The following is a 243,373-nucleotide window of genomic DNA, read 5'->3' on the forward strand; positions in this document are numbered from 1 at the left end:
CACAAGAGACATGGACACAGGGTGGTTCATGGGGCTATGGGGGCATCCTGGAGCAACACGGATGTCCTGGGCCACGTGTTGGGGCTCAAAAGAGCTGGGATGCCAGGACCCTTGGCACTGTTGCCCTGGAGAGGAGAGCTCTGCCTGGGCGATGGGGACCAGAGGACACCTCGACATCCCTACACCAGCCAGGGCCAACAGCGCTTGCAAGGAGGCTGCACCAGTGATGGTGGCCAGGTCACAGCTGGGGGCCATGGCACGGGTGCCAAAAGTCCCAGGAGAGCCCTGCAGGCATTCTGCAGCCTGGAGGCATTCTGGAGGCGATTTGCTTCCAGCCAACTCCAGAGGGTCCCTCAGCCCTGCCTCAGTTTCCCCACCTGGGCATCACCCACTGGCTGGATAAGGAGGGAGGTGCAGATGGATCCCAAGAAGGGACTGCACATGCTGGGGGAGCTGTGCCCACAGGACACGGGCACCATGTCACCTCCATCCCCAGGCATCGTCAGCAGCCCCTCCACTCCACGAAAAGGATGGCTCCCTGAGCCACAGCCCCGCAATGCCACGGGCACATCGAGCTTCCTGAGTCTGACTACAAGCAGCTGCAGCGATGGGCATAAGAAATTTTAACTATGGGACACGCCGTGACCGGCCCCTGCAGATGATGCCAAGCTTTTTGTTGCTTCTTTTGGTGTGTCCCCAGAGGGACCTGGCACTACATGAGGTCACGTAAATTTCTGGGCATTTCCTCATTCAGAGGCTCGTGCCCCACTGTGTATACACAGCAAATGCTGTCCCTGGGAACAGACTCATTTTGGGCAAAACTTTCTGTTACTGGCCTCAGCCTTTAACCCAAGAGCATCTGGCAGCTGCTGCATCATAAAAAACAGCTCAGAAATTCATGGAACTAGCCTTTTCCCATCTTTAGCTATGCAATAACAGGATTTTATGCTCCTTGGTGAAACGGGAGGAGCCTGGCTCCACCAGCACTGAGAAACATGCCATGAAGAAAAGGCTACAAGAAATTATATTCTCCTTTTATTTACCTATGACCATGACAATGTATTTTTGCTAGCTGCAGAGATGCTTTGCACTGTAAACTGGGCATCCGGACGCATGCAGTCCATCCAGCTCTGCCAGGTTCAGCAACAACCCCTGCGTCTCAAAACGCAATATTTTTATCCAGAGTAGGGAGAGCATCTGATTCACAGAGCTGCTTATCTCCATCAGCAAACCCTCTGTCGTCAGGGCAGGATATGTACACCCAGGCTCCCCCAGCGGCCCGCTGCTAGGGAACGCTTTTTTTCTTTTTGTTTTTCTTTTTTTTTTTTTTTTCAGATAAAACCTGCAAACTTAGAAAATGTTGCACGCACTCATAAAAGAGAAGGCTTCCGCTCCATGGGAGAATGCCGCCGCGACACGCACAAATATTGCACTTGTAATTTCAGAACGGGAAAGGACAAAAGGATTTCCTATTATACAGCAATGCGTCCAGCTACAGGAGGTCAATAAATAAACCAGGAGGCAAGGGGTGGGAGCAGGAGGGTCGGCTGCACCCCTGCAGTGCAGGGCAAGGACCCACCACGAGCGAAGAAAGCGCCGCGCTCCTGCAAGTTGGCTGCTCTGGGGGAGCCAGGAGGCACCTCCAGCAAGGGAAGCGCAGCAGCACCACGGGGATGCTCCAGTTCAGAAGTCTTTTGTCCAGGGATGGTGCTCACTTCGGTGATGTCTTCCCCTTGCCGGAGCCCTGCACAAAAGTCTTCCTCCTCCCTCCTCCTCGCCGAGTTGGGATCACTCATCACCTTCCAGCGATGCTCACAGCTCAGGCTTCACAGTAGTCTTGTGGGAGCTTCCCTCCTGGCTAAAATCCATGCCGGAGCCACCCTGAAGGCGTCGTACCAGCGATGGTGAGATGGGGTGGGTGATGGAGCAGTACCAGACTGCTTGGCTTGTTGGTCCCCTCAGCCTCGTGCTCGGTGGCTTCAGCTGCCCCACGCCCATCGGCCGCAGGGGTACGGCTCGGGGGCACGACCAGCAGCAGGAAGGCACGCACCCACCGTCCCCCCGGCGAGGCCACCACCGCCGGTTCCATGTAAACACACAGCTCCCAGTCTGCCCCGAGAGAGTCCTTGGGTCTACAGCGGGGAGCTGGCTTTCTTCTGGTTAATTATGTCTAAGTACAAGTCAGAGCGCAGGAAGCGGGGGTACGAGTCCTTCTCCATCAGTCCGTAAATCCTCTTCTGCGCCAGGTCGAAGCAGCTGCGGGTGATGTTCTGCAGGTTCTCCTTGGTGTGCTCCCGCGTGTACGAGTCCAGGTTCACCTGTGGGAAGGGAGAGCAGCACCGTGAGCAGCTCTGCATGGCCACGAGGCACAGAGCCACGCGCCAGGGCAGGAGCCAGCCTCACCTCCTTGCAGGACTGGATGGCGATGTACTCCGCAAAGATTTTCTTGGCCTTGGAGACCATCTTGGACTGGGATTTGATCTTCTTGTACTCCTCGCACGCCAGCCAGAACTCCAGGTTCTCCTCGCTGAACTCGGTGCGCAGGAAGGCCCTGAAGGCTGCAAGCCCATCTGCGGGACAGACACACGGCTCTACTCCCGGACAGACACACGGCTCTACTCACAGAGGTGCAACCTAAAATCCCTCCCTGCATCACCCCCTAAAATATCCCTCCCAAATTCCTGTGCAAAGCAGAGGGTGCAGGCAGCTCTGCCTGGCCTGGCAGCGCCAACGTGAGTCACACGTGTGCTGAATGCCCAGGTCTCAGCCCAGCGTCATGCACACGGAGCAGAGAAGCAGAGGCTCGGTGGGGAGCGGGGACAGCGATGGGGACAGGACCCCCCTGCCATCCCCACAGGGATGTCAGCATGATGTGGGGTGCCCCAGCTGTGATGCATGGTAGGGCAAAAAGGGGAAAGGGTCTAAAGCAGCTCCTGCTCCACAGAGCCTTGCACGCAAATCAGAGCCTTTCCCTCGCCAGGAGCTCCCCCCCTCAACTCCTATAGCAAAGTCCTCCCCAGCCTGGGAGGAGAAAAATGGGTACAGGAAAAGGACAGCTCATTGCCAGCCCCCTGCTCTCCCCTAGGCACAGGAGGGATTAACAGAGGAAATCCCAGCTTTCCCCATGCACATGCCTGGACATTCCCTGGTGGCAAAGGCAAACGAGAGGGGCAAACACTCACATTTGTGCAGCAGCAGCTTCTCCAGGGACTCCCCCCACTTGAGAGCTTCCTCTGGTGCAGGCCTGCAGGAGAAGGGCTGTGTGTTGGCAAAGCTGTGGCCGCTGCCTGCCACACGCTGCCCCCACTGCCCGGGGGCAAAATCCTTTCCAGCAGCAGCAGTATCGCCGCAAGCCCTGCTACAGCCAGCATCGGCACCCACAGCACACGAGCAGCCACAGGCAGTGGCTCTGCTTGAAGGAAACCTCTGCCTTTCGAGTGGCAGGAAGAAAATCTGATATATCGAGGGCTGGCTGGGCAGCTGTGGCTGGGCAAGCACTAGAAAAGCTCAGGACAATGCCCAGGAGCTGCGTGACAGCAGGGATTTCAGACTCCCCATTCAAGACGCTGCGCACGAGGCCGGGCAGGGCTCGTCTCCGGCTGCTGGAGCACCTCCAGAGCCAAGCGGTTTCCCAAAGCATCCTCCAGCCAGTTGAAAGTTTCACGTACTGGGCAAAAGCACGGAAATTTCCAGCCCGAGCTGCTGCTGTGCTACTGGCACAGGGCAGGGACCTCCCCGCTGCCTGAGGGGGTTATTCAGCCAAAAAATGTTTTTAACACAGCTCTGGCTACACGAGCTGTTTCCCGCAGCCTCCCCCCAGCCAGGGTGACCACCCCGGGGGTGACACTCAGCCCAGCCGGGGCTTGTCCCCAGCCCCCCGTGCACCTGGGTGCTCCCCGGTGCCGTGCCCCACGCCCCCTGCCCGCGGCACCTACTTGAGCGACTTGAGCACTTTGTCCAGCTTGCCGGAGGGGTTGGCTCCTGGGGACTCATTTCTCCGCCGGAAAATCCCCAGCCGGTTCTTCATGTCCTTGGCTCTAGAGAAGAAGAGCGAGCGTTAGGAGGCGGGCAAGGTGGGGAGCACAGGGCACCCAAGGGTGCCGGGACCCACCGGCAACCTCGTCTCGCCCACCACCTACTCCTTCATGGTGTGCCGGCGCTGCAGGCTGCCATTGTGCGGCCGCTGCACGCCCAGCAGCATCTCGGCGTGAAACTCCAACGGCTGAGGCTTGGAAAGGTCACGGAAAAAGGGCATGGCTGTCGGGACGGCGGCTCCCGGCGTGACCGGCCCGGCCAAGCGCTCGGGCGCTCTGACGCCGGCTCGGGGCCGTGCTCCTGCCCTGGGCAGCGGGTGCGGAAGTGGGAGGGCTCAGCACGGGCGCTGCGTGGCGTGGACGAGGCGTGGGTGAGCAAGGGCTGTGTCAGCCCCGCCGCTGCTTTGGGCGGCCCCGCCGTTGCTGGGGAAACTCAAGGAAAGGTGGAAAAAGCAGCGCCGAGGGCGGAGAGTTGGGGCCTTTCAAGGGATGGCGGGGAAAATAATCGCGGCGGGGATTTACGAGCGCTATTTATAGAGCGCGGGCGTCCTGGGGAATGCAGCGGGGCCGGCGGCGGGGCTGAGGAGGGTTCGGAGCTGAGGGGGGACGCCAGCGCTTCGCTGTGTCCCCTCTGCGGGACTGGGACCCGCTGGTGCTCACACTTGTCTAGTGCCAGCCTGGAGTGGGCATGGCCATAGGGACATCTCCGTAACGGGGTGCCTGGGACATGCTGGTGACCCACAGCACTGGCATCGCCACCCTGCATGCGTCCCCACACCGCTATCTCTGGACAGACGGACACACGTGCACATGGGCACGGGGCTCCCCGTTTCCCCAGGAAGCTGCCACCAGCACAAAGCAGAAAGTTTTGGCAGCTGCCATGGGAAAGGGCCCAGCCCTGCCAAGGCTCTCAGCGGGCATCGGAAGGTGGCAGAGGTGACGGGGCAAGGACACACACGGACGATGCTGTCCCCTCGTGGCACAGCTCCTGCATGACACCACGGTGCACAGGGGACGCACAGGAGACATGCAGGGTGATACAGGGTGCTTGTCCTGCACAGAGGACAGTGAGGCCAGCAGGGTGGATGGAGCCTCAGGGTGGCACGGCCGGACAACCCCAGCCACCTCCCACAGGTCCCACATCGCTGGGTGGCTGGAGGAGCCACCCCTGAACATGGCCTGAGCCCGACAGTGTGCCCAGGGCTGGCTGGGGACACACAGGACATGGGAGGGTTCAAGTTGCCCCACTCTGACCGATGCTGTCTGAACCCACAGCTGTCCCCAGCTGCTGCCAGGCACCATCACAGCACTAACACGGGACAAATGGATCCAGGCGAGGAGCCTCACACTCCAAAGCCCATCTGCATCCCATCACCGCCCCACCAGTAAGCCACTGCACAGGACAAGCCACCCCACACAGTTCTGAGCAACAATTTCAGCACTGTTCCCAGTTTAGCAACACGGCCACTGCAGCTGGGAGCCTGGCCGGGCTGAAAAGCACTGAGGAGCCCTTGTGTGTGCACATCCGTGCGAGGGAGCAGCACACGTGGGCTGCCTGCCCTGCACAGCCCTCTGCAAGGCACCGGCCACCCGCAGCGGGCAGCTCCGCAGTGCCGGGCTGCAGGTGCTCACCGGCAGATCTGCCAGCTGCAATACACCAGAAGGCAACACCCAGAGGAGTTCCCACATTTGAAACCTGCAAGACACCGCTCTCTCACTGCTCCCTTTGCAGATGCTTGTAAATAAGTAACAAACAGCTCAAAACCTGGTAGCATCAGCTGTGGGCATGCACAGCCCCCAGGTGCAGCCAATCTGCAGCATAAGCTGCCACAGCAAAAATAACATTTCATAAGAAATTGCTGCTTTATGTCTGGAGTCGCCCCTATACAGTGATCTGCCCTCAGCACAGCTGCGAGGCCCCGTCCAGCCCCGTTTCCCCATGCCACATCCAGCCCTGTCCCTGCAAAGCGCATCTCCTGTCCCTGCAGGGAGCTCCGCTCCTACCTTTCCAGGTATTTCTCGGAAAAGTCCACCATGGTGTGGTACATCGGGGAGCGCCCGCGCGCGAGCAGAGACGGTGCCAGAGAGGCGAGTGCCGAACCCCGGCCACTTGCACCATAAATACTCCTGGTGGCCAGCTGGCCACCCAGCCGTGCAGCCAATAGCCGGCTGGTGCGATGCGCCGCCGGCTGCCTCAAGGTGAGCACAAAACCCTCCCTGCACCCGCCCCCGGCCCCCCGCCGCCCCGATTCCCCCAGCTCACATGGGGGATGTCCCTGCTGCAGATGGCAAGGGATTTATTTTAATTTCAAGTGTCTGGAGTAAGGGGGGGGGGGGGGGATAATGAAAAGAGCTAAAAATAGCCAGCTGCAGCAGTGCGTGGGAGCGCGCGGGACAACAGTGCCGCTCGCTGGCAGCTGCGTGGCCGTGAGGCCGTCGAGCCGGCGCGTGCAGCCACCCACCGGGGCAGCCGGGGCAGCTGCAAACACGTGTGGCTGCTCCACCTGCCCCGGCCACGTGCAGCGGGGACGGCCCCGGGCCCCAGCACCCTGCGGCCATGATGCCCCGACGCATCCTGCCTTGCGAAACCGGAGGCAGCTCGTTCCAAAACAGCCCTGCCGGCACGGCAGCCTCCAGCAAGCTGCAGTTGTGATCGTGGGAAGCAAAGGCCACGGCTCCCTTGTCCTTGCCTGGATCAGCTCTGGGACACCCCAAATCCTTACCGGCACTGGCAGGGCTGTGGGTGTCCCTTGGTGGCCCCCATGCTTGGGGCTGCTCCCACCATGCTGCCAGCATGCTGCGATGCACAAGCCCCACAGCCTGTCCCTGTAGGGCGAAACCTCCTCCCGGCATGGGGCCAGCAGGAAGGAGGCCCCCAGGTCACGTTTCACAACTCACACATCCTCTCACCGAACCCAGTGTGGCCAGAGAGGAGCTTTGCTGGCCCCGAGGAGCTGCATCCCTGTCCCCCCAGCTCCTTCGTCCCATCCATCAAAGTAACACCAAGTCACAGATGCTCCCAGCCAGGCTAGGCAATGTCCCTGGAGCGCATCCCACCTCCTCCCCGAATATCACAACTCTGTGAAACCATAGCTCATGCCCATCTTTGTTGCTTCCCTCCTGGCAAAGCTTGGGTGAATGAGACAGGGGAGACCCCAAAGGTTTCCCACATGAGCAGGGCTCAGCCTGGGTGTTTGACCATGGGAAGCAGCCATGGCATAGTCCGATGCCACCACAGCGTGACACTTACAGGCTCCTGCTCCTTTTCTTGCGGGAGGTCTCATCCCCTTCATCACAGCTGCATTCGGCGTCACCTCCGCTCAGCTGTAGGGAAGAGAAAAACAGCGTCTGCATCACCATACTGGTACATGACCGTGTAGGTGCCAAGTGCCACCAAAAAGCCCTGCCAGCATCTCCTATGAGTCCCCGTGCCCACACAGCAGCCACGTGGCTCCCTCCCGCAGCCACATGTGGCTGTAGCAAAGTGAGGGGAGCCAAGCTCCTCTCCCCTCCACCATGGGAACCTGTGCCCCCTTGCCCATCACACCCCCAGCCCACAATGGACACCTCACAGGTGGTGGCCCATGTTCCCCTCTAGTACTGACAGCAGCACCTCCTGCAAGGACACCCACATCCCCCTTCCCAAAACTTCAATCCCAGCTGGGCTGGGCACCCAAAAGAAACTCAGGGTCCCCCCAGAGAGGCTCAGCCAGAACTGAACCACATCATGGCAGCTTTGGGGAGCACCCAGCAGTTCCTCTCCCTGACCACCACCCTGGGGTGTCCTGGGCAAACCAAGGGGACCTCGGAGGGGCTGCAAGGTTGGGGTGGCACCAGTGCAGCCTCTGAGCTGTGAAGCCCAGGGCCAGGCATAGGGACCCCTTGGACCACCTTCGTTCAGGGGCTTTGCTACTTCACCCATTACTGAGCATGGCTGGAAGGGGCTCATGGCCAGCCCCACACCCAGCCCAGCCCCACACCCAGCCCAGCCCCACGCCGCTTGCTCAGGGCGCTTTCCAGGATCACTGTCCTGCAGCCGTGCCGTGGGAACCAGCTGCGCAGCCCAGCGGCCCTGGGCTCGAGACTTTTGACACTTCCTTCCATTCTGCGCCCGGGTTTCCGGAGTTTATCGGCCCCAAACAATGCGGCCCCTGCAAAGCGCCTTCCCCCCGCAGATAGGGCCCGGCGGGCGGGCCGGCCAGGGCGACGCGCAGCCGGGGCACGCTTCCTGCCATTGTCCGGAGAGGCCCCGCTGCGCTCAGGGACAAAAGGCAGCAGTGGCAAACCTCGGCCCGAGGGGTCCCAGCGCTCCCGGCCACAATGTGCTCCTAGAACAACAGGGCCCCGACCGCGGGAAAGAGGGGAGCAGGGATCCGTGGGCATGATGGTGTTAAAAGGGACAACAACGCGAGCCCCTCTGCAGTGCTGCCGGGGAATAAAACGCAGCCTGGTGGACATAGCAAGGCCACTGGGTGCCGTAGTCCTGCAGGCATTGCTGGGGCTCGGTGCTGCCGTGGGAGGGGATGCAAAGGGGAACTGTACATTGTACGCAGTGTCCTGGTCTGGGAAGCTCGGAGGGTTTCATTGGACTCCTCAAAATGCACAGAGCTCCAAAAGTCCCTCCCAGGGGTAGGTGGGGGAATGGCCGTGGCCGAAGCCCTGTGCACAGAGAGGCAGTGTGGTGGGAGGAAGCTGGGGGACCCTGGGGAAGGTGAGTTGAAGCAGCAGCCATGCAGGGCTGGACCGAGCCGCTGTAGGAACAGGGACACCCAGAGGTTCCCTTGCCAGCACTCTGTCCCCTTCTCTGCTCTGAAAAAGTCCAGTCTTACAGGCACCGGGGCTGTTTCGTTTGGAGGAGCTCAACTTGCAGCCTGGTGGCAGCCGGTGCTGCAGCAGCCCCTTGCTGCCAAGCTGTGTGCTCCCAGGCTTCATGCACAGCAGCATTGTGAAACCTGCCTCGTGCCATGCCAGCACCTCAGAAGCCTCACCACCATCACCACCACCACCACTGCCTCTGCACCGAGCAGCACAGGTGTCCCTGCCACAAGGGCATACTTCTGTATAGGATCTGGGAGCCCCCCCAGCCCCATAATTGCTGGCACCAGCCTCCAAGAGGGTTTGGGCTTCCCTTTTGCACAGCAGCCCCATCTGGGTGGCCTGTCAGCCCTATAAGAGCTCTCACCAGCCAGCCAGGGTGCAGCATGCAATGTGGTCCTGAGCTCTGCATGGTGCTCTCAAGCAGAGTGACGTGGTCCTGAGCTGTGCAGCAAGGTCCCAAGCCATGCAACATGGTCCTGAGCTATTCAATGAGATCCCAAGCTGCACAACAAGGTCCCAAGCCATGCAACATGGCCTTAAGCCATCCAGTGCAGTCCCAGACAGCACAATGTGATCCCAAACCATGCAATCCAGCCCCGAGCAGAGCCCTACCCACAGCCACTGGCAGAGAGAAGCTGGCAGGGGCTCAGGCAGGCAGGACAGCACGCAGCCACTCTCAGTGCCTTCACCCAGGGGGATTGGGGCAAGCAGCCCTCCACAAACCCCATCTTTGCAATGGCAGGTTGGTTCCATAAATATTTGTTATGCTAAAGCTGGCAAGCTGTGCACCGGGGACATGGGGCCAGCTCCCGTGTGGGCTCTCATGTGCCAGCACTGCTCTCCTGGTGCCTGATGCACGGCTCCTCCTCAGCCTGTTTAAGACTTGGATGCCCTGCCAGGATCAAAGCCCTGCAAGAGGCTGGTCAGGGCAGAAAGACACCCAGCTCCCAGTGTCCCTGAGCACAGCGGGGACTCCCTGTCACAGAAGGCTCCCTAGAGCCTGGCTTCTCCCTGTCCCTGCCACTGTGAGCAGCATTTCACACATGCAAACACCCATGTGTGCCTCTCTTTGTGGATCTTGGCAGGTGGTGGCTCTTGTGGGGCCCTGTGGGCTCAGGTGGCACCATGGGGATTCCCACCCCCACACCAGCACATGGTGACACCCCCAGGGTGCTAAGTGTCCCCCAGAGCTGGCGCTGGGGACCTTCCTGGCCTGTTGGACACCAACTTTGCCATGGTCATGGAGAGGGGGCCCCCACATGGGGGCACCTCCACTCTGGGGACATCACTCATCCCCAGGGCCAAGCAGGACCCGTCCACCCCGCGGAGCCAGCACCTTCCACGTACCTTCCTGTGACCCGAGAACAGCAGGGTGAGCTGGTGGATGGAGCCGCCGTTCTTGGTGAGCTCCTTCTTGAGGGTCCTGGGGGAGGGCAGGGCCCAGTGGCCCTTGGTGCCCTGGCTGTCCGAGCAGTTGAGGGTGGTGTCGGAGGTGAAGCAGTGGCTCTTGGCCTCCTGCAGCAGGCTGCCCTCGCTGTGGGTCCGGCGCCGCAGGGAGTTCTGCACGCTCAGCGTGTAGACAGGCTGGCAGCCCGACGTCTCGATCATGCTGCTGCGCTTCGCCTCGCTCCTCTCCAGGTAGTTCTCGTCGCTGTCATCGTCCTCCTCCTCCTCATCATCCTCCTCCTCATCCTCCTCCTCGTCTTCCTCGTCCTCGCCGTCTGTGGTGCCGCCGGCCGTGCCCGCCGCGCTCTGGCTGAAGGTGCTGTCGAGCCGCACCTCGGGGATGACGAAGGCCGGCAGGGCGCCGTGCCGCTCCTCTCCCCGCTCCGGCTGCTTCTCTGCCAGGAGAGGCCCCTGGGCAGCTGCCGGTGCCTCGGCCGGAGCTGGGGCCTCTGCGGCCGGAGAAGCTTCGCCTGCAGCCGCCTTCCCATCCTCTGAGTGCATCTGCCCCGGCTTCTCAGCGTCCGTCTCCAGCATCTGCCCAGGAGATAAAGAAGGATGAAGGCAGGAGCATCCCAGATCTCTCGCTGGCCACCCTCCCATGTAGCCTCTCCACTCCTAACATCCCAAACACGAGGCTGGCCCCAAACCCTACAGCCCTAACAGTGGGGTGGGATGGTGTTGTCCCCTTGTCCCCCCCAGTATCCTGTCCCAGTCCCGCTCCCCAGAGCACCACGGCCCCCTGTGGCTATGGGGTGGCAGTGGGATGGGGCCACCCAGCTCCGTGCTCCAGCAGCACCGTGGGCGAGTGCGTTTGAAGGAAACCGGAGGTCATGGTGGGTGGCTCCACCACAGAGGCAGAGCTCAGAGCAGCATCCTTACCCCAACAGCTCCCTTGTCCCTTTGGGAGCAGCTGAGGGGCTCAGCAGAGGCAGGGAAACCCAGAAACACTCACCCAACAGCTCCAGCCCCTCCTGCCCTGCATTATTAAGGGCAGGAGGGAAGTGCCGGGCTCTGCTCATCGGCCGATTGCCCAAGGCTCAGCCCGGCCACAGCCCTGAGCAGTTCGGCCCCCCCGGCCGGGTGCCATGGCCACAGGGCTCCCCATGGCCACGCGCTGTGGCCTTGCAAAACCACAGCCGCTCCTACCAGCTCTGGTCAGTTTTTTAAGCCTTCGGGGCCGTCTTTTTCCAGCAAGCGTTGCCCTTTCAAAGGCAAAAGCCTGGGGTAGCCCAAGGGAAAAAACCTCCAAGGACTTTTCGTGAGCCGTAGGAGCCTGTGACAAGCTTCCCTGCCACAGCTGATCCTGTCCCCCGGAATTTCCCTCAGCACAGATGCTGGGTGAGCCAAACGGGCAGCACCAGCTCAGCAGGGGCGAAGCAGAGAGAAAGCCCCCACCCCGGGAAGCACAGCCCATGCTGGTGTGCTGGGACAGACACGGTTATACAGGACCCCAGGTAACAAGTCGCACAGCAAAAGCCATTACTGTACCCCAGATACAATCTGGGTGTTTTCAAGATCCCAGTGGAAAGCAGAAAGTCAGAGTTAACAAAGCCACCACCATCATATAAATCAGGTTTACTCCAAAAGGAGTTGGGAATTAGCCCATCCAGCCAAACATCCCTGTACAAAGAGAGGTGAGGGTGCAAAGACCACACAGCACCCAAGAGCACCCATAGGGACCTCCTAAAGGGCCCCAAAAGTGAGCCAGTTTTCCAAAAACTGTTGAGGCTCAGCTGTCCACAGCCAGCTGCCACCTGGGCAGCACACAGGGCAGCTCGCCCACGGCTTCCCATGCCTTTGTCATCCCCAGAGCTGTCCCCTTACACCTGTGACCAGCTTCATCCCCTCCAGCCCTGACTTGCAGCAGCCAGCAATTTAGCATCATCTGAACTGCCCCAGAACAGCTGGGTTTGGGGGGAGGCACAAAGCAAACACTGGATTCACCCCATCCTTGGGGCTCTTTCACTCCCCCAGTGTAATTTCTTGCAAAAGGGGATGTTTCCAGACCTGCCGTGCAAGGACGCTATTTGCACCAGTGTGTGTTTTACTGATGCTGTTTATGCCTTATTTGTATTGCAATCACTGACATCACTATTTCATGAAATAATTAGAGGAGAAACCCACGCAGCCCTGCAAAGCCCTCCCTGTCCCTGACAGCTCCCTATCTGTTCTGTCCTTCTGCTGAACGTTTCTGGTTGCCCACATCTGATAAGGCCCTAGAAGGAAACAAACAGGCTCCTTTAAAATGAGAGACATTTGGGAATTAAATTAAATCCCTGCACTAATTCAATCAGAGAATCTGCAGCTCTTCAGCGGCACAGAGGATGTGAGCAGGAGACTTGCCACCGAGTGAAGGTTTCATCTCGGGTTGAAAGCATCACCAGGGCTGTGAAATCCTGTCCTTGCAGAAGAGCCATGGATGAGCTCTGCTGAATGTCACCTGGTGGTGGGGAAAGGCAGGGAAGGATGGGACAGGCACGTGGTCGTGGTTGGTCAATGAGCTCAACCAGGGCTGGAGGCACCAGGGACTTCATCAGCACAGAGCCAAGGGACACCTTGCTGGGCAAGGCCGGTTTGGGACATTGAGGACAGAGCTACTACCAGGCTTCCTTCTCACCATCATCATAGACAAGGGGTCCAGGAGGAGGCAGGAGATGGAGGCAGTGTTGCTGCTGTCTCAGCAGGGAAGGGAAGGGGACATCTGTCCTTACAACTTAAGGACTCTGCTGAAGCACCCCAAGGTATTCCTGCAGCAAGGGTCCCTCTCCCTTGGCCAGCATCAGTAGCTCAGGGGCCAGCAGCCAAAACCTGGGTCTCCCCATCCACAACATCTGTGTTCTCCTATCCTCAGCAACTTGGTCTCACTGCCCTCAACATCTGGGTCTTCCATCCTTGAAGTCTGCATCCTCCTGTCCACCATATCTGGGTCTCCCTGTCCTGAGCCAGGGAGGCTGAGGAGTTTCCCTGCCTCCTCCCCAGGGGGTCTCACACATCACTCTTTCAGTTTCTGCTTCAGACTTCATTGCCAAGGCAGCATGTCCCAAGAAGGGGAAGAGAAAGTAGAAGAAAGAACTGCCTCCAAGCCCCAGCACAGCTTTCTGGGGTAGTGTTAGGGAAGAAGGCTTGCTCTGAGATCTATCGAGTCCCTAATATTGATTACCCCATTGACCAAAACTCAACACACCTCAAAAAAGCCAGATTTCGTCCTGCCTATTCCAGCATCTTCACCTCTACCCGCTGCCTGGACTCCCTCTGCCTTTGAGCAACTCTTCGGTCACTGCCACGGAGGTTTTCCTGATGCCGAGACGAAGGAGAATGACTGCAAACCTCTGCTCTTTGGTCTGCAATTTGATCCAGTTTTCCTGGTTGCTGCTGCTCTGACGCCAGCAGAGCGACCTTCAGCCAGCAGATGTGGGTTTGTCAGCGCGGCCTCGACTTCTCCAGCACTTCTTTAAATAACATGCCCTTTGTGGTGGCCCATGGCTGGGACTTCCAGCTGGGAAAACACCGGCCACAGTGACAGCACAGCTGTGAGATGAAGCCTGTGCTGGCCTTCCCCTTGTGCTGCCAGTTCTCACACATTGCCAGAAGTGCTGTGATATCTGACAGCCCTAAATCCATGGCTACGGGAGGTCAGGGGATTTTTTTGAGGGCCTCAGCTTCTTATTTCAAAACCTTGTGCTCCTCATGACGGTGGAGATGCTGTGGCTCAAGCAAAGCCTGGACACAAGAAAACTGAATTCAGCCTTTCCTGGCTCATGATGTGGATGCTCAGATTTGTATTTGCAATGTGCATCTTCCTCTTGCGATAACTGCATTGCCCTGTGCCCAGGCGGCTCCTCAACAAAAATCAGGCTGGGAAAATAGGGAGGTCCCTGCAGGTACTACACTGTTGGACACTGAGCAGAGCATGAGAGCACAGAACATGCTGCTCCAACTGTGCTGGAGCTCCCAAGGTACTGCTGGAGGAGCTGCTCCCATGGGCTGCCTCTGGACTGCAGCATCCCTGTCCTCCTTCAGTCCCATGGAAGAATTGCTCTGGTTCCTGCTCCCCTTAATCCTACCCTTGTTCAAAGGTGCCCCCAGCTCACCCATCCATAAAAGCATTTAACCCCATGGCAATGAGACCACATCTCTCTCCAGGGAGATTTTGGGGAGGACACAGAGCATTCCCTGCGCAGTGGAACACCTCTCCCCAGGGCAGATGGGATGTGGGAGCAGCACCTACATCCCCCCAGGGAAACACCAATGTTTCTAAAATACATTTTTCCCAAAGTGGTAGGGGAAAAATAATAATAATAATTTCAAGGGTCTTAGCATAGGACAGACTGTGTGCAGATCCATCAGATTAGAAACTTCTAACTGGCCCTCTGCAATGCTACCAAAATCATTGATGATGAGCCCCTCAAAACTTAAAAAGTGGCCATTAAAGACCAATCAAACACGTAGCTATGGGAAGCAGCATCTAAAGACACAGCACGGGACTGACAGGAACAAAATGAAGCCAGAAAGTCAAAGCAGAACTACCAAAACTTGAGAAAATTTTCATTGGTCATTCTGAAAGTGCTCCTGAGCATCACCCCCCAGCAGCGCCGCTCCTCATTCCCGAGCTGCAGAGGCTCGGCGCAGCGTGGCCAGAGGCCAAGGGCACATCGCACAGCAGGGTTCTCTACCCATTCCCTGCTTCATTACTGCATCGATGAATAATTAATACAGAGCAATTAACGCAACAGCAGAAGCAAGCAGGGATGTATAATCCCAAACAGCAGGATCCGACAGCGTGCCGTGGCAGGGTGGCGAGGGTGGATGTATGCCTCCAGTGAGACACCCACGGGGGTGTGAGTGCCCGTACTGCCCAAAGAAAACTGGGCTTGAAATGTCTCGGAGCCCTGGAAGGAGAAGCTGCCCTCCGTGGGAGGAAATGATCCCATGCCAGCAGCCTGCACTAATCCCATTACCCCATTACCGCCATCCCCAATTGATGGCTCTGGAAATGGGCCCTGACTGGGGCATTGCCCAGCCCTGCGGCCGCACTCTGCGCCTCTCCCGGAGCCGCCTACTCCCTGCAACACAGCAGGGGACAGGAGCCGCTGCCGTGCCAAGGGCAGCAGCCTGGTGCGTGGCAGGACCTGGGTTTTACATAGCACGGGTCAGGTCCTGCTGCACACAGGATGGAGCCAGGTTGGGTGGCTCCTGCACTCTGCATTTTGGGATCGAATGGCTGAAGGTGTCAGCAAACAACATGGGACAAAACCTCCCCGTGCCACATGCTCCAGTTATTGTAGGTTTAATGCCAGCACAGCACTGAGCCCTTGGTCCCAAACAGCCTCCGCCACCCCAGCCCTGGCCCCCAACCTGACCCCAGTCCAGTGCCCTCTCTCCCTGAGGCTACAAACGTGCATCCAGCTCTGAATTCAGTGGCAAGGGCTGAGTTTGTTCTCTTGTTCCCAGTGCCGGTAAACGGAGAGTTTCCAAGCTGCAAAAAGCCCTGAGGCAGAAGGTGCGTTGTTGGCTCGCTGCGATGCCGCTCTCCGCAGTGAGAGCCAGCCGATGTGGAGCCGATGGCACAGCCACACACAGCCCAGATTTGCAAGGGAACCTCAGAAAGTCCCCATCACTGCAAACACCCCCATGTGCCCCCCAGTACTGCTCTTTACCAGCCCTTCCAATGCTGCCACAAACAAAGCCGGGTGGGTGCAACAAGTTCCCCAGGAGACTGCCAGGACCAGCCCGCGGGGACCGGGACCTGTTATTTAAACAGGTTATTCCACCAGCACTCCCGAGGCACGGCACAGCTTCCCTGACCTGCCAGATCCCGCCCAACCAAGGCTACAGCCCTCAGGCTGCAAACTTTGCAAGCAAAACATACCAAACGCAGGCTCTCAGATGCATCCCAGCTGGAGCAGCATCTCCCTCCAGCCCCGACGTGTGCCCGCGGTCTGGCGGACGCTGGCGCAGCGCAGCTCAGCCCCTGCCGTTATTAATGTCTGTGTCAGGCAGCAGCTGAAACCGCCCCAGCCTCTCCCAGACACTGCTCCCTCGTGCCCCGCGTGCTATTTACGGCTCTGCGAGCCATCCCTGGGGGCACCATTACCTGCTGGTAGCACTGGATGTCTGCTCTGCCTGGAGGGAGCGCCATGCATCACAGCGAAACCCGCTGCCTCGGCTCCCGCAGCTCTCCCCTTCTCCTGCCCTGTCCTGCCCCTGAGCGACGCTGAGCCGCAGACCAATTTCAGTGCTGCAAATGAAACCCTGCTGCAGGTGGGCGGTTGGGTTTTTTCCAAAGTACTTTCTATGGAAAAGGGGCAGCTCTGAAGTGGGGGATGCTCTGCGGCGTGGTGTGCCAGGGGTTATCTGCACCACCGCCACCGTTCCCTGATGGATGCCCACGGCTGCAGGGGCTCAGCTCCTTTTCTTCAGGGGTGCACAGCCCAGGGTGTCACCGTGCCAGGGGTGCCTCCCGGGATTCAGAGCACCCCCAGCCCAGTACTTGGAGGTACGGCTCCAGTCTGCCCAAGCTGGGCACCAGCCTTGGTCTGCAGCCTCTCCGACCCAGGTAACCCAGCGCAGGAAGGCAGTGAGATGATGTCTGGGTCATAAATATCCCTGGCAGTAAGAAAGCGGCAGGGTGGGGAAGGGGAAAGAAGGAGCAGATCCTGGCAGCAGCAGCAGCAGCACAGTGGGGCTCGGAGGGGCACAATCAGCACACAGAGTTGAGCAGGTCCTGTAGCAGCATCTGAGCTTCAGTCCTGTCCCGGCCCTGAGCAAAATCCCAACTCTTCCTCTTATCCATGTGATCCCAGAGGCCACGGCTTGCCCAGGGAGAGCCCAACCACTGCTGCCACCCCCAGCGTGTCCCCAGGAGAGCCCCACAGCTCGATGGGGATGGCTGTGGGGGCTGGCATCCCCAACACAGGTACAGGTGAGCCACCTGACGGCCATGCAGAGCCATCTCCTGCACCCAGCGCAGCCAGGCTGAAACCCGGTTTGTCAAAATGTGTCCCCACATCCCAAGGGCTGACCCCTCAGCATCCTTCCCCTGCTGGGGCAGCAGGCAGACATTACACGGTGCAGTGCTGGCTGGAGGGGAACCTCTCTGTGGTGTTATCAGCAGGGGCAGAGCACTGTCCCCCTGTGCAGGATGAGGGAGGTGACGGCAGGAGCCTGAGCTGCTGCACTCAGCCACTGCAGAGCTGTCACAAAGGACTCATCCCAGGGTCACTCACAACAGGACCACAAGGTCGGTGCTGAAAGCCACTGCTGCTGCTGGCATGGACGGTGGCAAGGAAACGACCACCTTAGAGGGGGGATCTGGCAGAGCAGCTCTGCCTGTGACCAGCACCACCAGGGCCGTGTCTGAAGGTATCCTGATGGTGCCAAAGACACCAAGGGTGGCTGCAAAGCCAAACGCAACCCACCTGGGTCACCAAGCCTTCCCCTGCAGCTGCATCAGGAGGTGCCTTTTACGGGGCAGGATTCTGAGGCTCCTGGAGGGAGCAGGATGAAGCATTCCCACTCCTGCAGCACTCTGGGCATCACCACCCAGAGCCCCCCAGTACTTCAAAAATAACATCCTTCAGCTGTGCAAAAATTTCAGGGTTCAAGTAACTATTGCAATGGCAATGGCATCGGTGACCCCCCCCCCTCCTTCCCCTCCCCCTCTCCCCTGGGCCACCTTATTTCCCTGGGGCACTAGAGGGTCCCCAAGGGCACTGGTGCAAAACCACCCCAATATCCCCCATCAACATCTTGGCACTGTGTGGACGTGATGCCTTAGGGAGCTCTGCAGCATGGGGCACAGACACCAGCAGCTTCAGAGCCAGCCTGGCTGTGCATTCGCAGCCCCCTGCTAGAAGGAAGGAGCAGCTTCCCGAACCAGCCCAGCAGACGGTGCCAGCCCTGCCTCGCGCAGCCAGCATCCCCCTGCCACAGGCAGTGCTGCACCAAAGCACTTCCAGCGCCTTCATTAAATCACATCAGCGCTGGCTTCAACCACTTAGTCTGTGCCTTTGACAACCCCGTGGAAATGATCTCAACGATGCTCAACCCCCCCGCCCCCCCCGGCTGCTGGCACGGCTCCCTCCAGCATGCTTGCTGTTACGAGTCCTTCTGGGGATTCGTGAGGAACAACCTTCAAGGGTTTAAAAATGCCCCTGGCTGTAATAGAGGTGCCGGCGGCTGCTTCAGCCCACACTCCACCACCATGTCCTCCTGATTGGGGGGGACGTGCCATTGCACGCAGGAGCACATTGCACACAGAAGCACACTGCACGGCGCCAGAGAAACAGGAGCTGGTGTTTGCTGGAGGGGAGAGGTCTGCTCTCCTAATGGCTTTGGAGTCCAGCTAAGCAAACGAACAAATAAAGCTGGAGCCAGGGCTTTCAGCTGGCCCCATCTGCTCTGCCACCCCTCCTGGTACGCACGTGCCTTGGGAGCCTGCGAGCATCTGTCCCAAGCTGGTGGCCCCAATCACATCTCTGTGCCACCATCAACTGGTGGGCACTGAGCGTGATGGAGCCAGGGCTTGGTGCGGGGGAAAATGCCAAAAAGCCTGTCCAGATGAACCCTTGCCACCCCACGCTTTTCACCACATCCTTGTGCTTGGGAGTAGAAGCCAACTGTTGTGCACGAAGGGGGCAGGGGGATGAAGGAGGCCCAGGAGCCCTCAGCACCCACATGGGCTCACCTGCACTGCAGGGAGCTCACAGTCAGGTCAGGACAAGACCCTGCATAAAGAGCACCCCTATGTTCATAAAGAGAGGTTTGGGACATGCTTTGAAGCCCCACAGGGAGCAGTAGCATCCCCCCATGTAGCCTTCAATGGCCAGGTTGTGTTTGGGGCTTGCTCCTGTGGAAGAGGGCTACCAGCCTCCCGGGACAGCTGACCACAAAAGGGAGCACACTAAACACTCGGGATGGCTCTGGAGCCACACTTGGGAGCCACATCTGGGTGGCTCAAGCTGCATCTACTTCTACGTTCACATTCACACACATTGCTATCTATCTAACTCCTATCGCAGCTGAATTAGAGTCAATGTTGTCCTCCTGGCCCATTGGGTGCCGAGGGCGAGCTCCCCACGTCAGTGTGCATCGAGGTCACCAGTGTGGATTCAGGGTCCCACTTGCTCTGGTGGGATGGGGACCTCCGACGGAGACGTTTTCCTCCAGATTTCTCAGTGGTCGGAGTTGAGCTGGTCCCTGGTTTGCAGGGGACAGGGTCTCCATTCCTGCAGCCTCCCAAATTCACCAGAGCAGCCTTTGGCTGTCCTTAATAACAAGTTTTTCCGGCCCAGGGCGAGACTGGGCTGTGCTCGCTGGCTTGGAACAACATAATTATTTGCTTTACTTTTGTAACCTGGCTCATAAGCACTGCCAGCTGAGGCTTTAACCCTTACTGAGGCAGAATAAACCCCGATGTTTTCTCCTCCATGTGAGCAGCCTGACAGCAGGAGCAGGGGGCTGGGAGGGCACACGGCAGGGGCCAGGCTGGCCCTGTGGGTACTGCGTGATGTGGGCTGAAACCTTGGTCCAAAAGCAAAGCAAGGTGCAGGTCCCTCCCCTCCTTCCCCCTCAAACAGCGGATGGTGCTGACCATGCCCTTGCTGAGCAAAGTGCACCATGAGTGCTGGGTGAGGGGGAGCATCTCCCCAGTGTCCCCCACCCAAGTGCTTGTCCCTGCCACCCCAACACCTTGGCCACGCCAGCTCAAGGGCGCGCACAGCCAGCCTGCAAAGGGATGGGGAAGAAAGAGAAACGGGCTGCTGGGGGCAGCGAGCTGCTAGGCACAGGGAGGGCAAAGGGATGCAGGCACACAGCAAGGGGCACGCGGGGAACCCGGGGGTGAGGAAGAGGAGGCAGGGCGTGGGGGACAGCGGAGGGGTCGCCCCCACCGCCAGGAGCCTCTCCCTGCAGTGCAGGCGCCTGGGGAGCGCGGCCGCCTCGGCACAGAGCCCTCCCGCACCCGCTGCGGCCCTGGTTTCAATCATCCCTCGGTTACACACTGTTTGCTTTTGTTGACAGCACATTTACTTGCACTTGTCAAGCACGCTGTGAATAGTGAGAGAATCAGCCCTGCCCTTCCTGATCAGAGGAAGGGCCAGGATGGGGCCGGCCCGGCCCTCCCGCGGGCGGCTCAGCCCCAGAGCCGGGGCGCAGGATCGGTCCTCGCCTGCTCGCACCGTCGGCAGCCACGGGACAGAGAGCGGCGGCCGGGATCTGAAAAGTGCTGCGGATCCACCACCTCCCACGGGAAACAAGGGGAGCGCCTGTCCTGGGCTCCCACGGCCCAAAGTCCACACCACAAAGTGTCCGTAATTATTTAGCTTAAGGATAATCTACATCTTTCAGATACAGCCAGCCATCATCTCCGAGGTAATCTCAGGTCACGGAGTCAGAAGGAAGAGTAATCAGCCGTTCTGAGTGTGGAAGACACAAAGAAACAAGCAGTGAGAATCAGACGGTCGTAGCAGGTTCGTTATCATCAGGGTGTTGTGCCACTAATTTCTGCCCCGGCAGCCAAAGCAGCTGGAGCAGCTCCAGCCCTGGTGCCTCATCCTCGCCCCTGCCCTGCAGATTGCCCTCTCGTCAGTCCTGCTAATGTGGAAACTGGACCAGTGCAGCAATGCAGGGTTAAAAAAAGCACCGTGCTCTGCACAGATGGCCATTATTTGGCCCAAGGAGGCAGCCTGGCTAACTCAATTAATTCATAAAGCTGCTTTTGCTGTAATCACATTGCCATGGCTGTGGTTCCTCACCAGCACTGGCTCACCTCCCGGCTCCACACCTCCCTGTTTGGGGATGTTTGTCACCGAACGGGGTAACCCCGGTGATGTGTTTTACAGTGCAGGTTCACAGATCCCTGCCCAGCACCTCTGCAGGAGCCACCAAGGGACTGGCCAGCAGGACCACACATTCAGCCTGCAATGACTGGCAGGAAAAGCTCATCGGGACCACGGCTGGAGCTGGTTTATCCCTTGGGGCTGTCCCTACACCTCCAGGGCTGGATGCACCAAGTGCTGGTGGCTCCCAGACCCCAGCAGCTTCACCTCCCAGAAGATGCTCCCAGAGGTGGTGACAGTGGCTGCGCAGAGCCATGTCCCTGAGTGAGAAGACCCCAGGGGCCTTGAAACCCAAGAAGTGCCATCCCAAAGTGCTAAATCTGCCTGAATTCCCACAGCTTCAAGAAGTTACCACCATGCAGCTTTACTCAGCCAGTACAGCCCCTGCTCTCCTGATCGGACCATCCTGCCAGAGCACCTTTGCCCCACCACAAACCGTGTGGCAGAACCAGCAGCAGCATTACTGTGTCGGGGGGAGAAGCTGTTCCCTCCGTGGGGGCTGCAGAGGAGCGGCTCCCTGCCCGAGCAGCGTCCCCTCCTCTGGCTGCAGCAGGCAGCTGGCACAGCGCACAGCTCTGCCTGGCACCAAGGCCATGCTGCCTCTTGGCTCTCGACACCCAGTAGAGCCCACATCCCCAGACAAGCTGCCTCTCGCCAAGCTGGAGCAGTTTCGAAGGCTTTGAAAATCAGATTTCCAGTTGGAGTAAAAATCAGCCATGCAGAAGCTGATATTCCCAGCCTAATTTGCCTGTTCACAGAGCACAGACACCAGCCGATTTCCCTAAATAGCCGTAATATCAAATGGCTTGCAAGCAACAAGCAAAAGCTAATGGACCACTTCTCCATTTCAAGAAGAAACTGATTTTAGAATCACAGAATCACAGAGTCATTTGGGTTGGAAAAGACTTCTAAGATCATCAAGTCCAACCCTTAACCTAGCGCTGCCAAGTCCACCACTAAGCCATGTCCCCAAGCACCACATCTACACACCTTCTGAATACCTCCAGTTATGGTCACTCAACCACTTCCCTGGGCAGCCTGTTCCAATTCCTCCCAGCCCTTTCCATGGAGAAATGTTTCCTAATTTCCAACCTGCACCTCCCCTGGCACAACTTGAGGCCATTTCCTTATCCTATCGCTTGTTGCTCAGGAGAAGAGACCGACCCCCACCCCGCCACAAACCCCTTTGCAGTAGCAGTAGGCATAAGACTTGTTCTCTAGAACATGTTCTCCACGTCTTCTGGAACATTTTCCCAGCTCCTGCCCCCCGCACACCTCCTGCAGTGCCGGTGTCCCCAGGGATGCCCACCCTGACACAGACCACTTGTGGCAGCCCTGGCTGCAGCCTGGCCACGTGCGCAGGCACCTGGAGCACTCTGATGCCCCACTGAGCATCCTCATCCTGCTGCACGGGAGCTGCTCTCCGCACTGTTTCCTCTTGCACTTCAGGACCAGGTTTGTTTTAAACTTGTAGACAGGGCAGTTTCTACCTTGCTGGGATGGAAGATGGTGCTATGGACTTGGTTAAGCACCAGGGAGTTGCTCCCATTGCTTCTTTTCTCCCTTCCTATATGCTGCCAGTGGGATTTCCACCAACTGCAGCACGTTTAGACAAAGTCCCCTTGTCACAGCCCTAGAGGGCTCACCCTGGCTGTCCTCCACTCTCCAAAGCTTTCTCTCTTCCACAGAGGCACAGAAAAGCCTTAGAAAGATTTGTGACCTCTCTTACAGCATTTTTGCACCTGTCTGGTGGCCAGGCCCCTGAAATAGCCCAGGAAGCAGGCACCCCCCAGAGCTTTGCTCTGAGCCACGGGGCTTGTAGGTCCAGCAGAGTGCCAGAACCAGGGCATAACCCCACACCCTGCCTTGGACGCAGACTCTGGGGTGGAAAGGGAGAGAGAACTCACATCGTGATGGAGAGCTGACAACATCTCCCCCGTTGGAGAAGCTCAGATTTAATGAGATCCTGTGGGGCTTTGTCTCAGAGGGTCCCCCAGCCCAGCCTGGACTGTACCCAGCCGGGGGCAGAGCCACAGCACCACGTTGTGCCGGCAAGCCACAGCACAGGCAAGTGAGAGAGGTGGCAGAGCCTTGTCACCAGGCTGAGCTGCCCTGGGCTCTTCGCATTGCTAGAGCTTTGGTTGTTAACCACGTTCTCAGGCTTTTTGTGTTGTTGCTATTTTGGTAGGTCTGGAACAGGCAGGAAAAGGAATCTGGAGGCTCCGTCTCCTGCAGAGCTGATGTTTGTGCTGACCCGGCGTGGGATGCTGTGGGGCACAAGCCGCATTGCTCTGGGTCTGGTGGCAGCACAGCTCACACGGCGAGAGCAAAAGCCGCCTGCCCTTGAGCCTGACCAGACTCAGCACCAAGGCTGCACCTAAACGACAGCTGGGCACGGGAGCTGCTCATCACCAGGCACAAGGAGGTATTTGGGTGTTTTGCCCCCAAGATTCACATTTGCATCACTTAAAGCACTTTAACTGCTCAGCACAGCGTGTTTCCCTAGTCCCACGGCTGTGGGTCACCCACCAGCCATCCGAACCCAACCCCTGGGGGACCAGAGGAGCCCGGCACAAACTGCCACTGTCACACACCTCCCCTTAGAGGCATCCCCAGACATGAAGCAAGCAGACAGAGGTGTTAACCACATCCACACCGGGCACACATGCCCAACAGTGCTCCAAACCCGATCCACGCACACATTTCTCTTGCCAGCACTGCCGAGACCACACTCCCAGGCCAGGCTGAACCTCTTCAGTATGGGAAAGTGCTGGTGCAGCCGTGCTATGTAGGAAAACCAGCGCTCAAAGGGCCTTTCTGTGCTTTAAGGCTGTCAGTGGGGGATGGACCAAGCCTCAGAGTCCATCTGAGTGCACGGAAGGGACGTGTCTCCACACCGCTGCTCCCATGACCTGAGCCTTTTAATCAGAACCCAGAGATCATGGCCTCAACCTCTCCCTCTGGACTGAGTCCTGCCCTACAGCCAGGCTCTCTGGAGAGGCTGTACACTGGGTTGCACGGTCTCAGCTGTCCAAATACAGATGCTAGGAGGCGTCAGGAGCTGGCAGCTTGCTGAAGTCTGCCTCGACTTGGGTCAGCGGATGCAGACGCAGCCACCGCTTCCCCAAGCAGGGCGGGAAGCTGCAGATGCAGCAGTGCCTGAATGCAGACTCACTCCTCACCTGGCAAAAAACAGCCCCTGGAGCGAGCCACCTGGCACGAGCATTACCAGAGGAAAGCCCCCACTGCAGGCAGAGCCCCGTGATGCTCCCAGCAGGGATCTCAAGCAGCAGGGCTGTGTCCGCACAGGTCGCTTACCTTGTTCTCTGGAGGAGCCGATGCCGGATGTTGCTGCTTGGTGATGTTCTCAGCCAGACACCAGCAGATCCTCTTCTTCTGCTCCTGGGAGTAAGCCTCCAAACTTAATAAGCACTCCGACTTCTGACGTAAAGGAAACACAGGCAGAGAGAAGGTCATTAGCTGCGTGTCGCAGGCCCCAGCTCTGTTTGCAAACTACTCGCTTCCAACGCACTGTCAGATGAACGCGAGTGTAACAGGAGAGCACGCACCAGCGTCCGGCGCTCTGGGCATGAGAAAGTAAAACTGATGGGAAATCAGCTGCACAGTGGCATCTCCTCCAGACAGAGGGAGAGAGGCTGCTGCGGTGCAGAGCAGCAGATTTCTGCTATAATAAGTGGGAGCAGAGCAGTACGGCGCGGGCAGAGCACCAGCAGTTCTGCACCCTGTGCCATCACAGTGCAAACTTGCTTATTCAGCCAAATTAGATGATGGAAATTGCTCTTTGCTGTATGCAAACATCAGTGAGGGGCTGTAATGCGAACTGATGAAAACAACTGCCTTTGCGCTGGGAAGGGCTGGGAGGGGTGCAGGGGCAGGCCAGGCTCTCCCTTGCTCCTTCATTAAGGCACGCGTCGGGGTCGTTTGGAGGAGGATGCTCCAGCTCTGGTCACGCGCTGCCTGTGAGCAACGCGCAGCAAGGGAGGAGAGAAAGGACAGGAACCCACCCCAGCTGAGCCCATTGCAAGCCTCAGAGCCTGCCCACCGCCCCAGCCCCTTCCCTACACAGCCCTGTTGTGATATGGACCTGTTCCTCTTTGACATGGCTTCTTTGGGCCAGGTCCCTCTCATTTAAGAAAGCTTCTTACCAAATTCTCTCACAAATGTCTCCCAGTGCTTAAAATGCTCATCTTTTGTGCTAAAAAAAAAAAAATTAGGCTTTAGTAGCAACTGATGCCTGTTGGAATTTTGCAGGTCTCGCTTTAAAAAGGGCCCAGAAATGCCCATGGCTGGGTTACCTCCTTGTGTGGTCAGATGTGAAAAAGAATGGAACTTTGGGACAGAACTGAAAAGGAAGAAAAAAGTCACAAACTAAGAGGGTATAAAAAAGGCCTTTCATTTCCCCCTAGGATTTCCTTGCAAAGGGGCAGGACTCTGCTAGCCTGTTTTTCCCAGAAAGGTCAGACAGAACTAAGGAACTTGCACTTTGTGACTCCAGAGACAACACAACCAAAAGGGGAAATGCCATTTAGTCACAGCATTTAAAACTCTGTTTGCATTGGATGCTAACTCGTTCACGTGTAATTCAAAATTCCTTCTAAAGAGGTAAACAAAGCAGCCTCCTATGTCAGCTCTAGAAAAACAGATCTCTAGTCCAGCTCTTTGCCCCACCAAGGAGACTTCCAGAGAGACAAGATTTGATTTTTCTTATGTCTGTGCATCACAACATCTATTCCTAGAGCAGAAATGGGCTTAAATCCTGAAAATGCATACTCAGGCTTGCTTATAAACCATCAAAATCAAACAGAGGTTTGTGATTCAGGGACACAAGGTGCTGTGCCTCCCCTTGCCCCATTTCCCGACTGCTCTGATGCTTTGTGCACCCGCTGACACAGCACAGTGCTCTTTCCCACACCTGATGTCTTGGTTTCTCCCAGTCCCGTGCTGGCAGATCACCAGGCTGTACCCCTGTGACACTCACTGATCCCTCAAAAAGCGCTTAACTGGTTCAGCTTTCAGAGGGGATGGGTGCACATCTGCCGTGCTGGAAATCCAGGCTGGCACTTACCCACCCTGCTTGGGGCAGAAGCAAACAATGACAAGGACTCAATGGAGCCTAAAAACTAACAGCCCTGCTGCAAAGAGCCCAGTGCCACAATGATGCTGTAACTAATGTACGCTCCGCTCCCTACCAAGCTTTTGCAATTCCCCAGGCGCAAGGTTTAAAGTGATTCCGAGGGCGTCTCATCTCCCCTTGCTCATGATAGATGCACGGCTCACCTACCCCTGTTGTGCAGCCCCTCGTTGATTTGATTACAGTCCCCATCTCCCTGATTGAATTTGGCATAAAGCGATGCTCAGCCGCCGCCGGCTGCCGAGAGCAAAGTGCCCCTCTGCCTCCCACTCAGCCTCAGCGAGCCGGCGAGACTGCCCGGCCCCAGCCCGGTGCTATTAAGGCCAGGAGTGGAGATCGTCCTCTGGTCCAGTCCAAGAAGTCAGATGGGGAAGCCAACTGCTCCCCCTCTTTTTTTTTTCCAAGCTCTATTTCAGTTTTATCCAACCCCGGAGCACAGGCTGATTGATCCCTGGGGCACCGTGGGCAGGGCTGAGGTGGGACACGAATGGCCAAAATTGCATTTGCCCAATCTGTACACATTTTGCTGTCATTTCTACTCTACAGCAGTGAGGTCTCAGCACCTTTACAGTGATCTTAAACCTCTCCAACACATTTTCAAAGAGAAGAACCATGTTTCACCATCTCTCAAACTGCTCCCCCAGATAACGTACACCTGTGTTGGGGAAGGACGCAGCCCAAACCTCAGGGCTGAGCACTCCCAGCTGCTAAGGCACAGGCTCCTGCTTGCAAAGTGCTTTGGGATCCAGCCAGACGGAGAACAGCTACGTGGGACGGAGATCTACCTAACGGCACATCTCCCCAGAGGCCAGCCCCAGCCTAGGGACCAAGCTGAGCAGCTCAGCACAGCCTGGAGCAGGGAAGCGGGGCTGCAGCGCGAGCTGCCGCGCTCGGGAGCCGCTCTGGGAACCGGCCTCCCTGCTATTGTTTTCATTCAGGGAGGCTGCCGCTTCGCCTGCCAATATTTACAAAGAGAAAACAGGGTTTAAGCTCACAGTGCTGGGAAAGGAGGATGCAGATGGCGTGAAGGGGGCGTTTGTGACCAGATAAAGTGAGCGACTGAAGTGGCTGCCAGTTGCTTTCTGACTGCGCTCACCCCAGCGTTTCGAAAAACATGTTATTGCAGGTGCCACGCGGGAGCCTCTGGCAAGCCCGCGGCTCTGGGGCAGCGCCGGACCCCGCACCAGGGCTGGACCCATGGGAGAGAGGGAGTAAAACACGTGTAAGTAGAGGAGGACCCAGACTGGCCAACACAAGCCTCATATGCACCCTCTTTCAGACAGGGATTGCCCAAAGGATGACTCCCATTTGCTATATGGGAAAAGCTCCCTGCTGTGGGTGTCCCTGGGCTGAGCCCCAGCCCCACTGCGGGGAGACGGCAGGATTGGGGTCAGGGCAGGCAGAGCTCCAAGGTGCCCCGGTGGACACTGGCTCCACAGCCGAGGGCCTCCTGGAGAGCAGCACCACGGCTCAGGAAGGGCTCCCAGACCCTACACACCAAGTCCCTGTGCTGCAGACACGTCCCTGGGTGCAGGACCCAGCACAAGAGCATTGTGTGCACAAGCACAGCTCTACACATCGCTGCAAAGCAGAGATGTAATAATGACGAGCCGGCCTCAGCCTAACACCTTCAAAGTCTTGAGCTCAGCAACCAGCCCAGCCCAGGGGCTGAGCCCATTCATTGCCAACACCCCTCACACCAGCAGATGCAATCCCAGGGCAGCCAGGTCCCTGTTTCCCTCTGCAGATCAGGGGATGTGCTCGGCTCCCCTCCCCAGCTCCATAACCCCCCTGCAAGGTTCATGGCAAGGTGCTGCAGGGCCACGGCTCACAGCCCAGCTCAGCTCTGCCCAGCCCCTGGCCTCGATCGTTCTGAGCCTTGGTCCACGGCCAAAGCCAGCAGAGATCCCAGAGGGGAAGTACCTCGGAAATGGGCTCCAGACTACAATAGCTTTCAAATCACAGAGCAAACCCTCCACCGGCGAAACAGCAAGCCCTGGGAATATCCTGTGCACAAAACATGGGCAACTGCTGGCTGGTTACTGCATGACCCACAGAGCTAGGTCTGGTGAGAAAGTTCAGTCTGCTCCTGTGCTGGGGGGGACATGGGGGCCAATCTCTTCCTGTGGTTTTTGGACTGCTGGGCACAGTGGTGGTGCCCAAAAACCAAACACTGGTGATAACAGCACAGGTCCTGTTGAAAGCCAGGATAACCAAAGGAGTTCACAGGTGCTTGAGCAAAAGATGTGCATGGAGCACAGCGGTCTCTGCAGAGAAGAGTGGCTTGTGGCCGTGTGGCTTGTTTTTCTGGCTCTATAGCTGAAGGTAAAGAATGGATGCACCCTATCCTTGCTTGCAACACCAAGGGCTGGCTCCTTGGAAATGGGTTTTCATTGTCCTACAGCCACCCATGGACAGGGAGCGGTGCCAGCATTAAGGCAGCACTGCCACTGCACGCTGCAGAGCCACCCCTCACAGCCACCCGTGTCCCCAGCTCCCCCACCTGCGTCTCTGGCACAGCGATGCTGTGGGGACGAACGATGCCACAGGGACACTGCAGGGGGGCACAGCCTGGAGGGTGCTGAGCCTCCAGGAGGATAAGATAACACAAAGAACCTTTTTTTTCACCCATTTTCAGAACAGCCAACAAAGACAGGGCTCAATTTGTTTTTGCAGAGCAGCAGGCTGCCCTTAAGTGGTTCATGGTGAAGGCAACAGCCTTCACGGGAATCCCCAGCCCTGAGACTAGCTAGATACTGAGCTCCCATGCAAACACTGCTTGGGCAAACAGAGATCAGGTCCAGCACCTTCCTGCTTTGCAAGCACCCTTCCCTCTCAGGCAGGAAGGGGGGCTAGTGCCTGAGCTTTTTTTAAATTTCTCCAAGACTTTAACCACATCATATAAGCTGCTCTTTTTCCTAACTGCTAGGAATTAGACCACAGAATTTACACCAGGATAAAAAAAAAATAAGAACTTCTCCAAACAGTACATTTTGTGGTCATCTCAAAACTCAGGTTCATGTTGAACAGCAGAAAGATTCACAGAACCAAGGAGGCAAAGTTCCCCTGCTTATCCGTTTCTCCAAGAGGAACATGAGCCCTCCCTGCTCTGCCCTGAACTCAGAGCTGTCGTAACACTTGGCCATGGACTATGCCAACCCAGAGCTTCTGCCACTGGTGTCACCTCATATCATCTAACCTGGGTGAACACACACTGGCAGAAGAGACAGAGCCCAGGGCTCTGTCTGCACAGAGGAGCAGCCTGGCCACCAGCTCCAGAGCCACGGCTTTGCATGCTCTGGCCCAGCGTAAATGTGAGGAGAGTGCTGGCTTGAACCAAATGAACATTATTTGAAGGAGAGACCCTCTGATACAACTGCAAGCACTCCAGGTGCACTGAAATGTGGGGCGCATCCTGGGGATGCGGGGTAGGGCTGTATTTTAGCAATGCATCAGCATTTGGGGTAATCTGTTCATGGGTTCACATCATGACATCCTTGAGAAGCACTTTTCAAGACATTGGCAGCCTTGCTCTGGTTTTAGATCCCCGTGCCTGCAGTTTGGACTTCTCAGCACTGTGCACAGAGAAATCCAGTGACTGAGACCTGCCATCTTTTGGGTGGAGGAAAATGGAAATTTCCATTCAGGAAAGAGTTAAGCTGATGCTGCAGGCGTGACACGGCAGAGATTCAGCGTGTGCAGATCGAGCACCCAGCTTTCACGTGAGCTGGGTGACTCAAGGTGATGCACACCACAGCCCCGCTTGGTGTGCAGCTCTGGAAGGCCAGAAATGAGCCACCTCTTGCAAGACACACAGGAATCAAGGGAAATGTCAAAGAGCAGGAAGGGATTTTTCATCTGGCAACGTCTCCTGAGCAGGACCAACTCAGCGGGTAGGGGAGGGAATCATCTTTTTTGCCAAACAGGACTGGGAGCAAGAAGGGGGAGGCAGAGGAGCACACTGCATCTTCTCTAAATGTGATTCAGATTAACGTAATAAAACTGACAGGAGCAGGCAGCAAGAAGTGTGCCTGGATTTTTGTTACTGAAGCCCTTAAGCGTGACCAATTCCAACATTTCTAGCCTTGGCTGAGGTGTTTGCTCCATTGCAGCCCCTGGGAGAGATGAACTTTGAAATCCCAGAGGATCTTCCACCTCACTGCAGCACAACAAGCCCAAGCCACGAGCTCATCTGACAAATAACACTGCCCACAAATCTGACAAAAATCTCTTTTCTGATTACAAATTTGAGGGAATGAGATACAACTTGAACTGAGCACATAATCCACCCCACAGATAACCGCTCATCTCCCACCTTCTCCCATCCTGCATGCAGCACCCAGTGCCAGCAGACTCCTGACTTTCTTTTTTCAGGCACCCCAGCTACCTCCACCCCGTGTCGCTCCATCATCAGGCAGGCCATCACAGTACAAAGCTCAGGATTTTGTGTTTAGCTGAGGCTGAGGGACTCCTAAATCACTGCTATTTTTTCTCCAGCAGCTGCAGTTAAAGCCCTCACGCAGTGAGTTGTGTTGGGGGCTCACAGACCGGGCCCTCCGGCTGCCTTGGGGTCAGAGCCAGGTACAGCCTTGAAGTTAAGCTGGGTTTTTTGGCGCTGAATTGAAGCCATTTGTGGGTGCTTTCTTGTATTAAGCACCAAAAGAAGAAATGGAGCACTTCAGAAGGAGGGACCAAGACACCACGGAGGCTGCTCAAGCCTCGTTAGGGAGCAGAGGAACCAGGAGGGGCAACCACACTGCAGAGCCCAACCCAGGGTACCAGGTCTTCTAAAATGCCAGGAAAAAAGGAAAAGGGAAACAATTTCCTTGGCTTTGACTGCCAAAAACATCCTGTTTGGAGTAGAAACAAATTCATTGCAAAATGCAATTCTTCTGGCTGTCACTTTTGGGTCAGAGAAGAGATGAATGGGGGAAATCCCAAACTGAATCCCAAACTTTTATCATTACTGATTCCATCTTTACACTGCAGGAGCTTGTGGCTGCTGATCTTTTCTTTCCCCAACAAACCTTCCTCAGTCACTTCTTACCCCTGCAGTCCTCCCACCCTCCTGATTTGTGAAAGCAGCATTAGCTTTGACCCACCTTAACGACTAACCCCCATTGCTCTGTCACTCAACTACTCTATCACCTCCTACTTCCCCAAATTTTGAGTCATACACACACGTTATCAGGCATTATTTGCTGTTTTCTACCATGTCAACAACTATTCTGGATGCAATAAAGCAAGAGCCAGGCTTCCCGAGCTCTCCCAGGCAGAGCAGTGCTCACAGATGATGCTGTTGAGGCTTGAGACCAGGGTTTTTAACTATTTATTAGGTACCACAGCAATTTCCTGTCTTTCTAGGTTTCCAGGCCGTGTTGCGTCACGGCAAACTAAGTGCCTCTGAGGGCATCTGCTCCAGTATCTACCACATTGCAGTGTGTCCCTGAGCCTTTAAGGCCTCTGTACCACACGTCAACTGCTTTTCTAGGTTCAGATTCCCTGCATGGAGACTGGGCCCTAAACGGAATTAAATTTAGCAATGCCCTGTTCCTGGGAGGAACAGAGGACACCATGGGGAAAATTAATTCTACCGAGCAAGCCAGGATATCTCCAGGAAGTCCATGGAGGTGTGCACATTACCCAAGGCACAGTATCGGCCCTCAGTGCAGCAGTGGATCAGGTTAAGGAGCATTTGTTCAAGGGGTGTCCTTGCCAGCAGCTGGGACACAGCTCCATCCCCACCAGGGGATGCGCACAGGAGCAGCACCACACAGGAGCAGGGACGTGGCTGCAGAGACCCAGGGCTGGGGGGACGGTGTCAGTTCTCTGAGGCTTGCCTAGAGGATCTCCCGATGATGCACATCTCTGAGGCAGAACAAGATCAAGCACAGATCCACAGCATTAATTTGCTTGGGTCTGTAAGCGTGCTCAGTGCAGCAGGCCAAGGAGCTGCTACTGGAAAGATTTTCTGTCAGAGCAATTTCCCCAGAGAAACACCAGTGTCTGCAGATGAAAACTTCCAGAGAAAAAGATCGATTTTGCTAGCACTGATACAATGAAAAACTTAACAAGCTATTTGATTTTAAGTCAGTTTGTTCTGAACATGTTGGGTTTGAATCAAAAATTTCTAACAATGCAATAAAACACTGATCTGCGGTTTCCTATCAGCAGGATATTTCCGGAGCGGGAAAGGGTGTGAATATGGTCCTGGACCACGCTCACGTCTCTGGACCAGCTCCCCAGGAGGCGATCCATTCCCACCGCACAGTAGTTTGCTTTCTCTGACAGGTTTTACACGTGTTATCACAGGGGCTGTTTGTGCCCTGCAGGAAGGGGGTGATGGGGCCGGTCACCCACACACTGAGTCCTATGGGGTGGAGAAATGGGGCCCACACTGACTCAGCCCGAAGCTTTTGCAAGCAGGGGCTGCACAACTGCTGTTAAAACGTTTCATTTGGATTTAAAATACTAACACAGAACTGGGTTTGCATGTGTTGGTAGCACATTCAAATAACAGCTGGCAATTAGAGAAGTTACACAAGCTTCCAGGTCTACCTGACCAAAAGGTACCATCCTCACTACCCAAATCCTGGTTTGCTGGGACCACCACAGCTACCCCACGACCACCACAAGGAGCCAAGAGCAGACCCTCCTCTGGTCCTGCACCCTTTCCAACACCAACCTACGTTTAGCATTTCCCACCCAGGAGGCCATGTGCTCCACCAGGACCAGGGCCGTTTGCACAAGAACCTCCAAATATCACAATTCACACCCTGAAGAACCTGTGAAATAAACACCACTCCTGCTGTAACCTACACCAAGCTGTAAAGATCACAGTTTACCATCTGCCTGCAAATGCCTATAATGCACAGGATTTAAGCCCTGTGAGTGTCTTATTTACACGTGGTTAGGCAGGATGACTAACAGCAGCTTTTCCATGACACACCAGTTTCCCTGAAGGTTGGAGTTTTCTTTCTTGTTGAAAGTTAATTATGACATTTTGAAACATACTTTCATTTCTGATCGCACTGGATCCAAATGCACAAATACCACCTTTTGGGGCAAAACATCACCCACAACATCACCTCTCTGGATGACAAAGGAGCAGGAGGCACACAGGCTGCTCAAGGCCTCAGCAAAGCAATATTCCTGTGGCAAATGTTAAGTTGGCCCGGCCCCGTGGGCTCCCTTTCAACTCACAGCAGCACTAAGTACATTACAGCTCGTTGTGGCTGATTTGTGGGTAAGAAACAGCAGTACGAGTGCTTCCACCCACCCGCAGGCCCTGTCACGGCAGCACAGGGACCTGTCTGCTCAGGCCACGGTGATGGGGAAGCTGGGACCAACCCTAATGCCCCAGCCAGGCCCCCACAAAGCAGAGCCCACAGACAGCTCCTAGCAGGACAAGGCCCTGCTGACCAGCCCAGGGATGCAAAGGGCAGGCTGGGAGCAGGTCAGGAGGGAGAAATACCCCTCATGGGTGACACGGGACAGAAGAGCCACATCCACACAAGTGTCCTTTCCTTCCGCACCCTTCCTCAGAGCTTTCTAGCTGCCAGGGGTTGTTGTGGGGGTGGGCAACAGGACAGAAGCTTCTGCCAGCAGGACGCAGGCTCAGAGCACTGCTGCACTGCAGTGGTGGGATCCTGAGGGTGCCGGGAGTGTGCCAGGGCCACCACCACACTGGGGACACCCTCATGAGCCTCCCACTGCCCCGAGCACAGCCTTGAAGCAGAGCCAGCTGCTCTCTGCAGGCAGTCATCCTTGCAGATGGAAACCGTCTCGTTACCCAGACAAGGATGCTGAGCTTTGCACCAGCACAACAGGAGGTCACACACAGGAGCCTGGCACCCAGTGGACCCCACGTCCGTCAGGCAATAGGGCTGGGCTGGCCTGGAGACCCCCAGCACAGACCCCTTGTGCCACTGCAACACAGGAATGCTACGGTGGGTCCCAGCTGCTGCTTTTATTTAACAGCAGGCCACGTCTCAAATACACCCCTCCACAGAAATATCCTTAACAGCACAAACCAATGCCCCCACCAGCCCAGCAAAGCATCCAAGCCCATGCAATGCTTCCATGCACAGCCAGTCCACAGGAATGCCTTTAAAAAGGACCTTTCCCTCCCAGGGGCTACCAAGTCTAACTGCCTCCCAGTGACAATCCCAGGTCCCTGCAACTAAAGCTTCACTGCTGGGAAGTAAATGTGGTGGGGAAAAAAAAAGAGGGGTGACCTGATTGTGACGTTCTTCTTAGCTCTCCTGCAGGAAGATGCTTGAACACCCCCAGGATGGTGCCCAAGACAGCACCTCATCACTTAGCAAGAGACCATCTCCATCCACCTGAGGTCCCCTTCTGCTGAGGACAGTTCACTGAGCCACAAGAAAAGCCTTTTTCTCCTGTCGTTGCAGGAAAAACCCAACCAAGGCCATGGGGCTGGGGAACCCCCCACGTACCCCGCAGGCTGGGGCACATCAAACCCAATCTCCCCAGCTTGGTGAGACCACTGGGACCCTAAGCAACCCCAGGGGTCCAGGAGGAGGCCTTGGGGTGGCACGGGGCACCTCCTGCTCAGCAGGATGCCACCTTCACGCTAGGGGCTGCCCTGAAGACACCCGAAAGCTGGGGCTGGCACAGTGCAGGGTACAAGAACCCACTGCTGGCTACAGGCACAAGGCTGCCTACTCCAAAATATCTAGAGTGGACAGGAGGAACAAGAAGGGTTTTGCACAGACCCATAAGCATGGCCTGTCCAGAGGTACCGTCCTCTACAGAAGAGCATGCCTGGAGGAAGGCAAATGCTTCACATTTGCTATGCAACTGCAATGCTCCAAGTGCAATGGGCTCAGCAGAGCCCAGAGAGCCAGGGCCACCTAACCCCAACAGAAGGTGAAAGCTAAGCCCTTGCTACATCTCAAAGATGAGCCTCAGAGGGCCACATGAAATGCAGCCATCTCTTGTTCAGTTACTCCTACTTAGGGGCCTAGAGCTCTGAATTAAACTCCAAGATCCACAGGCATTTTTCCAAGCACACAAGAGAAGGCAGGAGCACCCCATCGCCCAGCCGGGACGGCACCGGCAGGCAGCTGCCGCGGTGTGTGAGTCACAGCATGGGGACAGCTGGGCACAGAGACATCACCCACACCAAGCAAGGCCCTGAGGAGGCAGGTCCTGCCCAACCACCCCCAGAAGAAATAAAGACGGAGAAGGAACAAGAGGGGGACCTGAGAGCGAGCTCGCCAGCCCACGGTTGCGCAGCAAGTCAGGCTTTGGCCCAAGTCCCAGCCGCTCAAGGTGAACAACTTCCATCCTGGACGTTTTCATCCAACTTTCACAATAGCTTATTATTTTGTGGTGCTGCTGAGCAATGTTTGCCTTTCTCCTCAGCGCCCTGGGGATCTTTCCCAGACCCAAACTTCCACGCTGAAAACACAAGGCCTTGAAACCAGGAACACACTAAAGTCAGTTGAAAGGAAAAAAAAATAGTAACAGCTGCAGCATTTAGTGATTAGGCAGGACCAGTCACTGTGAACCAATTTTGCAGTCTCCTTGGCTGCTTCACGACACAAAAGTAACCGTGCCAACGTCTGAGCGATCTCAAATCTGTTTAGAGCATTTAGCTGTGGACCAGCCACGCACATTTTTAGAGCTATGATTGTGTCTGTCTGAGCTTCCTTATTTTATTAGAGGGCTTCAAACCTGGGCACTTGAAAACGAGAAAAGCAAGATCCCTGAAAAGTAAAGTGAAAACAGCTGGCAAGGAATCCCCGGGTGAAAGAACCCCAGGAGAAATCAAAGGTGAGATGCAGCGAGGAATGTCCACCTGCAGTGCACAGGGGGGAAAGAAAGCCTGTCTCAGTGCCGCCCAGCCTCTCCCAGCTCTCAGATTCCTTTTAGCAGCTTCTTACTAATATATTCTGGCTACAGCTATTATGTTTCCTTTCCAGACCTCTGGCAAACAAATTAAAAAGGAAGTTAAATTCAACCCGTCCTGTGCTTCTTGCCCCAGCAGACAGAAGCAGCGTTGTTAGTACGTGTTCAGCTCCCACTGGAAAGTTAATCTGGAAACCAGCAACACTCACCTCTGCAAGGTAAAGGATGCAGAATTTCCGATCTTCCAAACCTATAAAGAAAAGAAAACAGGATCACAATCAAGCTACAACTGCATTTCTGCAAGCGGGGACACTGACAGAGGAATTGGCTAAGAGACAGCGTTTAATGAATATTTATTGTTGTCATCCTACAGTACCAGGCTGTGATCTGGGAGTGATGTATGCTGCATCTGCGGGGCCATGCACCGGGCAGGCCGCGCCTGCATGGTTTCTTGCATCAACTCACTGTGCTATCACAGATTCTTCTTTGGGTTTGTCCTTTTTGGAAAAGGGTTGATTCATTCAGAGGCCACGTGTGCACTCTCCTGCCTGGTCTGCCACAGCACATGCAGCTCGATTCATTTTGGGTGCCTGTCCTGGGCACCAGGGTCTGGTCTCTCCACATTTCCACAAATGCTTTGCTCCCAGGAGGGCTCGTCAGAGCAGCTCCCATTCCTATGTCCTTACTCATTCCCAGCTTCTCCCCCCTCAAGAACCCTCAGAAAGGGCAGCTCTGCCTAGTGCTGCCTGTCCCAGCCTCCATCAGAGCAAGGAGCTGGGGTTGGTGCATCTCCAAGGAGTTGGAGCCAAACCCCAGGGCATGGGGAAGCAACTGAGATAGGGCAGTGGCAAGAGCCCACCCTTGCTCCACAAGGCTGAGGGCAGCTCCCCCAGGTCCTGCCAGCACGGTGCCACTCAGGAGACCTGTCCAAGGGACCTCTCCTTCCACAGCTTTGGGAAGGGAGGAGGTGCTGGAGGCAATGCAATGGCCAATGCTGCAACCCATGTCATGCTAAATCACAGAGCAGCCTGGTCTCCTCCCCACCAGCTGTCCCTGGGGACGGATGTGTCATGCTCTGGCTGCTCCACCAGGCTGCCTCCAGCAGGCCCAGCCTTCCCTGTCCCCAGCATAAAGGCTTTGCTGAGGGTTTCCCTGGTCTTTGATCCCCACTGGTGGGACACAAGTCTGCCCAGCCCTAGGCACACATCAGCCTCACAGGAGGACATCAAGCCACCGCGGGACATGGAGGACATGGGACATGGGAGGAGGACATGAAGGCACACCACAGGACACCCACCTCCCGGAGCTGCTGTGTCACCACACTTCCCACCAGCGTGCACTGCCAAGGCTTTGTCCTCACTAGCGTGTGGCATGGCTGGGCAGAAGCTTTCATAACCCTTTTAATGATGTTATCTCTGCCGTGAGATCAGCTCCACAGTCTGGGCACGGCTGCAGATCCTTTCCAAAGCAGCATCAGTGCACGCTCTGCTTCATTTCAACAGCCCGTGCTGTGCCCACAATGGAACAGGCTCCACACAGCAGTGGAAACGCCCCGCTCCCAGAGGGCAGCGATTCTCCTGCCACAGGCAGCAGCCCAGAGGTAAAGATAAGGGCTGTGACCCACTGCAGAGCTCAGATGTCACTTGAGTCCCTCTGCAGGCAACAAGAAGCCCATGAACAAGCGCGACAGCTTGGAGCCGTTTGCTGGATGTCTCTTCCAGCTGCCTTTTGGGGGACAGCAGGCTTGCCTCCACTGCCAGCTTTGCTTTTAGGGCACATTGCAGCAAACAGGCTGGAAAGTCACTAAAGGGACACTGGGACACCGTGCCATAACACGCTGCTGGAGCCCAGCCCCAACAGTACCAGTGCCAAGGGCCTCCTGTATGAGGAGCTCCCAGGTGTTTCCATGGGGGTCCCCCCCTGCCGCCCCGCTGCATCCTCACCTCCAGGAGGGCAGTGGTGATGGAGCACATGCCCACCTCTGTACCATGCAAAACCCATTCACCGCTCTCCACAGCTCTGCCCAAGCTCTCTCAGCACCCTCTTCCACAAAGCCCAGCAGGACCATCAGGGAGTGTTTTCCTTGCTAAGCCACAGCCTTCGATGGGAGGCACTCATCCAGAGTTTTTCCCATGGAGGGAGGGTTTGGACACAGGATCCGAGCCTCCTGCTGGCACACATCAACCCTTTCTGCTGCTTCTGCTTCCCCATGGTTGTCAACAGCACCAGAAGTCCCATCTTTTCAGCTGGGCTCATGCACAGCATCAGCTGTGACCAAATTCACCACAGAGAGGAGAGGCCCAAGAGGCATCTTCCAGGCAGCAAGCAGAGAGCAGCTCCTGAGCTCTCCAGCCCATCTTGCAAAGCAGCTTGCAGGAGAAGCAATGGCCCAGCCACTTGTCCTCAGGAGCTTTAACCCTGTCTGACCTGAGGAAGAGGCCACCCCCAGAGATGTGCACCCTTGGCAGGGAAAGGTGATGCTGGAGTGCAACAGCCTGAGGTAAGACCCTGCTCTTTGAGCCCCTACTTATTCCTTCTGGCTTTTCACAGTAAGAAGTGAACCTAACAAAGCCCAAAACCACAGAAATTAAGTTCTGTTCTATCTCAGTGCTAGTGATCTCCACAGCCATCAGGTCTTGTCCCCATCCCTAAAGCTCGCTGCCTCATAATCCACATGGCCAGGCCTCACAGTGCCTATCGGACACGCAGAGCAGGGAGCCAGCCTAGAATAAGGAGCTGCCCCAGTCCCATTCTTCCATGAAGAATTGCCTTCAGCTGGGAAAAACTAGGAACTAACAGACTCCTCACGCTGCCCAGCCCCACAGCTGGGCTCCAGCTGATGCCGATCCCCAGCAAGGCATGACAGGAGGCAGGAGAGCAATGGCAGTGACAGGAAGGACAGACCCGAGCGCAGATTTCAACACAAACCACGTTTGCTGGGATTCTTCCCCTGGGGATTTTCCAGTCTCCGCAGGGTCAGGCTGGAGCTGCCCAGCTCATGCTGCTCATCCCCTGCCCTGCAGCCCACCGAGGCCACAAGGGACAAAGGGGCAGCTGCAGCCCCGCGCAGGGCTCTGTCCCCACCCGATGCTGTCTGTGCCTTTTTTCAGGAGCCGAACAGTGCGAACACCCTCAGCCAAATACCCTGAAATGCTAAAAGGAAATAAGCAGGAGGAAAAAAAACTCACTTTAAGATATTTCCGTTTCTTCATGACGCGTTGTGACTGGGACTGGCTTGTCTTTCAGGGTAACTTGACCCATCCCTGCCCCGGGGCTGGGCTGCTGCACAGGCTCAACACAAGCAAGAGGAGCGTACGAGGTTTGCAGGGACACGTCCCCATCCCCGGCTAAGCCCCGTGTGCCTGTGCTGATGCAGGGCAGGCATTTATGCAGCTCCTGGCACAGCAGCAGTCTCCAGCACCGCCCTGCCTCTGCCCACCTCCCCTGTGCAAGCCAAGGAAAATGCGCCGGTCGTGGGATTCGGGTGGTGCACACCAGGTCAAGAAGAAGGGAGAAAATGGAAAACAAATGGTCCTGCTCCTTTCCACAGCCTCCTTGTGTGGCACAGGGGACAGTGACACAGCCACAACAAGGGCACCCAGCTCCCCAGCCATTGTATCTGCCCAGCGAGGGCAGGGCTGCATCCAGTACTCTAAGAGGAGCTCACAGGGTGCTGGGGGGCCCTGGGTGTGTGGTGAGAGAGAAAGGCTGCTGTACACATCCAAACCAAGCACTTGAGAGCGGACAAGCGTGTCAGCCTCTGTGGCATGTGTCCCCAGGGAGATGTGGTTGGGTGCGAGCCCATAGGGCATGGCAAAAACCTCAAAAATCAGAGTCTGGTCCTCTGGATATCATGAAGCTGTTGGCTGCAAGACAGAGTGTGTTGGGATGCTGGGGACAGCAACGGGATCTGGCCTAGGGATGGGGCTCACAGGTGGGGGTCCTCTCTCGGGTTGCTAAATGGGATCGCTCTTCTGTCCCCAAGCCAAGCACACACCCCCAGGGGGCCGGATCCCAGCAAGGCAGCGGTGATAGCATGGAAATTCCCACAGTATCTAGTGAGGAAGCCAGCCCTGTCGCACTGGAAACATTGGCCAGCGTGGTGCTCATCAGCCATGTTCGGCCTCTAAAGCAGGAAGACAGAGCATTGTAAAGCAGATTATACTGATTTGCTTTCGCACAGTGCAGCGAGCGGCAGAAACAGGAAACATCACAATGGTCTTCAGTGTACCGGAGATGTCTCAATTGTTATACTCAGCAATACGCCTGTTCCTATTAATGTGCCATTCAGTTATTTAGGAGACCAACAGAAAATCTCTGCCAAAAGGGACAGGCATCTTTTCGCTTGTTCCACCCGCCTTTGAAGCAGCCCTACCCAAACCAGGAGGGTGAGCTGCCTGAAAACCGACTGTGCTGGATTCCGGGCGTACGGGGGGCGGTCCGGCACGGCAGAGACAAACATCCCCTTCGGAGAGGCTCCCTAAGCTACTCCAGATGTGATCTAGCCAAGTTATTACGGTAACAAGGAAATAAGCGGCAGAAAACTGCTCACGAAATCCAACTGCTCTGCCTGAGGTTAGGAGGCACGTTCCTGTGCCGAGCTGCCAACAGACCTTGGTGCACAGAGCCGTCGCTGCGCTGCCAGGACGTGCAGCATGAAGGTGATTTCTTCAAGGAGGAGAACAAGAGCAGGGCTGTGCAGCAGCCTTTGAGAGCAGCCAGGAACTGCACGTGCAATGAAGCAGACGCTGACCGACAAGTGCTTCAGCAAGGAACAATTTCTTTTGTCCTTTTCTTAGTAACAAACGCTGCTGAGAACAAACTCAACAAATCCCAGAGAAGTTCAATGGCTTTTCTAACCAGCTTGTGCCCTCCGTGTCCCTCTTCCTTCTCACTGTTTCTGCCCCACATTAACTAACAGGTTAGTGAATGAATCTGGGAGCAGAAAAGTTGTTGGAAAGGGGAAATAAGAGATGGGCAGCCCGCCGTGCCATTGCAGATCCCCAGCACCAAGGGTGCTCAGTGCTGTGTCCATTCGAGTCCCAAACACCTCCAAGGATGGAGGTCCCACAGCCTCTCTGGGCGTTTGAGCACCCTCATCACAGGAAAGCTGTTCCTCACACCTAACCCCAGTTTTCCACAAGCCCTGTCCAGCAGTACCGGCTGCCTGGGGCTGCCAGAGCCCTGCGTGGCCGGAGGCGGGCGGCCATGCACAAGATGAGCCTGTGGCCAAAGAGCGACCACACCAAAGAAGGAACAAGGTGGGACTGGGCCTGTGGCCAAGAAGTGGCTCCACTGTAGGAAATAGGATGTGGTAGAGCAATTTGCTCGTTCCTCTTTTGACCCCGAGTAGCTATGGCCATCGTAGCCACACAGCCTCAAAGTTCCATCTCAAAATAACTCATTTCAAGACATGTTCCTGCCCTAAAAGCCCTCCCTGAGCCCTCAGGAGGATGTGAAAGCCCAACCAAGGTGAAGTGAGCAAGGGCACAGCCCACAGCCTCCCACCAAAGACAGGGTTTGCTCTTTCCTCCCTGACAGGGTGTGCAGGGGGAGCAATGCTAGCGGAGGGAAACCATGGGCAGCCAAAGGGGCAAGTAGTGAAGCAAAGGTCAGGAGGGCTCAGCCAGCCTCTCCTGGAGACAACTTCTGAGCTCTCTCGAGGCACCGTGGGGAAAAACCTCAAAACTTTGTTTCCTTTCCCAGCAAGCTCCTACTGTAGGCAGGGTAACAGCGGTGAGGGGAGCATCCCAGAAGAGACAGACCCCAGGGAGCCCCCATCCCTAATTGCTCAGACGGGGTTCAAAGCTGTGCCACTGAAGTGTCCCCAGGGCACGCCAGGGGATGGAGCTCCCAGGGACTGGGTTAATGCAGGGCTGGGAAGGGTGCTGCTGTACCTGCACCCCAACAAAGGATGATCTGGCAGCATGAGCTGGCCAGCACTGCTGCATACTGGAAGCAATGGGACAGGGGGGTGCTATCCTGTTGCTGGCCAGGTGACTTTATAGCTAGCAGCCCAGAAAATGACCCAAACACCTCCAGCTGCTGCCACAGACACTCACCCTCCTGGAGTTTCACGCTCTGCAGGTAGAGAGGGTTCCTCAGCACATTGCAGCGCCCGGGCTCATCCTCCTTGGTGAAGAGCAGCAGGTCCGAGTACACGAAGAGAGTCACCTGGATGGCACAAGAGCAGCAAAGAAGGCATCAGGAACTCATCTGTCGGCACTCAGTGGCTTGGAAAACTCCTCCACCCCGAGAAGACGCACCAGCCATGAGAGGCGGCCCAGACACCCCTGCCTTAAGGGACTGGTTGCTGCGACACCCCTCAGAGAGCTGCCAGAAAGCCTCGGACAAGGCTCCCCCAGCTTGGCAGCCACCTACCGAGGCTTGTGGAGTCCCGTGACAGAAGGGATAAACCTGCCCGACAGTGCAGCACCGCACAAACACACCCTCTCTGCTCTCTCGTGTCACTTCCCATTTACATAAGTTATAAATCAGGGGAGCAGGAGGAGAGAATGAGTTACCAACTAATCCCAGCACACTGCAGAATTTGCAGCCTAAAAGCAAATGTGGTCTCCCTGAACACACCCATGGAGGAGCCTCTCCCCGTTTTCACTCTTTGTATGCCCTGTTTTGTTCCGTTTGAGGGGGAAAAAAATATATATATTATTTTTTTTCAAAAGCAGAACCCACAAGAGCAGTTGCAGGGAGCAAACTTGATAGCTTTTAAACACCACTGACAGGTAGAAAGCAAACACTGAACTGCACGTCTGCCCAGCTCTGTGCTTGAGCAGCCACTCAAGTGTCCTAGAAGCTGGGAGCTACTCCAGAGCAGTAGTATGTGCTCACAACTGAAAAGGCAGATTGTGTTCTGCTTCTGGCTCTTGCCTGAGGTTGCTCGTTCAATCAGTACAGATTATTGTGTTTTTTAAAATGGAAGAATCAGCTCCTCCGCTGTACTGGAGATCCTTGACCCAGAAGCCTGGTTGGGTGAGTGGCCTGGTGCAATTGCTGTGCCAGGAACTGGGGTTTGAGCCTGTCCAGCTCTTCAGCAGAAGGTGGGGGCATGCAGCAAAGCTTAGAAGACGCCAGGAAGGGGCTGCAACATGCCAGGGGGCACACTGATGCTGGACCCTCTGCATAATGCTGAACCATGTTCTGCTCTGGTCTCCGGACACTGCACATGAGCACACAGCTGCTTTTAGCCACTCCTCAGGATGTTCCCAGATGCCTCCCAGCACAAAAGGAGAGCACTTTACAACACCGAGCAGCAGCAAGGAGGGTTTTGTGGCCTTTTAGCAACTCATTTGCAAAAGCAGAAAACAACCCAGCATCCCAGGGGCTGGCACCACTGCCACCACCAAGTCACCCTCTGAAAGGTGACTTTGCCCAGGACAGGGTCTGAGTCACTGTTTATGGGGACGCATTCCCGGTACAGTTTGTCTCCGTGCCCGGCGGCTGACGGGCACATGTCAGGAGGGGGACGAGCTGGGCAGCAATTTATCACATGGCGCTGAGTCGCGTGTCAGGACAGCGCATCTGACTTTGCAACCAAAATCAGGCCCTTCCCACATGATTTCTCCTTGCTGTGCAAATTCGTTTTTGTGGGATTCTTAATAAGCAGAAAGCTACCAGCATAGCTTTAATGGACAATTAAAGCAGGGAGTGTCTGTTTCTGTCTGTATTATTTGGAAAATCCCTTCCTCTTGCTCTCAACATGGCATTGGCCTAGTGCCCACATTTCCCTTCTTCATTACTTCTGACATTATTATTACTAATACAAGGAACAACAAAGTATAAACCACACTATACTTTCTCCCATGCCTCTCTTGCTCCACGTGGTACACTTTGAGGGATATGCCCCAGTGCCATCCCAGGACCCTCAGTCTCAATGAGATGTTCAGGCATTTCGAGAAGAGCAGCTCAGCAAAGCCAAGGAAGTAAAAGCACGACCAGCAAGTGATAAGAGAAGAAATGGAGGAAAGAAAACACACACCTAACACACCAGGAATTTTAAAGGGAAAGAAAAAGGGATAGAACTAGCAGGGAAAAAATGCTACTTTGAAACCAAATGGATTTAAATGGGTAAACATGGCAACACAAACACGTGCCAAGTGTTTGCAGGTACCATTGGGCTTTTACGGGAAGATGGGACTGATTGAATTCAGGATGCAGAGGAGATAAAAGCACGGTTGGTGTGGGTTAAGTAAGAGCATCTCTATTAGATGCTGCTTCCAGGAAGATGTTTGATTTCAGAGCAGCTCTGCACAGCAGGCAGGTTTACAGATGTCGGGGGGGGCGCACAATGCGAGGTTGCCCCTCACAGGCACGTAGCCGAAGCCCACCGACAGCACCCCGGTGCTGTGAGTCAGGGCTTGAGCTGGTCCTGCTGGCAGAGGTGGGAGCGAGACCCCCACACAGGGCTGAGCACAGAGCCTGGAGCCCTGGCGACCCCTGGGCAGCAGCCAGGAGGTGGGAGAAGAGGCAAGGGATGGAGCCAGCCGGCCAGGGCTGTCCCTACACCGCAGCCGCAGGGCAGTGTGCCCCTAACAGCCCCTTGCAGACAGGTCTGGTACCTGCCGTGATGTGTCACAGGGCTCACAAGAGCGAAAGAGCAAACAAAAAATAAACACAGCGCCTGCACTCATCCAGGCATGGCACAGAATCCACCAGAGCTGCTCCTCAGAGAGTTTGAGTATCTTTGTTTGTTTTCCAGAACTAACTTCGCACTCTAAAATGAGAACGAAAACGAATGGGATGATGAAAGGACTCCTCTGAAGGCGGAGACAGGCACACCTGTGTTATTACTAGAGTGGAGCATGGCCACATGGCAGTTGTCACACCGACATTTCAGTGGGAGGGAGTAGATTGTACAGGAAAAAGAAGTTTGGAGAGGCTGACACTGATGTCTCAGACTGTTCATCAGTGTGTGCTTGCTCCACAGCAAAGCAGCAAAGACCCTTCTGTGGATAGATTTGACTAACTACAGAATGTAACTAGCAAAATATTGTTACAGAAGGAAGAGGTACATTTAAAGAGTTTCATAAAAGAAAACATGAGAAAATGAAAGCCAGGAGGGGAGGTGGGAAGTGCTGGGTTATGTACTTCCCCAGGAGGAGAACAGGGGACCAGCGCCGCAGAGCCCTGCCGCAGGAAGGGGGAAGCGATGGCTGTGCCTCCTCAAACAAAGCATGGTAAAAAAAAAAAACAACAAAAACAACATGACAGAAAGGTGCTCAGGAATTAAGCCTTGCAGCCAAAGCACCTTGGCAGTCAGGCTTAAGAATAGTTAACTTTCCTCCTAAGCCTGTGCTCTTCTGCATACCTACACACTGCCGCTGCTGTTTGGGGTAGGGCAGGGAGGGGTCTGCATCCAGTAACCGCGGCGGTGCATCAGCACAGCCCCGCAGGACAGGTCAGTGCCCACCCTGCCTGCTGACACAGCTCCCCCTCTCCAGCAGCAGTTTCACAGCCATGCCCAGCAAAGCAGAGGGAGCTGAGGAAGCGAAGTGAAGCAGAGGCAAAGTGAAGAAGAGGTCTTCCATGACAGAGCTCTCAGATGCTGATCACACAGTGGTGATCGCCTGCATCCCTGGCCAGAGATTGTTGTCTGCAGTTGGCTAGAGCAAGCCCAGCTATCTTGATCACACATCTTTCCCTAGGACTGATCCACATACATTTTGTATCCATTTACTAGTACCGGATTCTCCTCCAAAAGAAATGGGTGCAACCTCAAAGTCCAGTTAGAACAGCATGAGGGTTGTATCTGCAAGGCTCACTTGTCCCTAGTCACTGGGATGATCTAAATGAATGAAGTTTTATTAACCTTCCTCAAGTTTTCCAAATCTAGAGTTATCCTCATGGCTGTCTGGGGGGCCCATGCAAATCTCATATACTCTAGGAAGCAGACATGACTGGTGGACTCACCAGACCACGAATAACGCTGCTCCCCACATACAGGCTGCTAACACCCACACACTTCTATTTGCTGCTCCCCCACCACATGCTTCAAAGTCACAGCTTTCTGGACTACAGCTCTTCACAGCCAGTAATTCACTTGGTTTTCACAGAGACCGCAGGAATGGGAGCACACAAACAAAAATAATCAAGTTTCCACAGCTTAGTACATCAGCATCATTCAGCTGAGCCCCAGTCTAAGTACAGAAGAGGTCTAAACTTTGCAGGCAGGGTAAGTGCACACAAACTGGGCACAGTGCTTTGGAGACAGCATGAACTTCCCAGGTCAGGGAAATTTTATTAGGTTCAGTATATGCTAAAGCCTTTGAGTCGCTGCTTGCCATGCTACAGCCCTAGCCCTCTAACCATCATCCCGGATTTTGATTTCCAAATGGGTCCATACTAAATAAATGTTCTCCTACCAAGACATCCCAAGCCTTTCAGCCCACAATGCATTTACCCTTTTACAACCTCAAATGTTTTTTCTGTCAAGATTATTGGCAAGGGGGCTATATACTCAGCAAGGAGTTTATACGTTCAGCTAGACTTTGATGAAGTCTACACCACACTTGCCTAAAGCAGATCCATGGCAATGATTTCACCTGTTAATCTTGAGCTTCACCTTGGCTTACTGGAATTAAACCCTTTTCTACTGTGAGCATTTGGGGAGAGCAAGCACTGAAGGCTTCAAAGGGTTGTGCACCTATGCTCAGACACAAGTATAAGCAGCGGCTGAGCAGATGGGGAAATGGTGCCACCCTATTCAGAAATGATGAAGATGAGGACATAAAGAAGCAGTGGAGAAGAAGGAATGGAGTGTGTAGGACTAATGTGGTGGAGGGAGGAGGTGAACATAAGCTTCTGATATTGTCAGCCAAATGAAGCTGTCTAAAAAAAGACTGAAAATAGGATCTTAAAACATCTGTGCCAGGAAGTAGGGTTTTAGTCAACCCATTGTGTTGGCCAAACCCAGCCACCAACAGGGAACTAGCAACTCCATCAATGGCCAGGAGAGCCAAGAACTCACATTAAACACCTGGGAAAAACAACATAAGGCCCTTGCCTTGCTGGGAAGGGCCTAAAGCCTGGGTGTGCTGGTCTCCATTCACCAGGCTCCTGGCAGAGCTGGCGCTTTCGGGGTTCAAGGTAGGACCGTCCTGACCTGCAGACCCTGCCAGGATGGCAGAGAGCTGAGAAGGGGTTGAGTGTGGTCTATGGTGTGAAAGTACCACAGGGTGTTGCAAAATTTCCTCCAGGTATGTTAGAAAGGCACCAAGAAGGACAAAACCCACGTTCAACACCTTGAGCGCAGTTGCCTGCATCACGCAGGTTCCTCTGGCATTCCACAGGCTGGAGGGATTTCAGAAGACCATAAAAGCGGGAATTGCAACAAAGTCTAGACAGGATGTGATTAAGGCCTGAATAAGGATTGCCCCAGAGTTAAGGTCAGGGAAAGGACAGATTCTGGCAAGCCTCCAGAGAGATAGGTTGACTCCTTTAGGAGATGGCAGAGAGCTTGCTCAGTGACAAGAATACCTTGCCAGGCATGGAAACTGCCAAGGGGAAAATATTCCGGTTTAAAAAATAAAAATGAGATGCAATCTCCATTTCCAACCCCTTCACCTGGGCTCTCAAGCCACTCGAGCAAACCAGAACAACAAGCAGTCCTGCAAATCACAGGAGCAGTGGTCCAGTTTGAGAGAGGCTGCATGGGAGAAGCAATGGAAAAGTGGGAAGATTCAAGGAACAAGGTAGAAAGGACCCGTCAGAAACAAGACAGCCTCTGTTGAGGCAGCAGAGAAGTCTGGAACAGGAGTGAGCTCAAGTGAAAAGAGAAGTCAGAGCCCTTCTGAACATGGGAATCTGTTATGGCCAGACTACTTTAGGTCCTACTGGCCTCAGAAGTTTCTCTCACAGCCTTTCAGGACTAAAGCAGATACCCTTGCCTTGCTCCACTGGAGAAAGGAGGTCTCTGGCCTTCCAGAAAAGCACACACCAATTCCTTGAAGCTCTGCAAAGCCCTGCTGTGATGCTGTAAGTGACGCACTGCAAACATTCCCAGGGATGTGGCTTATGTCCCAGGGTCCCACCTACAGCTTCTGGCTCCTACCAATACCAGGCTCAGCACCACATCCCAGTTCATGCTGAGAAAAGACTCCTGCCTTCCAAAGCAGATGCTGCCCCATGCTTGTTCCCATTCATTGCTTCTATTTTTTTTCCCTTGCGCTTAGTCACAGCTTCTTGCCTTGCCCCTCTGCCAGGCATTCACAGATACTACAGCCTCAAGGCACCATCATTCTCAAAGGCTGTCTCATGTTCCTGGCCACTGTACAGCATCCTGCCCTTTCCTGGCAGCAGCTCCAACTGGGAAATCCTTTTCCAGCCTCATGCTCATCCTTAGGGCATCATAAGCAAACAGAGTCATTTCCCTGAGACAACCTTCTCCTAATCCTGCCCACAACTGGGTCTCCAAACTAGCTAAGGTGGCCATTTGGTGGCAGAGCAGCACACCTCCTTCAAACATGCTTGCCCTGAGACTCTCCATCATCTAAATACGAACATCCTCATGTAAACATGCTTCACCCAGGCTAAAAAATGGTGTGAGTTACTCAATTATTTTACATTTGGCTGCTTCTTCAGACCTCTGAGTCTGACCTGAAGGCAAGTAATTCCAAACCATCCAGGAGAAGCATCCCGGCTTCAAGATAGCCACCACATTTCAAAGCCGTCGCAGCACAGCTGTGCTGCACATCCATGCATTTATCTGACTTTTCATTCAGGCAGGTGCCCAGAAGACCCTGAACAGCAAAGAACAGCAGGACAGACAGGGGAAGAGTTTTATTTATAAATGAGTGACAAGTTTCCTAATGAGTGATACAATTTTTCACAGAGCTTGGCAGGAAAAAAAAATAAAAAAAGAATCAAGTCAAAATAAGGGATGAATTACATGTTGAAAACCAGAGGGACAGCGAGAGAAGTCACTCAAGGCAATCCTGAATGGTTTTGTACCATTCAAGCAAATAATTTCTGGGATTCTGCCACCCAAAAGGTGTTACACAGAAACTAAGATTACTCAAGTAAAAGTAACCTTCTGCAGTTCTGTGAAGATGACACATTGTTCAGTCCAACTAAATTCAAAATATTCTGTACAGTGTATCCTGTACAGTAGTGAGATTCACTGAAAATGCCCCCAAAGAAACTGTAGTTTCCTTCAGCACTAGTGAACAGTGCACGAGTGGGCTGTCCTGGCTGCACTCTTCACTGAGACACCTTCTCTGTCCACGTTGCACAGTTTGCAGACTTTACAGCTAGAGGCGAGCAAAGCCAACAGAAAATGTACTCAACATTTCCAATCTCTGCCAGTTTGGATGTTGAGAGCTGTCGAATACATGGGTTCAGCATGCAACCAAAACTTAGTCGTTTCCCCAGATTTTTAATAGCTTTCTAATAATGTTGCAGAAAAGGAGATGAAATAACACAAAGGATTTTGGAAAGGACACAAGACCTGCTTCATGAACTACATTTCTAAAAAGCTCTGTGATGTGTTCCGTGGCTAGATCTCTAAACTGGCACAAAATATTCTTAAATTCCCTCTTCCTTGGCCTGTCTGAGGCTGGCATGAATTTATCCTCCACAATTTCTCCTTCGTGAGTGTGAAGGAAGACAAAAAAGCTGATTTCTACCAAAAATGAACATATCGACATTAAGTTTATCCCATGGCAAACTGGCTACAAATTTCTCTAGATATCATAGTAATAGAAGTACTGCACTGTAGATCATTTCCCTTCTCAGTATACTATATGAGTGTAGAAAAGTGAGTTTAGAAAGCTCAGACAGCATGGAAAGTATCTTACCTGTATAGTCCTGCTTCTGCTCTCATGAAGAAGCAGCTCCTCTGACAGAAGCAGAGTCCGGGCTGGGTTGCAAAGATCTAAGGGCTACATTTGAAAGGAAAAGGAAAAAAAAAAAAAAAAAAGAGAGAGAGAGAGAAAAGAAAAAAAAAAGAAACAGTCAAACCTTCCACTGGAAGTGTGGTTTGCCAGAAAAACTTTCCACCCACCAAACCCACTTTGTCTTCACTTCAAGCTGTAACTCATTCAGGGAGAGCTGCCCCACGCTGCCCTCAAAAGGACAGAGAGCATGCAGTCCAGCACTGTGACAGAAAACCTTACACCTAACACCTACGTCAGGCTCATCTATAAAAAGACAATAATCAGCTGCTCTCTGCTTTGTACTTTAACAGCTCTGAACCACGCAGGCTGGGTTACGGGTGCTCTTCAGCAGGAAGCACAACCACAGCAGCAGCACGTTAGGTTCCCACCTCCCTCAGACGTTTGCTACATGATTTTATGGATGCCTCTCACATAAGTTTAAACAACTTTAAGAAGGCTGGCCTTCCCATGCCACATCCAGCTCGCAGATCAGTGCCTCCAGCTCATCTCAGTCTCACACCAGAGCAGAGCAGGAGAGATTTGGCTGTCCCAGCTGCTGCCCAGCCCAGACAGCCCAGCACAGCCCTCAGAGGATCCTCCGGAGCAGCACGGCCAGCAGGCGGGGGCGAGGGAACCCTGCTCAGGGGCCGTGCAGGACGAGACCGTGCAAAGCATAAAAACCACTTCCTGAAGTGGCAGAAACGGCCCAGACTCAACCTAAGACAAATTTTGGCCAGATGAGTAAATAGCCAGGAGTGCTAACTGTGTTCCTACCCAACACCAAACAGCGTGTTAATGTCAGTGGCCACCCAGGTGCTGCTGGGGAGGACAGAGGTGAGAACAAGGCCAGCCCACAACAGCAGCCCCTGTCTACCCCTGAGGAGTTCCCCGTCTCAGGACAGAGTCACAGACAACAGAGATCATGGGTTTGAGCCCAAAGCAGATGGCCTGAGCTGACACGATAGTATTGCTGTTAACAGGAGGAATGATGGCTTCCCACAGCCTCAGAGATGCTGTATCCATCAGTAATGTCCCCAAACATACAGACCTTCTGGGGTTTTGGCCATATGAAGGGCAAAAATGGAAGGCACGGAAGTAGTTACAGCTACCACCACCACATTTAAGGTGTGATTTTATGAAAGTCATTTGTGGAACTGGGGAGTGAGAGCATCCTCTGCCAAGACACTACTGCTCTGGATCCTTGTCAATTGTTTTAGTGCTGGCCATGAACTGGACTACAAAAGCCTTGTCCACACACTAATAACAGCATGAAGAACCCATACTGATCTTCAGTTGCACCAAGTTGGTTGCTGAAGCCTGAACACTGGTATACCTTCTCCTGTTCCAAGCAAGTACTCAAGGGCCTGACTTGAAAGCTGAAAAGGGAAAGTCCAGCTTGGGCAGGACACAGCTTCCTCAGAGAAAGTACCTGGCACCATGCTGAGCACAGCCAGCTCTAGGGAAGAGAGTTGAGGCCGACAGGGGATCCACGCACTGGTATGTACTTCTAATATACTTCCAGCCACACTCACCTGCACGAAGACGGGGAATACCAGCACTTTGGGAGCCAGTGTCACGTACGTGCCATAGCTGGAGTGCGGGATGTGTGGCCTCACTATGGTACAGTTCTGGTAGTTCCCATAGCTCTTCATCGTCTGCACAGTCTTCATCAGCCTGGATTTTCTCCCAGAGCCCGTGTGTGACTTCCCTTTGCATCCATTTCCTGGACCAAGAGAGGAAGCAGAAGCACACAGAAAATCAGAAGAGAGCTCTCACAGAGCTACTGCACATTGCTGGCGCAGCTCCTGCTCTCGCAGGCTGGAGGATGGCACAAAATCTAATGGGAATAGCTGTAGCCTGGAGCTGCAGGGACATTCATCACTCTGCTGTCAAAGTCTCTTGGGGTTTCATGAAATAACAGCACTGACTTCATTTTTCCTAATGCAAAATGAGATGCCTCGTCACGTTTATGCACAATCAAGAGCTACGTTCTTGCTGGACCAGGACTCCACTGGGTTACCCCACAGCACCAACACATCTGTGTGCACACAAACACGAACCCAAAGTCACAGCCACCCCAGCCGCAGGCCAGCACACCTCCTTGTGTTTGGGTGTATGCTGTCTTCTGCACAGTTTATGAATACAGTGCTTCAGAGAAAGTGATGTGGTGCGATTATATACACCTCCCTATGCAGTAACGAGAGCACAAGATGAAAAACAAAGAACAACCCTAAACACAAACTGAATCACACAAGTATCAAGGAGCTTCCCCGTTCCCCCCATCAGGAAATAGCTGCCTGCACCACCAAACTACAGCCATTCCCCTTCCAGTGGGGGAAAATCATCAATGATTAACTCTGGGTGGGGAAAGAACACTGGAAATGTAAGCCCTGGGATATTTTTATCCACAGAAGTCCTGCCTGTGCTGAATTCAGGGTATGGGAGTTAGAAGAGTACGGGAATTTCACATCATGGGGTGGGGTTGATGTTTTTAATCACAGCTTTTAAAAGACATTCAGATTAGAGAAAGGGACATAAGCAATGAACACATTCATGCACAAGGGATCAACCTTTCCAATCTTTCCAAATCATTCCGGGATGTGATGGTTACTCAGACATGGGGGTGACTTTGGAAAGGATGACCTCAGTTTGCATGAGGCTAGCACAACATCATCCACTGTCTTTCAGCATCACATTTCGGTGCTGGAAGAAGTCCGAGCAGCCTGACTGGCTTTTCGCTCTGTCCCACTTTACCACAAAAAGCCATCATCCTCACCCAACAGAGGGATTACACAGAAGTGGTGTAACCCAGCCTCAGCTGGGCGAGCACAGCTATGACTTCTCCCAGCAAGCCAACTCCAGCTCCCATGGCCACTCCATGCCTGCAGCCTGCATCACTCAAGGCCAGGAGACATTAGGTGATATGCCAGACCAGTCCCAGAATCTCTAAAATAATTGATAATTCTCTGATTAAAAGCATTATGGATTATTCTTGTCCCATACTGCCTGCTGCTTGAGTGAGCCCTTCCTCTCCCTATTGCTGGGTAACGGCTGCTGTATAGGATTTCTAAACCATTTCCTCCCAGTGTTTGAATACATCCAGCCAGCTCCCAGCAGCATTTTGCCTCATGAGTGCAGGCACAGGACACAGAGTGCCCTGAGGATGCTGTCCCTGGGCAGAAACTATCTCAGAGATGAGGTGAGAGCATCACAGACTGTTGGGAGCTGGTGCCTCTACTCACAAGCACCTATGAGCACCAAAACAGTTCAGTGGGTGATGCACTGGAGGCACCAGTGCTGAGGATGCCTTCACATATCTCTTCCTCCCCAGACCCATTAGATGGAGCCAAGGGGAGACCAACAGACAGGACCAGAACCAGATGGGAGGTGCCCAGCTGCCCTCTGTGCTGCTCTGCTCTCTGGTGCACAAGGACAGCACGGCTGCCAGCAGGGAGCAGCTCTGCAACGTTTCCTCTTGAGAGCACAAGATCCATCAGGTCCCAGAGCCTTAGCACCCTCTGGTCAACCCTGCTCTGTCCTAAAACTCACAGGCAACAACTCCCATGGGAAATGAATGGGTCTCTAACCAAGATTTCAAGGTTTCTTCTGAAGAAGCCCCTCTGAAAACTTACAGCATCTCCTCTCTCCAGCAGCTGATGAACCAAAGCAGCTCAGGTCCAGCAGGTAGACCAGGCGAGAAGCTGGAGCATTAGCCCAGGACCCTCATCCATGGCAATGTCTCAGGACTATGAGGAGCAAACCCTCCTGCAACCCCCACTAGAAGGGTGCCGCAGAAGAGACCCCTGAGCAGCCCCGTGCCCTTCCTCCCGTCACAGCAGCTTTCAGCATGGTGGCTTCAGCAACAAACACCCATAGCCTTCCTGAGCAGAAATGGGCCGAAACACTTCTGAACATGGCTCAGAGTAGATAGGGTATGGTCCAAAGCAAACATATGAACCTACCCAACATTATATATTCCACTAAGTATTAGGAAGTAGTGTGTTTACTTTCAGATAAATGCCAGCAGAGCCAGACCACGCTCTGCTGGCAATCCAAACCTGCTGTTTACTGTTTGCTTTAACAGCCTGCCTTTGCAGGGGGGCAGTTCGCGTGACCCAGAGGTTGTTTCCACCTCTGAGTACAATAATTCTGACATTTTCTCCTTCCCTTTCTCATGGTTGTGCTGCCAGATAAAAATCAAAGCACGAGAGACAGCCCAACACAGGACAGATGTAAACTGTCTGAGCCACTCAGGGTTTGCTTTTCCACTTATCCCTAAATCACCTCATTTCATTTGAGGCATTCATCACCTGCACAAGTCCCGTTTTCACATGCTGGCACAGAAACGCATCCAGCCTGCCTGATGCATCAGCTCCTGTCTCAGTGTGACTGGTGGCCACCTCCGCACTGCCACATTTAATCATCACTCAGGTTAACTACTGCGTCCTCTCTGAAGACTTAGTGTTAAATAAACTGAAAATAATCATTAAAAATTACTGTGGGAAGAAGCCTGAGTCTGTCAAATTCCACTCTGCTGTGAGAACAAGTCCCCGTGGTTCAGCTCATCTTTGCACAGGCTCCACAAACAGCGGGGAAGAGCTGCAGTTATCCCCAGTGCAGAACAGCCCCTGCAGCTCAGCCACGGGATATTCTTCCAGCTGCAGAGCCCCAAGGACAGGGGTATTCAAACACCAAGGCTCCCTCCTGCTCCCCAGCATCCCCATCACGGCTTTACCAGCCACACACCTCACCATCCTTGGGCACTGCCCAATCTTTATAAGCAGCACAAACTTTTCTAGCTAGAAATTGCACTGAAAATAGTGCCCATGTCAGGGAGGGACAGCTGAGTCAAAGACTCCTGCAAGATCATACCTATTAGGAGGTCGGCTTTGCTATAGACATGCAGATAACCCTTGGGCATCCGAACAGAGCAGAGTGCAAGTGCTACCTCCTAAAGTTCCTGAATCAAGCAGCAGGCAAAAGGTGTTTTTGCAAGGAGGTGAGTGTGCTGAAAACTGCAATTTTGTTAGTAAGGTCAACAGCACCCAGTGAACACACTGGGGAGTATCCCCAGAAGTCACTACTCCTGGGTTGCTTGTGACCCTGGTCTCCCATGCCAAGTGACAGTCACCTGTTGCTGTCCTGCTCAGGAAGACCTCCTGTTGGCCCCCACTCCCTCTCTCACAGCCCAGGATTGATGTGGTCCCCCCAGCCCTGCCACACACCCCACCCCACTCTCCCTGCAAGCCCAGCCACACACAGTTCTCCAGCCGATCCGTTGCAAAAAGTGAGTTTATGCTTCAAAGATTTTCAAGGAAAGCTGGTCCAGAGACTGCCAGCAACCTTGCAGCAACCCAGGAAATTAATATTCCCCAAACACGGCCCTTCAGCCTGCACTGCTGTCTGCAGAAATCCAGCTCACAGCCATCCTCACTCCCCTAGTGATAAAATGAGCTGCAAAGCAGGGAGACACTATTAGCACCCCAGGTACAGTATCGTGACTGAGAAGGGAAACACGTCACGGATAGACCCACAGACACCTGGGGAAGTGCCATAGCATAAATATTTAGCACTTTCACACTTCGTGCTTTCACCATCCCCCAGTGGAAAGCCCCTACCACCAGCCTCCCTTCTTCAGCCATGCTGTGAGCACCCACAGAGCCCTTCTCACCATGAGGCTCATGCAGTCACATCAGCAGCTGTGCTCTCCTCTGGGCTTGGTGGAAGGGTTCTTGCTTTTATGTTTGACCCAAAGAATGGGAAGATGCCACAGCCAAGAGCCTGAGGCTCCTGCCACTGTCCTCAAAATGTGAGGGACTCCAATGCAGGGCTAAGAGCAAGAGCTAGCACTGGAAAGACTGGATCTAGCTCTGCTGGGTGCTCTGAGCAGTGTTTCCAGCAGATCAGCAACTTACCCACAGTAGCATTGTTCTCTTGGTAGACAGGCCTCAGCAGCTGTAAGACACAACCCGGAAAGGAGACAGTCACCTGAAGCGGCCTCAAGGCAGACTTCATAACAACAAACAGCAAATTTCAGCATGCCCAACCCAGCAAAGCCAAAGCACTCCAGAGAGGTGAAAATCTTTTATGCCCACCAGAAAATGAGAGCGATGTTCTGTGCTGTGGCCTGCACGGTGGAAGCACTTCCCATACCCCCGTCCTCTGAGCGAGCCCTGAGAGGAGGCAGCAGGTCACTGGCCTCAGTCCTAGTGGTAAATGCTTTAGGAACAGAGCAGAAGGTTTCCCAAGGTAGCTCTGGCTTAGAAACATGGCATGTGCTCCAGCAGACATGTAGAGGAGATGCCCCATAAGCGTGGGCCAAGCGAGAACCCAGCAAGCACAGCCAACAGCTGCATGCAGTAACTCGAGCGTGGGGCTGGAAGGCCGCCCTACCTGGCTGCCCGGGTTCAAGGGTGCTAAGATGATGTAGTTCTGGTCAGCAGCAGAGGGCACCCGGGACAGGGGCGGCATGGTGCTCGGGCTTGGCTTGCCAATCTCCGTGTACCTCTCCCAGCCGTTCAGCACCAGCCCGTCACTCCCGTCGTACAGTACGTGGCAGCTCCGGCGCTGCTCGGCCCGCGGGGGCATGGTGCTGTTTTTCTCCCGCTTGTTGGGCGGTGACTGCAGGTCGTAGGCAGACTTGCAGGAGGATCTGCGGATCATGCCATCATGCCCTGATTTGACCTGCGGGACGAGCCTCCAGACGAGCAGAATGATCTCTGTGGGGCAGTTCCTGACAGAGACAGCACGGGGCGAGTCAGAGATGGAGCAGCGGGGAGTGAGGCACCTCAAGGCACAGTCGGACAGCCATGAGCCCTTCCTCCCCGCAACGCCTCCGCCCTTCCCTCCCCAGCCCCTGCATCCTTTCTTCTTCCCCTCCAAGGAGTCCTCTCCCAGAGTCCTGCATCCCTCAAAGCCTTCCCCTTTCTGCAGCCACCCAAAGCTCCTGCTCCCCTGCCCAGGGTTCCCTCAAACTCTCTCTCCCGTAGCCCTGCACTGATGCTCACCGGATTTCGTGTGCCAGATCCACACATTTCCAGTGCTCCACGGGCTGCTCGTTCAACTGCAGCACTGTGTCGAGCTGTTGCAGACCGGCCTTTTCGGCTGGGCCACCTGCGGAGGGAAGGGATGTGTGGGTGTCAGTCACCTGCTGGACATGGAGCTGAACGTGCTGGGGCAGGGGATGCCCTGGGGTGAGGGGACACCCGCGTAGCACAGCCTCCCAGCTTGCACCACACACTGCAACAAAACTAATCTGCTTCCCCTAACAGAGCTAAGGTTGTTTTTCAGTTTTATGCATTGTATTTTTTGAGTGTTAAATATATCACTGAGGAACTGATTGAAATCTGTTGAAGTCCATGAATTTCACAGCGCTTGGGCACAACGACCTCCTCAGCAGTTTGCTGTGTTAAATATGCATTATATATTAACATTACGAATCAGGAAAATAATATGAAAGCGCTGTTTTTGTGTAGAAACTCCAGGATGTGAACAGATGGGTCTTTGATTCTAGTTTCTGACCAGAAACGCTTTTCGTCACAGAGAGGGTGTTGCCAATAGTCTGACACGGGAAGCCAGGGGATTTCCTGGTGTGCAGTGGGGAACACCAGGGGGAGGCTGAGTCCTGGAGACTCACACCAGAAGGATCCATTTAGGCAACCAAGGGCTCCTCCAGTCCTGCTCCTTCTGTGCTGATCTGGCTTCTCTTGACAGATGCTTCCCGCAGGTCTACCAACCACCCAGACAGATCTCAGGTTGGAGAGGGAACAAAATCTCTGCACATTACAGCAACTCGCTGCCAAAGTAGTAACCCAGTGGCCTCTGTCCTCATTAGAGGCAACAGAGAACTCAGTAAGTGAAGTTTATTCAAGGTAGCCAGAGTCCCGCAAAGCATGGGAGCTTCTGAGCCATAGCCTGCTCTGGGAAGCAAAAAGGAGCAAAGTCATTCAAATCAAGAAGGATGAAAATGAGCCAATCTCTTACCAGAGTCCACTGCCTGCACACGGACTGGGGAGTCACAGCAGATTGTGAAGCCAAACCCATCGCTTCCTCGAGGGATTGTAATCTGGAAAGAGACACCGGCGTCACCCTTTTAAATAGGAAAGCACCCACCGTATGTGATCAGCGAGCATCCCTCACTCCAGCCACATGCTGCTTTCAGAAACACAGACACACAGCATTTCCAGAAGCAGCTGCAGAGCCCAAAGGAACAGCCGTGAGGAACGCTGTCACTCTGTGACCCCGCCAGACAATGGGTCTCTCCCCTGCTGCAGCCAAGGGGATGGAAAGAGCACTAAAAATCGATGTGAAATCAAGTCCAAAGACCAATGGAGATGAGCGACACAAAGCAAGTGTTCAGTGAGCATATGCAAGTCTTCATTCATGGCTCTTGCAAGCGTAAGGAAAGGTCAGACAAGCCGCTGGAAAGGAAAACCTGGCAGTCTGACTCTGACACTGATTTCTAACACAGCTTTTCCAAGCAAGTCACTTAAACATTTCATTTCCAGCTGGGCAATACACAAACAGCAGCACTCCTCTAGAGGAAGCTGTGAGGATCAGTGCACTCCTGTCTGCAAGGCATCTGTGCTAGAGCGGGCTCTCGTGTGCTACCCCATTAGCTGGGGTATGTTTTCTCTTGCTGAGTTTGAATAGGATGGATGCTGTGTTGATTTAGGCTCATTTCTTCTCCTGACTCTAGAAACAATGAGCTTATTAATAAAATTATATTTATTTTTTGATGTTGGCTTCCAGCAGCAGCTCAGCATGATGGTTCCTGTAAATACCTGATTCTCCCCAAGACATTTGTCAAGGTTCTTGCTTTACGGACAGAGAAAAGAAAAATTTCAACATCTATGACCTGTGTTATTTAGAGAACAAGCAGTCAGAGAGATGAGAAGGAATCCAGTGAAGCAGCCAAGAACTGCTTCCACACTCCTTTACCACAGGAGGGCAAATCCAGCAAGCTTTCATTTCTGCCTAATTGCTCAGCACACACACACACAAAAAATAAAAATAAAATAAAATAAAATAAAATAAAATAAAATAAAATAAAATAAAATAAAATAAAATAAAATAAAATAAAATAAAATAAAATAAAATAAAATAAAATAAAATAAAATAAAATAAAAGGTGGGGGGAAGTCTTCAAAAGAGAAACTGTCTTTCTCTGACAGGATCATAAAGTAGGTCCAGTCCCGCTATGCTGAATGTTTTTTTCTCTCTGGAGTTTGGTGGATTCTCAAATAGCAAAGAGACTGCTTTTAGCCCTGTGCCTTCAAACCAACCTCACACCTTAAACGCAAAGCTTGGGAGATCCGAGTTCTACAGAAGCATTACCACCAGCACCGTGGGAGCCAGCCCAGCATCTCCCCTCCACATCCACCTCCCAGCCCAAAGCTTTCTGCATGCCGAGAACGCTCCCACCCCTCCACGAGCTGGCTCCTGCCCACCACCAACGGAGACACCTTCCCTGTGTTCCCTACACAGCAGCTTCTCACTGCTGATCTTCACTTTCCTCAGCTCCCACTACCATGCCCAGTAACAGCGAGCTGAACATCCACAGTTGCCACTGCACAGACATAAGAAGTATGAGCACCTGACACAAGCTGCAAGGTGGACAACAGGATTGTGCAGATTCCAGGACCACGGCTGGCACAGATTCACTGTGCCCAAAACTTCATCAAAAGGTTCAGAAGAAATTGCCAGAACAGCGAAATGAGGAGGTCCAAGACACAAATCACTGTTGTCACTAACACAAAACAGAGCTGCATTCCTGCATGAGGCAGTCGCTATAGCCCCATAAGAAGTGGTCATTTTTAATTAAGCTAATTTTTCCTGAAATCCCCACTGAGCTAAACCATGACATGGAAGATTAACACAGGACCACAGAGAAAAGCTGACCGCGAGCTGGGAGCCCCAGCCCAGACTAGAGTGGAAAAACTTTGAAAGTATAAGAGACTGGGACCTGTGCAAGCAAAATCAGCACCAGTGTTGTGCAGTGGGTCCGAGAGAACTCACAGCAGCTTCTGCAGAGCGCAGAGACCTGCTTCTCACACAGCAGTTCACCACTGGCTGCAGCCAGCTTCACGCAACGCTTCATTCCCACATGCATTCATGCTAAAGCACCTTTTAAAAGAGAGATCAGCAGCCTGGCAGAGACTTGGCTGCGTGTGTGCCTGCGTGTCCTCTATAAGCATTAAATTGAGGCAACACCTCTCAGGTTAGCACCTTCATAGTCAGCGTGCTAAGTCAGACCCTTAAGTTACACGGTAAACGCTCCCTGCATCCACCCCCATTGCACACTGCAGAGAACTGCCTGGCCAAAGACGTTTTCCTTCTATTCCTAATATTACCATTTACAAACGAGAGCAAATCAACAAGTAGCAGCAGCACACACACACGGCTCCTAAGGGGGAGAAAGCCCCCAGACAGCCTTGAACTCAAGCGAGAGCTGCAGCGGTGTGCACGCCGTGGCACACGGATCTCCCCGCGGGCGCGGGGCCACACAGACCTGTCTGTATCTCCGCTCCGAGCACACTTTGCAGAGTCCATTGAAGCGGTTCATGGCTGGGAACCCTAAACTCGCCGCTAGCCCATGAAAATCCAGTCCCCCGCAGCAGCCGTGATCCCGATCTCCTCGTGTCGCACCAGTGTGGAACAAACCACAGTCAAACTGGCATGACCGCCCATGGGAACCCAGCTCCAGAGAAGAATGGCAGGAAGCCACCTTTCACCTCCCCAGCCCCTGTCTGCGCTGTATGCCGCTTTACGATAAGCCAGAGGGCTTCCTGAAAACCCTAAGTGACAAGGAAGAGAGAGAGTTTTATATTAAAATTCCTGTCAACTATTTAGTATTCCCTAGTCCCCGCTCTGTTGATGTGGCTTTTGTTCCCGCGGCATTCTTCAGCCGCACGGAGCACTTTGTTATTGCAATGTTCTCACAAACACTCTGAGGATGTTTAAGCGGCGTTTCACAGGCACCGGCTGTGTGAGCTTCACTTCATTAAAAAGACAGCTTGCACTCATTACAGTCATAGAGGACAACAGAGAAGATGTTTTGTTAACTTTTTAAAAAAGAAAAAAAAAAAGAAAAAGTTTGGTTTTGGAAGCACAAACCCAAAGGATACGCACATCCCAATGCTTTTTGCTCACAAAGTCACAGAGGGGGAAGCAAAGAGGTCAGCTGAATTTTACCTATGGGGTAATTTCAAAATTAAAGACAAAGAGAAACTCCAAGCCCAGCCAGCAGCAGGGCACAAAGCAGGACACACCGAGTCTGCACGGCGCAGCCCCGACTGCCAGCGCTGCAGCACGACCTTCTACACCCCTACGTGGGGATGGAAAAGGAGAGGAAAGGCTCGAGGAAACCCAAACCCCGGGCTCCCTTGCCCAGCAGGCAGGGTGGCAGAGCGAGGGCGGCTGGGGTGGGTGTGCAAGGAGCTCCAGTGCTCCCAGGAGACCCAGCAGTGTGGTGGAGCTGCCGGAGGCGCTCCCGGGACCGCTCCGGGCGCATTGTCCCAGCTGCCGGGCTGGAGCTGGAAGGAGGATCAGCTTTCCTTCCCAGCCACCATCTTTCAAGTCCGTGGCGACTGCCGGAGAGGAAGGGAGGAGAGGGGCGCTGGCTTTGTTTGTCTTGCTCAATCCTACGCTTTAAAACAAATAACTGAAAACGCAGCTGAGGGAAGCAGCAAAGCGGAATTCAGCACAGATAAATCACGGGGCCGGCCGAGCCCGATTTCCGATGCAGGCCATGTGTTTGCGTTCCCATTTCCCACCCTTGCCTCTCCTATAAATCACTGAGGCTCCACCGTGGGCCTTTCCCTTCCCAGAGCAAACGGCCCCAGGAGGAGGAGGGGAGCAGACGCACCCGTCCATGGAGCCCTGGAGCCGGCCAGGGGCCGATGCTGTGCTGCCGGCAGCCAGCCAGCCCTGTCCTCATCGCTCCTGGTTCCCGTCACTCCCAGTACACGGCTGGTACTTTGTCTCTGTGGTGACACATTGGAAAACAAGGAGGTCCTTATATAGCAAGAGGGAGCAAGTGTGGGGTTACCAGCCCCACTGCCCACCTCTGCCTATCAGTGCTTGATTGGGAACACTAATTGCCTGCAAAAACCATGGTGTCGATAGGATGACGCAGCTCCCACCTCAGCACCATCCTCAATAATACTCCCACCCTCCAGCTCATTCGAAAGCCCCACACATGGGCTCTGCTCCCGGCGGCTCCCAGCCCCACATCCCCACACACCTCGTGGGTCAGAGCCCCACCACACCTACCTTCAGCTGCTTCATGTTGGCAGTGTCCTGGCTTTCACATGTTGCATCCTGACTTCCCAGCACTGGCTCTTAAGGAAAAAAATAAATAATAATAATAATAATAAAGCCACATCAGCCCAACAGCACACAGCTCCTGATAGCCTTTCTCCCCCCGTGCCACATCCACACACTATAAATGAGATCTTTATGTGCTAGGAGGACATCTCTGGGCCAGGGCAGCCCTGCATGGAAGCCCCAGGGGGGTCTGCACTTGTGGAACAGGCGCTGCCCCCTCACCCTGGCAGCATGTCAAGGAGACCAAGGCAGGAGAAAAAGCTCCCCACAAGCCTGCATGGACCCCAAGAGCCAGAGCCCAGCCCCAAGTCCCCGTGAGAGACGCACCTCTGCTCTGCTTCAGCCGCCGCACAGCCACCTTCAGGTGCTTGGTCCTGCCCAGGTCCTCCCCGAGGAGATAATACCAGCCGCTGATCTCCTGGGCGGGGGGAGAGAAACTGCTTGATGCAGGTACTCCAGCCCTGTTTAATTCAATCTGGTTGCCCAAAGCTCCAGAGGGGTCCTGCTGCTGGAGCTGCCCTGGTCAGAGCTGTGAGGCCACCCAGACACGCTTGTGCATGGAGACGCAGCCTGGAGCCCTTCTCTTAGGAGATGTGGACCACTAAACTCCCATGCCTGCGCAGGAGGGACCAGCCATCATGACAGTAATGAGCTCCTAGGGTGTTATGGAGAGACAGGGGGCAGGCAGACAGACAGTCCCAAGTAAAAACATCCACATCGTGTCTGCAGCTGCTGGCAGCCTCGCAGGGAGCACAAGGCTCCAGCCTCATCACCAGAGCTGGGTGCCCAGACCAACCTGCAGCAGAGCTGGGTGCTCCACAGCAGAGCTCCCCCTGCCCCTGCCCCACATTTGTGCTGCAGGAGTGCAGAGCTGACCTTGGGGACCCCTCACATCTCTGCCAGGGAGCCACCACAGCCTCCCACTGCCCTCCTGGCAGCCAGCAGAAAACAGAGGTTAAAAAGTCTGACAAGGAGGGGACATCTTGCAGGGGACAAACCTGACTGGAGCAGAGGCTGCTCCTGGGGACAGCTGCAGTTCAGAGCTGTTCTGTCTAATTATCTGCACTGCTGGGAGAGAAAGAAAAAAGAAAAAGAAAACCACTCTGCATCTCATTTGTTCAGGCTACCTCTTATCCTTGTCTCAGGTAATTGCAACAAATAGCTCCTTTTTAACCTCTTGCTAGGGAGCACATTTCCACACCTCGGGGGATGAATTAACACTTCCACGAAGCCCTTGCAGCCTGCCTAGGTCCCCTCGGATGTGCCAACACCACACCTAGGCTGGCCAGGGATGAAAACCCTAACCACCGGTGGTTAGGACGAAATATTTTGGTGTTTCAGGGGGTCAGCAGGAGCCATTTACAGCAGGAGCCTTGCCGGCTTCATCTGGAAGGCAAACCCGGGCGGTGTGAAAGCTGTATTAGCAGGCAGCAGCCAGGCTGGGGCAGCAGCAGTGGCCAACCTGCCGCATCAGGGACACAGACCAGCACGGGGTCCTGGCAGCACCGCTGCCTCCAGGAACATCTCGAGATGTGGCCACCTCGACGTTCGCCCTCCCCAGCACCACCTCAGCTGGTGAAGCCCCTGGTTGCTGTGTCCCCGCAGAAAGGAGCAATTGTTCCCTGCCTCGGACCCCTCCTCCAGCAGCCTCCCCATCCCTGCCTCCAGCCGTCACACCGACACCAGTCTCCCAGCGGCCGTCCACACTGGGAGCTCCTGGGCACCATCCAAGCACCTTTGCCCCACAGTGTGAGAAGTCAGCTCCTCCCTGCTCCTGCCCCAAAGGTGCACCATGTCCACCCACTGGCCTGCAAGGGTCAGCCCCAGCCCAACACACAGAGCTCCAGCACGGAGGTACCTTGTCCAGGGCCAGGAGGGACTTCACACCGAAGCTCATGCACCCGATCAGTTCACTCTGTCTGCAGAGAGTCAGAGACCATCAGCACATGCTTGTTGAAACCTCCCCACAGACCACCTCCCCCATGCACAGCTCTGCAGGGACCCCGCAGGTATCCCTGCCCACACCAGCAGCTGGGCAGTGCCCAGGACGTGCCCCCCTCCCCATGCTTTGAGCAAACGTGGTGTAACCACATGGCTTGGCTGCAGCAGGGGCAGGGAGGAGCTGGGCAGCAGCATCCTGATCACCTCCAGCCTCCCTGCTGCTGGCAGCAGCCCAGCCAAGGAGGCAGAGGCAGCCTGCAGGGTGCCAGGCCCTTTGCTGCTGCACTTTCCTCCTCCCTGCATTGCCCCAGGAGGGAGGGAAGGTCCCTGGCCCAGTCTCCAGCTCCACTTGGCTTTACCCAGTTTGATGCTGGACCTGGTGATGGCCACCGAGCAGCTGCAATGTGGACAGAGAGTGCTGAGGGCAGGACTCCCTCTCTCCACGTGCTGCACTGACGTCAGGGACAGTGCTCAAGGCCTGAGGCACCAGAGGAGCTCAAGTGGCTTGCCCAGAGCAGATGATGGGTTCACCATGGTGCCAGCCCGGTTTTAAAGAGTGCAAAATGCACCTTGGCAGCCCCATACCTGGAATTTCTCTCTCGGTTCCAGACTGTGACCAGGAGACGCTTCTGCTCATCCTCTTCTTGCACTGGGCTGTAACAAGCAGAGGGGACAGCCTGTGAGCACTGCTCTGCCCCAGAGCACTCAGCAAGGGCTGCCCTCATGTTCGTGGCACCCTCAGAGCCAGGTCTTCTCCTCTGCTCCCTGCACGGAGCACTGCAGCATCCCCCCAGGTGGCAATCTCCCCACATGAGCCACTGCTGCCCTGATTTAGTCATTCCTGGAAAAACAGCCACAAAGGGATGTGACCTCCTCCGGGCAGGTGCTGGGGACATTGCTCAGGTGGTTTAAGGAGAAAAAATGTGTCATGCAGAAAGACACACATCCACCATTGAAAAGCAAGTACAAGGAACAGTTCATGCTCTGAAATAACTGTCCTGACCCAGATTAAATGTTGCACTAGGACAGAGGACTGACAGATTGGTCCACTAGCAATAACAAGCTCTACCGAAACGTTACGTGTCATACAGCTCCTTTCCCATGCAGAAACATGCTTTAGCTATAGTAAATCCTTTTACCTTCTTCCTTCGTACCAGTGCCCATACTACTGCAGAGGTGTAATGTCTAGGAAATGGAGTGTGTTTGCCCAAATCCTGCCCACCAAGAAAAGTCCGACCGTGCAGGAGTGCCACTGCCATGCTGTGTGCTGACAGCTTTATGAGCCTCCACAAAGCTCTGCCCAAAAGCTCAAGGCATTTCAGCTATAAAAAACAGCAGAATAACATCTGTCACTCCTCATCTCTGCAGCAGACCTGCTCATGCATGATGCATGTTTATTACAGATCATAATGCAAAAGCAAACACAGCTTCTTGGCATCGCGAGGGTGCCCAGGACAGCAGCCACGCGGGTCCCCCACTGCTCAGTGGGAATAGAGCTGAGCAATGACCCGGGGCTGCAGCTGCCCCGTCATACTCACAAAAGAAAGTGCTCGTGGAAGATGGGATTTTTGCTGTCTGGCACAGTCTTCGTCTTCTGCCTGCATTTCCAGTCAGCATCTGGCACGATCGACATCTTTACGTAAGGAAACAAGCAGCACATCAGCCATCTCAAAGCAGGCACCCGGCACGCAGCTGGCAGCCCTGCCCCTATGGTGGCAGGAGATGGCACAGCCACTTCTATGGGTGGCTAAGTCTCACAGATCCAACTGAGCCCATGCTAACGGGTGGTTTAGATTACTCTACCCTATGTATGCCAAGCTATTGCACTACAAAACTCCTTAGAGTGCAGGGGAAGGAGAACAGCAGAAAATCAGGGGCAGATGTGAGTGGATCCTGCTGGCTGCTCTCCGACCCACAGCCCCCGCGCAGGGCAGATGCTCCATGCACTGTGTGCCCTGTGGTGGGAGCACCCTCACAGGAGAGCCCAGGGCCATGCAGTGCTGGCTGTGCACTTCTCACTCGGTCACCCAGCACGAGGCTCTTGCACTGAATGGCTAACACCGCCCTTACCATGGTGCACTCTGCTTTCCTTCTCTGCTGTGCCAACAAACCCCATGAGGTTGGGGAGAGGCCAGCCACCTCCTGGCACACAGCGGGTGCTCAGCCAGAGCAGGACAGAGAAGCCCAAGTAGGAAACAGAAGAGAAAGGCAGCCCAGAGCATGCTTGGGAGGAGCCAACCCCAAAACGCCAAGAGAGCACGAAGCACCCTGCACAGAGCCCCAGCAGAACCCACCTTCACATAGGAGTTGCACGGCCGACACTCCTTCCCCAGCAGACCTTTTGCTTCCATGACTGGAAAGGAAACGAGGCAGTCAAGGCCCAAAGCACCAGGGAAGGCATCTCCCTGCACTGCAGCGCTCTGCTCTGCGGGGCTGAACCTGCCCTCACTGCCAGACCCCGCACACCTCCCCACAGCCCAGCCTCGCCAGGCACCCACAGACAGGCAGGCATTGTGCTGTATTTTTTCTTTAACACAGCCGTGCTCTACTGGCATCTGTGGTGAGGATGGCAGCAGATTCAGTTCAGCATCCAGGTGGCAAGTTGTATTTCATTTGCCAGACCTCACACACCTCTGTGCTCCCTGCCCTGGAGCCAAACGCCCCATCAGGTTAAATACCAAGGGCTGCATCCCAAGGCAGCCATGCCAGCAGGGACTCAGCACCATCCTGCTGCCAACAGTGGGGAGCCCTGCCCTTCCCAGGCATGCAGCTGGAGGCAACATCTGAGCTGCAGAGACCTGATAGCCCAGGACAGGCTACCAGGTAAGCTCGCTCCTAATATCCCCAACAAGGCAATAGTGCCTTTGTCAGGGAGAGAGATGTGTTCCTAAGAAACATGGTAATCTGGGCAGAAAGCCCCATGCACAAGGGGAAAGGACTCTGCAAGACCCTCTGGTGCCTTCTGAAGCAGTTTGCAAGATTCCTCCAGGACAGGTTCCACTAGGAGCCTTCTGCTCCAGACAGACCTGCTTTGGGGTTAAGTACATTGGGGTGGAGAATGAAGAAATAGGATGGATCACTCCACCGTCACCCACCTCCTCCTGCACACACTGACTGCCCTGAGCACCCAGTGCATGTGGCAGGATGTCAGGTCCCAGGCCTTGGGCCACACTTCTGCCTCTGCTCGACCATTTCTCAGCTCCAGGCCCCCACTTTGGGGGACGACATCCAAAATAAGACAGTGACTTGCATCGATGTTGAGGCTGCTCAGATGGAGGGATTTGGGGTGAAGCCTGTGCCAGAACTGGGTTGGTGGGAGCCAAAAAACATTTTCCTGCTGTTGTTTCTTTACAAAGAAAGCTTTACAAAGCTTCTCTGCACAGCTGGAAAAGGGCAGCAAGTGGAGAAGAACAGGGGCTGAGCATGGCTCAGCTGGTCCTCATGGCCCCACCAGGCTCAAGCCATCCTCTGCCCCCATTTCATTACAGGCAGGAAGGGGTGAGGCTGCCCATAAGGTGGGCCGTTGCCAATATTTTTGGGCAATGTTTTCGACCAATAAAAAGGACATTTCAGAGGAGACAAAACATTTCAGATTTGCTCTTCCAAATTATTATGTTTTTGTCTTTTAATCTCTTCATACAGAGCAAAATAAAAACTTTATATAATCGGAACACAAAACACACTGTGGTCACCTGGAAATTAAATTTCCACAAATTTTGGTTTGGCCACTAAACCAAAGAACTGCTGTGCTGTGGAGCTGTTCCCAACAAGCACCACGATTCCCCCAGGTCTGAAAGAGCTTGAAGGCAAGGCATGGCAGTGCTGCTCCCATCGCTAGTCCCCCATGGCTCTGGGGCCACCTCCCCATGCACCCTAGGGTGACACTCACCGTGCAGCGCTAGGATCCGGCCCCGCAGCTCGATGGACAGCTTCAGCTGGCCTGGAGGAAGAAGAGGGGAGACAGTGAGGGAGGCAGAGCTCACACCAGAGCTCAGCAGCATGGGGACTTCACAGCCCCAAGGCTTGTGCAGGGCCAAAGCCATCCTGCTCTGCCCTGGACACAAGGCATTTCTCATGGAGCCAGGGGAAAGAGGTGAGAACATCTGCTACCAAAAACTTATGCCTTCAGATGCAAAAACCATTCTAACAAAAACTGAATACCTTTTTCTCAGCACACAGTAAACTGCTAGCATCTGGTACAAGCCCATGGCAGAAAGGAAGGGAGAGCATCAAGGTGAATAGTTGATTTAGCAGAGGGTGAGCTTAGCCTTGCCAATGGATGCCATGTGCTCGAATTCTCCCCCCGCCTGCATTCAACTTCCCCTGTGCCTCTGTCCTGAGCTTCTGTGCGGGCACCAGGCTGTCACCTCCACAGAGGTGACAGTGGGCCAAGCTGCAGATGGCCTGGATGAAGGCCAAGGACAACCAGTGCCTTTGGTGGCAGGAAGATGCCTGCACAGGGTCAGCCAAGGCACTAACCCGGTCTCATGCCTCCGCTGCTGCGGGACCACGCTCCTCACACACCTCCCCCCACTTGCCCTGCTGCACGCCTCACCCGGCTGGTGCAGGGGAAATGGAGAAGCTTTAAAAGCCCTTCAGTGGCTGTCACATCCAGTAACAGCTCATTATCACGGGTACTGTTGAGCAGAGAGGATGTGGTGACAAGGGCCAGCACAACACAGCTCACAGCACAAGCCCAGCCGCCAGGCAGCAAAGCATGGGGAGGGCACCCACCCCGCAGACCTCCCCACGGGGCTGCATTCCCTGGGGATCCCAGCCAGCTGGGGCTGGTAGCAGACAGGTAATCTCCTAACACCAGGAGTCAATGCCTGCTTTAATCTAGGATTAAACAAGAATGGTTTTGGACGTGTTTTGACACTGAATAGTTGTCAGGAGGCCAACAAGGCCAGCAGCTGCCAACCCCAGGCCAAGCAGCACCGCACCGTCCTGCAGCCCAGGGCTTTTGATCAGGGAGGTCGGGTCGGGGAGAGCCTCGAGGAGCTACACGAACACAACGTGACTTTGCAGCAGGACTGGACAGAGATCCCCCTGGCCCCAGTGCCCTGGCTCGGCCGCAAACCCCCGCCAGGTTGTGGGCCCGGTGCCTGTCATCACCGTCAGCAGAGCGGATCAGCCAAGAGACCACAGGCAGGACGGCTCCAGCAGCCTGGGGGTGAGACGTGACCACCACAACACCAAAGCCACGGGCTTGCTTTCCAGGTCCAACACAGTTTCTAAAAAGCTGACCCTGGGCTCTGAGGGTCTGCACCAGGAGCAGAATCGGACTGACTAAAAGACGGAAGTTAGGGAGCAAACCAGGGAGACGGCCCCCATTGGACCATCGGGACCTACCCAACGTGCTAAAACCACCGCAGCTGGGACCGAGTCTGTGGCAGGAGTCACACAGCAGTGCCTGACGCTGTGCAGAGGGGTGGGGAGAGCAAGCAGGGGCCAAATCAGACACCCACCAAGCACCTCTGGCCATGGATGACAAAAAGAAGGAAGTTTTACACTACATTTCTGCAGGGCTTGGAGACCAGAGCAGGGAGGAGATTGTGCTTCCAACCCACCAGCAAGATACAGGGCCAAGTGAGACACATAGCACACAGCGGCCCTCCTCCCTCCTGTGGGACTGCCTCCCTTCTCCCTTGGAGGGGAGCAGCAGGTCGGAGCCCAGGATAAAAATGCAAAGGGGGTTGGCAGGGCTGAGGCCTGGGCAGCCATGCCTGCCCTTGGTGGTAGCAGGCCAAGGGTGCAGATCTTGGTGAGGGCAGAGGGAGAGCACTTCTGAGAGCACTTCTGCCCCCCTGCAGGTGGGGAAATAAACTAGAAGAGAGCTCAAAGTCTGTCAGGGACAGGGACAGCTGAAACCTAACTGCCAAGGCTGGAGGACCCAGGCTGACCTCTGAATCCAGAAAGCATTCTGCAGAGTCACAAGGACCAGACGGGAGGATTGTTTCTTAAGAACAAACCAACAAAGGAGAACCCCAAATACACCTTTGGCTGGCAACAAAGTCACCACCTGCAAGCACAGCATCCATACCTGGAGAACACACTGCTACAGCCTGCTCTGCATGCAGGTGATGGCCCTTCAGCAGAGCTGAGAATAAAATCCAGCTCTTTCACGGCTGTAAACCCAACCTGCAGTTCCTGCTGCCTTTCACAACACCCATGCCAGATCCCTAAGCTCCCGCTTCTTATCTGGAGCTGCAATTTGTGATTTTTGGCACTGCCTGGACCTGTCCGTAGGCAGCTGATTCCCAGCATTGAACAGCCAAGTGGTCACAGCCCCAGTGCCTGGGAGGGCCACGCACGCAACCCCCCCCCCCTCCCCGGCTGAGCAAGAGCTCGGGTCTGCAGGCAGCAGCTCTGCTCTGCCAGCTCACCCCTACACGTCCTTACTCCCATGCACCATCAACTCTGCATCAGCCCTGAAGCCTGCCCACAGCACCCAGACTGGCACAAAGGCTCAGCTGGCGGCGCTTTCTAGGCAAAACACTGCTGGTGTTGGAGCGGGCTCTGAAACCCGAGCAGCTTCTGAAAGGGCTCCAAGGGAGCTGCTGCCCACCACCATACCAGCCTGGGTATAAGGTGCAGATTTTTGGGGTGATGCAGGGTCTGACATCTGTGTAATTGCTCTGGACCAGCCCAAAACTAAACATTCTCAAACACTGCTGGAGAATCAAACAGATGGAAAATCTCTCTGGTGCAACATCTTATTTAGTCCAAAGCAAAATAGCCCAGATACACTTCTTTTTCCTGGCATACAAAACAAACAAACAAACAAACAAAAACACAAAACTAATTTGAAAACATCATTTGCACACATCTAGACATCATTTCAACTTAAAAAAAAAAATTGTAAAAGACGCACTGAAGGAGTGCATTTACTGGGGTGGGGATATCTTATGCGATTGTTTAACCTGAAACAATTAACAGAACTTGTACCTCATTTTTCATGCAATAAAAGAACATTAACAGAAAATTTTCAAATCTCTCTCCAGATCACGTGTGTGTACGTGTTTGAGAGTGCATACCTATGTGTGCATGTGGAAATGTATGCCGGTGTACATGTGCAAGTGAAAGCAAGGCGAGAAAGTAAAGACAGGACACAGACCTCCCCAGGTAGGGTAAATCAGGGCAGTTCTGTCTAATACCAATTTATGACACTGAGGATATTGCCCCAGTTTCATGCCACCTGAGCCACCCCAGCCTTTTAAGACTTTAACTCTTCTGCTATCTCCAAATCTCCAGCACGGTGGGAACCATCTCACTGTTCCTCTATTAGCATTTAACAACCACTGCAGCGCAAAAGCAGAACGCTCTGCCTAACCAAGCATGACAAGGAGTCAGGCCAGTAATGAATAAGCCCTGGGGAGGAGAAAGGAAGCTTTTGTGCTGGGTAATTCGGGGGGAGGAAGCTCCTATGCCCAGCCCTGGCCTGAGAGTGGCTGGGGCTGCTCAGCTCTGGGGGCAGTCCCCAGGGCCATGGAACAAGGGATTGGGTCCAATGGGACCACAGCCTCAGGCATCGCATGTGCTGCTGCTGCTGCTGGTTTTAGCTGTGCAGGGGCAGTGCCTGTGGCCCCTCTATTGCTGGTGACACCAGCACCAAATAGAAGAGAGCAGGGAGAAAATGAGCAGGTTTGCCTTCACCAGAAGTACCAAAAATTGGCCCGCAGTAGGACAGGATGTGGGACTATCAGCAGGAAAGGTCCTCTCCTTCCCATGAGGGGCAGGAAACATTTCTCTCAATGCCTTTGCTACCAAGCATCTCTAAAGCCACAAAGGGCAAATCACATACTCCACGCACATGCCCCAGCCAGCCTGCCTTACCCCAAGGGTGTCACAGCCCACTCATGCAGGGGAAGCACTCCTGGGTTTGCAGCAATTCTGGTGGTTCTATGGGGCCAGGATGGGAGAGCAAAGCTGCTGTTGAAGAAGCCAGTCCAGCCTGAGCTGGTGGAGGGGATTTGCTGCACCAACTTGTGCACTTGGACAGACCGGCCTTGTGGCAGCAGTCACATTTTCTGGGATACAGAGCAGTAACCTTCCTCCAGGACTGGGTAAGCAGAAACACAACCCCTGTCTAGGCAAGCTCTTAGACTGCATTTCCACCACTCACCAAAAGGAAAAGGTCAGAAAAAGATTTTCCCCTGGTTTACCTTTTTCAGTACACCCCGAAGATAAGCCAAGGGAAACAGTTTTAGCAAGGGGGCCCAGCACAGCTCACCCAAGTCGCCTGGATCAATAAGGTTAATATAAATAAAAATAGGTGCAGTGAAAAGCCAGAGGAAGGGGAAAGAGCAGGCAGCTCAGCCCACATCAGGACCCACATGCAGCTCCTGGCTGCACGCCCCATCACAGGGAGCGGGGCTCAGCCAGGCTCGCAGCACCGCTGCTAAGAGGGCACCCAGCATCCGTCCTTCTGGCCCCCAGGAGCTGGGAAAGAGGCAATTCAAGCTGAAGAACAAAGCTGGCACAAGGAGAAGGATAAAGCAGGTAGGAACAAGCAGAGCTGGTAACTGAACAAGTTCCCAACCGTGAGAGAAGTTTGCTGCGCTAAAGGAGGGCACACACTAATGGCATCTGTCTGGAGCAGATTCAGCAGGAGGGAAAATCTCGTCCTTGCTGATCATCTCTGGTGAATGGAAAAATGAGGTTTCTGCTCCTTAAAGTAGTTTTCTGGTTTCCTTGAGGGAAAATGCAGTTGTTGCCTAGGCCAGGACAGATGAGAACCACAGTTCATGTACAGGGTGCTCCTACCCAAAAGGGGGCATTCTCAGCAGGGGAAAGCAGTGTCTGTGCGGGGGCACAAGGCAGAGCACCACAAGGCCTCAGGGCCTGGCACCAGCCCTTTTGAAGTGACCTCAGTGACCCACACAGTGGGGCTGCGCTGGCCCTGCCGTGCCTGGGTGCTGCTGCTTGCAGCACATCTCGCCACACCTGGTCAGCCTGCAAAGGGAGCTGTGGCTGCAAAGACAATGCTTGGGCCCAGCTCAGTTACAGGTGCAAAAGGCACCACAAAACTCACAAGATTGGGCATGGATAAAGTCTTTGGCTCACAAACAAGAGGATTTCAGCTTCCATGCTGTCCTGAGCCGTTTGATGCATAAAAGCCAAAAGGGGAAGGAGCAGCAGCCCTGGCTGCCCAAGGGATGCCCTGCTCCTCTCGCATAATCTTCCCCACGATCCCACGGCCTCTTTCACGTGACTGCCTGCACCGCTCATCTACAAAAACAAGCAGAAGCTCTGAAAGAAAACTTCTGCTTTAGAAGGTGGTGTAGGGCAACCAAATTCCTTCTCAGACAAGCTGCCACACACCACAAGCAAAGGCCGTGACACCTGCTGCCGCGGTCACCCGCTCAGGGTGGCTGTACAGGGCTCACGGGCTTCTTCAAGCCCACGCAGCAGCACCGGGACGGCCACAGAAACATCCACACATAGCAAGGAAGGAAACAGGGGCTCTGTGATGGCTCTGGCCGGCCCCACATAGCAATCACAGCTTAGCAAAGCCGACCCGGGTATTCAGCACCTGCTCGGCGGCTGCAGCCTGGCTTCAGGGCACTGCCTGCCGTGCCTGCTTGATCGAGCCACGCATTATTGCAGCTCAGCGAGGCAGAAGTGAGCGGGCTGCTCAGCGTTAACGCCTTCGGGGAGCAGCGCCTGCCATTCCTACAGCCACAGGGGCTTTGGCCATGGGCTGCTGCGGCTCCCCGTGCCATGTCACCCAGGGTCACAGCCACAGCCCCCCAGCATCGCGTGCACTCCTGGCACCACGAGCACCCCGGGGGCTCCCCGCTTACCAAAGGTGCTGAGGTAGAAGGAAGCTCCCAGCGGTTCAGCCCGGCGGGTGCAGAGCGAGACCCTGCGGACATTGCCGGGCTCCATGGCAGGACACCTCTAATTAGCCAGCGGTTGGAGCCCCCCCGCCTCGCCTGGGAAAGCCGTGCGACCGTTTCAGCCAGGAGGGCCAGGCAGGCGTGCAGCCGGGTTTCCAAAGGACGCGGTCCAACCGCCGGGCGTTTGAGCGGCGCGGTTCCCATTGGCCCCGCGGATTTGAATGGAGACCGCACCTGGGTGAGCAAACAGGCCCCGGCCCCAGCGCTGGGCTGCGGGCAGCCTCTGCCCTCCCCGGCCAGCCACGGCCAACGCGCCGAGAACAAACTGCTGGGAAAAGGGAAAACCTTGCAGTGTTTCTTCTCCCACTCGCCGTGCTGGGCTGTAATTCTGCTGGTTGCTATCGTGCTGGCGAGCATGAGCTCAGGACAGCGGCATGCACAGCTCCCCGGGGAAATTTCTGCAGGCAAGGAAGGGGTGCAGGAGGATTCACCTCTGGGGGGTTAACCAGGGAGGGAAGGGGCAGCAGGGCAGGGGTTATGTGCGTGGCTCTCATGTCACAGGGAAAGAGGCACACAGCCCTGCAGGGGACAGGTCTGCAGACCCCAGAGCAGCCCTTCCCAGCCCCTGCGGGCTGGCAATGCACCCACCAGTTGCAGGCACTGTGCCACAGCTTACTGGGAGGCACCCAGAGGTGGGCACAAGCTCTGCAGTGTGCGGAGAAAAGGTGGAGGTGGTTTCTCTGAGCAAAACCTCTCCCTGGTGCCTGGGCTGGCCCAGAGCTCTCTGCTTCCCATCCACAGCTCCACGCAGCCCTGCTCCCACAGTGCAGGACCCACAGTGGGGGGCAATCTCCAGCAGTCCAGACACCATCTCCTGCACTGTCCAGGACACTGGACACACGCACCCTGCCCTCCTCCCCATGCTCCCAGCCAGCACTCACACCCCCATCACTTACCTTTCCCTTTCACCCGTGCGTGGCTGATCTTCCTTCTGCCCCTTGACAGCCCCCTCTGCCTCCGTGGGGAGGATGGTGCAGCCCCACGTCGCCCCTCCAGCAGTGCTGCCACGTGCTCTGGCCCCAGCATCCAGGGGCTCTGCCCTGTCCCTGCCAGAGAAAAGAGGAGATGGGAACAGGTAGGGCCAGGACACGGAGCAGGGACACAGGGGACATCAGAGCTCTACGGTACCCCTTGTGTTAGCAGCCACAAGGGTGTGCCCGCCTTGCCCCCAGCCTTCTCCAGGACACCACGCTGCCAGGTCAGTGCCGAGCTTCCCCTGGCCAGCTCCTGCCCTGGCAGCGCTGCCCCTCTCCCACACCATCACCCCCTGCCCAGGAAGGATGGAGAGGAGAGACAGCGATATGCCACAGCCAGTGCTGCACCAGAGCAGAGCTCCGTGCTCAGAGGGAATCGTGCACATCTCAGCTGCAGCCTCAGCCATCACCATGCCATGCACCAAGTGGTCATTTGACACATTTGGTCAACGCCAAAGCCTCTTTGGCCAATTTGGTCAATTGTTACCTTCAATTGTATTTAAAACAGGCTACTGGCCCCATCAGGCTTTATTAGCCCACGGGCAACTCTCCAGGATGCTAGAGATGCTGCCACAACACCGCTTGGTGTTCAGGACAGCTTTACAAGGTGCCAGCTTGGACCCAGCACCCAGCCCACAACCTGCTGAAGAGCTCAGGCTCCAAGCAGCAGGGAGGCATTGAGGGATTTGCTTGTGGCCAGCACCCTGCAGATGGCACAGCAGCCCCAGCCTGCCCCTCCTTGGTCACAGCCATCACACCACCAAAGGGCAAAGACCCAGAAATGGGAGACTTGACAGTGAGGTACCTCCCAAACGCAGCTCACAGCAGAGGAACCACCACAAGCCCAGTTTAACTACTCGAAGTCACAAATATCCACCTATGTGTCTCCCACAGATTTGAGCAGCACGGGATTAGTGCAGCACAACCATCTTACACTGCCCTTACGCAGAGGCAATGCTAACGTCCCATGGGATGTCCTGAGCTGCAGAGGCACAGGTTAATTCCCCCACCAGGGCAAGGGGGCACGGCAGCACCCCTTGTCTCATGATGGAGCCATGCCCCCCTACACCATCCATAAAAGAAGAAGATCCTGATCTGTGATCTCAATACAAAATCGAAATCCCACTGGAGCCAGGGTGTGCTGCTCAGCCCCCTGACATGGCCTGGCTGGGACAGCGGCTCTCCAAAACTCACTGGATTTCCCACTAAGGAAATCAGCCAATTTACTGACCGCACAAAACCCCTCCCTGCGGACCCGAGGCAGGCAGCCAAGGAGCAGCATCGCGGGGAGCCACACAGCTCCGCTGGCACCCTGCAAGCAGGCGGAGCCGCTGGGAGCAGCGAGCACAGCAGGACACACAGCGCCTAGTGCACAGCACGATGCCTTCTGGGCCCCCAGACGCCCCCAGCTGCATCTTCACAGATGTGCCCTCGGCACAACATCCTGGCATGGGGAAGTAGTCGAATTGGAAAGGCTGCTTGCTTGCTAGGAAAGCTTTCCCCTCAAAGTTTGGCATTCTCTGGCAGGGGTTCTGGGCAGGTCCAGCTGGATTTACACCAGTAAAACTGTCTGAAACTGCAGGAAAAGCAACAGAAGGAACAGAGTGAGCAAAGGAGGAAAGAAGGGAGGGATGCTCTCTGGACAGCCCAATTTATCATTGCCGACAGACACCTATTGTACCACTGCCATAAATCACAGCCCCTTTGGGCATCAGGAGGAGACAGATAACTGCCCGGAGTCTCCAAAGGCCTCAGACAAAGCTCGGCCCCGTTTGGGCTGCCTGCCCCCCGCAGCGCTCAGCACAAACCTTGGCAATATACTTGGCAATCTACAGGCCTTGAGAAGGCGCCTGGCCGAGCAGCCAGTTAACACCACCCACTGCTTTACTGGCCTCCTAAACTATTTAGAGCCTGCAAGGTCCTGGACTTTCTGCAGGCAGCTCCCATGCAGAGCTCCTGCCCCACAGCAGGAGGGGGCCAGGTGCCTCCTTATCCCTTCTGCACGCAGCAGCATGAGCCACGGGCTGCGTGGGAGCCACTGACCTGCTCAGGGATCCACATCCATCCCCTCTGACAGAGGAAGAGGCACCAGGCACCATCCACAGATCTGCTGGCATGGCACAGCATGGCACGGCACACCACGGCACCTGAGCAGCCCTCCTGCTGCCCAGCCTCGCTACAGCAATGCCTGGGAGCCCAGCAGGCTCCAGATCTGTCCCCTCCACAGGGACCCAGATATTAGAGTAGGATGAAGAGGAGGACCCTAAACATGTGTTTTCTTCTTTAGTTGCTGCCCTACTTAAAATGCAGAGGGTGCACAAGTGGCAGAGGTTATTTCAGCAAGCAGAAACCCCGTGGGACAGGCGGAGCCACAGCACCAGGAGCTCCCACATCCTCCATGGTTTCTCTGCAGCTCCCACACACCTGTCCTGTCCCACGACACTGCAGGATGTGAGCACAGGGGAAAGCCAGATCCCTGTTTCCCAGTGAGGCTGATGCTGTCAGACATAAGTGAGGGGAGCAGGAGGTGCAGCCCGGTGACACTGGTCCAGACCATGCAGCCTGGGCCACCAACTTAACTCCTTTGGCCACCTGGAGGCCCCACAGCTCCCTGTGATACCTGCAGCCTCTGGAGCTCCCCAGTCCTTCAGGACCCTGTGACCTGGGGACACATGGTGGAGCTGGCACTGTTGGCTCCTGCCTCTCCTACAGGCACCCGAAGCACCGACCTCGGACCTGGGCCAGGTCTGGTGAAGCACGGTGGATGCAGGTGGAGAAAGGCCTGACCCAGCTCTTGGAGCTCAGCGATAAAAGCATCTCTGCCCTAACAAGTACCTGGATTCCCACATCTGGCATGGCTGCTTTGCGTGGGCAGGGATTAAAACAGACAATCTGGGGGGATGAACCCCTTCAGTCCTCACAGGCACTATGTGGGAAAGGAGCCAAGTCAGATGTCTCGACGTTACGGAGCATTACAGGAGCTCTCCCTTCCTCCCCACAGGGAGGGTCTGGGGACTCCTCATCATCCCAGCCCCAGGGGGTGCAGACAGACCTCGCGACGGCTCAAAGCCCCTTTCTTACAGCTCTAACAGCAAGGTTGCAGATGGAGGTCCCCAGAAGACAGCCTCCTAATTGCATTGGGTCACAGTCAGAGCTGCTGTCAACCCTGGGACAGGAGGGTTGAAGAAGGACCCTGCCACCACCCCCAGCATCCATCCCTCACCGCATCCCCCCGAAGCCTTGTTGATGCTGGGGCACCACACACCAGTTCATAGGTAAATGGTGTCAAGGCTCTGTCCTGGGCAATCAGGAACCAGCAGGCAGGTGGGACGGGCACTGCTCAGGGATACAGAGCGATTTCTAAGGGAAACAGGCACTTCAGAACATGTCTCCCTTCACGCTTATCAAAAACTCTTCCCCTCGTTTTGTTCAACTGAACCCATTTGCTGACATCCCTGGTGATCTCCATCTGCCAACCATCCAAATTAAGAATTTATCCCAACAAATGCACTAGTCCTTTGAAGAAAAAAAATAAATTAAAGACACACCTGGGATTGCATGTTTCGCTATCAGTGACCAGCACAACACACCTCAACCCACAGAACACACAACACCAAGCAGTCCCAGTGGGGAAACAAGCAAGGGATTCATTCCACAGCCCCAGCAACCTCCCTGAATCTCTGTTAACAGAAGCAAAGTGTGCATTAGCCCCAGCTTCATCCTGTCCTTGCCTACTTCACATCCCCACGGCAGCACTAAGACCACAGTTTGCTTTGCTCCTCTCCAGCACCGCCAAGCCTGCAGCAATCCCTGGCACATGGCCATACGCAGCTGGAGGTGTCTCACGGGGCCATCCTGTCTCCTAGGAGCTCCCCAGGCTCACACAAAGTCTCCCCTCTCCCTGTATTTATTGCATAATGCTGTTAAAAGGCCAAAGGAAAGACAAACAGGACAGTAAAAAATAAATGCAGTTTCTCTACAGCAGCCTGTCTCACAGATTTGGGTAAAAGAATCCCATTACAGAGATTTTTTTCCCATCCAAACAAAATAACAGAAGAGGTGAAGAGTCCCTGTGGGACTCTGAGGGTTCAAAGCCATAGGGGCCCCACAAATCCAAAGGGATTGGGGTTCATCAGCTGCAAAAGTCAGTCCTAATTCTCAAACCCAGCAGGCTCAAGCCCGCTCCATCCTGCAGCACAAGGCACTAACAGAAAGCCCCACAGTCTGCCGCTGGCAAACGCAGTCCCACAGGGAGCTGGGCATCTCCGACACCCCACCAAGGGCCTGTAGGAGATACAGTCCCTCATCTCCTCCAAACACCAGGATCTGGTTCGGTGGTGATAACCAGGCACCTGCACAGACACAATGCACACTTCACACAGCGGGCAGAGCAGCACTGCGCACTCAGCAGAGGAACCTCCCGAGCACTCACTTGCCAGCAGTGGCGCTCCCAGCTGCTCCATCGCTCCCACGCAGGATGGACCCTCGCTCCAGCAACGTCCACGCACCAGCACTCGGTGCTCACACTCTGATTTAGCTGCCACAAGCCTTTGACCTTGGCACTGCTGAAAAGGAGGGGGAAAAAACAGCGTAGAAATGTCCAAAGGGAGAAGAACTTGTGACTTAGAAGTCACAAATTAAGTTGTATGCCAGGAAGAGACAGCAGAGACGTGCCCCGCTCTTTGCAGGCTCCCAACAGCGAGTTACTGACTCTTTCTAACTTCCCTCTTAACATTCAAACCCCTGGAGACTGACCTTAACCTGCATTTCTATTACAGTCCCCAGCAAACTGCACATTCAGCTGGTTGGCTTGGGAGTTAATGACTTTCTTTTAAAATTTAACACAGTTCTCCATCACAAACTTCAGTTTGTCGGCACTGGGATCTGCCTTTGGCTGGATATTCAAATCCAAACATGCTCAGACAGTTATGCCAGGCAAAACGGTGCCACACGCACACAGAAAACTTACAAGGTTAAATCTGGCTTTGAAACTACACAAACTAAATCAGGCTGGGAAAATTACCTGCCTTCCCAGACAACAAGAGGGTTTTTAGGAACAGAAAGGCTATTTCTGGGTAATCCTGCTGGGGTTGCCAAAGTCTGCCATACCGGGCAGACACAAAACTTCAGCACTTTCCCAGCAGTGGAACTGCAGCAACCCTCTCTTCTCTGGGGTCTGCAGCACACTTCAAGTCCAGGGCGTAGCAGGGGTTCCCTGACACCATCTCTGCAGCAAGCACAGCAGTCTTTCCCTGAAAAATGCCAGTGAGGAACCAGTAGAGCCACAGACTGGCTGATTTTCCAATCTGGGACCAAGAGACAGGTTTCCCCTGCTGCAAGGGTATCTTTAGAAACTCCTCACTCACTCTGCTCATGTCCTGGAGCCTGCGTGTCCCACCGGAGTCCAAATCTGTGAGCCAGCCGCAGCACCAGCACCGCATTCCCACATGGTCCTTGCTGCTGCATTTGCCAAACTGCTGCCCTGTCTGCTCACACTGTAGGCAGGATGCACTCGAGGCTCCATGCTTCTACAAAACTGCACCTCCCAGCAGAATGCAAACATCGTGCTAGGGATTAAACTTAATGCTCAAAGCTAGCATACAGCTACAGCATGAGATGCTTCTACAGGTGTGTTTTTCTGAGCCAATTCTGAGCCTGCAGTGTTGCTGTGGATTACTGGATTTGGACAAATGCTAAGTACTAAGTTGTTGCTTATTCAGTTTAATGCAGTAAAAATGATATGATTGACCTGTCTTTAAAATATTTCTCATAAAAGATAAGTTTTAATCTAGTAAAAGTTCCTTGAGAATTGTGGTTTTTCCTTAGTGTGGTCACATGGACCAAAGCAACTAAGTTATTGTCAAATCAAGAAGCTATTGTCCATCTCCTGAGCTGAACTGTGTGCAGAGCCCGACGCTGTGCTCACATTCAGTGGCTGAGCTCCTCTGCCAGCGGCTGGGCACCGGGCACCTGGGCTCTGCTTCCTGCTGCTTCACCCAGGGCCTGGCACTACCCAACCCCTCAGTGAGCCAGCTTAGCTCGCTAATACAGCAGAAAATGACCTCTTCGTGGCCTGGAAACTAAACCCTAAGAATGAAGGTGTGAAGTACTGCCAGGCAGGTCCAACAGCTTACTGTCACCAAAAACCATCCCATTTGGGTGGTGGCATACCATTAGTTCAGCCTTAACATGGCCACCTTAAGCAACCTCTGTAGATTCATTTGCCTTCTGGATCAATTAGCAGAGCATAGCCTCATTATTACATACCTCGCTTCATGACAGCTCTGTTCTCTGTAGTCAGCAAGGGGCTCTTCCTTCCCCGAAGCTGAAAACATTCACTTTTCCAATGCTATTAAAGAGCATGAGGTTCATCTGTCTAGGTGAGATAATGTCTGACCCTGCTGCAGAGTTCAGGCCTGGAAAAATAGGTCTTTCTGAGCTGCAGTACAAACAGAAGCAAGATTCATGGCGAAACAAATGCAAGCAAACAGTATGAAAGGCAAATCAGAGGTTACCCTACAGGTTTCCTCTTCAAAAGGAAAGTGAATTAACTTTCCAAAGTGAATTAACAAAGTTACCATTAATGTAATAATTGGTACATGCAGCTGAAAATAGCTCCTTAACTTGTACACATAATTTGTCCAAATATCTTTCTTCGGTCAGATAAGAACATCTATTCAATCAGCAGAATTTCAGGCTGGTCATTTTTCAAAGTCAAAACCACTGAATTGGCTTATGGTAAAAGAGGATCCCAGAATGATATCTCAGGGCTGAAAGAACTGGATTTGAGAACCTTAAACAGAGGTGATCTACCCTTAAGAGACCTGGGGTTGGAAGAGAAGCGTGCAAGTGGCACCTGCGTGCTAGCACACTGCACTGGGAACTGGACTCCTGTGCGGTGGCTGTTTTTTCTGTAGGAAATGGAGAAAAATGAATGATTCCAGACATTGGAATCAAATTTCAGGACTGTTATACTTGACAATTTGGAAGATATAAAAAATAAAGTAATAATGATAAACTTATTTGCCTTCAAAAACAAAAACAAAACAAACAAACAAAACAAAAAAAAGAGCAGCCAGGGTCAGTCTCTAAGATAAGACAAATTTAAACTAGAAGCTAGTAAAAACAAACGCTTGTAACAATATCCCATTAGCCCATACCACTGAAGTCACTCAGATCTGAGCTCTGTGCCTTCCTTCAGCTTTGTGAGCGTTTGGTGTCCTCTTTGTTACAAGCACTGATAGAGGCAGTAGGACATGGGCTCAGCTCTGGCCTTGAGCACTTCACAGTCCCCTCTGAGTTGTGTCCAATGACAACTTGCTTGGAATAGCAGCCTTGGGTTTGTGTCATTGAGGGGGAAGGGGTGTGAATTGGTTCACAAGCCTACAGGGGTAGGAATACACTTGATAATTTTCAAGCTTAGGGACTAACAGAGCCTTACTTACACCGATCTTGCAGCCTGAGAGCAACCCTGGCAGAACCAGCGGGGCTGTGCTCAGCGCACAGAGCGAAGGTTGCATGGATTGGAGCTTCAGCGGGTATGTGAACCACTTTACAGCATATTTCCTCCCCAGTTTTGAGGAGGGGAAAAGGTTAAACTAGATGTAATTTGAGTCAGTGACAGCCTCAATATTACAGGACCTGCATTTCTTGCATCACATCTATCATAGCAGGGCTTCAACAATAATGGAAAGGATGTATTTGTTCCACAGTAACTACTCCACATGAGAATAACCTGTACTTTTTTTATAATAATTTATTTGGTCATGATGATACTGAAGTATCATTTTCACAGAAGTTAAGCAAGATTCAAAAAAATCTATACTAATGGTGTGTTCCTTACAGTACAGAAGGTACTCAGTAAGCTGTGTCCACTGCAGCAGAAACATAGATGTAATATTTCTGTGAAATTCTGAGAAAAACAATCAGGCTACCACCACCCAACGTTAGTATTTTCTTCTGAGCTTTTTAGAAGAGAGGGTGCAGCAGAGATGGAAAGAGCTCTGTGACATTTGAAACATCTGCTCTATCTCCTTTAAGACTGGCTCAGGGATATGTTCACAAGTTCTGGTGATAGAAATTAATCTGAGAAAAGTAAAGCAAATGTAAGATGAGCACTGAGGACCCTATGGTTAAAGACTGTGGAGTGTACTGCCACAGCAGCTCCGTTGGTGTACTGACCCCATTTATACAGCAGCCAGCATTTCCAGCTAAGCAAACAGGAATTCACCTGATAGCAACTGTAATTTTTCTTTATGCAGACCACACTCCTAGGGCCTATGTGATAAAAATGCAAGAAATTGCGATCTCCCACCCCATGGTGTTTTCTGAGCCGTGCAGGAGACCTGCAGACCCTCAGCCCTCCCAAGAGCATGAAGGTTACTACAACCACAACAGCCGGGCTCCTGCGCACAGTGCTACCTTGAGAAATTATAGAAGGCAAGCACAGCAATTCCTTCTTCTCGACTATCTGTCAGTGGTGATCCAATTCTTGAGGACAGCCAGAAGAAAACCCTTTAAGGACAGAACCACAAGATTTGTCTAATACTGATGAATCACTTGGTTAAATGGGAGATCACACCTACAGGCAATCACTGGAACAGTGGTGATCAATGAGTTCGTAAAGCAAGTTCCTGGTAGTCTGATATACAAACCTCATTTACAAAGACCTAACCAAAGCAAGTTGCTGAGGTTCTCACATAGAATTATATCATTAATGCATGAGGTTTTATGTATATAAATGAGGAAAAAAAAATCATGTTGAAAATTGAGAACCTAAACTTCAATAGGCATTGAAACCACCTGCCAAGCAAAGCAATAAATGATCTTCTCCTTGAAGTCAGGAGTCAAGTTTACCTCACCAAAGAGATTCTTTATTTGAACAAGATATTGAGATAAATTCTGGTGAAGACACCTGCTATATAGGTCAGACTGGGCAACCTAATGATCACTTCCATCTTAAAAATTAAACTAAAATAATGTGTGAGAAGTGTTCAACTCAACCAACTATCTCATGTAAAAAAAACAAGAACTGCCTTCACTTCATGAGGATTCCAAGCTAATTTTTCCAGGAATAAGAAAGCTCTTTTCCTTCCTTCAGTGAAATTAAAAATTTAACCATAACTTTATTTTCACTTTAAGGCTGTAAAACCTGAATCAGTTTCCTAAACAGATCTAAGCACATTCCTCTCCAATTCTCTTTAGTGTATCCCAGCACTGCGGATATTTTCAAGTAACCATGCCACAAATAGCTTCATCCCACGAGCTCACATCTGCAGGCATCATCTTTGCAACTACCCCCGTAGGGAGAACAGGAAGATGGTATTATCAGTGTCAACAGTCTGCAGAACAGAAAATTTGTGCAAAATAATTTAGCAGGAAATATAAATGAATAAGTAAATAAATAGAATATATACAGTGTAAAATAAAGTTAACAGCACAAAACTGCAGAGAATCAGTGTGGGTTCTCCTCAGGTATATGCATCCTAGGCCATCACAGGCTGACAAGCTGGCATCACATCCCACAGCTCCAGAGCTTTTATACTCAAATACCTCTTCTGGTCTCATCATGTATAAAACATATAAACCACGACTTGCAGTATTAAGTTTCATTTACAGCTTACAGTGAGGCACACACACTCTTTTTTTTAGTGACCATTGCATCCAAGAAAGAGGGTCCATCATAACCAGCCTTGCTGAGAGTGGAGGAGCCTTGGGCTGTGCCCCTGGCTTTGGGCCAGCATCATCTCCGTTTTAACTCCAGCCTGGCCCCTCCGCCACACAATAACACAACTCTGCCTTGCTTTGTTCTTAAATTAGGCATATAGGAAACAACCTCGCCCTCTGGCAAAACAGAAAACAAACCAAGCTTCTGATGACTCTTCTAACAACAGCAAGTCGACAGCCTGTCCAAGGCCGGCACTAGCCCCGTCTGTTACAGTTACAAACGGAGCGGTTCAATCAGTTGTTATTTCATTAAAAAGTAATGTACCACCTGCTGCAGCATCTCACCTCTGAGAGCCACAAAGTAACCGTAGAGTTAACAGCAGAACAAAGCGTGCTGGAAATGAGACTCGAGAGACGTGACTTGAATGTACAGCGATAGCCTTTTATTAATTCAATCACTATAAGTGGAAAAGCAATCAAGCTGTCACGCACACAAGCCTTCCTTCGGGTCTGACCTCTGTGTGCTCCGAATGCCAGGCCCTGTCCCCAGCGTGCTATTACATGTAACGCAAGCTATAACCTTTACCTATAAACTTGTCTCACGAACGCCCATAAACCATCCCCAGCACGATACTGCCCCTGCCACAGGAACGTGTGGGCTTTCTGGGGAAAAAGGGCTGCACCGCCAGTTACTGCTCCCAACTCCAAGCAGCGCCCCAAAACAGCACGGTGCTACCACTGACCTACTGCCCCCTCTCACTGTGAGTTCATTTAAGGTTGGATATTAGGAAGAACTTCTTTACTGAAAGGGTTGTGAGGCATTGGAACAGGCTGCCCAGGGAAGTGGTGGAGTCACCATCCCTGCAAGTCTTTAAAAGACGTTTAGATGTAGAGCTTAGGGATATGGTTTAGTGGGGACTGTTAGTGTTAAGTCAGAGGTTGGACTGGGTGATCTTGAGGTCTCTTCCAACCTAGAAATTCTGTGATTCTGTGATTCTGTAATCACCTCATAAGGTTATCAAAAGAGAGAAAAACTCGTGAAATTAACGGAATGGAAGCTGAGGCCAGGCCCCTCACGGCCCCCTCAGTTCCCTCCCGCCCCTCCCCTCCGGCGCCTCCTCGTCGCCAGGCAACGGCGGGCGCGGGGCAGGACGGGACGAGAAGGGCGGGGCGCGGGGCACGCCGGGACGGGGCGGAGGTGAGCGGCAGCGCGGGGCTGGGGCCGGGAGCGGGACCGGGAGCGGGACCAGGCCGGGCTGGGGTCGGCTCGGCCCGGCCCGTGCCGCGCCCCCCGCCCCGCCCCGCTCCCCGCCCCGTGACGCCGTCCTTGCCTTGCAGGGGGTCCCAGGATGGCGGAGAGACCGGAGGACCTGAACCTGCCCAACGCCGTCATCACGCGCATCATCAAGGAGGCGGTGGGTGCCCAGCGGGGCTGCGGGCGGGCGGACAGACAGACACGGACACGGACAGACGGACACACACACACACAGACGGACACAGCCCCCCCGGGGCTCCCTGTCCCGCGGGTTCGCCGCCCAAAACCCCCGGGGGGCTCCGGCCCTGCTCAGCGCCGCGTTGGGTTTGGGGCCGTCAGGCGTCAGCGAGCAGCTCGGGGCCTTGCGGGGCATCGGCAGCGTGGCGGTCGCCGGGTGAGGCGGTGTCATTGCCTCCTCCTAGCTTGTGCTTGAGAGAAAACAATCCAATTGCTGGTGGCCATCAGCTGGCACCAAAGCTCCTGCGGTAGTGTCTGAGATCAGCGTAGAGTTTCCAGTCCTGCTCAGCCCTCTGAATGCTGTCAGAGAACCCAACACGTGCGTTAGGCAAGTTAAGTCGCTTACAGCAGCTGCTGATAAAACTTGAATTTGCTTTCTAGCTTCCTGATGGGGTGAACATTTCCAAAGAAGCTCGGAGCGCAATATCTCGAGCAGCAAGTGTGTTCGTGCTCTATGCAACGTCGTGGTAAGAATTTGCCACCTCACATAACGGGAGCAGTTGATTTGTAACTCACCTGTGTGCTGGCTGTCCTGGAGATCTGTTTCAGTGTGCGTGCTGGTATTGTCTGACTAAATAAAATAATCTTTAGCATAACCCACGCCACCAGATTGCCACAGTTTGGTTTGGATTGCCTTTTACAACTTGATGAAGGCAAGAACCCTTGGCTGACTTTCCAAGCTCACCGTATGACTGCATTTGGGCAGATGTGAGCCAGCAGAGTCAGCCTTGGAGCGGGCCACATGGATACAGCAACGTCTTTGGGGGGTGGGGAGCATGGGGGTGGGTGCTTGCCAAGAATATGCTCTGCCAGCAGTTGCTTTTCTGGTGTTGAGTACTCTCATGGCTTTATGGAATTACCACCTTGTAGCCCATGTTCAGACTTTCTACTTCTTTCCGCCTGGCTATTCATAGAAAATGTTCATGCAAGCAGAAAACTTAAAGTTGTGGGAAACCAATGCAACTAGGTGAAAACACTAACAGCCAGTGTAAGCATGAGAGCATGTTAAACTATTATAGTAAGTGATTTAAGAGCCCTGAATATTTAGGAGATTTTCTTTCTTGAAGTTATGACTTTAATAAACAAGAATAAATTGATGACACTTATCAATTATCCGTCTTCTCTTTCTTGTTTTTGCCTAGTGCAAATAACTTTGCCATGAAGGGGAAGAGAAAAACCCTGAATGCTGGCGATGTTCTCTCTGCCATGGAGGAAATGGAGTTTCAGCGATTTGTAGCCCCTCTGAAAGAATCCCTGGAAGGTATCGTCCTCAGCTCATGTCGAGGGAAATGAAGTAGCAGCAAGTCCTATTTTTCTTGAACATTGGACAAGCAACACTTACTTGCCTGTCTTGTTTCTCTTTTCTTTGCCCAGCATCCTACACTGCAGGTTGCCTGGGGATTAATAATGTGCACCTTAGCAGAACTGGGATAACATTATTTCACAACTGATGAGGATTGAGAAAGTCTCATCTGGTATCAATCCCCTATTATGTTATCTAAGGAAAGTCTTAGGTGCTGCCTGTAAATGTGAACTCCTGCGACCTTTTCAGCATTTTTCTGCTGAAACTTAACCTGATTTCCTATGGAGCTGGTCAGCACAGCTCAAATAATAGGGTGAGTTGCTGCTCTGAGTTCACTGCTCCTGCTATAAGCCTGGAGAGCCAGTGGACATTGGACTTCAGCTACTGTAATGTTCATGCAGTGGCTGGCTTGCAGTTTTTCACTGTTTTCTTTTTAGTTTACAGACGTGAACAGAAAGGAAAGAAAGAAGCAAGAAAAGATAAAGACAAAAAGACAGACTCAGAGGAACAAGATAAGAGCCGAGAGGAAGAGAATGATGATGATGATGAAAGGATGGAGGAAGAAGAACAAAACGAGGAGGAGGAGGTGGACAACTGAGCTTGCTGACGAGACATGCAGGGGTTGGGTTTTTGTAGGGATATAAATGCTGTAAAGAAATCTTGCTGTGTCCCCTCTTGTTTCCAGTGGAGCATTGTACTGTTCTTTTGAGGTCCATCTCTGTTTGACTTTAGCCAAATCCTTTATATACAAGCTAAAACATTTCTAGTGGGTGGACCACCTCATCCCTGTGCGCAGGGGACTTGGCAGCCTCCCAAGGTTCTGAGCTGGCAGTAAAGCTGGGTTGGCTCTGAAATAGAATGGAAAAAAAATAGAAGCTGGCCAGGAGAACCTGAGAGAACTGTTGAATAAGTTCCTTAAACCAAGTCAGAGGCTGAATCTTTGTTAACCCCTTGGGGTTTAAAGACTACGCAATGATGTTAAGAGCCTTAGAAGCTGACCATTTAAGCTTTTTATCTATGTAACATTTTTTTTTCCTTTGGTTTCCTGCATTCTGTCTGTGCCTTCTATTTTTTGCTCTTTGGCAGTGATGCTGTGTCTTTCAGCCTTACCAGCAGTGTGCAGCAATGCAGCACAACTGTACAAGGGCCAGCAAACTGAACTGGTTTTCTCCCTAAACGAATCTAAATCAAAAAACCTCACTGTGTACAATGCAAACTAAATACCGAAAGTGCTTGTTTTGTGTCTTTAAAGCCCTTGGAGATGAAGAGTTTTTTTTTTAATGAAAAATATGAAGCAAAACTAACTGGAAAAATGTGTATGAGGAATAGTAAAAAGAAGGCTGGCTCACGTGGGATGTTTGCAGGGCAGCAGTGGATCTGGTGGTCTCACCTCCCTCTTCTGCAGAGCTGCAGTTTCTGCAGGCAGGTTGGTGGCTTTTCTGCATGTCTAAATGTAGTGTTAGAATAGCAGTGTTTTTTTGTTGTTGTTTTTTTTTTCCTCCTGAATTGGAGTGGACTAATTACTTCCGAAGACATTCAGGGTGTGCAGCCTGCCTCCAGGAGTGCAGTGAGGGCAGTGCAGTCCTACATAGGAAGGCCAGCCTCAAGTCTGCGAATTTTTTACATGTACCCATCAAGAAAATGGGACCAAACCAGCAGAATTACCTGTTAGAATAAGCTTCTTTTGGACGCAGTGCTTTATTCTTTGACTGATCTTTTTTCAAGACTAATAAACCTAATCTTTCAGCGAAGCTAGCGAAGGAAATGAAGAACATTTTAGGTACATTTAAGTAAACCCCCGGTTTTGCTGATGTGCAGCTTAAACACGAGCACGTGGGAGGAGCAGCACCTCCTGTGTTTTGTGAAGCTGACACAGAGCACCCCTGAGAGCTGCCCAGCCCTGCCAGTTGTATGGCACAGTGACAACGTGCAGAGACCCAGCTCCTGGAGGGAGCTCAATCACCAGCGATCTGCTGTCTGGTTTCCACTTGGCGCTCAGTCAGTAACAGCACAGGCTGCACTGACGGCGCCTTCCCCATCTGAACAACCCACAAGTGGTGCTTCCAGCTTTTTTTTTAATCTTCCCGTACCAATGTGGGACGCGCGCTCTGGCGGGACCAATACTTGAATAAAAGCCGGACTCTTTGCAGCCGCCGCCTCCTTCATTTCCACAGGGCGGAGGGCAGGGGCTGGGGGGGGGAGGTTCGCAGGACGGGCCGGGGGCGCGCACGGGGCCGCGCGAGACTTCCCGCCGAATTACCGAGAGGCGGGAAAGGGGGCGTGGCCACGCGAACGAGGGGGCGGGGCTATGCAAATCTCGCGCGGCCGGAGCGGCGGCAGCAGGTGAGCGCGGGCCGGGGCGGCGGGGGGCCCGCGGGCAGCGGCAGCGGGCAGGGACCGCTGTGGGTGTCCCCGTCCCCGTCCCCCCGCTGTGCCCGGGGCTGCTGCAGCGCCCCGCGGCCGGGAAGCACCCTCATGGCCCGGCCCGGCCCGGCAGGCTCGGCGCCCGGCGGTTTTCCCGTCCGCGTCCCCCTGCAGCGTGCCCCGAGCCGGGCTGCGGGGGTGGCCGAGGGGCTGGGGGCGCGCTGCGGCCGGGGGGGGCTCGGTTTGCCCGGCACGGAGCACAGGGGGTGAGGGAAGGCCTCCCGGCGGCCTGCAGATCCCTCCCGGGGGGAGCGGGGGGCAGGCGCTGAGCTCTGGGGACAGCGACAGGACCCGAGGGGACGGCGTGGAGCCGGGACAGGGCAGGGGCAGGGTGGGGGTGGGGGACAGGGTCTGCACCCAGAGGTGGTCGGGGGCTGGGACAGGCACCCCAGGGCCGTGGGCACGGCACCGAGCTGCCGGAGCTCCGGGAGCGTTTGGACAAAGCTCCACGACACAGGGGCTGCTTTGGGGTGGTCCCGTGTGGAGCCCGGAGGTGGACTCGGTGCCCCCTGCGGGTCCCTGCCCGCTCGGGGCCGTTCTGGGGCTGTGCCTCGTGATGAAGCCGGTGGCTGGCACCCAGCTGGCACACGGTGCTGCGCCCGCTGCTGGTGCCAGGACCCGGCACTGAGGCACTGTGAGGGCCTGAGGCTGGCTGTGCCCCGCAGGGACCTGTACCGGGTTTTGGGGCCGTGGGGAGGGTGCAAAGCAGCGAGTGCTGGCACCCTGCTGATTCCCACATGGATGCTCTCTCGGCATCTCCAAGTGCATGGGTTTCCAGATGGAAGATGAAATCTTTCCTCACGCCTTGACCTTTGTTAGTGGCTGTTAATTGAGCTGCAGCAGGGTGGGAGCTGTGCGGGGATCTGCGTGGCTCTGGGGCCATTGGCCCATGGGGTCACATCTCCTGGCTGGGCTGCACTTAGCAGCCGCTCGCGCTGCCCTTCCCTTGCCCGCTGCAGCCCTGCCCCGTCTTTCAGACAGTTTTGGGGCGTGCAGCGGCTCAGCTTCTGCCAAAGGGGCCCCCAGGCAGGAGTACCCCCAGCTGTGGCTGTTATCCCCGCTCCGCAGGCCCTTGGGACCTTCCCCACAGAGGGTGGTGGCCTCTATCTGTCCCGTACAGCACAGTGGTGGCCGGCTGCCTCCCATCCCACCCCGTCCCCCTCCCCTGCCTCCCACAGGATTAACTGCCGGAGCATTTTCTGGATTCTCGAGGTGCATTTTGCTCACTGAACCCTTTGTTCCCAGTGGCTGCCTGCTGCCAGCCTGCCTGGAGCCCTGCCCGAGTGGCGCCCAGGGGCTCTCCGCGAGCAGGGACGGCTGCAGCAGCCCCGGTCTCTCAGCTATTTCCTAAGTGGTGCCCTGACACTGCCAGCGTGCTGTCAGCTCGTCTGCATCCCACGCAAACACCGCTGTAATTTTTTATAGTGCTTTTATACATGTGAGCTGGCAAGTAATCGAGAGGTGCCCTTTCTGTATCCCCAAGCTAGGAACACAGGGACTCGGTTCAAGCCTGGCCTGAACGTGATGCCCCTGTTGCAAGTGGGGTGTTCTGCTGCTGACTGGGAATTGGGTTCTGTGTGGGAGTGTTTGAAGGGTCTTGAGCTTATCCCAGTGTGGCACAGGTGAACACCTCAAATTAAAGGTTTTGTAGAGGAACAGAGCCATCTCCTGATCAGCTCTGTCACTGCCTGCTGTAGCAAGTGCCCATGTAAGCTGTCTTTCCCTGGACCATGGTCCTGGTGGGCAGACCCAGAGGTTTCTGTGTCCTGCAGAGAGCCGGGCACGGTGGGCATGGGTAGAGGAGGATCAGTGAGGTTTATTGCTGGGGAAATCCCTCCCAGGTCCCGGATTTATGGCAGCAAACAGGAGGGCCCAGGAGGGCTGTGATGGGACTGGGGACGGGGGCTGCTTCTGGGATGGATCACACAGTCAGGTCTGGGCTGTCCCCAGCGTATAGTCCCCAGCTCTCCACCCTCAAGCTCTCAAAACAAAGTCCATGCTGTGCAGTTTGGTTGTTTCCTGAAGCTGAACCTCGGCTCCTGGGCAGACATGGAGCTGGGGGAGCCCGTGACCTCTGCCCGGGAGCTGGCTGGGCTCCACGCCCTCACTCCGGGGGCCCTAAATCCTGCACTGCTGCCCTGGGGCCAGCACTGCCGCTCCTCCGGCTCCTCTACCCGAGGCTCCTCTGCTCGGGGTGTTTGCAGGACCTTGTCTGGATGAGGCCCAAGGGTGCAGCCAGAAGTGCTCAGAGCTGCCCCGAAGGAGCAGCCTGCCCCTGGGCCGTGCTTCCCAGGCTGCCTCGTCCCCAGGGAACACCAGCTCCTGCCCCCGGCTCTGGGTGCGCTGGTGCCAGCCCTGTGGTACACCCCAGGTTTTTCTGTGGGCAAAAGGCAGCGTGGCTTAAGCAAAGCAAAGGATTTATTGTTGTAAAACTTAAATCTGACTTATCTAGTCACAATTATTATTAGTGAGATCTAATTATTGCAGGGGAGAAAAAAAGAAAGCATTAAAGGAAGAAGTTTCCACAATAACACAGCTATTTTCGCTTTGTGCATGCTGAATACTTGCTCTTTGTTACTCTGTAAGCACTTCTGCCCAACTCCCACGTTTGCATTTCTTTATCAGGCCATAGGTAAGCACCCACTGGTGTTGTGTAACCACGGTGTTCACAGCCTCGTGGCTCAGCACCACCCCGTGGCTTCTCATCTTCACCCAGCACCAAGACGTTTCGGTATCTGCCCTTTGCCACTGTGGCCACGACTACTTTGTGCTACACAGCCCAATTTTCGACTGCTGTCTGTGTCACACAACTGTATCACACAGAGCTAAGCAAAAGCAGAATGAATTTAGCAAAGACCGTCTCATCATAGAAAATCACTGTTCAAGCTTCACAAGCTGAAACAAAGCTCCAGGCAGCGCTGGGCAAGTCCTGAGGCCGTGCAGAGGTGGTACAGAGCCTGCGGCTGGGCACTAACAAGGTGTTATGGTATTTACTGGGTTACAGGGCGAGAGGCTCCTGCTTCACCCCCGCTGCCTGGGAAGCAGATGCCCTGGGGAATTCACTGCTGCTGCCTCACTGCAGCTCACCAGATACGGGCCAGAACAGCACGCTGGGCTGCCACGTTCTCATAACTCACCTTGCGGTCACTGGCTGAGTCCTGCAGCTGGGATTCCCAGCTAGCAGTGAGCGGGGCAGCTCCCCTACAGCCGACAGCAGAGGGGCCTGCTGCTCTCCAGCTGGTACCTGTCAAGGCACGAGGTGCTGGATGCAAGCATGGGGCAATAAATGAGCTTTTCTCAGCGAGTGGCTGCTGTGGGGGAGCAGCAGCTGCCCAGGGCCAGCTGTGGGGTGCCCCAGCTCCATGTGCCCTCTGGCCAGGCTCTGAGCCCGTGGGGCTGTGCGGAGCTTGCAGGGTGGTGGCACTGAGCTGTGTGAGTGTGGCTGTGCTGCAGGATGCTGCTGGTGGCCCGAACTCGGTGGTTTCCTGCACAGAATTGGAAGGGGCAGCAGGGAGGAGTTGGCACCGTCCCCGTGTATGGCTGCAGCTCCCACTCCCCACAGGGGCAGCACAGGGACAGCCCTGCACAGGGCCCTTGGGCCTCAGCCCCCTCCCCGTGCACTCTGATAGCCGGGCCTTGCTAGCACCCAGCCACTAACCTGATGTTTTTGGTGTTTCAGTCTCCTTTCTCGGCTTCCTCGTGAATTCCCAAGATGCAGGCGGACTCGCTCCTTCACAGTGGCTACTTCCACCCCGTGCTACGCTCTTGGCAGTGCACAGCAAGCACCTTCGATGCCTCCAACCTCATCTACCCAATTTTTGTCACGTGAGTGAGCCAAACCAAGGGACAAACCAAGCTCAGTTTGGCTGCACGTAGAGCTACGGGCTTGGGTGCTCCCTGAGCGGTCGGATGGGTTTAGACCCCCCAAAAGATTCCCTGTAGATGAGCCTGGGATGGGGGCTGGGTTCTCTGGGCATTGCCCCCCTCCGATCTTCCTTCTCACACCACGTGCTCACATCTCTGTCCCATCCAACTTCTGCAGTGACAGCCCTGATGCGGTGGAGCCGATCGCCAGCCTCCCTGGACAAGCCAGGTAAGAGCACAGACCCTGAGCTGCGTGCCCCCTGCCACGAGCAGGGCTGACATGGGCCTGAGATGAGCACAGGCCAGGGGTGACCCTCCCAGCCCCCTATATCCCCTGCCTTGGAGACCCCCCAGCAGCTGGCAGGGTGGGAGCATCCCTCTGCTTAAGGAGAGAAAGAAATCAGATTGGGATGTTTGGAAAATACCGACATGGGCAGGGAGGGTGCCAGGGCCCTGCAACGTTGCAGAGCACTCGCACGGTGTGGGCTGAGCACACAGAGAAGTTGGGAGAGAACGGGGAGCCCAGCAGCGCCGGACACGGCTCCTGTCCTGCGTTAGGTCCTGTTGCTCCATCAGCTCCTGTCCTCCTCACTCGCTGCTGTGTTGGCAAGGCTTGGTTGGAGGCCAGAGGGGGATGTTCCCGTCGGGGGGTGGGCAGGATCTCCCTTGTGCAGGGCAGGATTTCCACATCTGTCCTTGCTGTGGGGTGGCAGGAGGTAGGTCAGTGTGGGAAGGGCAGCAGGCACCTCGGCCAAGTGGCACACAGCACCTCGCTGCTCACAGCTCTGCTCTGCTGGCCCTGGGCACGTGGCCACGGTTGTGTGAGCAGCGTGCGCAGCACAGTCCGTGCTCTGTGCCACGCCAGGACCTGCGCCTGCTGCCCAGCTCACCGTGCTGAGCCCAAACTCGGCTTTCAGGGCTGCAGCAGGAAAGCAGAGATAAGGGAGTCAAGGGCAGGGCATGCTTGTCCTTTCAGAGCAGAGACAGAGCAGAGCTCAGCCCCCTCTGTGTCCCTGCTGGGCAGATAACTGTCCTTAGCCCCAGATAAGGTCCTGCATTGTTCCTCCCAGCACCAGCTCCCCCGTATCTCCCGCTGCTGCTTGCAGTGCGGCGCTGCTTACAGACCTGCACCCCGGTCAGTGATGAGCCCAGGTCCATCGGAGCAGCCCTGCAGACGAGGCCCTGTGAACGGCCGGCTGGGTGGCTGAGCACCGTCAGGCCGGGGGGCTGTGTGCTGTCACTGCGGGCGCACACGGTGTCTGCTGGTGCCTGGCAGCCCCCTTCATGGAACCAGAGAATCACAGAATGGTTTGGGTTGGAAGGGACCTTAAAGCCCATCTAATTCCAACCCCATAATGGGCAGGGACCCCTCCCACCAGTCCAGGCTGCCCCCAGCCCCATCCAGCCTGGCCTTGGGCACAGCCGGGGATGGGGCACCCACAGCTCCTCTGGGCAGCCTGGGACAGGGCATCACCACTCAGAGTAAAGAATTTCTTCCTCATATTTAATTTAAACCTCCCTTTGTTTAGTTTAAAGCCATTATCCCTTGTCCTATCACTACACTTCCCTCCCCAGCTTTCTGCAACCCCTTTAGGCACTGTCAGGCTGCTGTAAGGTCAGCCCGGAGCCTTCTCTTCTCCAGGCTGAACAACCCCAACTCCCTCAGCCTGTCCCCATAGCAGAGGTGCTCCAGCCCCTTGATCATCCTCATGGCCTCCTCTGGACTCGCTCTAATAATTCCATGTCCTTGTGCTGGGGGCCCCAGAGCTGAACACAGCTCCAGGTCGGGCCTCGTAGAGAGCAGAGGGGGCAGTCCCCTCCCTCGCCGTGCTGGCTGTGCTCCTTTTGGTGCAGCCTAGGACACAGTTGGCTTTCTGGGCTGCAAGAGCACGGTGCTGGGTCACACTGAGTTTCTCATCCACCAACACCCTTCTCCTCAGAGCTGCTCTCATTCCGTTCCCCACCCAGCCTGTATTTGTGTTTGGGATTGCCCAGCCTAAGTGCAGGCACTTGGCCTTGTTGAACTTCCCTTTGCTCCTAGGTATGGAGTCAACAAGCTGGAGGGGATGCTGCGGCCCCTTGTTGAGGACGGCCTGAAGTGTGTGCTTATCTTCGGGGTGCCCAGCAAGGTCCCCAAGGTCAGTGTGTGTGAGCAGGTGGTGGCAGGGAGCTTGGGGTGGCCACAGAGGTGGGGGAGAGCAGTGTGGGACTGGAGGGCATCTCCATATCAAACACGGGCAGCTCAGGGGCTGTGGCACACTGTGCAGAGCAGGATGGGGATGGGAAACCATAGCAACACCCAAAATGCTCCTGGAAACCTTGGGTGTCTCTGCCCTGTCCCTGTGAAGACGTGCTGTGACACTGCAGGGTGGAGGAGAGCAGAGAGCTCTGCACTGCTGGCAGCAGGATGGGTGGCTCGAGAGGCCGTGCCCTGTGCTCCCTCTCCTGGCCCTGCCTGGCACTGGGAGCTGTTGCAGGGTGGCCCCAAGACCTGCGCTCAGCTTGGTGTCACTGCTCCATCGCCCTTTTCCAGCACTGGTGATCTCACCGCTCTATGGTACAGGGTCTCGCTGTTCAAAACGTGTTTCTTGGGCAGATCTCCTGCCATGGAGGAGCTGCTGGGAGGCCCTCAGCTCTTTGTACCCAGGCATTTCTCTTCTCACAGGATGAGAGAGGCTCTGCCGCTGATGCAGAGGACACACCTGCCATCCAGGCCATCAAGAAGATCCGCTCCACCTTCCCAGAGCTGCTCATTGCCTGCGATGTCTGCTTGTGCCCTTACACCTCCCACGGGCACTGCGGTGAGCGCACGGCGTGGGTCCTGGGGTGCTGCTGTGCGGGCACCATCCCACAGCGGCACCTTCCCCTGCCTGGGACTCTGGGGATTTGCTGCCTCCTGCTGAAGAGCTCTGGGCGCTGGTGGGGCCAAGCCAGCTCCTGCCTCAAGACTTCCCAGTGCTTGCATTAAGCCTGGGAGACCTCCTGGATTCTGCCAGCAGCTGGACAGGGTGGGAGGCACACGTGGATAAACAACTGGCTCCCTGTCCCTGAATCTGTCTGAGCACCCGTCCAGGTCTCCCCATCGCTGCCTTCCTTGCCCTGGGGCACCCACGTGTTGAGTCCAGCTCACGGGGGCTGTGCTGTTGGCCTCCTGCTCGCTGCCCCTCCTTACCCAGTTTCCTAACGCATTCCCCACAGTTGCTCTGAGCATCTCTAGAGCTTGTTCTGAGAGCCATGCTCCCACCCCGGGGATCGAGGCAGTCGCCCAGCTGTCCTGTCCGTTGGCCAACTCCATGTTTGTCCCCTAGGCATCCTGCGTGAAGATGGCACCATCCAGAACGAGCTCAGTTGCCAGCGGCTAGCGGAAGTGGCACTGGCTTACGCCAAAGCAGGTGAGCAGTCTCCTGGCAGCAGCACCCACACTTGGCTCTTGCAAACTTGCCCCATCTCACTCAGCACTGGCCCAAAAGCAAACCCTGCCCTGGCTCCAGTGGGAGTGCTTTCACTCTGGGCTGCAGAAGCCTCCACCTGCCCTCCACTTACTCCCCTCAGGAGGTTGCGGGGACCCCAGACCCTTCCCTTTGGCCCTAAGAGGGAGATGCCTGGGGTCGCCTCCTGCAGGCAGGCAGAGCCCTGGGCAGGTCTCAGTATCTCCGGCCTTTCCCCGCAGGCTGCCACATCGTTGCCCCCTCGGACATGATGGATGGGCGCATCGCGGCCATAAAGCAGGCGCTGATCTCCAGTGACATGGGCAACAAGGTGAGCGTGGGGCTTGTCAGGAGCAGCACCAACAGGGGGCCACACCACCAAGTGACCTGGGCAGAGGGTGGAAGAAGTGAACCCCCACCTTGCTCGTGACATGCTGCAGGCATTTTCCTTCCCCACTGCATGCAGGAAGGGAAGGTCCTCAGCCAGACACACGGGCAAGCAAGGTGCCAGGCCTGTGGCAGGGGAAGGAGGATGTGGGGCAGAGTATAAAGCAGCTGTAGGAGGGAATCGCTACTGCCCCACAGCTGGGGTGCAGCACAGAGCTTCTGGCCCTCATGGTTCCATTCTCTGCAGGTCTCGGTGATGAGCTACAGCGCCAAATTTGCTTCATGCTTCTACGGTCCCTTCAGGTGAGGCTCTGCAGGGAACGTCCCCAGCCAGCACCAGGCTGGCCAGGTGTGTCCCAGCTCGTCACCTGGGAATGGGGCTCAGCCAGAGCCAGGGCTGGAGCTTACCTGTGTGCTTTGGAGCACCTTCTTCCTACTTCCTCGGTGAAAGAAGGAACAAACATACCTTGCCCAGGAGAGGCCTGCTGGTGGGAAAGTGCTGGGTGAATTCCTGGGTGATCTCCTGTCCCACCCCTCCATCTGCCCGTCCTGGCAGGCAGAGGGGGCTGCCTACAGCTGCCAGGAGCAGCAAGTCACAGGAGCAGGGAGTCACAGGAGCCAGTGTTGCCCCAAAGGGTGCATTTCAGGACAAGCCTCAGCTCATCCAGCTAGTAGACATCCCAAGAAAGGCATGACCCCAAGAGAGTCCCTGAGGGACCTGGCCCAGAAAAGAGCAAAAGGAAAATGTCTGAAGTAACTTCACCCCAGCCCTCTGGGTGTGGAAGCACAGCTCCTGCACTTGCTGGAGCTGTTCCCACATCCTGCTGTAGATGGGGAAGAAGGGGCAGCTGCTCTGGCCGTTTTCCCAGCCTGTCCTCACGCACGAAGCGGTGCAGGGTGAGAGGCAGAAGGAGCCGTGCTGGTTCCAATCCCTGCCCTCTGCCTTGTTCCCAGGGATGCTGCACAATCCAAACCTGCCTTCGGAGACCGGCGATGCTACCAGCTGCCGCCGGGTGCCAGGGGCCTGGGGCTGCGAGCTGTGGTGAGTCGAACCTCACAGTTCTGTCATTGTGGGGACTGGAAACCCCTCACACAGCGCCCAGGCAAGAAACCTTACACCCAGCACTGCAGAGGGGCTTGGGACAAGCTGGAGGCAGGAGGGGGGAGGTGCACCAGCCGAAAGGGCTGAGGGTCTTTGCCTTCTACAAGTGAGAGCTGGTGAATGGCAGGGGCCCGAGGACTGCGTGTTCGGGGCCGTGGAGCTGGGTGTGCTGTTCCCTGCTGGGGCTTGGGGGGACAAGGACATGTCCCTGGACAAGGAACACGCAGCCCTGGCTTTCACCAAGCAGCTGGCAAGGACAGTGCCAGCTCTTCCATGGGCTCCTGTGGCCTTTGGGGGCTCACCCAACCCTTCTGCATCCCTGGGAAAAGCAAACCCTGGCTCAAAACTGCTGGGAAAACCAACGGGGCGCTTGCTGGACAAGTGCTGTGAGCTGCAGGGATCGCGAGCGTGCTCTCCTCACAGGACCGGGACGTGCGTGAGGGGGCAGACATGCTGATGGTGAAGCCGGGGATGCCCTACCTGGACCTGGTGCGGGACGTCAAGAACCGAGTAAGCCCCGTGGGCTCCCTGCAGGGACAGGGAACCCCCCGAGGAAGTGGGTGTGTGGGGGGGTGTCCAGCAGCATCACTTCAAAACCAGAGGGGCTGCGACTTGGCGTGACGGTGGGGTGCTCGGGGTGGCCGAGGGGACCCCGCTGGGTGCCCCCCGCTCACCTCGCGGCCCGCAGCACGCCGCCCACCCGCTGGCGGTGTACCACGTCTCGGGGGAGTTCGCCATGCTGTGGCACGGCGCCCAGGCTGGAGCCTTCAGCCTCAAGGCGGCGGTGATGGAGGCGATGGCCGCCTTCAGGCGCGCAGGTGAGTGAGAAGCGGCCGGGATGGGGCGGGGATGGGAAGCGGGGGGGGAACCGGGCGGGCTCCGGCTCCAGCCCCAGCCCCGCTGCTCCTCCCTCAGGGGCCGACGCCATCATCACGTACTTCGCGCCGCAGCTGCTGCGCTGGATGAAGGAGGAGGCGGCGGCGGGGCGGGCCTGAGCGCGGCGGGCGGCGCCGGGGGGGGACCGGGGCCGGGCTCCCGGAGGAGGTCGGTGCGGGCCCGGCCTCCCCCCGCAGCGCACCTCGGCCCTGCCGCTGCTGCCCCGGGACCGCGCCTCTCCCCCCCCCCCCCCCCCGCCTCGTCGGGCGATGCGGGCAGGAGCCGCTCCCCGCCCGCCCCCGCTGTGTGTGTGCGCGGTGCCCTGAGCCCGGGCCGGCAGCGGGGCCATGCTCCGGCTGCGCCTGCTGACCTGGGACGTGAAGGACACGCTGCTGCGGCTCCGGCAGCCCGTGGGGCAGAGCTACAGCGCCGAGGCCCAGGCTCACGGGCTGCGGGTGCAGCCACAGGCGCTCAGCGAGGCGTTCCGGGAGGCCTACGGCGCGCAGAGCAGGCGCTTCCCCAACTACGGCCAAGGCCAGGGCCTGAGCTCCAAGCAGTGGTGGCTGGACGTGGTGCAGCAAACCTTCAGGCTCGCGGGTGCGCGCGAAGACGGCGTCCTTGCACTGATGGCCGAAAACCTTTACCGGGACTTCTGCAGCGCGCGCAACTGGGAGCTGCTGCCCGGAGCCGCTGAGACCTTGAGCCGGTGCTGCCAGCACGGCCTGCGCATGGGGGTGGTCTCCAACTTCGACAACCGGCTGGAGGACATCCTGGCGCAGTGTGACCTGCGGCGACACTTTGAGTTCGTGCTCACCTCGGAGGCTGTGGGCTTCGCCAAGCCGGACAGGAGGATCTTTGAGGAAGCCCTGCGCCTCGGCGGGGTCCTGCCCGAGCAGGCGGCTCACATCGGGGACGACTACGCCAGGGATTACAGGGCTGCCCGAGAGGTGGGCATGCACAGCTTTCTGCTCCGCACCGCCGGGCAGGGTGGGCACCCAGAGGTGCCCCCAGGGCACGTCCTGCCCACGCTGAGCCACCTGCTGGCCCTCATCGAGAAGGGGTAGCTGCAACAGCTGCGTTTTGGGGAAGGACCAGTGCCGCTGCTGAGTAGTGAGCCACTCATCGCTGTGATTTCTTGCTGCAGCTTGAGACAAGGAAAAGAAACAAACACTTCTGAGCGCAGGGAGAAGCAGTGCCCGCAGAGCAATAGTGTCATTAATACAATAAAGTAAACTTGGCACGCTCAGCATTCCTGCTGTGTTCTTTCAAAATGCTGTATGGGAGAGGGTCAGTGGCGGTGTCTTCCCCTGCTGGAGCTGGGGACTGGATTGGGGGCAGCACAGGATGCATTTCACCCAGAGCCCTTCATATCTGCACTACAGAAAGCCAATTGTGTCCAGAGGGATGGAGGCAGACAGCAAGATTTGTCCCTTCTCAGTCACTCCCTGCTCACGCAGAGCTGTGGCTACTCCTGTCCTGGTGACAGGCAGCCAGCAGAGAGCACCCAGCAGGCACTGACCCTCCACACCCCGGTGGACCTCAGGTTTGCCACCTCGCCAGCACCTCCCCTCCCCTGGAGCCATGGCAGGAGGCAGTCACAGCCCTCCTGCAGGCAAAGCAGTCGGGAGTTGGAGATGTCTCCTTAGTTTAACGTTTTGGCAAAAAACAAACTTTTAATTATTAATTTGGGTATTGAGAAATGGATGACAAATTTTAAACACCAAGAAAACACCTTCCTTCCCCTTCACCCAGCAGCAACGTCAGTCCAACACCTCTCTCCCCTCCTAATAGCAACCACCCATTTTCACTGCATTACACACAGCCCTCCCCATCCCTGTGGTGAGCAACAAGCAGCTCAGTTTCGGTCAGTGCTAAGGGTTACTTTCTACTCTGCTCTGGCATGGGAGCCTCCATGGGCCACAGTCCCTTTGGGGTGTCTGCTCCAATGCGGGTCCCCCATGGGTGACAGCCCCACCTGGTGGCATCCTTCCTGCAGCACGGAGTCTCCTTCAAGCGTGTCCCCAACAGCATCCCTTGCTATGCGCCTCCTCCCTGTTGTTTCTTCATACTTATTATCCTGATTTTTATTTTTTAACCCCACCATCAAATGTAAACCTTTACTAAAGGTTTTTCATTCCTGCAACATGAATTGCCCCCTGCCTGTGCACCTCCCCCTGCCAGGGTTGGAAAGAAGCCCTTGTTCTGCAGAGGAATTAAATGATTCACCTGAAAAGGGCTGGCAGAGCCAGGCATTATGCTGACCCCATGCTGCAGCACAGCTGCTTTCACAATTTGGCTCCCTCCCACTTGCACTCCTAGCTCCACACTGAGCAAAACGCAGTGTTGGGACCAAGGTCCCCCCACCCAGAGCTGGGCTCAGCAGGAACCAGTTGCAGAGCAGGAGCTCTGCACCACCCAGCTCCTCATCCAGCCCTGCAGCCCAGCCAGCAGCACTGAAGCTAAGGGGAGATCACAAAAGCCTTTGGCCCAGGCAGTGCCAGCAGCAGCACGTTACAGCAGCAGCACAGTCTGCTCCCAGCACAGGGGGGTTGTGGCTGAGCTGCAATGCTCAGGGCCATCGGCTTGCACACCTGCACGCACCCGTGGCATCCCCCAGTGCTCGGGAAGGCTGGCACTGGGTGGAGAGGAACAGAGGAACTGATGCTGGTTTTCCCCCAAAAGTCCCTGCTACAGGGTAATAGTGGGGTCCCAGAGGGCACACATCAGGTATGGGGTAGCCTGAAGGAGGAGAGGAAAGCTGTTGTAAAACAAGAGAACAGGCAGGTTGAAGGCAGGTCTTTTCTGACCACTGTGCGTGAGCTGGTAGCACAGCCTGGGCACCTTTCCCCACCTGAAGGCACTGTGTGTTGTATATACAATCCCTGCACATACAATCACCTATTCATGCCCCGCCGGCGAGCGCAACGCTTCGCTCACTGGACGAGCGAGATGCTGTGGTGTGCCACTGCAAAGACGGGATAGAGCGGTGCCGCAAAGGTCTCCCTGTGGGAGAAGAGGATGGCACAGGAGTCGGGGTCGTAGAAGAGCACCTCTCCTCCTGCAAAGTCAACCAGCACGCCGATCTCGGCCGGGGACTTGATCAGCTCCACAGGCTGGGGCTGACCTGCGTGCAAGAACCTGAACTCCTTGTCGTAGCGCGAGAAGACCCAGGAGGCAGTGTTGAAGCCCAGGCGGACCTCGTTGCCAGACCCCTTCCGTGGCAGCGAGCCGTAGCAAACCCCCAGCTTGTAGGCACAGCTCTTCTCCACGCTGATCTTCCATGCGTGGAGCCCTGTCTGGAAAGCTGCAGTAGCCAAAGCGTTGGGCCAGTGGTCAAATCGGTCGGGGCAGTCCAAGTCCAGCTTTGCTTTCTTGGGGCTGAAGGTCAGGGTTTTCTTGTCTTCTGACAGGCTCAGGTGGGGGCTGACAGTTTTCTCGTCAATGAGAATTTCTTGAGAGCCTGGGAGAGAAGCAAGTAGTGAGCACAGATCAGGCTGCCCCTGCCCAAACCCCCCAGGGCAGTCACAGCCAGAGCTATCAGCACCACCCTCAGCACACAACACCCCTGTGGATCAGCCTGCCCCCGCAGAGTGACACGGTGACAAGGACAGCACTCATACTGCCACTGCTCATGGCCTGGGAAAGGATGGAAGGAGCCAGCTGGGAGCCAGGGACGAAATCCAGAGAGGAATTAGCACTCGTTAAACTGAACAAACATGCCAGAGGCAACAGCCTGGGAGCCCTGCCCCATCCGGCCGGCCCGGCTCCAAAAGCCACCTCTGTGGCTCTGCAGCCTTCAGATTTCACCAGCTGCCTCTCCGTCCATGCACTAGATGTTTCGCAGTCACACACATTTATCTTATTCTGTCACAAAAGACAAAGCAGCAGCGTGGCCAAGCCATGGTTTGGTTCATCCCAACAAAGAACAGTGATCCGAGCAGAGGCTGGGAGCAGTTTCCATGCGTGGCAAGGAGCAACCCAAACCTCAGCCCTGTTCCCTCAGTGCCCCTGCCCGGGTGCTGAGTGGGGGCCGGCTCCTCCCTGAGCCAGGTGCGTCAGAGCCGCCTCCTGCTTGGGAAAACTTGCAAAGCCAGTACCACAGGAACAAGGAGGGCTGGGCGGAGAAATCCCTTCCCTCCTCCAAAGCACACTCAGCCCAAGCTGTTCTTCGACCAACACTGCCCATCGGCCCTAACTGCATTCGGAGCAGCCTCAGGAAATGGCACCAGGCATTAGAGATGAGCCGGGTTGCGACTTGACTCAGTTTTGCTGTGACACAGGGACAGGTCCTTAATTCACAGGACAAAACCAGCGATTTGCACCCTCAGGGTCAGCACCCAGCACCACTCGCCCTGCCTGGGCCACACACTTCCCCCTGCGCCACCCTTCCCCATGGGACACGCAGCACTGTGTGAGCAGGATGTGAGCACTGAGTAACTGCTCAAATACCCCCCTCACCCCATAAAATCCCAAAGCAAAGGGAAAAGGCTGATGCCCAGGTGACTCACCCCTGCCCACTCGCAGGGAGATGGAGTTTCTCTGCAGGTGCCCCTCCTCACCCTGCCTTCCCCACCCTCATTCATTTTATGTCTTCAACCGCCACAGAAACAGGGCTGGAGCCGGTGAGTCATTTGCTCTCCCAACCGTCCCGCTGGGCTGGGCTGCACGAAGATCTCGACCACGCGAAGCCCGTTCCTGCCGTTTCCTCATCACCCTCTGCCTGGCGCTCAGCAGCCGGCAGGATGAGGCCCTCAGAGACCCAAACCACCGGGCTGCACCCTAAACACGGCTGTCCCAGGGCCCAACCTGCACACCGGGGATGTGCCACGCACCCACAGTGTGAGGCCTGCACCTTAGGCAGGAGCTATCGCAGGTAATGGCGAGCAGAACGAGGATCTAAGGCAGCACCCCCACAGCCTCGCTCACTCACAGCTTGCTCCACAGAGCGCCAGCCAAACGCCCTGCAGCCTGCTGCCTGCCCGCCACGCTGCGCTCAAGGTTTCCGCAGCTCAGGCTGTGCCCGCGCTGCCTGCTCAAAGGCTGACGTTCCAGGAAGCCAGGCGCTGCTACGAGTTCACAGAAAAGGGAGCAGCATGAAACTTCAGCTCCCGCTGAGAAGGGCACTAACCCTGGTGCTGTGCAACGCGCACCCGTCCTCGTACAGCGTTGCCTTCTGGTGCTCATCCACCCAGGGCAGGGCTGCCCCGATCACAACTGCGTAACTTTGCTGCAGAAATGTGGTTCCAGAGGAGCACCTGAGGGAGGGGAAGCGCTGCCCTAGCAGCAGAATAATTCAGATCAGTGAATTTTCCTCCTCCGTTTTGTCACCATTAAAATTGCCCTCTGGATATTCCTGTATATTCTGACAAACAACTCCCCCAGGAAATCATCTTACCTCAAAATCTACTTTCTTTGTGTCACTCCCTCAGCACGCTACCCTCAGAGTGGCTTTGCCACTTCCGAGGAGCGATGGATGCTGAACAGATAAGTTCATGTCTCTTAATTAGGTATGTGTTAGTTGCAGCACATTTTACTGTGTTTAAAAATCAAAATTTCTATTTTCAAACTCACCCACCTGGAACCCAAACCCTGGTGCCCAGATGCAGGCAGCATGGTGAGCGCAGACCCCCCAGGCTGCAGAACTTCGCTGCACAAGAGCCCGGCACCTCAGCCAGCAGGACAGCTGCAGCCTGCGAGCTTTGAAGGCAGAGAGGGGCGAGATGTCTCCCCTCCGTGGAGGGCTCTCTGCTCATGGCCGGCCGGCCTCACCGTTCAGTGCCTGCCCCAGAAGGACCGGGGCTGATGCCTGTGAGCTTGGACCCCTCCTCACACAGTGCCAGGGGCTTTAGGTGACCTCCAGGTTAAAGGCAGAAGCTGCCAAGCCCAAACATCAGCAATAAAGGCCTGGCTGCCACCTGAAGGCATCAAAGGACTCGCTTTTATTTCTGAAAAAGTGGAATGGAGGTTCTGGTACCTTCTGGCTACCAAGCTTTTGAGAGCCTACAGAGACAAACTACCAAGGTTTGGGATTAACCTTTTTTAAAGTAGATAAACAAGACAGTCACAAATTCAACTGTCTTTGGGAAGAGGGAGCACTAAGTAAAACGTAACATTATGGTGTCTTCATGAAAGCTAGGACCACTGAAGTTAATATTAGATTTTTTAAGGCTATGTCCTAGGCGGACATAGCCTTAAATGTCCACCCAGGATATTGGACTAGCGAGACAGCAACAATAAGGCAGACACCCTCAACATATAACAGTGACTTGTTACATCTAACCGCACACAAAAAAAAAAAAAAACACATCAGAGTAAAACTTCCATGTAATAAGTGCACCACCAGTGCACCCACTACTAGGACCTAATGACTTAAGGTCACTACACCTGACAAGGACATTACTGGGAAAGGAAAAGCATGTCACAACAAAGGGAATTAGGGAAAGTTTCCCTGCTTCCCTTGACAGCTCTGAACATCTGCTGAGAACCTGCTTAGCTTTGGCAATGTACAACCACAGGATTTTGCATGAATGCCAGTAATCAAAGACTCAAAACAGAGCAAACTGAATTAACTGCAAAGGGAGAACAACACCAGAGTTTGCAGTAAAAGAAAACTGCTGGCATTGTCTGGTGTTCAGATTCCCAAGCCAATACTTAAAAGCCCTAGAGCAATACCAGTCAGAAGCACACACATTTAAAGGAATCCGAAAAGAGGGAAAAACTGGGAACCACTCATTGACATCAAGGGCGAGGTCAGCAAAAAATCAAAAGTTATCACTTAAGCTTTGGGAAGATCACCCAAAGGATTGCTCATAAGGAGACACACAGGACAAAACTGTTCAAATCCTGAAGGATGTCACCTCCTTTGAAGAACAAAAAAAAAAAAAAAACACATTTGAAACGCTCTAATGTTGTCCTACAAATAATACTAGAAGCAAACATTTCACAATCAGCAATTCAAGCAGATCACTGTTGAAGAAGACTGTCTCTGACTGCTCAGAGCTGGCAGCACCTTGGTAAAACCATACACAGAGCACATCACTGGCCTGGCACTCGTCTCTGACGCCACGTCGGCTGTACAGCGAGAGCTGAGCCAGACCACAGACCCCAAACGTTTCTACCAAACCACCAGCTCGTGCACAGCCACAAGGTCTGCTTATGATCAGAAAGCTACTGCATTTGCTCTCTTCTCGCTCCTGCACGTTACAGAGTGCCTTACAAACACTGCGCAGGTGATTTCAACCCCTTTTAAAACTGCCAGTAGGGCAATGCTGAAAGCAGTAAAGGCCAAGTTCCTTATGGCAGCAGGAGTTTAACTGGTGTCACCAAGTGACCCAGGAAAATGGGAAACAAAACCAAGTGAGGTTATGCAATGGAGACGATAAGATACATGGTCTTTTCAAACTCCAGTACTCCTCTTAGCCACCCTCTCTCCTGAACCCCTGACAGCTGCTGCTGCTGCCCACCTGGCTGGGGAGCACCAAGCAACCTGCAGGGGCTGGGTCAGCAGAGGGGGCAGGAGGCATCAGGTCCTCCACCTGCCAGGGCAGGACACAGCATTGGGATGTTTCTACAGGCAAAAATCAAATGAGCTTGCAGAAACCCAGATCTCCAGAGAGGATGAGACCTGAGCAAGACACTGACCTGTGATGCAGGAGAGAACAGCAGAGGCCCACAGCCGGTGCAGCAGTGGACTCTGAACACACTGCTGATTAAAGTTTAACTTCACAGACTCCTGCGGCTCCAAGATTCCCTCCGCCACCTCTGTCCTAGCAAAGAAACACAGGAGTTATTTTGAAGTCTAGTGATTAATTGACAGTCTGAGAGGTCTTTATAGAGATCACTAGGAAGCAGTTCAGAAATATGAGCTGGAGCAGTTGCAAGGGCGGCACTTGCTGCAGAGAAACTACAGTGAGTGGGGGTTTCTAGACAAGCTCTCCTCCTGAGCGATACTTTCGGTTGGCTTTGATCACAGTCCCTTCTGAAAGGACTTCAGTGTTTTAAAACACAGCACCATTAGCCTGAGTCAACAGCTTCCTCACTCAGCACACACACATTAAATGCGTCTGAGACCAGCCATCGAGATACAAGAGGAAAATAATGAACAGGCTGTAGGGAGGGAATCAGGTTTCCCTGTGAGTTTTTTTGTGGACAAAGCCTGACTGTTAGAGCAGAGTGAGCCAGGACTCCAGAATTCACGCACCATATCAAGGAGGTTAAGGATTTGCTGGGTTCTTGTGGCTTCCAGCACCACATGAATTCACGTTTGTGAGTGGAGGCTGAGGCTCTGGCACTGGCTGCCAGCGATGTGCTGCAGCAGGTTTACTGTTCTCTATGGGCCCGCTCCAGGCAGAAATACTCCCGGAGCATGCCAGCACTTCAGGTGGACAATCCAATCCTACCTCCTGCCACCAGGCCAGGGACCAGCTTGCTCCATCTCACTAGGAGCCCCGTGTTGTATTCTGAGGAGCTGGAGGAGGTCTCCTGTGAGCAAGTGCCAGAGCATCTGCCGGTGCCTCTGGAGAGACATCGCACATCCTGGTCTCCAGTGTTTCTGGTGCAGTGCAGCGTGTGAAGCAAAGACCAGAGGACACGTTGGCATCTCTGTGCTCTGTCCTTGCCCTCAGCAAAAGCAGCACAAAGGAGGAAAGAGCGGGTGTCACCACTGGCAGAGCTATGGCATGCTGCTCACACCAGGAATGCAGAAGGTGCAGGCAAGCTTGGAGAAGGGCTGAGGAAAAGACCCAGGAGTGGCCAGGTACTAACCTCTCGAAGATCTCTTTTTCTGCACGCTGTGGACAAGGAGAGAAAGAGTCAACACAGCTGAAATTAATTAATCCCACAGATTAATCCCAAACACAGGCTGGGACATAGCAAACCTGGGACCCAGGGAGCACCATTCTCCTTCCTGACCCACAAAAAACCCCCCTCACCCCAGCCATGACTTCAGGGAGTGTCCAATATCAATTTTCTTTGGCTGCAGCACTTTTCACTCCTTGACTCAGAAAATGAGTGGGAATGGCTGACAGTGATGCACCTTCCCTGTATCTAAAGATCTGTTCTGCTGAGCCAGGGACTGGGCAGGTGACAGAGGCTCCAGTGGGGTGTGGGAGCTTCCAGACAGCCTGCCCTGGCTCTGCTGAGTGTGCAAGCTGTAGTGAGCAGAAGACTGAACGCAGCTGGTTCATCTGGTGCAAGGGAAACACAGGGGAGACCTATGACAGGTGGAAGGCCTCTGGAACCACAATGAACCAGATCAGACCCCATACCCTTTGGTATACACCAGGCTGTCTGCATCTGGGAGACTCTTACTGCTGTGCCCTGCCCCAGGTGTGAAAACCCCAGCCCCATCCATCTGTCAGGCTCTCTTCTGCATCCCTCCCTCCTCCCCGCCCTGCTGGGGCACTGCAAGAACATCCCATGCATGCAGCCAACAACCCTGAAAGCTTTCAGTAAATGGCAAAGGTGCAGCAAGGGATAGAGAACCAAAGCCAAGACACAAGTAACCTTGTGAGCAATCCCATTTGTTTCTACATCTGCTGACAATGGTGCATTCCCCAGGTTCAGCCCAAATACCAGAGGAAAAGAATTTTTGAGCCCTGCTAAAACAGAGAGCTGCAGGGTACGCTACATGCCTTCTCCTGTGAGATGACACGTATCAACTCCTGATGGACACAATTGCCAACACCAATAACCCACAGTGGAGAATTTATTAACTCTATTTCCCCTCCTTTATGTGGTAAAAGGAGAAATAAGAGGGCCTTGCTGTTTTCTCCCATAGATATCTGATGGACCTTGCGTTCCAGCCTCTACTGTAGACAGTGAGGCCACAACCCAGCCACCAGGATGCTGGGGCAGGACAGACATCGTGTTTACCACTGAAGGGACAGTCATCTGCCTTCTGTCCCTGGATCAGGTCTGTCTTCCAGGCAGAACTTCTGCCACACTCTTCGCAAAGTTAGATGTGAAAAGCAGCAGCTAAGAGCAAGGAGGAGGAGGTAAAATGCCTGCCTGCTTGCATCTAAACTGAGAGGAGTCACCTAGTAAAGCATTACAATTTAATAGCCAGAAAAGAAACCGAGCAAAGGCAAGCACAGGCTGCTTTGTATGATAAATACCCCACACAGAGGTATGCCAGACAACAGGTCGGGCTTTGAAGAATAGCTGCAGGAGCAACCAAGGATCACATTTTTATTAAAACTAGACAGAACACTAGAAAGCTGATGGCCCAGTCTAACTGCTCGAGCTGTCCTGGCTGTCAAGCCTGGAAGGCACCTGAGTGGGCAGCACCAAGCCAAAAGCTTGGAGATCCGAGCCTGAATGGTCCTGACAGCTAAACCTCACTGCAAAGGTGGGAAAAAAAAACCTCAAAGCAAAGGTGAAACCAGGTAGAGCAGATGGTCAGGAACCACCAAGAAAACAAAGGGGCTTCTCTTGAACAGTTGAAAAAGCTTCTCTGAGCTAGACCTGCAGACGTAGGTCCTGCCCAATGCCATCTCCTGCTGTCACTGCAGCAAGCTACTGAACACCATATTTAAGTCTCCCAACACCCAGGTCATTGTCTAGGTCGTTTCTGGGCTGACGGACCTGTCCCTTGGTATGGGGGGGGGGGGTGGGTACTTACCACCAAGCCCTGGTCATCCATGTTGGTGATCATGTCCACCAGGTAGGTGCGGAGGGCATCCAGCTTCTGCAAAGCCTCAGTCCAGTGCTCCTGCTGAGTCAGGATGCTCTGGTGCACCCGCTCCTCCTCTGCGTGCACGTTCTCCAGCAACCGCTGTTCTTCATTTTCACACACCTTTCCTACAAACATCAGCCTCTGGATAACCAACTCTCGTGCCCCATTGGCCGCAGTCTGCCAGGGCAAGGAGAGAGGAGAAATATCAGTCTTGCTTCAGCCCAAACAACAGCTTCCACCAACTTTCTGTAGGCTCAGCTTTTAAGATTACCCTGTTAATGAGCCCAAGCCACAGTAACCATCATGATGCAAACAGAGGTGAATGGGATAACCAGGCCCAAACTTGCTGACTGCCTCCAGGCCCAACCAGCCACCAAAGTAAATGTGCAGTAACCACTAATCACTGTGGCATGTAAGTGACAACCGGCTGCTCTGCCAGGGACCAAAGTGTCATCCCTCCTCACAACTTCCAGGATTCACTACCAGCGAGAAGCAGGAGCTGACCACGGGAACTGTCTGTCCTCAGTGACAGCGAGGCACAAACAAAAGCAGGGCTCTGAGACACCGGTCCTAATGCAATATGTGATGGCTGCACACCAGCAAAAATAAGTTTATTTTACTTTTTTAGCAAATGAAGAACGAATCACCAGTGTATTCTGGCTTTTTAAAAACTTCAAGTAACAGAAACAGACCTTGAAGCCTGCAAAATTACCCCAGGAGGTAGCGCAGACCAGAGGTACACTCAGCAGTGCCATCTCAGCACTGCCCAAAGGGAAGGCAATCACAGAGCAGACACGGCAGGGTGCACTGCGATGGAAAGTGCTCGGCGACACCGCGCAGCTCCCCAGAAAAGCGAGCCCGAGCCACGGGGCAGGCACAGAGCCACAGCACCCCTCTGTGCCTCGACAGCCAGCACACTCCTGCCGCCCGCTCCACGCACACCGCAGCGCTCGGCCCCCACGTGCAGCAGCGAAGGAGCTGCAAGAGGAGCAGGAGGAGGAGGAGGAGAAGCCCCAGGAGCAGAGGAGCCCCCCGGGACCAGCACGGGGCCGAGGGAAGGGAAGGGCTTTACCAGGACGCTCTGGCTCTTGGCGGGCAGCACCTCGGCCATGTGCTTGGCGATGGCAGCGCTCTGCAGCTGCAGCCGCTCGCACTGGTCCACGAGCTTGTTCTGAAACACAGAGCCACGGGCTGAGCTGCGGGCCGGCCACCACCCCCCGCACCCCCGGCACCCCCACGCCCTGCCCGGCTCCCCGCAGCCCTCCCGGCCCCCCCCGCACCCCGACGGAGCCCCCGCAGCCGGCCCCGGGCAGCGCTGGGGGGGTGGGGGGGGACCGGACGGATCCCCGCGGGCCTCACCCAAGCCCAGGCCGGAGCCGCGGCGCCCCGGGCCCCGCTCGCCGCCTGCCCGCGGGGCCCGGCACTGCAGCGCGGCGGGGCCGGGGCCGTGCCCGTACCGAGCCGTGCCCGAGCCGAGCCCCCGGCGCTTACCCGCAGCTCCGCCGCCCTCCCGGCCGGCGCCCCCCCGGCCCGCTGGGCCATGCTGCGCGGCTGCGGCACCTGCGGCAGGTGCGGGGGGGGCGGGAGGCCGCGGGGCCGGGCCGGGGCGGGCGCTGCCGATCCCGATCCCGCCCGGCCCGGCCCCTCCCGGCCCGCCCCGGCCCGGCCCCGAGCTCCGGGGGGGACCCCGAGGCCCCGGCGCGGCCCCCCCCCGGGCCCGGCCCCACGGCCCCTCCTGGCAGGCGGAGCCGCCGCTCGCCCGGCCCCGGCCGTCGCCAAGGAGCCGCCGGCGTCGGGAGCCGGTCTGGGGGCACGGGGAGCCCGGGGTTTGTACCAAACCGGCCGGGATTTCACCCGAATTGCCGCTGTTACGGCTGCCCGGGGCTGTGGTCGCTGTCAGGCTGCTCCCGGGGGCTGCCTGCCGCCCCGTGGGGATGGGGCGATGGCCCCGCCGCTGGAGGTGCAGCGGGGGGTGAACACACTGCGGTGTCGGAGCAGCCTCGGGTATGGGTTGTTTAGAAAAAAAAATACGGTAGAAAATGTTTTTGGTTTCTTTTAAGCAGTGCGTTTAGAGGGAAGGGAGGGCAGGAGATTTGCCAACGCAGGATTCGGTCTTTTGAGGTGTAAGCGTTGGGTGAACCCCTTGCTGCGGGGTCCCTGAGTGCGGCACGGTGCTGTGAAGAGCTCGGTGATCGACCGAGTTCACAATAAATGCGTAGGAAAGCCTGCCGAGGAATAAAACCTGCCGTGCACATCCTGCCAAAGAACAACTGCTCGTTCATTCAGCAGTCAGGAAAATTGCTCGTTCCTGCAGCAGGCAGGACGCGGGGAGGCACCGCACAGCTCCCGCTGCCCTTGTAGCCCCCGCGGCCTCTGCTCCCATCCCACCTGTGTCGAGCTGAAGTCAGGGTGGGAAGGGGCCCAGCCCTGGAGAGCCGACCCCAGGTGAGCTCTGAGATTTTTATTTTGTGGGAGAAACAAATTCCAGTGTTCTTCTCTTGTCACAGAAAAATCACATTTGTTCCTAACATAATGTAACACTCTGGAAACTCAGTCTGACCAGAAGAAAATGATTGAGTTAACACTGCCCCTGAGCTGTGAGATTCATTGTTCTTTGCATCTTTTGATGCAAACTCACAGATAGAACAGGCAGAGATTAACTGGGTATTACTAATTGCTAATCTCAAAGGCTGCCGGGATAAAATTAGAAAGGGAATGTATTGTGTAAAAAAAAAAAACAAAACAAAACAAAAAAAAAACCTCTTGCTTAGTGCTTCTACTATTTGGTTCTCAAAATTTTGTGGGAGAGACTTGAAGCATGTATTTTCTTCACTAGATCAAGTAGGAAGGGTGTTTTTTTGTCATATTTTATTAGCAAAATACTACTTGTCCAGAAGATGGGAGTGTTAGCGTACACCTAGAGCAGACTAAATCCCATTAATACGTCTTGATCTAAGAAGAATCCAATTACTGTACATGGTAATTCACTGTCATTGGAACAGGTTTGTTGGTGACTGCCCTTCATCTGTGACCGTAGCCAGTGTCTTTAATCAGTGGGGGTTGTGTCACACCCAAGCCAGACAATTTCCCAGAACATGACCCTTGAGGATAAATTGTGTAGACTGGGATCTCCCAGGAATATGGAAGTCCTGGTAATGGAGTAAGAGGAGGAGTAAGGCACAAGAAGAAGTACAGGCAGCAGCTCCGTCTCTATTGTGGCCTCACCATGCTTGGGTATTCGTAAAGCTCAGCTGAAAAGCCCCAGTAACCACATCTCGGCAGCTGGCCCTACACTAAGCAAAAGGTTGGACTGGGGAGCTCCAGACATCCCTTACACTGAGATTTTTTTTCTCTTATTCTAAACAAAGTTAAGATGTAGATACCGTGTTGCCTGCACTTTGTCCTGTGTATGCAAGAAGCAAAAATCTCTCTGTATTCCTGGTAATGCTGTGTCTCCTCACCCTCAGGTCACGTCCTAGCAGCAAGCACCTCAGATGATGCAGTGATGCTCAGTGCTGCTGGCCGTAGTTGAAGCCGTGCTTTTCAGTAGTGGGATGGGGAAACTGCAGAGTAAAATCAGCTTCCACTCCACCAAGTACAGGTAAAGCAACGTCAGATGATCATGTGTTAATAAACCATGTATATGAATGGAGAATATAGCAAGCATGTGGTTCAATAGCTTCATTATTGGATTTATGAATTAGAATTTATTTTTGACCCTTGCTTCTAAATTCTGCCTAGCTTATTTGGCGGACTAAAATCCAAAATACAGCTCACAGGAGTGGCTGAATATGTAAATGTGACCAGTGGTTATGCTCTGTGATTGCTAAGGCAGTGCTCTCTCTGAAGGCTAAAAGGTCTAGGAGTGGCTGTTTAGCCCAAATATTCAAAATGCTTCATCATCTCTTCACACTGCCATCAGTTTTCATCGGTAAGGTGCAATAATTAAGTATCTGGCAGCAAAAGTGATGATCTTTGCCTGGAGGATCAGCTGAGAGCACAGGTTGGTGGGGGACTAGAAGCACCTGGCAAGGCTGGTTTCAAAGAGCCAAAGTGCTGGGCCTGCCAGGACAGCAGCAAAGCCTGAAAGGCATTCATGGAAGTGGAGACTGGAAAAAATGAAATGCGGTGTTCTTTTGTTCTTTGCACTGGCGTGGAGTGAGTAAACAGACAAATATTTAGCAACTCGAGGTATAGAATAGACATACTCCATCTCACCTAGTCCCGGAGACACATTTGTCTGTTGACAGCTTCCCTTCAGCTTTTTAAAGTCTGACGTTGTCATTCTGCAGTCCAGCCAGTGGCGCAATCTCCTAAACCTCAGTCCAAGTGGGTGATATCACCCTGACTTTGCCTTAAAATGCACGGCAGCTCCTGCCACTGTTCCTCTGCCTGTTGCAGGGCTGATGGCTCCGTGGAAAAGACAGGACCTGGCAGAGGTGTTCAGCACAACCCTGTGCACGCCGATGCAGTCACTTCTGTGGCTGCTCTCAAAGCAGACCTGTGTGTGTCAGGAGGAAAGGATAAGGTATGGTACTGGCCCACCACAGGGCACAAAATGCAGTCACAGGCAGGAAAATATATTGGCAGAGACGTTAGAAAAATAAGGGGATGTGGCTTAAATGTGAGTTTTACATGTTTCTGTGATTGCTACCAACTTCGTCAGTGATCTGTCCGAATTGAGAAGGAAAAGGTAAGCTTAGAATGAGGGCACACACTGAAGCACACTGGGTCAAATTTCATAACGTTCTCCAGAGGTCAGGTCATGTCAAATGCTTTCACCCAAGCTTAGAACCAATGAGCTGACCCTTCTCTGATGTTATCTGACAAAAGACAGGCTCCAAAGGCAGTTATATTGGCTGTAGGAGCTCAAAACCAAAAGTATCTGTTCACTCTTCAATCTTGGTCTGTGCACAGGTCTGAGTATAAAATAAACCAAGATAGTGCATGAGCCTTCTTTGTCCCATTTTGCTGCTGATGATTTCCTTCCCCTGGTTCTCTGCAGAGAGTGGCTGTTTGTAACTGGAGATCTGGAGCTGTGCTGAGGCGGTTCATTGGCCATGAGCATGAAGTCACCAAGGTGAGTGTCAGCTGAGTGTGGTTGGGGTCTTCTGCACCCGCCAGAAACTGGGAAAATAGGAATGATAGAGCACAGTTTGTCATCCACAGAGGGCTCACTTTGCTCTGTCAGAGTTACCTGGGTGTCAGAATGTGTTAGGCTTTTCCCAAGCTCCCAGCTGGTACTTTGCTGTCCAGGAAAGAAGCACTGGTTGCAGCCAGAGGAAACAGGGCACCAGGACACTTGGCTATTTGCTTATCTTCCCTTCAAGAGACTGCGTGACAAAAACTCAGGATTAATTACTACGTCAAGTATTTGATTCAGAGATGCTCTTTGCTTTTCTTCAGGTCTCATCCCACTAGACTTGTTATTCTACAAAACAGCTGTGCCCAGGAACAACGGGGCTTTAATTTTCCATCCAGCATCCTGATTACAAAACCAAATATGCTACTCTGAGAACAAACATGCAGGGGTGCATACGTGCTGTGCCTCCCAGCTGGGAGTAGCCAGGTATTCCCTTGTGCTCTGGGAAGTTGAAGGGATGAAGGGGGCTGGTGGTGCTGCCCTAGGAAGAGCTCAGAATTCACATTTCATTCATCCCCCTGCTCAAAGTGACTGTGTACTGGGCTCATTTTGTTGTTTTTTGTGTTTTGTGTGTTTTTTTGTTTTTTTTTTTAAGGAAGCTTTTGCCATAAAAGTAATTGTTTCTGAAAACAGGATGGGGGGAAAGGCTTACTTTGCAGCATTACATTGATTCCAATGTCTTCTTTCAGAAGCTTCAGCACATGTGAGCTTCAAAGCTGGAATTCAAATTTAGCAGTGAGGTGCCTTTGTGTTGGGAATGTGCTTTTGCTTACTCCTGTGAGAATACATCCAAAATTGGAGCATTTTTTCGCCTTTAAGAACAACAATTTGTATATGGTGATAGCATGCCTCCTCCCTCCTACAGTTGGTATCTGTTCAGGTGCCCTTCCCACAGAGCAGAGCTGACGATCTGTTGGAGTCAGCCTTTCCTGGTAATTGCAGCTTCCCTTCAGGTGCCAGAACACAAGTCAGAAAATCAGTCTTCTGCATTTCCTTTTCTCCCTGTGCTCACCAGGAGGCTCCTTCATTGCCCAGCTCAAGTGGCTGTGGAGACTGGGAACCCCCTTTGCCACTCAGGGTGGAGGAGAATTGGTGTGAGACTGTTAACCCAGCAGATCTCACCATCCCTCACTGTTTGATTGTGGAAAGATGAAGAAGAAACCAAGAAAATGACAAATAAGCCTTTATTACCACCCTGCCTACTCACAAAGGCACTGCACAGAAATGCCTGGCTCAGCCTCCAGTTTCTTTCCTTACTGTAACAACCTGAAAAGGAAGCTGACCTGCCACAGCCAGCCACTGCCACAAGGGCTGTCTGCAGCCTGGGCTTGCTGTCCCCATGTCATCCGTGACCTCCTGCTGTGCAGGAGCTGGGGAGTTCAGTCAGCTTCTGCACTTGCTCTGGGGAAAGCCGGTTAATGGCTGTGTCGCCTGTAGCTGTGGTCACAGGGAAGGTGATCGGAAACCGTCTGGGTTCGTTACAGAGCCAACAACCTGCACTGTTCCCCAGGACTTGCCCTTATGCTGGAGAAGGTAGCAGGAGGAGAGGAGGCATTTAGCAGTCATGGCACAAGTGCCTCCAGACAGCGTGCAGCTGAGCTCCGTGATCTCTAACCAACCTCAGCACCAACCACTTCTTTTTAGGAGCATCTGTTGTCACTGTGCTGTAGGGGTCAGGAAAACAGACTGTCCTTGAGGGAGGACAGGGGAGGTTTGCTCCTCCATCAGCCGTGGATTTTCCTTGGTGATGCTCCTGTTGCTCAGGTTAACATCACTCTGTCTCTGTGGCTCCGCTGTACCTTTGGGGCCTAAGAATCCATTCTCATTGCTTCACTGCTTCTGTCCCCTCTGAAATTTTGGCTGACTTCCTGGGACAGTCCTGCACCCTTGTCTGCTTCTGGTGGGTCTGTCTGGGAGGTGAAGCCCACTCAGGTGCATGGGTTGTGTAGTGCTAGGTGGGGAGAGTGAGCACCTCAGGAGCTTTATCCCCTCACAAGTGGGAGAAGCTGGGGTCCATCACAAAAACAGTTCCCCTGCAACTCCTGGGAGTGAAATTTCCACTTGTGAACCCAAGAGCCAGTATGTATTCAGTCTTTCTCATCTAAGACAGCCCAGCTGTGCTACACAAGCGATCGGCAGTGAGCTGGGATTTGGCATTCATCTTCCTGGGCTAAGAACGGGCGAGCATTTTTCCTGTTAAGTGTCACAGGCAAGTACCAAGACATTCTCCAGCCCATGTCTCCAGTTCAGGGCATCCCTGGGGACAAAGGGGGATGTTGAGGGCTTTTCTTTTCATAGCTCTTATTAAATCCTGGTGTGTCCTGACTACTGTCTGTGCAGAAAGTGCAAGTAGTGATAGCTCTACAGAGGTCTGTTGGTGTTCGTGAAGGTGCCAGTTCAGGGTGGGAATGGAGATAATGAATCAAGTTAATGAGGTAACCTCTCCTTGCAAAATTCCTCTTGAAGGGGAGGGGGATGCAAAACACCCTGGAAACCTTCTCTGAGCCTGGGGTCCAGGGCAAGAGAGATGCAGCCTTTCAGTGTCATTACTGCTCTTGGCCCAGAACTAAAGATGAAAAATAGCCAAGTGCTGTTGACGTTCTTCTTGTACCAGAAATCTAAAGCAAGGTCCATCATGGGGTAAAATCCTCATTCCTTTGCTGCATGTTGTTGGGAGCCACAGTTGCTGCCTGCCCTCTCCAGGCTGGGGCTCACAGCAAGGCAAGGCAGAGCCCCAGGCCCCACTGCACTGGGCTTTGCCCGTGGCCAGGGTTTAGCAGAGCAGGAGCAAGCAGGAGTCACAGGTCCTCCGTGTGAGCACTGAGCAACCCAGCGTTTGCAAAACAGCATGAAGGTGAGGCTCCTCCCTATCACATCTCTGCATGTCTCAGACTTTGACATGACCGAGCAGCATTGTGCTTTCCCTGCACACGGCTGGGCTGGGCAGGAGCTGACCTACTTCTCCCATCTGGTCCTTGGCAGGTCACCTGTGCCCTCGACTCAAATAGAATCTTCAGTGCATCCCGGGACAAGACAGTAATGATGTGGGAGCTTCACAGGACTTCAGGGCCAAGCCAGCACTTCCCAGGACATGACCTGGTTGTTACTGGACTGGCTGTGAGCCCAGGTGAGGACCAGCACACTCCTATTCCCCAAACAATGATTTCTTCACAGTTTATCTTGACAATTTTTGTATGTTAACGTGTGGTTGCAGATGCCACTCAGCTGTGCACAGGCTCGCGAGACAACACTGTCTGCAAGTGGGACATAGAGACCGGAGGGTGCCTGGGCAGAGCTGCTGTCTCCAGGAACCTGGTAGGAGCCGCTGGTTGCTCGCATCCTGTAATGGCAACGCGCTGCCTACTCGGGTACTTCACGAGTAAAGCCACATAGAGTGAATTTGCCTTGAGCTTGGCACTGCAATAAGCCCTTGAGGCACCGCCTAAAGGCACAGATTGCCTTTATGTTTGGGGAGATCAAAGCCTGGGGGTAGTTACACTTTCCTCCAGGAAACAGCGCCTCTCATAGCACAAAGATACCACGAGACGTGTGGTGATTTATTAATTCCCTCTTGTACCAGCTAGGCAGTGGAGTTGTATCTTCTGGTGCTTGTGGTGCCCTTATTCCCATGGCACTGTGCCCCGCTGAGCTGCTGGTGCCTCTCTGCCTGCTAATAAAGCCCAGCCACCTCTCTGGGATCAGACCAGCACTGGTCCCAACAGCACTGGTGGGAAACAGAAAAACCTTCATCCGTCATTTCCTGCTCACTACCCAGCAGGAGAGCGAGGACGGGGGAGCTTTGTGGTTGTGTACCTACAGGCAGATGTCAGCCTGGGCTGCACGCAGAGGTGGGCAGCGTGTTGCTCTTCCCTTCCCCTCCACAGGTAACACATCTGTGCTGGGTTCCTGGGGAGCCCTATGTCATCCAGACGTCAGAGGATAAAACTGTCAAGTAAGTGTTACAGGTGGCCACGGAGAAGGGAGTTACAACCTGGGGTACATGGCAATGGATTATGGAAAATGTCGGTACACAAGGGGTTGGTTGGTTGCTTTTCATAAAGTCCTGGTGTAGCCAGAAGCCACCTTCCAGCTCACCTGGGTCTTGGAGGGTGGTCTCTTGCCAGGGAAGGACAGCATGGGGACACCCGAGGCAGTAAGCAGCACTGGGCTTCAACTATGTGTAAAAAGAAAAATGGTTCGGAGCTCCACAGAGCTGCTCTGGCTAAATACTGATTTAGGACTCAGGGCGTGGGACAGACAAATGCAAGTATGCAGTGACAGCATTGAGAGGAAGGAGGGAGACTGTCCCATGATGGAAGAGATCGAAGGCAAAGTGAGGGCACAGTGGGGGCACCGAGGGAAGCCCTTCGTGGCAGTGATGCCCCGTCCTCCTTCCCCCCTCTCGTTGCTTCCAGGATGTGGGACAGCCGGGAGCTGCGGGTGGCACACACGTTTCCAGGCAAGCAGCACATCCAGACGTGCTGCGACGTGAGCCAGGACGGGCGCTATGTCCTCAGCAGCAGCAGCGGCTTCGCTGGGGAGGGCTGCGAAGCAACCGTGAGTTGGCTGGGCAGCAAGTCCTGCTTTCTTCTGATTTCTCTCTAACCTCCACCGCACACAGCAGAGGGCAGCAGATCAGTGCTCCAAGGGTCTGCCTGCAGCAGAGCACAGATCCCACTGCTTTGGCCTTACTCTGATGTCACCAGTAAGGCTTGAGCTTAGTTCCTTCCTGCCTGTCTCTTTGGTGAGTCTGCTGCAGTAAGAGGTCTTTTTCCTCATTAAAGCACCGTGATTTTGTTTCAGTTTGCAGGGACGTGTTTGAATGGTAACAAATGGTGAAAATCCTTTGGGGTCTGAAGTGCTCTAGGACTCTGAGCATAAGCGGGGGCTAGAGGCGATGTTGCACTGCTGGAGGTAGATGTTGCACTCAGGATTGGCAAGGAGCTCTTTAGCCTCCTCCCTTTCTTCACAGAACAGCTCCATGTTAGCAAGTGACACTAACGGAGCCTGAGCTCTAAGCACTGCCTGTTGCCTTGCAGCTGTGGGACCTGCGGCAGACGAGGAGCCGAGTACGTGAGTACAAAGGGCATTTCCAGACCACAACCTCCTGTGTCTTCCTTCCACGGGGCCCTGCTCTCGCCCCCAGCATTGCCACATCCTCGTACGACAGCAAAGTGAAGGTCTGGGACCAAGACACTGCAGGTAAGGGAGGGTGCTGCCCACTGACTGTGCTACCCTGGGAAAGCAAAACTGCTTCCTTGGTTTCTGTCTCCCTGGGGTGATGAGAACACACCTGTGTGTGCCTGTAACCTCTGAATTTTAATCAAATGCAGCCACGGGGCAGGGTGGAGATAAGCAGCAGAGCAACTGGTGTTGTGCCAGGGGCTTCTGCCTGCCCTCCAGCACAGGAGGGCGTTTGCGTGCATGAGGTTGGAGGTGGTGGGTGTCCTTTAACTAAAAGGAAGCAATGACAAGCTGGTTTTGAAAGGTGTCCAAGTTCAGCAATGAAATGCAAATGATAAAAATGAAAAAGGGCAGTGGAACTCCAGGGCTTCCCTCAGATACAGGTGGAAAGCTGCAAAGCACAGACTGTGATCACCCTCTGAGTGGGAACTGCAGGCATTTCAGGGTTAGCCTGCTTGCTGGAGGATTTGGTGAGGGCTAAGTCCTCACGTGAGCTGGACACAAAGGCTGATTACCTGCCAAGCCCCGACACAGCAGTGGGTTTGTTATCTAATGCCTTGTGCAGAGGGCAGAGACAGTTCCTTCTGGGAAGCTGTTTGGGTTCACAGACATGCTGTGTGCTGGGTCCAGCAAAAATCATTAGCATTAGACACTCACTGTACTAAGAACCTCTTCACACACAATTATTTTAAATAGAATAAAAGTAGAAACCTGATGTTGTCCCACAGTAAAACTCTCACCTTCTCTTTTCACTCACCTCACTTTTTACCCTGGTGCCTGTGCACGCTGAGACAGCCTTGGGGTCGGCAGCAGCTCTGCACGTTGACTCTTTTGACCTTCAGCTGTCAGCTCTAGTTCAGGTGCTGTCTGGCAGGCGTACGTCGCTGTGAAGGGCAGCTGCCTGTATGTCCTTGTCACACGGCTCTGCGACCAGCTCAGCGTGGGGCTGGTGCCTGCATAAATACATCAGGATTTCTTATTACAGACACAAACAGAAAGGCTGATGTGGCTCTGAACACTCTAAATCTTACTTTTGTTTCTCTTTCAGAGGTTTATCAAAACTGTGTGAGGGGTTTATTAAAACCCTTGGAAAGAATTTTTCTTGATCATAAACTATTTGGGAGAAAAAGGCATGTTGTAATGCCTCCACGTGAGCCCTGCAGCTCTGTCTGTCTGTCTGTTTTGGTTTTCTCTCCAGTGGAGGTGCCTGGCCTCAGCCTGGATCCCTGTTCTGGCCTGCAGGGACCCCAGGGGGGCTCACCCAGCACAATGGGGGGCGGAGGGGGCAGCACAGCCCTGCGCATGGCTCACCTCCCTTGCAGCAGACCGAGGGGTGAGCAGATGGGCAGCTGGACACACAGGGGCAGAGCCAGGATGTGGGAGCTCAGGGTGGTCGTCCCTTACCTTGGAAAACCACACATCCTGAATGATTTCTCTCTTGCCTTCCCAGCCTGCCTGGCCACTGCGTGCCTCGAGGGAGCAGGACCACTGGCCTCACTGGCCGTCTGCGACAGCTCCACGCTGCTCTGTGCCACTTTTAACTCAGGGATCCACTTACTGCGGATGAGAAACGGTGCCGACCTGGAGCTGGAGGAGCTGGCAGTATTCTGACCATAAGAACCTTTCCAGCAGAGACTGCCCCGCAGGCAGCCAGTTCCCTGTCAGCTGCCCCTGACTGCAGGCACAAGACAACGCTGCACCTGCAGAGCGGTGACACAGCTCAGGGGCAGCAGAGGGGCTGTACTGCTTATAGCTTGTAGGTGGTGGGAAGCAATTATAGAGCTGTCTAGAAGAAAAGCCAAATCATAGCTGCATTCAGGCCAAGTTCTCACTCCTGTAAGAGCACTGTTTGATTTGCAAAACCTCCATGCAGACATGAAGGGGGCTAGCAGAAGAGGACCAAGGAGCTATGAGAAAGCATGTACATCCCTGCGGTGGTTCTCAGGTCTCATCACATCACTGCTGCCCTACAGCAGGAAAGCTGGTTTTAGTGGGAGGAAAAAGAGCAACCACCTTAGACTTTATCAGACAGTGTGAGAAGAAATCAGGGATCTCCGTCTCCTTCCCTGGACAAGATTTAAATCAGCATCGCTGTTCTGTTTCCCTGAGCCAGCTCATGGCAGTGCCTCCAGAGGGCTCCAGGAGCTGAATAATCGGCGTATTTACATTGCTGTGAGGCAGTAGGCTCTCAGGACACATCTGGCTCCCATTTGTGGAGCAGATGGTTCACATCTGGCCAGGTTGGTCTCTGGCTAAGCCAACAGGCAGCACTGCAGGGTGCCAGGGCATCAAGCAGGGAAGGTGTCGTCCTTCTCCTTGCTCCAGCTCATTGTCCTGTTTAGCGGAGCCAAACACCATGTGACAGAAATCTTGCACTGGCACTTATACCCCTGGGACAGTGTGTGTGTGTAAATGCAGAATGTTCATGGGTGTCCAAAATTTCATCTAAAGCCAGCTAGAACCATGCTGCTGCCTCCAGGGGGAGCAGGCTGGCTAAGTGCTGGGCAAGGGCTGCCCCATGAATGGCAACCCGATGAGGTACGCCCTTGGGGAGCTTGTCCTTAAGGACAGGGAGATCCCTGGCTCTGCAGCTGGAAGCTTGTGCTTCTGAGCTCGGGCAGTCCCTTTAGCAGACCCTTCAAGAGGTACTTGGGCACACATAGCTGGGTATCTAGGCTTACACAAGAGGAGATTTCAATTAAATATTTTTCTGTGCTATTTCCTGGCCTCCAGCCTGTTAACATGTTTCCTGGGAGCAAACGAGAGCATCCAGCACGTAGCAGGTGCCACCATATTGCTAGGAGGAGGAGCAGGCACACAGCTCTGCTGGAAAAGTAACCCATGAGTAGTTTGATGTTGAAACAGCATGGTCCCACGTACACTGCACACGTTGAAAACAATGCTGTGTCTGCTTTCCTAGGTAATACGGACAGCTCCAGCTGACAAGAGGGGAGATGAATGTCTTCTCTTTTCCCTTGAAGCTTTTTTCCATTTCTTAGTCAGGCACAGAGGTCAGGGTGCACATACAAATTATGTTTTGATTTTCCAGACCACATTTGCAAAACTTCAGTTTAAGGAACAAACAACAAATAGGACGTTTCTTCACAGTGTAAGTTAGAACAAGAAAATCCTGCACTGAAGTAGCCTTTGTATCACACGTAGTGAGACACAGAAAAAACTTCAGCAGGAGATAACATCCATGGATTTGAAAGACCCAATTTGTGAGACAGCTCAAGGAGCTAGGACATGAGATAGCCTGAGATGGTACATGGAAAATAAAAACCCTTGGCCTTTAACATCTACTGCAAGTAGATGCAGGCCTCTATGTTCAAACTAACTTGCAGAGATAGAAGAACGTTTTTCCTCCAACAACTGACAACTCTTTATTTTTTGAATGCAAACGAGCTTTGAAGCCACAGACTCCTATCAAAGCAGCCTGGAAAACAGAAGGTAAGAACGGTGTTGAGGCTGTACAGCACACCATCCATGAAGTGCTGTGTGGCTACCTACAGATGTGTAAAACAAACTGGAGAAAACTTGTGAGCCTAGCTTGGAAGGGAGGTATAGAAACAGTGTCTGCAGCATAAAACGAGTCCTAAGAAGTAGAACATCATCCAAGCTTTGACTCCAACCAAGCCCTGACAAACAGATGCTTCAAAACCACCTCAACCAGGAAGCAGAGACACAGCCAGTGATTACAGCCACTGTAATGTATGTTACAAAAGCCATTTTTTTAATTTAATATAAAAAAGACAAGTCTTAGTTCAAAGCCATTAACATCTCTGTCCCAGCTGACCATGAGCACCTGAGCTACTCTGCTGTCCACAACTTGAAGGTTCTGTCATAGGAGCACGTCGCTATCAGCTGACCATCAAGGGAGATATCCAGTCCCATCACCTTTCCCTCATGACCCGCCAGTGTCTTCAAAGGGGACCAGCCAGGGTGAGTCCAGATCTTCGCCGTGTTATCGTAAGCGCCAGTCAGCAGGAAGTTGCCATGATTGGCTGCAGTTAAGGATGAGAAAAAGGGAGAAGTGAGATTTGCAAAGAAAACCGTGACAGATCATCTACCATTAACCAGTACAGATCCTCCTGATCTGAGGATGTGGTTTGGAATTGCCCCATCCCCTGCCACCTTAGCCCAGGAACGGTAGGGATGAGGAACAGACAGGAGGTACTCACGTTCAAATTTCACCCCAGTCACCAGGTTCTGATGGGCAGGAATGGTGTAGATGCACTTCCTCTGGCGGAGGTCCCACACCTTGCAAGTATTGTCACCACTGCCAGTTGCGACATGGTATCTGCCAAGGGGCCAAGTAGGAATGTGTTGAAAGCTCAGCCTTGTGCTCAGAGCTCCCATGTAAGCCATGCAAACTCCTTTCTTACCCATTTGGGGAGAAATTCAGTCCATAGATCTCCTTCAAGTGGCCTTCCAGAAACATGATACAGCGTCCCGTGCGCAAGTCCCACACCCGGCCAAAAGCATCCAGTCCACTGAAAAGAGAGAACCCGACCAACATCACCCCTCAGATTCAGCAACTGCCAGAACACACTCAGCCTCACCCACACTGAGACATTTGGCATCAGCCAGCACCAAAACCTCGATAGTGCTTCACATACAGTCTTGATGCAAAGCAAACTCACCCGGTCCCAGCAAGAGACCCATCCGTGTGAAAGGCAATGTCATAGACCCCTTTACTGTGCCCCTCCTGATGGAGAATCTCTTCCTGAGCTTCCAAGTCCCACAAGCGCCACGAGTGATCATAGCTACAAAAACAAAGCATTTGTCCAACTAAATGTATTTTTCCATATTCCCAATCTGAGCAGATAATTCTGTTTGACCTGGGCACACGCATAACAGCTGTCAGCACATTCACACTGGCTGGTTCAAAACCGTTTCTTGTGCATAGGAAAACATGTCAGGAGTGAGACTGTCCATAGTAAAACCTCAGAAATCCTCAGCACACCCCTGGGAGAGCAGGGAGCTTCCCTAGGTCCACATAAATGTCCACATAAAACTCCAAAGGGATCACACAATAGGCGATGCTGATCCATTTGCAGGTTAGGAGATGCAGTGTACAAAAACCACACTCCCTGTTCAGATGCTGTTCTTTTCTGAGTTGATAGAGTGGAGCCCAGATGGCCTCAGAAAGCCACACAAAAAGAGGAAAAAAAACAGTAACTGCCACAGGATGATTACTACGAGATCAGAGACTGTTTGGTTAACTTTGTAAAGCCTTTAAAACTGAATTTGAAGGAAGAGAGAATAGAACAGAACAGCATCGCTTACAAGGATCCTGACTGCCAGAATGCAGGTATCTCACTGAAATCCCCCTAGCAGTACAATCCATTTCTGCTTCTGGAATTAGATTTTCAGATAACCTGTGCACCATTCAGCTTCAGGACAGCACACTCTCCCTCAGCAGTGTTCGTGTCTGCCTGCCACCACTGTCCCACTCACCACATCTCCCATCCCACACTCACGAGTCAGCAGCAGCCCGTGGGCTGCTTCTCTGGCAGCTGGAAGTCTCCAAAGAGAACAACGGGATACCTCATTAACTTTATGGATGCTTTATTTCCAACTGGAGACCAACTGGGTCTCATGTGAGAAAGGAGGTCTTTCAAGAATCACACTGACAGCAAATAGTAATATCTTAAAGTGAAAAAAAAAAAAAAAAAAAATCTCCATACCAAGTAGTACCCAGGAACCTCCCAGAGGGGTGCCACATCACACGTGCCACTCTCATGCTGTGACCTTCAATATCTGCCACTGGCTCATCACTGGAAAAGAGAAACAGAAGTCATCAGACGCTGGTCAGGGTGGCTGGCTCTAGCCAGGCCTTTGTAGCTATGATCTCAAGAAAGCTGGTTGTTAAGCACAGCCCAGAGAGGAAAGTCAAGAGTTTTGACTATAGGGACTCTAAATTCTGCCTTTTGTTCACACAGCTGAAGCTTTAAGTCTAACCCCTTTATACACACTCATATCCTCAGTTATAAGTTCTCCTGGGATAACTGGTTTCAAAAATTATCAAGGTCCTTGTTATTAGCAGTTTGAAAGCCTCAACAGCAGAAACTAAGCTCAGAGTGCACAGCAGGGCGCTTTACTGTGACTACACAGAACACATCCCATACCGCCTCATCCCAACCCTGCTATTCTGATGAAACCCAGGGCAGGCAGGAGAGAGCAAACATTTACTGTCCCAGAATTACGTGAGGCAGCTCAGCAGCCTTTAGCAGAAGATCTGAAGAGCATTAAGAGTGTCTTTCCAACAGACCAAATAGAGATGTGGTCACATGGCACTAACAAACAGCTGTTGCTTGGCACAAGCGTGCTTCTGCAATTAGAAACGGTGGCTTTCAGGTAAGGATAATGAAATAAGGACCTCAGAGCTGCCTGCCTCTTCCTGAGGCACTGCAGGGCTCCGCTTTTCAAACACAGCAGATGCTATGGCTCACAACACTTCTCAGGCTTGAGATAGATGCTGCACATTTTCTAGAACTATACCGTGCAATGACACAGAGCCAAAGGTTTTTCTTACAGGATGAACTTCTGTGCATGGTTATGTATTTGGCTAGTCACTCTCTGCATACTGGTGCTTTCCAATAACCCAGAAGTTCATGTAATATCAAAGAGGGGAAATTCCCTCCCAGATGAAAGGTTAGTATGAAAAACACTCCAGATCTTCCATCCATCACCCAAAGCAACTTGCTAATGCCCAACAGCCAATCTGACTTGATTCTTTCCAGACAATTTTCCCTCACCTTGATTCCCCTATCAGGGTGATCTCTTTTCCTGCCAAAGAAGATGGCATATACCAAGGCCAGGGATTGCACTGGTATAACTACAAGAAAAGGTTATATTTGCAGGAGAATGGTAAATGTCCACTGTTTAATAACTCAACCCCCAAAGCAACAATGCTGCAACTGTGCACGCCCAGTGTCATTCTAACCTTTCAAGGCTCCAGAGTTTGACAGAACCATCAGCTGCACACGAGGCCAGGTTAACGTCCTTCTTGTCTAGGGAGACAGTGGCTTTGGGGTGGAAGACTATTGCTCCTACATTGGTGTTATGTCCTTAAAAGAAAGGAAAATCAAAATTCATAATCTGCCACAGGATCTTGTTAGTCAGGTACCAGAGCATACTTCCACCATGTCCTCCCATTTTGGGTGAAGTCACACAGCTAAACTGCAATTCCAGTAGCACCCACTTAAAGAGTATCAGACACCAAGATCTGCAACCCTCAAAACGCAGTGAAAATTCAACATCTGAACGAAGAGATTTTATTTACTCAAACCTCTGTTCACTGTTCAAAGAACCTCACTCTTACTACATTGTCTGGCCAAGAATGCTAGTACTTGTCTCAAAATAATTCAGACCAGGTTTTTAAACAAGGTAAAACAAAAATATTATCCAGAAAGAGAAATAACAAACTGGTCTTTTCTCTAAGAGAAAGGTCAGGACTTCCTCTGGATTATCTGACACGTGTCCATGCTCTGCAAGCCTGAGTAATGATCTTGTTAGAATAAAATATGCCCAAAGAACACAACTTTTCGAGTTACAAAACAATTCAGGTATGGGAATTTGGCCCAGAAAGGAACAGAACTATGCAAAGAATTTCAATGAAAGTTGCTCTACCTCGCAAGGTGTGAACAAGGTTGCAGTCAGGCACAGACCAGAGCTTACAAAGTCCACTCCTGTTGAACACAAGAAATAGAAGTCAGTGTAGACAGGAATATCAAACAAATTTTCTAACACAGAGCTGCAAGAACACAATGAGAGGTTCTGCAGTGGGTAAAACACCAGCATGCTTTGGGACTAATGGACTCAGATTCAAATCCCTGCAAAGCTCTAAAGTGGAGTGAAGATGGAGCTCTGAGTAGGAAGAAAATCCATTTCTCAACTCTCACAATTTACAGACCTACAATAATATCCCTCTCCTTCACTCCTGCTGGGCTGCTTCATCCCCTAAAGTGCTTTAAAAACAAACAAACAAACAAACAAAAAACACAAAACAAAACAAAAAACACTTACCAACAGGCAGTAGCCAAGAATTTGGAATTAGGGCTGAAGTGGCAGTAGGACAGCGGGCGATCATCTCCAATCTGACTGCAGAAGTTATTCAAGGACTGCAACCAAATGCAAAGGAAACAATAAGTAAGTAAACTACAAATGACCTAGGGAAAGCCTTGGCCAAAAACCTGATGGGAAAGACAACAGACATATAAAGGAACAGACAGGGCGCTTTGGAAAGTCACTTCCAAAAGGAGGAGCTACCTCAGAGCCATTCCAAGCAGGAGGACCATGAAGCAAGCCTGACCGATGGAAGCTAACACTGCTGGGTGGCACAGCTTAGTGCTCACTGTACCACCACTTGCCACTGATAGCCCTGCAGGCCTGCTTTGTGACTACAGTTTTGACAGGGACCTCACTGCAGTTTGGGCCTCCTACATCTCAGCCAAGGAACATAACCAGAAAGAGTAGGGCAGGCAGTGTGGTGCTCACAGGGGAGAGGCAAATCCTCTGGCAGCTAATGCATGTGGGGATAAACAGGATTAGAGCAGCAACACACTGTGTGCTTGAACCATTCTGCTAAGTTAGGAATCTGACTTAACGTGCTTGAAAAAAAAGTCTCAGAACCATTCTAAAAGATGTTTTCCATTACTGTGTTACGGTTATTATTTTCCACTTTTTTATGGAATAGTGACCATGGCACAGGAAGAAAAAAACAAGCAGTCCCTTCCTGCCAGCTAAATTTGTGACAAACCCAGGAAGCAATCTCTCTCGCTTCACAGGCAAGTGACAAGGCAATGCAGGGACATCTGTTCATCCCTCTGCAACATGGGGGAATAACAAAAGCAGGTCTCCGAATCGCTGAAGAAACAGAGGTAGAACACGCATATCATCAGAAAAGAGTAAATGTGGAGATCTACAATGGAGACAGGCACAGCAAGCTACATGCATGTGGACAGCACCTCCAGGCAGCTGATCTTTCTCTGACCTCTTTAGAGATCAGCACAAAGTCTTAAAAATGGCAGCAGAGCAGATGCCAAACCTACTCGCAGGGATTTGTGCAGCTCCTGTCTCTGTGATGTCCTGGTTGCTTCTGGAATCTCTTTGAGTAGTCGTGCTTCTTCTAGCCGCTTCACTGCCCTGTGAAGACCAAAGATGGAGTAACAACTCCCTAAGTCTTCCCTGCCCTGCTGCTGGAAACTCTCACTTCCCCCATACTGGGCTAACAAAGTCAGTCACTATTAAGATTTAATCTCACTGGATTTGTCTACCAGTATCTGTTCCCCACTCTTTTGATCCCAAATTTCCTGCACTACCCACAGCAGGATTAGCAGTTAGATCTTACAAAAGGTTCTATCTCTCCTTCATTCACATTGTTTTTCTTTACCTGGGAAGTGAGTAGTTAGCAAGCCACAGCCTTGCTGTTTTCAGACTGCGTGGTCCTTCATGGTACCAGGTTTGCTGATACTGTAAGACAAGGAACAAAGCCACAGAAAAAGCTACCATGATACTGCTCTTCCATTCAGTTGATGTGACTTCCACTTATATCAACCCCCCAAAACAGTAAGGCAAAAATGGACTCAGAAAAAAGAAAGGAGAAGCAGAAGACAGACAAGTCAAAGGCAGAAAGAGATGCAGTATAGCAGAAACAGTTTTTTCTTCCCAGTCCGAAGACAAATAATAACAGACTTGCTATACTACGTGACAGTCCAAACATCTAATCTCCTGATTCATGTGCTGTACACAACACAGTTTGGTCTGGAGTACAAGCCAGAGTTCACGTTCCCTATTCAGATAATACACTGCCAGTTTTGCTAGAATGGGTGACACAGAAGAAGGAGCAAGAAGGGATGATGTGAGAATCCACAGACCAACCAAACCCAAAAGCCTTGGACAGATTGGAGACCACCAGAATAAGGTATCAAAAAGGTTAACATACACATTTCCCTCAGCACTGAGAAAACATTACCTCTTCTTTGGATTTTTTTGACCTGTCGTCATCTTTTCTAGTCTTTTTTAATGCATCAGTGCCAACCACTGAAAGGATATTTCTTAATCTGAAAAGAAAGATATTATGTCACATTCACTCAGCGAATTCTCATCTAATCCCACAGACACTCAGTAAGTGCCATCCTTTCCCTACAACTCTTGCCATGTAGGAATGTAACATCACTGACTGGCAGCACTCAGAGCATGCCGACTACACGGAAAACATGAGGAATTTGATAAACTGGGAACAGCCGAATGCTCCCAGTTTGCAACAGACAAGGGTGGGCACAGCACCTCTCCCTCCTTTCAGCAGGACCTTCTCCGAAGAGCGTGATGGGTTCCCCGAGTGCTCGCAAGCAGGCTTTCACTTCAGAGTCATCAGTGGACACGTTGATTTGCCGGGCTCTCTTCCTGCGCTCAAACTCAGCCAACACTTCTGCCTGCCGCTCGCTCATATGATCTTCCAGATCAAAAACCTCACCTAGACCAAAAACAACATCATCAGATTGAAAATAGCAGCCGGACAAGAGACCTCTCTTCAACAGGCAGACCCAAACAAAAAGACAGCCAAGGGGAAAAAAAAGCGTTTAAGCCTTCTCACCGCTACTTATGTTAATGTTGCCAGCCTCGATCGCAGCTTTCATCCCTTCTTTCCCCAGCAGACCCGATTCTCCCTTTGCCAGCCGCTCCCTCTCCTTCTCCTCCAAGCTGCCATAGAAGATGGGCGCTCTCTTGGCGGGCGGCGCATCGCTCTCCTCGGGGGGTTTGCTCTTTGTGGCCTGCAAGGGAAGGGCAGAGCTTTAGGGCCCCTTCAGGCCGAGCAGCAGGCGGGGGGCAGCGGGGGCTGTGGGGGGACCCTGGCGCCGCGGCCCCTTTTTCCCCCCAGGACCCAGCCCCTGAGGCTCCGTCCCCGTCTCGGTCACTTCACCCGCGACGCTCCCCCTGCCCCGGTGCCGGCCGAGCCGTGGCAGCGCCGCGGTTACGGGGCTGGGGGCGCGGCCGGGACACGCGGGGAGCCCCGGCCCCCACCTCTGGCGGTGCCGGGGGCCGCGCCGGGGGCCGCGCTCCGCCTCTCGCCGCCGGTGCCCGCGCGGAGGCCATGGCGGCGGCGGCGCCTCACGGCGGCTTCCGGGCGGGGCGGGGCGGGCGGCGCGGGGCAGGCCGGGAGGGGCGGTGGCGGCGGCGGGGCGGGAGCGGCCGGGCGGGAGCGGGAGCGGGAGCGGCCATGCTGCGGCGGAAACCGACGCGCCTGGAGCTGAAGCTGGACGACATCGAGGAGTTCGAGGGCGTCCGGAAGGACCTGGAGGTGCGAGTGGGGCCGCGCCGGGACGGGCCCGGGTCCCTGATCCCTGACCCCGGCTCCGGGTCCCCGATCCCGCCCTGACGCGGCCCCCCCCCGCCCCGCAGGGCCGCAAGAAGCAGCGGGAGGAGGCGGAGGCGGCGGCCGGCGAGGAGGCGGCGGCGGCGGCGGCGGCCACGGCGCTGGCGCTGGGCACGGAGCACAAGAGCCGCGAGCAGCTCGTCAACGAGCGCATCGGCTACAAGCCACAGCCCAAGGCCGGCGGCCGCGCCGCGCACTTCGGCACCTTCGAGTTCTAGCGGCCGGCCCCGAGCCGGGGGGGGCTGCCCGGGGCTCCCCTCAGCCCCCCCTCGGCTGCTTCGTGTGAAATAAATGCGGCTTTTTTTAATCAGTGGGCCAATAACTCGCGCAGGCTGGGCCGGTGGGAGCCGGTCCTGGGTGCCCGAAACCACTGTGAGCACGGGGCAGCGCCTGGCGCCTCGCGGCCTTTGAGTAAAAGCCCGGGGGGTCGCGAATCTGCCCCCCCCAGGCAAAGCTGCTCTGTTTTTTCCTACAAAGGCCGGGGAGGCAGCCCCCGGTCTGTGAAACGCTGCTCTGCCCAAACTGCCCCGTGCCACGGCCAAACCCTCGGGAGGGCAGCATCCCGCATCTCCTGCTGGGATGGTGGCAGCACTAACTTCACACTTCTCGTGTAGGTGTGCCAGATTTCAGGCCAGGCGGGGGAAACGTACAGAGCCTAAAACTTTTCACACTGTTCCTCAGACTGGGAAGTCACAATCTGCGCTAGCAGGCCTAACACCACGTAGATTTACCAGGCATTACTCTGCCATTCAGGCGTCATTTGGTTGCAACGGGGAAGTAAAACCAACCCAGAGCCTCATTTCTCACGAGTGGATGAGAACAGTCAACAATAATACTGTGGGTGGGAGACTGCTGTTCCTTGCTGTATACAGACAGCTGCTATGCCCCAAGTAGGCTCATCTTTACAGCTCCCCAAAGTTCACATCCTTTGACTCCCTCTGCACCAGAAAGCAGATACAAGGGGCATCAATTCCCTCTTTCTAGCTCAGTTTTCCCTACACTCTGCTAAGTTTAACGGGACTGAAACAACTGGATTACGCTCACACCAGTAGCTTCCCACATTGCTGTTCTAGCAGCTTCAGGGCTTACTGATCATGGCAGGGGCAGGCTCAGGGGATGCTGCTCCTTACTCGGCTCCCCAGGTACAGTGAGATGGGCACTCGTCCCCTGCTCCTCACTTGCACTGTCACAGCTGGCACAGAAGAGTCATGCCAGAGAAAAGGGGCTGGGGCAGTCCAGGGCACAGTTTTCTGGCGCTGGTAGAGCAGACACTTACTCTTGGAGATGCGTTCTGAATGTTTCAGTAAAGCTGCTGGCCTTCACCTCAGCTGCAGTCTCTGCATTGAAGATTGTTTCTAAAGCACACATCCACCACAGTAAAATGCAATCTATTTTATTGGTTAATTATATACAGGAGACTTGATATGCACAGTAACATTAGACAAGTTACCTCCACAAAAAGCAAGAGTAAAATCAAAAGTGACAGTCCGCTGTAAACAAAACTATACATCCTGTTGGATCTGTTGGCACTGGCTCCAGCCCAACTGAAAAGGCACTCCAAGAAAAACAGAAGCCAGCTGATGAACGCAGCCTGGATACTTTGTGCACTTCTTCCAAGATGATAATCCAGAGGCACAGCGTGTGGAGACTGAGTATCAGGGTGCGATCAAAGACAGACACAGGACATCACATTCTAAGCATGCTACATGTGTTGACATATGAGTTTAATTTACTCGAGTCTAATAATCATTAGAGTCCTCACCTCCCTCCAAGCACTGCTCGATGCGAGTTTAGTGTTAACATCAAGACAATTTAAATACAGCCAGCATAAAGGCTGGGACTGCACCAAAAGCATTCAGCGCAAGTCATCGCTGGGAGGCCGGGTTTTGCTCAGTCTGGGAGGGCAAACAGCAGGCTGGGCCAAGAGCATGGCAGCCGGTGGAGGCTGGAGGATCAGAGGGAGGCTGGGACACGGGGAGGTAGGTGGCTTGTCTGGATTGTCAACATTTAACCAAAGAAAGCATGGCCAGAGCTGGGATTACAGATGTCCCTCTCCCAGTTGTGCCTCTCTGCATCAGCTAGCTCAGCAGCACAGAGGGTGCCAAGGGAGCAGAGCTACGGGCAACAGTCCCCACCGCAGACAGCACGTTGCCTGAGTGCCATCTTCTCTCCTGACACCTCCTCTTCAGGCCTTCCCTTGTGCACCTCACCCAAAGCCCCTGATGTTCACGTCGTGATGCTCATGAGCTGCTGGAAGGCAGCTGGGGCACCTGCTTTGGAGACTTCAGCCCAGTTTCCTGCTAAGTCAGCGTCACTTCGCTCTGCGTGCCGGAGAAAGCCGTGCGCACTCTCCTGTACGGGGTGGGCAGGGATGACTTCAAAACCAGAGGTGTTCATCCACAAGGCAGAAACAATGCAAGGGAGGTGACATGTACAGTGATGCAGAACTGAATTTGTATCCTAAAAGCCACAGCAATTGCATGATCCTCAAGTCACCTATCTGATCGTTTCAATCAGAGAATTCACGTCTGGTCACTTGAATGCAAAAGGTGGCTAAAAAGCTTCAGTGACAGCAAGATCTGGCCAAGCAAAGGCTTTATTTTACAGAAAGACATAGCAAGAGGTATATGAATTACCTAGTGTCAACACACAAAGCCACTGTACCCTATAATCACACATCCCTGTAACGGCAACAGCCCCAGCTTGTTCACGAGACCAAATGTAGAGGTGTTGAAACCCTTCAGGGATGAGGTCTCCGCAGCGCAAGGCTTTCAAAACACAAACAGCCAACTCCAGCATGTAACTGCTTCACGTTTCTCTGACAAGCACTAAGATGTCCACACGGCTCTCCCATAGGGATTGGAAGGGTATGTTTGCCCCTCTCACAGAGGAACACGACTCCCAAAGGGCACAGAAGATCTTTACTCCGTGACTGATGCAGAGAGAGGGCACCAGGCTACCTGTGACTTCTGCAGCCTGCTACAGACACAACTCTCTCCAAAGACCTGACTGGGGAAGAGCTTAGCCTGTCTCTCATCAGGAGATTGCCACAATTTTTTCCATGAAAATAGCTTTACTTCTTTCACCCAGAAGCAAATTTGTTACTGAAAGAAGCTATTCAGAAGCCTGAGCTTGCTTTTAATTCATCTCCTTCTGCTCTGTATTTGCACTGCCCAAAGAAAACAAGATGACCAAATAAATACCTGGCGTCATCCACAGGAAGGTTGACTTTAGGTGGTGCAATTCAAGACCCGGCAGGACGCCAGGTAGCGGCAGTAACAGGCTTCCTGCTGCCATTCAGAGGGTGAGCTCTGCTGGTGGTAGCGTCAGCAGCACAGCGAGGAATCCGTACATACAGGAAGGGGCTGTGCTCCGTAAGGCATACAGGACAGAGAAACCTCTTCACAAAGATCAGCTTTCCTTATGTAGCTACTCTTAACAGCACAACTAGTAGCATCTTTGGAGGGAAAAAAAAAAACAACAAACTGCTACCGAGTGTGCTCAGACACTTTGATCTCAAAAGCACTTCCTGTTCACGTGGCACATCCTAGTCATCAGCCTGAAAGCGGTGTCTGTTTTTCAGTGGCCTTCTGGAAATCTCACCGTCTTCCCTTTCAGCCAGTTACAGGCACAAAGAGAGCATCCTGGGCAGAACAGCTCCAGCTCTGCACCACATTCTAACTGCACAACATTCCCTACAACAAGGAGCAGTGTAATAAAAGTGCTAAACCGAAACTGCTCCTTGGAAAACCCAAAGTGTTTTCTGCACATCACCCATCCAGGAAGCTATCCTGTTTTGCTCATGAAATGTGTAAAGCTCATAGCACCAAATGGGAAGTTCTTTACTGTGCTACATGTATCCACTGCTGGCACTGTCAACTCCTGCACTTCCAACTAACAAAGTCACAGCGTGATTAAGACAAAGAGGAGTCATTTGCATTAGGAATATTTTTTAAATCAGCCCAAGCTGCTCCAAATTTCACCTGAGAATTAACTGAAGGCTGCTGTAATCCTATCTTTTCTTTCTTCACTTCCCTAAATCTCTCTTTTACAGAAACAAGGTTGTTTTCATTTCACTGAAGGAACAACCTTTCAGACACGTTATCCTTTAGCGTCAATAAATCATTTAGCTCTTGCTTCATTTACAGAATTAGTTTTAGTAAGCCAGAAGTCTAGCTCTAGATCCATCCAACGTGAAATCAATATGGGTTCATTGGTCTATTTAAAATCTGTTTGCCCTGTGAATACACAATTCTTGTTCTGCATCTACTCCATACATTTCCATGATTAGGAAGTGAAAGCAGCCAAACTGAAATGTTATCACTTGAAGCTGAGTAAAATCACTGGATGTATCAGAAGACTAGCAACACTTGTCATACTCTGATGGGCTTGGAGGACAGACTCCCCTAGACCCCCTGAAGCACTGGGGTCAAGGTACTCTCTTGCCAGGACAGACCTGAGTGTGTCTGATGTGCAGCACCAAGTCTTCCTCAGAGGCTGAGTCCTATGGAGCTCTGCCTTAGAAGGTGCCATTGGCCCCAAAGCCACAATGCCAGGAAGATCTCCTCCCCTGGCATTATGTACATATTAAAAAAAAAAAAAAAAAAAAGTAAAATAGCCATTCACACATGTAGGCTCCATTGGAAACTCTGATCTTTAGCTACTGTTCATAAAACCTTCACAGATGTACATTTACAATTTAAAAACAAAATGGTTGTTTTTTTTTAAAAAAAAAAAAAAAAAGAATAACCTCTACATTTCTGTCAGCCAACTAATTTCAATCACAGCATAATCTAAGACTAAAGCAAATCCTAGCCAACGGCTACCACGGGACCCTCAAGAGTCAACCCAGCTGCCAGCCTGCAGCATGGGGGAGCAGCATATTCCAGCTCCTCACATCCCTGCACCCCAGCTAGGAACTTGTGGTGAACTCCAGTTGATTTTCTTTGTATCTTTTCTTTCAGCTTAGGAATGATCCAGTCTACATGATGGCTGCATTTCAAGAGAGCAGTGGGATGGAGGGGCTTCTGGGCAGCGTCCAGTGTTAATGGCAGTGCTCAGTGATATCCACAACAACTGCCTTTTTCCAGCTGAAGAAGAAATAGCCCATCCCTGCCCCTGCTGCCACAGCTATGCAGAGGTATCCGTTGTACGTCATGAAGATCAGCATAAGGAAGTAACTGACCACGACTTGAATGATGTGCAGTACTGTCTGCAGGAGGTGAGGGAAGCTCAGCATCTGCTGCCTGACAACACAAAACCCAAAGAACAGTCAGCATCCGTGAGACGGAGATGGGAAAATGCACATTCCTTACAAGAAAACAGAGCTCAGGCTGATGAGATGCCAAGGTGGGCATGAAATGGCAGAGGAGATAAAGCAGGCTGGACATAAACTTTTGCATGCATTTGTCATTTGGACCTGCTTTTCCCCACAGAGTTAACTGACAGTTAATGAAATACAGTACTTGCTGGGAAGACAAAAGTTTTAGATGAGAAATAAAACTGAAGTTTATTTTAACCCCATTAAAAAGCAGAATTGCCTTTTTTCTTTCCTTTTTTTTTTTTTTTTTTTTTTTTTTTTTTTTTTTTTCCCTCTGAGAAGAGGCTTTGACTAGCTGTCAACAGGATGATTCTAAGGATTTTTTGTCAGGGTGGCTGGCGATAACACCCAAATTCTGTTTCTGGGAGCTCCCCAGATGTGTTCTTTTCGGCTTTGGAAAGAAATAATATTAATAAAAGCTCATCTGCATCCTTGCTGCTTTCCCTCTTTTGTCCTCCACCCTGAAGGCTGGCCAAGTCATTCAAGTGTCTAGCAGTGTCCAAGTCTGCAATTAATGAACTTTACAAAGAGTTATACTGACTGGAGAAAGTTTATTCTGTCACAATTTTTGCCTTTCTCAGGTGTTAAAAAGATTTGTCTTATAATGAAACGAGATTCTTACCCAACAGTTTTGTGCGTCTCCATCAAGATAGTGCCATTGGGACCTGGCACTGGCATGGAGTTGTAGCGAATGCTGACTTGGGATTTACGAAGCAGACATTCTCGGGCAATCTTAAGGCCTTCATAAAACATGGCTAGGAAGAAGACAGCCACAAAGGCACCAGCCATTTCTGACAAAAGAGGAAATGTTATTCTATCTGTGGAACACAAGATGTTTCCTTTAAAACGTGTCAGAAGAGACACCATACGATTCAACAATGTCACACTGCATGGCCTACAACAGGGCACTTGTGCACACACAAAGAGGTGGTAAATGTGAATTTAACTCACACACCAACTGGAATTTCATACATGAAATGAAACCATCAATCACTTTGGCTAGTAAGACTAGTAAAATTCTGAAACTACATGAACATCTTCCTCTTTTTTACCCCACAGATGCCATTTAAAATAGATTTGCTGTGGTGTGTCTGGATATTTTTGGCATAATAAAAAGTAATACCAGCAACCTTCATCAACCGCAAACATTTTATTTGGAATGGTCGAGACAGCATTACTAACCTCCAGGAGTATTGATTGTAAGTCCAGAAAACAGCAATGGCACATTCTCATAGCTGAAGTGGAAAGTCATTGCCTGTCCAAGACATAAAGACATCAAAATGAGCCTGAATAGTCCATGCTGAGATGGAGCTCACAAAATATTTAACAAAGGCTGTTGTATTACACCAAGAATTTAGATCATTTCAGTTGGTCACAAGATAGACAAAAAAACCTCTCTACTTTAACAGACACAAGCTAGCCATGGCTGAAGATGCTCCAGTTTCCAACTCTAGCTCTTTTAGGTAGTGTCCCTTGTCAAAAGGCATAATTCTTCAAGGTCCCTGCAGAGGAAAAGTGCCTTCTCTTTGCTTTTGCAGTTTGCTTTCTCTTCAGCATCAGTATCAATAGTAGTCAGGGACTGGGGATGTCTCTATGGAGCTCACCCTTGTCTCCCCATGACTACTCATGGGTTGGGGTACAGGGCGCTTACTTCTCCTCCCTGACCTCGTATGAGCTCTCACAGAGAAGGGCTGGTATAGCTGAATCCCCTGGCCCAATCCTGCACTGTGCCAGTTGATTATTGTCTCCCTACAGAACCCCCTAATACTCTAGGGGAGAAGGAGAGGCCTAAATGCATGTACAATAACGACTATTATACAGAGTGGGACCAGAGCTTCCCCTGGGTGAAAACAAGGGCTTCTGGACCTAGACAGAGAATGCTGTGGGAAGGGGAGACACCAGTGATCCCAGCTAAACTGCAGTTCGTGTCATCTTCCCATCCAGGTAAATACATTGCAGCTTAGCATGTTTTGAGCACAGCAGACATTCATGGCCCCAGAGCAGAGTGACTATGAAACACCAGTTTTTAAAATGAATTTAGTATCTTTACATTTATGCCAAAAAAAAAAAACACAAAAACAACACAAATCAAAGAGTGTTCAGCCTAATTCCATAAACCATAGCTGAAACAGGTATTGATACTTGGTACAAGTGAGGAATGGGAATATGCATTCATTGGCATGTATCCAGTTTATTATCCAGGATACTTTACCTATTTACTTCCTTCCCTGACCATCGTATGAGCAATGTCAACTCAAAATGTCGTGCACTTAATCAGACTTTTCAGCTGGCATGGTCCTGTAATTATCCGTTAAGATAAGCAAGTGATACTTGTAAAGAAACAGTAATTATACAAAAAGTAATAGATTGGAGAATGTCACTAATTAGCTGTAAGATCATATGAAGAGCTTCATGAGGAGCTCTTGAGACTCTTTTCCAGATATGCCATCGGTGATAAGGCAGGACTGTAAGCTCCACTGGGCTCTGTACGGGGCCATGTTCAGAAAGGGAAGGGTTCTCTAATCCTCTGCTCTCCTGCTGTGATACTGTGTGCAATAGAAGTAGCAGCAGTGCTGCTATTTGGGGCGTATGGCTGCCAGGCAAACTTTAACTGAAGGCTTACAAAATGCATTTCTGAATACATCCCTATTTTAGATTGAAATGCACGCTCCTCCCTCCCTTAAAAGCTTAAGCTCTATTTTAATAATCTCAAACTCACCCCAAAAGTATTTAGACAAGGGAGGAAGAGCTGATAAAGGCCCTAGAAGTGGCTACACACAATGACACAGATCCTACGGTCATCATGGAAACTACAAAGCTTCAGTGATGCCAGCATGCACAAGCCTGAACTTGCTTAAATCAAAGCCAGCTGGAGCAGCAGGACTCAGGAGCAGCCCACCCTTACTGCCAGTGTGGCAAAGAGCCCTGGTAGCAGTTTGCTCCCCAATCCCAGTGCGTGCCTAAAGTTCAGGAGAAAAAGGGCACAGAGTTTGCTTGCCTGCAGGTCAGCACAACCCACTGCAATAGCGTGCATTCCTCTCAGTGACGGTTACTGTTTTAGTTAACAACCCAGGCAAACTGCATCCACCTCTTTTTCTTGCAGGAAAATGCTCACTTTGAATTGCTGCCTTTAGCTTGCCAGAGAACTGATGCCAGGCTGGCTGCTAGAAAGGTTTTTGCAGGGAAGACCGCTTTGCCATAGGATCCCCAGCTCTGAAATACATTTCATGTTGCTTATCACCTCCTACCACTCTCACCACAGGAGAGCACAGTAGGGCCTGGGTTTAACTGGATTGATTCATGCCTTCTAAAGCTAAGCTAAACTTCCAGTTCTGAAGACAACAGTCTTCAAGATGACAAGTTACCCTGAACCACAGACAAGGAAAAACACTCCACTTCATGCTGACTGTGCTACTTACCATCATCATCATCCCAGATCCATGATCATGTCCCGAGGCTGCTGTAGTGTGGTGATGATCAGGATGCATGGTTGGCAACATGGAGCTGTTCATGTGGGAATCGTGAGACATCTTCACTACAGAGATAATCAAAAAGGCATGTGGAAAAATGAGACAAACAAAGGGGAAAATTATATGAAGCTCTTTTCTAAACAGAGGACAGTTTCTCTACTGCTGCTGCAAGAGAAAATAGTCTAAGCCACCAAGGTATCGCCTGAGAATAACTGTCTCTGGATAAACTCCTGGAGCATCCTCATGGTCCTGCACTCTGACTGCAAAGAACATACAGCAAAGCAAGCAGGAACATTTAAAGGAGGTGTGTCCCTCTCAGCTTTACATCATTGTGTTGCTGCACCATCCTAAACATACTTGCCAGAAGGGCAGCATAATGTGATTGAGGTAGCACATGGAGACAAGTGCTCAGCATAAAGGAACATTTCTTATCTGTAAGAGGAAGAAGTCTCTTCTCAATTGCAGTCATGCAAGAGGCAAAAATGTCTCATGCCCCTTTATAAATTGCATATACTAAAGGATCAGATTACAGTATTTCTCTTAATTGACAGTTATGCATTTTATTGGGAACATGTTTAACCAAGAAACGACGTTAGGTGGTACAAGACCTATCGCCAGGCAAAGGTCTACAATAGCCACAGGCAATCCAATTTCATTTCCATGAGCTTTACTTTGTCACATCTCCCCTCTAATCACATTACACACAATGAGAAAAACATTGAGAAGGCTGCCAGTCTAAATCCCTAATCAGGTTACTGCAAATCAGGTATGTCTGGACATGCTACGTTAAAAATAAAAATGCACCTAGTGGTTAGATGTGCCCAAGGCCCCTGCACTCTGCACCCTGCACAACCTGGGATGGAACCAGAAACAATTCTTGGTGTGCACTGAAAGTTCACCAGGTGGAAAGAGCATCAGGACAGAAAACAACCCGGGAATACCAGTCAGTCCTGAAACAACTGGATTCATCAGAGTGATGATCCAGGCAAAGACAACCCCAGCATAGTCCAGGTGAGATACCACTGAAGATAAGCACTGCTGCTGCTGTACTAGATCCTGTCTGGAGCACTCTGTAGCCTTCTGGTCCAGTCCACAAGTAAAATAAAGTGAAATCAAATCAAAATACAGACACTTTATCTGATTAAATTATTAAAAAAATAAGGGGGGGGGACTTCCTACTAGGTAAATCATCAGGAGCATTTATAACAGAGAAAAGAGCTTTAAAAGCTCTAAAAATCTAAGCTATTAAAAAGCTCAAAAAACCTAAACTAACTAGTTTAGAAAACTGAAGTACATTTGGTGTTTGAACAGATAGGTATGAATATATTTAGACCGGAAATCAGAAGTGAAACTCTAGAAAAGCTCTCCAAGCTGAAAGCAGAACTAGCAAGCAAACACCCAAACGGCAACCAGCTGATGGTGGAGCTGCTCCAGTTTGTGACAAAGACCTTATGGCAGAGCTGTGCAGGGACCACTGGGGGCCCGGGACATGACAGTCAGTGTGTCCTTGTGGACATCAGTGACAGGAGGTGGTCTCAGAAGGCTTTGGAGTTAAAGCAGAACAGCAACAAGAGAAGTTAAAGATTTGTGGGAGATAAGGAAGCAAAGTTAGCAGTGCTGGGGAGGAAAGCAAGGGGAAAGCAATTAACACTGAAATTAATGAATGAAAGTTTGTAGCATACCTCTTACTGCATCAGACTCCTCCACAATAACTTGCTCGGAAAATTAACTCATAGTATAAGCTACTGGCACTGGCTAAAAGCAGAATGTATTCCCTGCCCATAGTTCTAGTATTTCATGGCTATTCCACTTACCTCCCCCTTCGATCTGTGCTTAAATACAGAGACCAGAAAAAGAGCTCTGAAAAATGTTCAAGGAAAAAAAAAAAAAAAACAGAGACTAATGCAAGAAGCAGCTCACCTGACACGGACGGGCACTGCTGAAGGAAGCCCGCAGAGCAAATAGCGTGATTTTCACATAGTATAGCTTTAAAGCTCACTCTTTCTGAGAGTAAATGTTCAAGAGCTAGAACTGAAGTCCCAAAATACAAGCACTTGGAAAGGAAGCCTCTGTCAAGACACACAAGCTTCAAAATATCTTTTGCAGCAGAGAAGGAAGAGCAGCCAAGGTGGTTTATACCATGGGATCAAAGATAAGCGTGCCACAAGAGGAATGAAGTAATGTAAGAACCGCCCCTCTCCCCTGGCCAAAATCTCATCTCTCCTTCTTCTTTTAGTTGACTGATCCACAGCCTTTGCCCTGGCACTCTCAGCAGTGACTGCAGCCCCACCTCACCACTCATTCAGTTCAGAGCATTACGCTGCCACCAGACTCTGCAGGTCCCAATGCACTCCACAGAAGCCCCAGCTCTTTACTAGGTCAAAACTCCCTCCGTGGTTGGTTTGTGTCCAATTTTTCACTGATTTACTGCCACCGGTCTTCACAAAGACTGAAATAATGTAAGTCTTCTCTAGGTATTTACAGTGTATTTCCCTTGCAAACAACAAGGCCAGTACTTACAGCAGCTGCATGTGGCCGGGCAGCCTTTGCACGGCGTACGGAGCCTGCTGGCTGCTCACCTGCGTGGCTCCTTGCCCCCAGTCCCCTCAGTGCTCTGACACTGAGCCCACCCCCAACTGCAGTTACCAAACACTGAAAGATGTTCTGTGAGATCCTGAAAAGCATGGGGGATTAAGTTACTCAAGAGAAAATAGCCAAGATCGACCCTTCAGCCATCTTTCTGTTACTAAAGATAACCAATGTGTGGACACAACGCTGTTTAAAAATAAATCACTTCCAGCAGAACAACCCAGTACAGTAAGTCTCTGAGTTTTACATCTTAGCAGGTCTGTTTACCCTTGTCTCAGGGTAAAAAGCAGTATCTGGACAGCGGGAGCAATAGACTAATGCTAATATTTCAAGCTGCAAATCTCTGCTTTGCTTTTGCAGACTCCAAGAAACAAACTGCCTGACACGAGCTGTGCCTGTCACGAAAAGAAGGTCACCATTTTTAACAAGCCTGGTGCCATACCTAGCAAAAAACAAACACACCCTGGTTTCTGTTACAGCAAACTCTCTAAATAACTTTAGCCATGAACAAACCCAGCATTGCAGCAGCAGGTATTTTTGTCTGAATGGGTGACTTGATCTCCCAACCGGTGCCTGCTCCACATGTTTGCACAGAGGGAAAGAGGCGCTGGGGCGTGTTCCTGAGCACACCCCGGGCAGGGGACCAGGAACAGCCAGCGGCTGCACCAGGCTCCAGCACTTCTCTGTGTTTGCACACCTAAAGACCTCTCGGTGTACCTGTCTCCACGCTGCTCTGTTACCAGGGATGCACACATACAAGGATTTTTTGTTCCCTCCACAGTAATCTACCACATACAAAAACAAATAGGGTGGAACGGGGCAGAGGAATGAGGAAGTTCTTTCCGGGGCTTGATTCTTTCGCTTGTCCCAGGTCAGAGAAGCCACAGCCTCTGTTTCACGACCCCTTAAATTCTTAGGGAAGACAGCAAGACCCAGAGCTACACACAGCACCTCTCCTGCTTTAAGCTGTCACCTCAGAGCAGGACAGAGCTGAGCACACAGGCAGGCTGTGTTCACACAGAGCTTTGTGCCCCTCCGCTGCAGTGCCACTGTGGCAGCTCAGCAAACCAGGCTGGTTCCGGGGAATCACAGAAACCTACAGGCAGGAACAGGACCTGGCAACAATGAACTGTTAGCTCAGGTTCAGCACTGGGATTTACTTTCTCCCTCTGCCAACATTTCACCAGCGCTGCCTCACCTCACGCACAGAGGAAAGCTTTGGCAGTGGCTCCAGGGCACACAGAAGGGAAGGAAGACGGGTATCTTGTGCCAGTGCACAACAGAAAGAGTGGGAAAAGGAGCTGAGCCTGGTGAGAAGCCAAACACAAAGCAGGCTTCTCAAGCAGATCTCAGCCAGAAGACAACTGCCGTTACAACCTCTACAGTAGTTTCTCAATCTCTTGTGGCTCTGCTCTGGAAACAGTTAATCCAGAATCCTGTCAATTCATAGGAAATCACAGTTTTCTGCGGCAAACAGCCTTCCAGACACCCAAGGGAGACACACCTTTTACTACAGAGGACACACAGCAACATACAGGATACACAAACAGGACAGGCTCTGGGAAGAAAGGATCTGCCAAGCTCCCAGAAAGCGCTGTACAAGTCAGCTCAGTCTGAAACGCGGAGCATGAACAGAGTACCTCAGTCACATTCAAAAGGAATGAAGCCACTTTCCAAATCAGAAGTCTAACAGGATTAATAACGAAGCCCTAAATGAACACCCCTTCCAGCAGCAAACTCTCCCCTTCAGAACAGTGCCCCATCTTTCCCATGCCAGTTCTGAAAAAGCAAGAAATAAAACCAATTCCCCCGACTTTGCCCAAAAGCCTTAAAATACACCTCTTCAGCTTTCTTTACGCTAATTATTTGTTCAACAGAGGCTGCTCTGGCTGCTGTGACCCAGCGCAGCAAGCACACCAGCCCTGCCTACAGGAATAGCTCCTGCACAGCACCCCCGGATTTCTGCCCGAGCACAGCTGCGTGGTTCTTACCTAAGTGTCTCCAACAGCGTTTCTGATAGCGAGAACAGGGTCAGGGGGTCCTTCTCTCCTCCTAAACAAGAAGTGAAAAACATCTGGTAAGATTTACTGACAATTAAATGAAAGCACCCAAGAGAAAGCCAAGGGAAAAAGATTAAAAACGGCAAGTTGAAAAGGCAAAGATCTCTTGCCTGCACATCACGTACAGCGCCGTCCTGCATGACAAAGAAACGCTATGTACGAAAGACATGAGTCATGGAAAAGGCAACCCAAATTTCAGTGTTCTACTCACGGCAGTCCGGCTGGCAGGCTGTTTGAGTTACCCTGGCTCTGAGCTCGTGGCCTCAAGCCCAATCTTTTCTTTTTTTTTTTTTTTCCTCCCAAGTGCTGTAAATGGAGGTGGGATGGGACGCTGAGCGTCTGCACACGCTCCAGCACCACTCCCTGGCTCCAGCCGTGGTCAGCACCGAATGGTCTGAGCTAGTCAGCATAGGACCCGCGCTGCTGCTACTTCAGTCGGTTTCCTGGCAAACTTGACAACTTTAACTGCTTCTTTCCCAAACTGGCAGACTTCCTCCAGGATCCCAGGCTTAGCTTCAGAGCTGCTTAAAGGGACAAGGGGACAGCCAAGGGACAGCCAAATTCCACCTGTTGCTACTACAAGAGCACCCAGCAATGCCAGCCAGAGCCCTCCTGCGCCAAGCTGCACAGGCACACTTTAAAGATAAGGGGAACAAACAGATTGTTCTTCAGCAATTTACTGCAATGTGCTTTACAAATACGCACCGCTGCTCTCCAAAGCCAAAACTCCCCTCGGAGCTCTCCTCGTTGCAGTTTCAGCAACCCCAGGCTGAACTCGGATGCCCGAGGAGGGACTGACCCCACACACACACAGTTTGACCCCCATACCTCCCAACTGCATGCCTCTTTCCCCTTGCACAACTCCAGAAGAATGAACACTTACTTGTACATTAAGAATGTCAGCTATGTTCACAAGGTCACAGCAAAAATGTGTGGCTTGGCCTGGAGCTGTGTCACTACCTCAGAGTCCCACCCAGGAGCCTTCACCAGAAGTTTAGAACTTCCTAAAAGCTCGACACAGTAGAAGGAGTAAAGACAAGGAGCAAGGAAGAGAAGGGAACAGCTTCAGGAGGGAAGCTCCGTATGAAGGTTAGCTTGCCAGGCTGCCTTAGCTTGGATTTCCTGGGTTCTGTCCAGGACAGGAGAAGCTTGCAGACTGAATCAGTGGTCGAGCAGAAAGATACGCTGCGTGACACAGCGCACCTTCCACCTGTAAGCACCAGGCCCGTGGCTGCCTGTTGGTGCAGATGGGTTTCAGAAGGCTCAGAAGGAAGAAGACAGACAGTCTGGAGGATGTCCAGGCTCAGAAGGAAGAAGACAGACAGTCTGGAGGATGTCCAGCTCGAATCAGAGGGTGGAGTGCAGGATGGGATGGACAGAAGAAAAGCTCTACCAGCAGCACGCAGCGTGCAGCCTCAGGAGGAGACAGTGCCGGGGCAGCACGACACACAGAGGCTGGAAGCAGTCAGCAAGGGCATGAGGAGGGAGATGCAGCAGACCAGCAGCATGTGGAGAGCGGTTCTTCAGCAGCTACCAAGCACAAGTGGAAGAAAGGACTTTTACAAATACCCTAGGGGGCTGTTAGAATGCAGGGAGGGGAGAAAGCCATGTGGAAGAACTGATCCTCCGCCACCACCTCCACCAAGGACCCCAGCTGGAACCACTACAGCACAGCCATGGATGCTGGAGGGCACAGCAGGGCACCCAGCACCCCAAAATCACTTCGTTGCTCACGAACCATGCCTGAGACAGACGGCTTGCCCAGGCTGAGAGGGAACCTTCCTCAGACCACCCCGACAAACTCACTGACTGAGGCAGGATATGCAGGGAGAGCGAAGCAAAGCCTTGTGCCACCCACACAGGGAGCTTCAAGGGTGAACAATTAATCCAGAACTCAGCTCAGGCTCTCTGCAGAACAGCCAGATCCCACGGCTGGGGGCAATGATTACGCTCTGCAAGTACATGCCCCTTCCTCAGTGCCTGGGGGATCTCGGGGGGGGTCTTAGCAAAGCCCCCGAAGAGCCACGCCAAAAGCATAGTCGTTTTGCTGTTTTTCTCACACTTCATCTGAGCTGCAAAGCTCTATCCTTCAGGGCTCCTGGCTGCCACCGTTTGTTTGGTTTTTTCTTTCCAACTCTTAAGTTTCTTTCCCACATTCCACGCTTGTATCAATACCTATATGTTCCTCTCATTTTAGGGCTGCTCTTTCCCCAAGAGACAAAGGCTGCACCCTCCTGATGAAGCTGTCACGTTATAGTCCTGCACATCACAAAAACGAGTGGTCCAACACTGGAGCATGGATTCCCGCTGGGATGCTGGCTCGCACAGACTTCCTGGAGTTGCAAATCAGTTGGCAGCTCCGAGCAGCTATATACGTCAGTCAACTTTTAATTAAAATTAAGATTAGCAGAAGCTGATGAAGTATCAGCATTGGTCCTCTGTATTGAACCAAAGCAAGACCCACACGTACAGCTAAGGTAAAAACTGACTGCCTTCCCCCAGCATGATCCCTGTTACCAAAGGAGGGGCCAGAGCTCTTCCTCTTAACATGGCCCCAGCCACGTCCCTCTCGGGGAGTTTATTTTCATAGCAAACTTGTCTGATCACCTTCTGTTAGAGACCCTGCTTGATCTGCCTCCCTGCAAGGGAAAGGTCAGTCCTAAGCTCTCAGCTTATGCAGACTCCCCAGGAAATCTCTAAATCTTTGAACACAAAACAAAAAAAAAATGATCCGAGGACAAGCTGTTCTTTACAGGACAATGCACCAGACTGCACGAAGCAGAGTATCAGTCCACCCATGTCATTACTAATGGGCCCAGTGAAGTGGAAGGCAGCAGAAACAATCCTGCATAGCAAAAACACTGACTGTAAAACCCAAAACAGTGGAGGAAAGGCTAAGAAATGCTAGCAAGGGATCTGCACAGCCGGAGAAAATAACATTGAGTTAGGCAGCCTGAGCAACAGAGGGACTCCTCTGGTGGTGCTCAGCCACACTGAAACTGCAAGAGATGGAAAAGCAATACATGGTGGGCAACCACAGGCAGCACGGCAGAGCTGAGGAGTCCTTGCCAATGTTCTCCTGGCTGCAGCCTCACTCCTGCTACTGCAGTCTGCCAGTTACAGCCCCAGTTCACGCACACCTCCCATCAGGACCAGCACTGGTCCTCCAGTGCCTCACAGCGGGCCCCAAACCCCACCAGGCTGAAGTTCTGCTGGTGCTGGCCACTTCTCAGCCCCATCAGGCGAGCAGGTAAGCTTCCTTCCACTGAGATCACAGCCACGTTTAGCACGAGGCAACAGCACTAATGCCGTCACTCCTTGCTTTGTGCCTTGCTCTCACAAATCCAGGTCAGCAATGCACTGGGGGCGCATCAGCACAGGGATCAGCAGGAACTCCCCGCACCTACAGGAGAAGCCAGGACACACTCTCACATGGACTAACAAGCATTAAGGTTTGTTTTGAACGCAGAAATGCAATCTGAGAGAACTCTCCATGCTGAGCCCAACCTGGGGGTCACCACCCCCACCTGCTCCCCACCACCCTGGGAGGATCACCGCCTCTTCAGCACAGCAGCTCCCTGCGGTCCCCTGCGCCGTGCTACACGTGAAAACATTGCTGAAGGTGTGCGACAGGCTTTTGGACTGAGGAGACAGCAGCATGTATTCCTGCCTAGACCACAGTCATGCAGCTGAAAATAGAGCATCGCCCTGGCACTGAGAAATGCAAAAGCTCAGGAAGGGCACGACACCAGGAGAGCCGCTGGAATTGCACTTGGCAGCTCCTGTGAGCACCACAGGATGCAGGCTTGCAAAACACGGCGTGGTACTTGCCTTGTCTACAGGTGCTGGTTTCACAGACACCGCTGAGCACACATCTGCCACAAAAGGCTGGCTCGAGGGAGCTTTTTTTGGGTGATGGACAGATGCTGAAACCATCACGGTGCTGCCGATGGTTGGCGACCTGTGCACACACGCATGCACTGCTCTTATCCACACAAAGGACAGCCGGGCAGGAGGCGGTGACAAGTTTTGGAGAAAAAGATGTTAGAAACAGTATGAACTGCAGCATTCCAGTACACCAGCAATAACCTTCTACCATCCTGATAAAACACGAGTCCTTTAAACCTGAGTGATTCCAAATTAACGCAGAGACCCTGGTGGGGCAGTTTAAAGGATCCAAGCACATCCCAGCCTTGGCCTTCCTTGACAACCCCAGCCAGTGGGACTGTTCTGAGCTGAGCAAATCAAAAGTGCAGCTCAGGAAACAAAGCCCGGCCACCTTGGCCCAGTGGGCATACCCACTGACCAGAAGCAGAGGCCAGGAACAGAGCTGTCAGCGGCGCGCTGTTTTTTCACTGCTAACCCACAGCAGCAAACATCTCGGTCGGCATTCAGGAAAGGGGAGATGCTGCACCAGTGGGTGGCGACCCGGTGACAAAGGCGGTGCCAACTAAAGGCAGCCACAATCTCTTCAACAGTTCAAAGTCTGCCTGCTCACCTCTGAGGGCGCCGAGCCTTCCCGTCCCCTCACGGTACCGCTCCTGCCCTGGCAGAGCCGCAGCACCTCCACCCAGCCCAAAGCAAGGAGGTGCAGGTGCCATCGGGTGCCAGCGCAGAGCTTTTGTGCCCCTCCCGAGCAGCTTCTTCCCTTCTGTACATAGGCAGCACTGACCCACACCCACTTTCATTTCTCTATTTCTTCCATCACCGACCTTTCACATTCTGTATTTGCTCCGCGCTGTTTATTCCTCTCCTTTTTGCCAAGCAGTCACCCCTCTTTTCTGCCCCCCAAGGGCAGAGACGTGCCTGAGACCGAGGCACCTCACAGACACAGGGCCTGGGGAGTCAGCGCCAGCCCCACGGCTCCCGGAGCAGGGCAGCTGCCGCACCAAGGCTGTCCCGCTCATCTGGGTGTGCCACGGGATCACAAGCACCAAAAACTGACAGAGGATGCTCCGTTACCATTTCTTCCTAAAACTGCCAGGCTAAAGGGCTCCTCCACCAGGATTCCTCACAGCCAGCACCAACGCAGAGCTAGTACCAACAAGTCTCCATCAAAGGCCGTTCCCAGGAGGCATCTGCAGAAGAACTTCTTCAGCACTCCCTGTGCATGCCAAAGGCTTCTGAAGCAATTATCCCGAGACTGCAGTCTGGCAGGGCAATTTATCACAGCTCCATCTCTCCTCCTCAGATCATCAAGGGTATGAACCAGCAGCACAGTAACGCGTCCCCATCTCACAAAACGCCCAACACCCAGGGAACAGAAACCTGGAGGCCTCCCCTCGCCCCAGGGACCGAGCTGTATTTAAGCAGAGATAAGGCAGAGAGGTTAAATCCCAGTGGTTTAACAGGCCTTGGTGGGATGCCAGCATAGCTGAGCGCATTCTCACTGTACCTGACGTTCAGGCAGGACCCTTCTGCTAGAAACTTCTTGGCGCTTGCTGTCAGCCGGAGCGAGCGGCCCAGCCCTCCCTGCTGCCAGAGGAGGGCAACAGGACAGCAGCAGGGAGGAAGAAAGAAGAGAGCTGCCACATGACCCACACTTTCCAACATTACACAACTTCTTGAATAAATAGACACTTCCTTATCCTCGGCAGTGGTTTCTGCAGAGATGTTACACAACCGAGCCCGGGAATGGTGAGCAGTGAGATGCGATCCATGCGGCTTGAGAGCCGGGCATGTCCTGCTGCTTCGCCCCGTGCTGAGGGACTGCAGCGGGGCCTGAGCCTCGCGATACACTTCAAACACTTTTTAATCTAAAAAAACACAATCTATATTTGAAACCTTATTCTGACAGAGATATTAGATAACTTCTGCTTCCTGAACCTAGCTCTGAAGGAGTTGACATTCAACCCCTCTTCCTATTTTATATGTCCTAATCAAGGACAGCTTCTAGCATGGATTCTTCTATTTACAAGAGACTTTTGTTTTGATTTAATGATGGCAAAATTCACATCTGAAAAAATAAATCATAAAAAAAACCTTTTGTGTACAACCTTCTTCATTGTGTTCACTAATTTAGCACTCAGATTCTTGCAGGTTCATGCCACCTGCAGCACTGGTATGTATGAAAAGGAGAGAGCTTGCCTCACCCAAAAAGGGTGTCCCTGCCCAGAGGGTAAGGAATTGTATCATTGTTTGTGACCATTCAGTGGCCACACGTGGATGCCATCAATCCATAACGAACGCCGGACAAGGTACTGCTTGCAAGCTGGTATCTGATAAAGCATTGCTACATGGTTTGCTGAAGTGGAATACACACACCAGTATAAACACTATTAGCAGCTCTGACCAGCCCCAGCTAAAATGGTGCCTTCTAGTCTTAAATCCTGTAAAACTGTAAAATAATCTCAGGAGATACACAATGAAACTAGGAGCCAGCAAGCACATTCTCAAGTAAGCAAGCAAAATTTTCTGCAGTTGCAAAAATGCCGTGTGACTCAATGTGCCCTAAAAGTGCACTAGCTGGCCTTTAATACAGGTGAAACATTACTGATGTTATCTAGTGAGATCATAAATACCTTTGTCTCATGCAGACAGAACTAATGCACAAGGTAATAAAATGAATAGCATCATAAAATGAAGCCAAAAGTCCATCAACACAATTCAGAAGATTCACAGATCTTCCTCTACTTGACCTTACTGTTCCTGATGAGACATCAGGAGTGCTTGTGGTTGAATTTTTTCGTCACAGAACTGCTGAGGCCTAGGAGACCTCCTGAGATCATCTCATCTAACTTCCCAGCTCAGCTAGAGCAGCTTGCCTGCTCAGCACCTCATCACCACCTGGGCACTACAGCTGCGCGTGTAGTTTAATGCCCTGTACGTGCCAAGGACTCAGCAGTTCTCGCAGAGATGGGGAGGAGATGCTGCATGCTCTGGAGAGCAAAGGTTCTCCGATTGATGGACGTGGATCCAGATCAGCAGCCTAACTAAAAAGCTCCTGTTCTTAAACATTTCATCCTGGGAATCCTTTGGCAGAAAAGTCTTCCCTCCAGTCAACCCAGGCCATGTCTAAGGCACTGCAGTGGGAACAAAGACACTTTTAAGTGGATGGATCAGCTGACAGCAACTTAGCCATAGACACAAACCTGCACACACAGAAAACAGGCTTGGTTTTTCCCTTCGGATATTTTTCACCATCACAGCCAGTCTTAGGCCAGAAAGAGCCAGTAGCCACACAAGTTCTAAATTGGCTTTCAGGCTGTTTTGAGAATCTGGACAAGAAGAAAAGCACCCTCCAGAAGTCCTCATTAATCCACTTTTAGGAATCCACTCCACACATATGATATACCCATGTAAGCAATTCATACTTGTTTTTCCATCTCCAGTACTGCCACACACTCATCGCAGGGCAACACCTTCACTGAGCATTAGCTTCTACCACATGTGAAAGCTTCCTTGAATAAAAATCCCAGGAGCACATTTCGCTCTAATTTCTCCTCCCTTTCTTCTCATCCTTAAATGGCTGTTTGCCTACAGTTGCTCCTCAGGTGCGTGTCCGTACGCAGACACAGCATTTTAAGGCGGCCACTCAGCCGTCCGCCTCCCCTGGAGCTGTCATGCTGCAGCCCGTGCCAGACCTTGCCGCAACAGCCACGCGTGGTTGATGTCAGCTCACACGGGAACACGCTTGGGTTTCCAAGTCCTGGTCTGGCGTGTCAGGGTCACCTTTTAAACGTTGGCTTTTCACGAAACGACTAATAGTTTGCAAAACTATTTAGAAAACTATTTAGTTTTCCCTGCTTACAGAAGCGCAACGCATGCCTGCTCGTTTCACTCTCTGTCACCATCTATGACTCTGCCTCCGAACAAAATCTTGCTCTACCAGAGCTGAGGAACAAAGTATTTGGGGCTTCAATTGTCCAAAACATTGGTTTGTTTTGAGAAGCCTGAAGCTGTTTTTCAGCAAAATGCAAGGTGGAATGTATGTCACCATCAGCGAAATCCATGCTACTGTGCTTTTAATTAAGCCCAGGATGTTGATCTCTGGCTCGGCAGATGGTTAAGACCAAAATATACATCTCCAGAGGCACTTTCCCACTCTTGCTCTCTCATCTCAGGTAACAGCAAGAAGATGGAACATTTGACACACAAACAGTCATGTCAATCCTTGTAAGAGTTAGGGAAACAAATTCATTGCCCTAGTCCATAGAACAGAGCACCTCTACATTTTCACTTTGGGAGATGCAAAAATACAATCCCACCTTGAAGCTTTGTCACCTCAGCAGGGGAGAAGATCTGCGATACCAGGAAACAGGAAAGGGCCATGAAACCAAGCCATGCTCTGGGAAGGGACTTGCCTTTGGAAGAGTCAAGTAGTCTTGGTCTCATGACACTCTTCTGACAGGATTACCCCCAGGGTGTAGAAAGCTAGAAGTAATAGCAATCAACAGAGTTTTGATTCTAGCTCTGAGTGACGATAAACCACCCTGGGAATAAGCCTTAACACTGCCTTTTTCATCTAACTCTCAAATCCTTGGGCTGCCACAGAGCTGCTAATCCAAAGTAGAAATGATTCAGAGCTTAAAAAAAAAGAAAGAATCTGAGTACTTACTATTCCAGGGACAGATTTTCAATCTACTGCCTCCAGGCAAGCAGTCTTCTCCAAATGGGCTACAATCCTGAGACGGATCAAAGTTTCCAAACTTTCAGATAATGCTGACAAGCAGAATGCATATCATTATCTATAAAAAGGCTAATCATTAACTACTGCTCGGATTTAACTCTGATCACTTTTACTCCGCTTTAAACCTGTTTATTGCCTGACCCACAGCTAATTTCAAGCCAGACCTATTACCTGCAATCTGGTCAGTGGGGAATTCAGCTTCACCTTGGTAGGCAAAACCAGGGATAAAGGCTGAAGCAGCAGGGATTTGGGCTACATTCTACTCTGGGTGAAACCATCTCTCACAAAATATTGACAATCCCTATTGTTACAGCCAAAGATTTCATATAACCCAAGATAAATATTTGCCGCTCGACCTATGCAGCCCACAGAAGACAGAAGTCAATCATGTCAGGACCAGATGAAGGGCTGGGATGCTCACAGAAAGCTCCACGATAGCTAAAGTAACTCCCGAGTTTTCCTCACAAGACCTTTTCAAAAATGCACCGAGATTTTAGAACTCTGCCATTCTAAGACTGACTAAATGCGTTGTAGAGATGATTTTCAAACACACTGCAAAAAACATGTTTCAGATCTTCATTTGTCAGAGAAATTAGTGCTTTGCTTGCTTTTGGATATCGTTAACAGAACAAGCTGAGGTTCATTTAGTAGCTATTCCACAAAGAAGAAATGTGAAGCTTTCAGAGTTACAGGTCAGTTTTTAGGGTTTTAGAGGGGTGGCAAAAGATGACAATGAAGCAGATACACGATAAAATGTGCAGAAAGTCTTCAATGACACATCCTCGTCAAATACTGACTCTCTGACCTCTCTGATTAGTAGCTGGCATCAGCGATAGAAGAATAAATGTGACAAACAAGAAAAAGTTCAAGAAGCTCTACTGGGCTCTGCAATATAAATGCCTGTATTGTAAGCACAGTGGTTTCAAGAGCTGCATGAAAAGGAATCAGCTGGCAAGCAGCGCACATGATCCTACAATCGTGATGCACTGGAAAGTTTTACTTAATTCAGCAAACTAAGGAAAGTCGTATCATTGCCAAAAGGTATTTTTAAGCTATTTTGTATTCTGCCCATTTTGCTTCTCCACTAAAAAGTAGTATTAGACTTTATTATGCACAGAGCAGGATATTTTATAACTAAGGACACCACTTTGTGTTTATGCTCTGTATGAAGAAGGCTGCACAAAAATGGCTTTACAAGTACAACCAAACACACAGCAGGAACACAAAAAACTCTTTCCTTTGAATTATTTAGGCTTCAATTTGACAGTTTCTATAGCTTATTTCTCTGGCTTCCTTCAGTCTCAACTGACACCACCTTAAACATTATCTCACAAGGAAGTACTGAACCTTAATGTCTTATCCCAAGTTCACGACGGCCACCAAAGCTAATGGAAACCTGATTTGTATAAAACTCTCCTGGCAGAGAACCCAGAAATCATGACTCAGTCTCTCATTATCTCCATCAGACCAGGAGCTCAGATAAATATGGGAGCCATAAAAGAGTCAACCAAGAGAACCAGACCAATGCTCTAAGTTGTATTTCGCTTCCATAATATTCCATGGCTGGGTGTGTTCCTCAGGAGCTTGAGCTGCTACTTCCCTTATCACTTTGATGTCCAAAGGTTGACTTACCATATCGGAAACACGCAGGGTATCTTGCTGCCCTCCCACGGAGCACTGCCCTGACAGCAGCTGCTGCTGTCACGTCCTGAGGGCTGAAGGAGAATGAGCTGGGATCGCCTGCCTGCAGGGAGCACTGCCTTTGAGCCTGCTCCATTTGTTAGTGTTTTTCTTTCCCAAGTAAAGGATGCAAGCTGGAAAACGCAGGCAAGCTGTGACAATACATTGTCAAATCTCTATAGCACAAAGCCCTTCAGAGCAGAAAAAGTTAACTGAGGTAGTAACTGATTAAACAGATCCCTGGCTCTCAGCATTGCCTCTGTCCAGACACAACATGGAGAAACCCAGCCGGGAGCTGCGAGGAACTGTTGGGCTGCACCGTGCACCGAGGCTGGGCACTCAGACACCGAGCCCGCAAAGGGCTGCTCAGATATCCCACACAGAGCGTGTTCAGCGTCTGAAAGAAGCAGGCTGGGTCACAGGGACAAGCATCTCCTTCAGCAGCCTGGAGCTATTTGCTGTGAGGTTCTGCTTTTCAAACAGCTGCTTCTCCAAGCTCACAAAGCAGCAGGCTACCTGGAAGGCTACCGAGCGTAAGCTTGTAAGATGAGGAAGTGCACTGCATCTTGGAGGTGGCCTGAAAGTACCTAATCCTACAAATCCAAGTCTAATTAAATTACCTGTAACAAAGAAAAGCCTGTAAGTTTAAGTGTACGCACACCTTCCACCAAGGAGACACCTTAAGTCTTCAAAAAAAGAAAAAAAAGCTAAGACTGTCAAGCCTTCTCTTAGGCAAGTTAGCCAAAAGATCAGCTCAACATATCAAAAAGCTCATTTTCCAAGCTCACGCTCCTTGAGTACAGGAATGAGATTTGAATCTTTGATCCCTACTGAGCATGCATGGGAAAGGAGAGCTTTGTGAAGCGAAGCAGCTCCCTGAAGTCACAGGAGAGAACTTGGTGTTCTCGCTGTTGGCTGTACAGCAGCTGTATCCTCTTCACGGCGTTCTCCCAGCTTCGCAGGCCCGATATCGGGATGTGCTGAGCATCCAGTAAGAACTGGATGCTCAGCACATGAGCTTCCAGAAGAAGCTCAATCACTTGCAACGTTTTGGTCCATTATCCAGAAATACCATGCTCTGCTGTATTAATTTACACCAATATCAGAGCGAACGGATTGTATGCACGTAGACCTTTTTTAAACAGATTATAAATGGCTTCCACACCTGTGGTAAAACAATGACTGTGGGATTTGGTAATTTTATGTGTGCACAGTAAAAGAGAAAAAAAATAGATTTAAATTTAAAATATTTTTTCATATAAGCAATTGTTCCAGCCAGCAATCAGTTGCTCAAATGGAAAGGACTCTTGCAGATATGAACTGGTGAGAGAGAGGGAGGAAAAGACATCTTGTAAAATCCTTGCTGAGCAGATGGCAACCACAATTGGGGCAACAGAGAAGGAAAAGCATAAGAAGATATTTTATCACAGCCTCCCCCATCTAGACTTGGCTTCTAGACCAGAAAAGTCAAGTTCCAGGACCAAAACATGAAAGGTTTTAGAAAGTTAATTTGTAGTGCAACAAAACAGGAGTTTAATTTGCTTGCAATAACTAGTTCCATTATTCCCTGCATTAGCAGATTCCAGCTTTCAGCTGAAGAAAAGGTTAATGAAAAAATCATTGGTCTCAAGTCCCCTGGGACTTGCCTGGGAATATTTCCAGAAACTAGAATTGAAACAAAAGGCAATAGTACTCTATTAACTAAGATTCAATTTTCTTGAAAAAAACAAACAAACAACAACAAAAAAAACATTAACTAGACTGAGTCTTTTTCATCCTTCCCTAACAAAAAAGTGCCAAGACTCCCAGCAATTTCCTGGCAGATTCCTGGAGAAGTTCATGCTGGCAGTCTGCTTCAGCTCAACCTCACAAAATTCTGAGGCAGATTACTGCTAACTTTCAGCGTGACCTTCAGTCAAGTGTGGAGAAGGCAGGTCTCAGAGACATGAAATTTTCCTGCTGGGCAGAGGAGTCTTTATAGCAAATACAGAAGCCAAAAAGGAAAGGAGAAAATATTATGTTTTAGTTCAAAGAATACAAAAATTTTGTCTTCCCTCTGACCTAACATCTGACTGAAAAACAAGATCGCTGAAAGGAAGCTCCTTAGGGCACTGACTAAAGACTTACTGTGCGAATACGGCAGGTCTTCTCATCTATTTGTAGAAGACTGTTAAAGGTTAGTGTTCTCAGTGCCTTCCCTTCTCAAGAGTAAAACTCTCATCCAGGGATAGGGTATCTCACTCATCCAAAACTTGGAAGTTGCTCTGTAGAAGTGGGAATCAGAGAAGAATCCTTCCAAACCTTTTTTTGAGAAGAGAAAACAGCAGAGAGAAAAGAGGGAAGGGAAGGGAAGGGAAGGGAAGGGAAGGGAAGGGAAGGGAAGGGAAGGGAAGGGAAGGGAAGGGAAGGGAAGGGAAGGGAAGGGAAGGGAAGGGAAGGGAAGGGAAGGGAAGGGAAGGGAAGGGAAGGGAAGGGAAGGGAAGGGAAGGGAAGGGAAGGGAAGGGAAGGGAAGGGAAGGGAAGGGAAGGGAAGGGAAGGGAAGGGAAGGGAAGGGAAGGGAAGGGAAGGGAAGGCTTCTTGTCCTTGTGCCGCTGCAAGTCAGAATACCTGTCAGGGACCACACTTTTAAAACAAAAAAGCACACATGCAGAAGTGACCTGAAAAGCTGACTTAATTCTTCATCTTTACTGTAGCCTGGAGAAATTATTGTAATTATCCACCTATCTCAAAAGCTGCTCTAGATTAGAAATCCAACAGGAAATAAAAATAATTCTTTGTAACATCCAACAATTGGCAAAATCTCAGTAGAGAACAGCTGTATAAAATTTAGCAGTTCGTACAACAAAGTTGTGTGGGAGTGTACAGCCCCTCTGGAAATATTATTCTTTTCTATCCTTTTTTTTTTTTTTTTTTTGGGGGGGGGAAGAGAGGGGGAGAAGCAGGGAATGAAGTAAAAAATGCATAGTGCAGATTGAATCTACATAGCAAAAAGCATCACTTTAATTTTGTATCATGCAGCAGCTGGCTTCACCAAGGTATTCATGCTGCTCTGAAGCCAACACACATTTAAACGCTAATATTTACACATCATTTTCAATGCCCCACATTTTAAGGAAGGCTGAGGAAAAGTAGCACATAATCGAAACCTTCCAGAAAGTCTCAGAAAATGTTACATCAGAAGTAGTAAGAATCGGAGCAATTAAATTGAATCCTAACTTAGCCTACACAATCCCATATTGTTACTCATAAAAAATACTGCAGGAGCTTTACTTACTTCAGGCTCAAGCAGAGGCAAGTGAAGATCAAACAGATTAAAAGAAACTAATAAATACTTGTGAAGAGAGTTTAATCCACCCTTGCACAAAATACCACACTAGTAAGCATTCTGAAGCTTGGCATTTGAGCATGGACAGGAAAATTTGGTCTATGATTGTGAACTCGTGTGCAGCCACAAGCCCGCTGCAAGCTCATTTGCTGAAGAGGGCGATGAACAAAGCTTAAATTAATAAAAATGACAAGTGGTTAAGGATAGGCTTAGAAATGAGGCTTGCCTTAGTGCTGCAGTATGCATTTCTACCAGACTTTACCCCACTTCACTGAAATTAAGACTGTGCCAAATCCCAGTTTGGGAAAGCTCAGCTCAGGGGCTGTTCGTGGGACAGCAACCCTTGATCGTACCAGAACTTTCTTACTGTCTTCCTGATATCTAAATTAACCCTTGTACTTAAAAAAAAAAAAAAAACAAAAAAAAAAACAAAGGTTGGGTACACATGAATATTTTCAACAGGACTTATAACATTGGTGTTCTTAAGTCACTTGAAAATTAAATGCTAGTGCATCACTAAGCCTTATCCATACAGGTCTTCGCTCTTTAAAATATGCATCCTGACTACTGCAAACTTGACAGAAACCACGGAGGAGGCCGAGCACCAAATTCTCCCTTCACATCAGCAGCTCGGGACACCCACCCACACGAAGCTCACGTCCGCTGGCCACTTCCCGGTAGGCACGATCTGCTATTAGCAATTAACACCGAACTATTTATAAGGCAGCTATCACGCCTGTGTGTGTGTTTCGAACAGAAGCACGGGGTTTGTCCCTGTGCAGGTGTCACCGGCACAACACCGAGCCCTGCCCGCAGCGGCCGTTCCCTGCCTGCGGCTCTGCTCCCCCAACGAGCAAACCCCGCTGGGACCCGGCTCCGGGACACCCGGCCCTGGGGTTTCTGCTCTCAGCAGACCTGGGTTTGGGGTTTCTGCCTTTGGGGTCCCGGCGCCCTCCCGCCCGCAGCCCCCGGCGCCCCCGAGCGGCTCCGGCAGCCGCAGGGCCCCCGGGGGCCGCCGTGCCCGGCCTGTGGGCACCGCCCGGGCACGCACCGGGGCTCGGTGCCCGCTGCAAGGCCCGGTCCGGGCGGCTCCGACACCCGGCACCCGCCGCGGGGGTGCCAAGAGCCCCATGGGGCCGCCCCCCCCGACCCATACCGGACCCATACCGCACCCATACCGGACCCGTACCGCCCCCACCGCCTCCGCCGGGACCCCCCGGACCTCCCCGGTGCCCCCCAGACCCCGACCGAGCCCCCCCCGGGCGGCGGCACCTCCACCCCCCCCGCCCGCCCGCCCCCCTGAGGGAGCTGAGGGGGGGTCCGGCCTCGTCACTCACCGCGCGACCGCCACGAGGCCGGGCTGCCTCGCCCCGCCCCCTGCCCGCAGCGCCCGCTAAGCCCCGCCCCTTTCCCCCTCTGCCCCGCGCTACCGGAGCGCCCGGCCCCGCCTCAGCGCCGGCCGTAAAGCACCGCGCTGCCGCCTTTACGACACCGGCAGGGCCGCCGCCGCCATCGCCATGTTCGGGGCGGCCGAGGAGGACGACGCCGATTTCCTGGCCCCCGGCGGCGGGTGGGTGGCGGGGGGCGGCCTGAGGGGCCTGAGGCGGCTCGGGACTGCCGGGACCACCGGCACCGGGGGGCTGGGGGCGGGCGGCAGCGTGCCCGGTGCCGTTACGGTAACGTTACGGTGACCTGCTTGATGTAAAGGCAGTCCCGTTCGTTACTTTGAGGGGAATTGATTGGTTTTAGTGTTTTTTTTCGGTCCTTACTTGTCCCTTACGCTAGCTTTACAGCAAGCGAAGCGCGGCGGGGCTGCTTAGGCAGCCTCTCTGTGTGAGAGTTCTGCTTTTTCCCAACACGAAGCGGTTGCAGTGGAGCTGCCTGACGTGTGGCACCTTCCTTATGCCTGAGGGTTGGCAAGCGCTTCGTGTGTGATGTAACTCCCAACTGGTGGTGGTCCTTACCTATAAAGCCCGGTCAATCAGGTGAATTTAGTTCATTTTTTGCTTCTAGTGCCAGGTTGGCCTCTCTCTTTGGGCTGGACCAGACAGTCTCAAGCCAGGGAAATGAATTCTTCCAGTACACGGCGCCGAAGCAGCCCAAGAAGGGGCAAACAGCAGCTGGTGAGTAAGGGGAGGGGAGGGAGCTGTGCAGCCTGGGCCTTGCTGGCTGAGCGAGTCCTTGTGAGGAACAGCAGTGCAAACAGCTCGCTGAGCTGTTGGTTCATGATGCTATCTTCCTTCAGTGCTCTCTGTACGCCTGGATTACCGGTGTCCTTCAGTGATGTTGGAAAACCCTTCTTTGTTCGTTATTTTTTAATTCTCTTCTGGAGTTATGTTTCCTTGGGGGGAGGAATGTTTAATGGCATTGTCACTGGCCAGTAAATGTGGCAGCTCTGTGTCACTAAGAAAGGTTCCTTCTTGCTCTTCAGCAGGTCAGGCGGCCCAGAAGGCGTCCGTGGCCCCAGCAGCTTCAGGAGCGCCGTCAGTCTTTGTGGCCACTGCAGTTCACGCTTATCGATAGTAAGTGCAACACCGGCTTTCTGCGGTGCCTCTTAGGCTCTGTCTCTCTGGAGGCCTGGGACCTAATCATAAGGGAAGATATTTTCTGATGAGCAGGCAGAGGCATCTCATAGAGGTAGCGTTTACATCTCACAGACACACAAATCAATGAAAATTTCTGCTCAGAAAAGTTCTGTTATTGTGCTGCAGTTCAGGATTATGTGGTTAAATGAACAGCAAGTGCTCTGTCTCTGCCTTACAGAGAACTGCAGCCTGGCGTGCTGGCCTGGCATCTGTACTGTTTCTGGCCAGCTCTGTCAGATGCTTGTGTCTCATTGCTTATGGAAAACTGAGGCATGAGCATAGAATGACAACAGTAAACTTCTGTCTATGTGAGAGTGGAAAGGCTTATTTGTCCTGGATCTATGCAAAGAGCACTTTTCAACTCAAACTACACAATGTGTGTTCCTGTAGTCTGTGGGCAAGCAAGGAAGCTGTAGTTTCTTTAAACTAAGAAAGGTTGCCTAATGTTTGAATGTGGGGAAAGGGACTTGAACTCTGAAGAAGAAAAGCTTGGCAACAGTAGAGAGAAACCTGAGGCAGGGACAGTTCTGCAGCTGAATATCTCACTTGTCTTCCAGTACAAATGGGCAGTACTTGAAGCAAGGCAAGTATGGAGCAGCTGTAGTGGGGAACCATGCCACTAAAGAGGTGAGAAACGCTTCGCAGTAATATTTTTCATGCCAAGAGTACGCTGGTACAAGGCAGTGTTTCCCTGAGCCCACTGGAATGTCTTTGCTTTTGATGTTGGAGGTCTTTAGTTCCACTGCAGCTTATGCCTTTCTTCCCTCCTAGGATTATTTATGGCTCAGTTATTTACCTTGGTGACATCTTTCTTTTTTACAATTCTTCCCGCTTAAACCTAAAATGCTTCGCAGTGACTTGGGCACTGCATGTGTTTTTGGAAGTGATTTTTTTATATTTACTTGGAACCTCTTTGACAATGGGATCATAAATCTGTGCACATGGAAATTGATATGAAGCAAGACTGTTTGATAGTACAGAGATGCCTTGGTGAAGTCCTGTTATTTTGGTAGCAAAAATCTCTCTTCCCCAGTCCTTTCTTCCCAAGTATTCCTGTAAGAGAATGACACTGGAGTGTCTAGGAAAAGGATGTATTTACAGGATACATTGGATATTCTGATGCATCCTTGACATTGGTATTTATACTGCATTTCCTGTCCCCATTGTCTCACAAAGTTTCCTTTGCTTTGGCACGAGGAAAAAAAAAAATGTTTTGGTACACTACTACCTGGGACGCTGACCCGAGCAGCTTTCAGGTGTGGTGTTCATGGGGGAGTTAGGAAAGGTGGAGACAGCAGGAGGGCAAGGCAGCCTTTGTGGTACTTCAACCTGTGCAGCTGTGAGCAGGTCACTGGCAGCAGTGCTGTTGAGTAAAGAAGCCTTGCTACATGTGCAGAAAGGGAAGTAGAGCCGAACATGTCAATGCAGTGTTACCTCTGCATTCCTTAGCACTTTGAAAACTCCAACTTACTGTTACTCCATCTTTTACATTGTATTATTCCTGTACTTCATGTGTTTTTTATTGAAGGGTTAGTTTACCATCTTTTTACACTGCAACAGGGAGAAAATGTGGAGTTAATTGAAGCATCTTGCATAATGCACAAGAATTATTTTTGAACCACTTTGTTTATCTGCAGGAATAAAGCTTGCATGTTTTCAAGCATCTTTAATAGGTCTTACAACATTATGTTAAGTGCAGTGTTAAGTACTTTTGCTGTGAAGAATGATGCTACAAGCTGTATTTGGCAACACTGTAGTGCTAGGCTCAGAATATGACAAAGCACACTAGAATTGAAAACATTGACTTTGCTTTTTTTTTTTTTTTCCTGCACAATTCTTTATGGAATCCAGTACAGGATTCTCCTTTACATCAGTCAGCAGCAACAGATTGCATCTGCAAGGATCCATCCAGGCTTTGTACTCACGGTAAGATCCTGGATTAGAAAAGCATTCAGTGCTTTGTGGTGTTCAGAATCAATTTCTGTTTGGTGTGAAATGTTTTCTTAAGTCTTAGATTATAGCCTTTGAGATCAAACACCTGACTGACATAGCAAGAGGTGTCATGGTGGCAGGGAGTACTGCTCTCCTAATATGTGTTGCACAAGAGACTTACGTCTGCCTTTTGCAGAGCTCTATGGATCAGTGGATTTCCAAAGGGAAGTACAAGTGCTCTAGGAGCTGTATTAGTACCTCTAGATCACTGAAATGTTTTGAGTTATGCAGTTCTACAACAGAACAAAATTTCTCTTGCTAATAATTCATAGTTAAGTGGCTGAGAGAATACAGCTGAGCAAGCAAATGGAAATGATGGTGAGGAAGTGCTTCCTCTCTGAAACCTAATACTCAGCATTTTCCCGATGATAAGAGCAGAAATAGAACACTGTAAGCCTTAAAACGTAACTTCTTGAAGTTCTGTTTTCTTCTGGTTTTACATAAAAATGGTGTTTTGAGTTGCTGCTCTTAGCTTGTCATTAGGTAATACAGAATTTCCTGGTTGATAGGTGGAAATTCTGCTCCAAAATAGGATCCTGATTCAGAAATTTGGACTGAAATTCTACAATCTTGCTCTTTAGTGCTACGTGTGTTTTAAAAGATTAATGGGCTATGTAGTCAACTAGTGGTAAAATGAATTTTTTAGGATTAAGTACTGAGTGACTCTTCTGGTTAAATATGGAAGTCCAAATGTAATCAAAATTATGAAAAGGAGATTTCTTGCAGATAATGTCAGTGTAGTAGAGCCTAGCTTCAAAGAACCATCGCATTAAAGCTGCAGCAACTATGAAGAACGTAATATTTGCTGAAGTATTTCAGTTATAACAATTCTTCTATTATAACGAGCAAAGAAATAAGGTAAACTGTGCATTCTGAACTTGGGTGGTAATGTGGCAGGATTCTTTTACCTCTACTTAATTTCATTAGCTTTTATTTTAAGCTTCTGTTGGATGCAGTTTTTTTAATGATGTTCTATTTTAATTTAATACATCTTTCATGTATAACGTAGGACTGATTTCCTTTCCCACAGGTTCAACCCAACAATTACAGTACCTTCTATGATGATCAGAGACAAAACTGGTCAATCATGTTTGAGTCAGAAAAGGCAGCGATGGATTTCAGTAAACAGGTAACTGCTTACTCTGTGCAAGGTATGACTTGCTGCCTGCTGTTTGAACTATAGGCAAATGAAGACGTACCTCTAAGAGCACGTTACTGCTGAAAGGTGAAAAAGTTTTACTTTTCCGTTGAAGTTCAGCTTTGAGTATTTGCATAATGGTGACTGAGGCAGGTTTGTGAAGAGCCTGGCTGAGGCTCTTCATTAGCTACAGGCCTCCTGGAGACAGGGAGCCAGTTATTTCTGGTAGGTTTTCTGATCAAGTTTGCTTTAAAACCAACAGTTCTATAGAGATCTATAGAGCAGAGGGTATTTCCTTCTTACATAGCTCAGCAAAATTCAGCACAAGGGAGCATGGAACACCTCTTGAATGCAGCTATAATCTGGGCTTGATCAGTGTGGTAAGAAATGTATCAGATTTGTAATGAGTCATAGTGGAAAGTGCCTGTCTTTCAATGGCCAGAGATGCTGATAAGCCTTCCTTTCACAGGTGTGCATTGCTAAGTGCAACAGCTCCCCAGTGCTCGATTCAGTCCTCTACCAGGATCTCCTTCTTGGAGAAGGGCAGGGAGTTGAAGGAGGGGACTCTCTGGAGATAGCCTATACAGGTTGGCTGTTCCAGAACAATGGGCTTGGACAGGTAAGGATGTTTCTGCCACCTACTAATGTGTGAGTGAGTGTGATTGTCTCTGGAAGGAACCTGCCACCTCTGTCATAGTACTGGTACTTTAAAGGTTTTTTAGTCATTTATGGCACCTTTTTGAGGTCAAGTGTATTACCTGTAGAACAATAAGGGATTCCGTTACTGTTCAGGTGATTGAAATGCTTTTAACTTCATAGGTACTCTCACATTAATACTAAACAAAGCACTGACAAGAGCCAGTGAAGCTACTTATGCTCCTTTGGAAACAGCTTGATGAAGGGATAAGAAGAGGACTGTACGTCATAAAGCACGTCTGCAAATGATAAATAGTTGTAGAGGTCACAAAATCTGTGTTCTATCCTGTTCCTTTGTTAAGAAAGGCAAAAGATATACTTCCAAAAGATATATTCCAAAGCACTACCTTTTTTTTTTAACAACACTTCTGGTTTAACTGTTACTATGATTTGTAGCAAAGGGTTTTTCATTTGCATCCACCTGCAGTTGTATCTTTAGCAATTAAAAAAAGGCTTTCTGTTTTTCATCTTTGGGGTACTTTTTGTTTCTTTTTCTTGGCCTGCTTTGTAGAGATTGGCATGCTTATCTCTATAAACCCAATGGTACACATGGCAGAGCTTACTTCTAATCTCCTGTAGGAGTTGTTCAGCTACCCATGCCTGAGTTCAATGTACGAAATGTCTAGACAGTTCTGTTTGTGTAGTGTTTTAGTTGGACCAATCCTGTACTGACCATCAAGCTGGAAGCAATTTTAAAGTCAGTCTCCAGCTGTCATTCACTTCAAGAAATTGTACTGTGCAATAGACTAGAAACTCTAGCCATGCTCTGTTTTCTGTTTTGAGTTAATTTTGGAAGGTAGCAGGAAGGGAATAGTACATAAGAAATCATAGGAGTTTATGAAGTGTGTGAAGTAGTGTGCAGAATCTTTCAAGAGTTGGGAAATGCATGTGATTTTTGTTTGTTCTTCAACTCTCTAGGTGTTTGACTCAAACATTAACAAGGACAAGTTGTTGCGCCTTAAGCTGGGATCTGGAAAGGTCATCAAGGTAGAACTTCTGGAATTTCATTGTAATAAAATTGTCTCAAATTTTTTGAATTACTGAAGATCTTGATCGGGATTCTTATGTGCTCTTTTTGTTACATGTTTCATTTGGTAGGAAACACTAATGGTGATTCACTCAAAGTGTTGTGTTTTCTTAATTTGCACAGGATAGCCAGGTCTCCTTTTCAGTGGCAATGCTGGGGAGTTGTCCTGTTTTGAAAATAGGATGCTTCCCGTTTTCAAGAGCAGGTTTTTGTGTGGGGTGTGTTTGTTTTCTAGAGGTAACTTAATCAATTACTTAGAGACAAGGTCCCCTGAGACCAAAGAGGAAAAATAAGCTTGAGGGAAAGATTTAGAGTTCTCCCCACTTATTGTGCCTCAGAAGCAGAATCATAGAATATCCTGAGTTGGAAGGGACCCATAAGGATCATCAAGTTCAGCTTCTGGTTCCACACAGATCTACCCAAAAATTCAGACCATGTGACTAAGAAGGTCAAATAACAACTCTCTTAGTTTTTCAGTACTCTCTTAGTTTTTCAGTAAAATCGGGTTGTGAATTGGAGATGTTTCTGTTCAGGTTGCTTCCATCACCTGAATAATTCATATTTGACTTATAATAAGTTGTTCTTTAGAGGTGTACTATTTTTCTATTTATTTTTTTTACTATGTCTCTTGTTATTAATGTTGTCTGGCTGCAGTAGTCACCCTGTTAAATGCTGGCATCTATTTAATAATTTGCATTGCTCTGACTTCTAAATCTCCTTGCCAGTAACTGTTTTCTGTGGGTGCTTTCTAATTCTAACCATAGCAATTAGGGATTGATCTTTCAATAGCTCAGAATCCTGTTCTTTCCCTGAATTTTGAGAGAAATTGGCACTGTATGCCCTGCCAGCTACATGCAACTGCAGAATTTCTGCATGCGGTGTGTAGTTCTTTTCTCCAAGATAGTGTGATCTGTGATAGCTGCTTAAGTTATGATATGTAAAACTTGAACCAGGATTCTGGAACTGCATGGGGACCTAGAAGCCTACAGCCTTTGTGTTAGAGATTGCTGTATGTTTGATTTCATTATGAACATGTCAGAAGCTGCATCTTCATGCTTCAGTTAATATTGTAATTTGTAATAGGCCTTTACAACCCAATACAAGATACAGTTTTAATGCTGCACTATAAAACGAGTAAGATTTTACATGCAGCTATTTATATGTGTTCTGAAATCTCCTATAACTGGAGGAGTAGTCTTAATCAGTGTAATTAAAAGAAACTGTAATGTCACTAATCAAGCTGTTTGCTTTCTATTTTCTTGTCTCTGAATACTGAAGGGCTGGGAAGAAGGAATGGTGGGGATGAAGAAAGGAGGGCGACGGTATCTCATTATTCCTCCAGCCTGGGCCTATGGGACACAGGGAGTGTCTGGCCGTGTCCCTCCAGACTCTACTCTAGTTTTTGAGGTGGAGGTTAGGCGGGTGAGTGTCTCCTCTCAAGTATTTATTTTACATCTACTTTGTGGTTGTTGGGTGGCGGCGTCTGTCTGCAAGGTAGAAACCTGCTGTTGGCATGAGATGTACAGCTCAGAAACTGTTATAAACCTCAGGAAGATGCATATCTTCTTAAAATTAAAATTAAAAAAAATCAACACAGAAATCCCTCTAGGCTGTTTACTAAGACATGTCTGTTCTAACTGTTTTGAGATCTCTTCGTTGTTTTATGTGTGGGTCAATTTTTTTCAAAAATCTCAAAATTGTGAGGAATGAGAAGTTAAAGACTCATCTCTTCCACTTCCAACTCAGTTTTATGTTCTTACTTGAAGTGAATAGACTTGACAAAGGAGTAGTCATCAGAAGTCAATAAGTTGCTGAAAAACCCTTTTGGGGAGCCCAGAATAAGTCTTATTTATGTGCTTCTTAAGGTGAAGCTGGTAAAAGAAGGCTCTGGTTCAGACGGACAGAGTGTTAGTTCAAGGGATTCTCCTGTACCTTCTCCAGTACCCAATTCAGATGGCTTCTCTGCAGACACTGCTTTATTGCCTCCATCTACGATACCTCCAAAGCCTGGGTAAGCAGGAGCATGGTTAAAAACAACTTGCTGCATTAAAACATGGTAATGCTCTTAAACATCAGCAACAATGCTGTACTAACACATCTCTTGGCAAACGTGGATCCTCTATGTGCAAACTTAGTGCCATCAGTGTGGCAGAGGAGTGCTCGCTGATGAGTATTGCAGGATGGTTTCTGCTTGAATGCTGACTTTCAGACTTAGAGAAGTCAAAATGGGCACACATGAAAGATGTTATTGATCTACAGTAGAGCTGAGATATAGCATTATTAAGCTGTATAGGTACTGTTACAACAGCTTTCTCATCTCAGGTAGTAGTACAGTTGTAAGTTAGTCTTGGGTCATGGCTAACTTGTTTAACTGCGAATTTTACACTGACGCTTGTTTCTTTAATTAAATGGGCCAGTTGTCCTTTTTAGGCAATAGTTTTCAAGTTTAACTGCTTGTTGTTTTCTTGACACAAATAAGTAGTTTGTTCTCCGACTTGGATACAATTGCTTGTACAAGCATGTGGCCCTTACTGGAACTGACAATCTTTTTTCTGCAATCAGATATTCCAGAGCTGTACAACTTCCGTATAATAACAACAACTTCCTTATAATAACATTCTGAAATCTACAGGTAATGTTGCTGTGTCTTCCAAAAGTAAGATAGGAGAAATGTAAGGAAATGGTTTTGCAGGGGGAGCTGTATTTGACTTTATAAATGCAGAATAGTAGATCCTAAATTGCATCTTGGTTGATGTCTAATATTACATCTGTTTGTCTTTTCAGGGAGCCAGCTGTTCGGGCCAAGTCAAACTCAATCAGTGAACAGTTAGCAGTAAGTGTTTTATTTCCTAAATAAGTCCTACGTAGGGAAGCTTAGTTAGTTTTAATTTTGAATTCTTTATTGTTGAAGATAAAGCGAATGTCATGCAAGATATTCTCAAATGTTTGCCTTATTAGCAGCAGATTAATATCTTGTTTTTGAAGGGGTTAGCAGAACATGAATCTCAGCCCCAGTTCTGAGTCCCAGTTCCTACTCCTGCGTGCAAAGTTACTTTGCCCATGTGGATATTCACAAAGCTAGTTGTCTTATCAGATAAATGAACAAATTTAAAACTGTTAGTAAAGAGTAATTGGGACACTCAGCATGTGTTTGTTTAGCTATATGAAAATAAGATTGTGAAAGAGGTAGAAAGGACTGATTTTTCTAAATTAAGGAAGATGTTCAACATTCTTGACAGAAAACACTTTTCCACATCACTTTCTTACTATTGCTGTGTTTTCTGCAGGGATGGATTTTCTATGTAATGGCAGTAATGTCAGCCCAGAAGGAGTATATAAAGTAAGCCAGATTATCAAATCCGTAGTGTTATCTTGCATGCTTGTCAGTGATTGGGTGGAAAAAAACTTTCAAGTTGAAAGAACCAGGCTTGTATAGGTGAGCTTTAAGTGTTAAGTCAGTGCCTTTAAGTATGTAGCAGGATTAGACTTCTATTTTGTTTGGAAATACTGGGCTAAGAGGCAAAGGAAAAGTAACATTAAACATTGTCTTTCAGAATCCAAATGTAGCAAAGGCGAAGTTAATTTCTCGGATGGCTAAAATGGGACAGCCCATGCTGCCTTTCCTTGCCGGGACGGCAGGTAGTCAGCTTGACTCCAGTGACTCAGAAATAGAGGTACATTAATGACTTCAATTTGACTTCTTTTTTAATGCTTCCTATGTGACTTCCTTAAAGTAGAATCCATAGCAATTTCTATTTATACAGGGAAAGCATATTCTATTTATGTGGCAAAAAAAAATTAACAATTCCAGTATTCCTGTCTAGTTCAAATGGGTTCATTGGATAATACCTAGTCTCAAGTGATTTGTTCTTCAACATTCATTTTAATATGTAGAAATGTTTTTAGGATCCAAATACACAGAGAGGGGCACCGCAGCCAGTGGCTTCATCTTCCATGAGACCGTCACAGCCAGCTCATGCTGTACTGCCTACAGTGTCACCACAAGGTAATATGCTGGTGAGGCTGGGTTTTGTATAGAGAAATTTATCTTTGTTTCAGGCTTCAAATACAAGGCTGTTTGAGTAGAGGATTGCTGTCAGGAACTGCAGGAGGAACTGATAGATAGCTTCCAGTAAGAGTTGCTGATCCAAAGCTCCATAGGTAGACTAATTCATAAAGTATGGTACTGAAGTCCTTGGAGTGCATCTACATTGTCATCTTGTGTACACTGCTTGAGGAAGAGCAGCCACGCTGCAAAGTGTGAGCTTCCTTGTCACCCTGTCATTGTGTGTACTGGGGTGGCACTGAGATTTCTAGGACATCTGTGACTTCTGTGGATTGTAAATGAAACAGGTATAAATCACTTTCCATTAGACAGAAAAATCATTTTGTTTGAAAATGATGGAAATAATAGCAAAGAGCATTAAAAGGCTAGCAGTCCTGGTATGGACTTGACCTGCCTCTCCATGATAGGGTAGTAATGTCAGCTACTGGTCAGCTGAGCAGTCTTCAGAGTCAGCCTGAGTAACATCTTGTGTCAGTTGATTCAGAGCACCTTTGAGTGGAAAGAGTTTGTCTAAATGGAATTTGTGGTTAGGAGTGAAGTTTCTGTGAAAGACAACTCTCTTGGCTGAATTTTGATTTTTCACAACACTGCAGACAGGCTTGTGTTAAACTTTTGTCTTCTCAGTAACTTTAACCATGAGAAGGTAAATTATTTCTACCTACTTCCTGATGTCCTGGATTTCTTTGTTCCCTTTCAGTACCTCAAGCATCTGGTTCTATGCCTCCGGTATCTTCTGCTGCTTTAATACCTGCAACAATCCAACCCCAGTCAGTTCTGCCTGGAGGAGCACAGGGCTTTCAGGTACCAAAATCAAATTGAGGAGAATATTAGTGCTTCTGTCTCTTCCTAGAATTCCTTGTGCTCCTCTCCATTGCCAGGAGCAAGGATTCTGTAGCAGCATGCAAGGTTGAGAATCCCAGGCTGCTTTCTGTGACTATCTGGCATTCTCAGATTTCAGTCACATGCCTCTTAGATTTTGATTAGAAAGGCTTTTTGTATGCTGATGGCTTCTTAAAGTTGAACTAAGAATGAACTAGCCTTTTTCAATATCAGCTTTTGTAGTGACTAAAACTTCCAAGTACTTGCAGGGCAGGTGAAAACTACAGTATTGAGGTTTTCCTCAGTCATGGTCTGTTTTCCTGTGAGAGCTCACTTGCACACTTAATATGTTTGCAGGTCAATTTTCATCCAGCAAAAGAATAATCCTTTTAAATGGCTTGTGTTGCCACTGCTGCTAAGTGATGTGACCTGCTTGCTAACAAGGAAACTTCTTAGGGGCTTAACACACACTAGGTGTGTTTTTTCACAGCAGGTAGTGAAGACTTGGAACAAAGCCATTATACGAACAGTTCTATGAAGTATAAATCCAGGCTTATTAGCATACACTTTTTAGTTATTTAACCTATTTTCAGGAGGTTCTGGAAATCAAACAGTGGTCTATATCATGCAGAAGAACTACTAATTTTGAAAAGGCACAGATTGAGAAAACATTTGATAATGAATAAAAACAGTACATAAAGAAAGAAACTGGTGTGTTGCTTCGGCTTTGTTTTTCTCATGTTGAAATTGCAGAAGCTGTGGCAAGTAACAAGAAAAAAATGAACTTTTCTGAGTAAATAAAAACAAGCCATTAACAAGTCATTAAAGTGAAGCATGTAAGCTTCAGTAATTTGCATGTATGTTTTTAAACTTTATTTGAAAGTTTAACCCTGTTTTCGAATCTTAATACAACTTGTTCCAAGTTTCAAGATACTTTTTTTTGTTTTCCTGAGAGAGTAAACTGATAGGTGTTTAATGTGTTAATGAGTGAAGTACTTCTAGCATTTTTCAATCTATTTAGCTGCTTCTGATGAGCACTGAGAAGGGAAGTTGCAGTCAAATTGTGTTGCACTTCATGAGCCTTACCTAGAAGTACTCTCATGTTCAAGTTAGCACAACTTCAAAGTACCACACATCCAGTGAGCTGTCTCTGTGCCGGTCTTTGCCTGCCACAAATACAGGGTAACATGCTTTGTCTTAAGCTGCAGCGAAGACAGTAACTTACTAAGCTGTAATATGAACACATACCTAAGCCTTTAAAGAAGAGTACCTTTTGTTTTTTTTTTTCCTTTACTAAGACAGTTATGTAATTTGACTTTCTGCTCCATACTCTTTTTTTTGCTTTCCAAATATCACACTTGTTTTGGGGTTTAAAAAGACATGAAGACCTCTTAAGTATGAATGGGAAAAATATCACAATATATTCTTATCTGTTGATTTGTTCTGCAAGCCATATCCAGGAATGCCACTTGCTTACCCCCAGACTGCTACATCTGCTTCTCAGCTCCAGCCTGTAGGCCAGCTGTATCCCGCACCTTACCAAGGTATGTTTAAAAAGCACATGCTTTACAGAAGTTTTTAATACCAACAGTGAGCTCTTTATAATGGTGATCTGGGTAGCAATGGTAACATACATTTCTACTCTGTCTGTAATGCTGTACTGTTTCACAAGTCCTTATTTCCCCTTCATTGGTACAAAAAATACTTTCCAGTAAATGCACTTTCTTAGCTTAAGGAACTTTGAGCAGTGTGAAAGGGGAGGCAATATCTAGGTGTATTCCCAAGCTTATATGTTATTAAAGGTGTTTTATAGCTGATGCTTACAGTTGTTATTTTTACAGTTATATTCACAACTGTTTAGTTTCTAATAACTATCTAGAAAAGCTAGGCTGACAGGGGTAGTGGGGAGGGCAGTTTCGTTGTGCAGTGAGGAAAGTAGTGGTCATCCTATCTGATAAGCTGCAAACTGCTAAACATTGCTTTTGGTACACACATGTATATATGCAGACACTCTGCCCTTGTGACTGCAGTTCTCTCTCTCCTTTCCATTCAAGCACCTGGGGATGTTACTTCCTTTTTGATGACAGAAGCTCGGCAACATAACACTGAAATCCGAATGGCTGTTAGCAAAGTCGTAGATAAAATGGATCATCTGGCTGCAAAGGTAGTGTGTGGCATAGACAGACTTGTTTACAAGTTGCTGCAATTTGCTCTCCAAATGTAGTCTGGGGAGTTGACTCTATTTAAATGCCTACATTAAGCTTGTAAGCATGTCCTAACTTAATGAAAATTCCAGTATCCAGTATTATCAAACCTTGAAGTGGTAGCAATTCAGCTACTATGCAAAGTTAATGCTAGCTTTGGGGAAGGTGTTTTGCTTATTTCCTTAAATGTCATATGTACTTTGTTTGGAGAGCTTCAATGCCCTTCAGGAGATGTCACAGTTGATGTCATAGCATGTGCCCTAGAGCTCATCAGACAGAAAGGTGAAATGATTTGGTGAAATGGCAGATGTCTGACTCTTACCTGCATCCATAAATTCATTTCATCTGGCTTGATTTATCCCTACAGGTGGAGGAGTTGAAGAAACAAAATGCTGGTAACACCTCACTACTGCCTGGTATTTCCTCTGTTACTATGGAAGCCTCTATGATCATGAGCAACATCCAACGCATAATCCAGGTAAGCGTAGGCAGCCTTACTTGACTATTTACTCTATGAACTGGAGCCTACAGTATTATTCCTAATGAGGATACCTGTACTGGTTTGGCCCAAATGTACATCCATCCATGTATTCTATTTGTGTGGCCAAAAACAACTGGTTAGGGAAAAGCATGTGCTATACACCAATTTCCATCACAGCACATGTGTGCACACAAACATATGTGCTACTCTGGCCTTCCAACAGTTTGTTTGGGGACTCCAGGAGCCAGAGGTGATATGTTTGTATTTAATAGCCCTTGACAGAGTTCAAGTGAAAGAAACTCAGTCTCTTTTTAAACTGGTATGTATTTAACCCAGCATGTCTTGCAGAAGGGAATTTCACAGAGGAAATACAGTGTTGCAAGAACCATCTACTTCTATTCCTTGCTACTCTGCTTCATAGTGTTTCTAGGCAGCAGCTTTACAGTACTTTTTTTTCTTGAGGGTGAAAAAGTCAACCAGATGCAATATTACCAAGTACATGGTTTGGCAATCACTGTCCTGTTCCAGGATTCCTGCTGAATTCCTGCATGGTGTCTTTCTGTGATGGCCTGCAATTGCCACAGGAGGTGATAAGCCTCACCACTGTATTCCATTTGTACAGGATAAAGATTTAGGCAGTGTTGCAGGGAAGTCTGAATGAAGTTTAATATTCATGTTAAGTATGAATATTCAAGAAAGTTGAATATTCATGTTAAGCTGTACTTTAGGAGAATGAGAGACTGAAGCAAGAGATATTTGAGAAGAGCAGTCGGATTGAGGAGCAGAATGAGAAGATCAGCGAGCTGATTGAGCGAAATCAGAGGTAAGGAGCGAAAGGATATGGTGTGTCTGCATTTACAAAGGGTATCTATGGTGTGTCTGCATTTACAAAGGGTATCTAGCTTACATGCACTTAGGCATAACTGGGGGGTGTCCTTTCTCTAGGATGGAGATGTTCCTTTTTTTTTTTTTGTACTGATATGTTATTTTTAGCCCTCTGTCCTTGCAGGGTGTATCTCTTGCGGGGTGTATCTCCAAAGTTAGGATTTACAGTAAATGTGAATATGTAAGAGGGAAAGATCTTGAGCCGTCATCTATGAGTGTGCTTTCTCTGCTTCTAGGAGATACTTTGCTTTTGCTAGCCTTTTAGTAAAACGGAAAGAGCCGTACAGGAAGCTGTGTTCTAAGTTCCAGTGTTATATTCCATTAAGTTTAAGAAGGGGAATAACTTCTTCAAGGAAATAGCAGCAGCCAGTGGTTACCAGATTTTCAAAAATCCTGACTGTATGGTAGGAACATTAGGCTAGTATCAGAAGTGGAGCACATATCTGAACAGATACAATCTGGGCTGAAAGCCAGGCACACCCATTCCACTTTAAGATAACTTCTTGGTGCAGGACGTCGTGCAGAATCATCTGGGACTTCTCATTAATGAAACCTGATTTGAAGTACTGCCTTTTGTCTGATCACCTTTTGCTCCATGTCACTTATTTACATAAATGCTCATTCCATCTACAACTGTTCACAGATACGTCGAACAAAGTAACTTGCTAATGGAGCAGAGGAACCACTCACTGCAAACAACAAATGAAAACACACAGGCAAGAGTCTTGCATGCAGAGCAAGAGAAGGTAAAACCATGGTGACAGCATAGATTTCTGTCAGCAGCCAGGAAGGGGGCTTGTTGTTGCAGTAAAACCTGCTGAAATCTCTTTAGTCAAGTCATATCTTCTGCAAGGCCACTGCAGTTCTCAAATGATGTTTTGAAAAAAAATTGTCATGTTCTAATGGCTTTCATGATAAAAGCAGCACAGAGCACTTAGATCTTTGTGCTTTTACAGCTTAAGTATTCTTAGTTTAAGAACAGTGTCTCTTAATTTCATAGGTAGATGGCCAACATGTTGAGATATTGTGTGTGCTGTGGGGCTTTGGCTGAAAATGCACATCACTTTTTTAGTTGTGCTGAGTTTCTAAGGGTTTATTCTTCTATTTAACTGGCATAAAGATTGAGCGTAGCTATAAGAAAAATTTCCTACTAGGGCTTTGGTCCAAGCACTGGACCTTTCCTCTTTATATACACTGATTCGAATGAGTCTAATGAGACAAGAAAACTAAATTCCTGTTTATGCTAGATGGTGATATTTGGAGATGTAAAAGAGCACCCTACTTCTGTTCAGGTGAAGTTCTGGCTTAGGATGTGATCATTTTCCAAATAATTCTGTAGAGTTGACTAAATAAGGTATTTTTTGTGTTCTTATGCTAGTGTGGTCCTTTGGGAGGTCCTCTGGGGACCAGGAGTTGGACTTGATGATCCTCATGGGTCCCTTCCAACTCTGATAGTCCATGATTCCAAGATTCTATGATTCTATAGCAATCAAAAAATACTGTCTTTAGCATAAAGTATTGTGTTTTTGAGTAAGAGGCTACTGAGAGAGCTTCTTAAACCAGTTAAATCAACTTTTTATTCTGTGAAGTGCACTCATAACAGCCTAACCCTGGTATTCCACCTCTTACTTCTGTAATTGCATGGTGTCTTCTATGCTTTCTCTAGCAGTTTAAAATTATACTAGGCTGAGCTGTGCATCTCTCCAGTACAAATATAAATAAATGTTTGCTCTGCATGAGAACCATGACTTGGTGCATGGAAACAGCTGTTTCCAAAAGTGTGCTAACAAGTCTGTCTGTAAGGTAAAAATAAGTAATATATGGCTGATGCACATCTGCTGATATGAGCAGGTGAAGGTTGACTGTATTTTTCTACTGAGAGCCCAGGTTGAACACCTATAACTGGGAGTGTAAGAGATTCTAACCAAGTCAGACTGAAACAATAAATAAAATTCTTTTCTGTAAATGAGTATCACATCCTGCTTGCATTAAAAGTAACTTGGGGAGAGAATGCCTTCTAGAAGTATAAGATAAAATCTTCAGGAATCTTTTGGACATCACCTGCAGTGACTGAGCAGTCCACTGTCTAGGTGACAATACTATTACATGAATAGACTTCAGACTAGACTAGACAAGCTATGACTTGCACTAGAGAAACTTCCCTAGCTCTGAGGGAGGATTGACTGTAAATCTGAAGCCTGGTGCTCCTTCCTCTTTCTTTTATCTAACATAATGTGTTCTGTGACTGCTGCTATGGACAGTTCCACAAGTATTTTTTGGTAAGAGAAACAAGGAAGAGAATTTCAAACTGTTTTATCTGTGCTTTATGTAAAAATTTGGAACTTGCCATTTATTTCACAATAGAGGCCAGGCATCTGTAGACAGGGTCTCTGTGAAGAAGTACTAGTAACTTGCTGCTTTGGGGATATAGTTCTTTGACCCTGTCGGAGCATGTCACAGCTTTCAATTTAGGCTTATGTTCCGTAACGATTGGTAGTGCTCCACACTCTCTACTGCAACAAAATGGTAGTCACATGCAGGACCTGCTGACTGCCAGTCTGCTGACTGCTCCTCTAATCCACGTGGTGTGTGATGTATCTGTAAGGATCTCTTTAGATTCCTTCTTTTAAGTCAGGCTTTTCTACCTCTAAGTTTTTACAGTCCTTGGAAAAAATTAAGTGCTTCTCTGGCATGTATCAGGCTCCTGTAATGAAGCATTTAGCTTTTCTGATGATGATGATGAATGTCTCTGCCTTTCAAGTTGTGTTCTTAACTCTTCCTGTTTCCTGTCACTGCTTTCTCTTCCTAGCACATGCTGCCAGTGGATCGGGGCTGGGACCAGGTGAGGCAGTGTCTGCTGACTGTGTAGATGATAGCTAATTGTGCCCTAGATAGTGCCAGCCCAGCTTCCTCTTGAACTGGCTAGAAGAATTGCCTCAGATCTTAAATTAGCACAGATCTTTCACTTGGAGAAAGGCCTTATAGCTGGCAGCGTAGCCACTGGCCCCCTCTTTCTTGGGGAGCCCTTTTGAAGAATGTTGTCACGTTGCTGCTCATTTCACCTCCCCCGTGGGAGAAATAGGATGTGATCATATCAGATCAGGTATGGATCACATAATATTTTCACTACTTGAAAGTTGGAGGCTGGAGCTGAGCTAGTATAGACATGAAGTGTTCACTGCAGAAACGTAGGTCTAATAATAGTTTCTGGCATAGAATTTCCTCTTTACTTTTCTTTGTGTGTCCTTAAAGACATTAGCAAGTGTTAAAATAACCTTTAGATATGCTGTGGGGTTTTATTGTTTTTAGCATGCTAGAAGTCAATATCCTGAACTGTGATGAGAAGTTTATGGAAACATAAGAAGAAAGCAGATCTGTCTTTAGACAGTCTCTGTCAAAGTGTTTCTTAAAAATTAATGGTGTAGAATCCCAGCTCTCGAAGTCAGCACGTATTCATCTTTGCCATGTTTGGAAACATTTTGCTTATGGCTCTTCTCTGCCAGAAGGTGGTGGTCATAGTCTTTAGTTCTCTCATGGAGATGTCTGAGAGAAACTCCATTTCATGAGAACTTACTGGCTTTAAAAACCATGAAAGCCTGTTAGGAACTCAAATGTAAGCATAGATATACAATCTGTTCAGGTGTTCCCTGCAGCAAGTGAGATTTTCTGACAGATGTAGTTCTGTCTCTGCAGAGCATCCTCTGAATCTTCTGTGTCCTACACAACAAGAATGGGAACATAAGTTTTGTGTCTGTCTTGATGACTTGAGCCTCTCCTAACATGTTGCTTGCAAGTAGTCTAACAAGCTCTATCATTACCTGGTTTTCCATGAGTCACTGACTTTGAGCAATACTAAATTTAAACAGGTTAACAAATTACTGTGAGAACCATGCTCCAAAATGGCAGCATTACACATGCAGGTACCTCAAGGTGACTACATGCTGTGTGCTTGGGAGAGAAGGTGCTTATTTAGCTGGAACAAGCCTATGTTGTGGGGCTTTTCAATGATTTGTAAGCTTATTGAGAATAATTAGATCTTACAGTCCAGGCTTTTACGTGAGTAGATACTGTCATAGAATGACAGCTCTGAACAGAGCCACCAGCACTGGTACTACTCTTAAAAATATGCTTAAGCTTTCCTGGGAAAACTCCCTGATGTAGTATGATGAGGTTGATGGTGGCCTAATGTAACTCTCTAGTTAGTCTGGACAGGTTACAGCTGAATGACTCTCGGTAACATGGTTAAAGGTTGTTAGTGCCTCCTCAACAGGGAAGTATCTTCTAGGTGCTGGATCCCATCGCTTGCCCTGAGAAGGTCTTCTGTACTTTCACAGTTCTTCCTGTGAGAACAGTTCTGGTGCCTTCTCATGCTTTTGTACCCTGTTATTTTCCTTCTTTCCCCTCTTTCTATGCTCTGTGATACAGGCCAAAGTTGCGGAGGAGTTAGCAGCTGCCACAGCACAGGTTTCCCAACTGCAACTGGAGCTGACTGCCCACAAAAAGAAGGAAATGGACCTGCGGAAACAGCTCTCTGCTGCACTGCAGGATGCAGAGCGACATGAGACGCAACTCAACAAACTGCAAGCACAGTTAGCAGGTAAGACTTGTGCTTGTTCTGTGAGAGCTCCTTAATGTCATTCTTCTTCCACTTCCGTAAGTTATACGGTTCTTTCTTCTGAGATGTTTATTCCTGCATTCCCTAGGATCAGTCACAAGGGTATCAAAGAATATACATGCACTGAAATGTCTGAAGGGTAGGTGCATCATTGCTGCTGCTAACAGGACAGTGAGTTGAATTGATGACGAAGTCAGTGTGTTGCAGGGGTGTCTTTTGTAGAAGCAGGCTCTTGGCCTTGGTGTCTTAACATCTTAGTCTTAGAGGAGCTAAATTTTCTATTGGTTTAAAAAGTTCAGATGCAGGCTGAGGCACAAACAGCCCCATTTCACAGAAGAAGCTCCTAATAAATTCAGGTTCCTGCTGCAGATAGAATCCATACATTTTCTCATTGTGCAAGAGAAGCACTGTTCATTTCAGTCAGCCTTAATCTGAAACATGTAGTGCTGAAACCCACGGTAAAGCATGTTTTTTGCAGAGCTCCAAGAAGCCTCTGAGGACACTCAGACTAGGTTCAAAGCTGAGAAGCAGAGCCGTAAACACCTGGACATGAAGATTACTGCACTGGAAGAAGAGCTGGCAGACCTAAAAGTAGAAAAGGAGACTCTTGAAAGGGTATGTCCTGTGCCAGCCTCACAGAGAGGCTCACAATTTCAGCTTTATACTTAGAAAAATAAAACACACAACTTGATCGTGCTTGTAAATGTGTAGGTTAAGTGAATCATCTGCAGGCAAGGATCCCCTGTGCTGGTGGATCCTCTGTCGTGTTTACGTGACCTTTTTGTGTACTTACCTGATAGTATGGTAACCTTCCTATCTATAAAATACATTTCAGCTTTGTTTTGATTCTGTTCTCAAACAAGCTCTTTATGCAAAAAGAAGAGAAGCTACTTTTGTGTGGTCTGGCCTATGCTCGAGTCCTCTTCTATATTGCAGAATCTTGCTGAGAGGAAGAAGAAATCCCTTTCAGAGAGAGCTCAAGCAGAGGAAGAGATGGAAGAAATACGCAGGTCATATCAGCAGGAACTGGACAAGCTTCGACAGTTGCTGAAAAAGGCGAGGACTTCAACTGACCAGGCGGCAGCAGAGCAGGTGAGTTGTGGGAGCTTCTCTGGGGGGTGTCTAGAAAACTTGAAGGAATCTACAGGTAGAAAACAGTCATGAAAACTGCTTGGGTAGTGAAAGAATGAAAACATTAGCCACTTGCTTTTAAAGGTGAACTTTAACATAGGGTTCACTTTTTTTGTCTTTCTGAAATGTCCTTGGTGTTTGACGCTACTTCTTACTCCAGGATTTACACTGTCTCCCTAAGGAAATGCATGATTTGAGTAGGCTGCTGGGTCCCAGTCATTCTCTGACTCAAGCTGTGGATGGCTGCTGCCTTTGTGTAGGCATTGAAGCCTACAGCAGAAGATGTTGTTTTCCCACCTCTTGTTGGGGCCCTAAGCTTTCAGCCAGTTGTTATGCAAATACTGATGAAGTGTGATTGTTTCTAATGATCTGTTATGTGATGGGCAGCTATCGCTCGTACAGGCAGAGCTGGAATCCCAGTGGGAAGCCAAATGTGAACGTATGTTGGCCTCAGCCAAGGAGCAGCACACCAGGCAGTACCAGGAGGTGTGTGAGCAGAGAGACTCCCTGCAGCAGCAGGTGTCCCAGCTGGAAGAGAAGGTAAAGGGCTGTTCTTTACTGCTGGAATACAATGCTGAATAACCAGTGACTGTAACCAAGTCCTCTGCCACCTGATTGTGGCTTGACTTCTAACTTTTTGACTGCTTGCAGAATTTGATCTAATCCACAGGATGTGTCCAGACTTGCATCTGTTACACTGGGTTACACTGGGTGGGTGGGTGAGCTGGCTGTTGCAACCCTTGAGTGAGCTAGGGCTGAGATGTCAATGCTGACAAACTAAAGCAACACCTGTAGTCTCTTCTGCTTGTCTATACAGTTATATTTCTGCTCAAAAACAATTATTGAAATAGTCTTGAATTTGGTGATACTGAAAAGGGCTGTAAACTGATAGGCTCTAGTTCTTGTCTTTCAGCTTGGGGCTCTAAAACATTTGAAAAAAGCAGAGGAGCAAAAATTGTCCGACCTTCAGCAACGCTTAGAACAACTGGAGCCTATCAAAGAGAAGGTAAAGGGGATAACATAGGAGCTGACTGCAAATTGTAGTGCAGTAATGATTAGCCTCAGGCCATGTGTCCTAAATAACAAGAACACAAGTTCAGGAATACGAGAGGGAAGGAAAATCTCTGCATTGCTTCTAGCAAATCAGAACAGGCCAAGTGATGAGACCTAGCCCTTCTTTCACTGGCATCTTAATACCAAGAACGGGCACAGCATTATTAGGTGAACTGGAAGAGTTAATTACATGGCTGGTTGTGTGTCTCCAAGGATTTGGCTGTGTCTGTCTGTGCATGGCTATATTTGGATTTCTTTATTTTGGTGGTGTTACTTTCAGTAAAGTCTTCTGCAACTCTATAAAAGCCCTGCTTTTGAGTCTACACTCAGCAATTTGCCCCTCACTTTAAAAAAAAAAAAAAAAAAGTCTACCAGGTTTACCACTGAATTTCATTATGAAGCTGTTCTGACTTTTGTTTCTCTTTGGCAGTATTCAGCCTTGCAGTCTGATGCAGCAGTACTGAAGGCTCGCTATGAAGAACACATCCAAGAGCTGGAGAAGGATCAGGACAGATCTTCCCCTGCAGACTTCACAGAAGAAGTGAGTTTGACTATATAAAATTTCTCTTTACTGAACAATCTATTCTATTTACACCCAAATTATTTCTCTTTGAGCAGAGATGAGAAGAAAAAACAGATAAAAACAGATTTAAAAAAAAAAAAAACAGCCTTACTATTTTCTCCATTAAAAAAGCACCCTGGCTATGGTAATAGGGTCCATAGAGGAGCAAAGGACGCTATCTTCCTGATGACCACTGTTGCTTTTTTAGTTTAAAACCTTAAATCTTAAGTTTAGATTGAAAATTTGAAGTAATAAGTTGAAGTAGTAAGGGAGAAGTGTCTGCCTTGGGTTTGTACAACCTGCCTCCATTTTGGAGGAATGGGTTTGCTGTGTAGGTAACGGTTCTGAATTAAATGACATGATGCATTCTGTTTTGCTGCTGGAATTCCTGATTTGAAAAGTAGTGGATTGTTTGAAACAACGTGTGTTTGCTTGCATTTATTGCTCTTCTGCCTGGAGAAGTATCTGTTCTTGAATCCAGTACTTCACATGTTAGTGAATTGTATCTCTTTCCCTCTTTCTCTTTTCCAGGTAAAGAAAATAATGAATGGGGTATTTCAGTCTCTTCGGGGTGAATTTGAACTGGAAGAGACATACAGTGGCAGGACAGTTCTGGGTGTTGTCATGAACACTATTAAGGTACGACAGCAATAAGAGATATGAGGTGGTAAATGTGAGAAATTAAGGCTTTGGCTAAAACAAAGTGTTGTGAATCTGAAATAGCTAAAGCAGAAGTTTGTGAGTGGCAAAGCAGCCTAGCAGTAGAACATACAGGGATCTGTGATGCCTTGTCTAGTGTATAACCTATACTCTTCCTATTCGATTTCTTAGACTGTAACACTGCAGCTACTCAACAAACAGCAGGAGAAATCAGAGCGTGACAGTAAAACAGAAGAACCTGGAGCAGGGAGGCTGGAGGGATCTCTTGGAGCAAAGAAAGACCACGAAGAGTCTGCACAGCGCAGCCCTGCACAGGGTGCTGCTTGCCCAGCTCGTCCTGGAGAAGTGAGCACAGGCTCCCCAGCGTGTGACCAGAAAGGTGAATCTGCACCTCTGGTTGCCAGGGCCAGGATGCTTGAAGAGGAGCAGACAGCACAGAGCAACGGGGTGTCAGAAGAGGAGGAGGTCCCTCAGGAGTCTCTCTCTCCCAGAGCAGAGTCCTGCTTAAATCCTGATAAGCAGCCTGAGCTTGCAGAACAACCTGTTCCCAAGGTGGATGAGGACTTTGTCCTATCTGGGCAGAGGCAGGAGAGCAGCCCCATCAAGAAAGCGGAGACTGAACTCAGTCCCTCCACAGTATCTTTGCAGGCAGAAGTTGCAGAGCCTTCTGTTCTAGAAACTAGGTCTGGAGAAGTGGCTGTGGCTGTGCTTCCAGAGGAGCCATCTGCAGAGCAGAAGGCAGAGGAGCCTGTGGGAGGCTTAGAGCCCCCTCCCTTAAGTAGTGAAGGAGGAAACTGCACAGACCTGTCAGATGGAGCTAGTTCTGACCAGGAGCCTGCTTCAGTATCCACAGCAGAGAAAAGCTCAGCTGTCGTCAGAGAAATCCCACGAGAGCAGGAACTGGGCTCCAGCCCCAGGCAAAAAGATTCCAGGTAAGGTATGACTGCAGGGGTCACCACAGTCCTGTCTTCCTGCTGATCAGCTTGGACTGGTGTGGTAGCACCGAGGGAGGGCTTCAGCCCCAGTGCATGTGTGCAGGGCCGGAGTGCCATCACGGTGCTAGTCCTGGGAGGCACAACCGGCTGCTGGCAGAGCGCAGGCTGTCCGGGGCACACTCTGTGGGGGCAGTTGCAGAAGCAGCTGGGTGGAGGTGGTGTTGCCATCGTCCCTTGTGAATGATTCCCAGCTGAGTGCAGGGGGTGTGCTGTTCCTCTGGGATCTGCTACAGATGGCTGCCAGGTCCCGTTACTGAACTGTCCTGCACTGGCAAATAGCACGTGCCTCAAAACACTAAGCGGTTTGGGTGACGAGGCTTTTAGGTCATTCTTAATAGAACATATAAAAGGAAGCTAACATGCCATAGTCTGCAAGTAAACTGTTCTTTCTTTGTCTTCTTCTAGCCTCTTTGAGGATGACAACTTCTTTAAAACAACATCTCATAAACCACTGAAGCCTCAAGTTCCCTCTGAAGAGGAGGATGAGGAGGAAGTGGTATGTATTTGTCCTTCCACTCCACTAAACTAAGGATTTTTCATGGAAAATTTCTGTGGCAGTGGGTGCTCACTGGCTCCTGCCTGCTGAGCTTGGAGCTTCGATGCATTCTCTGTATACATTTTCAGTGTCTGGATTTGTTTCTTGCTAAGCTTGGAGGAGTTGCATGGGCTGAGGCAGTGACAACAAACTCCTGCTGGCATGACATTAGGACATTTTCACAGGTTAACTGAAGGGTTTTTAGTCTTCCTCTCTCCTATCCCTTTAGGCTATAGGCATCTCCTGGAAGATTAAGCCATCATGTGAGAAATACAAAAAAAAACATAACGAGGCCCCATAAAGTTGAGATCTCATAGCCAGAGGTGCATAGCAATTACTAGTTACTGGGAAGCTGTTACTGACAAATTTCTCCCTGTTTTGACTTCCAGAGCATGAAGGGGCGCCCCCCTCCTGCTCCGCTCTTTGCTGATGATGACGATGATGATCTGGACTGGCTGGGATGAAGAACTGGCTGGTGAGCCTGCGTGCCCTCTCCTTTGGGCATGGCCTCTTCCTGTGCACTTAGCACTTAACAAGCTGCGGATGTGGGACAGTTGTGAACAACCAGGGACTTCCCAGGCTATTGTACTGCAAGCTGACAGGGCCTGAGAGCAAGTGTCTCTGGTTTGCACTCTTGGGCACTCAGACCCTTTGTTCTGACCTGACAGACATGTGCAGAGCGTGCAACAAGCTGCAGGAGCTGACCAGTCTCGCTGCATGTTTGTATTGCTGTCCTACTTCTGTGAACCGTTGATTCATTAATCTGAAACGTTATGCAAATATGAACCATGTAAAGTGCTTCAGAAGAACGAGTTTGGCAGGACCCTGCAGTAGGTAACTATTTTCATAAAAGTCAGACTAAAATCTCTCCTTCCCCAGTGATGATCTTGGAATATTCCTGTTAACCCCCAGTGTTAGGCTCTACGCCTCTGCACCACCTCATCTCCTTAGGCTTAGCAGAGTGCGGTGGGAGATCCAGCTGAGATGCAGGCAAATGCTTCCTGGAGGCTGAAGGCTCTGCACAGGCAGCTTCTGGAAACTCCAGGGGCTGCCAGGTTCATGTCAGTGCTGTTGTATGTTCAGAGCTGCAGCACACATGGGTAGAGGCGCCCTTTAGTGGTACTGGAGGTCAGGCTCTGTTGGGCCAATGCTCCAAGCCCACAGGTAGCACCTGGTAATTGCTGTTGTGAGGAGCCAAATCCCCAGCTGTGGCTTACAGAGGAGCTTGAGGCTCAGCAAAGCCTCATGAAAGTGATTCAGTGCGCAGCCTGTGCGGACAGCTCATCTCTTCTCTGTTTGCATGCAGAGGTGAGGTTTTTTCTGCTGGGTTTTCTCAGCACTGCCAGAGAAAGCAGCAATGCAGATGTGTAATGTGCTCTTCTCCAGAGAAGAAAGAGCTACTGTAGGCAGCCAAACCCCTCTCCTGTGCCTTTTTCTCTGTCGCTGCTTCAGGTGTGATGGACATAGCACAAGTTAACCTGATGGTGGTTGGATGTGTATAAACCAGCCTGACCTGGGCTCTGCTGTGCAGCCAGGGGTTGGGGTGTAAATTCCTGTAACTTCTGTCTAGGTGAAGCTAGAGGGGAGAGCAGTGAGGACAGATAGCTGGGCAGCCAAGTTGGATTTCTCACAGCACTTCTATTTCTAGGCTCACTAGCACTTGATGAAACTTAGAAGCAGTTCATACAGTGTCTCTAAAACGAATAGCACCACCACCCTCTTCCATTAACAAAAACGGAAGTTTTTAAAATAATTCTGCCAACATTTAGCTTCCACAATTTTCTCATCCTCTCCAAAGCGAGTTTGATCTATGCCCTCTTAAATGCCACTTTCTTGGGGAAAAACAGTAAAAGTACTGGGTGTTCTTGTGTGTTAGTGTAGCAGTCTGTTAGGTCCCCGTCCCTACTTTGCCCTCTGTGTATGGCAAATGGCCAAGCTCAGAGCCCAAAGCCTGTGAGACAGCCAGCCATGGGGCCACTTGTGTCACAGGGTGAACTTAGCTTGAGTTTCCTTAAAAGCTGCTCCAATAATCAAAGAACAAGTAATTATTCAGTGCTGAACAGTGACAGGGTGTGAAACCCTGACCTCCTGGGGCTCTGTCCATTCTGGGGCTTCCCCCTTCTGGGGCTCCCTTTCCATGTGCAGATCTGAGCATAAACACTCTTTGGGGCTGTGTTCTAGTACAGGTCCTGACTAATAATAACACATTCCACTTCTTGTTTCCTGATACATACAGATAGACAACCTGAAGGGTTTGCATTTCACTTCTTGAAAAATAAAGTGCAATTAAACCTGTATCTTCTGTTTGTATGGACTTTACTCAGCATGTGTCTATCTGTATACACTTGAATACAGACTTACATTAGATTCAGACTTGGTCTAGAACCTCTTCCTCTGGGACCATTCTTACTGTTAAACCCCTCTCAGGGGAGACAAGAGGAGTTTCCTTCATCCTCTGGCTTCAGTTCCTCAGGGGCTGCAGCTCCTCAGCATGTCACATTGTAGGGACTGGGGTGCAGAAACTAAGGCTTAAAGCAGGTACAAGTGTTTCTCTGTGTTGGCAATTTGCTACGCCTTTACCTATGCCTATCACTTTACCATTATTTTTTTTTCTGCTGAAGTCTTAGCACCTTCTTATTTGTCCTCTGTGCCTTCCTCTAGCACAAGGTGCTGGGGGAGTAAATGTGAGAAGCCTCTGGGCTCCCTGTAGGGGCAGCAGGGTCTTGGATCTCCTGCCCAGTCCTAGGCTGGGGCCAGATACCTTTAAGAGGGACGTGGAAGGGCCGGGTTTGGCTTCTGGGTCCTGACCTGACCTGTGGCCAGAGGTGCATGTCCCAGGGAGGGTGAATGAGAGCAGAGGGACAGGATGGGCTCCAGTCCTTGGTGACCCTGGGGGCAGGCGGGGACACCCCTCTCCCTGCCTGGGCTCTGCTCATCACCCCCAGTCCTTGCTTCTGGGAGTGGGACAGCAGCTGAACACCCTTAGTGCAAAGACAGGTGGAAAAATGACTGGAGACCGCTCTGGACCAACCTTCGGTACATCTTTAATGTCTCATCTCTCCTGGGCAGTGCCCTTCCCCAGGTGCCACCTCTCTCTGCGTGCACCTGCACCAACCAGGCTTTGTGGCTCCGCTCTGTGCACCGTGGGAAGTTGCTGTTAACAACATTTTACCAACAGAAAACAACGCAGGACCTTTCCCCTCCCCTCACATAGTGTCCTCAAGTCCTGACAGGATTGATGGCAGCTGGCTCTGACAGCTGGAGTACACCAAGGTATCCACCAGATGCCCATGGATCATCCTCACCGCATGGCAGAGCACAAACATGAAGCCCCCCATGGGGACGCCTGCCCACAGGCAGCAGCGGGGCCGTGGGCCCTCCCTCAGGTCCCCGCTGTGGATGCAGCCGGCGTTTTCCAGTCCTGGGGCGACTCCTGCCAAGCTGTGACCAGCATGTCCAGAGGCTCCAGGAGAGTCGTAAGCACAACGCAAGCTTGGCCAGACCCCAGGGGGTGAAGGCAAGCTCTGAAATAAGTTAATTTTTAAAGAGGCTGATGCCTTGGGGCCCACGTTGGTGCTGCTACTGGCCACGGCTGAGTGCGCTGCAGCCCCCTGCAGCCCCCAGGCAGCTGGGCTGGATCCTGGGGTAAGCTGAGCCCGTCCTCTGTCCTCCCCCTGCCTGTCTCACTGGGATCCAAAGCACACAATGGGGCTGAGCCTGAAGCCCCTGACCCACCTGGGTCTGTCCTGACTGCCTGGAGGCGAGGTGGGACCCCAGCAGGGGCTGTGGAGCCGGACAAGAGCCCCCTCTCCCCCTCCAGACCTACTTGAGGAAGACAAGCAGGAAGAAAGTGGCAACGATGAGGACAAGGATGCCGGCGGCGAAGCCAAGGCGCAGGTTCTCCATGGAGGCCAGGGGTGGCTGCGGGTCCAGCAGCAGCCCCCGCCCCGGCAGCCCCAGCACGAAGGCTCCCGGTGCCTCGGGGCTGCGGCGGAAGCCGCAGGGGGACACCATGCTGCTCACCGCGAAGACGGGCGCGTGGGCTGCGCACGCCACCTCCACGGCCACCGAGCGCCCCAGAGCCTGGTGGGCACCTGCAGGGGCACTGCTGCCTTCCTCCTCCTCCTCCTCCCTGGGCAGCAGCTGGGCGCCACGCGGGGTCCCCAAGGCCGGTGCCGCTCCACAGCCACCCACGGCCAGCTCCGGCACCAGCGTCACCATCCTGCAGAAGGGGCAGCTGACGAAGGCGACGGCGGCGGCGCGGCACACCAGCTTGCGCAGGCAGCTCTGGCAGAGGGAATGGTGGCAGGACAGCAGCTGGGGTGCCCGGGCCCCCCCGGCACCCCGGTACGCCTCGTAGCAGATCCCGCACTCCCCACTGGCCTCTGTCCCCGCAGCCATGGTGCTCCCAGGCAGTGGACGCGGCCGCACCTGCTTTTGAAGGCTGGAGGCGGGCGAGGGCCGTGCCCCACGAGGCGGGGGCTGAGCGGGGCTGAACTTCAGCCCGGCCCCGGGGTGCCCGGCAGCACTGGAGCGGCGCGCTCCTCCTCCAGCAGCTGCCCCGGGGAAGGGGCTCGTCAGGGCCTGGGGCTGCTCCAAAAGCAGGGCTGGACCCTGAAGGTCCCACCAGCTGCGTGCAGTGGGTTACCAACCCTAACGCATGACCACGCAGCATTTGGGGTGGCTGCATGCTCTGCCCATGACCCTGAGACTTATGAGACAGACTGCTGTTTTTAAATTCCCTTTACAGAGCCATAATTCTGTAATTATTTCTTAAACGCCAGGTGTTGGTCTTTTTATTGCTATCGTTTTGGTTTAGGCTGAGCTCACCAGGCGGAAGCAGCCCCTGCGCACCCAGCCCGGAGCTGTTTGTGCTCAGCCTCGTTTCACGCCTCACCTGGGGCAGTTGCTCACATTAGCCAGGGGCTGCCCCGGCCATCGGTGTCCCCGCATGCAGCCGAACAGGGTCGGTGCTGCACCGCGTGGGGTGGCCCTGGGGACGAAGGGCAGCGTGGCACTGCCAGTGCCCCAGGGACAAGCAGCCTGGGGGGGTTCTTGTGGCCTTGGGAGTCACTGGGAAAGACCCACAGCAAATAAAAGCCAGAAAGGTCAGCGGAGCCCAGCCCTGCGCTGCCTCAGGTGCCTGGCACACCATGAAGGTGTAGGTGGGGAGGGCTGGGCTGGTTCTGGGGACGGGGCTGAACCCAGCTCACGAGCTCCAGCACTGCCCAAGCCCACCGCCTCCAGCTGCAGCCTGCCCCAGCCCCTGCCCCAGCCCAGCAGAGCCCAGGCAGTTTTCTGGCAGCACCAGCAGGGAATTGGCCAGGCAGGTGGGCAGAGGAGGGCAGCTGAGCCCCGCGGTGCCCCAGCATCCTGCCAGCATCAGGGCGCAAGGGCAGGCAGCTCCTCCTGCCCCCAGCTTCCCAGGCACGTCCAGCACAGGTTGTTTATGGGCAGGCAGCGAACCTTGCCCCAGAGCTTGTCACTGATTACCGCTGCCTTGGGGACACGGGAGTCCACCTCTGAGAGACCAGCTGGACGGTGGGGATGCAGCATCGCTGCTGCCCTCCCCTCCCTGCTGGGATGCAGCGCTGGGTCTCTCGCCCCTCTCCAGGCAAACACGGGGCCCTGGCGTGGTCCTGGCCACCCTGGGGGACCAGGGCAGGAGGGAGGCTCCCTGCAGGGCTGTGCCTGCTGGAGAGGACAGTCAGGACCTGCCTGCCTTCCTGCTCCCTCGCTGAGCCTCACCCAGGTGGGCTGGCACCTGGCTCCCCCTGGGACACGCTGAGCACCTGCATCTGTCCCTCTGTGCTCACTGTGCCCCAAATACCACAGCTACAAAAAGCCCAAAGAGGGGCTCCCCCTAAAAGGGACCTGCCAGGTGTGTGGCCACAGCTCAACAAGAGCACGGAGGCTGCAGCAAGGACACGGCTGTGCCCAGACAGCGAGAGCCACACGGCCCCAGCAGCTCTGCCCCTGCTGAGCTATCCTGGCACACGTGGCTGTGGCCACCCAGCCCCTCTGCCAGGCCACACACGTGCCATGGGTGCTGCACACGGGCGGTCTGCCCCAGCGCAGCAAACACAACGTGATCCCTGCAGAGGTGTCCGAGGTCTCCAGCTGCCTGGAAGTCACCAGAGCTGCTCCAAGAACCTCAAATTCTTCCCCGATTTGACGTGGGATGGGAGGAGGTGACACTGGGACAGCCGGGCATGTGACGGGAAAAAGGGAACACACAACCAGCAGAAACCAGCTGCCTTTTAATAGCTTCTTCTGGGGGAAGGGCTGCAGTGGGACCAGGCTTATCTCTGCATTTTATAACTCAAGGTCAAGAGACGAGACTTACTGGGACTGTTACTTATTAATGACAATGACGAACTATCCGAATGCCAACACGGACGCGAGGCAGAGCTCTGCCAGGCCCAGCCCCAGCCCACCCGGCCTTGTGCTGGCTCTTAGGTGGCAGGAACGCTTCCTGCTCGCAGTGTGTTTTCAACAGGGAATCCCACTGGGCTCCTCTGGCCAGAGTGGGTCCCTTGAGTCCTGGTTCTGGGGCTGCTGCAGGCTCCCCTCCCATGGGAGCATGACTCCGGGGATGGGGAGCACCTCATGCTGCTCTGTCACCCGCTGCACGTGGCTGCAGCCCACCAGCTGCCCCAGACACACTCCCACAGGTTGCCCGCGCAGAAGCTCCAGGCCTTTGGCAATGACAAAGGTGCAAGGCACTGTCAGCATCCCAGAGCATTGCAGACCCCTGGCCGAGTCCTCCTGCAGGAGAATTCACCCACCTTTGGGCAACAGTGCTTGATGCAGGAGCATAGCAGTGCCATGGCCCCAGCAGAGTGCAGAGTCCCAGTGGCTTCAGAGACAGCACTAACTGCATCCCTGCCGAGCAAGAGGCGTTTCTGAAGGCAAATGTATTAGCCAGAGAAGAGGGGGCACCGCTTTGCCCAGTTTCATCACCCAGTGATGAACCATCAGGGAATGTGGAGAGCAGCTGAGGCCCTGGGTGCAACCAGCAGCCAGCCCAGGGCTGCGTGCAGGGAGAGGGCAGTGCTGGCCATGCTGTGCGAGTGTATTTAATACTGATACAGAGGAGCATGGTCCTGAGAAGGGGTGATGAAGGTGGTGCCGGGCAGCCTTGCCTTACTCCGTCCTGCCTAGCAGCTGTAGAAGATGCGGACGTGCTGTGTGATGTCCTTGCGGCACAGGGGGCAAGCACGCAGCTGCTCGCAGCAGGTCTGGCAGCAGCACACATGGCCACAAGGTAGGAAAACTGTCTGGGCCTGTGGGAAGAGAGAGCAGAGAGGACACAGAGAGTGCTGCTGCCCCGTAACACTCATCCCAGTACCACCGCACCCCAGCAAAGCACAGGAGGAAATGGTCCTGGAGGAGCTGGGCATCACCCAAGGGTGCTACATGATGGGAGCCAGAGCCAGCACCCTGCGCTCCGTCCCTGGGCACAGCCCAGCACGGTTTGTGCACAAGCACCTGCGCTGTGCAAAGAAAGCTCCGGTGACGTGGGCCAGAGGGAAGAATGCCACCAAGAGCCACATCTGGGCCAGCTCCCTCTCCACCCCTGCTCTGGCACCACGCGCGTGCCGGGCTCTCACCTCCCGCTCCATGCAGACAACGCACTCGGACTTCTCATCCCAGTGCAGCAGGGGAGCAGTCGGGGTCACGGTGCTTGGAGCCTCCTCCTCAGGGGCGCTGGGCTCTGGGGCTGCAGGCACCTCGGCATCCACCGTCTTCAGCAGCTCTGCAAGCACCAGCAGGACAGCTGACCACCAGAAGCGCTTCCACCTCCCACCCACTGCGCACTCAGGGGGCAGCTGCAAGCTGATGGGAGCTCAGGGCTCTGAGTATGAGAGCCAAGGGGCTTGGTGGTGCTGTGCTCCCTGCCTCTCCCGCTCGCACGCAGGCCTCACAGGGCTCTGCTCCCCACGGCAGGCACCTGGCCCTGCACATCTCCAGGTTCAAGGCTCAGGTGCCTGCTGCTACCACACAACACGCCCAGGACCAGGCAGAAAAGAACCGGCGTTACCTGGGATTGTCTTTGCCACAGCCAGGATCTCCTGAGCTCGCCTGAGGATGGCACGCTGCAGGCCAGCCTCTGTAACACCCATCTGCAGGGAAGAGGAGGGCTGTTAGCACTCAGAGGGGAAAGTACGGAGCGGGCTGAGAAAGGAGACAGCCCCAAGAGGAAACTGCAAACTCTGAGGGACATATATCAAAAGACAAAGCTAAGTCACAGCTCACCCTGCCAGTGCTCTGGGAGAGCTTTTACCTACTTGAACAGGGCACAGGGCAGCACTGGCACCTCTCCCTGCACGGACGTGACACCCGAGGAGCGCTCACACTCCCTGCTGTGGGCACTGCCATGAGCACAGCCATGCTCGGAGTAAAGGCAGGGTCTGTCCCAGTGCAGAGTCAGTGTTGCCCTGTGCTGTGTATCTGCTGTCTCGTACCTTTTCCAGGTCACTGGCAGTCATGGTGCTGAGCACTTGCAAAGATACTCGATGGTGTGCAAAGACAGGCACATACTGTTCAGCTGACAGCTCGATTAAAAGGTTCACCAGCTGCTTCTCCAAGCCCTCCTCCTGCAAAACACAAGGCAAGCTCCCAGACTTCACTCTGGAGAAAAGGCGTGGGGACACTGCTGCCTGTCACCACGCAAGGCTGGCAGCAAGGACAGGCAACGTGCACGTTCCTGCTCTCGGCAACAAAGCCCTGCTCAAAGCATTTTGCTTCCCCAGAGACTCTAAAGCTCAAAAACCCAACAGCTGGAGAAGCTCTGGCCCCAGATGTTTTATGAGCACAACTCAAAACACTGTGTTTTAGGAAGAATGAACCAACCATTTTGCCAGCTGACGTCTGCAGCAGCAGCTGCTTTGCCTACTCCAGGTGATCTGCACAATGGGCAGAGCTCAGATCGACCTCTTTGGGGCCACCCCTGCAGCTGTTTCCACAGCACAAGGTCCCCGGCTCAGTACCAGAAGCCAAAAGGAGCTGCTGCATTTAGATGGATTCGCACGTGAGTTTGGGGAGCCCAGTGGAGCTATTTGGGGGTTTAGTTGAAACAGAACTTTACTTGCTCTGCACCCTGCTGAGCAGAGCACCACATTAGGTGTGCACAGCTACAGTGGCAGTATTAAATACAAAAGCAACCTGGAGTTTCAGGGAGAGTGGCTTCTGGTTCAGCAGGCGCTGGTACTGGATCAGCCAGTAGTTCTCCTGTTTGGTCTCACTCTTTGCCTCCATTTCCAGCTGAAAAACAAACTCATTCATTCAATAGCCTGAGACAAGAAATAAGCAGGATTTAGAGCAGCCTGACCTGTCTGTGTGGGGGGAAAGCAACAGCCTGGGCTGTGCAGAGCTGGTTCAGAGCATTGCTGTGGGCACCAGTAGGGTAAGATGGGCACCAGTAGGGTCAGATGGGCCTTCTGCGGGCTGGTCCCACTTTGATCCCCACATCCCACATCCAGCCTAGCATTCTGCATCCCTCTTTGGGATGCAGAACTTTGTCCTGGTCTCCTGAAGCTCAGGAGAGTCTGGAGGTCCTCAGAATGACAAGGCCATGTGCAGACACCTTGTAGGATTGTGCTCATCCTCCCCTGTGATTTCCTTTCCAGATGGGGTAGATTTCTGATGGCAGTGCCTCATGCTGCACCAGGGACTGGGATAACTGTGCCCCAAGAGCCTACATCATCACTTTGTGAAGTAAAAGAGGTCTCTGGATCTGAACATGACCCCTCGGAGCCCTCCCCTGATCTTCTTTTCCCCCATGCTGACCCATGGATTCTCTCCCTGCAGCCAGCCCACGTGCTTCCTTGCCTACAGCACACAATCAGGGGCCTTCGTTACCAGTATTTGTTGCAATTCTTCTTCCCTTTGCTTCTTTTCTTTGAGCAGCTGCTGCAGCAGGTAACCAAGTGCTTGGCGTTGCTCCATGATCACCCCCTGCAACAGAAGGACTCTGGCATCCACACCTCCAGCCCACAACACTGCGAGCAACCTCCCGGCCCTGACTGCCAGCAAAGCACTCACCCTGCCCACAACAGGCACAGCAAATGTTAAAGCCCTGCACTCCGTGGGCCCTCAGCAGAGCTGAGCAGATGGCCTCAATCCTCTGCTAGGGGTTGGCGTGGCAGACACATTTCTCCTGGTCCTGCACCGACCACCAGCCAGCGGTGCCAACCCTCAGCACACCCAGGGCAGCCCCGGACCGTGCTGGCCTGCAGCACATCACTGAAGTTCATCACTCTGCTAAAAGTTCATTCAGTGGCGTCCCAAGTGCTCGTGGTTCCCCTCCTCAACTGAGAAGAACCACCTGAAACTGGGTCTAGGAGCCTGCAGGTAAGCGGGACAGGCGAGGCTGCAACCTCTCCATGTGCCAGGGAAGGGGAAGGCATCACTGCAGCCACGCTACTGAGACCCGAGGAGAGGGGAATTGCCTCAGGAACCTCAGGCATACCCTCACGGCCATGGGGCATCTCCGCATGGTTCAGACCAAGTAAGCTCATACCTGCTCTGAAGGTCATTGACTGAGCAGAGGCCAAAAGTCATCAGCCACAAGGACTTCAGAAGTCCATGGGCAAAGGGATGAGGATGCTGTTAAGAAGGCTGACCTCCAGAAGGAGAGGTCTGGGGAAACCTTTGCTGATTGGCAACTGAAATAAGATTTCTATCCACACCCCCCACAGGGGCCTGGCTCTCTGTTTAAGTAGGAGACACGGACTCCTGCCTCTCATGGGGAAAAGGCACCGTTAGCTGATCAGAGATGCTTTGCCCTGGTAGAGGCAGGAAAGCTCTGCTGAGTGAGGACCTCTGCAGAGCTGGGAGCAGGAGCAGCAGCAGGTAGCACTGCTCGCCACATGCTCACCTCTCCCAGCCAGAAGCAGCAGCTGCCCAGTTCACCTGCACTGGTGGAAACCCACCAGAGCTCTGCTCTCGATGCAACAACTTTTTTACCCCAAAGTGGTAGTTTAGCTTCAAAAGCAGTAAGACATACAGCAGTGCAGAGCACTGCACTATTTCAGGGCTTCACCTTCAGAGACAAGTGCAGTTGCTCAGCCTTCCCCAGGAACCCGGACACGTGCTGAGCGCTGCAGTTCACTTCTCAGGAGGAGAAGGGAGCAAAATGTTCTTCCCTGGAGCTGGCTAATGACAAGTGGGAGCTGCTCCAGAAGAAAAACCCAGGCAGATGCAGCTAATCTTGAGAATAACTCTTCCTCCCACCCCGTCTGTGGACACCCCAAACTGACCTTGCAAGAGAGCAGTGCAAACACCTTCCTTTCTCAGGTTGTTTCTGGTTCTTCCTGCTTTCCAATGATTTATCAAGCTCATTACTAAAGCACCTGTATCTTAGAGGAGGAGCAACAGTCTGCTGCACAGCAGGTATCGAATGTGACTGCAGAAATGCTGCTGAAGCACTTTGTGGGCACTGCCTGAGCAATAAGGGTTCAATCACAGCAGGAGTTTTGGGGCTGTAGACTGCCAAATGGCAAAGGAGATGCAGACAGATGAAGCTGTCCCATGCCTAATTTCCTGGTGTCTGGTGCTGAAGCTGCAAAAGTACTGTGCTGCCTTCCAACAGACATGCATGCGGGTACTGGGACAGATCTTCCTTTTCTTGGGCTGACCAAAAAGGTGACCTAACCTGGCAAAAGGTCCACACAACACAAAAACTGATGCAAAGGCATAATAACAAAATTTAAAGCCAAGCTTCTTAAGCCAAACTTGAGATTTCTCCATGTGTGACTGCTGATGAAGTCAGCCCATTGAATGGTGGGATGGTGAGGTGGAACAGCCTGAGAGGCATGGCTTAGAAATGAAGGGGAAGAGCTGACAGCCATTATCGGCAGGTATTTAAAACCAAAACACAACACAGCTATGTCAGAAGACATGGGATGCTCAGCAGGCATGTGTTTCTGGGGCAGCCAACAACTGGACCGCAAAATCCTTCCCCACCCAGCAAACCTAGAACTGTCTGCTTCTATCGGGGCAGGTTATTTGTCTGTTCCCTGAAAATTTGCCAAGATGTTTAAGAGCAGCAGCAATGTTTCCATGTTACCAAGACAAAGAGAGATTTTTGGTATCCTGTGGGTAAGTGCCCATCTCACTAAGCATAAAACCATCTGGAAACTGCAAGGAGCAAGAGAAGCAAGTGGAGCTTTTGCGATCCCAGAGCAGAGAGAGAGGGTGGTGGGGCAGCCCCAGAGCCCTACATACCTGCAGCGTCTCTGTGTCCAGTTCTTGCCTCTTTAACTCCAGCTGTGTCAACTGCAATAACTCTGTTTCTATTAATTTAATCTAAACAGAAGATGAAACATTTTTACTGACATTTGAAATGACTTTAATTTATGCCCTTTCAAGATGAGGTCTAACTACTGCCCTTGGAAGGACAACACTGCAGAGCTGCCCAGAAGCTTGGGAAACCTGCTAGTCCCCTTCCATGACACATGCTCTAGGGCTGCTCTTCATCCTGTGCCTGAAGAGCTGTGTCCCCCACTCTCTAATTGCCTCTCTGCTCTAAACACCTTCTGTTCAAGTCTAGAAGCACACTGCAATCAGCTTGTTCAGCCAAACCTTGCAGCCACTCTGGAAAGCAGCAACTGGTTATCAAAATCCTCACAGCACTACTGTTCAAACTGGAGATGGACTGGGGGCAGGGTCTTGGTTTTTAGAAGCTTCAGCAAATCCCATCATGATACCTGCTCTTTCAGTCAGGGCAACTGAGACACAGAGAGGTGAAGTGAGTTGCCCCAGACCCCACAGCAAAGCCAAGAAGAGAGCCCAGCTCACCCAGCTGCCAGGCTATCTGCTCTCCCCAGGCCATGCTGCTTCATGTGCACCACCTACTACAAAATTCCTGCTGACACTGGGGCTCTGCAGCAGGCAGCACCCAAGGCTCCCAACCTTTCCCTGGCTGTGCAGGATGTTGGTGGGATGGGATGTGTTTCAATAGCAAAAGGCCTGCCCTGTGATATCAAGGCACAAACGCACTTTGTTTCCAAGCAAGTGCAAGCAAACTGCTGGCTCTTATGGAACTCAAGCCATGGAGAGTTGTTAGAATCATCTCCTGGATCATCTGTGCACAGTCCACAGGCTTCTAGCACAATGCAAAGATCAGTCACTGAGTGACTGAGTATATCAAAGCTCTTAAGCTTATCTACCAACTCCAGACCTGAGACTTTTCTCCTAGTGTCAGATCAAGAGAGGGAAGACTCCTGGAGCACTGTGTCAGAAACCAGCTGCTCATCTCCATGCATCAACCACTGCTACTTTCCCCACCAGCTCTTGCTCTTCTCCCTGTCTATTGCATTTCACTTTCTGCAGAATGGAGCTCAGAAAGGCAGGCTGAGAATGGGAAAGAAAAGGTGACCTTATGGCTGAAGGTGCAGTTCCGATGTGCTGGATGGAGATGCAGTGGACTCATGTGGAGACAGCAGCCCTGCTAAGGAAACCTGAAGGAAATTGTAATTGCAATTGCAGACCATTCCTACAGAGCCAAGACAGGTCTGTCCTCTAGTGACCACTCTCCAGCATTTCATCTGCATTAGTGCTGAGATGATTGAAGCAATGGCGATTCCACTACCTCCCCAGCTGTAAAATCTGCCTTTATACTATCTCCTATGGAACTGGGAGACTGTAGTTTATCCAACACTGCCCAATGCTTTGTTACAGAGCTCTCAGAAATACAAGAGCTCATTTCCTTCAGACCCTTCTCTGTGCTCAGAGCACTTTGATCTTCCTTAGAAGGATTTCATCAAATGATGGTATAAACTGAGTAGTTGTTTGTTCTTCCTTCTGTTGCCGACTCACCTGGTTCCTGATCTGTCTGTGCATAAGATCCTTCTTCAGTTGGAGAGCTTCAAAGGCAGCTTTCTGCATCTCACTCTAAGGGACAGACAACATCCTGCTTAGTGAGGGTTGTTCATTCAGTTGCAAATGTGCTAAGAAACTCTGCTACCTTGCAGTGGCTCACATACATCTAAATAGCACTTACTCTGCGTTAAGGGTCCAGATTACACCATGACAGACCTCACAGTCCCTAAAGGTAAAACCCTCTTTACAGCTGGACAAAGAAGTCATAGTCATGTTCTTCAAACGCACAAGCTGAATGCTGCACATGAACCTCACCTCTCATTTTCAGCAGCACTCAGCAGCCAGGCTGCTAGGTCTGTGTAACAGGCCATGGCTTCCCAGCTCTTCTGAAAAATTAGCTGAAGAGGTCGTATGTTCAAAAGGAAGTATTCAAAAGCAGCAAATGCTTTGTAAATGCCTCAATAGGCATAGGAAGCTTGTCCAAAGTCACACAAGAAATTGCCATAAAGACAGGACTTCTGTATCAAAATCCTCTGCATTAATCATCAGACCACCTTTGCTTCCCATGACTTGTGCTGCTGTCCTTTATGAAAGTTGCTGTGTGGTTTAAGAATAAATACATTTTTCTCTCAACCAACAAAGTCAGTTTGTTAGAATACCAGAGAGTCTCAAAGTTTAGCAAATAGTGTCTGTCCTACAAAACAACTTCTGCAAGGAGCCCAGTCCTGCCACCATTGCTTCTATGTCTGCCACTCAATTCTGCTTTTGCGTGCAGTTGCTTTCCTTCGAGCCCCCCTGCAAACAATTTGCTCTCTTGCCTACCTGCTGCAAGATCTGACTCACAGCCTTGTTCTGATCCAGCTGTTGCCAAGCCAGGATTTGCTGGAACTTCTGATCCATCTCAGCCAGGCTGCAAGAAGATGTATTTGTCACGGAGTTACTGCCGGGTCTGAGACTCTTGGTACAAACAAGAGGAAAAGTGGGTAACAGAGAATATAGAAATGGAGAAATTTGTTACTGAACAAGGGTGAATGGCCATGGCATGGCTGAATGCTCTGATATAAAACCTTCTCTACAACCAGAGCAAATCTGCACGACAGCCTAAGCCACAGCAGAAGCACCACTGCCTGTATATGCACAGCTCAAAGTGCAAACAGGGGCTGTAGCTGCCCCAGCAAGCTGCTCAGATGGTGAATTTGCACATCAGCATTCTGCACTGGGAAGGGTGTGCTGATGAGGGAGACTCAGACGATGTGGTCACGTATTCCTGCACTTGCAGGCAGGACTGTGCCTGCCCACTGCCCTCTGCTGGTGTGTACGAGGTTATTTCTGTTCAGTGTTTGCTGGAAACTGCCAGATAAAAATTTCTCACATTCTTGCAAACAAAAACAGCCAGAATGCTCTCTGCATCTGTAGCAATTAAAAGTGTTCCACACATATACAAACAGACTCCATGTAATGCTTAAAGTCAAGAGAACTTTTTAATATTCTGTGCCTTTTCCACATATTGCAAAGTGTGAAATTTTTAGGTATCCTGTTGTAACACTGCCCAATTCCACCTGCCATCTCACTGCTGATGGGAATGGAAATCAGGGCATTTATACAGTGATTTCCTGAAGTTACATGTTTCAGCTTTCATGTGTCAGTGGATCAAGGTCTCATAGCTTTGTGGGTGATAAACTCCACTAGTTCAAAAATTCTTCCCCAACAATTCTTTATTTGTTTCACTTCCCCAAAGACCCTGCAAGGAACACCACATTTTAAAACAGAGTCTAGTTTTTAAGAAACAGAAGGTGACTCTGTGTAATTGACCATGAAAAATCTTAGCTCTCTTGTCTCAGAGGAACTGGACTTGGATCTGAAGAAAAGACAATCCCAATTTTCTCTGTAATTTGTCCAGGAGAACTATCAAAATGCCACACTAAGTGCAACAAATGAAAGGCTCTGGCTGCTGCTAACAGAAGTCCTGCACCATAATTCTTATCTTCTCCATGAGAAGTTATTAAATGCAATGAAAGCAGAAACATTATCCTGTAGACAATCCTGGGAAGTGACAAAAGGATTTCTGTACCACAGTTTGACACTGACATGGCTAACAAAACAGGAAAAAGACCTTGATATTTAGCAGAATGTGTAAGGTAAAATAAACAGTGTAAAAATGTGATAGTTAATTCAAAGTATGATTAACAGGCATTTTCTTGTGGTTAAAAGGTGGTTCATTCAATCAAGTTTGACAGTTTCTTTAAATTGTAGTGTCACCTGCTCGTGTACAGCTGTCCTGCTGCATTCCAGCAGCTGCAGGAATTCCTGGCTGTTTATATGGGAATTACACCAGGGACTATTGGCAAGAAAGGGACTTTACAACAACATTACCTCCAGCCCCAGAGATCTGCCACTGTACCTGGAGCAGGCCTGGTTGACAAGGTCTTGCCGACGAGACTCGTAGGTCATTTGAATGAGCTTGTTCTTGTAGCTCTCGGCCAGCATTTGTTGCATGGCAGCTGGGAGACAGAAGTGCTGTCAGTCTGAAACAGGAGCTGGTGTCTAGAACAGACACTAATCTGCCACTGCTGCTACAATAACTTGCAATTAACAGTGCCTCCTCTCTCATTTCAACCTGTCCTAGTTTTTTCCATTTCATTCATTTACAAGCAGATTCATTCATCTACAAGAATCGTAGCTATTTACTGGGAAATTAGATGAGTGAACTCCACTCTGCCTGTGCTTGCATCTCTTCAGTGCTTGGAGGAGCCAAGTCACTGCCACTGACCCTTGGATGGGCTGCAGCCCTGCCTGTCCCACTGTGAACAATTCATCCCATGGGGTGAAAACACACACACCATTTCCCATGTAACCCCACCAGATCTGTTCTTCTTCGTAAAGAGCAGAAATGGTTCCTTGTTCCATTGTTGCTTACCTCCTAATAAACCTCCTGCCTCATGAACCTGAACAGTTAACATCTGTTTGGTAGCTTTAAAATATGAAGTGCTTTGTGTGCACACGTCCCGTGGCTTACACTCAGTCTCAGACTACTCGTGCAACACGCTCCGGCTACACCAGGAGCACAGCTCACATCTCAGAGACCCAGCAGTGAGCTGCAGGTGGAAGCACTGGATCAGCTAAACGTGCTGCCCCCTGCCACTCTGCCCTACTGCACCAAGCAACATGCAAGGATGTGTGTGTCAGCATTTCCCACGTGGTTACCACCCGTTCAGTGCACCTCCAAAGGAACTGGGTCTTTCTAGTACCCTTTACCACCCCAAGGAGTTACCCACACTTACAGGCCACTTCCCTTCTGCGCAGTTGCTCCGTCTCCTCCTGTGTTATTGCCATCAGCTGCTCCATCCTTATTCTAGCAAATAAACAAGAACAATTCAGCCACTCCTTCAAGCAAGCACTATCTCACTCCTCTGCCCACCCAGCTCAGAGCCCAAAGGCTGGGCTGATTCACTGAGCAACCTGTGCAGGAAAGCCACATGCCCATCAGAGACTCAAAGTGTTCTTGGTAAAGGTCCTCTAAGTCTACGGGAGAAATCATAAATTTTGCTCAAAACCATGGGAACAATTGCTTTTTATACTGGAAAACTGATCCCAGAAGACCTAGCAAGGGTCTGGAAAGTCAGCAAAGAGAAAAAGAACATCAATGCGACATGCACACACCATCACCAAGCACAGTGCCAGCCCCTTGTTTGGCTTTCTTTTCCCTTGAGGCTTGACGGTCACTTCAAAGCTGACTTGAGTAATGACACTGAAAGCAGAAGCCTGGCCTCCATCCCCACCTCCTCATTCTTATTCCAGCACAATTATACACAACACCACTTAATAGATCAGGAACTGGTTTGACTGAAAAACTATCTGCCATACAATGAGATTATTTTTCAGCCAGGTCAGTTCACTGTGTGAACTGACCTGGCTGAAAAACACTTTTCACTTTTTTTCACTTTTGTGAAAAGCACAAACACTTGGCTGAAGGGAGGGGACAACATATAGGCAGGGGAGAGTTGGGGAAAACCAGTATTGGAGGCAAAGCTAGCTCAAGGTGTTGGCTGAATGGGAGCATTGGGTTTGGTATATTCTTCCCAGCCTGTACACATCATTGTGCCGCCTTTGTAGACGCTTTGCTTTCCAACAGATACAAGATTTCTGTTGGTCCGTGTTAGTGGAATATAGGAGTTTGTTCCTAAACTGCTTAGCTAGGACCTGAGATGAAAAGAAGGTGCAATCACCATCCCATGGGGTTTGCCAGACTGGGTAAACCCAGGCACATCTAGTCCAATATCTTGCCTCCAACAGTGATCAGACCCAGCTGCTTCAGCCAAAGCAGCAGGAAACCTTTCAGATAGCAGGTCTGAAATGAACTTCCCCTAGCTTAAAGTCAATCCATACTGATGGCTCTGCAATTAAATCTCAGCCCTCTTCCTAGCTCCTCATTCCTTTTCTAGAAAATTTTGAGATACTTACCTCTCATTTTCCAATGATTTCAGAATGTCTGAACTTTGTTTTTGCCTAAAAAAAAAAAAGGTAAAACAAAAGATTTTCATCGGGCTGAGCAGCACACCCTGTTCCCCCAGAGGGCAGAGAACAACTTTGCTTCTCCTGCACAGAAGAGCAGCCTTAAGCAGGCTGGTAACCTTGTGTCAGCGTATCTAGGTCAGTGGTACCTAAGAACCAGCATTCAAATAAGTACATTCCATGAGGAATTTTTCCACAGCACTGCAAAACTTCAGCAGCACAGATATCATAGAAGCACAGAACAGCTCAGGTTGGAAAGAACCTGAAAGATCACCTAGCTCCAACCCCCCTGCCATGGGCAGAGATGTCAGGTATATGTGACACATTTTTTTGAGATGCCAAATTCCACTTTCTTTAAATGGGATTTTGTCAGTTCAACAACACACCATCTACAGATATGGACCCTGGTATTTTTATTTGCAAGCCTGTGAGTACAGACCCCAGTGCAAACAGCCAAACCAGTGTAGCTAATCCATCTGAGAAAGGAAAGAAACATAACTGTATCCACAGCAAGGACACCAGAGAGGCCTCTACAACTTCACTGGGTTTGTCTGTCCAACACAGGCTTGCAGGGACAGCCTGGCTCTGTAGCCAAGCCTGCAGGCCCTTTGGGAAGGTCTGTCCAAAGGCTGCAGGCTGGATGGTGAACGCAGAAGCAGCACACATCCCGGCTCAGGGATTTACCCTCAAAACTTCACTGATCTCCCAAGTACCAGGACCGATCAGTTCTGTTAAAACTCAGAATGGTTGAAATGAACAGCTCTGAGTGAGACAAAATAACATGAGTCCCCAGTGGACAGAGTTCACTGCAGGACACCCTGGGGCCGCCTTACCTCTGATTGTCCTCTATCAGCTTCTGGATACGGCTGGCAATGCCTTGCTCTGCTTGTTTCAACTGCTGCAGCAGTTTCAGGCGCTCCTCCTCCAAATGGCGCTGGTGCTTTGTCAGACCCTTCTCCAGCCTCATCTGATCCTAAGCCAAAGCAGAAAAAAAAATGCAAAGGAGAATGTGGTCAGTTTAGGAAAGGCAGTGTCTTGTACAAGGCCAGATAATGGAGAACTTGGTTGCAATGACCCATGTAGATCCTGAGAGATCTTATGAACAGGAAAACTCTCATCAGCTAGGACAGCCTAATCCCAAATGAAATGAGGAATCATTTCAAGGTTTATTCAAGGAGATGCAGAGAACCTGTGAAGCCAAAAAAACTATAGATGGGAAAGACGAAAAATGGAAGTATTCCAATCTGTACAGCCAAACATCACTGCTCCCACCTCTCAAGTAACTGTAAGAGTGTCCCTAATAACATGAGAGAGAAAGTGGGAGAAAAACACTGAATGCAGTGAATTAGCTGCTGTCTCTAGAGGGTAAGTTTCTGCATGCTTGGACACTTGGAACACCACTCCACTTTGAGTCTGTCCATGGCAACAAGCACAGCCTTGCCTCAGCAAGTGGCAGGGCCGGAGTGCCTGCCCCGAAGAGACCTACCTCTCTCACTGTCTGCAGTATCTCATCCTTTTGACTGCTGATCTGTTGAACAAGCAGAGCGTGTTCTCTTTGCCCCATGTTCAGGCGCCGCTCAAATTCCAGCTTCTCCTGCATTTTTTTTTCCTAAGAAGAATAAGAAGAAAAATGAATGCCAGAAACTGGAAGACTGCTGGCTCTGCTCCTTCTCAAACAAGAGCAAATTCTGGCAATGTAAAACAACACACAGTAATCCTCTCAACTACAAGAGAGAAGGACAAATGGCAAAACAGGAGGCTTGAGTAGGTGATAGAAATATTCTGTTCTCAGGAACCCAAAAATTGTGAAGCAGAGATTGCTGTTCTTTTTATGACAGTCTCCAAACTCCCCACAACTCATTTGATAGTCACAAAGCCAACATCCCAGGGCACCAACCCATACAACAAAAATGGAGAGAACTGGAACTGCTCACTCCTGAGAGACTCTGCAGCTCATGGGCTGTATGTGTCAGACAACTCAGTCACAGATTTCCCCACACTACTGCCTGCATTCTGCGGTGAGGAATGAGCAGGTCTGGGGGGAGTTCTGCAAGATCTCAGTTCTCAAAACATTGTTTTGGCTGAAAAAACAAATAAAGAAATGGAAAACAAGAAATAGAAGTGGCCCTACCCTGCAGACAAAGTGCTTGCAGGGGTTCATCCTTACCTTTCTCTTCTCATAGTCCAAGAATTTGTTCTGAAAAATAAACAGCAAATATTTACTCCCAGGAGCAAATTTTTGTAGACATTATTAGCCCACTTTATATCTTCCCCTGAGTAAAGACATCAACCAAAAGCACAAGAAGATTAACATATCCACAAAGCCCAGTCATTTATGTTTCTTCAGGGGCAGAGAAATTTACTCTGTAGTTGACAAATAGCACAGGAATTAACACAGCTTGTCAAAATTACAGGCCAGCCTCATCTTTCCCAGGAAGGGCTGGCGATATCCAACACTTGGCTGCAAATCACAAGGTGCTTCTGCAGTTTGCTGTCCCCCAAGACATTATTAAAAACGTGGTACCATGCTGCAAACACTGTATCACACTGTCATTACTGTCCCTTGGATGCATCATTTTCAAGATAATGATTAAAACTGACACAGCTCAGAAAATATGCACAATCATAGAAAAAAATGGGTCAGAAGAGATCTCCGGAGGTCTGCACTCCAACCTGCTCACAACAGCATTGAATTTAAACTCAGAGCAGATTGCTCCAGGCCTTGCCCTAACAAGTTATGAATATCTCCAAGGATGGAGACAGCTCTCTGCAGAGAGCCTCACCTGCCACTTGTTCTCCTCCTCCAAGTACTTTTGCACTGTCCTGTCCACCCCATCCACTGACGTTTCTCCTCCATCGCTCTCCAGCGCAGGGAGCGCATCCTGTGAGGGAGGGTAGTACGCAATTCCGCACTCTGGAAGAGATCAGACACAAAACAAGGCATTTGGTGCCTAAAGACCTCCTTGGCAGCACAACTGAGGGCTGGCCTGTGTGTGAGACAGCTTCCAGCTACCCTCTCCCCAGGCATCAATGGGTAGCTACAAGAGCTTTCAGCTCGGGTCTAGCAACAAGAAGCTGTGAGAGGAGATAGTGCCATCCCATTCCCACCGGGAAGGCAATTAAACAACAGCACGCAGGAGGCTGTGCAGAAGGGAAGCACAGAAGCTGAGAGTGCCATTCCCACTTCTAAAATCACAGGACAGAACTCCCTCCAGAAACAGACTGAGCACTTGGAGCTGGGCCAGTGCTCTGCTGACCTACTCAGAGAGAAAAGCTTCCTTTACACAGGTACAGGCATGTTCACTTTCGTGGTGCTGCAAAAGAGTTTGCTGCCCACACTAAAATAAGTTCTGACCATCCTTTTATGTCAAGGATTAGGACAATGTCTGACAAAGCATTTCTCCTGCACAGAATCTCTGCCAGACCTTCCTGTCTGTATTAAATACAGTGTTTTATAAACTCACAGTACATTGTCTTTGTCCTCTGAGTTTTCCATCTGGTTCCATCTTTCTTTTAGGAACACATCAGCCCTCACAGGCCCTCACACCCTTTCTCACAGAAAATAAGGTTACAAGGGACCTCAAGTGACTGCTGAGTCCCAAGGCAGGGTCAGCTGTGCCTGCGCAGTGCCTAACCCTCCCACTGGAGAAAATACAAATGAGAAAACAAAAGCACAGAGAGGCAATGACTTCTTATGGTCACTCAGAAAGTCCATGACCCAACTGTTCCGATGTTTAACAAAACCATCATAAATTTCAGTTTGCAAGTGAGAAGGAAGCCTCAGTGAAGGACTCCTGTTTTGCTGTCTGCCAGCAAGAACTTACACATAACTCCTTGAACTGCCTGCCCCATGTGCAGAGCATCAGAAAACACCTGAGGCAGAGCTAACCTGATATTTGTCCTTTGTAAATACAATCTTTGTACGTGCCACAACACCTAATTAGAGCACAGCACAGTCCCCCAAGTTCTCACCAGCATCCATAGACTTTTCTTGCTTACCTTTGCAGAGGAACTGCTGAATGGACTCTGTACCTGCACTGCAAATATCAGCTGATGGGTAGGTCATGGAAGAAGCGTCCAGGGTCAGCATCTCCAAAACAGAACACACAGAGCTCCAGTTTATTCTCACAGCCCAGCCGGAGTCCAACTGCTTCAAGGCTGGGGACCCAGGAAAGTGAACTGCAAGATTTGACTTGTACCCAGTAACAACCAAACCACAGAACATTTGTCTCAGGGTGGTAACAGTGCTAGTGTTTTCCTCCGCAAAGCTTTAAGACTTCTCAAAGACCATGGGGAGGTGGATGGAATATTTAATGTCATATCTGGATGAATTCCTAAATTTATTAAAAGGGAAAGGAAATCTGCCAGATCATATTTTCTGCTGGTAGCAGAACCAGTTAGCCTTGCAGGTCCATGGAATTTCACTTATGAGGTGATAATTTCACATTACCCTAAAATCTGACATAAATGCAAGGTTATATTGAACTTTTGCTGGGTGTTTAACAACTCTCAGAGCAGTGTTAATTCTGCTGTCCCTTATTTAGGAAATTCTCAGCTGGTTCTTCAGTGGAACGTTCCCCTCATGCAAACATGTCTATTTTGTCTTTAAGCACAAAAGAGCACAGCACTTCTCAATTACAGGCATTTTCTACTACATTGCTGTGTGCCGGAGCCTTTAAGCGTGACACACGGGAAGAATGGTGATGCAAAGGGCACTGGGAGAAGAGGGGTACCAGTAAGAACCAGTGGAAGGACCACCTTCTGCTTTGTTCTCCTATGGCTAACAAAAGGCCCTAATGTTGCCTCCTGTTGAGCAGAGCTTAGCAGGAAGGCCCAAAAAAGAAATCCTTTATCAAGAAACACATGGATGCAAGCTGCACAGATCCCTAATCTCAAAGACTGCCTACAGCAGAAGTGAAGCCTAATGTGTGCTCAAGACAGGACAGCATTTATTCCTATCCTCAGTGCTGGTGTCTGAGTCAGCCCTGTTGCCTGACATTTGCACAGTTTAGTGCTGACAAGTTTGGCAGCCAGAAGGCAACATGTCCATAAAAATCCTGATGCTTGTATCATTTTGAAAGTGCTCTCCAGGGATCCAGAAACCTACGGAGGCTGACAGTGAGTCAGAGATCTATCATGGCAACAGAGGCAAAAGCCTCATCAGAAATACCTCAGAAAATCTGCTCAATCAGAATCAGCCTCAGTGGAAAGTGCCTGAGTCAATCTGAGTCCACAGGCACAGTCTGTGCTCTCGGAGGCAGCTGTGGTAGAAAATACTTGGAGGCTTAGTCCCTGTGGATTACTTTTGCCATAGTTAAGCCATGGCAAAAAGTGATCAGAAAAGAACAAAGCAAGAAGAATATGCAAGACTAACTTTAGACACCATGAACCACATATAACCAAGTTACAATCCCCTACAATAAGTGCTGCCCAAGCACTAAAAGTTTATTCTCTATGCTAAATGTATTGTTGTATAGAGCAAGTACAAAGGAAGGCAGCCTGCAGCAGAGCAAACAGGGGAGAGACAGAGACAGTTGGCTGGGTGCATACCTTCAGCGTGCGGATGTGAGCCAGCACCCGGGGCAGCTCTTGCAGGAGGTTCTCGCTGATATCCAGAGTGCGCAAACTCCGCAAGCCACTCACAGTGGCAGGCAGCTCCTTCAGCTTATTGCCTACAGGGGGAAAAGTCATTTAGTGCCATGCACCCTTGCCAAAGCTGCACCCAGCACGTTCATCTACTGGAACATCAAACTGTACTTGTAAGAGACACCTGTGAGCCACTTTCTGTACTCTGGTACAGGGATGGGGTTGTCATGGGGCACACCAGGACTCCAAATACTGCTATTGCCAACCAAGGCAAGTGGGGATCAAGATTGACTTGTACACAGCCCAATTGCACAGATCCAGCAACGCTTCCACAAGCCAAGACAGCCTTCTCAGCTGAGGTTACTGTGACAGACTCCACCTGTGCTCTTTATTAGGAGAATATTCATAATATGGAGCCTTCCCTCCCTCAGTGTAAATCCCAGAGACAAGAGAAACGGAACTGAATCTGAGACTGCAAATCCAGAGGTCAGAAGCCAGATGTTGCAGATGGATACAGCAACAAGCTGAGCCACACCTCCAAGTTCCTTGCCCTCCACCTTCTTCCCTGTTTCAGCAATAACTCCCTGTAACAAAGGCTCCTTTTTCTCCCAGATTTATGGCATGGTGTATGGGGAAAATGTCCAAGAGTCTTAAAAAAAGATACAATTGTGACCTCAGTTTTAGGGTTGTGCAAACCTGGAAGGTTACACAGGCTGACAGCACTGAGCTCTGGGTGCACAGCTCTGTATGGGTCTCATGCTTCTGAAGGAAGATGTGTGCCTTGAGCCCTCTTCACAGCCCTCATCGCAGAAATGAGTCAGCTTGGGCATTAAAGTGCTGGCAACATGCAGACACACAGAGAAGCTTTTGGCTCTTGAGATCAGGCATGATGACCCAACAAACTCTCCTTTGAAAAAAGGAAGTGGGATGAATGAAATTATCATCTGATGAAAATTGTCTGACCCAAGAGCCGTGGATTGAACCATACGCCTGGAAATCAAGGCAGATAGTGTGTTTATTTGTTAAGAAGCAGTCAAACAACCATAGTTATTACCAATAACTCACAGAAATTTTTGAATTGAAATCTGTCTCATGTTCTTCTTTAACATTCATAATGTAAACCATTTGGTTCCTGCCTTGGTTCAAAAGTATAATTCCTAATGCAGCTCAACACAACCCAGAAAATAAATGGTGCTTTGCCCAGAGCACCAAGACAAAACATACCATACCTTTCACATTGAGGATCTGGAGCTGGGCAAGATCTCCTATAGATTGTGGAAGACATTTTAAGAGATTCCGTTCAAGGTTTAGGACCTAAGGTATTAACAGAAAAGATATTCAAGAGATTCTTTATATAATTCCTAGGTCTTCTATACATCTATGCTGTTGGGACTACCTTCAGGCCCAGAAGGCCAATTTGAAAGTCATTTTAGATATTGCCTTCTACGTTATAACAATGAAAAAGCTATTAGAATGAACCCTTCATCATCTGACAAGGAAAAACGCATGCCTATTAATACTGCTTAGATCCATAGGCTGAAAACCCAGAGAGTTCATTTTCTAGAACCCTGGATCCTGATACATCTAGCTACTGCATGTATTCACAGCCAACAGCCAAAGTAGGTGCTGAATGCAGATGCAGAAACAGGAAAGCTGAGTGTCCCTTCCTCCCAGGCCACACTCCCCCAGCCCATTGCACACAGGAGAGCAAGTGACTGAACAGTAATGCCATGCACCCAAAGGTGTGCCCCCAAACAGAGGGGATCCTCAGAGGAGCACTGTGACACACTGCGCTGAGTTCTCAACATAATCACACCAGGGAGAATGGTAAAATCTGAATATTTTAGGAATCCAACTGGATTGGAATCTCCAGCTCCACTTGCTCACAGCCCTTGCTTGGCACAGTGTGAACTATTTGGACTAACAGCCCTTGCACTAAGCAGGGACTATATAATTCAGCATGCTCTTCTCCTGGTCTCCCTCTCCAACAAGCCAGTTCAACACAGCAACAATAAAGCCAGTGACACAGATCTGATGCTTTAAGGATCACCATTTAAATTGTAGCTAACTATAAAACAAACAGCAGTGGAACCCCATATTCATGCTGTCTCTTAATGTGCCTTTTACAGACACCTGGGATAGAGCAAATCTTTTACCTGAAGAGATGTTAGCTGACCAATATCAATAGGAAGTGATGCCAGTTGGTTATCATGCAGATCTAGAACCTGGAAGAGAAGATAATTTCACCAGACAATGTTGGGAAAAGAAGCTATGGTGCTAGAATGATAGGTCATGAATCACCAAGCAATTAAAATTATTTTCTTCCAACAGGGCTTCAAAAAGTGGCTTTAGTTTTCAATGAGACATAGGCACTTAACTCTTAACTCTTGCAGATCTTATGAGAACTCCAGCCTCTATACACTGATAAAAAGAAACAGATGACTAGGGAAAGGAGTGACACCAAGGGAACCGTTCCTCAAAACTCGATGAGCCAAGTGGCTAAATCATCCTCAAGAAACCAGCCTGGCAGAAAAAAAAAATGTTTTCTGCAGGGTCAGTGAGCTGAACTGCTCCATGGAAGGACCAATACCAGCACCGGCACAGCGAAAGAGCAGGACTACCCCTGGAGGTATCGTACTCTGGGGGGCAGTGATCTGCTGGAATGACCTTGCCTCTTGTGGAAACACAGCACAAGGGTGGTGGAGCTGAAAGCCCTCACCAATTATATGAGAGGAACAGCGACACTGCCCTGGCACACACTGTCCCCCTTCACCAGTTTCGTTCACGTTCAAGTGACCCACCAGTGACGGAAAGAGAGGGACCCACCCCACAACACGCTCCACTCTTGGCTTTTCCAATGAGACTGACCATCGCTGTGAGAGGCTGCTGAGGGGGGAAGTGTGAGGTAGTGCAGAGGATAACTGAATCCTAGGACTGCCTATGATTTTAGACAAAGCACTCAGCTACCACTGTCTGTTTACTTTGGAGGTGGCTGATCTGTAATCCTAGGAAAGGAAGGTTTCACATTTTGTTACCAATTTCTGGGAACAACAGTCAGACAGGAAGATTACTTTTTTTTGGGGGGTTAATGCAGCTAGAATGCAAGGAAATGAGGTTGCAAATTAACAGTTAAGAGTCACAATTACCTTCACAGTTATGAGACTCAGAAGACTACAGGACTTTGGAACTAAAGATGTAAGATTATTTGTATGAATAATCAGCACCTGAGGAGGAAAAATCCCATTGACACGTGAGCACAAGAGACACCACAGTCTAGAACAAGCACATTTGTTAAGACTTAATTGCAGAGGTTGCATAAGAGTTCAGTATCTTATTCAGTATCACCCAAAACAGTAAAATAGTAAAATAGCAAATGGATTTTCATAGGTCAAACATTTAATGTGAGATCTAAACAAGAGTTTAATTTTTAGTTATTTTTATTTAAGTTTTAGTTATTTTAATGAGAAATCTAAATCATTAGATAGGCTAAGATAGAACTAATCATCTCATCTTTCATGAAAGAAATTATATCTAAAGCACACACAAATGATTAGTTCTGCCCAAATAGCTCTCAATTTCGTATCGTACAAATGGCCAAATGCATCACAAGCAAACTTCTGAAACAACACATAAATAACCAAATGCAGTTATTTCAAATATAACAGTAATATTCAAGCATAAGAACAGAACTATCTAACAATACTGGGTTGTAACATTACCTTTTTTTGCAAGACTTTGCAAGTTGCAAAGGCCCCATAAGGAACCTGAAAATTAAAAAATAGTCCCATCAGTCTTCACAAGATACTATATTTCTAAGCACTCATACGGTATCCACCGGTAAAGTCTGAATAATTTTTAATGAAAATGCACATAATACTCAAAATTTCTTGCCACTTGTTTTGGCCCAGGATGCCAGCACTTTCTGGTTAGCTTCCATTTAAGCATCTTGTAGTGGCTCTCCACAACATGACAGCACAGCACAGAGTGCAGAACAGACTGAGGCTTAGGCAGGAGTCCAGGCCCTTTGTGACTTAATATTCAATGTACCGATGACTCAAGAGTTCAGGCATATTTTCACTTGGTCATCACATAAATGTATTCTGTGGTTTTGTAACCTTGGCAAATGCTGCAGTGGGCTAAGTGACAAAGGTGAGCAACATCAGGACTGAGTTTCTTCATGTGTGCTAGGCTCTGCAGGAGAGGGGCAATCAGAAATGATTATCAGATATTCCAGCAAATTCAGCCCATGCCAGCTCTGAGCATTGTCACCTGCTCTGCAGAATGAACTGCTATTGGCTAAATCATTGCCTTGTCTCTAATTTCAGAGTTAATTTTAAGGCCAAACTCATGGCTTGCATTATTTATTAAACTACTAAGGCTAAAAAGAAACAGCAAGACAGAGTTTTAGGGTACCAATCCAAAAGGAGCAGCTTGGAATCCAAGACCAGCTGCAGCGATGAATGGAACTAATTCAGTACACATCCTCTGTCTGCCACCCGTTTACCCAGACTGGCTTACAGACTGTCCCACACAGCTCACAAACCTACACACAAGATGCCATTGGCTTCTGATCTTGGAACAAAACATCCCAAAGACAGCAAAGCCATTTCATGCTGCACAGTAGACAGCTATACTCTCCTGGATGATCCCAAATCTCTCCTCAAAGAGCAATACAATATCTAGTAGCTTGCTTGGTAAAGGCATCCTGTGACAAAAGGCTGCACAGGTACAAATGTTTTAGAAACAATAAATAAATAAATAAATAAATAAATAAATAAATAAATAAAACTGGGTGTCAAATAGCAATGGGCTTCCGCTTAACAGGGTTGCCTAGCTGCCAGAATGCAAACCTGTACCTCCACTGACGGCCTGGCAATCTGTCACCAACCACTCACACTCCAGTAGCCAGCTCGCTTCTAATTTAGTTGGCTACAATAACAGAAGCCAAACTGGAAGTGAGATTTTGATCCTTAACCAGCAACCTGGAACCAGGGATTTGCACTTACAGAGAAAATAAGTGCAAGTGGCAGACTTTGTAGCTCTAACTTAGAAATAGTTAGCTTTTTGCAAAAAAAGTTCCTTGTGACTACCATAATTTGTCATACCAGGGAGCGTCTGAGACTGCTCTGCCCTTCCCATTTTGTCAAATGAAAAAGGATTCCCAATACAGCATTAGTGTGGAAGCATCAAATAGGGCAGGATGAAAAAGAGAAGGAAGCCCATGCCTGAAAGACAGAACTCAACACACATAGTAAGAAGTGAAGCAGGCCCAAGATCATTTCTGTCTCGAATCTTGTAGACATAATACAAGGTAACAAGGAGTAGACTGAGAAATCAGACCTGTCAGCTAAGATCAGAAGTTGTAGAGAACATACCTCTGAAAGTTCACATTTAGATATGTCAAGAACATCATCGGCACCAGCCTCTTTTGCCTGAAAAGAGAAGATGTGCATCCGGAGAGTTAGAACACGCAGACGTAAATGGCTTCTTGCTGCATATTGACAGAACTACTCAACCGGCCCTTCTCTACAAAATGTAGTTACAGTTCTCTGCTGCAAATAGGCAATTCGATGAAACCACCAGGAGTAACGGGGGTGCTGCTATAACTGCAGTAATCAAAAGCAACCAGGAAGCCAAACCGCAGAAAAAAAAAAAAAAAAAACACTTCTTGGTGCTATGAATGAATTTGTGCATGAAGAAACAAATCACATCCTAATTCTGCAATTTTAACTGAAAGCATACAGAATGGAAACGATGGGTTCTCAAGCACCAGTGACGCACTTGCTATGAGCCACAGCAGTGCCCTCCTAGCCTGTGAAGAGCCTTTTGTGTCATTGGTGTGTCTCACCCAGATGATGGACCTTCCACACTGCATGGAGAAACAAAAATAACTGCTGTTGCCTTTCTGCTTCCATTCAACTTGCAGAGCCAACTTTGCTGTCCAAGAAGAAGCAAGGATTCACTGTTTCTGGACAAAAGTGGCTCTCCATGACAGACCCAAAGCAGCTGCTAACAGTGATGAAATTGGACAAATACAGCTGTGAGCAGCATTACGTCTCTGGAGTCATTTCACAAGATGCTGTATGAGGCAACAAAACCTGCTTGTGGGAGTGCCTCCAGTAAGTTTTCAGAACTTGATATTCTGACCCAAGACTATGTATATGCAATACAGAACGAATCCTAGAATAGACTGATGAAGTTATGCCTCTCCATCCCCACAGGAGCTGGACAGAAACCCTACAAACTGAATAAATACAGTAAAACTGTTTTAATTATTGGTATGTAACAGAGCTTTCCTTTCCAAACTGCCTTACTGACATCCAACAAGGAATAATTCTGTCGTTCGTAAAATAGAGCTGCCTCTGGGGTAGAACACAGCACTGGTCTGTGCAATGTTCCTACAGCAGAATAGGTAAAACGATTCAAAAGAAGATTGCTTTAAATCCGTGGCTGCTGTCAGACAGGTAGTTCTGCTGACCTGACTGGCATGACAGCAACCTGCTGAGGCTCCACCCCAGAGAATCCTGGCCAAATGCTAGTCCAGGAAAAAACTTTGTGTTTGTCTATCTTTGAAACCTTACATTGAATTCATAACTTCTCTTACTAGATGTGGACCACATGTGGACCACTCCAAATTTCATGTATTGGTGGACAAATCTCTATGGATTCAGAGACACCAGAAAAGCAGGAAAGAGCAACAGGGAACAGAGACTTGTACCTTATCAGTAAGTACATCTACAATCCTCCAGTTAGTGAACTCACTGATGACACCAAACAAAAACTGTCTGTATAACCAAAACTGTCTTTGAGCTGAGCCTTGCCCCAGCTGTGTCTAACAAGTTAGTCCTCTGAATGACAGGTAGAAATAATAATGAAAAGCAAAAGAGGGTCATGAGAAAAGCCAAGCATGGTGGGAAAGCAGATGGCACAGGATCCTTGCTAGGAAAGGCAAACTGGGAGATCTGTCATAGTGAAGTGGCGTGGATGAGAAAGGATGGATGAGGTCCTGGATGGGGACAAGGCATGCGGTGGGGTGGACATTACATGGAACCACAGGGGCAGAGAGGGAAAGAAGTAGCATGGTGGGGACATGTGGAGGGGAAGGAAAGGGCAGACCAGGCAAGCAGGAATTCTCTGACATATGCTAGGGACACAACCTGCAGACTTGGTGGGATCAGTAATACAGTTACTGGGAACGCGAGGGGCCTACCGACTCACTGTGCATCCAGGACTAGGTGCGGGGAACAGAAGAGATGTCAACATTGCTTACCAGGCACATTTGGTATTCAAGGCGCTTCCGAGCATCATCACTGGGTTTCTTCTTACGGAAGAAGAGCGGCATCTTCAGCTGTGATTATAGCTCCGTCTCAATGGCACAAACTATCAGCACAAATAAAGGCTGGTGGTTCCTGGAACATGTGTTTGCAGGGAACCTGGACTACAGAACTGCACTCTAAGAAGTGAGGAAAAAAAAAAAAAAAAAGATCTCAGCAGTTATCTTTTTTTAAGACTTTCTTTGTTCTGATCAAACAGGCAGAGCCATCACACCTCTGTAGCAGAAGTGTTAACGTGAGTCACAAAAACACCAGTGTACCTCTGAGACTGGCAGATGGTCTTGTCATCCCTGCACAAGATAAACTAAGACCAGGTGAAACGCATACAGACAAAGGCTGTTTGAGTGATCAGGAAAACACTGGGTCCACTCTAGGACAAATTCTGGCACAATAATAAGCAATTGTAAAATAATATAGAATAAAGCTAGTTTAGAAACGTGAACAATTGCTAACTGAGAGCAACATCGCTGCCTTCACCTTCCAGTGCAGGTAAGACCAGGCAAGACCCCAATGCAGACCAGAATACAGGCAGCTGTTGGAAGGGGACTTCATGACTGCTGGCTACAGCAGGGCCCCCTCTGGCACATCACAGCCCATGACAACTGGTTCCCTGGGGCTCTGGACAGACACAGGAGTCGGGACACCCAAGCTAAGCTTGCTTTGCTTCTCAGCTCCACTGTAAGAGGCCAGGACCTTAAAGGTTAGGACAGGGGTTATCTCAAGTTAACAAAACACTTGGTTCATTTGCTTTCTGCACAGAAGCAGTTGCGCAGCAATAGTTTTTCTATTTAAGTCACCCAGCAAGATGAAGAGACACTGCTTAAATATCAGTAACTTCAAGTCACATTTTTAATAGGCCTATAAAGCAAAATTAATTTCCAATAGTCTAATAGCTGCCTGCAAAGCCAAAATAACCTAACTTCAGAAAAACTGACTACAAACCAGAGCCTATCACTGTCCCCAAGATGTGCTGGGGTGAGCCATCTGCCTCCCCTGGACTCCTGCACTTCACCCAGGCTGTGTGTCTCCAGCACCCAGCTGAGCTCCTCCTGCCCTTTGCAGCCCTACACGTTTGCTGCCTCCAGCCAGGGCTTACAGGGCAGTCAGATCTTCCCCAAAATGGGTCACTGTGGGACTGAGAGATGAAGAATGTTTTTCTGTCAATTCAACCAGACTGTATGCAAAGATGTGGGCTGATGCAAATGTAACGGAAAAAGAAATTGAACCAGGAGAGGAAAGAACAGATTGCGCTAAGATGCCTCCTGAAATCACACCTGGGGGTGGATGAAGGGGTAACAGAAACCAGAGTTGATTCTGGAAGAAGGCTCTGACTCAGCAGGGGAGAAATAGGGAGTGTGCTGGCAGATTCTGAAGGAACGGCAGAAAAGTAAGGCTGGACAAAAAATGGGGAGACTGGGCAGAAACCAGCAATGCAGAAAGTTAGAATTGGAACTGCTGCTGGAAGAGGGCTTCACAAAGAGCTGACACAGGTGGGACTGAATCCTGCTTGGGAGTAAGAGTGGGGTAAGGCAGAGAAATGCAGAACTGCAGCAGTGAGCCCAGAAGGGGGGAGCTACCGGCTGGGCAGGAAGCCCCGGGGTACACGGGGATCAGCACTGCATGGCCTAAGCAGGAGCTACAGCTGCCAAAAGCCCAAGTCGAGACACACTCTATGAAACTTGCACTGGAAGGTGGTTTTTTTGTTTGTTTGTTTGTTTGTTTGTTTTTAATAACTTTTTCAAACATCGTTTAAAAAGCAATACGAAAGAATCAATATTTCACCAATACGTCCCCCAAATGTGTCACCAGCAAACGGCACAGTTTCACAATGGAGTTGGTTTAGTGTTCACTAAAGCTCATGTTACACTTAAAAAAAAAAGATTGTTCTCTGCCAGCTCAGCAGCTACAAATTGGTCTCAGACTACACTGAAAAGCATGTAGCCACAGGAGAGTCAGAGCTGTTCCTCATGCAAGGAAAGCCTTACCAGAAACAAAGAGTTTTATGTAGATAAATCCTTATTGTTAAAGCAAGATACAACTTTAGCCTACGTGGATTCAAGGAAATGGCCACCATTTCATTCCAGAAACAGAGACAAAGATCTGCCCTGCTTCACTGTACTGCTGTCACACTCATCTACCAGAACAAGCCAAGAGATGCAGCAGCAGGTGGCAAAAAATAATTCAGTGTGCTAGAATCAGAATCCAGCAGTTTCACAATTCTTTTCATGACATCCCTCTTTGCTAACTTTTTAATAAGTTCAAACTACTGAAATCACACAGAATCACAGAATCACAGAATTTCTAGGTTGGAAGAGACCTCAAGGTCATCGAGTCCAACCTCTGACCTAACGCTAACAGTCCCCACTAAACCATTTCCCTAAGCTCTACATCTAAGCGTCTTTTAAAGACTTCCAAGGATGGTGACTCCACCACTTCCCTGGGCAGCCTGTTCCAGTGCCTCACAACCCTTTCAGTGAAGAAGTTCTTCCTAACATCTAACCTAAAACTCCCCTGGCTCAACTTAAGCCCATTCCCCCTCGTCTTGTCACCAGGCACGTGGGAGAACAGGCCAACCCCCACCTCGCTACAGCCTCCCTTGAGGTACCCATAGAGAGCGATAAGGTCGCCCCTGAGCCTCCTCTTCTCCAGGCTGAACAAGCCCAGCTCCCTCAGCCGCTCCTCGTAGGACTTGTTCTCCAGGCCCCTCACCAGCTTCGTCGCCCTTCTCTGCACCCGCTCAAGCACCTCCATGTCCTTCTTGTAGCGAGGGGCCCAAAACTGAACACAGTACTCGAGGTGCGGCCTCACCAGAGCTGAGTACAGGGGGACGATCACCTCCCTAGCCCTGCTGGTCACACCGTTCCTGATACAAGCCAGGATGCCGTTGGCCTTCTTGGCCACCTGAGCACACTGCTGGCTCATATTCAGCCGACTATCCACCATCACTCCCAGGTCCTTCTCTGCCTGGCAGCTCTCCAACCATTCCTCTCCCAGCCTGTAGCTCTGCTTGGGGTTATTGCGCCCCAGGTGCAGGACCCGGCACTTGGCCTTGTTGAACTTCATGCCGTTGACCTCAGCCCATCGGTGCAGCCTATCCAGGTCCTCCTGCAGAGCTTTCCTACCCTCAAGCAGATCGACACACGCACCTAACTTGGTGTCATCTGCGAACTTACTGAGGGTGCACTCGATGCCCTCGTCCAGATCATCGATGAAGATATTAAAGAGGACCGGCCCCAGCACCGAGCCCTGGGGGACGCCACTAATGACTGGCCTCCAACTGGACTTGGCTCCATTCACCACGACTCTTTGGGCCCAGCTATCCAGCCAGTTTCTAACCCAACGAAGCGTGCGCCAGTCCAAGCCAAGAGCAGCCAGTTTCTTGAGGAGAATGCTGTGGGAGACGGTGTCAAAAGCCTTGCTGAAGTCAAGGTAGACCACATCCACAGCCTTTCCCTCATCCACCCAGCGCGTCACTCTGTCATAGAAGGAGATCAGGTTCGTCAGGCATGACCTGCCTTTCATAAAGCCATGCTGACTGGGCCTGATCGCCTGCTTCCCCTGCAAGTGCTGCATGATGACTCTCAGGAGGATCTGCTCCATGAGCTTTCCTGGCACTGAGGTCAAACTGACAGGCCTGTAGTTTCCTGGGTCTGCCCTCCGGCCCTTCTTGTAGATGGGCGTCACGTTTGCTAGCCGCCAGTCGATTGGGACCTCCCCCGATAGCCAGGACTGCTGATAAATGATGGATAGTGGCTTGGCCTGCTCCTCTGCCAGTTCCCTCAGTACCCTTGGGTGGATCCCATCCGGCCCCATCGACTTGTGCACATCTAAGTGCCGTAGCAGGTCACCAACCAGTTCTTCATGGATAATGAGGGCCACATCCTGCTCCCCATCCCCTTCCACCAGCTCAGGGTACTGAGTATCCAGAGAACATCCGGTATTGCCGCTAAAGACTGAGGCAAAGAAGGCATTGAGCACCTCCGCCTTTTCCTCATCTCTTGTAACTAAGTTTCCCCCTGCATCCAGTAAAGGATGGAGATTCTCCTTAGTCCTCCTTTTTGTGTTGATGTATTTATAGAAACATTTTTTGTTATCTTTAACAGCAGTAGCCAGATTGAGCTCCAGATGAGCTTTGGCCTTCCTAATTTTGTCCCTGCACAGCCTCGCTACTTCTTTAAAGTCCTCCTTAGTGGCCTGCCCACTTTTCCAAAGCTTATAAACCCTCTTATGCCCAAAGTAGGAGCTGGACTCAATGACCCTTGCAGGTCCCTTCCAACGCTACAATTCTGTGGAGCGCTCACTGCGGCCCCCTCACTGCCCGCACTGTCTCTGCTCACCATGGAGTCAACAGACTCACCAGTCAAGGCAAGCCAGAAGGGATGGGTAAGGGGAAAAAATCAGAAGATTAGGCAAGAAAGGAAGGTAATTGTCAGGAGATTCAGTTAGGAAATCCAGGAACGCAATCAAGAGCCATAAACAAAGGTCCAACATCACAGATGGAAACAAAAGAAGGAAATTTAAACATGAGAAACCAGGACAAGGGTACATGCAGCAAGGTAACAATAACATTGCTGAAGAACACTTTGCTGAGGACTTATGCGTCTCCTTGTCCCTTCTTACCTTTCTCTGTTACAGCTAGACACCGTTTATTAATCATATGGACAGTAGAAAATCATTTCATTTTCACCCAAGAAAATAAAAAGATATGAAGGCTGAAGGATAGACAGTTGAACAGGGAAAGAACCGCTCTGGGGCAGAAGACGAAGGATCAGAGACTTATTAGACGGATTAAACGTCAAAACTTGCTTCAATGAAAAGACACATCAGATCTGCAGGCAGCAAAGCTGTTCCTCCCTGTGACATTGGCTCTGCAGAGCGGTGAGACAAGCACTCGTCAGTCAATGAAGAGAAGCTGGCATGTGGCCACAGTTTATGCACTGCAGTTTTATTTATTTTAGTCACGGAGAGAACTACCCACGGGTGCCTGGCCGGCACCCACCCTGCCGTGTGCGAGCACCCACGAGCTGCAGCCCTCAGGTGCCTGGGGACGGGCGGGGACACCGGGCTGGGCAATGCCCCCCGTGCGTTTTACAGCCCGCAGCTGCTTGGACATCGAGAGCAAAACGACAACAAAGTTGTAATTTAAAAATAATAATAATAATAATAACCACATCGCAGCGCGGCCCTACAAAAAGCTCCACTCCAAACCCCGACTTTTAAAGCTCTCCGGGCCCCACAGAGGCAGCGGTGGGGGCAGGCAGGGAGGCGGCATCCTGGGGGGCAGAGCCGCCGGGGCTGTGTGGGGCCGCCCGCCCCAGTGCCAGGCCCCGCTGCGCTGCCTCCTTCATCCCGCACCCTTCATCCTCCTCCTCCTCGCTCCTCAGCGCCGGCCCCAAGCCGCGGACGACAGCAGCGACAGCAGCAGCAGCAGCAGCAGCAGCAGCCCCTCAAGCACCCGCCCTGAGACCCCCGAGGCTCCCTCACCCGGGGGCCCGACATCCCCACCCCTCCCCACCCCACAGCCCCGGGCCCGGCCCCGCTCACCGCTCCCCTCCGCCATGCCGCGCCCCGCCCCCCCGCCATGACAGCCCCCTCCCCGCCATGACACCGCCCCCGCCGCCATGTCGCGAGCGGTCGGGGCCTCTCGCGAGATCCCGGCGGGTATATCCACCGCCGCCACGCCGCCCTCTGCCTTTCCGCCCCGTCAGGACCAGGCTCCATCCGCCGCCATCCGCGCCCCGCCGCCATGCCGCCCAAATTCGACCCCACGGAGGTGAAAGTCGGTACGTGCCGGGCCGGGGGGCGGCGGCGGGCGGGCAGGGGGGCGCGGGGGGAGGCGCGTCCCGGTCTGACGAGATGTTGCTGTGCCCGCAGTGTACCTGCGCTGCACCGGCGGGGAGGTCGGCGCCACCTCCGCTCTGGCCCCCAAGATCGGACCCCTCGGGCTGGTAGGTGACGGGGCTGTGAGGGGTGGGGAGCTGCGGGCATGGCGGCCGGGCGAGGTGCGGTGCCCCCCCGCCGCTGTCCGGGCTTTATTTTTTTGTCTCTAACGCCTCCGTTCTTCGCAGTCCCCCAAAAAAGTCGGCGATGACATCGCCAAGGCCACGGGTGACTGGAAGGGGCTGAGGATCACGGTGAAGCTCACCATCCAGAACAGGCAAGCTCAGGTACTCGATGCCACGAGGGATGGCTTCGTGGTGCAAGCGCTGAGCAGGAAGGAGCTCTGCTTGCCCCAGCCACAAGCGTAAATCCCGGCAGGGTCGACTCAGCCCTTCATCCTTCCGAGGTGGATAAAATGAGTTCCACACGGTGAGCTGTGTGGGGGTCTTCGGGGAAGACCTTGGCAAAAACTAAGCTGTCTGATCCTTCTGAGTGCTCCTGGCATGAGTGACGCAGTAATTCTGTATGTGCATAAAGCATTTGACCTATAAAAATGCATCAAGCAGCACAGAAATAATACTAAAAAAAATAATAATCCCGAACTCATCCTGCAGCCACCCGCCACTATACCTGTCTTGAATTCAGTGGCTGGTATATTCCAGTGGTGAGCTGAGAGGAAGCCCCAGCCCAGGAAGCAGTTCTCTTCTGGTTGTGGAGAGGCCTGTGCCGAAAGGCTGGGAACAAGCCTCTGCTTCACGGGAGGAGGCCACGTGCTGCCCAGTACACCTGGCTGCGTGCTAACCACTGAGCTGACTGAAATGCAGTGTTCTAGGCAGCCAGCTCCCCAGACACTGACTGCTAGGTCAAGTATCTGCATTATTTACCTGCCGAGATGAGGGGAAAAAAGAATTAATCTCTTTTCATTCAGATAGAAGTTGTTCCTTCTGCCTCTGCCTTGATAATCAAAGCTCTGAAGGAGCCTCCCCGTGACAGGAAGAAGCAGAAAAACAGTAAGTTTTCTTCTCATTTTAGTTCCGAATGTCATTTGGTGCTAAGAGGGAGCATATACCTGCCTCTAGATTGTTTGGCATAAACTGGCAGACCAGTGCCAGGGGGCTATATTGGGCAGCAGGATATGCTTGTCATGTACAGTCAAGTTTGTATACCTTCAAGACAACTAGAATAGCCACCCGCCACTGTACCTGCCTTGTAATGCAGTGATAGTACAGTCCAGAGGTGAGCTGACAGTAAATGCCAACCTAGGAAACAGAGTTATTCTTGTGGGTAACTTTGTGCCGAAGGCTGGGAACAGGAGATTTTATGGTGGTGCCACTGTAGATCGTAACCTCTGGTCTCTGTGTGTCTGAGTGCTGGAATGGTGTTTCTCTACCAGAGTGTGGGGAGCTGGAAGTGTGCTGTGCTTCAGTGAGCTTACTGTGTCATTGCTTTGCTTCACAGTAAAGCACAATGGCAGTGTCAGCTTCGATGAGATAGTGAACATTGCTCGGCAGATGAGGCACAGATCCCTGGCTCGAGAGCTGTCAGGTAAGTACTGGTCTTAGGGGTTTGTGCTGAGTCCTCCTGCTGCTTGATCTGAGTGTCTCAGTCTCTGGTTTGATTCCTGGGGTGGCCCCATGGCTCTGGTGGTGAAGCTCCTTCTACACATTGTTTGCTCTGACACTGAACTGTCAGCTCTAGTACACAAGCAACCTCACAGCCAGCCTCTTACCTCCTGATGGAGGCAGTGCAGGGTACGGGTGTGTGTCAGGATTCACCTCAGCATTCCTGCCCTGGCTACAGTACCTGCTTTCATCACTGTGTGAGGCTGAGTAGTAGGCAGCAACCGTCTGGGCGCCAAGCTTGCTTGTAACAGACATAAAGGGCTTTTCTGGATGCTTCTGGAAATGAGTACACCAGAACTGGCTTCAACTGCCTGCTGTCCCATTCTGAACCCTGTAGCTGCAGACCTCTAAGGGAATGGAGTGTGAGACAGCTGAGGGTGTTAGAATAGAGTTCTCTACTGGCTTTTTTTTTCCTGTGTTAAAGCACTGATGAGCTTTCTTCTAACTACAGGGACAATTAAGGAGATTCTTGGAACTGCCCAGTCTGTGGGCTGTAGCATTGATGGCAGGCACCCACATGATATCATCGATGACATCAATAACGGGGTGATTGAGTGCCCAGCTGTAAGTATCCATCTCTAGCTGAAACTGCTGTATTAATTTACTTACTAAAGGGCTCTTTACTAACGAGCTGTATTTGCTTTTCTCAACAGAGCTAAGAGTGCAGAAAAGTTGCCGAATGAAGGTTCCTTAAGGTTTTTTGTAACACCTTAAATGCTTAATAAAACACCAAGCTGTCTGTAAACAGTGTGACTGGCTTAATTTGTTCTTGTCTCATGCTGTGTGTAGTAGGTCTTGGCCAGGGTCTGCCTGCCCTGTGCAGAGTTACCAAGGTGATGGTTCTTACACAAACTGGAAGCTGTGGGATGCTCATTTCCCCGAGATAATTTCCTTGAACTTAAAGTAGAGTTGCCTTGAGCAAATATTCCAATGTGATGCAGAGGGCAAACACTGCTAACTTGTCCCCTGTGATGTGTGAGCTCTTGCAGTGCCAGATGCACAGCTCCAGCAGCTACAGGTAGTGCCCTTCATCAGGTGAGTGGGATTGTAACAGGTCCCCCTCTGCTGAGCCAGCACAGCCCGGTGTGCTGCTGTGCCTCAGCAGCTGGAGCTGCTGTGCCTAAGGTTGCCTGTCCACATAACTGAGTTAAGAGTAGCTGTGTGTGCTTGTGGGATGAAAATACTCTGTCCCTGTTAGAAATAAAACCCTACGTGTGGCTGTATGTCCAGGCCTGTCCTTGTTAAGGCCATAGCTCTTCACTCAGCATTTGTGCCTGATAGTGTGGAACGTGGCCTTCTCTTGTAGACAGATAGGATCCTTTGCTCAGCTTTTTATTGTGCCTTGAAGCAGAGGCAGGATTTTTTTGGTGACCAGGACAAGTACACACTAGGATCGACATGAACTTTTGTGCATTCTTCAAAGAAGAGGAGCAGGCCCTTTGATTACGAGTACAATCCTGTGGTCCTCTCCATTTCAAAAAGTTGTAAAGGGACCGGTTTCATGTCTCTTGGGTCTCCTGACTCCTTGAATGGTGACGCTGGGGGAGCTGGGTAAGCAAGCTCGATAGCCCCTGTCTACATCATACGCTCCAGGTCCTGGTGTCTCTGAAAGAAAAATAAGCAGTGTGCGTTGGTATTTCCCTTTGTATGAGTGTTCTGTAAATCCAGTTTACTGCCTGCCAAGGAACAACCTGAAACCTGGCTGAAAACCGGGGATAGGGGAGAGGTATGCTATAAAACACAAGGAAAGTTAAAGGTTTAGCCTTGCATATTCAAAATGAGATGTACTTTTTGGCAAAACTATGGAGGAAGGCCCTGCAAACACCCCCAAGGGGGGCTAATCCAAACCACCCCTTCTGATGAGGTGTTAAGAACCTCTTCCAAGCTCAGCTATAATGTAATTTAATCATGGTTTTCTGGAGAGGTTCCTGTGTTTCAGGCTTGATGCTAGAAGTCATTGTACTTTGCAGAATTCGATACTTGGCTCTCACACCTGAGAACTGTGGTGCTGTTACTGTGGTACTGCTGGAGGGTGTGGGTGAAACCAAAATTCTCCAAAGATCCCGGGGAAGATCCTTGTTCTGTTTCCAGCAAAGGCTGGTTTTCCTTTGGAGTGGCACAGCACAAGGGATGATGCATGAACTTTCAGACTGGAGAAGGCTCTTTTAGAAGTGAAGTGGATTCATCCTGGTAATAATGCTTTAGCTGACTCTGAGGTATTGCTAAAAGCCCTGCTAACAATGGTGTTATGACTGCACTTCACTTCAGCCCTAACAACATCCTGGGGAACTGGGGGGGAGGGGAGTCCTATTAATTTAGATCCATTTTTCTGGAGAGAAAAGGAATCAAATTCTTCTCAGGGTGCTGAGCTGGAACGGTGCAGGCCTCGTTCGCAGGAAAGTGTTCTGGAAGGTACGTTCTCCTCCACAAAGCAGTGTTGATACTTGATCAGCTTTTTTCCTGCCACTGGCTCTTCACTTCTGCAAATAACTCTGAGTTATAAAGCACTTAAAGCACAAGAAGAAAACTTTCTGGCTGGAGCTCTGCTATGGCAAGCAGAGCTGTATGAAGCTATTGTAACTGTGGGAGGGGATGGCTTTTTGGGGTGTCCGGGACCCTTGGGAACAGCCAGTGCTGCAGGAAAGAGAAATCAGCTGCACCAGGGAAGTGGCTGCAGCTACAGCATGCACCAGGTGCTGAAAGACCTGGAGCCTCTGAAAAAAAAAAAAAGGGAGGAAAACTTAAGTTTAAGCTTCCAAACAAATCCCAGCCTGAATCAGATGGGAGAAGGTGTGTGGTGGCAGCTAGCTGAGACTTCTTGGAAACTCCTGTGCTGCGTGCACTAAGCTACTGCTGTTGTAATGCTTGTTTCTGAACTCTGTGCAAGCAACGTGTAGGAAGCATTGCACAATTCCTAAGCAGCTGTAGTTTAAGGTTACTTGGGTGCAGAGCAACTGTGAGCTGATTTGGAGAAACTAAACCTTTGTGTTTGCTCTGGTTTAAATGCAGCTTCTTGGCCACGCTGCCTCTTGGCATGCAGCAGTCATGCCCTAGGAATGCATCTCATGCTGCTTGTGCAGCATAAAATGTTAGCTTATGTACATAATAGCGTATATACATAACATAATGCTAGCAGTGGGATCTTCAGAAAACACACGTTTGTGCATCATTCAACAACAAATTAACTGCTACTTCGACAAGACTTCTTATCTGCTCTGCCTCTGTGCTAGAGCACCAGGTAGCAAAGCAGGTAAAGCTTCACAAGTGGACCCTGGGAAAGGAGGAGTCTGCCTGCCTGTCCTTGCAAGGTCCAGAACGCCAGGTCAGCATCAAGGCCAGCCAAAAGAAACTGCTAATCATGTCCATTTTCCACCATAGTTCTGCTGCCTGAAACGTTTAATGGAGCAACAGCTCTGTAATTTTACATTATGCTTGTGGGCAGAAGTGGGGTGGATAGCAGCAACAAGGGAGGTGGCAGGACCTTTGGAGAAAGGCTGGGCTGGCAGTTTAGCTGAGGGGAGGTGGTTGCTGGAGGGAGGATGTGCAAGTGAGGAATCTGGGCTGACCGATGTATTTACGGTTCCTGAGAAGATCCAGCTTTGTCCGCTGTTCCCTGATGAAACGTGGGTACATCGCTCCAGAGAGCTGGGGGCTGCAGATATTGCAGACACGCTGTGGTGAAATGGGGAAAGACACGACATAAATAAATAAATAAATAACTTCTGTCAAGTCAAACACTCCTGGCAGGTATCAACTTAGACTGTACATCCCAACCCATGGCTGTCTGCATACAGGATTTTTTGCAGCCTCTTTAGCTGACAGAAGCAGAAAGCAGGAGAGCTTCTGCCTTTGCTCTTTCTTTTGCTCCTTCTCCAGCTGTTTGTGGGGCCTTTTTCTGAGGCAACCATGGAGTAAAGCAGAAACAAGGCTGAAAACCCAGACGCTCACTATCTAATTTCTTGGCTTGGAGATTCCAAGCAAGGAGCCTTGGTGCTCTCTGAAATGAGGTGTGTTTCCTTACAGTCTGTAACCCAGCATGCTTCCCGCCTCTCTAGGGATACAGCTTCCAAAAAATCCCAGTTAGGTATGAGGAAAAAGATCTCTGAGTGGCCCCAGACTGCAGCGGGGATGTGATGGGGTCTCCATCCTTGGTGATGTGGGGAGCTCAGCTGGGCACGGTGCTGGGCAGGCTGGCTGCAGCGCTGGCTGCACGTTCAGCAGACAGCTGGGTCCTTTCCAGCTGCAGCTTGTAGCAATTCCATGACAAAGCTGCACAAACACGTTGCTGGAGAGGAGGACAGCCTGGCAGAGGACTGCAGCACCCCTTTCAGGAGCAATTTCAGTTTAAACAGGTTTGAAATATTTGCTGATGCTGGTGTTAGTGGAGCTGCCACTGGTGTGAAGCCTGAGAGCTTCAGGAGTGCCCTGGCCTGTCCAGTGTCCCAGCTCTCACACACTACTGGCTTTCCCCCACTTGACAGTCCTGGTAATGATTAGAAAAAGGACTTTTTTGCTGAAGGGAAATTCTCTTGGGGGCAGGATGTGTAACCTTTCCCATGCTACCTTAGGGCACGTGCTCTGGTAGAAGCCACGCAGCACTTGGAAGCAGGGCACTACCCTGCCAATAATTCATTTTTTCCCAACCCAGGCTTCTTAGAAAGGAGGCAAAGGGTTTGTTAAAGATAGTAACAACCTACATTAGCTCCATATTTTAAATCCATTTTCCCAATAACCGGATCTGTGCTCTGACGCCAGGGTCTCTTCCCACTGGAGCGATCTGCACCTTCACAAGAAAAGAGGGAGAGGGATGTTGAGAAGCCCTGAGCCCTTCCCAGGAGACCTTCACTATGGTGGCACAAGAGCTTTGAGCACTTTAAGGAGAATTGAGTATTATTTCCCTGAGACAAAATGGATCCAGAAGAGCCAAATTTTGGAATTCACATCTTCCTGCTTCGTAAAATGTTAGGACGGAAAATCTGAATTTCATTATGGCTCAGTGTGGGGTGCTGAAGCCCTGTGGGGCAGCTCCTGCCCATGGCATGTGCTGTACTGGTGTGCACGGTGAAGGTGAGAACTCGTTACTGTGGGCATGGGGGCGGAGGAGGGCCGCATCCAGGATCACCTGTGGGGAGGACAGGAGCCATGTGCTGTGCTCAGGGTGAGCAGGTCCCATCCAAGCAGCACAGCGGTGTCCTGGTGGCTCTTCCTTTTCTAAACCAAGGAGTAGTCTATATCCATTGCCTCCTGCCACACCTCCTGGGGCCTTGGGGACACCGTGTGCTTCTGCGATGTCCCCAAGGGCAAGGAACTGCCAATGGGGTGATGTGGGAAGTATACGTGTCAAAAGGGGCAAAAAAAGCCTCAAAAAGAAAGGGAGCTTTTTCCAGCACGAAGGAAAGGAGGAGCCTGCTTTTCAAAGAGCTGCAGACAGAACCCTGGATGGAAATGGGGCTTGGGCAGCTCGAGCCCACAGCTCACCTCTGAGCACAGCAGCACTCAGCGCTTCACTGAGGACTCGGGCAGGCTGGCATCCACACAGAAGATAAATGCAAGCACTACTGACAGCAAACGTCCAAAATGGAGCTAGTCCTACCAACACCGTGTTTTTTTTGGGGGGAGAGGAAGACACATAGCAACCCCCAGGCTGAAGTCATGAACCCAAACCGCTGTGACCCCCTCTCATGCACCCAAAATTGCTCACAGAGCTGGGCATGAAACGTCGGCTGCCACTCACCCCTGCAGTAGCTGGCCAAGTATCTGATCATTTGCTGGTGGCTCTCCATCGCAGGGCTGCCCGTGGGGAGCCCTTTGCCTGTGGGCGACCTCACAGCCGTGTTCTGTGAGGGGCCCTCATCTCATTACCCACCCCCTGGCAAACCTCAGAGAAATTGTCATCAGCAGCACCACTCTGATCTCCCGGCACAATCTCTTCTCCCCTTCTGGTGAATAAGAACCCATGTGGCCATCAGAAGCATGGTCACAATCACCAAAACTCACAATCATCAATAGTGAAGTCACCCCCCTGATAAACCAACCTGTGTGTTCTTTCCCTTTCTAGCTAACAGGGTACTTCATCATGGATGTTACTAACTTTTCTCCCTTACAGATTCTTTAAAAAGCAAAATGTTATTTTCACCATGCATTTGGTTTCAAACCCAAGGCCTTGCTTGGCTCTCTCATTAACCACACAGACTTTTGTGCGTTGTACTTTGAAGGTTCGTGCACCTGGTTCGCGCATCTGGTTCGCTGTCACCATGAAGGTGGTTGAGGTACTCCCAGCACCTTGTGGGTCTAATGCCGGACTGCCCCACACAGCTCTGTTTGTCTGATCTCTTGGGTCCATCCTTACGCTCTTAAGGCATCTGTGGGGCCGCTCCACCACAGGAATGAAGGATTCGTGTTTTTTTTCCCCCAGATTTGCCTTTAGATGTAACATTTGTCTCCTCGGGATGGCGGGGTCCCCACCTGCAGCTCCTGTGCTCAGGGCGCGGCTGTGCGGCCCTGCCCGGCCCTACGGCGACCGCGTGGCAGACGGCCCGGCCCGGCCCCGTGTCCCCGTGTCCCCGTCCCCGTCCCCGCGTGGATTTTCGCGTTTTTTTTGTATTTTGACCCAGAATCTTTGGGGCACGCGCCCCGCAGCGGCTTCCCCCGGTCCGTGAGCTCAGGACCCGCTCTGGGCCCTGCCCCGTGCTGCCGGCCGCGGGTGGCGGCGGGGGCAGCCGGGGGCGGCCGGGGGCGGCCGAGGAGCCCCGCGGGGAGCGGAGGCGGCCCCGGGAGCCCCCGACCGAGGGGAGCTGCCCCTGGGAGCTGCCCCGCGGGCGGTGAGCGCGCTGCAGCACGGAGTGACGGCGGTTTGGGTTTATTTTGGGCGTGTTTCAGGGTTATTTTTTTTTTTAACATAAGGGAACGGCCCCCAGGGGCCCGGCGCCGCCTGTCAGCGGCGGGGAGCAGCCGCCACCCCCCCTCGGCGAGAGCGCGCGGCCCCTTTAAGGCCCCCCCCGCCTGGCGCTCTCGCCACCGTTGGCGGCACAAAGCTTCCCGCGAACGTGACGTCAGCGCCCGCGTCCCCTTTCCCCCGCCCCCTCCCCTCTCCCTCTCCCGCGCGCTCCCCGCGCCTCCCTCCCCCTCCCCACGCGATCCCGCGCCGCGCCGCCCGCCGATTGGCCGGGGCGACGGCGTCGCGAGAGCGACGCGGCGGCGGCGCGGCCTCCTATTGGCCGCGCGGCGGCGGCGGGCGGGGTCGCGCGCGCCCCGCCCCCCCCGGGTGTGCGCGAGGCGGCGGCGCGTGGCAGCGGCGCGGCGGGGCCCGCTCCGGGCGGAGGGCGCGGGGTTGGGGGGAGGCGGTGGCGGCCCCGGCCCGGCCATGACCGACTTCAAGCTGGGCATCGTGCGGCTCGGCCGGGTGGCCGGCAAGGTGCGGGCACGGCCGCGGCCTGAGGGCACCGGGAGGGGGCGGGGGGGCGGCGCGGGGACGGGGAGCGGGGCTGGGGTTGGGGCTGGGGCTGGGGCTGGGGTTGGGGCCGGCCGCGGGGGGCGAGCGCCGGGAGCGAGGCCGGGGAGGGACCGGGAGGGCCCGGGCTCGGTGGTGGCGGTGGTGGCGGCGGCGGGAGGGGCGGGGAGGCCGGGCCCGGCCGCCTGTCTGAGGGCGCGCTGTGTGTTGCAGACCAAGTACACGCTGATCGACGAGCAGGACATCCCGCTGGTGGAGAGCTACTCCTTCGAGGTGAGCGCCGGCACGGGGGGCTCCCGGGACACCCCCCCTGTATACCCCCCTCCCGGTGTTCCCCCGAGCCCCCCCGGCCGGGCCCGGTCTCAGCCTTTTGTGGCCCCAGCCCGCTCCCCGCGCCCCTTCCCTGGGGCCGGGAGGTTTCCCCTCGGCCGTGGGGACTCCTGGGGGAGCCGCGGTGGGACCGGGGAGCTTCTGATCCCTGTAGGAGAACGGTGAGCTGCTGCGCCGGGACTTAGCAAGGGAAAGGGCTCCCGGCTGGAAACTCCCCCAAAGCCGCGGCCCTGTGGGAGCAGGGCGCACCCCGTGCTCGCTGCCCGGTGCTCAGCAGCCCGAGTGCTGCCAGAACCCACCCAGCTCCCCTGTTCCTCCCCGGGGGTGATTCACAGCCAGCGTGCACCACCACGAGTGCGCTAGCAGGGTCTGGTCCTTAGCACGGCTCGGTTTGAGCATTGGCACCAGTGTGAGGAACGAGGGCAGGACCACTTCTTGCACCAGCACCCTCTAATTAGGTTGGTACAGGGCAGCACCGTGGTGGTTTGCTGGTGTGGAGGGCAGATGATGGCCCCACGGGCTCACCACTAAGTTCCCAAGCGGGACTCCTGCTGTGCAGAGCCTCCGTCCTCCCCTTCCCTTTGCATCTTCACAAACCACAGTAGCAGAGGTTTGTTCCTGTCGGAGGTCCCAAACAGCTGGGATTCCGTGGTGGTCAAGTAGCAGATGAGTGTGAAATGTTGGGTCCTTCCCTTATCCCTGTCCCCAAAGAGTCCGTGCTCCTCTGCTCGGTGTTGGATGTTCTCACAGCCTTTTCCTTTTCTCTAGGCTCGCATGGAGGTAGATGCTGATGGAAATGGTGCTAAAATATTTGCTTATGCGTTTGACAAAAACCGTGGAAGGGGATCCGGCCGCCTGCTGCATGAGCTGCTTTGGTGGGTATCATGAGGAGAGTCGATCAGGGGTGCAGCTTGTTGCCCACGTCGTGTGTGTGGGGTCTCTCTGTGGTATTTCAGGTCTGCTCAGGAGGCTTGCAGCTGCTCTCTGTTAGAACCAAGTGCAGTGGGTGCCGTTAGATCTTGATATAGTGTTGTTGAGGCTCTGTGAAAACAGTATTCCCAGGGAAAACCATTACAGGTGAGTATTTTTCAGAGAGACCCTTGTTTAGACCTGAGAAATGCTTCACTTGGAGGCGGGCAGGAGACTGGCTTCATTTAAGTTAACAGACCAAGACCTATCTTCTGAGCTTCTTTTGTCCTGTGGTAAGCAGGTAAGTTTGAGAAGTGACAGACCACTGGAGAGAGAGAACCTCTGATAAACTAAAACTTTAGGGATTTTTGTTAGTTTTTCTATTTCCTGGTAGCTGCTGTGTCTTGTTTCCCATGTTCCAGGAATCATTGCTTGAAATCCGTCATAGCTGCGGTTGACATTTGGAGGCCAACTGTCACGGTTGTGAGAGAATGATCAGCTCATCCCATGAGCTGTTACGTTGCACTTCCTAAGTGTGTTTTTCGTGGGTTTGTAGGAAAGATGGGATATGCTGAAGAGAACTGTTATTTGTCTTAAAAAGTCTTTTATGAGAAATTAAGCATTTTTTCTATTAAGTTCTGTAAACTACAACTAGAAGTCACAGTGCCCAAGATCTTGCTGCGCTTTCTTCATTGTTCCGGGTTATTTCTTCTTCCCGGACTTAGTCCTTGTACAAGAGGGAGGAAGTCGGGAAGAATGTCGGGGACTATTATTATTATTTTTAATCTGCTCATTAAATAAGGATTTTAACCCGTATCTGTTAATGTTTAATCTTGTTGTACACATAACTTTGGTGAAAATTACTAGGAAGTTGGCTACAGTATGCATGATAAATCAGACAGCCAGCTTCTGCTAACTGTGAACCTCATACAGTAATAATTGCAGTCTGCAAGTAGCACTAACAGTACCTGGAAATTATTCCAGCTGGCTGTTGCAGGCTGTGTAGATGATGACAGTCCAGCAGTTCGCTTATTACACAGCCTACTCATTGCCTCTTCTGGTTAGTTTTACTTACATTAGGAAATAATCCTAACATATTCGGTTAGGTAATTAAAATGATGTGCACGCTTCAGCATATACTTGTGTTTAAAAAAAAAAACAAACAGATTTTGTGCAGTAGGGATTTTTAGTAAGTCACAGAGGCAGGGTGTAACTGTCATGCAAGCAGATCTGCAGGTCTGAAGCTGCAAAGTCAGACTCATTCACTGGGAAATACCGAGTATTTCAACTGTTTCTGTAAAGTCCGTTTGATCCCTTTGAGGATGTACTTTTTGCTGTGATCTTTAATTACAAGCTGACACAAGGCAGCTTAGTGTTCCTTGTACCCTTAGAAAGCCTTTTGGCTACAGGTGCTGTGTGTAGTTACCAGCCCTCCTAAGCAGAACACATGCACTGTTTGGTTTTACTTACCTGTGCTGGGGGCTGTTCTGAAAACAAACCTGAAGTGTTTTAGCAGAAGGTCCTTCCCTTTGTGAGCTGGAGCAGTGATCAAGGTTTCGGAGGCCTCCAAAAGGCAGGAGAGATGAGCAGTAGTGGAGCTCTCTGCTGGTGCCAGCCTGGCTTTCTGGGTAAAGTAAAAACAAAGAACTTGAATTTCTGCAGGTAGAGGAGTTTAAATGTGTAACTTAAATGTCTTGTCCCCCCCACCAATCCTTCCTGTGTTTCCTGTGTTCACTGCCTCCCTGCCCCCCCTCAAAAAAATGTGCTTGCTCTGAAAACCTGATTCTGTCCTTTGGCTTAAGATACAATGAGCGTGCATGTGTTGGATACTTTTGCAAGTAAAGCTGTTTTCTTTATTTCAGTTTAGTTAAGCAGCTGATATTGTTCATGTAGTAAGACCTTCGCATTTGGAAGCTTGTGGCTACCAAAGCTGCAGTGGTGAGAGCGGACTTTTACCCACTCTTTCCTCAATGCTCTCCTGCCAACCTCTGCAGTGACCTGCAGTATGAAGTGGGAGCCACTCTCTGAAATACACCCATACTTGCTACAAATATTCTTTCAGGAAGAACTTTCTGCAGCCTCTCTTGTGCTTGTTTTGTTTTCAGGGTGCGCTTTCAGCTCCTCTGAAGCAGGATTTGAATGTCTCTGGCTGGGTACCCACAGAGTTAGTCTGTTGCCTTCTCGCCCTGCTCCCTGGTTAGCGATCCTAGCTTGCCATCTTTTGGCTGGGTGTAGTAATGTTCCCTGGGGAATGAAGTGTTAGGAGATTAGTCAGACGTATCGCTGGCTGCGTGTCCAAAAAAATCCAAGCCCATATATATAGAGACTTTTTTAGTGTACTTACAGTCATAGCGCCTGAAACCTCCACAGTTAGGGCTCCCGTTGACTCGAGTTGCTGTTGCCTGTGCTTGGCACTTCTGTTACAGGCCTCAGCTCTCCAGTTAATAGGGGAAGAAGAACTGCAGTGTACAGTTAATTCTCTGAAAAGTTTTGCTTTAAGTGGCTTTTCTGATATCCCATAGGCACTTGGGTGTGTGGGGGAGGCAGAAGCTGTGGCCCTGGCAGAGGTGGCTGCCTGCTGATCCTGTCTTCTCTGTTCCCATCCGCAAGGGAGAAGGCAGGGCTCTTCCATGGGCCTGTCCTTCGCTGCACTTTTCTGGTTACCTTCTGAGGTAGCCCATGCTGCGTGCTCGTGAAGCACAGTTCGAGGGAGTGGAATGACACATGCTTGTGCATCCAGAGGTTGCTCAGTTATGCGCAGAGAACAGGGACTGTCCTGGATTTGCTGGTGCTAATTCTGGCATCTTAGTCAAGTGCTATTGGGCTAACACTTCTCCTGGTCATCAGCAAAGATTCTGCTTTCCCTTTGAGACTTTTGCCACTTGAGGTAGTAGAAGAACTGACAGCAGTGTAGATGTGGACGAAGAGGAAGACGGGCTCTGCTTGTGGATCTTACTGGTATTTGCTTGGGGGGTGGGAAGGGTCATGGGTGCAGATGCAGGCTTTGGAGGAGCAGGGGTAGGCACGTGGTGTACTGGTGTCCCTGACAATCTCTTGTAATCCTCTCATTCCCCAACTCGGACCTTCCTTAAACTCTTGTTATCTACTCCATTTCAAAAAAGTTTCTGAACTTGGTCTTGGTCTTCCCTCTTCCAGTTTGCTCTCACTCTGTGCCTGTCTCTTCTTCCCAGATTCCTCATTTCTATCTATCCCGTCTCTTGTTGGGACCTTGTCCTAGTCTCGTTCTAATGAAAGTTAACTCCTTCCCCATCTCTGTGTCTGATCAGTGGTTACCTTCATCTGAGCTGGTGTGCTTTTGTGCTTCTCACTGTGAGCTTTTGGGGCTTCTGATCTCCTTTGCCAGATCCTCCTGTAGCGTTTGGCAACTCAAAAGTAGCTCTCCCTCTTCTAGGGCCTTTCAGTGGACTCCTTTCCACAGTGTGCACACTTTTTTTTCCCAAATAAAGGATTTTATTCCTTTTAACTTCAAATGGGAGAGCTCCTCCCTGTTTATGGAGGCCTGAGATGCTCCCTGACAGGAGGCTGCACACCCTGCCCTCATGCAGGGCTGCCAATACAGGAAAAACAGTTTTGCCTACAAGCTAGAGTGGTTTTTCCCTGTTCTGCTGTCTAATGCTAGAACTTTGTAGAGGAAAAATATACAATTTGCCCAGGTTAAATTCCTTATCTATTAAAAATTGAATAAGCCCTTTGAACTGGAATGTTCAGCACTGAGCTGGAAGCAGCATCAAAATTAGGCTTGGGTGAAGTTGTCAGTGGCTGTTGGAGCAGTCTCCTCGAAGGAAATGCTGGGTAACCTTCAGAGAGTGCTGTCAGTTTGACATCACCCTTCCTGATTGCCACGGGATCTGTTCTCATTGTGCTGTAAAGTTTGTTGTGGCATAGCAGAAACACCAGGGTGCAATTTCTGTCCAGACATTATATTTGGGGTGGGGATCCCCCCAAGAAGCCGTCCGGAGGCTGGCCTAAGCACAAGAGCATTTGACAGTGGACTTGAAACTTAAACAGGGAGAGGAGAGCTGAAAAGTAGGTGGATTGGGAAATGAGATCTGTTACAAGGCAATAGGGAAAAATTGGTATGACTTAATCTGCAGCTGTCCTGCTTTGGCTTGGGCAGGTTTCCGTAGAAGTCTCCTGGTCAGTTGTGGATTCATTGCAGGCTTTCTGTGTGTTATGCATAATTAGTCTGAAGAACGAACGTTTGCCTACCCACTGGTGAAACCCCTGTCCTGTTGCTTAAGAGACATCCTTAGTAAATGAAAAACTGACTCACACCAGTGCCAAACTCGTATGTAAATGTCTGATAGAAAATCCTATTAAAATAATAAAACAATACTAGCTCCTTTCAAGTCTGTACTGTTGAAATAATTACGTAGGTGCTGTTGCATAAACTTGGATGGTAGTTTCTGGAACTTGCATTGCAATATTCTTACAATTAAAATATACCACTATTGTCTTGACAGAGTCAAGTCATTTGTAATGGAAATAATCTCCTGGAACAAATCTCTTTCTTGTAGGAGCTGATAGATTTGAAATAGCCACTGCAGTCTGTTGACAACCTGAGTTTTACTGTTCCTATTTCAGTGACACCAGGCAGCAGACTAGAAGGCAGCTGCCTTCTGGAATTGGTGCCATTCTTCACTTTTGTTTGTGGAGTCTTTTTCATCACTGAGCTTCAAGCTGGTTTTGTTTCATCCAGGGAGAGACACCGGGGAGGCATTGCTCCAGGATTTCAGGTTGTACATCTGAATTCAGTGACCGTGGACAACCGCCTAGACAATCTGCGCCTAGTTCCTTGGGGGTGGAAACCCAAAGCTGAAGATATCTCTAGTAAACAAAGGTATGTCAATATTTGGCAGAGGGATACCATCAAAAAAAAAAATACTAATAATAAATTATTTTGCCTCTTTCATTTAGCGGTGTTCATCTTGGCAGAGCCTCTTTGTTTGACCTTGGGCTGCTTATGCATCACTGTCTCAGCATTCTCACTGGGGACCAGAGTTAATGCTGACCACGCTAGCTATGAAGGGATGATCTAACCCCATGGTGTTCTGTGGAGGTCCTGCTCTGCCAGATGTCACTGCAGTAAAATAGTAAACCTGCATTCCCTTCTGCTTGAGTGGTGGCATTTGGACATGCTGGATTCAGTCTGCAGTTTTTACTGGCTTGTGTGTCTCATCCTCAGGCACTGACATTCTAACGCTGCCTGTAAAAACCAGCAGCTGCAAAATGCTTATACTTGGAATAGTTTAGTTAGGTTGAAACTAAAATGAGTTCCTTGGAACAGCTTCTGTCAAACTCCGCTGTAGATTGTGGGAACTTCCTACATGTTGCGTTGCACTGATGTTACTCACAGTGTGCCTAACTAATGTTAGGATGGGTTTGTTTCACCTGTGGTGATACAGCCCAGCTATGTTCTTTTTTTGGTGAGAGGCCCATACCATACTAGAAACTTATATACTGTACTAGAAGCTTCTCTTGAAACACCTGCAGCACCCACAAGAGCTTGTTACAATGCTTTCAATAATATGTAGTGGATGGTACTGAATAGCAGCGGTGCTATCCTCACGTGGTTCTGGGTGTCCAAGAGCAGGGAGCAGACTTAGAGCCATTTACCCAGAAACAATGTTGCTTAATATAAATTTCTTGGTGTAAGTTTCATGAGATACTTTTAAATATTTTTGTTAGGTTAGAGTAACCCTCAAAGGATTTGTGTTAACCTTACCTACTCTGTTAATGAAATTGGAATTATTTTCCCCATATGTTTATTATGAATGTATGGACTGAATGTGGTCCTTTTTTTTTTTTTTTTTTTTTTTTTTTTTTTTTTTTTTTTTTAAGGGAACAAAGTCTGTATTGGCTGGCAATCCAACAGCTTCCTACAGATCCTATAGAAGAGCAATTTCCTGTACTGAATGTAACACGATATTACAACGCTAATGGGGATGTTGTGGAGGAGGAAGAGAACTCATGCACATACTATGAATGTCACTACCCCCCGTGCACAATGATTGAAAAGCAGGTGTGTGCAAAAATGTTGGAAGTAAGCGTGTAGTGGCTCAGGCTACCTCATGCATCCAGGGGTTTGTTCCTTAAAATATAAAGCTTTGTGTAGTCCATTGAGTTGCTAAAGGCAATAATTCTCTAGGTCAGGTTTTCTTTGGCATGAATCTTTTCTGGTATGATTAAGGTTCTTAGAAGTTCTTTAATATAGTCCTTTATGAATATGCAATAAAGAAGTACTTTATCAAGGCTTCGTGAGGGAAACATGAGGCTTTAATTGTCAGTTTGAGAGAACGTTGTTTGGAACTGGAGCAAGAAATGACCTAGCGGTTTACTGGGAGGAGTGTAATTGCTGCAATGTGTATGAAAAGATAGGTGGAAGCATTCCAGGTGTCTAGTGACCTGGAACTTGAAGGAGCTGTATGAGGCTCCTTTCTCCTATGAGGAGAAAGCGTTGTAAGGCTTTGGGCAGTAGTAGAATCAAAAAAAAAAAGAGAGAGAAAGGAAAAAAATACCACCCATGGTTGGCCCTTCCTAAGAAGAGGATGAAGTTGCATGGCGTTTATTCAGTGGAGAACTGGGAAGACAGCTAGTTCTGCTACTGTCCTGTAGGTAGATGAGATGAAGCATCATAAGGTCTTGATCAAGGCTGGTAGAGAATGAGATGTCCAAGAGCCGTACCTCTGTCAGACACGTCCCTATCTATGAATAAGAAGGGCTTTGCTTTTGTGATAACGACTTTGGCCTGCTCAGCATTTGTTAAGTGCTCAGTTAGGCTCACTAACACTGTGTTGTTTTTCCTAGTTACGTGAATTCAACATTTGTGGCCGATGCCAGGTAGCAAGGTACTGTGGGTCACAATGCCAGCAGAAGGACTGGCCTGCTCACAAGAAACACTGTCGGGAGAAGAAGCGGACCTTCCAGCAAGAGCTCGGACCAGAGCGATGACCGGGTGGCACAGGCCTCTTAGCAGCAGGATTCCTTCTCAAAGGCATTGGACTCTTGCTTTTGCACAGTAATGACAGACTGCTTATTGAAGCCAGAGGCACTGAAGAAGAAAATCCCTGTGATGCTTGAGCAGAACAGCTGACTGGACTAAGCCGGCTCTGACTGGTGCTGTGGAAAGGGATTGGGTCTACCCTTCCAGTATTATATTCTCAAGCAAAAAGACTACTGTGGAGGCTCCAGGCAGGAAGCTTCTCATTATTTATATGTTAATACGTTTGTAAACTCATGTACAGTTTTTGTTAGAAATTCTTGATAGGACTCATTAACTGTAATGTGCAGATGAGAACACATTGTTGGCCTAAAAGTTTTAAAAAAAGTCATGTAGCAAAAGCTTTTCCTCCCATGTGGCTAGAAGTATCTGTGGCTGTGCCAAGGCCAGGAGGCAGGCTCCAACATCAGCACTTGCTCTGGAGAACTCTGCATGGAAGCTATATTTAAAAAAAAAAAAAAAAAAAAAAGGCAAACAAAGTAAAGGTTGGAATGAATCACTGTCTACTCTCTAGTTTTCTCCTGTTCCCTTCCAGTTGCTTTCAGAGCACAGTCACACTTGGGTGTTGCAGATACCTACTCAGTAGGAACCAGCGCACCAGAAACTGGAACATGGTGTAGGGACCATCTGGGATCCCGCGTGCAGGCCAGCTGTAGTGTGCCGCTCCCGTCGGAGAAGGGTGCTGCAGATCGTGCTGTAAGCGGCCGGAATTTTTAGAAAGCTGAATTGGCTTTCTTGTTACAAAACCTTTGTATATAAAGTAGCTGTAGGGGAGCTCAGGTTATCAGCTGTGTGTGGATGTGGTTGCCTTTGTGGCTTCCCTGTAAGCATAGCAAATAGTGATGTGCAGATATGCTTAAATGATCTAATATTTGGTAATCTGAGTTATTTATTTGTTTTTAAAGAGATACCATCAAACCAAGAATCACTTCGATTTTTTTATGAAGTAATAAGTAAAATAATATGGGAGGAGGATTTGAGTTGCAGAGTACATGCCTGTTTTCTTTCCAGATGTTTTGTCGTGTATAAACTGATCTTTTTTTTCCTCATTTTTCCTTAAGGAGTGTCAAGTGATTTTCCTGAAGAACTAAGTGGATAAGTTAGTGCCAGGTGTTAGTCTTGCTTTGCAGTTAGAAGAATGTGAGCTGCTGAGTTCTTAATGCAGAGCATTTCTCTGAATGCTTATTGAAATAAGTGTTCAATTTTTTTTTTTTTTTGTGAAAGCTGATAAATTTGTTTTCCAATCGAGATTCACTTTGCCACTTCGTGTTGCAATGCTGGTCTTGCTTGTATGCCATTTGTTAGACAACCAGACTGCTGTGGACTTGCATTATTATGTTTCTAATATCTGCACAGGAAGCTCTTAATTATTAGTATTTGGGTGGGTTTTTGTACTTTGCCTTTAAGCATCTTAGTAAATAACCTCTGAAGTTCCTTGCTGGCAGTTCACTTGGTAGATACGTTGTAAGGTTGCAACTCTTGATTCCTGGTTATACCGTAACTTTTCTGTTTAGGCAGCCTAAAATGCCCCAAAGTATGAAGAAGTGGAGCAGGACCTAATCAAACTTTTCTATAGCAGATGATTTTTTTTTTTTAAGGAAACATTCAATTAGTTAAATTAACTGTACGGTTTTTAAATATAAAAAGGGGCAAAAGGAATAGGTTGTTTTTATTCAGGGTAATCCTATGAAAAGGGCGTTGACTCTTGCCTTTCTAACGAGCTGGTATTTGACATGCCAGTTTTTCATTGTACTGGCAGTAATTATGATTAGCAAAATGAAGTGCGGTCTTGGAGCATTTAAACACTTCTGCAGCTGGGAAAATGGCTATGGTTAGTCATAATGTTACTGTGTGGAGAAACAGAAGGCAAAGACTGTGGATGAAGTCTTGATGAGGCAAAGTGTAAATTTCTCTTGAGCAGCAGATGAAGGAAGGGTGAGACTCGTGCTAAAGAGCGCAAAAATTGGGTGGTGGGTGGGTGCTTGGGGCAATCCTGATCCTGGTGAATGGGGGAGGGAGTGGTCACCAGGTTAGGTCTGTCAGACCATCAACCGGGTAACAAGTCGCTTGGGTGAGAAAGTACTGCCTGAGCACCCTGGAAGGCTGGATGAGGTAACAGGTACTAACCTGAGTGCAACCACGGACTCCAAACCCTCCTTGTGTCAGAGCATGGAAGTGGCTTACAGGGATTTTGACATCTGTAAGCTGTGATGCCTGGCAAGTTGTTTGAGGATCTGATGATCGGTGTGGTCTTCAGGAGACAGAAGGCTGTGGTCCAGGTGCACGTGGTCCTTTGACACCAGCTGTGTTGCCCCAGAGCTGTCAGGCCCTTGTGAATGCCCGTGGCATCTCGTGCAGCTCATCCATGGCTGGCAGGTCTGCTGGTGGGGCGCCCTGGTCTCCCTCAAGTCCCAGGAAAGAGTGAGTGTCTCTGGTGGCAGCCAGCTCCAGGAGGACTCATGGGCTCTGGGGCCCTTTGAGAGACTCCAAAGAAAGATTTTTTTGTCACAGTTGTAAAGTGGAAATCCAGCTCATGTCAGGAGCCGGCAGAGTTGCCGATAACAGCAACATAATGGTGTACACACATGTAAGCACACCCAAGAAATGTTGATACTTTCCCTCCACCAGGTATTCTTCATATCTAGGTAGGGTGGTACTGCCTATCTATCCCAAACACTCAAAAGTCACAATTCAGACTGATAGAAATGACGCTGGCTTAAAGAACAGAGTCTGAAATAACATATTACAGGCACAGCATTCACCTGCTGATATTTGAGCCTTTAATACACCCATGGGGTTATACTTTCAAGTTTTCTCTGTGGTGATGACCTATTTTTAAATGAAACTGGTGAAGGAAAAAGGGCAGCACAAAGAATTAACTACTCACAGGTGGCATGCAAGTGGTGTAAGACATTGCCTTGGGGCTGGGAACAAATGTTTACCACCTATCAAAACAGGCTTGAGAGAGGACAAGAGGGGGCTGGTGTGATTAAACAGCAGAGTGGGATGCTCTTAGAGCTAAGAGGAAATCCTTTATAAACTGGTGTCCAAGTGCAGAAGATGGGAAGAATAAGATTTGGTAGGTTAAATGTGGAGAAAAAAACAGCGCAAAGGAAAATGGAATTTGAAGAATGTTTCAAAATTACTTGCGTGTTTTATGATTTGAACATCAAGAGCAGAGAGACTGCAGGAGTCAAGATGCACAGTAAAAGAAAAACCTGGCCTGAAGATCCAGCAGACAAAAACAAGTGAATTGTTTACAGGTGTGTTCATGTGTAAGAGCTGAGGGAATTCACACAGGAATGCTTCCATATGGGGAGCTCATCAGAGAATCTGCTTAAAACTGAAGTACTTTTCAGAGAGATTAAAGTTCAGATGAAATGAGCAGTAGCAAGTGCCAGGACCAGACGGTGCCACCTACAAGCTCTAAGGGAACTCAAGGATGAATAAGCTGAACTACAAGCTGGTATGTACAGCCTTGTCCGTGGTACCAGTCACATGTGTGATTACAGCTTCTGAAATGGGCTTTGGGGCAGGTGAGGCAACATACAGCTGGGTAAGTGCAGCACTTTCCCTTAGCTACAACGCAGCACATCAATGGCTAAATATTGGGGAGGAAACAGCACAGCTTTGTACAGGCAAGTCCTGCTCCAAAAGCCTCTTGGAGTTACGTTCATGACATCAACAAGAAGGGGATAAAGAGGATTTGGCTGTCGTGGTTGGGTTCCCCAGCTGCACTTGACCATCAGCCTTGTTCAAGGCACTTAAAGGAAGAAAAGCTGCTGTGGGAAAGGGGGAGGATCCTCATGCGGGCAAATGAGGTTAAAAGACAGGAAAGAAAGAGTTAAAGGGAATTTTTTCCTTTCTGAAGGCAATAGTTGTATGCTCAATATATTAAAAAATAATCATGAAAAAGTAATGGGTCAGGAAGGTGATAACATCTACTCCCAAGGTTCTTCAGGGTAACAATAATAGAGGCTGAGTGAACAACTGTGGAAAGGCCTTATGAAGCCAACTGGTAGACAGACAAAACCTGGCACCAACAAATGAGCATTGCTTATGGGGAAGCAGCCCAGGATGAGCCCTGCGCTGAGTGCTTTGGGAGCGAGTCCTTCAGAACAGGAACAGGCCCATGGGGCTGGCTGTTGGGAAAAGAAACCGTGTGTGGGGCAGTGTGCGGGGCTGCGTGTGGCTGTGGGGGTCTCACGATTGTCTCAGGACCACAGGAACACGGGAGAGGCTGAGGACACGGGGATCCAGCCGT

The 243,373-nt window shown here is 51.0% G+C and overlaps 13 protein-coding genes across 27 annotated transcripts; 8 read left to right on the top strand and 5 right to left on the bottom strand.

Annotated features, from left to right (window-relative positions):
- Window positions 1-967: 967 nt before the first annotated feature.
- Window positions 968-79,840, bottom strand: RGS3 (regulator of G protein signaling 3). 4 transcript variants are annotated; one of them, XM_082775965.1, is made up of 24 exons: window positions 79,629-79,840; window positions 75,119-75,268; window positions 68,210-68,260; window positions 66,615-66,673; window positions 65,859-65,953; window positions 64,906-64,974; window positions 64,238-64,298; window positions 62,707-62,797; window positions 62,326-62,393; window positions 58,037-58,118; window positions 57,061-57,166; window positions 56,447-56,786; window positions 55,969-56,008; window positions 51,586-51,776; window positions 49,976-50,059; window positions 42,227-42,338; window positions 36,374-36,414; window positions 24,455-24,577; window positions 10,200-10,832; window positions 7,285-7,358; window positions 3,936-4,037; window positions 3,183-3,244; window positions 2,404-2,570; window positions 968-2,318 (listed from the first exon to the last, which is right to left on the bottom strand). In XM_082775965.1, exons 1-24 carry the CDS (start codon window positions 79,657-79,659, stop codon window positions 2,133-2,135), a joined length of 3,018 nt encoding a protein of 1,005 aa, XP_082632091.1. In that variant the 5' UTR covers window positions 79,660-79,840; the 3' UTR covers window positions 968-2,132. The 4 variants fall into 4 exon arrangements, with proteins under 4 accessions (XP_082632091.1, XP_082632088.1, XP_082632089.1 ...); XM_082775962.1 differs by lacking the exons at window positions 62,326-62,393; window positions 62,707-62,797; window positions 64,238-64,298; ... (4 more) ...; window positions 75,119-75,268; window positions 79,629-79,840 and adding an exon at window positions 60,563-60,685 and having other exon boundaries at window positions 975-2,318; XM_082775963.1 differs by lacking the exons at window positions 24,455-24,577; window positions 36,374-36,414; window positions 42,227-42,338; ... (13 more) ...; window positions 75,119-75,268; window positions 79,629-79,840 and adding an exon at window positions 13,483-13,672 and having other exon boundaries at window positions 977-2,318.
- A 6,216-nt stretch (window positions 79,841-86,056) lies between these two features.
- Window positions 86,057-89,806, top strand: POLE3 (DNA polymerase epsilon 3, accessory subunit). Of its 2 annotated transcripts, XR_014318841.1 has the most exons (5): window positions 86,057-86,277; window positions 86,736-86,821; window positions 87,497-87,615; window positions 87,729-87,970; window positions 88,095-88,233. XR_014318841.1 is itself a non-coding variant. In XM_082775881.1 (4 exons), exons 1-4 carry the CDS (start codon window positions 86,212-86,214, stop codon window positions 88,253-88,255), a joined length of 432 nt encoding a protein of 143 aa, XP_082632007.1. In that variant the 5' UTR covers window positions 86,057-86,211; the 3' UTR covers window positions 88,256-89,806. The 2 variants fall into 2 exon arrangements, 1 of the variants encoding a protein (XP_082632007.1); XM_082775881.1 differs by lacking the exon at window positions 87,729-87,970 and having other exon boundaries at window positions 88,095-89,806.
- Window positions 89,807-89,971: 165 nt separating this feature from the next.
- On the top strand, window positions 89,972-99,914 carry ALAD (aminolevulinate dehydratase). Its single transcript, XM_082775562.1, has 12 exons — window positions 89,972-90,000; window positions 93,761-93,906; window positions 94,124-94,174; window positions 95,987-96,083; window positions 96,611-96,746; window positions 97,254-97,337; window positions 97,616-97,704; window positions 98,008-98,063; window positions 98,715-98,802; window positions 99,286-99,372; window positions 99,551-99,680; window positions 99,778-99,914. The coding sequence occupies exons 2-12, from the start codon at window positions 93,794-93,796 to the stop codon at window positions 99,855-99,857; spliced, it is 1,011 nt and encodes a 336-aa protein (XP_082631688.1). The 5' UTR covers window positions 89,972-90,000; window positions 93,761-93,793; the 3' UTR covers window positions 99,858-99,914.
- A 28-nt stretch (window positions 99,915-99,942) lies between these two features.
- HDHD3 (haloacid dehalogenase like hydrolase domain containing 3) lies at window positions 99,943-100,987 on the top strand. Its single transcript, XM_082775563.1, has one exon. It carries the CDS (start codon window positions 100,086-100,088, stop codon window positions 100,800-100,802), a length of 717 nt encoding a protein of 238 aa, XP_082631689.1. The 5' UTR covers window positions 99,943-100,085; the 3' UTR covers window positions 100,803-100,987.
- BSPRY (B-box and SPRY domain containing) lies at window positions 100,934-112,065 on the bottom strand. The gene is made up of 6 exons (XM_082775561.1): window positions 111,905-112,065; window positions 111,486-111,584; window positions 110,360-110,590; window positions 108,502-108,527; window positions 107,380-107,504; window positions 100,934-103,198 (listed from the first exon to the last, which is right to left on the bottom strand). Exons 1-6 carry the CDS (start codon window positions 111,953-111,955, stop codon window positions 102,672-102,674), a joined length of 1,059 nt encoding a protein of 352 aa, XP_082631687.1. The 5' UTR covers window positions 111,956-112,065; the 3' UTR covers window positions 100,934-102,671.
- Window positions 112,066-112,207: 142 nt separating this feature from the next.
- Window positions 112,208-123,398, top strand: WDR31 (WD repeat domain 31). The gene is made up of 10 exons (XM_082775278.1): window positions 112,208-112,417; window positions 113,881-114,014; window positions 114,815-114,941; window positions 115,419-115,493; window positions 118,539-118,683; window positions 118,771-118,871; window positions 119,441-119,508; window positions 119,972-120,113; window positions 120,596-120,758; window positions 122,191-123,398. The coding sequence occupies exons 2-10, from the start codon at window positions 113,968-113,970 to the stop codon at window positions 122,349-122,351; spliced, it is 1,029 nt and encodes a 342-aa protein (XP_082631404.1). The 5' UTR covers window positions 112,208-112,417; window positions 113,881-113,967; the 3' UTR covers window positions 122,352-123,398.
- A 716-nt stretch (window positions 123,399-124,114) lies between these two features.
- On the bottom strand, window positions 124,115-131,884 carry PRPF4 (pre-mRNA splicing tri-snRNP complex factor PRPF4). The gene is made up of 14 exons (XM_082775362.1): window positions 131,769-131,884; window positions 131,341-131,518; window positions 131,034-131,220; window positions 130,720-130,807; window positions 130,138-130,217; window positions 129,797-129,890; window positions 128,772-128,866; window positions 128,376-128,434; window positions 127,690-127,813; window positions 126,431-126,520; window positions 125,384-125,506; window positions 125,126-125,233; window positions 124,922-125,040; window positions 124,115-124,744 (listed from the first exon to the last, which is right to left on the bottom strand). Exons 1-14 carry the CDS (start codon window positions 131,838-131,840, stop codon window positions 124,551-124,553), a joined length of 1,611 nt encoding a protein of 536 aa, XP_082631488.1. The 5' UTR covers window positions 131,841-131,884; the 3' UTR covers window positions 124,115-124,550.
- A 58-nt stretch (window positions 131,885-131,942) lies between these two features.
- Window positions 131,943-132,427, top strand: CDC26 (cell division cycle 26). The gene is made up of 2 exons (XM_082775541.1): window positions 131,943-132,045; window positions 132,147-132,427. The coding sequence occupies exons 1-2, from the start codon at window positions 131,965-131,967 to the stop codon at window positions 132,336-132,338; spliced, it is 273 nt and encodes a 90-aa protein (XP_082631667.1). The 5' UTR covers window positions 131,943-131,964; the 3' UTR covers window positions 132,339-132,427.
- A 1,065-nt stretch (window positions 132,428-133,492) lies between these two features.
- SLC31A1 (solute carrier family 31 member 1) lies at window positions 133,493-160,566 on the bottom strand. Of its 8 annotated transcripts, none has more exons than XM_082775535.1 (7): window positions 160,532-160,550; window positions 149,391-149,539; window positions 145,491-145,551; window positions 140,860-140,975; window positions 138,623-138,695; window positions 138,063-138,231; window positions 133,493-137,366 (listed from the first exon to the last, which is right to left on the bottom strand). In XM_082775535.1, exons 4-7 carry the CDS (start codon window positions 140,968-140,970, stop codon window positions 137,165-137,167), a joined length of 555 nt encoding a protein of 184 aa, XP_082631661.1. In that variant the 5' UTR covers window positions 140,971-140,975; window positions 145,491-145,551; window positions 149,391-149,539; window positions 160,532-160,550; the 3' UTR covers window positions 133,493-137,164. The 8 variants fall into 8 exon arrangements, with proteins under 8 accessions (XP_082631661.1, XP_082631659.1, XP_082631660.1 ...); XM_082775533.1 differs by lacking the exon at window positions 160,532-160,550 and adding an exon at window positions 150,272-150,381 and having other exon boundaries at window positions 149,391-149,544; XM_082775534.1 differs by lacking the exon at window positions 160,532-160,550 and adding an exon at window positions 150,058-150,169 and having other exon boundaries at window positions 149,391-149,544.
- Window positions 160,567-160,643: 77 nt separating this feature from the next.
- Window positions 160,644-186,933, top strand: FKBP15 (FKBP prolyl isomerase family member 15). Of its 3 annotated transcripts, none has more exons than XM_082775793.1 (29): window positions 160,644-160,764; window positions 161,208-161,317; window positions 161,626-161,716; window positions 162,337-162,406; window positions 163,631-163,705; window positions 164,802-164,900; window positions 165,379-165,528; window positions 166,524-166,592; window positions 167,911-168,054; window positions 168,498-168,643; window positions 169,417-169,465; window positions 170,187-170,306; window positions 170,539-170,638; window positions 171,396-171,499; window positions 172,968-173,061; window positions 173,572-173,681; window positions 174,089-174,199; window positions 174,931-175,025; window positions 175,731-175,833; window positions 179,513-179,684; window positions 180,181-180,317; window positions 180,639-180,794; window positions 181,221-181,373; window positions 181,747-181,839; window positions 182,317-182,427; window positions 182,980-183,087; window positions 183,280-184,040; window positions 184,509-184,599; window positions 185,028-186,933. In XM_082775793.1, the coding sequence occupies exons 1-29, from the start codon at window positions 160,712-160,714 to the stop codon at window positions 185,100-185,102; spliced, it is 3,750 nt and encodes a 1,249-aa protein (XP_082631919.1). In that variant the 5' UTR covers window positions 160,644-160,711; the 3' UTR covers window positions 185,103-186,933. The 3 variants fall into 3 exon arrangements, with proteins under 3 accessions (XP_082631919.1, XP_082631921.1, XP_082631920.1); XM_082775795.1 differs by having other exon boundaries at window positions 181,236-181,373; XM_082775794.1 differs by having other exon boundaries at window positions 161,629-161,716.
- A 3,965-nt stretch (window positions 186,934-190,898) lies between these two features.
- LRSAM1 (leucine rich repeat and sterile alpha motif containing 1) lies at window positions 190,899-221,455 on the bottom strand. Its single transcript, XM_082775960.1, has 25 exons — window positions 221,442-221,455; window positions 215,834-216,016; window positions 213,939-213,995; window positions 212,283-212,327; window positions 211,710-211,787; window positions 210,720-210,788; window positions 209,793-209,877; window positions 208,528-208,649; window positions 206,977-207,067; window positions 205,761-205,891; window positions 205,145-205,174; window positions 204,464-204,586; window positions 203,811-203,950; window positions 202,927-202,971; window positions 201,747-201,817; window positions 200,867-200,966; window positions 199,288-199,375; window positions 198,463-198,537; window positions 196,870-196,950; window positions 194,503-194,598; window positions 193,807-193,905; window positions 193,107-193,238; window positions 192,683-192,764; window positions 192,252-192,397; window positions 190,899-191,924 (listed from the first exon to the last, which is right to left on the bottom strand). Exons 2-25 carry the CDS (start codon window positions 215,903-215,905, stop codon window positions 191,799-191,801), a joined length of 2,184 nt encoding a protein of 727 aa, XP_082632086.1. The 5' UTR covers window positions 215,906-216,016; window positions 221,442-221,455; the 3' UTR covers window positions 190,899-191,798.
- Window positions 221,456-221,523: 68 nt separating this feature from the next.
- On the top strand, window positions 221,524-224,149 carry RPL12 (ribosomal protein L12; the record flags this gene model as incomplete). 2 transcript variants are annotated; one of them, XM_082775272.1, is made up of 7 exons in its annotated part: window positions 221,524-221,680; window positions 221,772-221,845; window positions 221,966-222,064; window positions 222,706-222,787; window positions 223,236-223,322; window positions 223,851-223,963; window positions 224,053-224,149. In XM_082775272.1, the coding sequence occupies exons 1-7, from the start codon at window positions 221,644-221,646 to the stop codon at window positions 224,056-224,058; spliced, it is 498 nt and encodes a 165-aa protein (XP_082631398.1). In that variant the 5' UTR covers window positions 221,524-221,643. The 2 variants fall into 2 exon arrangements, with proteins under 2 accessions (XP_082631398.1, XP_082631397.1); XM_082775271.1 differs by lacking the exon at window positions 224,053-224,149 and having other exon boundaries at window positions 223,851-223,981.
- A 6,515-nt stretch (window positions 224,150-230,664) lies between these two features.
- Window positions 230,665-240,659, top strand: ZMYND19 (zinc finger MYND-type containing 19). The gene is made up of 6 exons (XM_082775585.1): window positions 230,665-230,813; window positions 231,063-231,122; window positions 231,948-232,054; window positions 236,809-236,949; window positions 237,951-238,131; window positions 238,917-240,659. Exons 1-6 carry the CDS (start codon window positions 230,763-230,765, stop codon window positions 239,058-239,060), a joined length of 684 nt encoding a protein of 227 aa, XP_082631711.1. The 5' UTR covers window positions 230,665-230,762; the 3' UTR covers window positions 239,061-240,659.
- Window positions 240,660-243,373: the final 2,714 nt, after the last annotated feature.

The sequence above is a fragment of the Aythya marila genome (assembly GCF_965140915.1).
Source record: "Aythya marila genome assembly, chromosome: 19".
NCBI classification, from domain to species: domain Eukaryota; kingdom Metazoa; phylum Chordata; class Aves; order Anseriformes; family Anatidae; genus Aythya; species Aythya marila.

Bases quoted from the DNA above. Each gene is read 5' to 3' on its own strand.
- POLE3 (XM_082775881.1), top strand. From the start codon at position 86,212: ATGGCGGAGAGACCGGAGGACCTGAACCTGCCCAACGCCGTCATCACG. The intron at 86,278-86,735 runs GTGGGTGCCCAG...TTTGCTTTCTAG, and splicing joins CGCGCATCATCAAGGAGGCG to CTTCCTGATGGGGTGAACAT. The intron at 86,822-87,496 runs GTAAGAATTTGC...GTTTTTGCCTAG, and splicing joins GTGCTCTATGCAACGTCGTG to TGCAAATAACTTTGCCATGA.
- SLC31A1 (XM_082775536.1), bottom strand. From the start codon at position 140,970: ATGTCTCACGATTCCCACATGAACAGCTCCATGTTGCCAACCATGCAT. The intron at 138,696-140,859 runs GTAAGTAGCACA...TGTCTTGGACAG, and splicing joins GATCTGGGATGATGATGATG to GCAATGACTTTCCACTTCAG. The intron at 137,367-138,062 runs GTAAGAATCTCG...TTGTGTTGTCAG, and splicing joins GAGACGCACAAAACTGTTGG to GCAGCAGATGCTGAGCTTCC.
- HDHD3 (XM_082775563.1), top strand. From the start codon at position 100,086: ATGCTCCGGCTGCGCCTGCTGACCTGGGACGTGAAGGACACGCTGCTG.
- BSPRY (XM_082775561.1), bottom strand. From the start codon at position 111,955: ATGGCCCAGCGGGCCGGGGGGGCGCCGGCCGGGAGGGCGGCGGAGCTG. The intron at 111,585-111,904 runs GTAAGCGCCGGG...TCTGTGTTTCAG, and splicing joins GGAGGGCGGCGGAGCTGCGG to AACAAGCTCGTGGACCAGTG. The intron at 108,528-110,359 runs GTAAGTACCCAC...CCTTGTCCACAG, and splicing joins TGGATGACCAGGGCTTGGTG to CGTGCAGAAAAAGAGATCTT.
- ZMYND19 (XM_082775585.1), top strand. From the start codon at position 230,763: ATGACCGACTTCAAGCTGGGCATCGTGCGGCTCGGCCGGGTGGCCGGC. The intron at 231,123-231,947 runs GTGAGCGCCGGC...CCTTTTCTCTAG, and splicing joins TGGAGAGCTACTCCTTCGAG to GCTCGCATGGAGGTAGATGC. The intron at 238,132-238,916 runs GTGTGTGCAAAA...TGTTTTTCCTAG, and splicing joins GCACAATGATTGAAAAGCAG to TTACGTGAATTCAACATTTG.
- FKBP15 (XM_082775793.1), top strand. From the start codon at position 160,712: ATGTTCGGGGCGGCCGAGGAGGACGACGCCGATTTCCTGGCCCCCGGC. The intron at 162,407-163,630 runs GTGAGAAACGCT...TATGGAATCCAG, and splicing joins GGAACCATGCCACTAAAGAG to TACAGGATTCTCCTTTACAT. The intron at 170,307-170,538 runs GTACATTAATGA...AAATGTTTTTAG, and splicing joins CCAGTGACTCAGAAATAGAG to GATCCAAATACACAGAGAGG.
- PRPF4 (XM_082775362.1), bottom strand. From the start codon at position 131,840: ATGGCCTCCGCGCGGGCACCGGCGGCGAGAGGCGGAGCGCGGCCCCCG. The intron at 131,519-131,768 runs GTGGGGGCCGGG...CTTCCCTTGCAG, and splicing joins GGCCCCCGGCACCGCCAGAG to GCCACAAAGAGCAAACCCCC. The intron at 128,867-129,796 runs GTAGGTTTGGCA...ATTTGGTTGCAG, and splicing joins AGCTGCACAAATCCCTGCGA to TCCTTGAATAACTTCTGCAG.
- ALAD (XM_082775562.1), top strand. From the start codon at position 93,794: ATGCAGGCGGACTCGCTCCTTCACAGTGGCTACTTCCACCCCGTGCTA. The intron at 94,175-95,986 runs GTAAGAGCACAG...CTTTGCTCCTAG, and splicing joins AGCCTCCCTGGACAAGCCAG to GTATGGAGTCAACAAGCTGG. The intron at 99,681-99,777 runs GTGAGTGAGAAG...CTCCTCCCTCAG, and splicing joins GGCCGCCTTCAGGCGCGCAG to GGGCCGACGCCATCATCACG.
- CDC26 (XM_082775541.1), top strand. From the start codon at position 131,965: ATGCTGCGGCGGAAACCGACGCGCCTGGAGCTGAAGCTGGACGACATC. The intron at 132,046-132,146 runs GTGCGAGTGGGG...CCCGCCCCGCAG, and splicing joins GCGTCCGGAAGGACCTGGAG to GGCCGCAAGAAGCAGCGGGA.
- RGS3 (XM_082775965.1), bottom strand. From the start codon at position 79,659: ATGGAGCAGCTGGGAGCGCCACTGCTGGCAA. The intron at 64,299-64,905 runs GTATGGGGCTGC...GACTCTCTGCAG, and splicing joins AACCGAGAGAGAAATTCCAG to ACAGAGTGAACTGATCGGGT. The intron at 10,833-24,454 runs GTAAGCGACCTG...TCTCCTGGGCAG, and splicing joins CGGCTCCTCCAGAGAACAAG to ATGCTGGAGACGGACGCTGA.
- WDR31 (XM_082775278.1), top strand. From the start codon at position 113,968: ATGGGGAAACTGCAGAGTAAAATCAGCTTCCACTCCACCAAGTACAG. The intron at 114,015-114,814 runs GTAAAGCAACGT...TGCCTGTTGCAG, and splicing joins TTCCACTCCACCAAGTACAG to GGCTGATGGCTCCGTGGAAA. The intron at 119,509-119,971 runs GTAAGTGTTACA...CGTTGCTTCCAG, and splicing joins TCAGAGGATAAAACTGTCAA to GATGTGGGACAGCCGGGAGC.
- LRSAM1 (XM_082775960.1), bottom strand. From the start codon at position 215,905: ATGCCGCTCTTCTTCCGTAAGAAGAAACCCAGTGATGATGCTCGGAAG. The intron at 203,951-204,463 runs GTAGGTCTCTTC...GCTTTGGCTTAG, and splicing joins TACTGCAGACAGTGAGAGAG to GATCAGATGAGGCTGGAGAA. The intron at 202,972-203,810 runs GTAAGGCGGCCC...TTTTTTTTTTAG, and splicing joins CTGATAGAGGACAATCAGAG to GCAAAAACAAAGTTCAGACA.